Here is a 284,884-nt window from a genome sequence, read left to right as displayed (position 1 = left end):
TCTTAAAATATATATTGGAAAAGCCGTCTGGCCCAGGGGCTCTGGAAGGTTTAAGTGATTTTACTGCTACCCATGCCTCTTCCACCGTCACCTACCTCTCATGAATGTCCCTATGTTCTGGCATTAGTCTGGGAAGGACCTTATTGAGCAATTTCTTGCCCATTTGCTTAGGGAAGCATTCTTTAGTGTATAGACTATTGTAGAGTTACCAAATACTCTACCGCTCTCCACTGAGGTTTGATCCGGTTGCCATTCTAGAGGTGTAACTTGGGGAGTGCTGGGAGGAAGGGTCTGGGAATCAGGCGTCGGGCCAACAATTTACCCTGTGGATCTCCCTGTGATAAAAATTTATATCTGGACCATCTGAATTGTTTATCTGCTGTGGTTGTTAGGCATAGATTAAGTTCAGTACATGCTTTGGAAATTTCAGACAAAAGATCCAAAGACGGTTATTTTGTGGCGTTCTAACAGGAAAGAATAGTGGGCTTCGTCTTGCGATAGTTCCCTTGTTTGTTGATCCTTTATTTTGGATGAGAAGACATTTTGAACCATTCTTCCCTGCAATTGTGCTTCAGTTCATCAATATTTCTGGGATACCTTGCGTGTACAGTCCTCTTCAGGTCATGGCACAGCATCCCCCCTTCACTACAATGGACAAACCTGTAGCACTCAGAATGCCCACTATAAGTAATAAGTATAGATGAGCGAGTACACTCGCTAAAGGCAATTGCTCGAGCGAGCATTGCCTTTAGCGAGTATCTCCCCGCTCGAGACTGCAGGTTCGGGTGCCGGCAGCGGGCACGGAGCTGCGGGGAAGAGCGGGGCGGAACGGAGGGGAGATCTCTCTCTCCCCCCCGCTGACTGCCCCCCGCGCCGGCACCCGAACCTGCAGTCTCGAGCGGGGGAGATACTCGCTAAAGGCAATGCTCGCTCGAGCAATTGCCTTTAGCGAGTATACTCGCTCATCTCTAGTAATAAGGTATTCTGAGTATAAAGCAGGGTCATATTGAAGAGGCTTCAGTGCTCACACGAATGCCATGGCCCCTTCAATCAGCTGACCCCACTGATCAGATATTGATGGCCCATCCTTAGGCCATCAATTCTTAAAGGCTGGATAAGCCCCTCTAGGACCATGTACACATCAGTGTTGGAGTTTTTGTTTGGGGTCCCCATAGCTGTTTACCACAAAATCTCAGACAAAATAGCGCAACACGCTGCTCTATTTCCTCCCTGGAAAATGCTAGAAAGCTGGATAAAAAAATGAATGGGGTCCATCTGAGTATTGTAGCTTTTAGGCCTCATTTACACAAGTGTTTTATCGCGGCCGTGATCAAACATCGGTCGAAAAGCGCGACCATCTGAAGGATTACATTCCACGGCATTCATTCAAATGGCCGAATTTTAGCCGTGCCAAGACATCACGGCCGAATATGCCGGCCAATGTTTGGACGCGGCCGGAAAATATAGGCCTTGCCCCGTCTTTCGGCTGTGATCAGTTGGCTTCTATGGGAGCTGCCGGCAAAGGGAGGAGGAGGAGGGAGTTTAGCAGCGGCTAAACTGTCAGCTGGCCCTACTTACATAATAGAAGCCATGCTAAGCATTTATGCCGGCCGAAGGAATTCCGGGCTGCGGTGTCTATACGCCCCCTTGGCCGTGCGGATGGATGAGAAAACGCGAGGCCTCTTCTCGTCCATGCGTTTTTCGGCTCCTCATTATGGTGAGGGGGTTAGAATCTGGTCCTGACCACAATGAAGTGGAGGTGTAAGGGGGGGTCCTGTGTTCCCCTCTTCTCATCATTGTGTCGTTGCTGACGATTTCCATTCAAAATCCGGACCAACGGCGCAGATTTTGACTCTGTTTTTGATGTGGAAAATCCGCAGCATTTTCACTACTTGTGAACGGACTCGTAGGCCAACGTCACACGGATGAGTGCGATATTGGGCAGCGAATCACGCCCCAATATCGCGCTCGCCAACATGCAATTTCCGCGCAGATACGAGGTGTTTTTATATCACAACCACCTCGCATCACATCGGGTAAGTGTTGATTGCGAAGGGTCTCCCATTGTTTTCAATGGAAAGACCTCGTGATGCTGAAAACAATAGGCAATGCGGTGAGAGGCCACGCCCACAGACAGGTCATACCACGATTTTTTTTCCCAATCCGGGAAAACATCGCTCGCATGTATGACTCCATTCACAAGAATGGGGTTCATATTCGTGCATCTCACAACGCGAGAAACTTGCTCGCGTGAAGCCGGCCTGAGGCCCAATGTCCACGGGCAGATTTTCGCGAGCGGGCGTTCCGGATTCCGCAGCAATAAGCCTCCATAGCATGCTATAGGAAAACAATCCTTCATGCCCAGGTGCAGAAACCAATTGTGGTTTACGCTTGCGGATAGAAAAAAAAAAAAATCGCAGCGTGCTCCATTTTTCTGTGGTTCCCGCACGGACGGCTTCCATTGAAGTCAGTGGAAGCCGGCCAATCCGTGGCCAAGCAGGAGTTTTGAAAAAAAAAAAAGCACTGCGCATGCGCGCCAGGCTAACGCTTCCGCATGCATCTGCAGTACAGAGAAAAGAAGACCCGGACAGGTACGCAGGGTTGCCGGCCGCGGGCAGGGTCGGACTCTGCTGCGGGCTCCCACATGCGGAATCCGCCACGCCCGTGGACACGAGGACTTAGGCTACTTTCATACATGGCGGAATACGATTTGTGCGCCGATAGAACTGCCGGATTTTTAACACTAAAACGAAAGAAATCCGCTGAGAAATTTCCACAACAAACAGGGAATTTAGTCGATTCGAAAATTCCTAACGCGTCCGGAATCTGCAGCGAGATTTTGCCGGTTAGGCCGGCGTCACACAGGTGTGCGCGCATTTGTACGATGGGTGTTGCTTGTTTGCACGCATACATTTTATTCTACTTTATGCGTGCGCAAATCATGCATATTTGCACGCAAAAACACGCACGCTCCCATTCATTGAAATGGGCAATTCGTGTAAATCGTTCCATCTGCGCTTTCCTTGCGGAAAATAGAGGATTTATTTGCGCGAATAAAAGGTGCGCACAAAATACGCGGATGCGTACAAATCCATCAAAAAAATGGGCTCTATTCACTGCGTATTTCGTGCGCAATTTTTTTTGTGCAGAATACGCTGCGCAAATACGTTTATATGAATCCAGCGATTACGCGGAACGATTATCGTTTAAACAAGTAAAACTAAACGTTAACCGTTCCGTTTAAAAGGAAGTCAATGACAAACGAGAATCGTGCGCTTCTCATTCGTCGCTCAGTTTCAGCTCGGGCACTTAAGACACGGATCGTTCGGCGCTAACCACAGGAATGAGTGATTAGTGAACGAGAATTGCGCGGCCCAAGCTAGTGATGACGTCACCAGCTCGTTTGCTCGGGAATTGTGAGATTCTGGGCCTGTGTAAAAGGGTCGTTAGCGAATGAGGTCGGTTAAAACTGCGTTTAATGAACATAGTCGTAGAATTCTCATGCGGAAAACCGCCGGCTTCAGTACGCTGTGTGTGACCGCGGCCTACAACCTCGTCCATAGAGGAAGAGAAGGCCCGTCACTACACACCCTATTGAGCAACACTAGGGCTGACTGGGCCACAACCCCACCTCACTCCGTGAGGCCACAACTAAATATAGTAAGGCGGAATCCCCCACTTTATATAGTGCCAACGCAAGCCACGCCCACATTGTATGTCAAACGAATCAGCATCTGATTGGTCTTCAAGCTTGCGGTAGGCGTAACCGGAACCATGACGTCTCCAACTCTCATTGGTCAAAACACGACAGTCACCATTTTGCTACACCCTCCGCTCAGAATGACGAACGGTAACCATGGAAACTGCACGACACCTCACTACGAAACCTCTTTCTTCTCCCCGGCTTACAACTCTAGTCACATAGAACACTAATAAAAGGACGGCAGAGCGCTGTTTGGCCGAAGAAATGAAGGAGGCACCGCGTCACAGTCCTCGCTTCCTGTCGTGTAATAAGCCTTAATGAACGTTAGAAAGATGGCCGCTCTTTAGCTTCATGACGTAGAGGGCTTCTCATTGGTTACGCCGCATGCACGTGATCAGGGCACGCCTACGAGTGGAGAAGCGCGGCTTTGGATTGGCTAGGAGTTTGAGCATGCGCGTTGAGGAGTAGTTCCGGCACTTCTTCCTTTGGTGACGTCAGCAGCTGCCGCCATTTCGTGTGACCGCTCGGCAAGGAAGAGGCGGCTGGAGCAGGAAGTCGGTGAAGGAGAAGCTCTGGTGAGAGACGAGCGGCGGGGAGTGGTGGTTTATGGGGTCGTGGAGGGATTGCGCTCTCTGTAGGTGGTGGGGGGGCACGTCTAGGGGTCCTTCTGCATCGGGCTGTGATGTGGGTGTCATTACTGTCCATCTTGTCCTGCAGTTAATTGTTACTGACGAGATGTACGTCCTGCGTGACATCAGAGCGCCGTTCGCTCGCTGCTTGACCCTTGTGATGTCATCCGTCAAGTATCACGCCGGTTCAGTCACATGACCCCTATAGAGACCGATGGACGTGTTTAAGTATTGCGCAATCGTCTTTTTTTCACACTTATTTCTACACACAAGGGTCGTTCGCAATGAAACGGCGTGCAAAAAAACGCACCGACCGTCTTTAAGGCGGCTTCTGTGTCGTAAGTCCAAATAGTCGCCATGACAACTCTGCTGCGGGGTCCGTGCAGAACGTCCGACAGTCGGGAGTGCGTGACCGCAGATGTGACGCCATTTTGCATTCTTGACATTAATTTGATCGGAGCGGGAGACGCGCGTCCGGCTGCGGCGTACTTCAATGGTGGCCGCCGTACGGTCTTGTGCTCCCGGCCTTAAAGGGGTCGTCCCGGACTGCGTTTGTTTTCTGCTGATGACCTCCCCTCAGGATGGGTCACCAGTAAATGATCAATGAGGGTTTACCGGTCACGATCCCCGCCGATCGGACGATTCCTGGCGCCGCTCCGGAAGCAGATAGCGCTGACAGCTGTGCAGCCCGGTTGGTAGTGCAGCGCAGTACTCCTTGAATACAGTGCAGTACCCACACGGACTGTCTGCTTCCTGGCAGTTGGTAGACCCCCCCCCCCCACCGATTCATGAGCCGTCCTGAGGATAGGTCGGCGATGGGAGAAAAAACCCACCCAAAGTCCTGAAAGGTGCGGACATTACACCCCAAAATCGGCAGCATTTCCGCATCGAATCTGCACTGATGGTGACTTGCCGGTCGGCGGCAGATGATTCCGGCCCGCCGCTCCTCTCACAGCTGGCAGCGCGTATAGCAGCCCTCACCCGGCAACCGTTACTAAGCAGTGTGGCTGCCAGTCAGGTGATGCGGGTGGTGCTTTAGTAATGATTGCCGCGTGAGAGCTACTCTGTGCGCCGCAGTTGCGAGGTGAGAGGAGCGGCGGGCTGAAATCTGCGCATCCGTAGTTTACTTTGAGTCAAAATCTGCACCTATGGTGCAGATTTTGACTGTTTTTGATGCGCAAATGCCGCTGATTTTGCCGCAACAATTTCCAATGTGAGCCATCCGCTGAATTTCCTCCAAGTATGAACGTATCTATCCTTAACCCCAATCCTCGGGCCGTGTGAAACGCACAGGGGTTGTGCCCTGTGCCACGCTGACCGGGGGGTTGTGCCCTGTGCCACGCTGACCGGGGGGTTGTGCCCTGCGCCACGCTGACCGGGGGGTTGTGCCCTGCGCCACGCTGACCGGGGGGTTGTGCCCTGCGCCGCGCTGACCGGGGGGTTGTGCCCTGCGCCGCGCTGACCGGGGGGTTGTGCCCTGCGCCGCGCTGACCGGGGGGTACAGTAATGTTGGGACACCACCGTACCAGATCGGCGTGCTTGTCGTTCACCGGACTGAGAATCGGCTTGTATTAAAGGACCCTCAGTCTGTCCCAAACCGGGTCGGAGTAATCCCAGGAGGCGGGTACATAATGGAGGAGATGAAACCCGGGCAAAGTCACCAGTCGGACATCCAGACAAATGGGCATCCGTGTAACACAAGAACAGCTGGAGTCACCGGAGCCGCTCGTAGAGCAAGGGAGCCCCAGTCATGTCCGTTTTCCCCCTCGGGGGGCGTATGTACGGCGGGTGTCTTTCATGAGGCAGCTGCTCTCAGTGATGGGTCAGATGACAGGTAGGTAGGAGGTCAGCTCTAGTAGGACCACTTACCAACATGGATCAAGGAAACCTCAATGCCGGCGTGATAAACTTGACTTTGGCTGGATCTACACGTTAGATCTCAATTGGCGGGCCGCTAAATGTGCATGGTGGCCTCCCAACAACAGCAGATGGCCAAGATCGGCTTCAGCTGCCCGATCCTTGCGTGAGGCTACCTACACACGGGCGAGCGCGATCTCGGGGCGAGATGCTGTGTGATATCGCACTCACCGACGTACGTTTTCATGGCGATGCAAGGTCGTTTTTGAGCAGAAACACCCATCAATTCAGTTTCGTTCAGCCGCGTTAGATGATCGGCATGCGATTTCCATGGTTTTCAGTGGAGGCGTTGCATCGTACCCGCGTGCACATCGCATGGCGTGGGATGTCTTACTGTCTTGTTGAAAACAATGGGCGACGCGTTCCAAGGAACGTGAGAAGATGGGACGTGCCGCGATGCGTATGACTCCGTTCAGAAGAGTTGGGCTCGTAGTCGTAAGTCTCCTACGTGTTTCTCGGCTGTCTGAAAGGGCACAACAGCCGCTCTGGATGTGGCTTCCCTGACTCTCTGCGCTCAGTACATGTATGGTCAACCACGTATGTTTGAGGGTATCGGGGAGGATAGCGGTCAGCCCAACAAGAGTCCGTCCGTTGGGTATTTCATGTACAATCGTTCCCCTTGATTGGCACCATGGCCAATCGTAGTTGGCATCTTCTCACTCGGCTTTGGGTGAAGTAGATAAATCCCATCCCTCGGAGCTTCCAGGAAGTCCATCTGGACCTCCCTGACGCGTTTCAGGCCTCATAGACTTATTGCTGTCTCCTCTCACTATCTACAAATGTCCTGCCGTACGGTCCGTAATCTCCACACATCCTACCGGACTTTGGACTCAGAGGCAGCGGTGGACGGCGAGGTCTGCGCCGCGTGGATGAGCCCTTAGATGAGTAATGGCCGGAACCTCAAAGCTTATTGAACGCTTCTAAGTGTTGGTTAATTTCTAACCACCGTTCAGAGACTAACGATTATCCGGCCCTTCATTACCAGCCTTGTAAGGAGGATGTTGGTGTGACGGCGGCGCTGGCCAGATATTCGCCGTCCAGCAGACGTGGGCCCAGAGTGACGCACCGCTCCTCACCACTTCACCCTACGGAACCTATCATTGGCACATAAGCGGTGAGGCCGGAGAACCCGGTAGTTAAAGGGAACCATAAACCCCTTGTGCTGTCAGGGGAGGGATTTTTTTATACGCACCTGCTCCCCCGTTCCAGCGCTGTCCCCCGGTGACGCCTGCGCGGCGTGGAGATCTGGCTCTTTCACGCGCCGACACACGGAGGGCGCCATGACTTAGTTTATAGCGCTGTAGGGGGGTAATGAGTTCCTTTTATGGGGGCCGAGTTATAAAGTTATCTCCTAACCACGCGATCGGAGATAACTTTGATTGTGGTTTCGACCATTGGGAGCCCCATCGATCTCAAGAATGGGGTCCTGCAGGTCCCCACCTGATTGGTCGTGCCTGTGCCATTTATTTTAATTATAGCGCCTCAGATTACCGGATTTTTCACCTCTCCCATTGAAATCCATGGAAAGGTGTCACGAAGGACTTGGGCCATTCATACAGGGACCCTCAGCCCCCTCGTTCTTGGGATCGGCGGGAGTCTCAGCATTCGGACCCCTACGGATTATAAAGTTATCCCCTATCCTGTGGCTGGGGCGTAACTTGGTACAAGCCCTTTAACCCTCTGTGGTACCATGGGGTCTATGTGACCCCATCCTTGTTCATTGCAGTCCTGGACTTTGAAACTGACACCAAATAGACCCCATGGTACTACACGGGGGTTAAGGGAGTTGCCCCGCCGTAGCAGCTAAGTATCTCTTCACTTGAGGTCTCACCTCTGGGACTTCCACTAAACCTGAGAAAGGGCACCCGCATTCTGCCATATGATTGGCGAGGAGGTCACACGTACACTACTGCTCCATTCATCTTTGAGAACAGTCCTCGGCTATCTCAATCTCCAGTAGTCCCATGGCGGTGAAGGCAGCGTGCGTGCGAGACCACTTCACGTCGTTGGGTCACCTGTTTTTGGGATGGATTGGAGTCCAGCAGTTGAGCCCCAACCAAGCTGTTACTTATCGCCCATCTTGTGGACAGGGCATAACGTCTTTTGGTGAGGCCACCCCTTTACCCACCAGATCATTGATCATTAGATTAGCAAATCTTCCTTCCGTTCAAGAATATTATTTGGCGCGCTCCATGTCTTCATGACTGCGATTGTGGAGCCGTTGGGTGTTTAGAGTCGGTTATTCCAGTCGTGGACAATTAGTAGTTGGTGACGTTACCTGAAGTCTCTAGGGTTGTAGTTGTGCGTGTCTAACTCAGAGGGGCTCTGAACTTGGGACAACCCTTACTAAGTTAGAAGGGACTCTTGGCAATCAGTGGGTCACAAAGTGTCTCTTACTGGAACCCTCAGCTGTTCTCTCCAGGAGAACTGGTTCTGTTTCCCTGTAGCTCCTCTGCAGGTGAAATGAAGCATTACACAGACCCCATTCAAATCAGTGGACTGTCTGTGTAATGCAGGACAGGTTGGGTCCTCCAGAGCGATAGACGCTCTTTGTAACCACTCTGCATTATGGCCAAGAGATGGGGATCCTGAACTGAGGACCTTCCGCCTTAACTCTGTAATGGGGTGTATGGAAATGGGCTTCCTACACTGTATCACCCCTTTAAGGGCGGACTCACACGGGCGTGTTTGCGTGCACAGTGCGCAGAGAATAGAACCCATTGGGCGCACCTACCACGTGTATGGGGGGAAAAAAACACGCAGCAACCTGTATTTTGGTTCCCATTTGTGCACCAATGGCCCCATAGGAGTCTGTGAGGTGCGTAAATACACACTTAATACCCGCGGGATACGCTGCGCAATTCTGTAGTGAAGAGACATCTGGAACTAATTAGGCTAAATAACCATTTAAATCGGGGTGCGGCTGCGTGCTGCGCACATGTGAAAAGGCGTGTAAAGTACAGGTATATGCGCAGATGTCCTGCGCGTACTGAACGTTGTTGCGCACACACGTGTGAGGCCGTATTTACACGGCTGATATTCTTGCGTGAACTCGCACGGAAATGCAACATATTATTTTCAATGGGTCTATTTTTCTACGGATGGTTGTTTTTTTTTTACCCTCGCAGCGATGTTGTGAGATAAAAAAATCACTTTTTTTTTTTTGCGTGAAAATTGCGTGTTTGATACGTTTTGTAAGAAAAACTCATTGCTTCGCAAGTGTGATATCGGCCCCGAGTTTCTCGAAGCGCCCTCGCCCGTGTGATTGCACCCTGAGGAAGTCAGTGATGGCGCCTCCACATTGACGGCAGTCTCATGAGTCTCCCCGGCTCTCCGTTGGTCGTCTGACGTCGCGGTCATGTGCTCTCAGCAGTTGCTCATCACTTGGGGTTATGTGCCAGGAAATGAGTTTCCGGAAGAGCGATGACTGCCGGCCTGTCTGCCTGCGGCTCACAGGACTGACTAAGCTCGGCCTTTATTGTTCTTCGCCCCGCTGCGTCTTCTGACGTGAAAGTCTCATCTCTACCTGCAGGTATTTGCGTCGTCCGAACGGGGTAATCGATGCGCGAGCATCAACCTGAGCGGTTAAAATAAGCGGAATGCGCGACGTGCGAGCGTGTAGAAATCCGACAGTGTCGCTAATATCCACTGTGCTGCTAAGCAGGTAAACTAACGCAGTCGGTATCCGCTTGACATAAAGGTATGCAGTTTCCCTTTAAGTTAAAGGGACTTCCAGCGAGTCCGGAAGCTACCTGCACTAGGGGCAAAAACACACAAATGGGAAGATGGAACAACACCTCTGCAGCGCCATCTATTCCTGAAAGTCAGTCAGACTAAGCCTTATAGTAATGCCTGGGAATTGTAAGCCAAAGCCAGAATAACCATACACAGACAGCTGTTTCGGGGTGATTTCCCCTTCGTCTGTGCAGGAGGTTTCCGGCTTGGCTTACAATTCCCAGTCACTGTTACAAGTCTTGCTTTAAAAAGTCTTGACAGTGACCTGCAGGAATACTGCCTTCCAGTAGGTGGTGCTGCAGAGGTATTGTTCTATTTTCTAATCGCATAAGAGCTCCAGAAGAGCATGCATGGCCTTATAAGGCTGCTCATTTACCTTCTAGGTGCCCTCCTTTTAAAAGGTTTGTGCCACTTCTAGCTGTATTGCTGCAGGAAGCGGACAGCGCCGTACAATGTGCAGTGGCCTGGGTTGGTACTGCAGGCTGAATCCTATTGAACTGAATGAGACTCTGTGCAGTGGTCTGGGTTGGTATTGCAGTCTGAGTCTCATTCAGTTCAATAGGACTTAGCCTGCAGTACCAACCCTGGCCACTGCGCAATGTACAGAGCTGTCTGCTTCCTGCAGCTTAACAGCAAGCAGTGGAACAAATCCTTTAAGGAGCAATGCTACCCTTCCTGAGATGGGTGCAGTAAGAGTCGTCCTGCTGATTGGAGTCCGTGTCCGCGCGCAGCAGATGTCAGACATATTGGCATCCAGTTTCATTGGATTAACCATTTTAAAGTTGGATGGTTTTCTTGGTTTTTGTTAGAATTTTCTCTGACCGTTTCAGGGTCTATTTGCGCTTCCTGTGGTCTGCGATAGCGGGCGGTCATCTGATCAAATCGGCAAACTGTCGGTGAGACCGGCTGTCCAAGATGAAAACCTATTCCCTATGATGGACAATAAGCGTAGGCTCTCCCCTCCCAGGTTCCGGCTTCTCACGTGGCGCAGCTACATCCTCCGCACTGTCTGTATTTACAGGCTGCAGTCCGCCGCCGTACGGAACATCACAGGCTGCTGCAGCCAGTCAGCCTTCAGTGCTCAAGAGCTGTTGGGAGACCCAGGAGAGAGCAGTATAGACGCATGTATGTCCACGGGACAGAATCGCCTGCAGAGCTGCGGCAGGACAAAATTAGCGTAAAGAATTTTCGCTGCGTTATGGTGCAAATATGCATGAAGAAGGGACACGTCGCTTCATGAAGGGTTGTCCAGGGTTAGAAAAACATGGCTGCTGTCTTCCGAACACAGCGCCACTCTTGTCCACAAGGTTGTGTGTGGTATTGCAACTCGGCTCCATTTGAAGTGAATGATTCCATAACTGCTTTCTGTGAAGGACGCCACATCTGTCCCTGGGTTGTAAGGTTATGGCCCCTAGCGTGGAGCTGGAAGTCCTCTAGTAGGACTACAAAAAGAAAGTCTTGTATTCTTAAAAATACGTAAAGCAAAAAGTTCAAAAACTTTTTCACGGAAAAAGAACTTAAATGAAAGCCGTAACTTGTATCGCCGCAGCCGTAAAAATCTGAACTATAAGAATGTCGCGTTAATTATTCCTTGTGGCGATTACTGTAAAAAAAAATTAAAAAATTACTAACACCCGCAATTTTTATTAATTTAGTAGTACTGACCTGCCGAATAAAGCTAGCGTTATTAGGAGGGAGAGAGCTTTGACCGCAGCGCCAGGTGAATCGCCCGTTGAACGGTCCGCCATTAATTGGCATACAGCACAGGAAGCGCTACGAAGCTTAAGTCGCCAGATGGGAACTACCGACCGAGGAAATAAATGTGCCATATTATTCAGTGCCGCGTACGGTTTCCCCAAAAATAAGCCCTACCCCTATTTTTGGAGTGGGGGGCTTGAAACAGAAGCCCTCCCTCGACAATAAGTGGGGTCTGAGTTGGTCGTGCTGGGGCTGCGGCGGGCTGCCATGACCTCTGCACTGACACAGAACTCTCCTTCTGGTGATGGGGCTTTGAATAATACCCTGCCTCCAGCAAGTGAGTGCTGTGATTGGATGGAGCGCAGGCCAATCGGAGCCAGCGCTCGATCATTTACAGCCATTCAGTGAAGGACATCGCTGAATGGCTGTGATTGACGCATCCAGCGCCGGCTCTGATTGGCTGAGCCACGGCGCTTGTGAGCCGATCACAGCACTTGCTTGCTGGAGACGGGGTATTCAAAGCCCTGTCACCAGAAAGAGAGTTCTGTGTCAGTGCAGAGGACATGGCAGCCCGCCGCTGGAGTTCAGCAGTGCCAGGGACCCAGACGCTGCGGACCTGGTGATATTTTCAGACCGTCCCGAAAATAAGACACTGTGCCTCTTGGGATAAAAATTTAAACTTAAGACAGTGTCTTATTTTCGGTATTGGTCTATACAGTTTTTTGTGTTTATGCCTGACTTAAGCGTGCATAAAAAATACGGAAAAGTGAATGCAGTAATTGAAGTCCATGGGTTATACTCTGTGTTTTGCGTGCACCAATACGCCTGTGAAGGGGCGCTAGAGAGTTTGTAAGAGGAGCGCCTGATCTACCAACCTGCATGTAGAAGCATCTCGCGGCCGCAGGTACTTTGTCGTAACTTTCTATACACGTTTTTGATATCTCTTGCGGTATGAAGTCCGCCTACGCGTCGCCTCACGTTTGACATCTCCGTCACGTTGCCGCCTGCCCCCTCGCGTCTGAATCATCAGTGTTTCTTGCGCTCGGGTGCCTGTGCCGGGGAGTGTGTGGGCTGCCGCCGTGTGTCACTGCCGAGTGGGCGGCTTCTGGGCTTCATTCAGTTCCTCCTCGCAGATGACAAATCAGGCATCAACCGAAGCAACTAAAGCTGATCCTAGACCAACAGCCCTATCGGCGCGCGCTCACAGCTCTGCTGCAACCGCAAAAGAACGAGGGGTTAAGTGAATGGCACGCTTTACTCTACACCACTGGGGGCAGCAAGGAGCCCCCTGAATGCTGTCTGATGCTGGTGGATCCCTGCTGAAGAAGAAAGCTGCGGCAGTAACGTGGGCTACTAATTAAGGGAGTCCCCAATCTCGCTGATCATCAAGGTTACCATGATCCGGTGGTTAGAGGATGAGTGGTTGTACCAAGATTACAAGTTAAAGGGCATTTTTGGACTGGCACCTCCTAGGCAGAGCGAGCATGTATTGGTGGTTGGGCATGGGAGTTATGGGGACCCGCATATATCGCATACCCTGTAGGCAGTTGTCTGAGATGGTGGGCAAAGACCCTTTAAATCAAGCCACCTTGTGTCCATTTCTGACACAGAACTGTCCGTTGCTAAGAATGTGCCATCTTGACAAGTCTGTCGTATTGAACCGTTGCTAGGCAACTTATCCCTAGCAACCTGTATGTCAGATATGACTCAGCAGTTCAGCTCAAAGCTGGATTGGCATTGTGCTGGCAGCTGAGACGAGGAAAGCCGCTTATCGGCCGCAGCCACAACGTGATGTTCCCCATGTTGTGCTGCAAAGTCAGTGAGGGTTTCTATGGATACATTCATACTCTTTAACCCCCAGTATGTATATAGTCCTTCCATATCCTCACCGGGTGCAGATACACTGAATGACCACTTTACTAGAGACCTGCTTTGTGCCTCAGAACTGCAGAAGTTTGTCCTGGCGTCCCTCTACGGGTATCAGAGGGCGGCGAATGTGCCAAAAAGATTTACCCCACCCCCACCGTTACTGCGCCAGCTGACAGGAAGGCGTTACCGATTTATGCTGCTTGCGCCAAATTCTGACCTCCCATCAGCACAGTGCAACAGAGATCTGGATCCATCTGACCAGGAGATGGTTTTCCGCTGCTCAGTGATATAATTTTTGCGCTCTTTTGCCCGCTGGGGTCTCGCCTTCCTGTTTCTCTTGTCCATAATGGCGCTGTTATATTCATCTGTGCTAAAGAGCGACAAAATACGCATTCGGACACGATGGTCAGACCACCAACGTTCTTTTCGGCTGCTCTTAATTGTGCAGCAACTCTGTTTCGGAACCATTCCTGACATCCTCCTCTGACCCCTTTCTGTCCTCAGCTTCTCCTATAATTTTTCCCTCCGTCACGCCGAGGTCCGTACATTCTACAAGCTGTATATTCAGGCCGGCCTGTCACGGCCGCGTGCACCAAACCCTGTAAGTCACGCAAGGTTTTACCGCTGTGGAGCCGGCCTTTCGCCATGTATGGCAGCCATATTGTCCTGAGCACTTCACGCATGCTGTCATGCGCAATATTCTGCCTTTTACATTTTCCTCGCCGTCGCCTCGCAACACCGCGTATACGCTCTGCCCATGTCATTGCGTATGGATGGTGTTGATCACGTGCCACAGGGAAGCTCTAATAAAGGACCGGCGCGTTATATCGATGACCCGGGTTCGTACCGCGCGGCGCTCATCGGCAGCTGCTGCCTGCACAACTCTGCTCTATGCTTGCTGAGTCAATGGGCCTCGTGTGTGAGCACTGATCCACAGCCGGCCCTTCTTCTTACACGCTCGGACAACAAGGTGGCTTTATCTAGAGGCGGTGGTCTTATGTTCACTGTATTCTCTGCTGGATAGGGGCCACTTGTTTTCTGCTCTGTAGTGAAGTCTCGGCTCTTATTACTCCACTGGGATGGACCGAGCAGTGTACGCCAAAGTATCGGATCCTGCGCAGCGTCCACGTAGTCTCATCTTACAGATCCTAGGATGAGGGGTGCGCTGTCCGAGTTTACAATGGACCAGGCTCAGACAACACCCGGACCCTCGGTAGTCACTGTGCCAAGTCAGTCTTGCAAATAAGAGATGGAACAATATCTCTACAGCGCCACCTATTGGAAGTCAGCATTCCTGCAAGTCAGTGTTAGACTCTTTATACAAACTTTGTAATAATGACTGGGAATTGAAACCCAAGCCAAAATCCATACACAGACAGCTGCTTCGGGGTGTTTGCCCCTCATCAGTGTGCAGTAGGCTTCTGGCTTGGCTGGTGAGAGGCCTGTGACGTGTGTCAGGAACGCTAGCTTTTCTCCTTAGGGAGAGCGCCTAGAAGGTGAGTGAGAAGACTTATGAGGAAAGACGGTGTTTTTGGTGCGTTTATCTGCATTCACTACTTGGAGAGGTTTTCCGGGGAAAATAATATTGATGACTTATCCTCAGGATGCGGTCGCTGACCTATCAGCTGATTGTGCACACGCTGACAAATACACCGGGTTCAGAGTGGAAGCAATGCTCCGACCTCTGAGTAGTGGCGGGCACTTGTAACTACAAGCGCGGCTCTCATTGAAATTAATTGGAGCTGTGCCTGTAGTTACAAGCACCGGCCACTACACAGGAGGCGGAGCATCTGCTTCCACTCCGACCCCCGGTGTATTTGTGCAGCCAATGACTGCACTGCAATCGGCTGATTGGTCAGGGTCTTGAGTGGCAGACACTGGCTGATCAGCTATTGACTTTCCCTGGAAAACCCCTTTTAGTGCAGATTTGGGTGGAATCATGTTGAAGTCCCCCACACGGGGCAAAATCTGCAGCTGAAATGTCGTTTAGCCACGGATTTCTGCTGTGGTTTTACTGGCTGAATACGTGCTGCAAAATCCGTGTCAGAATCCGCCATGTGGCTCGCTGATCGTCCCGTCTCCGCCTGATCTCGCCAGCCGAAATATAGTAGTACTTGTTGGCCATGGTTACGGGGTCCTGAGGCGGGACACTGGTCTGTGCTGTCCGTATGCCTCGATCAGGGATTGTCCGGGTCCGTGGTGTTGGGCGCTCTGCAGGCGGCCATAGACCTGCATATTCTCAGGGAGAACACCTATAGGATGTGCATTGTTTTGGCGCATACTACTAACATTGGCGCTACACGGAGGTACGGCGTACGCCTGCCGTAGATTACGGATCTCCCATAAATCGTCATACTTCAGGCCGCTCAGATCTTTTCAGGAGCCACTTTTACTGTCGCAGTAGACCTCTGTTACAAACTGACCAGACCGGCGCCATCGGCACATTTAGTCGCCGCTCTCCTGCGATTCGGGTTAAATATTCCACAGGTCGTGACGTGTTCCAAATCCAACAATAGTGCAAATAGTCTGCAGAGAGGAATACTCTGCAGGTAAATGTAGCAGCGCAGCGAACAGATCCTGTAAGGTAGGAGAAGACGTGGGACACCCGATCCGACCCTTTGTGTCAATGTAATATTATTCCGGAATTGTGTCTCCGCCAGCTTTATGTTACAACCCCCCCCCCCCCCCCTCCCTTTTCCGTGCGATTCGCTGTCAGATGTCTAAAGTTGCTATGGCGACTGTTCCTTCCCTCTTTACTGCCTTTTCTTGGCTTTTTAATGGCTGGTGAAGGAGACCAAGGACTATCTATGTGCAGATGTGTGAAGGCTCCCCAATCCCCCCCCCCTCCCCTCTATCTCCGCTTTTTAATTTTGGCTTCCTTTTTGAGGGTAAAAGTAGCGAACGTATCAACATGCAACATATTGTTACCGTCCTCGTAGCTTGTCGCGAGCGAGTGGATTCGAGTCACCTCGACGGTAGAGGGAGTGGCGATCGCGTGCCACGTCCAAAGGTTTATATCCACGGGGCCGACATGCTAGCCAGAACGCATGGAGACGGCTCGCTGTACGAAGGTGAAATCAGACGGGGGGGGGGGTTTCCATGTGGATTTCGCCTCTAAAACCTGCGCAGGAATTCTCAGCTGAGTTGCGGATTTCTGCTGTAGGTATGCAGATCCGCACGTCAAGTTGGCGCTGTTTTCAGTAGGCAAATCCTCGTGCGGATCCGCGGCCTCTAGGGGGCATAACATACGGATTGGTCAAAAATGGACCGTACAGAGCGATACAATATGATGCTGTTAAATGTATTAATTACATAACAAGGTGATCCGTGGGGGGCTCGCTGCGGAGATCCTCACCGGTCCGGAGTACGGGGATCCATATTCACCTCTTCTCCCACCCACTCTGTCACACTGAATGCAGCCATGACTACCCATGTGTGGCCGTGGCTCCGTACATTTAACCGGGGTGACCAATACCCGAGCGCTTGCTTATCTCTGCAGTTCTGTTTGAAAGTGATTTGAGGGGTGGAGGATGGGGGGCATAGAACCCCCTGTTCTCAGGGTTCCAGCGATTGGACCCCCACTGATCAGAGAGGTATCCTCTACTATGTATTGTTCCCGTAAACGGTGTACAAGACTATCGGACATTTCAAAACTAATGCGATATTTTTTTATTTTTTTTTTTGTATAAAGTCTTTACTTTTTGTGCCAATTCTTTCCTACCAGGTAAAAGGCAAACCACACAAACACTACAATGGGGAACATGTTTGCAAGCCTCTTTAAAGGCCTCTTTGGCAAGAAGGAGATGAGGATCCTTATGGTCGGCCTGGATGCTGCGGGAAAGACTACAATCCTCTATAAGCTCAAGCTGGGAGAGATCGTGACCACCATTCCTACAATAGGTATATAGTGCTCTTTCTGTGCTTTTAAAGGGGGTTTTCTGGGTCTGACTCATTGGCTGACCTCTCCTCAGGATATGTCATCAGCGGGGCCCGCTACTCGGGAAATGGAGCGATCAGCTGACCTGCTGTTGGTGTGTGTATATAGAGTCAGAAGCTGACAGCTCTGTACATATTGCAGTGGCCAGGGTTGGTATTGCGTTGAATTTAATGGGAGCTGTATCTGCAATAGCAGCCCAGACCACTCCAGAGCGATCCGCTTCTGGCTTTGTACACACCGATGACAGGCCAGGTAACGGGTGATTGCTGGGTTCCTGGGCGACAGACCCTTGCTGATCAACTACTGATGAGCTATCAGGTGGGCAGTTGTTCAGACCCAGACGAGGACCCCTTTAAGTACGAGTTATGAGAGGCTCTTCTAACACTTCTAATCTCTTCTCAGGTTTTAATGTGGAGACCGTAGAATACAAGAATATCAGCTTCACTGTGTGGGATGTGGGCGGCCAGGACAAAATCCGCCCACTATGGCGCCATTACTTCCAGAACACTCAGGGTACGTACATTTTATCAGCAACTTGGAAATTCATTCTGTTCTCGGAGATTTCCGATCTGGTTTCCATTGAGGAATGACATGACGTGACTGCTGCCTAGTTGCGTCCTCCATCTCTGTCAGTGGCATGGTGATCCTCCAGCTCTCGGCTGAGCTGTCACATCTGACGGTTTGGTTGCCGGGGAAACGTAGCGACAGACTCTTTTCAGCAGAGTTGTCAGGCGGCTTCTCCCTAGTAAAAGACCGTTTTCAAGTTGCATAGAATTTCCATAAAACGGACCGCCTGAACTGGTTCTGACAGTTCTCAATTAAATTGGCGTTATGAGACAATAAAACCTTGTCTGTCTTCCTATACAGCGCCACTGTTGTTCATAGGCTGGTATTGCAGTTCCTTTTCAAGTGACAGACAATGGTGGCTGGTGTCTAAAGGAAAACAATCATGTTTGTCTTAATTATACATAACCCCTTTTAGATAGACCGTTGGGGCTCATTCACACGGGCGTATTTTCTGTCCACATGCAATCCATATTTTTTGCTGCCTGAATACGGATGTACGCTGACCCATTGATGATCGGTGTATTCAAATGAACATCTTGGACGTGGATCGATGCTGCACATAATTTTTTTTCCATGTCCTATTTTGATCCGTAATCATGGACCACAATCGCCTATTAACCCTTTCTAAACCACTGATGTCTAAAGACATTTTGATTGAAGGCTGTACAGCTCCGATGTCGGAAGACGTCCGGCAGGGTATTCTTACTGTAGATTACTGGCTGCTCTGTTATCCGGGGCCTCTCCAGCATGTCCCATAGCCCAGTACTGGCTCTAGCCAGCAGATGGCGCCATTGTATAATGGCAGAAAGAGAGAGTCCCCTAGGAAACCTTGAATCCAAAATTGGATTGCAAAGGGTTAAAGTCTATAGAAAGATAAATCAGCAAGCACAGATTAGCAAGTGTCCAGCTCGTTGTTTCTCCACACTTTCTGTGGGTTGTGACAAAATTGAGATGGCTTGGGCTTATTGTGCTTGTGAAAAACCAAATAGACAGACGCAATGGGAACTGCATATTTCACAGAATTAAATCGCACACGCCTGTGTGAACGGGCCATAGCGTACAATGTAGGCGCAGATCTTTATGGCGTTGTGTCGGCTATATTGTTTGGTAATCTCTCGGCTTCCTCTTGCACACAGGTCTCATCTTTGTGGTTGACAGTAACGATAGAGAGCGAGTGAATGAAGCAAGAGAAGAGTTGACAAGGATGCTGGCGGAGGACGAGCTGCGGGATGCAGTGCTACTAGTATTTGCTAACAAACAGGTAATTGACATGCAAATCGCCCTTCCTTTAGTTCTAATGGAAAAACTTGACACACACAGATTTATCTGGCCCCGGGATGGGTAATAAATGTCCGATTGCTGGTGGGGCCCAGGTACCATGAGAATAGCGGTCCCTTAGTGAATAGGGGGGGGGGCGCATCATCACTGTTCCATTCACGGTCTGTAGAGATATTGGCTGTTTGTCAGTCCGATGGAAGTAAACGCAGCAGTGGTCATGCATGTGCACCACGACTTTATTCTCTAGGGATTATTGTTGTTGTGATCTCTGGGTCCCAGCAGTTGGGCCGAGCGATTAAACATCCATCACCTATCCTGTTGATGAGTGATAAATGTACAGTTTGTAAACCCTTTAAGGGCTCATGCCCACGGCCGTGACGGAGTATCGCAGCGGAGTCTGCCCTGGCGCCCCCCATACTTAACACTTTGGATCCGCTGCACGTGTCCTGCATGGAGGGCCGGCGCGAATGTGCAGTACAATGCATGACGCGCCAGCAGTGTCAGATGATGCGGTTGGCGGGGGCCGCGTATTCATGCGATACTTCCGCTGGTCTACAGCGGAAGAATAGCGTGACGGCCAGCTTCCATTGACTACAATGGACGCCGGCCACGCGTATTCCTGCGACATTTAGAACATGCCGCGGTTTATTTCATGCTGCGGATTTCCACACCGTGAACATTGAGCTATTGGGCTCAATATAACCTAATAGCTGCGGGGCAGTGCCGCAGATTTCCGCGCGTGAAACGTGGCAGAAATCCGGCTGTGGGCATTAGCCCTAGGGGAGAAAGTACTGGGATATTTTTATTCTTCAGATTTGGGTGTTTTTAAAGTGGAACTACTTTTAAAAAAACTCTTGACATTTTTGATCGTTTGGTCTCAGCACCCAGACCCCCATCACCAAAGGAAGTAGCTGCAGCGCTCACCCAAGTGCTGTCACAGCTCACTAGCTGAAGGCTGACTTAATAGAAAGTCCATTGACCCATCTTTAGCTAGCGATCATTGACTGTATACAGAGAAACCTGCTGCAGCTGCTTCCTTCTAGTGATCGGTGGGAGTGACCGCACCCGGACCACCAGTGATCAAAACTTTTGAGCACAGTTACACTTTAACGTTTAGTATTCCTTTTTAAGGAGGTTGTTTGTCCTACTGAAAGTCTCCGAATTAATATTTTCAATGATTTCCTGAATTGCTACTACTAAGGTTAGACACAACATTTATCACCTGTCCACAGGATAGGTGATACATATGATTGCTGGGACCAGCACTGATCCTAATTGTTTGAGTCCTGTTTGAATGGAGTGGTGGTCATGCATGCACACTAATACTCTGTCAGTTCCATAGACTTTGAATGGAGCAGTAGGTGTGACCGCTGCTCTGTTCCAATCGGGAACTTTGGGACCGCCATTCTAGTGATTAGTGGTGTTCCCAATTGTTGGACCTCTGAAGATCATGTATTTATCACCTATCCTGTGGACAGGAGGACACATATTTGTGGGCCAGCTATACACACAGCTGCAGTGGAGGTGAACTTTGATAGCAGTGATCTCCAAGCAATGGCTCCACTCCCAGCATGCCGATAGGCATCTTATTTTCCCAACTGGGGTGCCACATGGTGGCGACCAGTGCCTCATAGGCTAAAAGTAATCCCCCAACCAGTGCAGCTAATAGTCGAAATGCAAAGTTACTTAACCTGTCGTCTTTTACTTGTAGGACCTCCCAAATGCAATGAATGCTGCAGAAATCACAGACAAATTGGGCCTGCACTCCCTACGTCAAAGGAACTGGTACATTCAAGCGACCTGCGCAACCAGCGGCGACGGTCTGTACGAAGGCTTAGACTGGCTGTCCAATCAGCTGAAGAACCAGAAGTGATCCCACCCTGAGTGAACACCACCCTCCCTCTGCCCCCCCTCTTCCGCCTAACTCCCATCCTGTTCAGCATCTTGGCAGGGCTGGCCAGCGCCTCTGCTGCCTCCCAGGCGGGCATGTCATTTCCGCGCACATCCGTGTCGTGTGTCTGTCTGCACGCCTGTGCGAGTGGGAGCAGCAATCTCACACTGTGCCTTATACATGCTTAGCAGTATTAATTCCCCCTCCGAACAAAAGAAAACAAAAAAACACTACCCTCCATGTAAACAGCCTGCGCTTCTTCCACCCTATTGATTATCACACTGAAAGGATTTCTGTTATGCACCAGCTTGATGGATGATGATTATCCGTCAAAGCTGCAATGCAATATGGCCGCTCCATGTCCTTTCTTTTAGTATTACAATATACTACAGTCACAATATACCATATACCCGTATAGTAGAGGGGGTTGTATCTCACATCTTGAGCCTTTTTAATTTCTCAGGACGTCATGCGTTCTATTCCTGAGACGGATTGTACCTGCTTGATGGCCTTACCATGAGGTTTGGTGTCACCTTGATACAACCGCTAATAGGCCTTGTCCACTTATCTGTGAAAAGTGTGATTATGCCACCCATCCTGTCTAATGGAGACTGGACCGATGGGTGGCACTTCACATCCATTAAACAACCGCACCCTGCAGAAGAGAACACCTACATTGGCACAGGGCTCATATCTATTCTATATACCTCGATCTACTTCCACACATCACACAAGCCTCTTCAGGCAACGACCGGTTTGTAATTTTCTGACTTCTGCCCCCCCACCCCCTTTTTTTACTGACATGCATGTAAAATCACCAGCCTGGCTCACTGAGGCCCCTGAGATGTCTGCTCCCACTCCTAGACTTTATTATATTTCTTTTTATGTTGGGGTATCGGTCGGGGTATTCCGCACCTTGAAGGAAAGTCTGTACAGTAATATTTTATTCTAATTTACTAACGTCACTTCTGTTCATCCACTTTCATCCCCGCCATAATCTCCGGCCCCTTGTCTAATCATCCAGCGTTTGGTTACGTAAGAAGGAAGGTGCAGAGGGAGGTGAGGGGGGTATACGCACGAAAGGGAAAGTTTCCTTTATAGAGCTGTCTGTTTTTTGCGGACGCTGCAAGTAACTAGGCTTTGACAACGGCGAAAAAATAAAAAAATGTTAAAAAAATCTTGTCCTGGGTGGACCCGTCGCGGTCGCGGACGTACAGATTAGATGACAAGGACGGACAGTGAACGTTGCATCAACCTGGATGTATTCTGAATGTAGGAGGAATCCTTTAAATGCTGAGAAGTACACTGAGTATTAAGTTTAATATGGCAACGCTTGATCAAAGAGATCCTGTACCTTGTACCCCCGAGATTAAAAAGTGGGGGTACTCACCAGCAACGTGACTGTAAATCTCCCCATTCTGTAATGTCTCCCGCAGTGACCCCTTCTGGCCAGTTGCTGGGGGCTAATAACCGTTTAGCGTGTGTGAAGGACTCGGCGGCGCACGGCAGGGTTGCATACTATGTTAATCTGCGTCTAAATCCTTGGGTTTCAGTTTATTTTGTGGGGAATGGGTTGTAGCTCTAAACAATTTTAAATAGCTATATATATACTTCAGTCTGTAAATGAGACAGTTTTCATATCGCGCATAAACGGCATCGGAGCTTTAAAGCAAATTTTTTTTCTTTTTTTTTCCTGTATAAAACTGATTGGAAAGCGTGAACTTATGTGATGTACAATTGGACCGAAGTTGAATTTATTTTCATTTCTTTTCTTTTTTTTTTTTTTCTTTTTTTTGTTTTCTAACCATGTTGTAATTTGTCTGAAATACTCTATATTAAAAGAGTTCTGTATTAAGTAATCGGTGCCGTCATTCTTTCCATCGAGCTGTTGGAGAACGGGCTGAAGAAAAGAGACCCTGTTTCCAGGTGAGGATTAAATAGAGAGATGGCCACACATGTTCAAAGTTACAGAAACTTTGGATGTGTCGTCATAGGGGACTTTTGCTCGGGTGGTATTTGGCCGCAACACGTGGAAAATTCTGCACCAAAATCCACGTGCGGATTTTGACGCAGAATTAAAAAATGGCTTAAAGGGGTTGTCCCGTGAAAGACAGTGGGGTTAAGCACTTCTGTATGGCCATATTAATGCACTTTGTAATATACATCGTGCATTAAATATGAGCCATACAGAAGTTATATACTTAACCCCTCCGGTGTTGGCGTCCCCGTCTCCATGGCGCCGACCAAAGCCTTCTTCTCCCTCGATTAGACGCGCTTGCGCTGTCCGCTCTTCTGTTCTGTTGAATGGGGCCGCTGCGCAGAAGACCTGTGCGTCGCAAGCACGCCGCAGCGGCCCCATTCAACAGAACAGAAGAGCGGACAGCGCAAGCGCGTCTAATCGAGGGAGAAGAAGGCTTTGGTCGGCGCCATGGAGACGGGGACGCCAACACCGGAGGGGGTAAGTGTATAACTTCTGTATGGCTCATATTTAATGCACGATGTACATTACAAAGTGCGTTAATATGGCCATACAGAAGTGTATAACCCCACTTGCTGCCGCGGGACAACCCCTTTAAAGCAACCCTCTGGGCCTGGAGAAATGTGAATGGCCACATCCGCTTCGCTCACTGCCTGATACACACTGTGAGTTAGTTTGCAACATTGGTCTAAGGCACTATTCACCTGCTTTGCTTAACCAGTGGGTAGTGCTGGCTACAGTGTGCATCAGGGAGTCGGAGAGAACCCGTTCGGCCATCTTTGTTTCTCAAGGCCTGGAGGGCTGTTTTAATTCTGCATGAAAATCCGTTTTTAAGGCTAATTTTACACGGGCGAGTGCGATATCACGCTGTGAGACTCAGCCCGGAATCGCGCTTGCCAATGTGGGATTTTTATTTTCTTCCCCGCAGATGCGAGGTGATTTTGTATCAAAAACCTCTTACTTCAGGGTAGTAGTATTCCGCGGCAGAGGATCGTGGAGTGTTTTTCCCACGGGAAACCTCGCATCGCATTTGTGTGCACAAATCGTATGTGATGGGAGGGTGTACCCAAAGATAAGACATGCTGCTCGTGTGTGGGACCTCATTCAAAAGAATGGGGGTCATATTCATGTGAGATTTGTGCATCTCGGCCTTAGTGCGGAATTGCTACAGAAATCTACTAGTTTTTGTGGTGCGTCTTTCTGCCAAATTCTATCCCGTGTGAATGGCCTATTAAACCCCATCCACATAAGGCCTCCTTCACACTGGCGATAGCGCTGTGGCAAAATCGCATTTTTTAAGCGTCTGCACTGCTTTTTCTTACACAAACATTGCTGCCGTTGAAAATCATTGGCTTCATAATTCTGCGTTTTCACTCCCGCATCGTGCAATTTTATAGCAAATGTGAAGGCCCCCCAAGGGCATAGATGCAGACTGTGTGGTTAAAGGGTGTCTAATCTCTTAGGAAAGCTTTGACATGGCAAAAGTTTTGATCAGTGAAGATCTAGATGATGAGACCTCAAATAGAGGAGCTCCTGCACTCATCCAAGCACTGTGCACCACCGGTTGTCCCTGCTGCATGTCGGCTCCTCTGGGCTGCTGAAGACTGATGTATAGACTTCTATGGACAGTTATGCATCCATCTTTGACTACTGACAGGCAACGGGGACAACCGAAGGGGCACGGCGCTCGGGTGACTTGGCACTTCTCCCATACTGCTGATCTGTCAGAAGTCCTCTAAAAGCCTTTATGAAAGGGTTTTGGCGTGTAACTAAGTACAAGCTACATGTCCACGTGCCATACAGAGTGCACTATGGAACACTCTCCCAGGTTTCGTACTGCAGGCCAAGGTCCCCTTGAATTGAGTGGGAGCTTTGCAAGTAATACCAAGCTTGGCCACTGTGGTGACAACAGGGCTGTTTGCTTCTTAAAGAAATCATCTCGGTGCACAAGGTCATCGGCCCAGAGCAGAGTTGATCCGTAGGGGGTCCTGGACAATAAACTTCTGCCTATCTACTATTGGTCACTTATCCTGAGGCTAGGCCATCCATAGTCTTCAGCTGAACAGCCCCTTTAATGTGAACTGTTTCACCAAATGAGTAGGTACCTTGAGCCTGTATGGAAGAGAATATGGTTATAATGCACGCTCCTTCCAGATATTCCATTGACTTTTAGATTATCACACTGTCTGGGCTGGTGAGGGCATGCACCTACACCATATTGCCGTATGCTGTGCCAATCTTGCGGTGCCCACGAACATACATTTATCACTTTGGCTGAATGCACATGGGTGGAAATTCCGCACAGAATTTCCGCCGGTGCACGCTGCCATAGGGTTGCATTAGTTTATGCAGGCAGCTGTGATTTGACTGTGAAACCGTGCGCGGTAACAAAATCGTGGCATGTCCTATTTCAGGGCTAGCCTCGCACGGCCGCGTCATCGCTGATGTGCCCGCTCTGCACTGCGCATGAGCAGCTGTGCTCCAGCCGACACATTGCAGAGAGAGAAGATGCCGGACGGGTAAGTGACAGATCAATGCAGGGGCACGGGTCGCATTCGCCTGCGAGAATCTCGCCCGGCTGTCTGCGTTCACCCTTATGCTGGAGCTAGACAATAAATGTCCACAGTGAGACCACACAATACGCACTACGGCGCCTATTTATAAGGCCCTGGACGCCAGCATTCTGTTGTACAAAAGTCGCAATCCTGGCGTACGCGCCAAAACGTCAGCTTTTCAGGTGTCTACACTGCATCCTGTTGCTTTCTTTATAAAAATAAATTAAATGGGCGCAGCCTAGCGTTCGGGGGCCTGCCACAGTCACTATAATCCACGCCAAAAACTGGCATAGATGGTGAAAAACGTTTCCAGCTCGGAGATGGAATGGGTTTGCATCAGGTGCATGGCGCGCCCCCAGCTGAGATAAACATATTAACAGGCTTGCGGCTCTGACACATTTTTGGCTCGCAGCCAGGCGTGTGAAGCGCCAATCTAATCTATGGAGGCAGGTCACTGGATCGATCCCCGGCCGCTCTGCCTCCATTCACTTAGAGGTGATCACTGGGACGACTAGTCGGGCATCTGCATGTGTAGTTTCGTGTAAAAGGGTCTTTTGTTGGAGGATCTCTACTATGAGGTCAGGGCTACACGGCGACGAGTTACGTGACCTCGAGTTTCAGAAAATGGTTTTAAAACTGGTTCTAACTTATCTGCGCCTCGCTATCACACAAGTGCTTCAGAGCTGAAATCTGATTTTAAATAAAATAGCCAAATCCTAGCCATCGCCGTCTGTGGTGGGAGTCACTAGCGACCTGACATCAAAATCCAACCGATTAATATTTTTCTATATCTGCTGTGTTGTGATACAGCTCTGTTCATGATACTGTGAGGGACACGGCACCACGTCCCCTAGCCTCAGGTCTCGTGCCCACAACGCTGCCAGTCTCCCTACACCGTTTAACATATTTGCATCCGTACGCTCCGCTGGCAGAGACCATGTATGGCACTGCATATGCCCATATAGCTCACGCTCACAGACGTGCAGTGATAGAGCTATTGCTATCTAATTCTCCACTGTTTGAGAGCGGGGATATGTATGGGCGGCGGTTTCATACGCAATGTATTGTATATGGAGATTATTTCATACAAGGGTATAGGGCTCACGCTGTGTGGTACGCAGAAAAATAGAGCATGCTGGGATCTATTGCTTGCGCGTACTAATACACAGTATATACATGCCCACTGGTGTAACTATAGAGGGTGTAGGGGATGCGGTTGCACCCGGGCCCAGGAGCCTTGGGGGGCCCATAAGGCCTCTCCTCTCCATATAGGGAGCCCAGTACTATGAATAAAGCATTATAGTTGGGGGCCCTGCTACAGGTTTTGCATTGGGGCCCGGGAGCTTCAAGTTACACCTCTGTGTTAAGGGGTTAAGAGAAGTTGGGGGCCCCAAATAAACTTTTACACCTGGGACCCTGAGCCTTTAGCTACGTCCCTGTATAACGCATCAGTGGTCATGGATCAATGAAAGTCCTTTCACCACACATCCCGTGTGCGTGATACACGGTGGTGGACAGGAGTCCTTAGGCCGACGTCACACGGATGCATGTGTGCCCATTAGTGGAATCCATGATGCTATTTTGCACACGTGTCAGTGTATTTTACTGTACTTTTTCCCTGTGCAAGATTATTTGCATGAGGGGGGGATCCCACGGATTGAAATGGCTAATTAGTTTCAGATGTGTTCTTTTTTCTGTGCTATTACGCAATGTTTCACGCACCTTGTAGCATATTTGTGCATCCCCATTGACTTTTATGGGGTCTTTTGCTGCGCATGAAAATATAGCGTGCTGCCTTTTTGTGTGACTGAAATGCGCAGAGAAACAAACCGCACATGTAATCGAACCCACTGAAAAGAATGAGGTCTGCTCTCTGCATGTTGTGCGCACATGTGATGCCGGCCTCAGTGCCACTAAAGTAGTTACCACAAATTAACTATTGTAAAATTACATCTAATTTGAGTGATTAGTCCACTAAAATAATTAATAATTCCTCCACGTTTTACTTATCAAGGACAAAACAGCCTACTCAGGGAGGCATAACCTTCAGATCTGCAACTGTGCCCAAAACAAAAATGGCCACCGCGATGTATACGTCATTGATGACGCGCGCGCGCGCTGATCACATGACAAGTCAGAACTCTCCGATTCGCTAAAAGTTAGAGGGATTAAAAAAAAGGGCCTGACAATAGCAGCGCTGGTTCCCGGTGATGGATCCGGAAGTCTTGAGTTTCACGATCCCTGTGGAATGCAATAAAATCGTCTTTGTGTGGAACATCACAGCGCGGATACCGGAGGGAGTCATTTACGTGAGTCTAACGGCGCTCGCGCGCCCCCCCCCCCCCCCCCGGCGACTTCTCCTTCGCGCATGCGCATTGTAAGCATATCCACTGCTGCCCTCTGGAGGGCTCCCTGTAATTACCCGGTCGAATTTGAAATATAAACGAAGCTTTTTGAGCTTTAAATACAAAATAGCAGATTTTCTGCTGAAATTGTTTTTAAAATAAAGTTTGCTGTGAGACAAAAAAAAAAAGCGCACATTTTGTGCCTTCCGGCATTGTTTCTGTTTGAGACGATAGCATGGCGGCGCCGCCGCCGCCACGAGGAACTATGAACCTGTAGCGACTCCATGTTCTGCCGCAGTTAGGCCGCCCGCACACAGGCGTGTTTGCGCACACAAAATACGCAGAGAATTTAACCCATTGATTTCAATGGCTGTTGTTTATATTACCGTATTTTGTGTGCGCCCGTTTTTCTGAGTATTTGAGGACCAAAAGTCCCCATAGAAGTCAACGGTTGGTCCCCGAGTGAATGGAGCGGAGGTCGTGCAGGCATCGAAGGCGAAGATTACAGCTCTAGTTCAAGCGCTGTGGCGTTCTCCCGCACTGTCATTGAAGCGAATGGCGCAGCAGCACGACTGCGTGACCTCAGCTACATTCACTCAGGACCAACCGGACTCCCGTTCCTGGGATCGGTGGGAGTGCAGGCGGTCAGACCCCATCAATCATAAAGTTATAACTTTGCACAAGGGTACCCACACACGGGCGACTGCGATATCGGGCCGTGAAACCTGGTCTAATATCGCGCTCATGAACGTGTGTGCGATTAAGCCAGTCTAAAGATGCCAGTAAAATCAATGGGCGATGCGTTCCAAAATGCGCGAAAAGTTAGAGCATGCCATAATTATTGCACGGGTTATATGACTCCCGTCAAAAGAATGAGTTTCTATTTGTGCATCTCGCAGCGCACAAGTCTTGCGTGATTGTTTTGGCTGTGTGATACCGGCCTGAGGGTGCGTTTAGGCCCCCTGTCCACGGCCGTGACGGAATATCGTAAGACCTATCTCACCGTGGCAAATCGCGGTATGCCAAATTTAAATCCCGTGAGCGGAGAGTCGCTATGATTCTCCGCTCGTGGACGTCCAGCTGTGCTTTCACTGCGTTACCCACGGCCGGCTTATCGGCACAGGTAACGCAGTGACCTATCGCCCGTGGACAGGCAGCCTTACATGTAGCTGATTTTGTGCAGTTTTTGGTGCAGAATCTCAGCAGATTTCACTCTTTCAATTAAATTTGGTGAGATCTGCACCAAAATTCGCAGCAAATTAGCAACATGTGAAAGTACCCACAGGGCTCCTTCACGCGGGTGAGGGTGATATCGGGCTGTGAATCACGGCCCAATATTGCGCTCCCCACCGTGTGGATGCCAGGCGTTTTCATGTGGAAACAGCTTGGCATCACTTCGGGGATGAAGGAATCCCCCGTTGCGGCTGTCACCGCCGCGGCAGAGAATCGTGGAGTTCTCCCATTGCTTTGCATGACGCTGACGCCGCTGACCCCATTATAAACAATTTAAATGCCCCCTGAACGATGTTCGGTGGTCCCTTACAACCCCCCGCGAAGAGATCACAGGGAGCCGTGGGATGGCTTGATAAAATGCCTGCCCAATCGCAGTATCATATTTCTGGAGCGATCAAAGCATCGCAAGCTGTTGTCCCCTCGGGGGACTAAAAAAAAAAAGGAACAATGAGATCAATAAAGTTTTACTAATCATTAAAAAACAATTAATAATAATAAAAGTTTAACCCACCCCACCTTCCGTATCCGCGGCTGATTTTGGCAGATACAGCACACCCTCACTGCCCATTCTTTGCGCTATCGGAGCGCCCCAACACTATGCGGCTTCTACTGAGCACAGCACTGCTGGACAGGTGATGCACCTGAGCGGCACTGCACTCACAGCACGCCGCTGAGTACCAGATGAAAGGCTGTGCTGATAGCGTTAAAAATTTGGAGGGGAGCGTTGTATCTGCTGATTTTTGCATCTGTTTTGGATGCGGAAATGCTGCAGAATTTGCCGCTGCGGAATTTCCGCCCATGTGGACATACCCAAATACAGAAATGTATAAAGAAATCTTCTCTATCGCTCCTTTACCCCCTACCCTCCACAGATGAATAGTGCCCCCTTTGTGCCCCCACAAGTCAGTAGTGCACCCATAGTACCGCTTCAAGTTACTAGTATTCCTTCAAGTCAGTAATGACCCCCTAGTGCCCACTTGACTTAGTAGTGCCTCCTCACTTCCCCCACACCGCGCAATGTGGTTTCTGGCCCCATTGAGAACAACGGGCAATGCGTTCCGAGGGAACGCCCAAAGATAGGACATACCGCGTTTCATTTAAATTTTTTTCTGCACTGCAATGCGGCGGAAAAAACCGCTCATGTATCCGATCCCATTCCAAAGAACGGGGTTCATATTTGTGCGTCTCGCAATGCACAAACCTCTCCTGATTTTCTTGGCCGTGTGACTGGTTGTCAGTCCTCCCGTCCACCGCCCTGCGGCAGCATGTGTATCGCCAATCATCCTTCCCTATCTGCTGACCTTTACTTGCGCATTTCTTTTTCCAGCGCTCAATAGAAAAATCGTTCTCTCACTTTGGACCGCTCTACTCACTGAAGCTTTTACCGAATGCCAGCGTAGCCGAGCCAGGTTACTATGCCGTCATCAAATACTTCTCTGCCCACAGTGCCAAGAGAGCCCAGGCCGCCTGTGACAAGAAGAATGCCTTCCAGGACACCCCTCTAAAGGTGATTACAGGAACCCGATGGCGGTCTGAAGCAAGTAGTAGTGCGTGTAGCCTACCAACAGCCTCTAGTGTACAGTTCTTCTACAGTATACTGGCTGCAACAGGCCAGCTTCACATCTGCGCAAGAACCTATGTTCAGTCACAGACCCAGGACAAGTTCTTGAAGAAACTGATCCATTCGGCCAGAAAAATTTCTGCCACAGATGTGAAAGCAGCCTAACGTCTCTACTACTGATCCTGATTACATCCTGAATTATACTCCAGAGCTGCACTCACTATTCTGCTGGTGGACTCACTGTGTACATACATTACTTATCCTGTGCTGATCCTGAGTCACATCCTGAATTATACTCCAGAGCTGTACTCACTATTCTGCTAGTGGAAGCCTCTGCCAGCAGAAGAGTGAATGCAGATCTGAATAGTACAGGATGTAGCTCAGAATCAGCGGAGAATAAGTAATGTATGTACATGGTGACTCCACCAGCAGATTAGTAAGTGCAGCTCTGGAGTATAATACAGGATGTAACTCCGGATCAGTACAGGATAAGTAATGTATGTACACAGTGACTCCACCAGCAGAATAGTGAGTGCAGCTCTGCAGTATAATACAGGATGTAACTCAGGGTCAGTACAGGATAAGCAATGTATATATACAGTAACTCCACCAGCAGAATAGTGAGTGCAGCTCTGGAGTATAATGCAGTATGTAACTCTGGATCAGCACAGGATAAGTAATGTTTGTACACAGTGACTCCACCAGCAGAATAGTGAGTGCAGCTCTGGAGTATAATACGGGATGTAACTCTGGATACATGAAGCATAAGTAATGTATGTACACAGTGACTCCACCAGCAGAATAGTGAGTGCAGCTCTGGAGTATAATGCAGGATGTAACTCTGGATCAGCACAGGATAAGTAATGTATGTACACAGTGACTCCACCAGCAGAATAGCGAGTGCAGCTCTGGAGTATAATATGGGATGTAACTCTGGATCAGCACAGGATAAGTAATGTTTGTACACAGTGACTCCACCAGCAGAATAGTGAGTGCAGCTCTGGAGTATAATACGGGATGTAACTCTGGATCAGCACAGGATAAGTAATGTATGTACACAGTGACTCCACCAGCAGAATAGTGAGTGCAGCTCTGGAGTATAATGCAGGATGTAACTCTGGATCAGCACAGGATAAGTAATGTATGTACACAGTGACTCCACCAGCAGAATAGTGAGTGCAGCTCTGGAGTATAATGCAGGATGTAACTCTGGATCAGCACAGGATAAGTAATGTATGTACACAGTAATGTAATGCATTTATAAAGTGACTCAAATTTATGTAGCATAATTTTCTATATAAACTGTACAATGCTGAACCTGATGTTACATATAGGAATATATTAGAGCAAGGAGGAGCTTGAATTCGACAATTTCATAATTCTCTATCTTTTCTAAGTTTAGTTTGGTTTTCTGTACCCAGGTGCAAATTTGCATCAAGCAGAAAGGATTTCCTTACAAGTCTCTGGAGCTGTACAGCCACAGATGTGAGGAGCTGGCTAACTATTACCTGGGCTTTAATGGCTGGTCCAAAAGAATAATTACTGTGAGTAATTGCAGTATTCTGTCACTTTAAATGAGTTGTGCTGTTTAGAAAAGAACATTTTCTATACCCTATTCGGTAATTGTGAGTTAACTTCTCCTGTGCTGCACCTATTCTGTGGCACCCGCTGCCCCAGACCATCGCTGCTTACACTCTAAGCTATACATGTGCTTGGAAAACTCAACGTCTTCAAGGAGGCCCATGTCCTCTAACGATAGTCCATGGCCTGCACACAACCTGACCCGGTCACAGATATCTGCACTCCGTTTTTCATATATATGCATTTCTAGAAGGATCAACTCAAGGACTTTTAGTATCTGCTGATGCTCCATACATCTCCCCAGGTCCCCACTAGACCCTTATTGATCCAACCTTGTTCACCAACCCCAATGCTCCTGGCTTGAATAACTTTTCAATGAGTGAATGAACAAAGTCAGATCTACTTTACATGATTCATCTGTATGCTTTCCCCTCAGCTACAGAACATAAGTGGCCTGGATGATGACTCGGAAGAGGAATCGGTACCACAAGAGCACGCCAAACTAAAATACCTCAGTGTGGTGCAAGTGACTCTTCCTCATCATGGAGTTTGCAGCAGAGGAGTTGGAGTCGCAGTAGAGAGTATCGAGAAGCAGAATGGTGAGTATTCATTCCTCTAAGGGCTTGTTCACATTAGCCTTTCTGCATTCATGGTTCGGCTCTGTCCTAGGAGGTGAACAGTGGTAAAACCAGAAGTGCCTCGTCCAACATGTGCCGGCCATGTAATGCGCTGGTCGAAACCCACTGGCTGTAATAGTTTTCGTCCGGCTGCCGTTATACACTCCTGCATTGTCCTAGATAATATGGTGCAACATGTATTGCTATTTCGACCTGGATTTAAGCGGAAAGCTGCGATGGAGGCACCGACGTAGAAGTGAATGAAGCCGAATGATGTGGTTAAAGGGAGTTTAAGAAATTAAAAAACAGCCATTGCTCCCCTGTTAATTCCCTCACCGCTGCAGCACCAATACTTTATTAACCCCTTAGTGACGGAGCTTTTTTGCTTTTTTTCCATTTTTGTTTTTTCCTACTCCCTTTTAAAAAAATCGTAGTTCCTTAATTTATCCATCGACGTCGCTGTATGAGGGCTTGTTTTTTGCGGGACGAGTTGTATTTTTCAAGGGCACTATTTATTGTACCATATAATTTACTGAAAAACTTTTTAAAAATTCTAAGCGGAGAGAAATGGGAAAAAAAAACGACATTCCACCATCTTTCGGTGCGTCCTGTGTCTACGGCGCACAAACTGCAACAAAAGCAACCTGATATTTTTATTCTATGGGTCAGTACGATTACTATGATACCAAACTTCTATAGTATTTTTTTTTTTGCTGTAGTACTTGTATTTTTTTTTTAAGATATTTAATTTTTTTCAATTTTCTGCGGTCATTTTGTGCACGCAATAACTTTTTTATTTTTTCGTCGACGTAGTTGAGCGGGGGCTCATTTTTTGAGGGATGTCCTGTAGTTTCCGATAGTATCAATTTGGAATACATACGACTTTTTGATAGCTTTTTATTGCGTTTTTTCTGGGAGACAGGGTAACTAAAAAAGTGTATTTCTGGCGTTCTTTATTTTTTTTTCACACGACGTTCACCGTGCGGGAAAAATAATGCACTACTTTGATAGATCGGACTTTTACGGACGCGGCGATACAAAATACTTATTTTTATTTTATGATTTAGATTCTTTAATAATAGATATGGCAAAAGGGGGGTGATTTAAACTTTCATAACTTTTTTTTTTTTTTTTTACTTTACTTTGAAGTCCCCCTGGGGGACTTTAACATGCGATGCTTTGATCGTTTCTGCTTTTTCACAGGCAGTCTATCAAGCCACCCCACGGAGATGGCTTGATAGGCAGTCTGCTAAGGCAACCCTAGGGCCTTTCTAAAGGCCCCCTGCTGCCATGACACCTGCACGGCTCCCCCGATGTTCGGGGGATTTAAATGCCGCTGTCAGAATTGACAGCGGCATTTAAAGGGTTAATAGCCGCGATCGGCCAAACGGCCGAGCGCGGCTATTGCCCGCGGGTGTCAGCTGTAATAAACAACTGACGCCCGCGCTGTATGGAGGGAGATAGCGGCGCTACCTCCCTCCATACACGTCCTGCAATAGCAGAACGTAGTTTTACGATAGCACCGTCACTAAGGGGTTAATCCCTAATGACTTTTATTTACTTTCCTGGAGCAATGACGTGCCACACATCCCTGTAACCGCTGCAGCCAACCACTGACTTCAAGCGATGATGCTAGCATGTACGCCACAAGAGTGCTGAGGCCAGTGATTGGCTTTAACGGTCACATGGGTATACAGGCATGTCACCGCTGCAGCCATTTAACCAAAGCCTGCCAGGAAGGACCAGCGTGGTGGTAGGAGATCAAATTTGTGAGTACAGTCCTGGTTGAGGAACACTATATTTTCTCCTTAGGGAGAGCACCTAGACGGTGAGTGAGGAGACTTGTATAAAGAGTCTAACATTGACTTGCAGGAATGCTGCCTTCCAATAGGTGACACCGCAGAGGTATTGTTCCATCTTCCTTATTTGCATATTACCCAGAGGAGCATAAATAGCCTCATAAGTCTCCTCACTCACTCACTGTCTAGTTGCTCTCTTTTAGGAGAAAAGATAGCATTTCTGACCCACATAACAGGCCTTTTTTTTTCTAGTAAAGCCAGAATCCTGCTGCACACTGTTGAGGGGCAAACACCCCGAAACAGCTTTCTGTGTATGGATTCTGGCTTGGCTTTCAATTTCCAGTCATTGTTACAAGGCTTGTATAAAGAGTCTAACATAGACTTGCAGGAATGCTGCCTTCCAATAGGTGGCGCTGCAGGGGTATTGTTCTATCTTCCTTTTTTACAGCCCTGGTTGTACATTTAGTGCAGCAATTTATAGAACCACAATGATGGCTTAAGTCCTGTATGTTCTGCACTATTCGCATAACACGGTGACATAGTTTCAGTGCAACAAATAAGGGCTTGTTCACTTTGGCGCTTTTGGGTTCCGTTTTTCTGTGCAGCTGCAGCCAATAGAGGCTGGAAAGGGGCGTCATCAGTGATGTCTAGTAAACCTGGCTCGGGGTATCTACATTAGAAGCCCATGTGACAGGTTTATAGGACGTAACCAGACCTTCTGCATAGGTGATGTCAGCTGTCAGGTGCTGGACACTAAAGTGACGGTCCAGCTCTGCGGTGAGCATATTTTTTTTTTATGTATTAGGCACGGGGGCCCCAAACTATATAAAAGAAATAACTTTACAAATAAGTTTTTTTAAGTCTTATTAGTTAACCTTTTCTAGTCCCATGACGTAAATGTACATCATGGGGAGGAAGAAGTTCGCCCAAAATGCCGTAGACTGTGCAGGTTTAGGAGCTGAGCCTGTGGAAATCAGCTGTAGCTAACAGCGGGGATCTTGCTGCAACAGCGGGGATCACGGAGAACTTCAATGCCAGTTATTAACCCATTACATGCTGTGATCAGTGTTGATCGCATCATGTCAGCGGTTAAAAGAGGGAGTGATTTATGATGTCATATGCCCTCTGCCATCCAGTCGCTGAGGGTTATGGATTGCTGTGGTGTCATGGCTATATATATGTTATTTGAGTGATCATAGGATTGAAGGTTCATGTCTCCTACAGGTACATAAAAAAAAAAATAAGTTTTAAAAAAAAAAGTGAAAACAATCCACGTAAAAAAAAGTTCTGGGTCTTTAATTGCTGCAATGCCATAAATAAATTATTTTCCTTTATACCAGAAAGTGAATGCTGTAAAAAAAAAAAAAAAAACTATGGCGGACTTGCTGTGTTTTTTCACCGTACCCCACCAATAAAAAAAAAAAAAAAAAATTAATAAAGATTATACATTATATGTCCCAAAAATGGTACTAATAAAAGCTGCAGCTCATCACACTACACGTAAGCCCTCGTATGACCGTGTCAAAAGTAAAAAAATATAGGTATGGCTTTTGAAAAGCAAAGAAAAAAAAATAGAAAATAATCATTGTGTCCTTTGGTACCGACGAAGGCCACATCCTTAAGGGGTTAAATCTGTCTTTTGTTGTCTTTTTTTCCAGATCGCCTGGAATATGTACTGAAGTCTGGGAAGGTCCAGAAGCGTGCTGTGCAGAAGGCTCTATCTAATGCCTTCCAGAAGATCCTGCTGGTGGTTTTCGGTAAGTTATTGCACGTGCATATAATATTATGTCATATTAAAGAGGTGTTTACTTACCTAGCAGCCGTGGTCCAGGTCCCTCCCTGATATACTGAGAGCAGCGCTCACTGAACCAAATCACAGCCTTCACGTTGGTTCAGCAAGCGCTGCATTGATTAGCTGAGCGCAGTGCTTGCTGCACCAATCAGAGCCATCGCTTCCTGGAGGCGGGATTTATGAACCCCACGACCAGTAAGTGATGTTCTGTTTGTAGCTGAGGACTGCAGGACGTGCGGCGGAGCTACAGAACTCCAGAGAGCAACAGGAGGGACCTGGACCGCGCTAGCTAGGTAATGTATTCTTTTTTCTTTTGTCTAGCTGGGGCTTATGTTCAGGGTAGGGCTTCTATTTCAAGCCTTCCTGAAAATAGCCAAAAATCAGGGTAAGGCTTATTTTAAGGGGAGGTCTTATTTGTGGGGAAACACGCTAGTTAAAAAGTGGCCGCCCTTAGTCTGTTGTTGACCTACAAAGAAGCCCTGTGCTGGTGTGCACAATATGTTGCAGCAAGGCTCCATGCAGTCTTCTAGTTTCCTTGTGTTTTTGGAGCAGATGCCCGCTCTGTGCAGTTAGGCTATTGACCCCGGTAAGAACAATGTTGGTAATTTTGCTACAGTTACATAGCTTTATGTGTCTTCCTTGTAATAGAGAATGGTAAAGTTGCTGTGGAATATGTTCCTGGTGAGAATGAAACCATTGACTGCCTAACAGAGGAAGAACTGCAGGGGCTTATTCAGGTACGGTATTAGTCATTAGTGCCTCAGTCATTGAAAACAGAAGTGGGTTTTTCTGTTGTCATTTTTTTTTCTTTGTTTGTTTTTTACCTGCAGTTTCATGTTTGTGATGAGTTCTGCCAAATGATAAACGCAGGTCAATACACTTGTACTTTAAGGCCTAATTCCCACGGGCAGCTTTCCACTGCGTATCATGCGGCGGAAATCCGCGGCGTTGCCCCGCAGCTATTAGGTTCTATTGAACCTAATAGCGCAATGCTCACGGTGCGGAATTCCACCATGGAATTCCGCCCCGTGAAATCACTAGTAATCACCCGCGGCATGTTCTATTTTGCCACGGGCGTACGTGTGGACGGCTTCTATTGCAGTCAATGGAAGCCGTCCGTCATGCTATCTTCCGCTGTAGCACAGCGGAAGATAGCGTGAAAACTCTTCCCCGCCCACCAACGCCCGCGTGATATGACGTGGCCGATGCGTCATGTGATGCTGTGGGCGTGTCATATGACACTGCCAGCGCGTCATGCGTTGTACTGCGCATGCGCGCCAGCACGGGATGCGGGACATCGGGCAGCGGATCCGGAGTAAGTATGGGGTCTTTTGGGGGGTGCCGTGACGCTGTGGTATTCCGCTTGCGGAGCCCATCACGGCCGTGGGCACTAGACCTAAGATAGACACCTTGAATGTTCGTAGTGTTTGACACTGTTGACCACAAACTCCTCCTCAGTATACTCCGCTCCATCGGCCTAAAGGACACTGCTCTCTCCTGGTTCTCCTCCTACCTCTCTGACAGCTCCTTCAGTGTCCCCTTTGCTGGCACGATCTCCCCTCCTCTTCCCCTTGCTTTTGGGGTTGCCCAGGACTCTGTCCTCGGCCCCCTCCCCTCCTATTTCCTTTGCTGTTGGAGTCCCCAAGGGCTCGGTCCTTGGCCCCCTCCTCTTCTCCATCTATACAGCCCCTATTGGACAAACCATCAGTAGTTTTGGCTTTTAGTACCATCTCTACACGAATGACACCCAGTTATACGTCTCTTCCAGTGACATCACAGCAGCATTCCTCCAGAACATCACCGACTGTCTGTCCGCTGTCTCTAACACGGACCTACTGGTGTTTCCGCCCTCTACTGACCGACCTCATCCTGACATCCCCATCTCAGTGTGTGGCACCATAACTCCCAGCATGCCCGCTGCCTAGGGGTTATATTCGCCTCTGACCTCTCATTTACCCCCTACATCCAATCCACCCCTTTCTCACCATGGACACGCTAAAAACGCTCACCGTTGCCCTCATCCACTCTCGGCTCGATTATTACAACTCGCTGCTGATCGGCCTCCCCTGCTCCAGGCTCTACCCTCTCCAATCCATCCTGAATGCGTCAGCCAGGCTCATCTTCCTGTCCAGCCGCTACTCGGACGCCTCTGCCCTGTGCCGGTCACTGCACTGGCTGCCCGTTAAATACAGAATACAATTCAAACTCATTACCTCATCCACAATGCACTCCATAGCACCGCGCCACCCTACATTGCCTCCCTCATCTCAATCCACCACCCAGCCTGCGCCCTTCACTCCGCCCGACCGAAATCGGCCCGAACGAAAGTGCCCCTTTAATTCGAACCTTTCATTCCCGCCTCCAGGACTTCTCCAGAGCAGCACCAGTCCTCTGGAACTCGCTACCCCAATCCCTGACTCACACAACTTCAGGCATACTCTAAAAACCCCCCTCTTCAAGGAGGCATACCATATCTCCTAAACCAAACCGCTCTGTATCCCTCCTGTCCTACTGACTGCAATCCACCTGCACCTGCAGTCTTACCGATTCCGCCACTATACTGTCTATGTGTCAAGCATCCCTCACTCTCCACCTCGCCATACCGTGTACCTCTCCAGCCCCTTTATCTTCTGTATCACCCCATTGCTGGTAGTATGTAAGCTCATTGGAGCAGGACCCTCACTCCTACTGTCTCCATCAATTGATTACTACATGTAGCCGTGGTTTTGTTTCAGTCCCCCCTGTCTTGTAAGCGCTGCGGAATATGTTGGTGCTATATAAATAAAGATTATTATTACTATTTTTTTTAGAAGTCACAATAGGCGGCCATACTTACTGATCAAAGAGATACAAGGGCAGGTAAAAGCATGCAGAACAGGCAAGATGCTATATGGAGCAGCTTGCACCAGGTGCAAAATACTGATGAGCAACCTCTCATACACTGACAACATATTGTGGGGCTGCTTAGTATTATATACTATCCCACCCAATAATTGGACACCTGAGCAAGAATCACAAGTAGTATTTATTTCCATATGTTAATTTTTAGTGGGGCTCCTTTAGCCCTAATGACATCAGATACTTGCTGTGGTATACTTTCTACTAACATCTGATACACTTCAGCTGGTATTTCCCTCCATTCATCCTGCAAATGTCTGGCAGGTTCTTTAAAAGAAGATGGATGCTGTTCATATTTTGTGACCTGATATTCCAGTTCATAATGACTCTGTGCCGGCCGACACAATCATGGAACATCCATATGCTCATACCAACGTAAAGTAGCGTAGGATTTATGACAAGGCACGTTGTCTTGTTGGAAGTATGGGCAATCATTCCCAAAGTCTTGCACATTATTTTCTAGACTGTCAGGGTACACCTCCGTGTTCATGGTTCTTGTCACTGCAACCAACAGACTGAGACCACGCCACTAGAGATGAGCGAGCGTACTCGTTAAGGCAAAATACTCGAGGGAGTATTGCCATTTTCGAGTACATGCCCGCTTGTGAGAAAAGATTCGGGGGCCGGCGGGGGTGAGCGGTGAGTTGCGGGAGTGAGCATGGGCGAGCGGGGGGGAGAGGGAGTGAGATCCCTCCCCCCCCCCCACCTTTCTCCCCACTCTACCCCGCTGGCCCCGAATCTTTTGGCACAAGCGGGCATGTACTCGAAAATGGCAATACTTGCTCGAGTATTTTGCCTTAACGAGTACGCTCGCTCATCTCTACATGCTGCACAACCAGACCAGAACAGAACCTCCTTCATACTTGACTGTTGGCACAACACACTTCGGTACCTCTATGAGGGTTAAAATTCTAAGTGCAACACCAATCGGGCCCACCCCACTTGCCCCGCTGCCGGCCGTAAGAATAGACACCACACAGAGGTCTGGTATAGTTTCTCACACGGGACATGGCTCTCGGCTGTGCCCACGTCGACGCCGTGCTTTATTACAGATTACATGAGATCTTATACATTCTGCTCCCTCACCACCAAGGGGTGATGGGCTCATAACCATATATGGGAAGTCCGGATTTGCGGACTGAGACAGTGAAAATCATATAACAGTCATTATCTTGATACTGGCGCCTCTGGCTTACGTACAGAAAATCACGTATTCAATTAACTCCAGTACAAAGAATCACCCATTCTATTCTAAGAAGTCCGGATTTCGGCCTAAGACAGTGAAAGTTATGTACATTTGAACATCTTGATATGGGCTTCTGGGAAATCGGCCAAGTACATGCGTCCTTCATGTCTGGTTTGGTGGTTTTCTCTGAACTTCTAGAACATCTCTCTTGAAATATCTGATGTAAGGCGACATATAAGTTTTTTTCATTTGGAATTGAATAAAACTTGCATATAGGTATAAAAGCATAAAAAACACATATGGCAATATATATATACCCTCACAAACCCCCCTAAAAAACTTAATATGGAGATCAAGCATCAGACCTTGCACTCTTCCTCGGTCGTCTCTCCCTTGCGTCAGGGTTTCTCCACTGCCCGTAAGTCCCTACTCCTAACCTCAGAAGGAGGCCATGGATTCCCTGGGCTTATTTCCGGGCATCCATACCCTCTATCTGTACAAGTTAACACCCCACAGGGTGTGCTCTCGCCGGAACCTAAGGTCTTCTGCACTTTCCCTAGGCAAATGGGAAGTCCACTGACAGTCCATCTTATGAGACCGGGGCGGCACAGTACTAGTCCATCTCTCTATTCTTCTGGTAACATACGTGGTTGCCATTATCGGAACTGGCTCTTCATCTTTTTCAAACAAGGGAAACATTGGTGTCACATTACTCATACTCATACTCTTTGATCAAAGGGATAATACACATACAGAAAATTACATACCCAACCTCTTTCTGCTAAAATCATATCCAGGGCCACTCTATTTTGGAACGCCATGGATGCAGTGGGCCCTAACTGGTCAATTAACCCTTGCGAAGCATCTCTGGTGTAGTTTACAAACCTCTGCTGATTGTAAAAGATATAATTCATCTAATCTACATTATTATTAACAGTGACAATACCAAATAAGGACTCAAAACCTGCTTTAACCTGATCTCTAGAATTAAATTCATCTGGCACCCCCCTTGGCACTCCTATTGTATCTATGTGTACATGTGGATCAAAGTTACCACCTTGAGTGTCAACGTCTCTCTTAGCACGATGCGGTGTTAGATTCTCACCCTCAGTGTAGTCTTCATATTGCACATTTCATTGTATTAATTTGTTGTGAAACAGGGGCTAGTGTACAGTAGTCAAAGGTGTGTGTTAGAGGAATTGGACCACATTATAGCATTTAAAGGATATGCAGGATCATTAATTTTTTCAGTGCGAAGTGTGGATCCAAGTGGGTTTTTCTTCGAGCTTGACTGCAGTTGGGGTGGTGAACAACATCTGGTAAGGACATTCAAACCGGGTTTCTCGCTCAAACTTTTTCACATAGACCCTGTCACCTGGTTTCAGATTGTGACACTCATCTGTAGGACCTGGGAGAAAAGCAGAGACTACAGAATACATTACTAACAATTCCTTGAAGAAACCTATGACACAATTAACAAGAAAATCATTCCCTAAACTCAGCTACTGTGGCATGTATCCTCCGGAGAAAAAGAAAAACTAATAGAAGACACTCAATTCAAAATTTACCCATTTTCTTCATTGCCTTTTGTATCTACTTTCCCACTACTCCGCGGATGGTAGGGTGTGTGAAAAGCCTGGAATATACCCAAAACAGACATGATGTGTTGCATTATTTCACCTGTGACATTTGTACCTTTGTTTGACTCAATCACTTCCGATCCCCCATATCTGCGGATTACCTCATTCATGAGCTTCTGTGCGGTTACCTGCTTATTTACTTTGGTAACAGGGTAGGTCTCTCCAACCTGAAAAGACATCAACAACAAGCACATATTCATGCTTCCCAACAAGTGGGAGCTGAGTGTAGCCAATTTGCAATCCCTGAAATGGGTAGAGTGGTCCTGGCAAGTGTGATGTGGCAAATTTTCTTCTGCCCTGTTGCTTACGGCAAAGATCATGCAAAATTGGACAAATGATGCAGCAGCTACAGAAAACCAAGGAGCCACCCGTCCTTGTTCAAGCATCGACATCATTACTGCTTTGAGAGGTGCGTCTTTCCGTGCGTCAGCTGGGCCATCATGGGGCACAGGGACTATGGTAAGCAAGTGCTGTTGACTGTTCACCATACGCCGTCCCTTTTTAGTCCATTTGTCTTTTTCTTAACTGTAAAGTCTTTAGCATATCAAAGTCCAATGTTTTTATCAAAGTCCAAGTTCAAATCAAAGTCCAAAATTATTATCAAAGTCCAAGATTTTTATCAAAGTCCAAGTGTAGTCAAAGTCCAAAATTATTGTTAAATTCTTCTTTTCTTCTTTCTTCCACGGCTTGAGGGCCGCTGCTTTTGCTGTGTGGTCTGTGATGGCGTTGCCTCTTGCTTCTCCGGTGTAGGAATTGGTGTGAGCTTTCCACCTTGTCAGGTAGAAGTAGGGCCTCCATGAGACTCTGCACCATTGCATCATTCTTAATTGGCTGTCCTGCTGTGGTAAAAAACTGTCTGGCCTTCCATGTTGGGCCGTAATCATGAGCTATGCCAAATGCATACCGGGAGTCAGTGTAAATGTTTGCCGTCTTACCTGTGGCCACTCCACACGCCTCCGTGAGTGCTTTTAATTCCGCTTCTTGTACTGCGACATGCGGAGACATTCTGCTTTTTAGGACATCTTGTTGTGTAACCACCGTATATCCAGTGTGGAGTCGTCAATCACCCTGGGTACCATCTATAAAAAACAACTCAAAATATGCATTATTAACAAGGGCTTTCAGTAACTTTTTAAAACTTAAATTTTCTTGTTGCATCAATGCTAGACAATCAGGCTGGTATTTTATTTCAAAAAGATTAGAACCTTGTTGCAAAAAATTTAAAAATTTAAAAATGACTTGCAAAAAATTTAAAAATGGCTGACTTGCAATACCTAAAATGGCTGACTTGCAATACCTAGATCACCTATGCCTTCTCCTCCCCCCCTTTAAACCAGGGTACGCAATTGGAACAATAGTAGCCGGGTTTAAGTTAGTACAACATTGTAAAAAGATTTGATGGAAGCAGATAAGGCCTGTAAAATGTTAGCATCAATAACAGAAACATGAGTTACATCGGGGAAGAATAATCTACAAACATCTACTCATATTTGAAATGTGATATCCCTTTAAGTGAATTCATTATTAGTCTGGTCCTGCCTGCAATATCTTTATCAAATTTCAGACAGGAGAAAAAAAAAACAAAACAAAAAAACTAGCTGCTCAAAATCCTCACCCCCTCCCTCGTGCAAGAGGAGGGATGAAACATTATTACGTACTATTACATCATATAGCTCCACCCCTTCGATATTGGCACATTGCGTCTGTCTTCTCAGCTTAATTTCAGCTTAACCGTCCAAGCATCCACATCTCAACCAAGCAAAGTCCCATGCATGGGGAGGACTTTTATCCCCAGTCAATTATCCACATCACACATTCCACGCAGCCCGAACACGGGTCACCAACTCTCATCCATCCATGCTCTCAAGTCTGCTCCGTCACCCCCTATTGAAGGTGTACCAGTACATACAGATGCACAGACAAAAAAAAGTTTGACAAACATACATCATCAGCTGAAAAACACCGAGGTGAGTGCTTTTAATTTTATAAAGTACATAATTCTATTGAGATGAGATTATGAATGAATGCTATTTATGACAAATTATGTGAAAAAGTTTGCTGAGTGACTGAAATATTCTATATTTCTTATCTACTGAAGCTATTATATGCTGTATTAAACGCTGAAGTGTTTTAGAATCTGTGACCCTGAATTTGGAGTGAATTCTGAAAGCCCCCACCCTTTTTTAAAACAAACCGTTATCTCTCCGCGAATATGAAACACATACTGAATAAGTTTTAGCTTAAACTATTGAAAAAACATTTGAACTCATAATTAACACATATGCTGGGACCTTGCAACATTCATTTTCAACCCCTGTATAAGTAAGAATATACATTAGAAATTACTATATTTCCTTGCCTACTAAGACAGTATAACTAATTAAATTCATTTCAATTCATTGTAAGCAAGCCAAGATATTAACCAAGGATGTTATTGCATTTTCTCTCCGCTGTTATCTTCCTGACCTTGGAAGGCTACACAGAGTCGCAGCTACATGTCAACAGACTCTTCTCCCCTACAAGCAAGCTGTTAACTATTTGCACTACAGTATATATATATATACATACATATATCCACCTAGTATGGATTATACATATTATCTATTATCTATCTTGTATTATACACATTTTCATCTCTTTCTTTGCCAACAAATCACGTGCATTGTAACTTACTTATCGACTTGCTTGCTCCTTCAGCACTTTTCTCCCCTACCTAACTGCCAATATAACCTTCAATAGACACTCTCCTGACGCCCTCTTGATCACTTACTGTACTTTTCAACATTTCACTTACGGATACTTTCTTAAACAAATAATGTGTACATACATAACTTACTCTGACTGTCTCTCTCTTTCTCCTAGCAAACCTTGATCTTCCAAGGCACCTCTCGGTCCTAAAGACCTCCCTCCCAGACACCATTTTGTAATCTGCCGTGCGGGTCGGTGTCACATTTTCATTAGAGTTTTCTTACATTTTACAGATTCATCCACACGGCGGCAGCCCTTGAGGGGCTCTATCTTCTTTAATAAGATCTTACGCATATTACAACAACAATAATAATAAAAATAATAACACGCTCCATAGAATGCATCCCTCTTAATTTTCAAATTGTCAGCCCCTTATATACCGGCAGAACAACCGAAGGCATCTTCTTCTTATGGAACCAGTCCCAAAGAGTACATCCCTCTCCTCAGCTAAACCATCAACAACTAAACTACACTAAAACGGAGGGTTCCTTCGTCAATGGGACCTGTCTTACAGAGTGCTTCCCTCTCCTCTAAACCATTAACGACTAAATAAACTCAAACGGAGGGTTCCTTCGTCTGTGAGACAAAATGAAAAGTAAGAGGAAAAAAAATTCTGCAGATACAACAAACAATCAAACAATCTCCACTATCGCTAAAACGCTACGGACTTCAACAACAAATAGACTACAGACTAGTTTCTGGGTGAGTCATTGGTGCGCATATCACGGTCAGTGGTCCATGACGGCAAACCCGGAGCCCACACGAGTTACCGTGTAGAACTCTTAACCCAACCCGTCCGGTCACAAACCACAGATAGTCAGTCCTGCTGCAAGACTTCGCAGTGTAAAACACAACATAAATATATGTTTGTCTTACCTGGAGTTCTAAGTGAGTTGATCAGGCTCGGTTTGCAGCAGGACGGTTTCTCAGTGGCGTGGATCCGGGTGAATTGCGCTGTAAGCTCCGGCTTTGTCGCCGCACGTTCGGGCGCCATTTATGAGGGTTAAAATTCTAAGTGCAACACCAATCGGGCCCACCCCACTTGCCCCGCTGCCGGCCGTAAGAATAGACACCACACAGAGGTCTGGTATAGTTTCTCACACGGGACATGGCTCTCGGCTGTGCCCACGTCGACGCCGTGCTTTATTACAGATTACATGAGATCTTATACATTCTGCCCCCTCACCACCAAGGGGTGATGGGCTCATAACCATATATGGGAAGTCCGGATTTGCGGACTGAGACAGTGAAAATCATATAACAGTCATTATCTTGATACTGGCGCCTCTGGCTTACGTACAGAAAATCACGTATTCCATTAACTCCAGTACAAAGAATCACCCATTCTATTCTAAGAAGTCCGGATTTCGGCCTAAGACAGTGAAAGTTATGTACATTTGAACATCTTGATATGGGCTTCTGGGAAATCGGCCAAGTACATGCGTCCTTCATGTCTGGTTCGGTGGTTTTCTCTGAACTTCTAGAACATCTCTCTTGAAATATCTGATGTAAGGCGACATATAAGTTTTTTTCATTTGGAATTGAATAAAACTTGCATATAGGTATAAAAGCATAAAAAACACATATGGCAATATATATATACCCTCACACCTCCATCTGATGTGAAGATGGAATCCAGTGATACATCACTCCATAGAATGTTCCTCCATTGCTCAACTGTCCAATGATGACGCTCCTTGCACCATTGTACACAGGTGATGCATTGCACTTCATGATGGACGGCTTGTGTGCAGCGGCATAACCCGTACATCCAATGGCCTGCAGTTCCCTACGAGCTATGGCTGACACCTGAGGGTCTGCATCTTATGTAGCATGGTTTACGACACGTTGCATGTTAATAAGGCATAATCCATTCTACTGATAGGGGCGTCCAAATACGTTTGGTAGGATAGTATTCTTGCACATTGATTAAGCCTACATAGTGTGCCAATCACACATGCAGGCTTACAGCCTATTAGTGACACCCATATTATTGGCTTTGGGGGGCTGACCGGCACATTATAAGTGAATCGCACAACATACTGACACCCTTTTTGTTTTATTTATTTTTTATAGATTTGTCTCCTTTTCTTGTTCTTAATGTTCTATTTTATCAATATATGTATAATATATGTTCTTTGTTGCAGGTCAATGACTTTACGTGGACCCCATTAAATGCAGGAGGAGAAGATGAGGAGGACTGGGCAGAGCTCTCCATGGATGACGACACTTTGTTAGATACTTAAGAGTTTTTATCTTTTCATAACTTTATTTTTGTACTTTGTATTGACATTGAATGTGTTGGGGTATTTTGTACATTTTTTGTATTTTTTTCTATAAAATGACAAATTCTAAACTGTATTCTTTATTTCTAAGTGGCCTACATAAAAAGAAACATTATTCAAGGGAACAGGGGTCCTGGCCATGAATGGAGCAGTGTTCATTCATCTCTATAGGACTGCTGAAGAAAGTCAAGCACTGTACACGCTATCTCCAGCCGTTGTAGAAATACAAGGGGGCGGAAAAATTCTCAGCCCAACCCCCTTCCTAAAATCTATGAAAAATGTTGTCATTGTTGCTGTAAAGTGTTCTTTAGGATCCCTTTGGACTCTCCATGTTACCTCACCAAGAAGGGTGATTGGAATGGAGTTAACCATTCTGTTGTCTGTCCCTACCTCTAGAAGCAAAGGAAGTACATTCAAGTCCACTTGATGGTGACCCACTCCTGGAGCACTCCCATCCTCTCTAAAGGACGACAAGTAAATGGGGTTCACTGCTGGAAAATGGGAGTTCTCGTATGGATAAGTATACGAGGGGTAAGTATTTTCTGTCCCCTCCCATGCACTACTAGCCCCATCCTCCCTCCTCTATTCACCTTATCGGTCCCTGCTAAGCCTCCTATACAAGCAGCAACTCTGCTATGGGGAAGCCGAGCGGCAGATGGGCCCCTAGGACAGGAGAATTTCCTAGCTGGTACCCCTGTCCACTCTTTTTGCGATCTGTTTTGGTGCATGGGGAGGAGGTTTTTTACCCCCCTCCCATCCCCTGGATTACTGCCCTGTAGGGGTGCAGGCGCACCTCATCCAGGTGCCTCATATCTGCACTCTTCACATTTGCCCTCTAGCATGCTGCGCCGAGATACATTAAGGAGAGGGGTTTGCACTGTTAGCCAATCGTCTGTCAGCGCGCCCTCCTTCAACATATCTCATTAGGCAGCCTGTTCCCAAACAGAAGATTGCATAGGGCGCTGCACGTGGCAGATCTTGAAAAAGAGCCAGAACGTCCCTTTCGCAACGGTCGTGTGGATCCCAGGTATCATCCTCTTTTCCACCTGTAACGTCAGGACTGGAACTCCAGGGATAGCAGTTAGTCAGAGGGCGAAGTATCTCGCTCCCCTTCTTTCTCCGATACGGACAAGGAACAGACCTCAAAACTTTGCACTATAGTAGATAGTCTTATAGTCGCTGTGCTGGAAACCCTGCAGATTACAGAGCAGGCTTCCAGTACTCCAGCGGCAACTGTCTCTTTTGGACACCGGAGACGTTCTCCAAAAGCATTCCCTCCTCATGAGGAGTTCGAGGAAGTCTTGACCAAGGAATAAAGCATCTCTGACAAGCACTTCACTAAGCTAAAGAGCTTGTCTCTACTGTATCTCAGACCAGATGACTTAGTAAAAAGTGGTCGTCTTTGCCAGCAGTGCTTAGCTAAGCACACGACGCTCCCCACTGCTGACGCATCCTCCATTCAGGAGGTACGGGACAGAAAGATGGTCGCTGGCCAAAACTTCTTTTGAGGCAATAGTGATGGCTTTTCATCCTGTGTTCACCACCACTTGGATCGGCAAGGCATATATCGAATGGGCCAAAAATGCTGAGGGATTCTTTCTGGCTTTCCTCCAGAAGAATTAGCAGACATGGGCTAATCAGATAGAAACTTCCCTGCTTGGGCTATGCTAGGCTTTCCTGGACTCAGCCAGGCTTTTAGCCTGTGCATTGGCGGTTTCAGTAGCCACACGTCGAACCCTGTGGTTAAAAACCTAGGATTCGAATGCTGTATAAAAAAAAACCTTGACAGGGCTTTCTTTTATGGGGTTAAGACTTTTTAGGACCAGGCTGGATGAGATAATCTCGGAAGCAACTTGTGGGAAAAGTTCTGTCTTGCCGCAGAATAGATCCAGTCGGGCAAAGGCCCTGCAGAAGAGAATAATTAATTTTCGTTCCTTTCGCCATTTCTGAGACTAAAAAGCCCTCGCAGGAACAGCATTAGACATCCCTCATTAAAGCCCAGACGAGCCTGGCGCCCTCATACTCAGTCATCAAAGCTTTGTAAATCGTCCTCATGAAGGGCAGCCCCCACCCAACCTGTTCAGGGTGGGGGGGGGGGTGGAGGTGGAATGACTTTTCCTTTTCAGGAAACTTGGCTTGCCCATGTCTCTGATGCCTGGGTTCCTCAGCTCATGTCTGCCGGATACGCCATAGAGTTTTCATCCTTCTCCTCGGATTGTTTCTTCAGTACTCAACTTCCAAGATCCCCGCAAAAGGCACAGGCCTTTATCCAGGCACTAGGCTCATTGTGCACTCAGGGTGTTATCGGTTTCCCCTGACCGCATGCATCCTTTCCTACTTCCCATTCCCTGGGGACTGCTCTAGAAGTCCCAACGGTCTTCAGCTGTGTCCTCCAATGTTACGAACGAGAAAACGAGATTTTTGTACTTCCTGTAAAATCTTCTCTCGTTCATTGGGGGACACAGCACCACCCATCTCTTGTCAGCATTGGCAAATATGTTTCTCCTTGTTGAAGAGTTCATTCTGTGGTTGAACATGGTGGTACTACGAATTACCGTTCTTAACAGTCTTGTTGCCATACATTGTATTGATGTTTGTATCCTACTTGGCGGCTCCTACTGCTTGCATACAAACTGGTTAGCATGGTGCCTGTAGGAGGTGTATAGCTAGTAGGAGGAGCTAACACTTTTTCTATTTAGTGTCGCCTCCTAGTGGAGGTAGCTACACCCACCGTCTTTATCTGTGTCCCCCAATGAACGAGACGAGAAAGGGATTTTATGGTATGTACAAAAATCTTGGTTTTATAGGCCTACCTTCCAAATTTCAGAATAATAGCGCTCAGTTTTATTTTTTTTTCACATCACTAAAAAAAAGCATGGCAGAGAAAAATATGAACTCCTTCATCATTGAGCTCCTGTGCGTCATGAAGTTCCTGTTCGTGCAGAATAGAAAACTAAATGAAATTCATGAGTGCTTGATGGAAACATTGGGACACCAGTGCCCGTCATACTCAACTGTGAAGAAATGGTGTGCCGACTTTAATTGGGGTGATTTTTCCATCTAAGGTGTTGAAAGATCTGGGAGACCCAACACAGTGTCAACTAGAGTTAAGCGAACGTACTCTGTCGAGTTTGATGCTCGTTCGAGCATTAGCGTGCTCGATGGTGCTGGTTACTCGATCGAGCATCAAATCATGTTTGACCCCGCCCAAGCTTTTGGCTCCTCCCCACTGTGACGTGCCTGTTTTGGATCCTCCCCACCGCGACGCAGCACGCGTCATTTGAAAATTTTTGGTTTGGCGGGAAGAGGGAGGGAGAGGGAGAGAAGAAAAAAACAAAAGCCCATGACCCTGCGTTCCACATACAAAAATGCTCGAGTCATCCATTGTAGTCAATGGGGTTCGTTACGCCAGTAAAGCTCTCGAATTTTAGGAAAAGCTAGACTCGAATAACACGGACATGAGCTTTTGGGTGCTCGCTCATCTCTAGTGTCAACATCTGAAATTGATGAATGTGATCATGATATGGCTTTGGAAGATGGACAAATCTAATTGAAAACAATAGCTGAGACACTGCAGATATCCAAGGAACATGTTTGGAGCAATAATTGGATATGCATAAGTCTTCAGCCAAGTGGGTGCCAAAATGTTTGACCGCTGACCAGAAGCGAACATAAGTGAGCACTTCATAGGTGATTTTGAGGAATCCAGTGCCAATTTTTTGCAACGACTGGTGACTGTTGATGAAACTTGGTTATACCACTACGATCCTGAGACCAAACAGTCCTCACAGCAGCGGCACTCTGGATCTCTGCGGCCAAAGAAATTCAAGTCTACAGCAAAGGTCATGGCTTCCACTTTTTGGGATAGCACAGATATTTTATTAACAGACTACTTTCAAAAGGGCCAAGCCATCAATGCACAATACTACTGGACACCTTTTATTAGTGTAATATTATATGTTCTAGTCGCTGATTACTTCAGAAGGGTTGTTGATCCAGGGCTTATTCTGATTGCCATATTCTTGGGCTTTTCACTGAGGCAGTTAATGTCTATATGACCAACTTACTAAGCCCTTCACAGTTATAGACAACTCTAAAGTGGTTCTTTATTGAATGACTATTAAAAATAGGGCTACCACGGACAAGCACACATAAATTGACACTAATACACCCTTGCCAAGACCGCTGTACTGCCCCAGGGTGGGCAGACAGCAACCCAGGGAGAGGTGTAACTAAGAGGTTCGCTTTGTATATAACTAGTTATAGCAGTCTAGGATTTGCACAGAATTAGATGAGTCAATAGATGAAACCAATGCAGAGCTATATAGCCTAGACTGATCTATTAATTTTTGGAAATGAAGACGTCGTGCACTTACACACATCTATTCCTGTGAAAGGACAGAAAATGCGAGCCTCATACACTATTCAAGCTCCTCCTGGTATCTAATGGCAAGTAAGGTAGCAAGGAACAACTGGTCCTATAAAGTGTTTCGCAATTCGGTGTGCAATGATTCAACTATAGAGTATTTCACGGTTCTGTAGAGTATTTCATGGTTCGACGCGTTTCTATGTCGGGTATGGACATGTCATCAGGATCCTATGATTAGCAACACCAATTTCAGTAAGGTTACTGCATATAGTTCCTGCATATAACACCCACTAAAATGGGAGATGGGTAGCTTTCTATACCAGGAGTTTAGGGAAGTCTCACAAGTAACTAATCTGGCCCTGAGAAGTTTTGGGCTGACCATTTGATCTTATTGTCATTTGCGGTACTGCCAAATCACAGTTCCAGCTATGACAATCGTGATTCCATACAGAGAGCCACTGCTATGCACATGCAGAGCATCTCTGCTTTACATTGCATACAGATGGATGGTGCAGTCAGTCTATAACTGGGATTGCCATATTGGAGTCAAGAAGGAATTCTTTTTTCCCTTTAAATGAGGAAAATTGGCTTCTACCTCTTTTTTTTTTGTCTTCCTCTGGATCAACATTTAGGGGGAAGGTAATGGGCTCAACTAGATGGACTAATTTTTCGGCCTTACATACTATGTTTGTTGGAAACATTAAGGGCCACACCTCAAGAAAATGATATGGAAAGCTGAAAAGAGGTGTGCTGCTTTACACAAGTCAGCCAAGATAATGTTTTTCAGTGATCAAGCAACCAAGATATTTTTAAGAGGTTTAAAGAAACCACAGAAATGAGGTAACAAGTTTGATGAACTTCAGGGGGAGTATGTTGAATAGCATTAAAGGGGTTGTCCCGCGCCGAAACGTTTTTTTTTTTTTTTTCAATAGCCCCCCCGTTCGGCGCGAGACAAACCCAATGCAGGGGTTTAAAAAAACAAACAAACGGATAGTACTTACCCGAATCCCCGCGCTCCGGTGACTTCTTACTTACCTTGCGAAGATGGCCGCCGGGATCTTCACCCACGGTGGACCGCAGGTCTTCTCCCATGGTGCACCGTGGGCTCTGTGCGTGCCATTGCCGATTCCAGCCTCCTGATTGGCTGGAATCGGCACACGTGACGGGGCGGAGCTACGAGGAGCAGCTCTCCGGCACGAGCGGCCCCATTCAGAAGGGAGAAGACCGGACTGCGCAAGCGCGTCTAATCGGGCGATTAGACGCTGAAATTAGATGGCACCATGGCGACGGGGACGCTAGCAACGGAACAGGTAAGTGAATAACTTCTGTATGGCTCATAATTAATGCACAATGTACATTACAAAGTGCATTAATATGGCCATACAGAAGTGTATACCCCAACTTGCTTTCGCGGGACAACCCCTTTAAAGTTTCATGCCTTAGCTCATTCACTTCTTGGTTGGGCTGAGAACTTTTCAACCATCCCTGGTAATTGGAGTCTCAGCATGCATGCTTGACCACTGCTAATATAGGGGGACATGGGACCTCTGTCCTTGTGGTCAATGGCAGTTGGAGTAGTCTCTTATCAGGCACTTGTTTCCTACTCTGGCGGATAAGTTTTATTCTTGGGGCAACCACTTAGTATGATCTTAATGGTTAATGTACAGAGATTCAAGAATTTTGCGTCTTATTCTTTTATTACAATGTACAAAGATCTGTAAGAGACAAGGCGAAATACATGAGGAACAAATATTCTTTGGTCAGGAAGTGTAATACTAACATTACGCAATTTCTGAATCCCGCCGCCGCTAAGCAACTGACGTTAAATTGCAGCAGGCTTCTGGCCGATTTGTATGAGGGGGGCGGCCATTTTTAGTATTCGTTTTCTGAGTTATTTAAACATTACAGTTGCTTTCCATAAACCTCCGGCACTTCATCACTTTCAGGTAAGTCTCCACCTTGTGCATGTCTTTTTTGAAACAGGACAGCAGGCCATAGTTTTTGACCCGGGCATCATCGTTATTGTCTGGATAGTTGTCAAATTTGTCATATGTGAAGGTCAGTAGGCTGTAATTCCGTGCGTTTCCATCATCTAGCTCCTGCTGGTAGTAAGAAGATTGTTAAATATTGTGCTTTACACCAGGGATGGGCAACATTTTTTTGGTTCAAGGGCCACCTTGCCATTCCCAAGGGCCACAATATAACCATGAAGGGATATTACTAGCTGAAACATTTATTGGCATATCAACTGTTTATGCCATAAGCATCTGATAAGTGAGGATTTCACTTCTGGACCCACTTATTTGGGAGAATGGGGGTCCCCTGTTCTTCTTTTCGGCACTCCAGAGAGAAGTTGAAGCGGCAGTGCATAAGTACAGCTATTTATATTTGCAACTTCCATGTGTGCAGCCACTTCTTCACCTCATCTCTTCCTCTCTGGAGTGTCCCAAATATGGGGCTTGGGGGGTTACACAGAAAAGCTTTGTGAGCCACAGGCTGTGCAGCCCTGCTTTACGGGCTGTGCTGTATATGCTGCATTAGCACTTGCTAACCAATAGGGGACAGCGCTTTGCAGCCAGACTAAAGGTTTTATCTTACCCTCATCAGGGCATATAATCCTTCTTCCAGGTCTCTCAGTTTTTCGTAGACAGCATTCCCGAAAACTTGGTTGGTAAACAGCTTATTCAGCGATTGCACCGGTGTCATCCAAGACTGAATGAGGGTGAGGGAGAATCGGAGGAGGTCCATGTCCTGTAATAGGCGAGTACTAGTTAGAAACTTTGCTAGCGTTGTGGTGGCAGCCTATACAATGTTCACATGGGTAAGATGCCTTTACAGCGGAGGAGACCACTTACTGATTTCTGGTTTGTGTTGTCCTTGTCAGTCGGGGCAGCAATGGTTTCTGAGTAGCAGAACATTGCATAGGAGTTTTTATTTGCGTATCTCTTGTCTTCACGCATGAATGTCCGTTCCTGGAAGAGAGGCAAACCCTTCAACAGGGCAGTTGGCCAAGTAATTCAATTATATGCAATATCTAGCTTACATTTAGCGGGTGCAGGGCAGTTTTTGGAAGCCATATTATGCTCTTATTATGAATGTCTTGTGTGTTCCTTGCATAGTTTTTCTTTTGAGCAGTAGCCATAAATGGCTCTGCAATCTTCGTCCCATTCACTTAAATGTGATTAAGCTTCGCAATACCTTTCACGGCCACTATGCAATGTACAGAGCTGAGCTAGTTCTTGTGCACCATGACTCCTGCAAAAATCTGCTTGAGGATGGGTACCAGAGGTTGAACCACTACTGATCTGGTATTGATGACCCATCCTAAGTATAGGTCTCCAATAAAAAAAAAAGTCCCAAATTACCCATTTAATTTGTATATAAAGGAGCCATGGACTTAATCTCCATCCAGATTGAAGCCTACTGGGGCCTCCACTAATCTCTAAAACAAAGGTTCTGCAAAACTGAGTAGACATCAGCAACCCCTTCTGCTTTTCATCTGAAATAGCGCCACTGCCAGGTGCTCAGCTTTACTGCACCATAGCCCTATAAAGGTGGATTTTCTCCATAGTGCATGGTGTGGAGCAGCACTGTGTCAGCAAGAAGCAGAAGGAGCCACAGCCCTTCCTTCTAGGCATTGGCATGAGTCTGAGCATCCAGGTCCCCACTGATTAGACATTGATAGTATACAGTATAGATTTGATATTAATGTCTTGGTTGGGGAAGCCAAAGGGTTAAACAGGGATTAAAAATGTTTTCAAACCAGCTTATATTGGAGGAATAACAATCCCTCCCCTGTTCCCCTGCTGGTCTTCACTTCCGGCTGCAGCGAACCAGTGACACTAGCAAGACATGACAGCTGCAGCTAATCACTGCAATCTGTGATTTGATTAGTCTGTACTTTATAATTATTTTGCCTTTTCTGTACTGCTGCCAACTCTCTGTATACTGACTACCTCAAGGGCTTGTGTTTATACAGAGCAGCCAATCGGAAGAGGCAGAGCTGCAGCAGGAGTAAGAGAGCAGCAGCCTGAACCAATGATGAGATGAAGGGTGTGTCTCACTAAACCAATCATGAGGTAGGGTGTTTTTTAGACTACTTCAGACTCCTTTAGATGGCCCTAATGGAACTGAGCTAAAAAGCAGCCAAAGAGCCAAGTACTGAGGAACATAACTAGCAGGTAATCATCACCTATAGGTAGTGACTGGCATATATTTTTGAGGTGATTACTCTACAGTCGCATAAACATTAATAACTGTACCGTATTTACATAGTCTCGGTATGTATCAGCCGCCATCTGGTGGATGTACTGTGCCCTGATTACAGCATTATTGAGGAGACTGGTCACGGATATCTGGGGGAAAGCATTGAACCCCGGTGGATTTTGAAGGCACATGATGAGCAACAGTCCAAGAGAGGAGCATAGTCCTAAAAAGAAAAGGCAATGAAGAACTTAAGGTTCCATCAGATAGTAAACCCTTATGCCTGCATGAGGTTTAGTCTCGGTTAGCCAAAAGAACTCATTTGTTTTGCATCTGTTGTGGGCGATTTTTTAAATTTTTATTTATATATATTTTTTTTATTTTTTATTGAAAGTGATAGCAGATTCTCAGAACTTGCCGCCTCATTTTGATGATATGGGTTAATTAATGTAAATACATTTAAAAGGTCTCTTTAAGACCTCCTACCTTTTCCCCATCTTTTAATGGCCTTTTTACAAGCATTTTGGTGGCTTTTCTTTTTTGTAACATTTAATGGTATTTTTTTTGTTTTTTTTCTAGCATTTTTCTTGTCCTAAAAAGATGTGTATTGGAAAAACGCCATACCTAGAGATTACTGAGTTTTGAAAAAATTTGGTGCGGTAAAGCACAAATGAAAAATGCTCAAAAACTCTGTAATACCAACCCAAGGGTGATTTTGCACACAACATTTTTTTGGGGAAAAAAAGTTGTTTTTGCATGGCCTCTTTCTTGGCATTTTCCCCGGCTTCTTTCTATGCAGCCAAGATGTTACAATACATTCAAGTCTATAATGAAATATGAAATGTGCTACAATGTGTTTTTCTTTGTGGTCATTGGCATTTTTTTTCAAACTACAGCATACTTTAGGTATGGGTTTTTTGGCGTTTTTCCAATAGGGTTCCCTATAGGACATGCCAATTGGTAGGGGGAAAAAAACGTATGTTACGAATCTAGCAAATTATAAAACGCCACAAAAACACTAGTAAAAACAAAATGAAAAACACTTCAAATTCACGGCAATTTTTTAAACAAGTGGAAACAACTTAAAGACCTAAAATAAGTAAAAAGAAAAAATATGTATATGATACACATGTCTACAGATTTTGTGTTGCATTGCAGTTCAGCCCCAATCACTTCAATAGAGTTGAGCTGCAATACCAGACACAACCACTGGAGGTGGAAGAAAGCAGCCATACTTTTCTAATCCTTTATGGAAATTCTACAAGAAGTCATACCTGATGCCATTGCTTCTTGGTTGTGGAGCAGTTGGTTTCAGTTGGAGAGAGGTCTGTAGGTCTTGAATATGAGGACTAGGTCCGCTCTTGGCCATTTTTATATAGGTAAAGTGTTCAATAGGCATAAGATTTATACGAGGGTCAGGCCACAACTGATACATTTATTAAATGTTTCTCGTGTGACACTTATTTAATATGGATAAAACAGTGTGACATTTCTCCTCGAACAAACATCTTTATGAATCACCTCCTAACGGTATTTCTTGAAGGCTCATATTACCATTGATGGAGTAGCCTGGCTTTGATTGAAAACTATACAGATACTTGAATAAAAATGCTTAATTCCAGAATGATGCATTAATGCATGAAGTGACACCTATATCCTGTGTATTATGCAGAAATCCACCTGGTCTTGGACTACACATCTGTTCTGAATATTGAATGGGACAAACATACGAGGTAAAGTCGATGCCGCAGGAGACCTCGCTTTCACCCCACACCTAGTAGTTGTTTGTAAGTCTCCACGCACCGCTTTCATACTTTCCTATTCATCTTTTTATTATGTTGTACCGTGGTGCCTTGGGTTAAGAGTTTAATTTGTTCCGTGATGGAGCTCTTAACCCAAAACACTCTTATCTCAATACCAGTTTCCCCATCGAAATGAATGGAAAAGCCATTAATCCGTTCCGGATCGTGAAGCTCTCCCACTGATTTCAATGGAGATGACGTTGCCCCATTGAAAGCTATAGGACGCCGGCAGTGATTTTCGGGGAAGGGCTTTAAATATAAGCCCTTCCCTGAAATTATCCCTAGCTGTAGTAAAAAAAATAAAACATATATATACTCACTGTCTGTCGGGGCTCAGGTGCATGTAGCCGCCGATTGTTTTCCCTGCACTGCTCTGAAGCTTTTCAGCAGGTGGGGATTAAAAAAGCAGGGAGAACAACCGGCGGCTAGACATGCCTGAGCCCCGGCAGTGGCGGACAGGTGAGTATATATTTTTTACTACAGCTAGGGAAGATTTTCAGGGAAGGAATTATATTTAAAGCCCTTCCATGAAAATCATTGCAAGGGTTGTCGGCAGGCCATTGCTTTCAATTGGGCCACCGGCAACAGCGGCGGCCCCATTGAGAGCAAGGCTCTTAACCCAAGTTTTTGTTCTTACATCAAAGCAAAAATTTAAGGGAGAGCCTGCTCTTAAGTCAAAAAGCTTGCAAGCTGAGGCACTCTGAATCCAAGGTATCACTGTATTTTGTAAGTGCTTTGTTGGAAGGAAAAGACTATTAAACCTTAAATGGAACCCTTCAACATGAATAAGCAGTACAATCTATTGGCAGCATGTTATAGATCAGGAGGAGCTGAGCAGATTGATATATAGTTTTGTAGGCAAAGTTTCAGTAGAACTTGTAATTTATTAGTTTACATCTCTACTCATTTTGGGCTTGGGAGTCCAGTGGGCGGTCCTATCTGTGGTTGATAGTCATCTCTAATAAGACCGCCCACTGGACTCTGAAGCAAAGAAAGAGTAGCAATTTAAACAAAGTTACAAGTTATACTAAATCTTTGCCACAAAACTATATATCAATCTGATCAGCTCTTCTTGGTCTGGGATATGATGCTAGCAGATCAGTCTGTATTTTCAACTTGACAGGTTCCCTTTTTAAATGGGTTTTCTGTGATTAAAAAAATTAAGCAATCAGAACAAATGTGCTAAAAAAATATACAAAAGCGATGGAGATTGCCAGTTATTATGCTAATATGAGTGTTTAATAAGAAAAATACTATGATTAATAAGGTTTATTGCATAGCTGCTGAAGTAGATGGGGTATTGTAAAAGTGCATTATGCAGCTGTGTTATGTAACAGTCTCTGCCATGGTCCTTGTGGACACTGTATGTCCGGTCTCCATCGCAATCATGGTGGTCATTGAAAGGTGAACATCACCAGGTACTGTTTTGGGCGGGGCTTGAGCGCCTGACAGATGAAGGGTAGGATATGTCTCTACCCGCAGTGTGGTGCCTGTTTTGGTATAAAATGCAGAGTATGGCGTGCATGGCAAACAGTGAAGCAGTGTGGACTGTAATGTGTTTGGCCGAATTGAAGTGTGCCTGCTGAGGAGAGTTGACTGCTGTAGATGAGTGAGCCACTGAAAGAAGTGAGCAGCCATTATAGGAGGTCGCTGCAAGATTGGGTGTGGTCTCAGCCATGAAAGAAACCCTGGACGTTGACTGAGGAAGAGGTTGGGTGCAGCTTAGAGTGAGAGCTGTGAGAAGGTATGGAGCCTCTTGGTTGGACCATCATAGTTGGGGGAACTCCGTCCGTAAAGCTGCCATGTTGTGAAGAGAGTGGAAACCCACTATAAAGGGACTGTGAGTGCATACTGTTGTGAACCATTGAGTATCCATGAAGTTACACCAGACTCGTGGAGGAAGGCCGCCTGCAGACGGCCGGGTCGGATCCGGCTGCGAGAATTCTCGCGCCCCTGCAGGGAACAACGCGTACTCACCTGCTTCCGCCGCTCCGGCTGTTTGATGTGCTGGCTGACGGCGCTTGCGCAAACCGGAGCCAGCGGCGGGGGAGTGAGATTCCTGTGCGGGGCTCAGACGGGCGGAAATTCCGCGGCAGGATTTCCTGTGGAATTTCTGCCCGTGGAAGCTGCCATAGGATTGCTTTAGCAAACGCAATCCTAGGCAGATGGCTGCGGTTTGTCTGTGCGAAATCTCGCGCGGCAAACAAACCGTGGTATGCTCTATTTTTGAGCGGGGCTCGCAGAGCCCGCGCAGAAATCTCACTCCCTGGCTGCCGGCCCCGGTCTGCGCATGCGCTGGCAGCCGGCACATCAAACAGCCGGAGCCGCGGAAGCAGGTGAGTAGGGGCAGGTGAGTAGGGGCGCGGGACGGGTCCCGCTGCGAGAATTCTCGCAGCCGGATCCGACCCGGCTGTCTGCAGGCGGTCTAAGTAAAAGACTGTGAGTATATAGAGACTATGAATATACAAAGAGTTAGTGAATATATAGAGAGCCTGAGACTTGATTCTGCAAGGGCTGACAGTGTTGCCAAGTAGTAAGCCAGCATTCTTAGAGTATTTGAAACTGTGTTGCAACGTTCTAAAACTGTGTGCCAAGTTAAAGAGACTGTACTGCCGATTCAGCTGCTACGTAGACTGTTCTTGTTCACCGCCATCTGTGCTCTGTCTCTTAATCTACCTTTTGGCATGGGACACTCCTATATTACTACTATACTACTTGAGTATATATGAGGCCGTGGGCTACAGTCACACCTCTCTCTGAACAGATTTTGGTAGGATGTCAATAGAATAGACCAGAAAACAGTTTCTTATAACTACTTAAGCCAGCAAACACATTTGGGAAATTGAATTTTACGCCAAGTAAGCAATTCCACAAAATAACTTTATTTTTATGTATTTATTACACGCTCATGTCTGTGCAGCAGGGAGGGTAATAACAGCACCATCTTATGTTAGGAGCAAATAACCTAATTTATCTATTCCTCATGATCGACCAGTGACTTCTGCACTACACAACTAATACTGACCTCTGAGGTTTATTACACTACTGGTTACACAACTGCACAATCCATTTGCTTAAACACTGTCCTTTAATTGTAAATGAGCGAAATATAATACATTCGGGTAATTCCAGGGCAAATCACCCAAGGGGTAACAGTCGATCGTCCCTGATTTTTACAAAACTTTGCACATTTGTTTGTTACTAGAATATATAAAAATCTCAATTTTCAGGCTGATCGAGTCATGGGATCAAGAAATACAGTGAGTCAATTTTTAAAGGCCACCAAAATCCATAGTTTCTGATAATTCTATTGGACGTAGGAAGGTGTACACAGTGTCATTATCTTTTCTTGTATTCTATGTAGATTTCTAACCTATTTTCCCAAAGACTGTAATTTAGTACAAGTTAAAGTAAAATTGGAACAAAAATTTCAAAATTGTTTTTGGAACGGAGCCATTCCAGAGAGAAAGCTGAAATTTATATATATATAATATCCCACCATCCCATACACTGAAGTTGTTTTTTTCCACAAAATTTCAGGAAGCCATTCTTTGTTTTTTTGAGAAAAATTCTTAACATCGTACTGACAATAAAATAACGTATACCTAATTATACTGGAAGGTAATAGATAAATAGGGTGCTGTGGGAAAATTCTTGAAATATGTGTTATATCTGTATACTGTATTTTTCTGACCATAAGACACATTTTTAGCAAGAATAAATCTTGCTAAGGTGTCCCTGCACCCTATAGTATCTCCCATCCCAGTCTGTTTCATGTCTAGCCAAGCACACTGATAGCTCCTCCTTCCTCCCAGACCCCAGCGGCTGAGCTGAGCTTTCCCTTTATATGATCATCTGAATGCACCCTATCAGCTGGGTTTTCACGCCCAGCCGATATACGGTGTCCCCCTCTGCAGGGGGAGGAAGCTGGAAGAGCTGGGAGCAGTGCTCTGAGCTCCCGCCCCCTCTCTGCCTCCTCTCCACCCCCCTGCACTATTTTCAATGAGGAGAGGCGGGATGGGGGTGGGGCTAATTCCCAGAACTTAGCCCCACCCCTGTTCCGCCTCCTCTCAGTGCAAATAGTGCAGAGGGGTGGATAGGGGGCGGGAGCTCAGAGCACTGCTCCCGGCTCTTCCAGATTCCTCCCCCCGCAGAGAGGGACGCCGTATATCGGCCGGCGTGAAAACCTAGCCGATATACGATCGTCTGAATGCACCCTTAGGATGAGCCTTGCGTTATTGATCCTAGCGTACCCCAGCTGCTGGGACTGCCTATTTTATTCTCTTCATCTTTCTTATTCCCTTCTTTCCTCGCTTAGTCTGCTCAATTGTCTCCATTCCCCAGCACACAGGCAATCTGCAACAGTGAAATGAGGCTGAATTTATAAGCAGAGCATTAAATCCTGGGAAGAAGCCATGCTGTGTATTAATATGCAGTTATTTGAGCTGTAGCATTACTGAGGAGGGGGTTAAACACCGAGATATGATGTGCAAATCAATAGAGAGTAAATGGACAGAGAACATCACTGCTACAATATGTCAGGACTACAGTTGTTTAGTTTCACAGTGAACTCTCAGTGCACAGAGATGGCACCAGTGAACATACAAGTGTGCAAGTACCACAACTCTTCAAATGGCTTGAAATTGTATTGGAATTACAATGTTAGGAAAACTGTTAGAAATCTACATATTAATCTGAAGAAAACTGCACATCTTTGTACGCCAAATAGTTTCCAAGATATGAATTATCAAAAATGATGGTACCTTCAAAAAAATGATCCCCTGTATTTCTTCAATCCATGATCCAATGAGTCTGAGAATTGAGATTTTTTAATATACATTCTAGTAACAAAGTACAAAGTTTCGTAAAAATCTGAGATGTTCGGGTGTTACCCCTTGGGTGATTTGTCTTGGAATGACCCAGTAAAGTATATCAAGAAAGTCACTTTATTAACAAAAGTTAGGGCTGTAGTCTGCGACTAGTGGTGGTGAAGTACAACTCCCAGCATGCCCTGACTGACTGCCTGTTGTCACGGATGCAACAAGGAGCCAAGGGGAAGGAATGGGATCTGGCACATCCGTGAAAGTTGAGGAAAGCGCTGAAAGCCAAAGGGTCAAATTAGATTTTTTAATTAAATTCAGCAATTGACGTGTCAAGGCAAACTGCCTCTTTCTCAGAAAGCTGGGCGTGTACACGATCATAGCAAAGAGTATGTCTTGCGCCATCCACTGAAGAGAAGTGTCAAGGAATACTAGGAGTTGTCGCTTCCCCACAAATCGAGTGGTTGCAGATCACAGCTATGATAGTTACTAGTGATGAGTGAACTTTGAAAAGTTTGGTTTAGTAGAAACTTCAGTCCAAATACGGAAGTTCACCAATATCCTGAAACTGGTGTATAACACTGAGAGCCATAAAAGCCCTATATAAAGCTGAGGGTGGTATTTATGGCTTTAAGGGTGCATTCAGACGACCGTATATCGGCTGGGTTTTCACGCCCAGCCGATATACGGCGTCTCTCTCTGCAGGGGGAGGAGGCTGGAAGAGTCGGGAGCAGTGCTCTGAGCTCCCGCCCCCTCTCTGCCTGCTCTCCACCTCCTTGCACTATTTTCAATGAGGAGAGGCGGGGCCGGGGGGAGCTAATTCCCGGAACTTAGCGCTGCCCCCGTTCCGCCTCCTCTCATTGCAAATAGTGCTGAGGGGGTGGAGAGGAGGCAGGAGCTCAGTGCACTGCTCCCGGCTCTTCCAGCCTCCTCCCCCTGCAGAGAGAGACGCCGTATATCGGCTGGGCGTGAAAACCCAGCCGATATACGGTCGTCTGAATACACCCTTAGTCAGTTTTATACACCAGTGTTCAGAACTAGTGTTGAACAAACCAAACCAGCAGAACCCTGTTTCGGGTAGAACTTTGCTAAAAGTTGGATTCAAGTTCGTGCCAAACCATAATTTTAGCAATGTTCGACCCCAAACAGGGTTCTACTGTTTCAGTTGACTCAAAACTAATAGTTAATATTATACTGTATATAAAAAGGGTATCCGGTTTAGAAAAAGGAACATTTAACAGATTCCCTGATAGGGTGTTATAAGATAATAAAGGGAATCCCACATTAAAAACCTCCATTTGTTGAAGTAGAGAATGGCTATAGACCCAGCACATCTGTGCATTACAAAGAAGACCACTGATTTTAATCAACACCATGTAATACTTCATTTATCCTCTGGAGGCGCTGCCAGGAAATTAAACACTTGTTGCTAGATTCCTTTGCAGTTTACAGCTGAACACTGCTGTCCTACTATTGGGACAACTAGTGACAAACCTGTTTTCAGTGGAGCCTTCTAACAAAAAGCGATTGTCCACAACAGGCAACCTCTTTAAGATTGATTGCTCCTTTTAAGTTCTTTTGGTCTTGATATAATTAAACATATGAACAATTCATGATAGATAGCTACAACATATATATAGTACGTACAGGTGGTAAATGTAGCAGATTATACATTGCTAAAGCTGAATACACAACACCAGTCCAAGTGGCGGGGGTAAAAGATGACAGCATCCCACCGGTCTCTTGGGACGATCAGATGAATCACTAACATAGTAGTCCATTCCTACTGTCCGTTTGTGACATTTTCATCACTGTAACGTTCAGAGTCAGGATTTAGGTTCCAACCAGTTCATTTTTGGTGACTTTAAACCCAACATTTATCAATAAAAGGTGAGCATATGCTTCACCGTGTCGCTCCTACTCAATGCATGGGTGCTCTCCCTCCATGGTCTTGGCTGCAAGGACTCGTACAGTTTGGATGTCCTCGTAGGTCGCTGCCTGATATGCCTCCAGCCCCTGGTTAATGGATAACACAATCTTGGTTACAGAATGAAAGATTTTATGGCAAACCTATACTAAATATACTGTTCATAAGGCCCCCTTTACATGGGCATATTTGCGCATGCAATACACAGAGAACACCACCCAATCATTTCAATGGGTTTGTTCACACACACGTTTTGTCTGCACATTTTGGTTGCTCAAAAAAAAAACACAGCATACTCTATTTTTCTGTGCATTTGCGGCTGTGTGAGGACTCATTTATTGCGGGGTGACCTGTAGTTTGTATTGGTGCCATTTTGGGGAATGTATGTCTTTTTACTCAAATTTTTCCTGGATACAGAATGATCAAAAGATACGCAATAATGTCATTGCATTTTTTTTTCACACGGAGTTAATCAAGCGGGATTAATAATGTGATATTTTAATAAATTGCACCTTTATGGACGCAGTACAATTAAAAATTTCTTTAGTTTTACATATTTTAATTAGTTCCCATAGAGGACTTGAACTTGTGACCATTTGATCGCTTATACAGTACAATGCAATACTATGGTATTGCATTTTACTGAATTCTACCAGGCTGTCTATTAAATACATGCCACAGGCATATTTTAGTAGGCAGATGATCATGGCAGCCTTGGGGGCCTTCAGAAAGGCCTCAGGCTGCCATGAAACCTGAACGGCACCCCCATGATCTTATCATGGGGGTGCCGTTCCGGACATTTAAATCCCAATCAATGGGGGCGTTTTAAATGCTGCTGTCAGGGTTATCGCCGATCGCAGCTATTTGGGGGGAGGTATTAGTTGTCATAGACAGCTAATACCTGCTGTGTAGGGAGCAGGCTTGACTCATGAGCCCACCCCATATACAGTATATGTATATAGAAGTCTATACACGTCCTAACTGCACAGGGCATATGCATTTAGGTCATATATAGCCATATGTACAATGGGAAGTGGTTACTGAGGCAGTTGAGAAAAACTGCATAAACAGCTGAGACCTGCAGAGAGGAGCATTTAAAAAATGAGAATAAGTGATTGCTGAATCGCCTTAATGTTATTTCACTGCTATCCTCTATAATATGGCGACATATATATTCCAATTAGGATACTACTAAAGTCCAACGTGAGAACTACATGTCCATTCTCCCAATTCTGTTCCAACTGCAGAACACTGAATCATCCACTAGAGGTCTCCACTATTTTTTCCGAGAACCTGCCCGCTGTATCCCCTCCGCCATCTTATTTCCCGTTACAGGATTTTAATGTGAATAATGTCCAATGATGCTGTGCTACAGAGTCCAGTGTTACAGTACTGACTATATTTGCAAGTGATTGATACATAATCCCACTTGCCACTTAGGAACTTCTGAGTCTTCTGGTTAAACAATGGGGACATTTTTTAACGGAGCCCACAGACAGGCTCATGCAGATGACGAGGCAGCGGGCGGCTCGCAGCTCTGTGACTGTCTGACACACTCCATTACTCCGGGCCTACCGTGCTGCGGCGATTTTTCCCCTCTGTCCTCCCGAATCCTGACCGTTCTTATCCTGTATCAAGGAGAGGATGAGAGACGGTGGTCGCATCTTGATAAGCCAACGCTGTGTGTCCTTTCCTGGGAAGGCCTGTGGCCGCCAACTGCATGTGAGCCTGGATAGGCTTCTGTGTCCAGACTTGCATGCAGAAGCAGGCGCTGGCTCCAGTCTGGGGTCCATATGGCCTGGAGGCAGGAGTTGTTTTGGGAATTGTGGAGGATGATTGGGCCTAGGTGTAGGAAGATTTTGGCCGCGTGCGGGACGATGGGGGCCACGTGCCAGACGATAGGGGCCGCTTGGGCGACAATGGGCCACGTGCGGGATAATGGGGGCTGTGTGAGGGACGATGGGGGACAATGGGAGCCGTGTAAAGGATGATGGAGGCAATGTGGAGGATGATAGTTGTGTCGAGGATTATGGGGGCACTGTGGAGGGTGATGTGAACCGTGCAGAAGACGATGTGTAGAGGATGATAAGGTGTGTGGAGGTTGATGGGGCCGTGTAAAGGACGATGAAAGCAATGTGGAGGATGATAGGCTGTGCAACGAGGAGAATGGGGACTGTGTGGAGAGTGATGGGAATCATGAAGAGGATGATAGGGTGTGTGTGGAGGACGATGGCGGACGCGTGGGGGGACGATGGAGGCTGTGTGGGGGCTGCATGTGGGACAATGGTGGGCGCGTGAGGGTCAATGTGGGCCATGTGAAGGACGATGGGTGCCACGTGCGGGATGATGGGGGTTGTGTGGAGGATGATAAGGTGTGTGTGGAGGATGATAAGGTGTGTGTGGAGGATGATGGGGGGCCGTGTAAAGGAAGATGAAAGCAATGTGGAGGACGATAGGGTGTGCAACGAGGAGAATGGGGACTGTGTGGAGAGTGATGGGAATCATAAAGAGGATGATGGGGTGTGTGTAGAGGACGATGGTGGGCGCGTGGGGGAATGGTGGGGGCTGCATGCGGGATGATGGGGGCCGCATGAGAGTCAATGTGGGGCATGTGAAGGACGATGGGGGCCACGTGCGGGATGATGGGGGTTCTGTGTGGAGGATGATGGGGGCCGTGTAAAGGAAGATGGAGGCAATGTGGAGGATGATGTGTGCGTAGAGGAGAATGGGGACTCTGTAGAGGATGATAGGGTATCTGTGAAGGACGATGGGGGCCGTGTGGAGGACAAAGAGGTGCTGTGTGGCCCATAGACACCAAAAGATTGGACACCACTGTTTTTATAGAGCAGGCTACGGAAAAATAGCCCGGCACTACACTGTTATGAAAGCTGGCGGAAAGAAAATCTACCTTTGTTGCCCCTAGCAACCAATCACAACATAGATTTCCTTTTTAATACTGCTGAGATAAAATGAAAGCTGCGCTGTGATTGGTTGCTAGGGGCACACTGTTATGAAAGCTGTCTAAAAAAAAAAAGTGTGTTGTCCATAGCAACCAATCACAGCATAGCTTTCATTTTACATCAGCAGTATAAGAAATGAAAGCTGCGCTGTGATTGGTTGCTATGGGCAACAAGGGCAGATTTTCTTTCAGACCGCTCTGATAAGAGTGTGGCGACTTTTCTGCGGTCCACCCTTTATAATGTCCTATAGAAGAAGGCAAGACTTTCTGAGATTTGTAATTTCATCCACAGCTGGTGAAATAGAGATTATTCACGTTTTTAAGTATATGAGCGACTTGTTGTCATGCAGAGCGTTAATGTCCAGCACGTACCTCATATGTGTGGTCCTCGATCTTCAAACTGCGTTTTCTCTTCTGCAAGATCAGTAAAATCCGTATTATTAGTGCTGATTACAGAGTGTGATATATAACATATCGGATATTATATATGCTCATTGGTAAGATTGGAAACTAGTACATTGGGATCATCTGTTGAATACGTCATCCCCTCAGCGAGCGAGCGCAGTATTGGGCTGAGAAGCCTGGACCGATACTGCGCTTATCAACGTGCGTTTCACCCGCGGATGCAAGGTGTTTTTGCATGAAAAACGCCTCGCATCGCTTCTCTGCGATTACACGCGACGTATCACGGGCGTCGAAGGATCGGCAAGTGTTTCCCATTGATTTCGATGGGAAACATCACATCGCACTCGCGTGTACCTCACACGGCGAGCGATGCGTTTGACTGTTCCATTGTAAACAATAGCTGGTGAGTTCTCAGGGGCGCAAAAAAAAAAATAGGACACACAGCGATTTTTTTTACTTTGCAGCATCACTGTGAGGGAGAAAAAAAACTCGCTCATGCGTATGACGCCATTCAAAAGAATGAGTTCTTAATTGCGGGAGTTTTGTGCGTCTCGTAAGGCAGAGAACTCGCACTTGTCTGAATGTAGCCTTAGCCTCCAGCCTATTTGCCCCTCCCCCACCCCTGGAGCGGCCAATTTTCATTGTTGCATTGCAAGAGCCAGAACTCGTTGGCATCGCTGTATGAGGGCTTGTTTTTTGTGGAACAAGTTGTATATTTTTAGTGGCCCCCCACTCTGGGGTACGTATAATGTGTTGTATAACTTTTATTATATTTTTTGGGGGGGGAGGGGGAGGGTAAATAGAAAAAAAAGAACCTGAAATTCCGCCATTTCATTTGAGTTTTGTTTTTACGACGTTCACTATTAACCCCTTAAGGGCATGCCCTTTTTTCCCATTTTTGTTTTTTTTTCTCCCCCCTTTTTAAAAAATCAGAACTCTTATTTCTACATCAACATAGATGTCTAAAGGCTTGTTTTTTGTGGGACAAGTTGTATTTTTCAATGAGTGGAGTAAAATGAAAAAACAACATTCCGCCATCTATGGGTGCGTCTTGTTTCTACGGCGCACAAACGTCAACCAATATGACATGATAACTTTATTCTATGGGTCATTAGAATTACTACAATACCAGATTGATATAGTTTTTTTTTTTGGCTGTACTACTTCAATTTTTTTTCAAAAATATTTTGTTTTTAAATTATTTTCTGCCGCCGTTTTTTGACAGCCATAACTTTTTATTTTTCCGTCGACATAGTTGTCTGAGGGCTCGTTTTTTGCGGAACGTCCTGTAGTTTGCATTGATACGGTTTTGGAATACATACAACTTTTTGATCGCTGTTTATTGCATTTTTTCTTGGAGTAAGGGTGACCAAAAAAAGCACATTTCTGGTGATCTTTATTTTTTTTCCTGACGACGTTCACCGTGCGGGGTAAATAATGCATTGCTTTGATAGATCGGACTTTTATGGACGCAGTGATACCAAATACGTATTTTTGTTTTATTATTTAGATTCTTTTATTATAAATATGGCAAAATGTTTTTTTAAAACTTTTATTACTTTTTTTTAATAATTAGTAAAACTTTATTGATCTTATTTTTGACTTTTTTTCTTAGTCCCTAGAGGGGACAACAACTTGCTATGCTTTGATCGCTCCTGCAGTATGATGTAATGCCATAGCATTACATCATACTGCGATCAGGTAGGCATTCTATGAAACCACCCCACAGGCATGGCTTGATAGGCATTCTGCCATGACAGCTCTGGGGCCTTTCAGAAAGCCCCCGACTGCCATGATACCCGCACAGCTCTCTGTGATCTCAACTACAACTCAGTTTGGGCAATGGACCCCCACCAATCTATTATTGATGACTTATCCTGAGGATAGACCATTAATAGTTTATAACCAGACAACCCCTTTAAGGTCTATATTATACCCTCATTGATACACAAATTCTTGCCTGTTTGCTCGTCTTGTTAGTCCATAGCCCAAAGTTTTTAGTGTATATACTAATAAAAAATTATATGTTTTAGGGTACTTTTTTCTGTGAAAGGGATATTATACCCTCAACACTCAGAAACCCAACTTCATGAATTTACAGAGCTGAGCTTTGATTACCATAGAACCCTTTTAAGTTTGGTTCAGATGAATTAAAGGATATCTGTGTGTTGTGGTCATAACGGCTAGCCCCGATCCCGGTCTCTCCAGCACTTCATCCATCACCCACTCACTATCTATACTAGAACCAACGACAGAGGAAAAAGTCTCCAGATTACTTCCCGCTGCTCTCCCCACCACCTGCGCTAGCGACCCTCTTCCTTCAAACCATCTCCGATCCCTTTTTCCCTTTTCCCGGCTGTCATTACCCACCTCACCACCATCTTCAACCTCTCCCTGACCTCTGGTATTTTTCCCTCTTCATTCAAACACTCCATCATTTCCTCTCTGCTAAAAAAACAACCCTTGACCCGACCAAAGCTGCCAATTACCGACCCATCTCAAAACTACTGGAACGCCTGATTTATTCCCGCCTCATGATTTCTCTCTGATAACTCTCTTCTTGACCCTCTCCAGTCCAGCTTCCGCCCCCTCCACTCGACCAAAACCGCCCTCACAAAAGTGTCAAACGACCTGATGACGGCCAAGTTGAGGGGTGACTACTCCCTACTAATTCTCCTTGACCTCTGCGCTGTGTTTGAAACTGTTGACCATGACCTCCTCCTTGCTATGCTCCACTCTATTAGCCTAAAGGACACTGCTCTCTCCTGGTTTTCCTCTTATCTCTCTGACCACTCTTTCCGCGTCTCCATCGCTGGCTCTATCTCCTCTCTGCTCCCCCTCGCTGTTGGGGTCCCCCAGGGCTCGATTCTCGGTCATCTTCTCTTATGCATCTACACAGCCCCAATAGGTCAAACTATCCGCAAATTCGGCCTCCAATACCATCTCTATGCTGATAACACCCAACTAGACACCTCTTCCCGTGAGATCTCTGAACCATTCCTCCAAAATATCACGACTGTCTGTCCGCTGTCTCTAATACTATGTCCTCCCTTTTTCTCAAACTTAACCTCTCTAAAACTGACCTTCTCGTCTTTCCGCCTTCCAACCGACCTCCCCCCAACATCTCCATTCCAGTGTCTGGCACCATCATAACCCCCAGACTGCATGCCCGCTGCCTTGGCGTCACAGTGGACTCCGACCTCTCCTTTACCCCCCAAACATGCCACCTGCTCCTCAGGAATATTGCTAAAATCCGGCCGTTCCTCACCACAGACACGCTAAAGGCATTTGTGGTCGCCCTCATCCACTCCCGACTCGATTACTGTAATTCGCTGCTCATTGGCCTTCCCCGCACCAGACTCTCCCCTCTCCAATCCATATTAAATGCCGCAGCTAGACTAATTTTCCTATCCAGCCGCTTCTCAGACACCTCTGCACTATGTCATTCGCTGCACTGGCTGCCCATCCACTACAGAACTAAATTCAAACTCCTCACCCACAAAGCTCTCCATGGCACTGCGCCACCGTATATTGCCTCCCTCCTGTCCGTACACCACCCAACCCGCACACTACGATCAGCCAACACATTCAGATTAAACGCCCTTCTAATTCAATCCTCACATTCTCACCTCCAGGACTTCTCTAGAGCAGCACCGGTCCTCTGGAACGCGCTACCCCAAAACATCCGGACAATCCCTGATGGACGGAACTTCAGACACGCCTTAAAAAGGCTCCTCGTCAGGGAGACCTACCAAATCTCCTGTTCTAATCCCCCACCCCCACAACATGCCCCATGCCCCTCCCTATGGCTCCCCACACCTTCCACTTTGCCTATCATCATCATCCTTTGCCCCTGTATCTCCTTATCACCCCCCCACCCATTCTCTTTCCTTATAATTAAATGCTATATGTAATTTTTGTACTGTTTTGTGCTCCCCTGTGCCTTATCTCCTGCCCCTGTACCTCCTGAACCACCTCGTCCCTCCCCAAATAGGTGTATACCACAAGTAATTGCCTTGTTTGTGTTCCCCCATGCTTTAAAAGCGCTGCGGAATAAGTTGGCGTTATACAAATAAAAATTATTATTAACCCTTTCCAATCCAATGACGGGCCTGCCCCGACATCATCATTTTCCCCCACAGCTCCGATGTCGGGATAGGCCCGACACTGCAGTGCAGGGATGCATCTGCACCCGATCATCAGACACATCGGGTATAGATAGACTCCTGCACTGGTCCTCATCGAGGACCCCCGAGGAGAAGGCAGAAAGAGTTTTTAACCCTTTCTGCCTTCTCCTTTACACATTACATAGCGCTCAATTAGCGCTATGTTATGCACGGAGATTCTGCCCGGCGATCATGTGACCACCGGTTGTCACCTGACCCCAGCTGTTAAATGATCACTGGGCCGGGAGGCTGAAGGTAGAATGTGGAAGTTCCGCATTCGACCCAGAGATCATGTGACCGCTGGTTGCCACCTGACCCCAGCTGTCATGTGATCGCCGAGCTGGGAGGCTGAAGGGAGAATGCGGAAGTATTACTTCCGCATTTCCCCGACGGTGATATGACCACCGGCACCCTCCTGAACTCTTTCAGATCAGGAGGGTGAAGGAAGAATTTATTTTTTCTCATCCATTCTCCCCAGCTCCAATTTATTTGGAGCTGGGGAGAATGGATGAGAAAAAATAAATGGATTGGAAAGAGTTAATATAACCCCCCTAATGTGGTGTGGAGACAATATATACTGTATCTGTAAGTAATTAGATGGGATATCAGATTAATCAATCATATAGCAATAATCGCCATTAGACTTACCATCTCTCTTACAAGTGTTATAGGCACCACTGTAAAGAGCAGAATAAGGAACATCTGAATCACTATGATCGTATCTTTCATTGAATTTTTTGCCTTCACAGTTTCTGGTGTCCGGTAGGCTGCTTAAAAAAAAAAGTCACTTTTAGTGTTCGTACTTTGTTTGTAACTTTGCTATTTTCTTGCTTTCCCTACTAATGTTCTGATTGTTAGGAATGTTGTTACCAGTGGAGATGAACACTGGCGCAATCCCATAAGTACATGCATTGCCGACCTTAGCTAAGTGTAACCCATGTGGTCGCACAGGGTGCCAGCTACCAGCATGTAGGGGGCACCAATTGGATGAAGGACAGGAGCGAATGTCCCCCTGGGTCTGCCCAACCAGATGATCTTCCCCCTCCTTTCAGCAATATCTTGTGGAGCTACATGAATCATCCTGCTTCTGGCTCTGTCTACTCCCCTCTGACGTTCCGAGCAGCCGCTGTCAGCCCATCAGCACCCGCACAACACAATTGCTTGGTTCTGCTACTGTATTTATGTTATCAGCTTGATTCTGTTAATTTATCTATGTACTGAGCTTGGTTAGTGCTCTATTTGTAATATGAGATTAGTTCTGGTGCTGTATTTAGGCTTTGAAACTTGTTTCTGGGGCTGTATTTAAGTTATGAGCTTGGTTCTTGTATCGTATCTATGTACTGAGCTTGGATCTGGTGCTGTACTTATGTTATGAGTTTATTAATGGTGCTGTACTTATGGTTTGAGCTTGGTTCTGGTACTTTATTTATCCGCTGACCTCTTCTGGTATGGGTATGCTTCCTTACTGCTGCTTTCTGCACAAGCAAAGTGCAGAAAGACTGTAAATTAGTGAAATATATTTTAGTTTTTTTTCTTATGACCTGGGGGGAAAGGGAAAAAAATAACTATGCCCAGGGTGCCATCTAACCAATGGCTGGCACTGAGTGCATGCTAGGCAACTCCATTCAGTGCATTGTGAGGGTGCGAGAAAAAGTAAGTTATACTGGGACTTATAGTAAAATCAGTAGAAATCTACAAATCATTGATCTCAGCACAGTGTATTAGGTAAGATTTCATTAATTTCTTCATTTATTATGATACATGAATCAGACTGAGCTGCATTACCAGGCACAACCCAAGGACAAGCGTGGCGCTGTTTTTCAAGCAGATCCTATCCTTTTTGTGTACTGGTGACATAGACATGTCCGGTATAGTGAAGAACATATGTATTAAAGGATTGTGTACTTACAGCTGTAATCAAAATGATTTAGCCCCATTATAGATAAGATTTATCTGCCAAATTTACAAACTTTCAGCTGATTGCAAAAAAAAACAATCAAGCAAGAACAATTTAAATAGCTCAGTTCAACTAATATAACAAGTGCTTTTTCCCAAATTTATCACAAAATGCCACTTTTAATGACTACTGCAGTCTCAGAATCTTTCAATTCTTTGAATAGAATCCCTCATAAGGACACACATTTGCAAATCAGGAAATCAGGTCTTGTCTCAAGCACACTTGGTGCAGCTAATCAAGGGCTTCATTAGTTGCATCAGGTGTGCTTGAGAGAAAACACATGAGATACCTGTACTGCTGAGGGTTTTATTGGCTATGTTTTATTGCATGTTAGATGGGGGTTGAATTATTTTGAGAGCAACTGTATACATTTATTGAAGAAGCTTGATTTTTGGGCACAAATGCTACATAGTGAAAAGAAAAGTATGAAAAACTAGAAGAATTAGGGGTATTTTCTTGCATAAAGCCAAGATGTCTGCATCATATGCCTTGTTATTCACCCACCTACAACCGCCTACCAACTGAGAGGTTTTAGAATAAAATAGAAACCTACTAGACCTTGAAGTGACATTTGCACAGATATTAATGATTTCAAGGCAGAACCATAATCCTGCAAAAATAGCTGAACATTCCCCAAATCAGCCTGTGGTCACTAACTTGACAGTAGACAGTCTAGCATTGTGTTTCTGAATGTCGAACGATCTATGTGCTGATACTCCCGAAGACAAAGGGGCAAGTGATGTTTTTTTTAACCAGATGCCTTATTGCTTTTGTTTCTTTTGCTTTTTGAACTATGTTGATGGACGTTCTATTTGCTTCTATGTTCATAGACTTCAATCAAAGCCATTTAATCACATGTATGAACTAAGCATTTGGACATCATAAAGGAGGGCTCTTCTGCTTGGGACCTCACCTCTAGTAGCTAGAATGGAGAGGCGCTGCAAAAAGGAGATTTGTCTTTGGAGGACTCATATACAGTATTATATGGTCTCCTATTCTTTTGTATGGACTACTTGCAATACCACATTTCTCCCTGTAGTAGCCACTGCAGGAGAAATGTGTGACAAACCTTCAACTTTCCTTAGTGATAACAGCGGATCATTGGGGATTTTATCTGCCCATCATTCAATACGCACCTACAAATATGTATAATGTTGTGGGTAATCAACTTCTAATTCATCAAAATTGTCTGTTCTCTTAGTATTTGTTATGCAAAGTACAGAATAAGTTGAGATTGTGTGTTACCCTAATCATGTAAGGGGTTAAAATAAAGAACAGGTGCATTTTGACTCACTGTGATTGCCATGAAAAACAGGAAACAAACTTAGTAAAACTTTACATGAAAATAAAGTCAGCGCACACCAAAGCATCCTGTAAAGCTCCACAATCATCGTTGGGAGGGTGCACGGATATATCCCAAGGAGACTTTGGGGGTACACAAAAGCCAAGGAAAAGGCTTTTGAATCCAATAAAATCCAATATAATCGATATTTATTTAATCCAATATCAAAAACATAGTTGCTGGTATGATCTACCAAGACATAGGAATAAACTACGCGTTTCAAGCAAAAAGTGGTTTTCTCTTGAAACATGTAGGTCTGTTCCTGTGTCTCAGTACATCATACCAGCAACTAGGTTTTTGATATTGGATTAAATAAATATCAATTTTACTGGATTTAGATGCCTGATTCAAACTTTTTCCCTTCCAAACAACCTCAATGTTTCAGCGTATGATCTGTATGTTTACGTCATGCTTTGTATAGATGGACGGTAAAACTGTAGTTATGTTACTATATTAGTACGTGTCGCCTAAAAATGCTTAAATGGTATGTGCAGTTTTCACTCTGTTTTAAAATTTATCTACAAGAGTTAACCTGAATAAAAAAGTTGAGTCGCTTTATACATCCATTACTTTTCCTTTACTGATCCTAATTTACATCCTGTATTGTACTCCAGAGCTGCACTCACTATTCTGCTGGTGGAGTCACTGTGTCACTACATTACTTATCCTGTACTGATCCTGTGTTACATCCTGTATTATACTTCAGAGCTGCACTCGCTATTCTGCTGGTGGAGTCACTGTGTACATACATTACTTATCCTGTACTGATCCTGAGTTATATCCTGTATTATACTTCAGAGCTGCACTCACTATTCTGCTGGAGATTTGGCCCCCAGAATAATTTTCTCATGCTAAATGGTCTGATTACATTCTTCCAGACTTACCGACTACCATCAGCTCCGTCCCACAGGGTAACTGCTTTCTCTCTCCAGCTGTCTTATGTTCACAGAAGTAGACGCCGTTGTCCTTTTTCTGGACATCTCTAATGGTCAGGCAGTTGTTGTGCATTGTAGTGCGATGATCATTTTCTAAATAATTGATCACGGCGCCGTTTTGTTGTCCGAGATACCAAAAGGTGGAACAGTTTGGGGGGAATTCCCTCCTACATCCACATTGTAGATTGACAGTCAGACCTTTTCTCAGAAGAACAAAGCGCGGGTTCTGCAGCATCGCACCTACAACAACAAAGTGTTAATCCGTTGGACAAGCTCACTGTTGTTTGCAACATATCTCCTGACATGGCTTATTCTACTGGGAGAGATATGTATGGAGAGCAGGGACATACATGGGGAGTTTTCTCTTTGGAGTAAGGATATGCTGCTGCATACTGATGGGTAACATGCAGCACCTTGGCCAGGCTGACTTTTTGCTCTGCTCAGTGTTGCTCTCCACATAGCGCTATACAGGGATAGCAACTCAGCGCCATTCAGTAGAAAACTGCATAAGGTTATATGTGCACTTGCTGGTTTTGCTACTTTTTATGCTACAAGTATGTGTGATAGTAGCAAAGGCCAAAAAATAACAAAACTGACAAATGCATCCTACAGACATTTGTATCTCTCAAATGAGATAGACTATAAATCTATCGTTACATAGTTTATAAAGTTTTAAAAAGTCACTGATCCATCAGGTCTAGTCTATTATCCTGCTGTGATAGAGAGATAGAGAGATATGAGAGATATGAGAGATAGGCCGCCTGCAGACGAGCGGAAATCCCGCCGCGGGATTTCCCGCGGGATTTCCGCCGCTGAAAGTCTGCATAGGAGTGCATTACAATACGCACTCCTATGCGAAATCTCGCGCGGCAAACAAACCGCGGCATGTTCTAATTTCCTGCGGGGCACGCACTCACCTGGCCGCCGGCTCCGGTCTGCGCATGCGCCGGCTGCGCGGCAGCCGGCACATCAAAGAGCCGGGGCCGCCAGGCGCGGGTGAGTACGCGCTTGTCCCTGCAGGCTCTGGGGTCGGATCGCGCGGCGAGATTTCTCGCTGCCGGATCCGACCCGCTCGTCTGCAGGCGGCCATAGATATAGAGAGATAGATATGTAATAGAGAGATATGAGATAAATAGATATGAAATAGAGAGATAGATATGAGATTGAGAGGTATGCAATAGAGAGATATGAGATAAATAGACATGAAATAGATAGATAGATATGAAATAGATAGATAAATATGAGAGCTAGATATGAGATAGATAGAGAGATAGATATAGAGAGATATGAGATAGATATGAAATAGATAGATTAGATAGATAGATAGATTATATAGATATGAAATAGATAGATAAATATGAGAGATAGATATGAGATAGATAGATTAGATAGATATGAAATAGATAGATAGATAAATATGAGAGATAGATATGAGATAGATAGAGAGATAGATATAGAGAGATATGAGATAGATATGAAATAGATAGATTAGATAGATAGATAGATTATATAGATATGAAATAGATAGATAAATATGAGAGATAGATATAGAGAGATATGAGATAGATATGAAATAGATAGATTAGATAGATAGAGAGATAGATATGACATAGATAGATAGGTATGCGATAGAGAGATATGAGATAAATAGATATGAGATAGATTAGATAGATATGAAATAGATAGATATGAGAGATAGATAGATGGATATGAGATAGATACATAGATATGAGATAGATAGGTATGAGATAGACATGAGATAGATAGACAGATATTAGATAGATTGCTAGGTACGAGATAGAGAGATATGAAGTAGATAGATAGATAGGCATGAGATAGGATAGATTAGTTAGTTAGATAGATAGATAGATAGGAGATAGATAGATACATAGGTATCAGATAGATAGATAGATATGAGATACATAGGTATGAGATAGATAGAGAGATAGATAGATAGATAGATAGATAGATAGGAGATAGATAGATAGATAGATAGATAGGTATGAGATAGGTTAGATAGATAGATAGATAGATAGATAGATAGGAGATAGATAGATACATAGGTATGAGATAGATAGATATGAGATACATAGGTATGAGATAGATAGGAGATAGCTAGATAGAGAGATAGACAGAGAGAGAGAGAGAGAGAGAGATGAGATAGATAGATTAGAGAGAGAGATATGAGATAGATAGATAGATAGATATGAGATAGATAGATAGATAGATATGAGATAGATATGAGATATGATAGATAGATATGAGATAGATAGATAGATGGATAATAGAGATGTGGCAGCTATTGAACAATAATGTTATTAATAGTTAATGTTGAATACAGAAATAGCACCCTGTTATTCTATTTCAGTTACAATTTCACCAGAGTAATGAAAATATCACTGTGGAAACTTCTTTATGCAAACTACTACTCACTTGAGAGATACTTGGAAAATATACAATAACATGTTTAGTGCACATAGAATCAAATTTGATGCCCCAATCACACATGTAGTTGCCAGAGCCAGGAGGAGTGGATAGAAAGAGAAGGAAAGGACAGAAGAGAAAACTCATACCACTGGCGTAGCCATAGGGGATGAGGTTGCACCCGCGCCCAGGAGGTTTAGGATTAATGCCCACGGATGGATTAGCGCTGCAGACGTCACGGCGCGACGCGCATTCCGCAGCAATGACCATCTATAGACGTGCTGTGTTGAACGATTCTCCCCTGCCCACAAGTGGAAACCAACTGCCATTTTCCGCTTGCAGGGAAAAATCGCAGCATGTTCTATTTTGTGCAGAAAATCGCACGGACGACTTCCATTGCAGTCATTGAAAGCCGTTTGATATTCCGCACTGTGGGCACAGCACTTGTGCGACATGCACTGCGCATGTGCGCCGGCTCGCCGGGTGAGAAACTTGTGGCGGGTCCGGACAGGTGAGTATAGGGTCTCTGGGGGGGCGCCGGGTCTGATTCCGCTGCAGGAATTCCGTCTGAATCTGACCCGGCCATGGGCATGAGGCCGTAGGGGGTCCATAAGGCCTCTCCTCTCCATATAGGGATCCCAGTACTAAGAATAAAGCATTATAGTTGGGGGCCCTGTTCCAGGTTTTGCTTAGGGGCCCAGGAGCTTCAAGTTACGCCTCTGCCTCAAACTACTTGTTTTTCTCAGCTCCTGTGTTTGCTGCATTATTAGTTGATCATGGAATCAGTAGCTAATACGATTATAGACCTATGCGGACCCGTATACATTGTATGTCTGATTATTGAATGCTTTTATTTAACTCTAGTTTTCATTAGTTTTCCTATATAAACAGGATGGTATCATCTTGCCCTAACAGGCACAGAGAAACGACAGTACGGAATAAAGTGAAAAATAACCAATCAAGCATAGTTGTGTATATACCACCTCCCTCCCCCCTTCCTTTGCTAACAGCTCCTATAGGCTTCTATGGGGGCTTCTATTGCTGTGATCAGCCGGCAAAGGGAGGGGAGGGGAGTTTAGCATCGCTAAACTCTCTCCCCCTGGACGACGGAATTCTGGGTTGCAGTGTATATAAATTGCAACCGTCAGTCTGAATGGGCAAGAAAACGCGATGCGGGCGGCTGAAAATTGCAATGCCCATGTGAAAGAGGCCTAACTTGGAATGTATTCAGACCAGAAAGGGCGATATGAGAGGCTTTTATTGTTTTCGAAAGGGCTATAGAAAAAGCCTCCCCCCCCCCCCCCACTTAGTTTGGAATTCTACTAATTTGCCCTTTTTACTCGTGAGCATGATAAGCAATTAGTAGAGACAACTGAGATAAGTTCATCCACTGAGGGGATAGGAGGTGACTCCAATAATCGTTTGAACAAGCGAATTACGTAATTGTTAACTCATTCGCTCGCGCATTCTACTTGGGTGCGCAGATACATCGTTGGCTCGTTCACACGAGAACCATTCAGTCTTTCACAGTCCCTGTAGGAGTGATGGAGGACTGAGCGAGCAACAATGATTTTTATGTATGCATAAAATAAAATTAACGATGAGCGAAAAGTGAAGAATTCTCATTCGCCGTTGGCTCGCATTTGGAGCGAACGATTATTGTTCACTTTTGCGATTGAACTTTTTTTTGAACGATACACCTTAACATAATATACTCAGCCTGTAGTGTATGACAACAGGTCTATGATTGCATGGGGTATAGGTATACCGACAAGTAGGAGGGCCGACCCCACATCCTGCTTAAAGGGGTATTCTGCGATTTCTGCAGTGATAATCCGTCCGTGGCCATTGGGCCTGAAGGGTCAGAAGTTTCAAAATGTACAAATAGATTATTTTAACATATGAATTCCTGTTTCTTTTGGGTCCCCCTCCTATTGGGAGTGACCTGAGATAATAATAAACACATTTTTATGTAGTATTCAATTAGATTTAAATGTTGAAACTTTATCTAACTCTCTCTGAATAGCGGATAGGAGGCAAAAGAGGAGAAAAACTACAAGATTATCGATGAAAGGGGTTAAAAGTATCCCCAAATAGGGTAGTGATTTAGGACTCCATTGATGCGGGAAGGTTGAGACTAAATATTTTTTTTAAAGTTGGTGTTAGGTTATGATTTGGGCGTTCTTGAGCTTATCTGTCATTGAATGAACCAGGTAAGTCCTGGCATATTGCATGAAGGGAATATTTTTTTCCAAACTATCCATATTGTTTCCACCCAGACCGTCCCCTGATACAGGATACCTGAGATTTGCCTCTTTCAGATTAAACTATCAGTGTTTGGATCACCTGCTTGTTATCTTATGGCCACCTTTAAACACCATGCCCCGATTGGAAACCCTTGTGAGCAGGGCCCTTACTCCTATCTCTTCATAGATTGTAAGCTCTTGTGACCAGGGCCCTCACCCCAACTGAACAAAATGATTTACTAGTTTAATACTTTATGTAAAGTCTGACTTTGTCAGTTCATTTTCTCTCTGATTTGTAAAGTGCTGATGAATATGCTGATGCTCTATAAAGATTATCATTATCTTGTTTTTAGGTCCAATATTCGGTACCGATTAATTGCTTAATATATCTTTATAATGGTTGGAGCTCTTTTTCCTGATACAGAGCTGTAAATGATAATATTTTGGCTGCCTGCAGTCACCACTAGAGGGAGCTCACTGTAACTGTTGTATTATAAATCCTATTCAGTGAGCTCCCCCTAGTGGCAGGCAGCCAGAGTTTCTCAGTTAAAAGGATGCAGTTTATTTCAATTATAAGTCTAGTAAATACATACTTGTTTCTGAAGAACTGTTACGTTTGTCACAGCATCCCTGATCTGCAAATAGAAAGCGAAAACTTGTGTGAAGGCAATGCTTATCACATTGGTACGATATTAGAAATCTTGAATTATGTGGCAATGAGAATATAGCCAACTGTTAGCTGAGGAGTCACAAGAAGGAGGACTCACCCTGCGCTTAGTCCAGTTTTAGGTAGACATAATACAAGTGCAAGTCCAATGCCCCTGTGGTTCTACGCAACTAAATGTGGACCATCTGTAGGGTCTTTTGGTGTTGTGTCTGTATTATAAAATGTGTTTATATAAGAAATATTCACATTCAATTGCATCAGAACCTCTTTTCATAGCACTGCACACAGGGACATAGTGCTAGGGGGTACAGAGGTAGCACTGATCCCTAGGACATTGTACCAAAGCAGGTTAAGAGGCCACTGATGCATTCTATAGTATCAGTTGCACTGGCATACCGCTAGGGGTCACAATTGTGACCTGGTCCCTTAGAAAACAGGGGCCAGTGGGCCCCTTGCCTGATACAGTATCACTGCCACAGCCCACTGGCCCCCTGCCGAGTACAGTATCACCATCGGGGCCCGCGGGCCCCCTGCTGGATACAGTGTCACCATCACAGGCTGGCTGTGGGTCGCATTCAAGGAAGGGAGGGTCGTTACCAGGGGAGCCGGCAGCCAATTACAGGTTGCAAACTTCCCCGATGCACCCCTCCCTTTCACTGAGAGATTGCAGTTGTGATTGGCCACAACTGCAGTCTATCAGTGCACTGCTGGCTGCGTGATTGGTCCGACCGGTGATGCACTGACCAATCACAAGGCCGGCAGTGTCAGGCAGCAGAGGAGGAGATCGGAGGAGGTGGTAAGTACTGTACATACTCAAATAAGTACAGTTGGTATAACTAATACCAGCTGTACATATATAATTATATACAGGAGCTATCCAGAGTATACCAGCATGCTCCATATCACTATGTGTAGGGATACAGGGGGATATACATCTACTGTATATAGTAATATGGACCATGATGATATATCTTGGGTATCTCCGGTATATAATTATGTATGTACAGCTGGTATAAGATAAACATCCTGCATATATTGATATCAACCATGTGGACATAAACTGAGCCTGGGTATACCAGCATGGTTCATATCACTATATATGAATGTATCAATAAATACGATAAATAAGAACATAGATCTGAAGAGTGATAACATATATATGACAACAAACGTAAATCTACAGGAGAAGGTACACATCCGGTCCGTGTAAAACGACATATCATTTATACAAAGCAGATATCTGTTATAAAATAGGATGAAGACAAATCAGGAGTTTAATAACAATCTTGAAAATGCCGATATAAAAGCAGATGGAGCGACAATCATGGGGCGGCTTTCAGCTAATGACTACAGAATTAAAATCACTGTACAGCCTATTGGGAGATCTAATATAATTGCTCCACCCAAGAGGGGTATATATAAGTGTGTATGTGCATACGCATGTGAAAATGAGAAAAAAAAGTCTATTTGGAAAGCTAGGCCAGAATTGTGTGCTTCTACAGCATTGGGTTCAGTGTTTAATCCAGCCGAACTGATGAAGGGGCTCGCCCCCGAAACGCGTGTTCACTTGCTGTTTTTTAATTTAGTTAAATAATAAAAAAGACGTGCTTTCACTATCGCATCTTGGACCTTAATCTTCTACTAGCTTAGAGGGTTGCGCCTTCACACCAGTATTTTTCCAAACTCTTTTCGGTATACTCATGCCCACCTTGGTGGAGCGTCATCTGGTTGGCAGCACCTCCATCATTCGAAACACTTCGTACTCCAGAACTATTTCCCTGCTCTCACTGGGTCTTACTCAACCCTCCTTTTTCATCTTTTTTTTTACTAACACTTGCATGGTCAATATCACTGTATACAGGAGATGTATATATGGAGCATGCTGGTATAACCTGGGTATCTCCTGTATATAATTACATATGTACAGCTGGTATGTTATACATTTCCCGGTATATAGTGATATGGACTATGCTGATATAACCTGGTATCTCCTGTATATAATTACATATGTACAGCTGGTATGTTATACATTTCCCGGTATATAGTGATATGGACTATGCTGATATAACCTGGGTATCTCCTGTATATAATTACATATGTACAGCTGGTATGTTATACATTTCCCAGTATATAGTGATATGGGGCATGCTGGTATAACCTGGGTATCTCCTGTATATAATTATATATGTACAGCTGGTATGTTATACATTTCCCGGTATATAGTGATATGGACTGTGCTGATATAACTTGGGTATCTCCTGTATATAATTACATATGTACAGCTGGTATGTCATACATTTCCTGGTATATAGTGATATGGACCATGCTGATATACCCTGAGTATCTCCTGTATATAATTGAACACTTTAGGCCAAATTCCGCAGCAATGTCCGTCCGTAGACATGCTAGGTTAAAAGATTCTCCCCTGCACACGAGCGGAAATCAACTGCGATTTTCCGCTTGCAGAGGAGAATCACAACCTGTTCTAGTCTGTGCGGAAAATCGCACGGACGGCTTCCATTGCAGTCAATAGAAGCCGTCCGTCCCACGATACTTCCGCTGTGAGCACTGCAAAAGTATCACGTGAATCCACGTCACAGCCCAGCACCGGCACGTCATTCGCTGCACTGCGCATGCATGCTGGATCGCCAGCCAAGACACTCATGGCGGATCCGGCCAGGTGGGTATAGGGTCTCTGGGGGGCACCGGGTCCACTTCCGCTATGAGATTTCGCAGACGGAATCGGATCCAGCCGTGGGCATGAGGCCTTATTACACACAATTAAAAGGCTCATCAAAAACCAGCATGCAGTTTCTTAATTTCAAACAGGCGAGTACAATATCGAGCTGTGAAACTCAGCCTGATATCACGCTCACTAGCATACGATGTTCCCACGGATACGAGGTGTTTTTGTGTTAAAAATCACTGTGCATCACTTCAGGAAAGTAGCGAGTGTTTCCCATTGTTTTCAATGCGGGAGACATCACATCGCACTCGCGTGCACCTCGAACACCATGTGATGCTGTGCTGGCCCCATTGAAAATAATAGGTGATGAGAGGCATTCGGAGGGAATGCCCAAAGATAGAACATGCAACAATATTTTCCCACACTGTGATGCGGGGGAAAAAAAATCACTCATATGTTTGACCCTATTCAAAAGAATGGGGTTCATATTTGTGCGAGATTTGTACATTTCACAACACACAAACCTTGCAGGATTTTCTCGGACGCGTGAAAGCGGCCTAAGGGGCAAATTTTTATTTGGTCTAGGAAACTAGGCATGTTTAGAAAACTTAAACCAAGGGGCCAGATCATGTATCTAAATTCGTTTTGCAGCTCGGTTTAGGTATGTGTACGAGTACAGATGGAGGGGGGGGGGGGGCAGCTGAACTTTTGCACCTGGGCCCCTGAGCCTTTAGTTACGCCCCTGACACTGGCATAACAATAGGGGATGCAGTTGCACCCGGGCCCAGGAGCCTTAGGGAGCATCAAGGGAGCCCAGGACTATGAATAAAGGATTATAGTTGGGGGCCCTGTTACAGATTTTGCATTGGGGCCCAGGACCGTCAAGTTACACCTCTGCGTTAAGGGGTTAAGCATAGTTGGGGGGCCCCAAGATAAACGTTCGCACCCGGGTCCATGAGCCTTTAGCTACGCCCCTGATTGCCCTCTATGAGCTGGGGTACATTTCTACTATAATTTACACCAGTTTCTGGAGTAGATTATACTTAAATCTGTCAGGCTGGGAGGAAGCGCCTCCTGACAAGTCGCACTCGATGTAAGTGGCTGAAAATCGCAGCGCCCGTGTGACTGAGACCTCGGACTGTAGAAAAATATATTAAAAAATTAATCCGTGGAGAATTTTGGATCTAAATGCTAATTAGTTAGCAATAGTTTTATGCTAAACCTTTGCCCTAACTTCCAGCTCCTCAGCGTGTTACGTATTTACCTTACTGCACTCTAAAAGCTTGTGAAACCAGACAGCAAGTTTCCAAGGTCTGAGGTATGTATACATTGACGTATCATTGTATTTATGGGGTTTCAGTTTTTGTTAGTCCTCGAAGCGTCTTTCAGACTTTTGATCAACATATTACAGTTAAACAGCAGAAAAGTTTTAGTAACTTTGCAAATCTACTGTTTTACTTGTAGTGATCAGCATGTCTATAGTGTAGCCAACTCTAGATTTGAACATTCCGAAAAAAAGCTTAGCTGAGCTCGTATACTGCAATACTAAATGCTGCAGTGTATTCTGGGAGTTAATAAATATTAGGAATCATGCACATGGTGACGGAAATCGTTATTGTAGTCCTAGTATAAGGTTCTGTTGAGCACCATTCGCATACAGATATTCTCCTCTAATTGATTTTGTTTTGCAAAGTGTATGAATCAGAGGCAGCGACAGTAGAGGCCCTATATATTTCTATGGCAGCCCTATAATGACTCAAACAGATTCATATTATGACCGTGTGCATGAGCCTTAAAGCATACCTAACTTTTTCAGGTGACTTTTCAAAATAAGCTGCCATGAGGAATTACACTGTATCTGACCATTATATGACTTGCATCCTGCATTTTTCATGAGTTTTCTCCCCTGCAGAATCCAGCTCTAATTCTCAGTTGTCTCTGAGCTGGTGGGTGTAGACTGTTGCTGTGATGTCTCCACTGTACACATAGAAGAGCAGGATGTCTTCTTTATATCTGAGTTGGTGGGTGTAGATTGCTGCTATGAGGTCTCCACATACTGCTCACATAGGAGAACAGGATCTTTTATTTATCTCTGACCTGGTGGGTGTCGACTGCTGCTGTGATGTCTCCATACAAATAGGAGAGCAGGATCTCTTCTTTTCTATCTCTGAGCTGGTGGGTGTAGACTAGCTGTTGTGACGTCTCCATACACTGAACACATAGCAGCGCAGAACCTCTTCTCTGTTTTTCTGAGCTGTGATGTGTCCATACACTGCACACATAGGAGAGCAGGATCTCTTCTCTATCTCTGAGCTGGTGGGTGTCGACTGCTACTGTGATGTCTCCATACACTGTACACATAGGAGAGCAGGATCTCTTCTCTATCTCTGAGCTGGTGGGTGTAGACTGCTGCTATTATGTCTCCATACACTGTACACATAGGAGAGCAGGATCTCTTCTCCATCTCTGAGCTGGTGGGTGTAGACTGCTGCTATGATGTTTCCATACACTGTATACATAGTAGAGCAGGATCTCTTCTCTATCTCTGAGCTGGTAGGTGTAGACTGCTACTATCATGCCTCCATACACTCTACACATAGGAGAGCAGGATCTCTTCTATATCGCTGAGCTGGTGGGTGTAGATTAGCTGCTATGATTTCTTCTATATACTCCACATAGAGAAGACAGCATATTCTACTCTCTGTAGCACATACATACAGATGTAACAGGGCTTATCTTTAATACTGCGGCCGCTACATAGTTATCTCAAATAGCATAAGGCGCCAAATAAATGTTCAGTGCATTAAATAAACAGGTGTATCTTGACAAACATTAATTTGATGATTGCTACATCTGTACATAACTGCATCGTGAAGAACATGCAGTGTAAATGTGATTTTAGTCATTGTAAGGCAATCACTATAAGCTGTAGCATCTGTGTGAGTCTCTGCTTCTCTCTCCCTCCTCCTACCCTCCTCTCCTCTCTATAGACTTCTGTGTTCAGCATGAGTCATCCCCATCCTATACTTCCTGGTATCAGTCTTCTTATCCCTTTTATTAGAGATGGACTTCTCATGACAACAGGCAGTCGACAGCAAACTAGAAGGAAGGGAGACCCCTAATAGCCAGCTCATTAAAGGGATTTTTCAGCAAAAAATGTCATTTTTTGATAAAATGATTTATTGTACTTTTGCTAGTTATTACATTGGTTATCACATAATCACAAGTTGTTTGAAAAAGCAGTGACCATTTAAGCCTTATTTCAGATGGCTTAAATTGATCTATAGACCCTAGCCCCCCTTGTAATCTTCTGGACCAAACATAAATGACCATAGATGTCCGTGACATTCTGTGTTAGATTCAGCAGAAGTCGCATATGTTTCTGCGACAGAAAATTAATTCTTTGCATATGGATGAAGCTTTCTGCATTAACACAGCTAGTTCTGTGTGGAGACTGATCAGGCAGTGAAAGCTGGGAGATTTCAGCTCTGCAGGCTGTAGAATTGGCTGTAACTCTGGATCAGTACAGAATATGTAATGTAATGTATGTACAAATTGACTCCAGCAGAAGAATAGTGAGTGCAGCTCTAGAGTATAATATTGGATGTAACTCTGGATCAGTACAGGATAAGTAATGTATGCACACAATGACTGCACCAGTAGAATAAAGAGTGCAGCTCTGGAGTATATAACACAGGATGTAACTTAGAGGAGATATCCAGAAAAAAGACAACGGCATCTACATCTGTGAATATAAGACAACTGAAGAGAAAAAGCGACTGAGCATATGGTAGTTGGAAAGTCTGGAGTAGAAATGCAATCAGATGATCTGCCATGAGAAAATAATTCTGGGGGCCAAATCTCCAGCAGAATAATGAGTGCAGCTCTAGAGTATAATAAAGAATGTAACTCAGGATCAGTGCAGGATAAGTAATGTATGTACACAGTGACTCCACCAGCAGAATGGTAAATGAAGCTCTGGAGTATAACACAGGATGTAACTCGGGAGCAGTACAGGATAAGTAATGTATGTACACGGTGACTCCACCAGCAGAATAGTGAGTGCAGCTCTGCAGTATAATAAAGAATGTAACTCAGGATCAGTGCAGGATAAGTAATGTATGTACACAGTGACTCCACCAGCAAAATAGTGAGTGCAGCTCTGGAGTATAATACAGTATGTAACTCTGGACCAGTGGAAGATAATTAATGTATGCATACAGTGACTCCACCAGCAGAATAGTGAGTGCAGCTCTGGAGTGTAATACAGGATATAACTCAGGATCAGTACATGATAAGTAATGTATGTACACAGTGACTCCATCAACAGAATAGTGAGTGCAGCTCTGGGCTATAATACAGGATGTAACATAAGATCGATACAGGATAAGTAATGTATGTATACAGTGACTCCACCAGCAGAATAGTGAGTGCAGCTCTGGAGTATAATACAGGACGTAACTCAGGATCAGTACGGGATAAGTAATGTATGTACATAGTGACTCCATCAGCAGAATAGTGAGTGGAGCTCTGGAGTATAATACAGGATATAACTCAGGATCAGTACATGATAAGTAATGTATGTACACAGTGACTCCACCAGCAGAATAGTGAGTGCAGCTCTGGAGTATAAAACAGACTTAAAATGATGAAACGGTACAGTAATGTAATGAAGTTACCACCTTATTCAGCTCACTATGTAGATTAATTCTATGTATAAAACATTGGACATAAACTATAACATCCCATAGTGGAAACTGAAAAAAATGTAACCCATTGCCAATAATTCACGTTGCCTGTGTATACTATAGTAGCCGCTGTAGAGATGTTTTTGCCCCTTTGCAGTCAGATTTCGAGACATGACCCCCCCCCTGCTTCCTCTTTCACACAGATGTGCAGGAAAAAGGTATTTTCACAGAAAATTCACTACATGAGGGTATAAACAAGACTGTTCTATGCAAAGTGGACTGAAACAAAGTAAGATAGAGATGTTCTCCCCTAAAACAAAGTGCAGCGATAGAACTTTTGTCTTTTATAGTACTTTTTTCACTTTCTTACTGCCCAGTTCTGCATTGAGATCTACAGACACTGTGAGCACATCCTACTGTGCGATGTTACATATGTTCTATAGACTGGCCTAAGATTATAAAAAACACCAGCAGTGGTGACCAAATACCAATATTTCACCTACCGAATACCAGGACCGCTATACAGAGAGCACACAGCACGGCCCCACTTGTGGTCATCTTGAGACATGAAGTATCCACACGGTTTGCAAAGTAGATCTTGGGAGCGTACAATTTTTTTCATGAGGGCGGGGGGGCCATTATGCAAATAGTCCAGGGCAGGAACTTCCTCTCCGTAACTGACGGGCCGTCAGAAACAATGTAAATTTACCTAGAAGTATCTGAGCAGAACCAACTTCTTCAAGCGCAAGTCTTAATATTCACCCATAATAATGCGGATCACTTACCGAGTGTGATATGTACTAGTGCCACAATATATCACTAATATCCTCTGTTTGTAAATGATACAAAGTACCCTATGATTTAGGCTGTTCAGGTAAATTTGTGCGCGTGTATTGCGCAAATTACTGTATTTTTTGCACGCGCAAGGCAAGTTCGCACGCACGGGTGACTCACATTTTCTAAAAGGCTACTTAAGCGCAATGAGGTCCAGACGTGTTCTGTTCCCAGCGTTTTGCGCAGTGTCACATCCTTCCCCTTCCGTATTTGCTCCCATAGACTTCTATGGGACTTTTGCTGTGCAAAATGCAAAATGGTACGGCCGGTCCACGTTTTACCCATGCATGCGAAACGCGTGCTTCGGAGTAGGAACCCATTGAAATCAACAGGTTCTATTCTCGGTGTTTAGCGAGCGCAGATTTTGTGTGCGCAAATACCTGAACAAACATGGTCATGTGATGAAGCCCATAGTCACTTAATCTTGTGCTGTTTATAATGCAATTTGTGGCAGTTTTTGATGCAGAATTTTGAGTGAAAGTTAGAAGTGGATTCAAGAGGAATGAGCTATAAAGGAAGGCCGTCTGTCTGCTGCTCCCTCCTGCTTGATCCACTTCTGGCTTTGGATCAGACAAATGCAACAAAAATATAAGTGTGCTTTCAGCTTAAGGCCTCGTTCAGATGAGCGTGGTGTACAGGCTGCTATGGCAGCGTGTAAACCACGCTGCTGGCATGCAGGAATTCTGCAGTGAACGAGCTGCTCCATGCTCCGTGGAGCAGCCTGTTCACATGCTCGTGCTGCGAGCAGAGTGCTGCCGCGGCTCCCATAGGGGTCTGTGGTCAGCACTATGGACAGCGGCGCAGCAGGGAGGTGACAGGCAAGTCGGCATTCGCTGTCCTATCTGTGCTGGTAAAAAAAAACTCAGTGTGAGCGCTTTCATAGCAACCTATTAGTTGCTATAGAAGCATGGTTTACACGCTGCTGTGGCAGCATGTAAACCACACTTGTCTGAATGAGGCCTAAGGCTGGCTTCACATGGCATAAGCGCAATTGCAACCTTTTTGCTCTATGAGTGAGGCTTTTTTGCACACATATTGGAGTAGCTTACTGTACTTTTTCCGCCTGCAGGGCATGTTAATTTGTGTACAGCAAACAAACGCATTGATCAAAGTGGCTAATTAGTTCCAGTTGTGTTCCTCTTCCAGTGGATTTACACAGCGTTTCATGCATCTCCTTGCGTATTGCGCGTGCATTTGTGCACCTGCCATTGACTTTTTTATCTTATGTTCTATCTTATTTTGTGCAGCCAAGAATGTGCACGCAGAATACGCGCATGTACGCAAACCTATTGAAATCAATGGGTTCTACTTACTGCGTATGAAGCACGCAAACACGTTCGTGTGAAGCCTGAAGGGTTACTTGTTGCACATTCTGTAGCGCTTTTTTAGATGAGGTGTGTGTGTGTGTGGTGTGTGTGTGTGGTGTGTGTGGTGTGGTGTGTGTGGTATGTGTGGTGGTGGTGGTGGTGGTGGTGGTGGTGGTGGGGGGGGGGGGTGGATATAGAAAAAAAGCCATAAAATGCTGGAAGTTTTTTTTACAAGTACTTTTTATCCCTAGAGAACCATATAAAAAAAAACAAAGAAATGCCACCGAATGCACATGAAGTGAAAAATAGCATAAAGCACTGTCTGTAGTAAGTTTTTTAACCCCTTCCTACCGAAGTCTGTTTGCGCCTTAATGACCAACTAATTTTTCAGTTTTTTCATCATCTCATGCCAAGATCCATAATGTTTTAACTTTGCCATTATCATAGCCATATGAGGGCTTGTTTTTTACGGGACAAGTTGTGTTTTTTAATGGCATCATTTTCGGGTACATATAATGTGTAACTTTTATTTAAAAGAATTTTTTTTTTTTTTAAAGAAAAAAAGAATTTCAGCCATTTTTGTTTGAGTTTCATTTTTACGGTGGCCAGCGTGCAGAATAAATAGCGTGTAATGTTACTCCCTGGATTAGCACATTTCCAGTGATACCAAGTTTATACAGTTTTTTAGTTTTCGCTATTTTTGTTGACTTTTATGTACTTTTTTTTTAAGATTTGTATTGCTGCTCTCCAGAGCAATTAGGTTTTTTCTTCAATCAGCGGAGCTCTATGAGGGCTTGTTTTTTGTGGGGTGAGCTCTTCTCTTCAGTTATCCCATTTCAAGAACGTATAACATTTTAATCACGTCCTATTCAATTTTTTTTAAAGGGAAAAGTAACAAAATCTGCGATTGTGGCATGTATTTTTAAAATTTTTAATGCTGCTCACTGTGTGGTATAAATCATATGTTAACGTTTTTCTGCGGGGTGGTACGATTATGTCAATACCAAATTTAAATAGCTTTTCTTTCTTCTTAGATGTATTTTTTCTATTGCCCCACTCAAAGACCCCTGACATTTTTTTTTATGTCAACTGTGCTGTGTGAGTTTTTTTTTTTTTTTTTTTTTTACAGGGCTAGTTGTTCTTTTAAGGGTTTATTCACACGGGCGTATATTGACTGGGTTTTCACACCCGGCCGATATACGCTGTGCCTCTCATGCAATGGCTTACAATGCATCAGTGCACAGGGGCATATTTCCGCAGCATGAAAGCGCTGGGCCTTTTGCCATTCAGGCGCCTACGGCCGTGTAGATGGGCCCTTAATGATACCATTTGGTGATCCACATGAATTTTTGATATTTTTCTGTTCCATTTTCTGTGAAGCAAGGTATGCAGAATTAGCTATTTTTTTCCTTTTTCTTCCTTTTTTTTGTTTTTTATACAATTTTTTTTTACATTTTACAGTTTTTACTTTTGATAATTTATATAATACACTACAATACTTCAGTATTACAGTGTATGATATTGCCTATGAAGCTCAGCCTGTGGGCCATTTTCAAGCATGAAAAGGGTGCTCTAACAATCCATGGGGATCCCGTGATAGCATCGCAGGGGTCTGATTGGTGACAAAGGGAACCCCCTCCGTCTGTCAGCCTATTACATGCCACGGTTACATTTACTGCTTTTGATGCAGCGCTGTAAAATGGTATATGCATCATTAACGGATGCTGTAAACAGGCGTACGGCCAGTCGTTAAGAGATTAAGCCCTTAATGACACAGAACCTACAGCTACGTCCTGCAGTTTTGGGTTTTGTATGGAGGGGGATTGCTTGTAGTGAGTTTAATATTGCTCTATTGGCATCTTGCAGCTAATATCTGGCCAGGGTAATTTTTTGCCTAAAAGTAGCATAAATAAACACCACTAAAAACGTGTTTGTTTGTCCTAAAAATGTATGAAATCGTCTAAGGCTTCTCTCATACATAGTTTATTTTATGGTGGGGGTGGGGGCGGGGTGTGGCATTAAAATGCATGTAACAGTGCCAATGGCTTTCTATATATATTATGTGTGTTTTCCTGATGTGAACGGATGCAAATTGATGTATTTTAGTACGTGGTTTTTTTTTTACTTAGGTGTTTTACTGGTGCTTTTCACATTTTAATTCGTGTGATTCAAAGACTGTGTGACGATATTAATCTCCATTTTTCAAAAGCCATAACTTTTTTACCATTTTGGGGTACATAGACTATATTGTAAAACTTTTATCATTTTTTTTATGATAGCAGGGAGAGAAAATGTATCAATTCTGCCATAGATTTAGTTTTTTTTTTTACGGCATTAATTGTGCAGCATAAATGACACATTCCATTTTTTGCATGGGTCGGTACGGTTACAGCGATACCAAAATTCTTACATTTTTTTTAGGTTTTTCCACTTTTCTGCAATAAAAACCTTTATTTTTAGAAATCTTTTTCTAAAAACGGAGCTCTGTGAGGGCTTATTTTTTGTGAGACGAGCTGTAGTTTTTATTGTTAGCATTTTGGGGTACATGCGGCTTTTTTGATCACTTCTATTGTGTTTTTTGGGAGGCAAACTGCTAAAAATTAGCATTTTGCTTCAGTTTTTTAGCATTTGTTTTACGCTTTTGCTGTGCAGGATAAAAAGGGTGTGCAACTTATTGTTCATGTCATTACGGACACGACGATACCAAATATGTGGGATTTTACTTTTTTATCTTATTTTTTTATGCTAATATGAAAAAAAGCACAAAAAAGGGTTTTTAAAATTTTTTTTTACATTTTTCTTTTTTGTACATTATTTTTATCTTTTTTTACACCCTTTGTGTTCCTCTGGGGGACTTACAGCACAGCACTGATAATCGCTATGATAAGGCATTGCAGGACTTCTCTCCTGCAATGCCTTATCACTTGTTGTAGCGATCATAGGCAATACAGGATGCCGGTATCTGGCATCCTGTTGCCATTTCAACCAGTCGGGCTCTCCTCTATTATATCATGAGATTCCAATGACGTCACAGACGGAACGTGCTCCCTCTGTGAACCCTTCCCATGCCATGATCTACATAGATCGTGGCAGGGAAGGGGTTAATAGCAGGATCCGCTGCTCCAATGCACCCCCGCTGTTGCAGCAGGAGCCCGGCTATCAGTGACAGCCGGCTCCCGCTGCCGGATAGTGTGAGATCTCTGCTGATCTTGCACTTTCCACATGACGTAAGAGTAAGCCCTGTTGCGGAAAATACCCTGCTGCCAGGATATAAATCTACGCCGTGGAGCGGGAAGGGGTTAATGTTTGGCAATGGAGTTTTTTTGCAGGGAAAGACAACTGACACATGCCTGCAACAGCCGCGATCAGTATTACGGGATCCCGAAAGGTCTCCCCTCCCCCACTATGAGATTGCGAAGTGCCATTTGGTTGCCATGGCAGCCCTATCTTGGCTTCATAGATTGCCTGTCAGAACGCAGTATAATGTAGTACTATGGTATTGCATTATACTCTGTGAGTAATCAAATGATCACAAGTTCAAGTCCCCTATACAGTCGATAAAAAAAATGTTCAAATGAGTTTTAAAAAGTTTTATTAGAAAAAAAATACAAATTAATAAAAGTAAAAAAAAAACTTTTCCCTTATTTATATAAAAATAAGCGAACAATGCCAGAATTTTGCTTTTCTGCTCTCCTCGTCTCCAAGAAAAAATGTAATAAAAAGCAATCAAAAGGTAGCCGTCACACCATGGGTCCTGGTTAACCGGAAGACAATACACTTAGTAACTCAGAAAATGCCTGCGGTCATAAGAAAAATATAGTTATTAAAAACAGTACTTACTGGGGGCGGAGGGGGATCTGTTGCCAATAGATACCCCATCCAGAAGTAATGTCAAAAGAGCCCAAGCGTTGAGGTATTGAAGAACAAGAAGGTTCATTTTTTAAGATATCGGTTTGTTGCAACGCGGTTTGGTGATGAGTAATCAGCTATATCAAGCATAACCATGTAAAACGTAGTACAACATATATATATATATATATATATATATATACACAGCTATAAAGGAAGGCACACAAAATGGGGGAGGAGTCAAAGATGGGGAGCAATAATGCTCCAATGATTACTAAGATTCATGGCGGTGCCTCTAGGCGGAGTCAGGTAGCAGGAAAGGATCCATCTGTTGACTTAAGGGATTGGTTCAGACTGTATTAAACATATATGCATTGTGCCTCTTCTTATATAAGAAGCTCGGGCCTTGAGGGTGATGGTATAGAGAGAAGACCTCTTAAAGTGGCATGGGCATGGTTTTTCAAAGCGGGGAGTAAAAGTCAAAAAGAAAGGCCATGTCATTAAGGGGTTCAATGGTCCAGTGTAGTTATGGAAGGGCTGTGGGGGAACAGGACGACAAATGTACTGGAGATGAACTAATGCAATTCAAGACAAAAAATAGAAACCCTTACCGTCCTCTAATGTAATAAGATCGACTATCACGAGGCATGAGTGGGTATTGTGATGGGGAACATCAGGGAGGAGTTAACGTACAGTATATAAGCATTCAATTATTAGATTTGTACAAGATTAGAAAAAAAGGGGCTGCTCCTCCTTAAAACAGCGCCCCTCTTCTGCATGGGCTGTGCCTGGTACTGCAGTATGCAAGTGAATAAAAATGAGCTGCAATACCCAGCACAGCCTATGAACAGGAGTGGCACTGTTTCTGCGAATGGGGTAGTAAACGGATTCTTTTTGTTCATCTGATACAACTAGAGATGAGCGAGCACGCTCGGATAAGACAGTTACTCAAGCGACCGTTGCTCTTCTCGAGTAACTGCATTCTTGTACGAGCGTGCTCGGGGGGGGGGCAGGGAATAGCGGGGGAGAGAGTGAGAGGGCTGGCTTGAGTAACTAACTTATCCGAGCGTGCTCGCTCATCTCTAGATACGATTTTAATTGTTCATACATGAAAAATTCATGAAATCAGTTCCTTTAAGACGCATTCACACAGGCGAGCGCAATATTGGTCCGAGAAATTTGGTCAGATATCGCATGGCATGCGAATGCGGTTCAAGTTTTTAAAGATCCCATAGGAAATAGTAGGCGATTCCTTAAGGCCTCATGTCCACAGGATAATTTTTATTTTAAATCCGCAGCGTTTTTCCCATAGGGATGCATTGGACTCCCGCAGGTAATAAAATACCTGCGGTTGTCATTTTTCCCTTCAGCCGCGGATCCGCATGCGGGAAAAAAACCGCAACATGCTCGATTTTATTGCGGGTCTCCCGCAGGCTTCTATTGAAGCCTATGGAAGCCGTCCGGATCCGTGGAACACCTGTACCATAATTAAAACTCACCTGTCCTTGACGCTGCGGGTCTCCCCTCCATCGCGGCCGGATCTTCTTTCTTCGGCCCTGTGGATGTGCCCGGCGCATGCGCGCGGCACGCTGCTGGCGTGCCGAGCACATCTGCCGGGCCGAAGAAAAAAGATCCGGCCGCGACGGAGGGGAGGTCTGCAGCGTCCAGGACAGGTGAGTTTATTCTTATTTTCAGGCCTCATGTCCGCAGGAAAGGAGGGACCCGCTGTGGATTCTGCATGAAGAATCCGCGGCGGGCCTGATTTTCCCCGTGGACATGAGGCCTAAGAGGAATCGCCCAATAACAGGGCATGCAGCAATTTCTCAATCTCATAGCAACGATGCGAGAGAAAATGTATAAATAAACACATTGAAATCAATGCGTTATTAATGAGCTCCATCCTTGAGGCTTGGGCTATACGTCAACATTTGGTTGTTACCCACAACCCCAGGCGACATCAATATTGCAGTTATGCCATGATTGTACTCGAGGGCGGACTTTATCTTGTCATGTAGCCCAAGAGGTTCAGAGTAGTCTAAATTCTAAAGCAGACACGTAAATTTCATTAACGGGGTATCACAGCGCGCCGGACCGGACTGCGATGACATCACTGTATTAGCCCTGGCGCATCGGATCCTCATGATGACGCATGCTCACTGTCCTTTTGGTGTTGGATGCCAATAGTGATACTTCTACTGTTTATGGGCCGAAGTATTACTACAACGGATGGCCGCGGCAACTAATACGGTAATATTGCTGTTATACAACGGTGCCATCTGCTGGCTAAAGCCAGTGTGTGCGCACCAGAGAGGCTCCAACAGTAGAGTGGCTGGCCATAGACGGTAAGAATACCCTGTCGGACGTCTTATGACATTAGAGCTGTACAAGCTTCAATCAGAATGTAGGAAGACGTCAGACAGTGGATTGGAAAGGGTTAGTTGACACATTGGCAGCCATTTTTAGAAATCCGTCCTCACCTGGACAACCCCTTTACACCATTTATTCCATTTCGTATTAGAAGAATGTTTGTTTTCTTTCGTTCTAGTATAATATTCACAGTATAAGCATGATTTTTAGTAACATTTCCCCCTATTGATACATCATTCCACGCAAAACAATTTCTTAACAATAACATTACACTTTTTTTTTCTTACTTCTTCACAATTTAGCGTTTTTCGTCTTTGAGGCGGAACTGTGTGTCCCAATCCATCATGTTTTATTGAATATTGTGACTCTCTTACTATGGGTTAGGGGAAGTGTACTTCTACAAGTGACACAGGACAAATGCAATCTAAGCCATGGGTGAATATTGAAGAGGAACGGGACACCTCTAGCTCTTATGTTGTGTGGCCTACAGGTTCTACTTGGGTCATGCATTTGGATGAGATATAGGCAGAGCTATATTCATGATTCCATGTATTCGGGGATTAGACCGGATGAATTTAGTAAACATGCCCCTTTTAAGGTGAACATGGAAATATCATGCCATTTTGGAGGTTTCACAATCCTGCAGATGGGTCATGCCATGGTCTGACGGTCGTTCTCGTCATAAATAGATGCATTTAGTCATAGGCAAAGGATTTCTTTGAACAATAAGTAGAACGTGTTCTTGTTTTGTGTCACATTGACATTGATCCTATACAAATAGTGCTGTCCAGCATTATTTAGAGGTTAGTAGGGTTGGATATAATGACAGGAAGCGTAGAGACCCCCAAGGATAGGGTCCAGTTGTAGAAACCAACCTATTTATCCCATCATTTCTAAAGGCAGTGGTCTCTAACTTATGGTGCTCCAGCTATATCAAAAACAGCGTCTATGGTCACAACTGGACCCTTTCCTTGAGGAGCCTATAGACTCAACAGCTATGTAAAGAAACAATATACTGTAGTTGTGACAATATTAACTACTTCTGACCTTTCTGATGTAAATAGCCCTGCTACTTTGTTCACCATTGTTTGTGACCAGTTTCAGACAAGAGTGTTGTCACCCATCCGTAATATGGTTCTGTAATGGGGATGTGTGAAGACTAAAGGCCAATTTAGACACAACGATTATTGCTCAACATTCGCTCAAAAGCCATCTTTTGAGCAATAATCGTTGTGTGTAAATAGGCCAATTTTTCAGTTTTCTGCTGAACAACTGATATCAGTTAGGCTTGAAATCCGTCATTCAGCAGAACAGCTGATAAGACAGACCGCATGCTATGCTCTGCTCGGGGACTGCTGATAACAGCTGATTGCATTGTCTCAGTTATTCTCAGCTGTCAGCCCCGCCGACAGAACAAAAACCAGCGGTCCTCTGAATAAATTCAGCTCCTGGCGGCTCACATGCTACTAATTGGTACTAATAGGCATTAGTACCAATTAGTAGATTATGGAAAATGATCGCTCAAAAGCCATCTTTTGAGCAATCATCTTTGTGTCTAAACGCACCTTAAGGGCGCATTCAGGCGACCGTATATTGGCCGGGTATTCATGCCAGCCAATATACGGCGTCTCTCTCTGCAGGGGGAGGAGGCTGGAAGAGCCGGAAGCAGTGCTCTGAGCTCCTGCCCCTCTCTGCCTCCTCTCCACCCCCTCTCCGCCCCTCTGCACTATTTGCAATGAGAGGGGGCAGGACAGGGGTGGGGCTAAGTTTTGGGGAATTAGCTCTGCCCCCGAACCGCCTCTCCTCATTGAAAATAGTGCAGAGGGCGGCAGAGAGGGGGTGGAGAGGGGCGGAGAGAGGCGGAGAGGGGGTGGGAGCTCAGAGCACTGCTCCCGGCTCTTCCAGCCTCCTCCCCCTGCAGAGAGAGACGCCGTATATCGGCCAGCGAGAATACCCGGCCGATATACGGCCGTCTGAATAAGCCCTAAGACTGGAAGGGCTGCACGGTCCTTTTGCTATTTTAACATGTCTGCAGATAAACTTAAAAAAAATTGCCTGCCACTTGGATAACCCCTGTAATAAGCTTTATATACATGAAGCAAGCGCAAATAGTGCCTTCCGGGTGCCTCCAATTGTAAGTTCCAATAAGCTTGTATTCACATGGGTGATGTGAGTTGCACCCAAGACTCTCAGGCACGATTCACATTGCATTGCACACGGACACCCCGTCTCTCTGCTGTGCAAGACGCCACTCATTACATGTCTCATTCTTGTGCGAGACTCGCAGGAAAATAGGACATGTAGCGATTTTTCAAACTCGAACCACAGGTCAAAGCAAAAAATCACTTATGTCAACGAACCCATTCAAGTGAATAGCTTAATTTTTCGTGCAATTTCTGTCTGTGCTGGACATGGATGAATGCGTGCGAGATTACCGGCCATGTGAAAGTGGCCTTCAAGGGATTTTCTGGGATCGTTTTTTTTTTATAGTCTGCAGTCCCACCCGTTTTACGGAAAGTCACAGATGCTGCAAAGAACGACAGAGCTCAGTGATCAATCGCTAAACTTACAGGGGAGACCCGGATTGGCAATGTGCGGCACAGCGGGACTTGGGAGAGGTAAGTAGATGGCTATTTCTTCTTTTATGACAAGAGGAGCTGGTTTTTATAATCACATAAAAAAACATCTTGGAAAACCCCTTTAAGAGCCTTTCAGCTTGGTCAATGAATACAAGTATTCTTCTTTACATTCAGGGGCTGCGATACCCTTGATAACCTAACACAACATTTGCAACAACTTAAACTCCAGAATGATACATTGTAATTAGAGATGAGCGAACGTACTCGTTTAGGGCGATTTCACAATCAAGCACGGCTTTTTTCGAGTAACTGACTACTCGGGCGAAAAGATTCGGGGGGCGCCGGGGGTTGCAGAAGGGAGTGGGGGGGGAGAGAGAGAGCTCCCCCCTGTTCCTCACTGCTACCCCCCCTCTCCACCCCACCCCCCCCGCTCACCCCCGGCGCCCCCGAATCTTTTCGCCCGAGTAGTCAGTTACTCGAAAAAAGCGGTGCTTGGTTGCGAAATCACCCTAAACGAGTACGTTCGCTCATCTCTAATTGTAATAAACTTTTAGAACTCACAGCTAGGTATATTAGGAAGTTGAAGAACTTTTCGTTACACAATCCTCATTTACATAAAACCGCCAAGCCGCTGGTCGGACATCTGTCGATGTGCAAAAACCAAATAGACGCCATAAGGAAAGTAACACGGCACCGGCTTTCCAATGAATAATTTATTAGAATCTGTATAATATACAAGAATAATATCTAGGATCTCATCTCCTTTTCTTTGCGCTTCCAGCACTAGACAGGAATATGTACAGGCATACGATGTGAAATTACACAGCGCTGGAATTTTCTTTACATACATTGTAAACATACTGTTAATATATTGCTGTAGGGATCACGAGCTGCACGGCGCGGCTTAGAAATATTCATTTAGGCGCTCGTACAAGTTCGTGTCACCGTTTTTTCCCCCTCTTGTTATCTACAAGGGTAAAGTTGCACTTAAGACATACTGGCAACCAAACTTCTTCCAGCTTTCACCTATACGCAAATATATGTCTTATGATGCGCTATATTACCTATTAACAGACAAAACGGAAGGTTCAATGTTCAACCGGATTTGCATTTCTTTCTTCAAATTTTCGCCAGGGTGCAGTATGAATTATAAACTTGCTTTATTACTGAGGCCGGTTCTAAGAACAGAAAAGCTAAGAGGAGGAATTGGCATTGAAAGCTATCGGGATGTACTGCATGTTGGACGTTCCTGCCTTTAACTTGTGTATTGAAACAAAGGGGGTGACCTACGCAAAACGGACAGACATGGAGGAGAAGGAAGCGGAGAAGAGACTGTATTCTTATACTGAATCGCCTCTTTATTAGAGCCCCAGCCCTTTCACAATTGGAGCTTCCCTGTATGGAAATGATCCCCGGAGTGCAGCATAAAATCGCGCGACAAGTTTTCCGTGGATCAGTTTCAGTGTGAATCCGCATCAGATGGGAAAATGCAGCGATCTGAGCGACTTCCAATGAGACCGGGTCAACGGTGCTAGACTAGCAGGGCGAGGATGTCACAGCCAATCTTATGGGGTGTGCTAGTGTAATGATGTGGAGAGTATACTGAGAATGGCGCGATCAAAGAAGACATCCAGCGAAAGGGGACTCTGTTGATGGAAACAACTCATCGCCAAAGGGTGCCAGAGTAGGATGTCGAATCATTCTGGTGAGTCAAGCAAAATGCTGCTGGATACAATTCTGGTGCTCCAACCAACGAGTCCAAGCACACAACTTGTCGTTCCTTACCATTGGGCTATAACATCAGATGACCAGTTACAGTGACATTTAAGAAAACAGAAAGTCGAAGCTCCAGTGGGTAAAAGAGCGCAAAAATTGTATCTCCTAGAAGTGGAAAACATCGCCTGGTCAGATGAATCCAGACTTCTGTTGGACCATGCTAATAGGAAGTTAGAATTTGACACAAACAGCATGAATTGATGACCCCTTCCTGTCAAGCTAGTGGAAATACAAAAATGGGGTGGGGAATGTTTTCTTGGCACAACCTGGGGTCTCTGATAACTGTGGGTGGACATCTCAACTAATTGTTATGAATCTGAATCTGAAGGTTCAACTGCTACTAGATGGTGGCTTCTAATAAAGTGATCTTGGGAGAGGTAAGTAGATGACCATTTCTTACTGGTTATTCAATATATATACAGGTAGGTGACCAAAGTCCATTCTCCATAGCTTACACAAGGAAGAGCAGCTCCTAAGACTAAGAGTCTGTCTCATGAAGAGAATGCAGCCGATAGTGGCAGCATTGAGTGTATCACAGTCCTATTCTTGGTTTGGTGGAGGGAGTGGATAGTCAACGCCAACACCTCTCCTTCGGTCAATAGAGATGGTTACGTTTATCACAGGTGGATACACTCAATGCTGCTACTATTGAATGCATTCTCTTCAAAAGAAAGACTATGGGGACATTGACAGCTTCCTTATTTGAGTAGTCATGGGCATTAAGACCCAGTCATGACAGAGCAGGCTGATACTAAGCACAGTCTTGATGTGTCGTGACATAGAGGTGAGACGGGGGATTTGCATACAGTAATATTAATATAAATAATCTGAATACTTCACAGTATCAGCAGACACATATACTGACATTTATGTCCTCTTATAGATATAGTATTACAGAAGAGTTACGCTCAGTCCTTCCTATATAACAGATCGCTTCTGAAATTTTTGAAACAAAATCAAGACGTTAAAGCAAATTTCCAAAAGAGCTTAAAAGACATAAAATGTATTTAAAAGCATCTAAATCTCCTTCCTTGAGGAGGAAAAAAAAAAGGTTGGATGTAAACTACTTTCTCAGTATCTGTGATACTAACGTTGCATTTAGTTGCGCCGGAAATCTTAAGTTCTTGATGTTTTCGAAAATATCGGCAGAGGAGACGGCTCTTCATATGGATATCCGTCTTACTTGCTTGTAGTGGTGGCCAAGAGCTCAGCCTATGGGGCCGAGGGTAAGACTTGCAAGTTCTATACTAGGCCTTCATCAATCATAAGAAACCGAAATCGTACTGGTAATCCCATAGTACTCTGGCACCTTCTTGTTCATGGAACATAATTTACCGTTGTCACCAGACCTTGATACCAAAGGACAGATAAACTTCTGCAGACAGATGTCTCAAAGATGTAATGTTCATTTCTTTCCCAATGTCAATTTCTGGTATAAGATGGGAACAGGAAACAAAAAGACAAGCGTTGGCTAAATTTTTGCCTCCGGTCCGAGGAATTTCCATAGAAACATGTATCATTTTCTGCCATTAGTCGTAAGCGCTAATTCAGCCAGTGCATCCTTAGCATAAAGCCTTGGCAGGACATGTAGTCTCGCCATTTCACATGCAGTGAAAATAGCTATATATATATATATATATATATTTCAGCTCAATTCACCCCTGAGTTATTGGGAGAGTGAGGTAGAATATTGAGGTTCACTATACCATACATACACACCTTTAAAAATGTCAAATTCAGGACATTTAAGACCATTTCTCTAGTAATGCACCCCAAAATGGACATGCTCCCAATACACCAAATGTTGGGAACCAAAATTGGAACTGTTGGCAAGTATACTATAGTCACACTGGAATTTCAATGGGGTTAAAGGGGTTATCCGACATTTACAAAAATAAGACTCCAGGATAGAGAATGGTGTTAAAAAAAATAGCCATTACTCACCTTCTCACCTTGCCTCCAGTTCAGTTTCGCCAACCTGGTCCCCTCCACTCTGGTCCCCTCCACTTTGGTCCCCATTGATACAGGAAGCGATGACATTGATTCATTGCTCATATGACCACTGTAGCCAATTCCCGGCCTCAGCAGTCATGTGCCGGTCATGCACACATGACTGCTGAGGCCAACGATAGGCTGCAGCAGTCATGTGAGCGATGAATGTGACATCATTGCTTCCTGTATTAGTGGGGACCACAGTGGAGGGGACCAGGTTGGTGAAGCTGGACCAGAGGCAACATGATAAGGTGAGTAATGGCTATTTTGTTTTTTACACCATTTCTTACACCAGGGCCTTTTTTATTAGCAGAAAACCCCCTTTTTCAGGCTCTTGTGAGATTAAACTATGATAGTTGATCATTGGGGTGTGCCATTCAGGATCTCCGCTGATCTGATTGAAGTGATAGTGGTACTCAGGTGGGCACTGCTATCACTTCAGTCCAGCACCGTATATTCTATAGCAGTTGTGCCTTGTATTACATCTCTGTCTCATTCACCCTAATGAGACTGATGAGTGTGACAACACTCATGGGGATCCGTATGATCAACTACTGATGACCTATCCTGAGGACAGGTCATTGATTGTTTATTTCCAGAAAACCCCTTTAATGTCATTTTGAAAATATACTGTATTACTTAGATTGTACTGATAGTCTGTATCATGCTTCAGAGCTGCATTCACAATTCTGCTGTTATTAGAAATAGTTTACAAACTTGTATTCTGATAACCAGTTTAGCTGCTATAAGCCAACAGCACAGTTCATTTTCTCTTTAGATTAGGGATAGTGGCTGGTGGAAAGATGCTTCCTAGAATGCAAATCTTCAAAGCAAGGGCAATGCAGACACTGAACCAGCAGGTATTGCTAGCTGTTGGAAAATTTCAGCTCTTAAGCTGGTACTTATAATAATGATGACACTTAAGGGGGTTGTCTGAGACCCCAAACCGCTCGTTATTCATCTATTTACATTACAATAACTATCTTTATAATTGACTTTTACAAATATACGCCATTTCACAAATCTGGACTATGGTCACATACCCCTTCTGTCAAATCAACTGAACTTCCACTAACATCACATACCAAACCATGAGGCTTTGCAGCGGGGTTCATGGGTAGACCATCAGCATCTACGTCACTAGTGATGGACTATCCTTACATTTGGATAAACTGCTCATGCGAAACAGCGCATATTTGTAAGTCAATTACAAGGATGGCCATTGTAATAGAGTAATAAACAGCAGGCTCTGACAACCCCTTTAATAACTCTATGTTAAGCCTGCAGTGGACCAGCCTGTGGATACTGCTACCATAAGGTAAGCGATTTGTATAACACGTTTCCCTGAAAATAAGACACTGTCTTATATTAATTTTTGCCCCAAAAGAGGCACAGTGTCTTGTTTTCAGGGGCTTATACTCATCTGGTTCGCGGCGTCCCGATGCCTCGCGATGGTCTCCGGTGGCACTGCGGCAAGCTACAGTGTCCTACACGCTGACATCTCAGCCTCTTTCTGGTGACGGCGCTTTAAATACCCTGCCTCCAGCAAAGCGAGCGCTGTGATTGGATTGAGTGTTAGCCAATCACAGCGGGCGCTTAATGAGCCAATTACAGCCATTCACTGATGTCATTCACTGAATAGCTGTGAATGATCAAGCGCTGCCTCTGATTAGCTGGCGCTCGATCCAATCACAGTGCTCGCTTTGCTGGAAGCGGGGTATTCAAAGCCCCGTCACCAGAAAGAAGCTGAGATGTCAGCGCGAAGAATACTGCAGTGCCGCCGGAGACCAAAGCGAGACATCGGGACTCTGCAGACCAGGTGAGTATTGATTTTTTTAAATTTTATGCAGGTTAGCTAGGGCTTATTTTGAGGGGTCGGCTTATATTTCAAGCCTCCCCCGAAAACCTGGGTAGGGCTTATTATCAGGGAAACACGGTATTTATAAACTTCTCTGTATACTATTATGTGTCTTGTATTTCCCACAAAGCCATGCAGGTGAGATCCCTAAATAAGAAGCTGAAGCCATCTGAAGATCAGCATTTCATTTCCGATGCCACAAAAACTTCAAACCAGTTAGAATACGAAGTCATGCTCCGGGCACTCACATTGTTTCCATTGTATGATACCAACGTCAAGTCTTATTACTGTAGAAATGGAAAAAGGAAGACATAGGTTCAGTAACAGCAGGTGGGGCTGTGCGCATTACTTAAAATTTTCCATAAACCATAAATAAATATTCTGTGGTGATCGCTTTCTTAAAATATCTTTGTAGCGGTCAGGGCTCTGTGTTTCTGGTGCAAAGCGCCAAATCTCTGATGAAGACAAAAGAAAATTCTGCCTCTTTCAGTCACCACTAGAGGGAGCATAAGAGATTGCTGCATACTGTTTATAGATTGAACTCAATGATAACGTAGTACACAGTAAGCTCCCCCTAGTGGCGAATAAAGGTGGACAGAATTTTATCAATTAAATCCTTAAGGACCAGATGCTTTTTAGTAATTTTATGCAAGTGGTGGTATGGCCCTATTTTTTTGGTCTGCCAAAGTAATTTTTGCAGCATTTTTCATGACATGTAGGCCTGTTTTTCAATATCCTTTCTCACAGAAAATGTTTTCTGTGATATAAAGAGATTGATAAAGTGTCCCCCCAGCTGTCCAGTATCAATCAGCTGCTGTTCAGGACACTAGGAAAGTTAAGCTGACATCCTACTACCTTGAATTCCCCCTTACTAGGCAACAGGGATGGACTCTGGGTGTGATCTGTAGAGATCAACCATCATCACCCATCCAAAAAGGGGAGGTGTGATATAAAAATATTGATAAAGCGTCCCCCAACTATCCGCAACTTGCCACTCAGGATACAGCAAAAGATAAATTCAATGTTCTAATCTCGCTCCCCCCTCCCTTGCATCTGCCAAGTGTTTTGATTGTACAAGAGGCCAGGGAATCCTGTGTTCCAATGGCAATAAAATTAGCTAGTGACAGGTAGATGCTAATTGACCACCCCTGCCTGCTGGATGTTGCTTTAGAAAGATAATTGTATTACCTCACCTGAGCTGTGATGTAAATAAGCCCTATTCTCTTCAGGTCTCCTGACTCCAAATGCCTGCTTAGGGCGAAGTAAGACAAGCATTTTTTTGCACGTGGCGATGTGCGTAAAAAAGAGTGTCTGATAGAACCATTGGTTCCTTATGATGTGTTCACATGTCCGTCTTTTACAGGCGCAAAATGTTTGCGCCTGCAAAAGATATGACGTGTGCGCAGCAAGGTCCGTGTTGCGCATAAAGATTCCCCACATAGGTGCGCATAAAAAAAAAAAGCTCCTCTGACTTAGTCAGAATTAGCATGAGGAAGTCGCATTGTTTGCATCATTTACTTGTTAATGAAGTCTCAGGAAGCATTCATCTAAAGGTCCATTTACACGGGACAAATGTCGGGCAAACGATGCCCGACACACGTCCCTGTGTCTCCGCGCTCCTGCACGGAAGCTACCAGAGCGGTGTCACTCACGGAGCGGCCAGCAGGGGGGCGGGGCAGTGCAGGAGTTTTTTCTCCTCTCGCTCCCCCGCCCCTCTCTATTGAGATAACACAGTGGCCATTCACTACTGAACATCCACTGTTTAAACTGATCAATGAGCTCATCGCTGATCTTTTATGCTGGATAAACGATGGACGATCAGTTGAAGGACATCAGAGGGGGTGGGGAAAGCGGTGTACTGAGGTATCCTTTATTATGTGGGGCCCCACAGGCCCAAATTGTCAGACTACAGAGATATGCCCTCAGCGTAAGGCTGTCCTATTCACTTTAGTGACTCTGCATGTATTGGAACATTGGACCAATATTTAAATCCAGCATTCTTCTTGTAATTTCTTCCTGTTTATTTTAAAAATACTGCTTGTTGTATATACCTGTATATTTTATATTCCTGTGCATTAACCTTTTTTTGTGTGTGTGTGTGTGATAGATATATATATATATATATATATATATACACACACACACACACACATCTGCACTGCTAGTCTTTTTCTAGAATAAAGCTACAGTTTATTAGTTAAGCCTTGTCCATTTTAAAACGACTCATAACTCTGAAGATTACTGGTGATATTGTAAGAAGCTGGTGGTGGCAGCATGTGTATTGTATGCAGCATTGTAGAATTCTGGAGTGTGTTAGAACAGATAAGGTGGTGATTTGTGCTTTCGGTCTGCATGTGGCAGAATCCCGGGAAAGCTGGATACAAATCAGCCTGTTTTCTCAACAACTTCAAGCTTGCAATCTCGCTACAGCGATCGATTGAGACTCTGCCGTGACGGTTGGTGGCGGCAAGTGTGCTCTGATTAGTCGATCCATGAGTAATCGGGGGACAGAGGCCGATTCAATAAGCATCGTCCCTTCTTCTCTCCCTCTTTCTGCATGACATTTTCCATTTTTTAAATTTTATATGGGGTAATGTGTACAAAAAGTTATTTTTTTATGTATGGTTCACTATCTGTAAACTTAGTATATTTACACAAAAATAAAGTACAACAATAGGTTCCTCATACAAGATCTCTGGGGGACATTTACACTGTCATTTTTTTTCTTATTTGACACTTTCCCACTGTAACTGGGGCATCCATAGGAGCCCCAGTTACAGGGAAAACCATCACCCTAGTGTCACACAGTAATCACTGGAAGAACTGATCTGGGTCTGGTAGGACCCAGCAGCTCTGCCACACTGGAGGTTTACGATGATCACATAATTACCAGATCTAATAGAGGAAATGGCACTGTCGCTTCCTCTGTTTACTACATAGTGCTAATATAGGCTGGAAAAGCCACTTCTGCCTCCTCTGAGTTTTCACCTGTCTCCAACAGCCAAGCACAAGACTTGATTGCAGGAACAAAAGATTTAATCCCGTGCTATATATTTACAATGGCTCAGGTTTAAAGCCCAGAACCAAGTGCAGTATATTCACGACGCTTGGTTCATATCGGGTTAACACTTGGTCCAGGCTGGAGATTTGGAGCTCTGTAGTAGAAAATCTGAGCTTCGACTTCTATAAGGATATATTAAGAAATTAATGTATGTATAATGTTTGACCTATTAAAAGACTTGCTGTTAAAAGTTGGAGATTTACTTGAATTTTTAAAAAGATTCAGCACTCAAATAAAATGTATGAAATTACAGCAGTGATGCAGAAGGACAATCAGCTGCCTACAAGAAGTTGCTTGCCTCTAGATATTGGGAATCTTTTGCATATGCTGGAGAAGTATAATGTCTTCTTACACACAAATCAGAGCTTAATATGGTGACCAAAATAGTCACCAACGTAACCAAGATTTTGCAAAGAATGACAAGATTTTTCAGTTATGTTGTCATGTGTAACTAGTCCTGCAGCCGTGCCAGCTTTAAGAAGAGAATTCTCCCTACATCTAGCAGACATGCAACATGTTAGGCATGTCTGCTAGAAGACCCATTCCTTAATGCCTTCCAGAGACAGGCAGGGGATTAGTCAGGGAATCCTGGCAATACTATTACATCAGTACTGCTTGTGTCTCCTGTGAGGAGTTCCTCAATCAAGTTTGTAATATGGAGGGTGAATAATTACTGTGGAGGAGAGGGGACACTGACTGATTACTGCCAGGGTGAGTTGGGCTCTGAGTGTGATTATACTGCACAGGGGCTCTGGATAGGATTACACTGGAGGTGTTAGCTCTGGATGTGACTATACTGCACAGGGGGTCTGGATAGGATTACACTGGAGGTATTAGCTCTGGATGTGATTATAAGGCACAGGGGCTATGGATATGATTACACTAGAGATGTAAGCTCTGGGTGTGATTATACTGCACAGAGGCTATGGATATGATTACACTGGAGGTGTAAGCTCTGGATATGATTCTAATGCTAGAGCAAGCTCTGGATGAGAGTATACTGTGGGGGAGAACCAGACGAGATTATACTGTGGGAGGCTCAGTATGTGATTCTATTGTAGAAGAGAGCTTTGGATGAGATTGCACTGTGAGGAGGCTCTGGGTGTGATTATACTGCACAGGGGCTCTGGATAGGATTGCACTGGAGGTATTAGCTCTGGATGTGATTATAATGCACAGGGGCTCTGGATAGGATTACACTGGAGGTATTAGCTCTGGATAATTATAATGCTAGAGCAAGCTCTGGATGAGAGTATACTGTGGGGGAGAACCAGATAAGATTATACTGTAGGAGGCTCAGTATGTGATTATATTGTAGGAGAGAGCTTTGGATAAGATTATACAACACCTCTAATATTTAGCTTCTAGTCAGGGTCTTTTTATATAGAGACAGAATTTTCTTCCATGCGTTTGCTACAGTTGACCGCTCGGTATACAGAGGAAGCCCTCCCTTAATTTCTTTAAATATAAAGCTACACATCTGACCCCCTTACATCATCTCCACTGCTGCGTGAAAATCTGTTAGTTGTATGTAGACGCTGAGTTCCATTGGTTGCTCCATTGTCAAGAAATTGCCCAAAGGCGTCACTTATTCTATCTGCTACCAAACCTTCTGTCTCTGGAGGGGCTTCCACGGCCGTGTCAAAGTCCCGGCTGTGACGGTAGACATAGGAAGCATGCTTCACCGAACGCTTCAGAAGGTGCCTACGGAAAGCCCTCTGGATTTTGATGGCGCAAACCTCTTCCTGTTTCCTTTTCATAGTGGTAGTGATAGGTTCATAGGACACTTTGGAAGGATTAGCAGCCATAAATTTTTCCTCCATTGATGCTTTCAGAGCATCCATTTCTCCCGAGTCTCCCAACACTTCTTTAGTCAGTGCAAACAAAATATCCAAGCAATGTATTTTATCTCCAGTTACCATCGGGAGGTCCAGAGTAATCAGTTTAATTTTGTTGGGTTTGGGTATTCGTAACGGATCTTGTAAGGTATCTACAAAGTCCGACATTCTGCTATATTCAACAAACTGAGTTGCATCGGGATCAAATTTCTCCCACGTTTCATAAAACATCTCAAAATCATCCTCGCATAGGGGCTCGCCACTTTCTTCTGTGGCCACATTAAAGTTCTCTAGGATAATGGCAATATACATATTGACTACAATCAAGAAAGAGATGATGATATAGCTACAGAAGAACACAATGCCCATGCCTGGATTTCCACAGTTTCCACGGAAAGCCGTTCCAGGGTTCTCCACATGAGGATCGCAGTCAGGTGGGCTACTGTTGAGAATTGGATTCAAGAGCCCATCCCATCCTGCTGAGGTGGTAATTTCGAACAAGCATATAATACTATTCCCAAACGTCTCAAAATTAAACATATCATCAATGCCAGATTCCTTCTTCACGTAAGCGAAGTTTGACATCCCAAATATCGAATAGATGAACATCACTAGAAACAAGAGCAAACCAATATTGAACAGGGCTGGGAGAGACATCATCAGGGCAAAAAGCAGCGTACGGATCCCTTTAGCTCCTTTAATGAGTCGAAGGACCCTCCCAATTCTTGCAAGTCGGATCACTCTGAAAAGTGTGGGTGACACGAAATACTCCGCTATGAGGTCTGACAGGACAATACCTAAAAGGAAAAAAAAAAAGTCACAAGGAGCACAACAAACATTGAGTATATTGAATAGGCTTTCTTTCAAGGGGAATGGGTGAAAATGTAAGCCAGGGTTGGTTTTTCATTGGCTAGCCTTAAAAGGGATGTGCCAAGATATAACTTTCTGATCAGTGGGGGTCCAACTGCTGGGACCCTCACTGATCCCAAGAACAAGGTCCTGAAGGTCCGAGCATTAATAGAATGGCAGGAAAATGTGATTGTTCTCAGTAAGGGAAACTAAATAGTCTTGTAGATATGATAGCTTGTAATGGCTAATAAAAAGAAATGATGTTACAGCGAGCTTTCCAAACCTCTTAGGTTTCTTCATTAGGCTAAAGCCTGATGAAGAAACCTACACTGTTTTGAAAGCTTGCTGTAACATCATACATTTTAATGGCTAACAAAAAGAAATAATGTTACAGCAAGCTTTCCAAACCTCTTAGGTTTATTCATCAGGCTGAAATGTGATGAAGAAACGTATGTAGTTTTGAAAGCTCGCTGTAACATCACTTCTTTTTGTTAGCCATTAAAAGGTATCATATCCAGAAGATTATTTTGTATCTCTTACTGAGAACAGCCGCATTTTATTCTACTGGCTAACACAGTATCAAACTTTTTCTTCTTGGAATGGCAGTCGCAAATACAAACTGCTTATCCTTTCCTGTGAATGGAAGCATCGGAGACAAATAAGTTCAAGTTGCTCGGCAATTTACATCACTCCCATTGAATTGAATGGAGCAGCTCCATTCATGAGCAGACCTTCAAGACCCCAGTTCTTGGGATTCTTGAAGATCTCAGTGGCCAGATCTCACCAATCAGAAAGTTATCTCCTATCCGGTGGATAAGGGATAATTTTCTATTCTGGAACAACTAGTGGGCTTCTGTTAGGGGATAACTTTCTATCACGTCACAACCCCTGTAAAGAACTAGAAAAGCATGGCAACTTTCTTCCAAAAACAGCACCACAGCTCTCCACAGGTTGTGCGCAGTAATGCAGCTCAGTCCCGCACATTTTAGTTACGCCTATGAGCGTCAATACTGTACACAATCCATGGACAGGTGTGGTACTGTTTTTGAAAGAAAGCAGCCATGTTTTTCTAAACCTAGATGCCCCTCGTTAAAGGAACCCCCTTGGAAATCTGATAAACTAAGTTATGTGGACAGTGCTTGACACAGGGATTCAAAGAACCCCAAAGGGAGATTCTGCCATGTGAACATACCCTTTCTGTATACATAGGATTACAATTCGGGTACTAATACTTACCAGCTACAGAAATGATGACCACCACAAAGTCAAAAATATTCCATCCGACAGTGAAGAAGTAATACCTCAGAGCGAACATTTTAAGAACGCACTCCGCAGTGAAGACGACGATGAACACAAGGTTGATTTTAAAGAGTATATCTACTTTCTCTTGACTTTGGTCATCGGTCTCCACCATCATTGTCACCATGTTGAGGCATATCAAGAGCATAATCACAATGTCAAAGGCTTGCTTGGAGATAAAATCATAGACAACTCCTTGGACTGGATTCTATATCACGTAGACCCGATGAGACAGAAAATAGGCAAAAAAAGGGGAAAATAAGAAAAATAGTAATGGAAATACGTGATCAGTAGAAGAAACGCAGGGGCAGATTTATCAAACTGTCGAATAGGAAATCTGTCTTGGTTGCCCAAAGCTACCAACCACAAAGCAGCTTTTATTTTACTAAAACAGGGGTTTTCCGGTCAGCTGAGTGGGCACAAGCTGTCAGGGTCGCAATAACAGAGGTCGGAGCGAAAGCCATGTAATGAGAGCCATGCCTGCAGTTACCAGCACCGGCCACAACATAGGAGGTCAGCGCGGGGGCTTCCGCTCTGACCACTGTGTATTTGGAGCAGAAGTCTCTGCGCTGACCTCCCATGTAGAGGCCGATTCTTGTTATTGCAGGAACGGCTCTCATGGATTTCAAGTGCAGTGCCGATTTCGGCCGGAGGCTTTTACACGCAGCCGGAAAAGTTAGCTCTTGCCCTATCTTTTGTCTGCAATAAGCCTATGGGAGCCGCCGAAATGCAGAAGGGGCTGAAAGGGTTTTTTTAGCATGACTAGTTCTGCTAAGCTCCCGCTGCTCCCTTTGCCAGCAGCTAGCAAGGGGAGGGAGTTTAGCAGAGCTAAACTTCCTTTCCCCGATCGACAGAATTTCGGGCTGTGGCGTATATACGCTGCACCCGGCCGTGTGAATTTCCCCAAAAAAGAGGGGATTTAGCGAGACTTGGTCGTGCCTGCCTCTCATTCATATGATTTTCGGCTGTGTTGCGGGCAGCCAAAAATCGCAACACCCGTGTGAATAAGGCCTAATTCTACATTATATATGACTTGCCAATACCCTATTGGTGAATTCTGTATTACTAGAGAGGGAGGTCCTCCTTTCAGGATCCTCATCAATAAAGCACAGAAGAGACTGTTTCTCTTTGTGAAGGACTTGGCACGTTAGTTCGTTACATGGTTGGCCCATTGAGGTTGCTCAGTAATTCATCACTGTGGGCTCCAGCATCAGTTTCCCCAAAGTTGACAACCCCTGTAATATGAGTGCGTACTGATGGTCTTTTTTTTTTACCTCGGGTCTAGGAATTGGTTTCACCGGCTTCTTCGAGCCCAGTTTTTTCATGGCATTGTAGTATTTTTTCTGCTCCTCAGTCATGAAGATATCCTTCCCCCCAAAGTATAAGAGAAAGACATGTTTGTTATTTGCAGTTTCATACACTCACATTTATCTAATGGTCACACAATGATTACCATTAAGGGCGATTATGTGGATTTAAAATCAAACTCTATGGGCATGGAATGGATTAAAATATAAAAAAATGAGACATGCTCACCTATAAGGCCCCTGGTTACAACACAGGTGCCCGAGTCCCAGAAGAAGCTGCAGCATGTGTGCTATTCATTGTACACATGACCACTTTGATGACTCGGCCAATCAGGAACGGCACATGAAGCCTGTGATTGGCTGAGTGGAAAAGTGTACAATGAATGGACCATGATCACGGCAGCTTCTTCAGGGACCGGATGGCAAGCAGCGGAGTTCCTGCACTGAAGTAGGGCAATTTAAGCATGTGAGTATGGCCTATTTTTTTTTCATTTTAACCCCTTTAATGTTAATACTTTTATTTAATATTAATACAATTATTTAATACTTATCTTTTTCTTTTGCTGGTTGAAATTGTCTATGATGACACCGATAAAAAGGTTTAAAGTGAAGAAGGCCCCAAATATGATGAATATCACAAAGTACAGATACATGTACAGGTTGATTTCATACACCGGTTGTTCCTCAACCTTTAAAATAGAAGGAGAAATAATCCGTTATATAAGGAGATAAATATGTATATAAGGTTGGCACATTCTGTTCCTCTTCTGCAGCTAAGCCACAATTAGAGAGATTCTCTTTGATATCTAGGTCTTCTTTTTAAGTACCATAGCCAAGGCAGCATAGCTTGCTGGCATTCCCTACACTTTGGCACGCAAGACACATTCCCCACTACATCATACCCCAAGGGCAGGGGCGTAACTATAGAGGGTGCAGGGGATGCCGTTGCACCCGGGCCCAGGAGCCTTAGGGGGCCCATAAGGCTTCTCTTCTCCATATAGGGAGCCCAGTACTATGAATAAAGCATTATAGTTGGGGATCTGTTACAGGTTTTGCATTAGGGCACAGAAGCCTCAAGTTATGCCTCTGTGCAGCATGGTTTAGGTATGGGTACGGGAACAGATACAGATAGAGGGGGGGCCCCATCTCACCTTTTGCATCAGGGCCCCTGAGCCTTTAGTTGCCCAAGGGCTTATGTATCATAGAGGCAGACCATGTGACTGCTATGGGGCTCATGGCGAAAGGGGGCTGCAGCTCTGATTGCATCATTCCTTTTGCTACTGGGTAGTGAGGACATACATGGGACCAGGACCTTACTCCAAATAGGAACTGCATTTTTAGCAAACAAGAAGGTAGATAATTGGTTAAAGAATCATTTTAAAGGGCATGGAACAGCAAACAAACACTAGGCACTCCTATCCTGGATGGGGTGGCAAAAATTGGCATCAAAATTGAGCCCCATTTGTTTTTGCTATGGGGATCCATCTCTTCTGTGTACACCACCACTAGGTCCCTACTATGGTATGTGATGAACACAGACTAAGAATAATAATTATATTTCATCTTAGATATTAAAGGGGTTATCCAGCAAAAGGCACTTACCCGGAACCAGTCAAGGTCCAGAGGTGCCAGCACCTATACTTGGTCACGTAGTCTGGACCTCTCATTGTCAGTGACATCATCAGAGAAGGCTGTCTGTCTGGCAAGTTTCAATAACTAAACCAGGGGGGCTGGCTTAGTTATTTAAATTAGCCAGTCAGCCCCCTGCAATGACGTCACTGACAACAAAATGGGGGAGGAGGATTCCATAGCATGTGAATCGATGTTGGAGCTGGACCGGAAGTAGAGGTCGGCACTGCTGGACATCGACAGGATCAAGGTAAGTATCTCACTCTGGATAACCCCTTTAAGCTAATACATTGACTTACATTCCTTGAGTCCACAGCCGCATACATGATATCCATCCAACCTTTAAATGTTGCCTATAGAAGAGAAATAAAAACGATTTGATGTTCATTTGTAATAAGACATAAAGGGGTTGTTTGGGTGCAAGGCAATTTTCCAAAAATTGATTCAGGTCTGTCTGTTAAAACAATAAAGCAGGGGTATTTACTCGTCCTCTGCCCAGGCGATCCAGCAATGCAGCCCTACTGTCCTCCTAGTCTTTGTTGTGGAACGGATACCACCTGACCGCTAAAGCCAAACAGAGACCGCAGCGGTCCGGTTTGGTTCTCCTGGAGTCTTGGCTCCCGGCATCTGAGAGCCGATTCCAAAAGAACAGCACCTGACTACTACGGCCTTTGATTGGCCATAGCTGTTAGCTGGCATCTTTTAACAGGTCTGGATTGATTTTTAGAAAGTTGCCCAACACCCAGGCAACTCCTTTAATAAGGGGTTTATGAGATTACAAAAACAGCACCACATGTCTCCATAGGCCATGTCTGGCATTGCAGTTCAGCCCCATGAATAGGGTGATATCACACACAACCTATGGACAAGTGTGGCCCTGTTTCTGAAAAGAAGTGGTGGTCTTCTTAAAGAGATGGTTATTTAGAAAGGCTTCGCTTTATCTGTAAAGATTTTGGAACAAAAAGGTTAAAGAACAAAACTGCAAAAGTTTTTTCTTTTTTTTGAGAATTCTAAGGTTGTAGAAGCCATGAGCAGGCACCACACCCTTCAAGAAAAAAAGTTAAGTGAAAGTTGTATGTATGTAAATGAAAGATTTTCGAGAAACCCAATATGTTTCTGTTAGCAAAGGCTGCACACAAAATCTTTTAATAGCCGTACAACCATTGGATATTTGAATACATTAAATGGGTAGTCTAAGATTATATCTTCTAGAAACAGCACCACTCTTGCCCCCGGGCTGTGTCTTATATTGGACTTCACCCTTATGCATTGGAATGGGCTTAAACTGCAGTATCAATCCCAGGTCATGGGCAAAAGTGCTGCTGTTTTTGGAAAAACTACAGACATTACAGCCTTGTAGAAATATATATTTTTTGGCTATACCCTAGAGGCATCTCTTAAAGTAATAGTAAGTTTCTCACCACTTGCAGTAGGGACAAGTATCCAAGACCAACGTTGTCAAAATTCACTTTGACATTAACCCATCGCACTTGTTCCGTGTAATTTAAAGCAAAGCAGTCCGAGCGATTGTTCACCACAGAAATATCAAAGAGCTCCGACGTGGTGGTGTTGATACATCGATAATATTTTCCAGCAAACATGTTGACACCCATTATACTGAAGATCAACCAAAAGATTAGACAAACCAGCAGCACGTTCATGATGGAAGGAATGGCGCCCACCAAGGCATTGACCACCACCTTGAAGACATAGATGATGGAGAACACTAAGTCAGCAGTCACCAACTACAGTGAAATTCCAGCTGCATGGTCCTAAAATACATAATAGAATGAAGCATTGATGGAATACCTACCCTCATGCCTTCAAATCTTGACAATGCTCTCAGAGGTCTTAGGGCTCTCAATGTTCTAAGGGACTTGATGGCACCAAGTTCTGAGTAACCCAACCAGTTGGCAGTCAAACTTATTAAAGACACCTAAGGGTAAGTCATACATATTATTCTTCAAGAGTCCCAGGATGAGACATGTGAAACAATGGATGAATCAGTGATATCATTACTTATATGCTGTAAATACAGGGGTTCCAAAAACAATATCAATTAGACACAATGGGGGTCCACAGTCTACAAAATTATAAGAAACCCAGGAGGATAGAGTATTGTAAAAAAAAGCAATAACTAATTCTAAATGCATGAAAATCTAGCTGTATTACTATACAAATGAGTGTGGAGGGCTACAGTTTCTGACTGTGGAGAGTGCCAAATAGGTGTCAGGAGACTTGCAGGTCATGCAATGCCCCTCTTCAATATTTGGTATGAAAATGGCAGCTGGTCCCACTGCTAGGACCTTCTGTAATCAGCTGTAATCTGGGGAGAACCTGTAGTTCATTTTCCCTGCAGCACCACCGCAGGGCAGACGAGGCATTACACAGTTCTCGCTAAAATCAAAATGTGCTAAGTCCTCCAAATAAAAAAATATGCTGTTTGTCAATATTCTCCGTTCTGGCTATTAGAGCGCTGCAGAATAAGTTGTCGCTATATAAATAAAGATTATTATTATTATTAAATGAGGGTCTTCAGTTGGGGACCCTGCACGATTCACTCAGAGTTCCCTAATATGTTATATAAAAATGGGATTTCTTAACCAGACAACCAGTTGCAAACAGTTGACCTATACCACTGGCTATAAGCTTTGATGATTCTACTAGGAGTCTAGGGTTTAAATGTCCATATACACTCGATTCTACATCCAGAGACGTAGCTACAAGGGGTGCAGAGGTAGCAGTTGCTACTGGCCCCTAGAGTCTTAGGGGGTCCATAGGTCTCTCTATCATATAAGAAAACACCAGTATTATAAATGGAACATGGACAGTTGGGGGGCCATGTTGCAGACTTTGCATTAGGGCCCCCTATATTTAGCCTCTGCCTAATCTTTTAAGATTCTAGCAATGTCCCCTGATGCTAGTGTTGTATCAATGGGCTTCTTAAGAGACCCAATGATGAAGAGGAAAGTTGGGGGGGGGGGGGGGGGCAAGCGATGCCTCTACTTACATCTATGTCTGCCACTGTCCCCCACCTGTTAGAAACCTTCCCCCATTAGTTTCCCTCTGTGCTCCTTTTTGGAATACTTACATCTACAATGAGAAAATCCAGCCAGCACCAGGCATTAGTGAAATAGACTTTGAAGCCATATGCCACCCACTTCAGCAACATCTCAATCACAAATATGTAGGAGAAGACTTTATCTGCATATTCTAAAATAGTTTTGATAACTTTTCTCTGTTCAATGTAGATATCCTCAAATGCCTGCAAGTAAGAAGATGAAGGAGTTATATATATGTTACAGAATTTACTGTATATACCAATGGCACTTAATGGGTGGCTGAGAACAGATTAAGGTATTTTGTACTCTACATGAGGGTTTTTCTTTTCATTTCTACTGCATTATCATTTATCATTAAAGGGGTTTACTGATACAGTGCAACATTGGTGGCAGTGGGGGAATAACATGATTATTAAAAAAATACAAATACTGACCTCTCTGCCACTGCCCTGCTTCCCGCTGCCGTCCTCCAGTAGACTCTTTGCAGCGGTCAAGTGTTTGTTTTTTTTTACCTGTGGGACCACTGCAACCATTAGGCTGCCTGCACACAAAAGGGTCGGATTCTGCATAAGGGAGACCGCAGGGAATCCGACCCTGTGCCCGGCCGGCGTCAGCGCGTACCTGTCATTAGTCTTCATAATCTGTACTGCAGATGGTCTGCACGGCTCTCCATTGAACATGCGCCAACCGATGACGAGGAATCCGCGGCCTTTCCGCAATGTCCGCTTCCATTGACTCCAATGGAAGCCGTCCATGAGGAATCCGCTCAAAAATGGAGCATGCTGCGATCTTTTTTCCACAAGCGTAAAATCGCAATTGGTGTCCGCTCATGCGGATGCACCATTGGTTTGAATTGCTGCGGATTGCCACGGATCGTCTGTGCGAGAGACGATTGCGGATTCCATCATTCAAACCTGTGCAGGCGGCCTTAGAAGCTCATGTGATAGGTTTATGGGATGTCACCAGACCAAACGACCCTGTGACATTACCTTTCAAATGCTGTGGCGACCTAGTGCCAAAGCGGCTCTCTGGCACCACATTAAGTATATTAATAAAGCATAGGTTGGGATTAGGGGGACAAAAAGGGAGTATAAAAAACCCTTCAAACAACCCCTTAAGGCCTCATGTCCACGGGGAAAAGAAGAATTAAAATCCGCAGCGGATTTTAACTCTTCTCCCGCACGCGGATCTGCACCCCATAGGGATGCATTGACCACCCGCGGGTAGATAAATACTCGCGGATGGTCAATAAAAGTGGATAAAAAAAAATATGGAGCATGAAAATAAATGGACATGCTCCATTTAGGTGCGGGTCTCCCGCGGGCTTCTATTGAAGCCTATGGAAGCCGTCCGGATTCGCGGGAGACCTAAAATAAGAATAAACTTACCCGCAGCGGACCGTGCAGATCTTCTCTTCTTCGCGGCCGGATCTTCTTTCTTCAGCCCGGCGGATGTGCCCGGCGCATGCGCGCGGCACACTGCCGGCGTGCCGAGCACATCCGCCGGCCGAAGAAAGAAGATCCGGCCGCAAAGAGGAGAAGATCTGCATGGTCCGCTGCGGGTAAGTTTATTCTTATTTTCAGCCCTCATGTCCGCGGGGCAGGAGGGATTTTCTCCGTGGACATGAGGCCTTAAAGTGACCCTCCAGTTTCAAGACAAGATTCTGTCCTGGGAGCCGAGGGAGTAGGGGGTATATTAACTGCAATTGTTCTTCTTTGCCAACCATCTGATCAGAGGGTTTTCGGGTTCCCATCCAAGATGGCCAATCCAATCCTTAGACTACCTAATCCGCACAATGCATTGATAGTGTTAGACTATTAATGTACTACACCTGCTCAGTGATTGGTTACAGTTGCTCACGTGATCAGCACTGGTCAATCAGAGAGCAGTGCACAGTGTGCATTAGATAGAAAAATTGCTGCAGGCATCTTGGATGAACAAAAACGCGACCCAAAACCGGTGGATCGGAGGAGTGGCAGAGAAGAAACACTGCAAGTAATATAAATACTCATTTTACTGACCTCAGAAGGCTGAGACAACTTTGAGCCGGCTACCTGAACCATGCGGGGATTGAACTCACAGCCTGTATTGCGAGTTCAGGACTGCATCTCTGCTGCCTTAACACTCTATGCCACATGGGTCACATGTCAAACCTTTCGATCTTTGGGGTCCAACTGCTGAGACATCACTCAACGTACCAGCTGAAGCGCTCGTTTGAGCATTGTCTCTGCTCACTAGCTGTAGCCCATATACTTTCTATTGCTCCCGTCTTCAGCTAGTGAGCATTGACAGCAGTTGATTGAGCGCTTCAGCTGGCCCATTATAGCGATCAGTGGGGGTCTCAGCACCCGGCCCGCAGATACCTTTAACCTGTCTCTATGACATATCAAAAATTTTTAGAATGCCCTATTATACTTTAAGGAAAATGAAAAAATCCAAGAAAAATATGTTTTAGTAGTTACCAGGGCTCCGCTACTCATCAGGATCATGAAGATGATAAAGGTTTCAAACCAATTATGTTCAACTATCTTGAAACAGGTTTTACGAATGTTCCACCAAAGCTTTCCCTTTTCCGTTTTGATGTCGACGTACAGACATGGCCATCTTCGTACGCAGGCTGAAAAATAGAAAAAACATCTATTAATACAAATGGACGTCTCGTCACAGATGTCTTATGACTGAACCGGATGGAAATGTTGGTCAAATGATATCCGTGATAAAGGTCACCGTCTTCTGTACAAATATATTACACAAGGGACACGAATACCTACCTGGAAGAGATGTATTGTCAAGGTTCAATGACAGAAAGAATTAAAGGGGTGGTCTAGTTTGGACTTCTTCTTTACAGATTAGACCTTCTCCTGAGACAGCTTTGTCGAAAGTATCTATTACTAGTGTGATGAACGACCAGGAAATCTGGCCAAAAACATGAAATAAATGTTAACTCTTGACTGTGGCCCTTTTTTTTGACCAACTTAGATGACCATTCCTGCTTCCCCACCATTTCCGTTTCACCGGACCCCAGTACCCTGCAGGTCTTCACTTCTAGCTGCAGAGCGTTGATCTCCCAACACCAAGACCACTGCAGCTAATCTCCTGAAACAGTTTGCAGATGCGGAATGTGATGCCGGTGATGGAGAGACTTTACACCAGTTGGGTTGAACAAACAATGCTTTACTGAATGTATGACAAAGAATAACATGGCAATAACATACAACAGTATTATGTGGACACAGTACAAAGAGTTTACGAACATTCAATTAACACTATGACTCAGTAATAGGGTGTCCTTAATATTGTGCTCCCACTATAGAATTATCCCAGTCAATAGATGGTTTACCCTGGTCGTGGGCAAATAGCTCCACAGATGCTGGTAGATATGAGCCTCCACTGAAGTAACTTAGTCTTGCAAAAACTTTGGTTTACCAAATGACCAAACGCTGACTGAAATCTGCAATTGCTGTCCCCTGAACAAAATTATTAGCATAGTACCTTTGGGGAGGCTGTAGAGTGATGAAGTCAAAATAATCTGTTTGACTGGCGATGAGCCTGGGTGATGGTACTCAAGATTACGCACCACCAAAACGAATATCTGGATACTTGCTGTTGGTCTATTTGCTCTCACTGTTGGTCTCTCTACCAGTGACAGCTCGATGCTTGCAGCTATTATTTCTTTGGATGATCAACAGACCTTCCTCTAGCACCCACGTTGCAGCAGCTGGGTAGCACCACTCCATTAATCTGAGTTGTTCTCTCTCTCTGGTACAGGAAAACCCAGCTCTCCAGTAGCACTGGGGCAGCTCACTCCTCACAAGGCTCTCTGCGAAAACTGCTGAGTCACACCAGAGCCTGGGAACAGGATCTGCCTTTTATACCCAACCCATCAGCCAATCAACAGGCAGATCAGGACTTGTTAATCCACAGCAGTAAAGTTAAAGCAAATAAAAAATAAAACATGGTCATCTCTGAAGGTTCTAGCAGAAACATACTTAAAGGGGTTGTCTCACGAAAGCAAGTGGGGTTATACACTTCTGTATGGCCATATAAATGCACTTTGTAATGTACATCGTGCATTAAATATGAGCCATACAGAAGTTATTCACTTACCTGCTCCGTTGCTGGCGTCCCCGTCTTCATGGCTCTGTCTAATTTCGGGGTCTTCTTTGCTTTTTTAGACGCGCTTGCGCAGAAGGGTCTTCTCCCTTCTGGACGGTCCGTGCACGAGCGGCGTTCTGGCTCCGCCCCCTTCTACGCGTCATCGCGTAGCTCCGCCCCATCACGTGTGCCGATTCCAGCCAATCAGGAGGCTGGAATCGGCAATGGAACGCACAGAGCCCATGGTGCACCATGGGAGAAGACCCGCGGTGCACCATGGGAGAAAACCGCAGTGCATCCCTGGGAAAGGATCGGCGGCCATCTTGGGAGAAGAATTTTATAAGTTCATCTTTCATCACATCGGTGAGTAGCAAGCGGTTTTAAAACCGCTTTAAAATGCTATTTTATGCCGGGGGGGGGGGGGGGGGGGGGTGACAGGGGGAATGGGCTAATTTAAAATTTTGATGTTTTGCCTCGGGACAACCCCTTTAAGTCCAGCAATAATATACATAGATATGTACGCATGGGTATTTAGCCCCAAAGACTTCTGCTATAGTGAACTGTTATTAGCTGCAGCTGCCACATTGCCCAGGTGTCAGTGACGTCATGTTGTAGCAGGAAGTAAAGACCAGCAGGCAACTAAAGACCAAAACAACAGGAGTGAAGAAAGGTATCTCTTCTATTATGCAGGTTGAACGGGTTGTGAAAAAAATGGTCCCCGGATAACCCTTTCAAAACACATATTCTGCTGAACTCCTGAACCCATGATGGGAGTCTTAAGAGTCGTAACTTGAAGCTCCTGCACACTATGCTAAGTGTGCTCAATGTCCCCCAGCTGTTAAGTACCATTTATAGTACTGCTGTCTATGCTAGATAGATGCCCTTAGATACTAGGACTCAGGTGCAATAGTAGCCTCTGAACCCCCTATTCATATGGTTATCACATAGATATCTCTAAATGTTTTCTGTTGAAATACCCAGGTAATACCGCATTAATTGGACTTAAATTTATTATTGAGTTGAGTTCTCCTAGTGGTGGCTGCAGGATTTGGACTGCTGGAATAGAAAAACTGAGAAATGAATCTGCCCAAAGTCTTGGACCTGTTTAGATTTAAAGGGGTTGACCGGTTACCGGACAACTCTGCTTCAATTGCACTGCCTGCATTAAGACAATAAACTGAAGTAGGCTTACCCCTCTGTGGCTGCCGGAACTCAGCACTGTAGCGGTCACCTGATTTCTTGCATTATCATATGTCACAACAATCACCGGCACCACAGCGTGCTGCAGTGCTACATACCGGTGGCCACACAGGGGTAAGTATACTTTAGTTTATTGTTTTAGTGTAGGCAGTGAATTGAAGCTGGATTGATCGGTAATCGAGTAGTGGCCCAGTACATCCATTTCTGGCCCCCTCCATAATGTCATACATGTCATGTCTTTTGTAGGTGCGCTGTGCAAATTGTCTAGTCCTTCTGTTATGCGTATTGCACAGCTGCAGCAAGTGAGAAGTTATGTGTTTGCAAGAGACTGGGAGATGCTTGCAATGTATCAATTTGTCCTGTCATGTGGTATGAGGGAGAATATAAATAGGAGTGTGTGAGAGCGGGAAAGGGGTCTTGGGTCCATTCTTCAAGGTTGAATTCCGTTGCTACTGGGTTCTTGAGAGTTCCGGCCACATAGGGGTACCTTGAACTCCCATGTGGTGAAGAATGGAGGAGGAAGAGCAGTTGCTGATCTTCTTTGTGCCAGTGACCGTGGAGGAGTGAGAGTCCCCAAAAGAGAGAGAGAGAGCGTGGGCGTGTTGGTGGTAAGTCAAGGCCAAAGTCTCTGTGCAGAGGTACTCCCTTACTACTGTTCCTACGTGGCTGTCCTGTGCCTGGGATTACCGTGTAGAGGTACTATCCTACTGTTTGGTTTTCCTGCAGCTCCAACTTGTGTAAATTGTGCCTTTCACCTAGTGTGGTCTTTAAGTAAAGTTTTCTCAGGCCCTGAACATTCCCAGGGACCTGAGGTATGTTACAAAGTCTGCGGCTCATTTCTTTACTGATGAGGGTCATTCCGGTGGGTATCGGAATAGTGGTGTCACCCATAACAACCCCTATCCCTGTTCGCAAGTTTATTGGGCATCCCTCTCCGAGAAGAGGCTCAGCGCTGCCCTGGTCGAGGCTATGTGTGTCCCTTTGGGAGGGAGTGGGATAAGTGTTGCCGTAACAAGAAACCATCTTACCCTCCCAGCTCCTCAACGTACGCCCTGTGTCCAGGGTTACCCTATGGGACGCTGCAACCGGACAACCCTTTCAACGCTACAGGGCATACATTTAAGTCCTGGAGGTTCGAAGTTTGTATGAAGGGGGATCAAGGGTTGATCCCGCTCCATACAACACGGATGCCGGCTATTTCTTACAGCTGACACTTACCCACAACAGTTCTGATCGGCAGCATAGCCATTGCAGATTGCCTATCAAGCCATGCTAGTGGGTAGCTTGATAGACTGCCTGTCAGATTGTGGAATAATGTAATGCTATGGCATTACGTTGTACTACAGGAGCGATCAAACCATTGCAAGTTCTTTTCCCCTAGAGGGACTAAAACAAAAAAACATAAAAGTCAGTTTTATTCATTACAAAGAAAAAATAAAAGGTAATAAAAGTAAAAAAAACAACCTTTTGCTATATTTATAATAAAAAAAATCTAAATTAAAAAAACTAAAAATATATTTAGTATCGCTACATCCATAACAGTCTAATCTATCAAAGTAACACATTACTTACCCCACATGGTGAACATCGTAAAAAAAAACCACGCCAGAATTGCACGTTTTGGTCACCCCGCCTCCAAGAGAAAAATGTAATGAAAAGCGATCAAAAAGTCGTAGTACTCCAAAATGCTACTAATAGAAACTACAGGATGTCCCACAAAAATTAGCCCTCGCACAACTATGTTGAAGGAAAAATAAAAAAGTTATGGCCGTTAGAAGATGATGGCAAAAAATAATAAAAAAAAATATCTTTGGAAAACTAAAACTATATAAATTAGGTATAGTACTGACTAGAGATGAGTGAGCATACTCGCTAAGGCAAATTACTCGAGCGAGTAGTGCCTTATGCGAGTACCTGCCTGCTCGTCTCAAAAGATTCGGGTGCCGGCGTGGGAGAGAGGTGAGTTTCGGGAGTGAGCAGGGGGGAGCAGGGGGAGAGGGTGAGAGAGAGATCTGCCCCCCCCCCCCGTTCCTCCGCACTCTCCCTGCCCCCCGCCCGCACCTGAATCTTTTGAGTCGAGCAGGCAGGTACTCGCATAAGGCACTACTCGCTCGAGTAGTTTGCCTTAGCGAGTACGCTCGCTCATCTCTAGTACTGACACATAGAATAAATTAGTAATTTTTGCTGCAGTGTGTGGAAGCAAGACCCCACAAAGATGGCAGAATGGTGTTTTTTTTTTTCATTTTACTTCACTTAGAATTTTTTAAAAGTTTTTGAGTATATTATAGGATACATTAAATAGTACCATTGAAAAAACAAGTCGTCCCACAAAAACAAGCCCTCATACAGCTACATTGATAGATAAATAAAAGTTATGATTTTTTAAAAGTGGAGAGGAAAAAAACGTTAAAAGGGGGGAAAAAAGGGCCGCATCCTTAATGGGATAAAAGAGGTTCTGTCAGCTATTAACCCTATCGGCTAAATTTGTGAGATTAAAGTAGCTGGCCCTCTGAGTCTAAGGATGTAAGTTTTATACTCACCTTCTCCGCCATTCCCTCGCTGTCAGCTCTCAGACCTGCCACTGTAGTGCATTTCGCAAACTATATAGGAGCGTGCTATGTAGTCCTCTCGTTCTATGTGCGTGCCATGTACTCTAGAAGTCTGGGAGGGTTTCACAACTGACATCGAGGGAACGGTGGGGAAGGCAGATATAAAACTTACATCTTCGGACTAAGTGTTAGTTACTTTGAGCCCATAAACTTAGCGTATAGGGCACAATCAAGTTGACAGCTTCCTTTTAGCAGGATTGTACCAAGATACCCGAGTCCTTCTCTTGGCACCTCTGGTAACTTGCTGATTTTTCAGGGTAAGTCGTGGTCAGCCTGACATTTTCCCTGCAGTGGCCACTACAGGGAAGATGGGGTATTACAGAACAGGCATTTACATCTATGTCTGTCCTGTAATAACAGGATCGCAGAAGGTCCTCCAGGACGAGAGCTGGAGGCTGTTGTGGGACAGAGAGAGGGGATTCCAAGTGGGGATCCCCCACTCTATGACATTCCCATGCTGTAATAGGGTTTTTAGACAGAGGATGCCAACTTTGCACAACTGCTAGAATATAAAGACCAATGGGATTGTAGTAATTAGCTCTTCATAGGACGCTTCCTGTTCTCCTGAGCCAAAAACTTAGTATAATACAAAAAATAATAATAATAATAATAAAATATATATATTTTATTCTGTTATATTTGATAGAAATTGGAAAGTCGTCATATTTGTTTCTTGGTCAGTACTTGTCTTTTTGTGTTAGGTGGGCAAACACCTTCTTAAATGTTACCATGGAACTATTGGTCCCTGGAGACATGAAATTGCATTGCTGTGTAAATCCTCTTGTAAGATAAAAACCCATCAGAGAGATAAGAGTCTGTAAATGTGCTAGTTTCTCTTCTCTATTCTGGAAGCCTGTGTTCACCTGTTCACTGAAGCATATAGAAATATTCCATCAACCCTGACAAACTTATCACCAGAAGTACCTGATAGACAGCTGCCAGGAGGAACTAAAAATCTTACCGAGCGGCTGAATATTATGTTCACTTATAAACGGATTCTTAGTACTTAGATGTTCTCAACCATCGGTATATATACACAGAGGGTACATGCCATGTGTCTAAGGAATGCTAAATGTGATTGTTCCCAGCAAGAGAAACCAAGTAATCTTGTAGATCTGATACCTTTTAATGGCTAACAAAAACACATGATGCTAATGCGAGCTTTTGGACCTCTCAGGGTCCTTCATCAAGACATGATGAAATGGATTCGAAGAGGCATGCATATTTATACACACATACTTTTGACAAGGCACAGACATGGATGTGAATATTTTGCACTTAAAATAATACTACCACAGAAATACAAACATCTTTAAAAAGTCACTGATAAGGGAGTGAAGGTTTTATGGTCTCTGAATTTGTATTAGGGGGTCACCAGGCCAGCAGTGTTATCTGTGCTATAGATCTATCATACTTCGCAGTCACGCATAAATCCTTGTGAAGAATTTAGCCCTCTATTGAAAGTGTCGAAAGTTGTTATAAATTTATATTCACAAATTCTTCTATGGCTTTGTGACTTGAAACTGCCTTTCAGTATCATAACTTTCATATCTTCTATGTCCTGTCCGTGACTAGAAAAATGCTCGGCCACATGGAATTCTGTCTTTTTTTGTTTAATCGTGTGACGAGATCTCATCCTCACTTTCAGTTTTTGTCCTGTTTCTCCAACATAACGGCCCCCAACAGGACATTTACTGCACATGATCAGGTACACAACATCAGACGTGGAACATGTGAATGTCCCTGGGATCTTATAGTCCTGCTGTTTGTTGGGGATTTGTATCCTGTCCGCGGTCCGTATATGTGAGCAGGTGTTGCAGCTCCTTACCATACAGGGATAAGTTTCTTTTTGTGTGTCAGAGATTAATGCACTCCTGACTATAAAATTCTTCAAATTAGGAGGTTGCCTGTAACATAGGAGTGGAGGGTCCGGGAATATGGTTTTCAGATGGTCATCCTTGTGTAGGGTATGATGGAGTTTCTTTGCAATTTTCCTTAGTACCTCCAGCTGTGGATTGTAGGTCACTAGAGGCACACGTCCGTTTCCTTCCTTCTCTGTATATTGGAGTAGTTGATTTCTGGGTATCCTGGTGGCTCTGGTGATTTTGTCATCAATTGAGGTGGGATGGTAGCCCTGATTCAAAAATGTCCTTTTAAGATGGTATGAATGTTCCTCTCTGTTTGTTGGGCTGGAGCAGATCCGGTTGTATCTGATGGCCTGACTGTAAACAACTTTTTGATGTGTTTAGGATGGGAACTGTCTCATCTGAGGTATCTGGCCTGATCAATGAGTTTTCGGTATAGGGATGTCTGTATTGAGTTGTTTGAAATTTTTATGGTGGTGTCCAAAAAGTTGATTTCGGTATACGAGTAGCTTAATGTCAGGTTTATGGTGGGGTGAAATGCATAGAATCTCTCATGGAATTTTATTAGTTCTTGTTCGGGGTTGGTCCAGATGATTATGATGTCATCAATGTAGCGGACATAGGCCAATGGTTTGATGGAGTAGGAGGCTCCGAATGCCAGTCTCCAGTTTTGCCATAAGAAAGGTTGGCATATTGCGGTGCCATTTTACTGCCCATGGCAGTTCCAGTGAGTTGCAGGAATATCTCTTTGCCCAAGGAGAAATAATTGTGTGCGAGGATGAATCTTGTGATTTGTAACACAGATTCAGAGGCAACCCCATTGCCCTCAAGGTGGGCCTGGCGTGCGGTCAGTCCATCTTTATGTGGGATGTTGGGATATAAGAATTCCACATCCATGTTGGCCAGGATGGCTCCATTGGGGAAGGGACCTATGGTTGACAGTTTGTTTAGTAGGTCTGCAGTGTCTTGCAAGTAGCTGGTTGTATTCCTCACCAGTGGTTTGAGAACACCTTCTACTCATCCTGAGATTCCTTCAGTGAAGATTTCCACATCTGAGATAATTGGCCTCTCTGGGTTGCCAGCTTTGTGTAGTTTTGGAAGCATGTAGAAAGTTCCAACCCTGGGGTTCTCCGGTATCAGGCCCAAAAGTTTTGTAGAGCTCACAGATAGGCTTTTGATGACCCTTTTCAATTCTCTCACATATGTTTGCTGGCATTGTGCTCATACTACGCTTTTAATAGGCAGAAGAATGTATCATCAAAGCCTTGGGGGTACTTGGCTTAAGAGTATTGCTATAACTATCGAGACAATACCTGTATATACTGCAGATTCTATAATATGCATTCGTCGATGTTGGTCTGGAGAAATAATGTTTCTCCTTGTGGTGAGCACCAAGTTGGCGTAGCGAGTCTTATAGACCCTGCAATGCTCCCTGGGAAAAAAGTATGCAAACAGGGTATGGAAAAATATCTCCATTGTGCCATCTATTGGATGGTGACTTCCCTATAAGTTAGTGTCTGACCTTTCAACAGGCCGTGCAATATGAAACTTTTTTCCTCCAGACCCACGTCAAGGGCCTCTTACTCAGCCAACCAGTACCCTGCTCTGCACTGACAAGGCGCAAAGCCCCAAAACAGCTGTCTGCAGATGGGTGTCTCTTCCTTCTGCAGAAAACTCTGTTTTGACTTATATCATTATTCGCGGTGCAAAGCGTGTTAAAAGTCGGACATTGACTTATATTGAAGTCATCTTCCAATAGGTGGTGCTATGGAGATACTTTTCCATCCTCTGTTTGCATATTAATAAATGTAGAAAGGCAATAAAATACTGTAACAAAAAATCTGCATAATGCTCGTGCCAGGCAGCTGTAATACAGCCGTGTAATAATGTTCACATTACGGCTTCTAGACCAGAAGGATGCCTTGTTCTACTGCACTGAACTTAGATCACTAGAATGCCTTTTCAGATTACCTAATTAATCTTTTTCGTGTAAAATACATCCTCTCTGCAGATTCATATATGGCTAAAATATTCAATGCAAGTCTGGAAGGACTTGAGACACCCTTTTTGCTTCCAGTGCTGTGCCAGAGAGTAGTGAAAGTGGCTGTAGTACTCAAACCTCGCGTGCATCCACGGCACCCAAAGGGTTTAGGGTCATGGGCCCCTTACCAACCTTTAAAGCCAATATACACTAGAATTTTAATAAAGTGTGAGCCCTTATCAACTGCTTTTTTTTTGGAAGTCCTACACTTTGAAGAGTATTCTGACCGACCAAGAGATTGTGAGCCCTTGGGACTGTCTGAATAATCATTGCACCCATGGTTTAGAGAAACCCATATTTCCCATACATCATGTTATCCAAATTCCTCTTGTTCCCTATTGCTACTGAGTAGAGAAAACCTTCAAAATACTCCTTAAACAAAGGGAGGGGAAACGATCAGTAGGACCTTCTTTTGTCCAGATTAGGAACCATAATAGGGGAGGGCTCATTTATCATATACCTTCTGTAAAGCATTCTTCTGGACCCTCCTCTTCTTTATGTTCCATGGCTTCTTCCTCCTCCTCGGGCTCCGGAGGTCTATAATCTGCTGTGCTGCACATTGAAGTACCATCAAAAAATTTTGGCTACAAAGAGAGCAGGAAAGAATTAATTGAAGAAGCATGAACAAAACATTGGGACTAGAGATGAGCGAACGTACTCGTTTGGGGCGATTTCGCAATTGAGCACTGCTTCTTTCAAGTAACGGACTACTCGGGCGAAACGATTTGGGGGCCGCCGGGGGGTTGCAGAGGGGGGGGGGGGGAAGAGAGAGAGAGACCCTCTATGCTCCACTCTTGGCTTTAGAAGCACAAGGAATGTTAACCCAGATCGCCAATGGCCCACTAAGCCCAGTTCTATGTATAGTCTATAGCAGGTTTATAAAAAGATATTAACTGCAGTATGCAGGGGCGTAATTAAAGGCTCAGGGCCCTGATGCAAAACGTGAGCTGGGGCGCCCCTTCTATCTGTATCTGTACCCGTACCCATACCTAAACCATGCTGCACAGAGACATAACTTGAAGCTTCTGGGCCCCAATGCAAAACCTGTAACAGGGCCCCCAACTATAATGCTTTATTCATAGTACTGGGCTCCCTATATGGAGAAGAGAGGCCTTATGGGGCCCCTAAGGCTCCTGCACCCTCTATAGTTACGCCAATGGCAGTATGGCTTCTACACGCGTCTTATATATACACTCTGCCCTGACTATGGAACATTTTAATTTATCTACAGGACATTATTCAGAATTTATTTTGTGTTCTTGGCCCCATGTAATGAGCACCAGTTGACAAGCATGTTGATTGGCTCTCATTTCATTTTCTTTTACATGGGCTGAGAATCAGCTTATGGGGTTAAGCGATCTCTACTACAACCGATCACCCCATAGGCCAGCTGTACGTCTCCCTGTTCACAAGGGAGATGGACTACTGATCAATGAGCATTTTCATGCTAGTTGAAATTGAATAATTTGTCGACGAATGATCTTTCAGTTTGTTGGGCTGATCTCTAGTCCTTTTACAAGGCCAGATTGTTGGCCCTCTGGAGGAAGGTGTGATAATCAGCCCTTAAGTTGTTTTGTTTTGGTCTTACATGGACCATTCTACTGTGAAATAAATTTCTAATGCACTTTATACAACTTCTAATGCAGTTTACATCTAAGTTCTTTGTCATGTCCCAGGTCTCTGCTTTCTGTCCATGAATGAAAATATGCTTGATTTAGCCTGGAAGCTTAAAAATCTAAAAACCCTCCCAAAAAAGGTCATTGCATAGCCTCAGGCTATAATAGGGCTCTGTGCTGTTTGTAGAATTCAGGGCCCTAGTAAACCCTAATTCTCAGTCTTTCTAAGTTCCTAAGTAACCACAGCAACATGGAGAACAATATACAGCAGTACTGAGCAGTGTAAATGGCAGCTCATTAGCTGTAAGGCAATAAATCAGTTACTATTAGCTGCAGTAACAGGTCAATGTGAGTCTCTCTGCTTCTCTCTCACTTTGCAGCAGATTCATCATCCCCTCCCTCCCCTTTTCTTTGACTTCTTCCTGCGTTTCAACTTGGTGTCTCTGTTACTAGAGACAGACTTCACGTGACAACAGACAGTAGAAAGCAAATTGAAAGGATGGAAGACTTCTTAATGGCCTGCACTTTAGAGGGATTTTTTCGCTCAAAACCGTCATTTTAGGTAAATAAAGTGATTTCCAATTTTGTTAGTTGTTACATTGGCTATCATATTAACACAAGTTGTCTCAAGTATGGGGACCATTTAATATAAATATGGATTTTCCCTTTAAATGGTCACATCTTTATTTTCTAGTCTTTGAAAGTTGCTAGTGGCTCCAAAGTTCATGGGTCCATGATTGGAATCAGTTTGTCCACACCTGACTTGTATTATCGACCCCGAATGTTATCACAGACCAGGAGGTAAAACCAAGTACATTCATATGACTACTATTTTGCTACTCAAGATCATGTTCTTTATGTCTCCTTGTGCTACCATTGACCTAATATAAATGAACCATTAGGAGCTGATCGTCCACCACCATCACTTCACTGCTCCATAGCTATAAACTATCCCATCTACATGATATACAGGCATAATAAAACAAATAACCAATGTCTACATGTATTATATATGTAATAACACAAAATGCCACTAACTTTCCACAGATCCCAATCTGTAGACTGTGGCCTTACCTTGGGTTTTGCTGCTATCTCCTCAAACTCTGACTGAGTGCTGACCTCATCCGTGTCCAGGAAATCCAGGTCTGATTCTTCGGATGCGATGGGTACTTCTATCCTGTAGTGCGGGTTGTTAATCATGTTGATATGATCTAACTCAGTCATAATATAACGCGGCTTTTTAAAAAAGCCATCAACAACCAGACTTTCGGGCTTGGGCTCCTCTTCCGCCTCTATGTGGTTCAGAGCAAAACTTTCTTTATTTTCCTCCTCTTCCTTATTCTCCTCCTGTTCCTCCTTACTCTCTCCTTTCTTCTTAAATGGAAGCATGGAAATAGCAGTTTTCTTTACGAAGTCGATGCCCCTAGTGATCCTCCCTATGGCGATCTGTAGGTTATTCATCTCGCCATCATCATCAGACGCTGAGAGGTTGTCGGCGCTAAAGGAGCTCAGCAACAAAGCCAAGAACAGGTTCAACACCTGGAGACAGAATCAAAGGCAATGAAGGAGTTAAAGAGGTTGTCCAGGATTAGAAAAACATCTCTGCTTTCCTACAAAAACAGCACCACTCCTGTCCACAGGTGGTGGGGGGTATTGCAGTCCCTCCTTATTTACTTCATTGAGCTGCAATACCAGACACAACCCCTGATCAGAAGTGGCACTATTTCTGGATAAAAGCCATTTTCCTCTATTTTTCATAGCCATAATATCAAAACCCCAACCCCTGATAAACCCTTTGCACTCATGAGAACTGGTACAACTGATAAATAATGCTGGGATCTAAATAGCACCTTTATGTACTGTATGTATGTTGTCTCCCCCTATCTGCATTATATCTCCACCCACCCCCCATCCCCAGACACCTTCCTCCAGTTTTCTATTTGGGTAGGATTACCTTGCTACTTGAGTTGCTTCCTTTAAATCCTATTATAACTTTAAAGTAATGCCGGAGGAAATGTCTGACTGCTTAGAATAGAGTTTAACTAATGTTTTGTCTGTCTGCCAAGGTTTTACTATTTTGCTCTCAGGTCTGTCAGAACCACGGCTACTGCACATCAATTTACTGCACATAGTCAGGCCTCTGCATCCTTAGCAGCAAGTGGCCTTAAAAGCGTCTGACCAATCAGCCATAATTGACCACTTTATGAGAGACCTGGCCCTTTCTTGATTGGAGCATCCCTTAAAATCCATTGCTCAGCCACTGAGAGTTAAGGCAAACACATTTATCTTTCAATAGACCATGTTTACACTAGCCAGGAGAGCACAAGGCAGCCATGCTGGGCTCTGCAAACAACTCCTGCAGGTCCTTTTATATGCAAATGAAGTTGATAAAATGTTAATGGACGTTAACACTTTATGTAAATAGATTGCTAATTCTTTCAATCTTTCAGTTGTTTTAAAGATTATCTTTGTGTGTAAAAGGGACTTTAGAGCCCCAAGGATGAACTAACAAAGTTTTAAGACTTTATTCTAAAAGGTAGCAGTGCTCATATAAAACTATACAAAAAAAGAGAATGTACAAAGGGGTAAGGAGCATGCAACATACGCACAAAACAGTTACAAAAAAAAAGAATAACATAGGAGAAGTACTAGTCATATGAATAGTCCTGGCTGTTAGGTAATGTATTCATTTTTTTTTCAAATGTAGTCTAGCTGCGGCTTATTTTCAGGGTAGGGCTTATATTTCAAGCCTCCCTGAGTATATAGCCAAAAATCAGGGTAGGGCTTATTTTCAGGCTAGGGCTAAGTTTCTAAAAACACGGTAATAAAAAGGCAATATGGCCAGTCCTGTATTAGATAAAAGCTCCTCGGTCTCACCCTTTGGGGAGTGTAACCCCATAGTTTTAAGGCTTCTTCAAACCGCATTTTCCGACCTTTCCCCATGACAGCAGGGAGAGGCCTGCTGAGTGAATTTGCAATCAATACACATCTTAATATTTCAGCGATATTTCCCCAAAAGGCACTCCAGGAGGGAAACTATTAGTCTAGTGTGTGTGTGTGTGTGTGGGGGGAGGGGGGGACGGGGACGACTGTGTGTGTGTGTGTGGGGGGGGGGGGGGGGGAGGGGGGGGGCGACTCCACTTATTCTGGGGATTGCATAACAACAGAAGTAGATGCATTGAGTTCCCTGTTCTGAAAATATAACTTGTTTTGAGCTAAACCTCTTGGATGACTCATAACACTAGTTATTCATTTCGCCTTTGACTGAGTATTTCATCTCAGGGACGTATAAGCTGGGTTTGTGGGTTGTATGAACAAGAGGGAGACAATGGTGAGGATGCTGCTCAATAGAATCTTTCTGTGCCGGCTGCTAATTTCGTTCTGGAAATATAAAGAGCCATTGTTATGCCATCTATCATATCCTTGACGTTATAAAGGCAGAAGATGGGGTCGGACAACTTGTATTCAAGTATGATAGGAAACCTTGTGAATATTAATTGATCTTTGCGTGTAAGAGGACGCACTTCTGAGCATCTGCATTTAACTCATTCAGCTCTCCCAGGCAAGAGAATAGCTGATACGGTAGTAGAGAATACACAAAGATGGGTCAATCTCCTAGTGTCATACTTCAGAACAGGAGCAACTTCCAATGAGGTCTGGTCATCAGTGCTACACTAGCCAGAATTTCACTGCCAACCATGTGGGATTTTCTCATGGAGTGGTGGAGAATATACCAAGAATGGTGTGATCGAGAAAAACATCTATGGACGTTAAAAACTTGTTGATGAAAGGGGTCAGAGGAGGATGTCAGGAATCAGTCTGATGAACAGGAGCTGCACCGGCAAGGAAAATACTGCGAAGTACAACGCTGGTGCTCCAAATATTGTGTCGGAATGCACAACTTGCCCTTCCTTAGCATGGATGGGCTACTAGGCAAAACAACCAGTTTCAGCGCCATTGTTGTCTAAGAGAAACAGAAAGGCAAGACTCCAGTGGGCTAGAAAGCACAAAAAGTGGACCACTGAGCAGTGGAAAAACATCTAGTCAGATGAATCTAGGTTTCTGTTACACTGCCCTGATGGGAGGTCAGAATTTGGTGCTAGCAGCATGAATCGATGACCCCTTCCTGTCCACTGGTCAGAACATGTCAGCACCTCCATCTAACATGGGCAATTACAAGAAACATCCTGTCCACATGGGCCAATATTCCTGCAGAATGATCTTAGCACCTAGTGGAATCTATGCCACCACAAATTGCTACAGTTTTTAAGTCGAAAGGAGGTCAAACGCTCTACTGATTGGTGATCTCTGATAAATTGGCCATTTAGTGCAGATAAAGAGTTCTTTAATGCATTATTCACCAATTGAATAAAAGCATAGTTTGGATTTTTGTATGGCTCTTTGATATTTAGGCTCCCAAGGTAATGGGATCCAGCTGCTCTTGCCTTCTCTGCGACTTCTATAATTATGCCATTGTCATATTGGGCCTCCTAAGGTTCCAAAGCAGAGGTTAAACAAATCTCCTGATCTCCTTATTGTTTGGCTATTGACTCTACCATTAATTGAAACTAATCTTCATTGGTGGCTAGAATCCATGGGGTAATTTCAGACAATGTTCCATTTTCTGTCATTGGTGGATAGTCATTATAAGGTGGAACTGTATTTGTCCATTTAGGCACTGCTGTGTGCATGGACCCTGCAAGACAGCATATGAAATCCATACAAAGCTGTCTTACGGACCTGTAGACACTGTGTGTGCCACCATATGATACCATAATGTCCCATACAGGTAATATTTATGACAATTTATGGAACACACCAAAATAATTGGAATCCATAATAGCAAAACCTCTGTGTATAAAATTTGATGTCTACTATAGAACCATAATAAGATTATAAAACTCACCACCAGGTTACCAACTACCATGACCATCATGAATACAATGAGACACATGGCTTGTCCTGCCACCTCCATACAGTCCCACATGGTCTCGATCCACTCCCCACACAGGATCCGGAAAACAATGAGGAAGGCGTGGAAGAAATCATGCATGTGCCACCGGGGAAGAACACAGTCCGAGTTGATCTTGCAGACGCACTCTTTATAGCTCTTCCCAAAAAGCTGCATTCCCACCACTGCAAAGATGAAGACGATAATGGCCAGGACCAGAGTGAGATTCCCAAGGGCACCCACTGAGTTGCCAATGATTTTGATGAGCATGTTCAACGTGGGCCAAGACTTGGCAAGTTTAAAGACCCTTAGCTAAAAAATAAAAGCATATATAAAAGTTATTACAAAGCAGGGCAAAAATATTAATATATATATAATGGTGAAAGCCCTCCCTCACTGACTGACTGACTCGCCATTAATTTTCTAACTTTCCAGTGTCGTATAAACTTGAAATTTGGCACGACCATTCTTTAGGTCGTAAATAAGAAAAGTAAAGGAGTCACAACTAGATTGTGCAATTCTAAATGCAAAAGTAAGTGACCCTCTATGTAATATAACTAATAACACACATCTGTCCCGCACAAACGTAGAATTTGCCATGATCATTCTTTATGTCCTAAATAGGAAAAGTAAAGGTGTCACAAAATCAATATTCAATTCTATGCGTGAAAAAAATGGAAAAATCTGCGATACATTAGCTAGTTCTTTTCTCAGAAACCATGAAGCCTAGGGAAATGATTTGTATACTGAGGAGAATCTACCTCACCTCTGTGTATATATATTGAATAGAATCTAACGCTCCTCTGTGTGTACATACTGAGAAAAATCTAAATGACCTGTGTGTATATAGTGAGGAGAATCTCACTCACCTCTATGTGTATATAGTGAGGAGAATCTCACTCACCTCTATGTGCATATACTGAGGAGAATCTCCCTCACCTCTATGTGTATATACTGAGGAGAATCTCCCTCACCTCTATGTGTATATACACTGAGGAGAATCTACCACACCTCTGTGTGTATATACTGAGGAGAATCTCCCTCACCTCTATGTGTATATACACTGAGGAGAATCTCCCTCACCTCTATGTGTATATACTGAGGAGAATCTCCCTCACCTGTATGTGTATACACTGAGGAAAATCACCCTCACCTATGTGTGTGTATATACTGAGGAGAATCTACCTCACCTCTATGTGTATATACTGGGGAGAATGTACCTCACCGCTATGTGTATACACTGAGGAGAATCTACCTCACCTCTATGTGTATACATTGAGGAGAATCTACCTCACCTCTGTGTGTATATAGTGAGGAGAATCTCCCTCACCTCTATGTGCATATACTGAGGAGAATCTCCCTCACCTCTATGTGTATATACTGAGGAGAATCACCCTCACCTATGTGTGTGTATATACTGAGGAGAATCTACCTCACCTCTATGTGTATACACTGAGGAGAATCTACCTCACCTCTATGTGTATACACTGAGGAGAATCTACCTCACCTCTATGTGTATACACTGAGGAGAATCTACCTCACCGCTATGTGTATACACTGAGGAGAATCTACCTCACCTCTGTGTGTATATAGTGAGGAGAATCTCCCTCACCTCTATGTGCATATACTGAGGAGAATCTCCCTCACCTCTATGTGTATATACTGAGGAGAATCACCCTCACCTATGTGTGTATACACTGAGGAGAATCTACCTCACCGCTATGTGTATACACTGAGGAGAATCTACCTCACCTCTATGTGTATACACCGAGGAGAATCCACCCCACCTCTAGGTGTATATATTGAGTAGAATCTATCTCACCTCTATGTATATATACTGAAGAGAATCTACCTTACTTCTCTAAGTATATACTGAGAGGAATCTACCTCACCTCTATGTGTATATACTGAGGAGAATCCACCCCATCTCTATGTGTATATACTGAGGAGAATCCACCCCACCTCTAGGTGTATATATTGAGTAGAATCTAATGCTCCTCTATGTTTATATACTGAGGAGAATCTACCACACCTCTGTGCGTGTATATACTGAGGAGAATTTAACTGGCCCCTGTGTGTTTATACTGAAGAGAATATAACTGACCTCCGTGTGTATATACTGAAGAGAATATAACTGACCTCTGTGTGTATATACTGAGGAGAATATAACTCACCTCTGTGTGTATATACTGAAAGGCTGTAAAGTACATAAGGAAGTGGCTATGGACTACAGGGATAGAGCATGCTTTTAAGGCTAAAAAGGGTCTGCAACCTCCAGTCTGGGGGTAAATTTGAATAAAAAGGGTTTTACCTTTAAGGGTAAAAAGTGAGGAGAGTGGGAAGGGTGGCACATTCTGCAGACAGACATCGGTACATGTAGTCTGAGGAGAATCAAACGCTCCTCTATATCTCTGCATATCTTATTCCTCGTTTCCTCTGAAGTAACCTTGACTTCATAAAATTTTCTGCGCGAACAACAGGTCAACACCTGTACCAAATTAGCCGGGTATATATATATATATATATATATACGTTTAAAAAGAGTACCCAAAAGAAATCTTATTCTAGGTCATGAACATAAGCGATATCATCTTTACATAGAAGTTGCAAGTTTGGTTCAAGACCTACCAGACGGAAGGAACGCAACACCGACAGACCTTCTACATTGGCCAGGCCAAGCTCCACCAAACTCAGGGTAACAATTATACTGTCAAAGATGTTCCATCCAACCTGGAAGTAGTAATATGGATCCAAGGCGATCACCTTGAAGAACATTTCAGCTGCAAAAATGCCAGTGAAAACCTGTAAAAGAAAGGCAATAAGGTGGCAGCAATAATAATGCCAACTATATTAGGTACAAGAGGTATAGGAAAAAAATGTATATTTCTGGCCAGTTTAGTGTTTACCACAAATCTTACTAACAGGGATCAGGTCCTCCTCTGGAGTGTTTGAAAATGAAACTCAGAAGAAGGCAAGAACACAGAAATTTATACAGATAGTTTTCCAATATTCTCTTAGGAAGCATTTGGAAGAACTTCTCCCTTTTATCTACGTTCACTATTTAAAATATAATCTGGCCACTAGAGGATCAAAGTGGGTTAAACTACTCTTTGCTGGGAAAAGCATCCGTTATATATAAAAGGCGCATTGGTGAGGACTTACTACTTAAAAACAGTGTACCCCCTCTTAAAAGTATGTGACCCCTTAAAATGCTCTGCTCATACGAAAACTATGGGTTGCCCTTAAAAAGTCAGTGCACCTCCCCCAAGTAGTATGCCCCCCCTCCAAAAAGCACATGCCTCCTCTCCGAAAAGTATGTGGACCCCCTCTGAAACGTTTTGTGCTCCTCCCCTCCAAGAAAGGTTTGTGTCCCCCCCCACTCCAAAAAGGGTTTGTGCTCCCCTCTCTAAAAAGTACATGTTAAATCACTGTTAGTTAGGAAAAGCATCCTTCATATATAAAAAGGCAAGGCATATTGGTGACGACTCACTTTTTAAAAAGTGTGCAAGCCTAGAAAGTGTAGACTGCGCTTAAAAAATACATGTTCCCACTGAAAAGTGTGCCTTGTCAAAAAGTATGCACTCCTCCTCTAAAAAGTATGAGCGGCCCTCCAAAAATAAGTTCAGTCTCTTCTGTGAAGTATTTGCCCCCTCCAGAAAGTAAAGGGGTGTTCCTATCTTGGGTTTTCATGGCCAAGATGGGAAAACCCAACCCTTTGTTTTTGACCACCTGTTAGAAACAACCGAGGGCTTCAGCCCAGCGCTGTTTGTGTAGCTCTCATTGAAGCACAATACAGCACGAGTTACAGGAACAGTGTATTGTGCTGTGCGACTCCATTTCCGTAACTCCCATTCACTTCAATGAGTTCTACTATTTAAGCAATGCATGGCGGTTTTATTCGGACACTGCTATTCTGACTGTTCTGCATCTGCGGGCTGGGGATAGCCAAGCTTAAATTAGTTTTGCATCCTCTCTTTTCAAATTGGATGAAATCCCCCACATAATGTTTATAGCAGCGACCTCTGCAGGCCACAATGCGATTCCTTATCCCTCATACAATACATTTTAAAGCCGCCCCATTATTATAGCATTCATAGTTAGGTACTTACCAGGTTTCCAACATTCAACACATGCTCAAACTGTTCAGACAGTGGATAATGTTCCATCGCCATGAATAGTGTGTTGAGCACAATACAGATAGTGATCCCAAGGTCTACAAAAGGATCCATGACCACAAGCCGTACGTACTCCTTGAACTTCACCCAGGGTTTACAGCAGTCCCAAATCAAAAAAGTGTTTGCAAACTTGTACCACCAAGGCGGACATGTCTGCTGAGCTTCTTCTAGTTCTGCAGGAAGGAAGACATTGAGCCATATTAATACCATATAGATATTGAGCGACAGTAGATGTAAGTTTAATATGTGTTTTAAGAGATTGTTTCACAAGTGTTTCCTTATTGATGGGTCTATGAGGGGTTCGATAAGTCTCAGCCATAAAACCTCTGTCTAGAAGTTCATATTGTGTTTCAATTGCTGCCACTAATTGGAGTCATTAATGGGTTATTTACATTTATCGATCTTTTATAGGAAATGTCATACATTTCTTATAGATGTGGTTCCCACCTCTGGGACCCACACCTACATCCAGAACAGGGGTCCTACCTGGTGAGGTGGCCACTGGCTGTATCAATAAAAATCTAATTCTCAGGCTTCCCTGAGCTGGTGGGTGGAGACTAGCTGCTATTATGTCTCCCATGTGGAACACACACAGAAAAGAGGAGATCCTGCTTTCCTACCACTATGCCTCATTAACAGAAAGCAGCAGCATGGAAGACATCTTAGATAATTACTGAGCAGTAGAGATATGATTCCACTAGCTGTGAGACAGTAAGGCCACTCTCACACATAGTGTTGGCAAAATGCTGTTATTTTGATTGCGGAGTTTGGCCACCATTTTACCGTCATTTCAGATGCAGATTACGGTTTCTGACAGCAGGTTTTAATGCACCCCATCATTCTAATGGGTGATGAGGTGTGTTAATCGTAGCAAAATAGAGCAGACAGCCCTGAAGCGCATGTCTGTGAGGCCCCATTGAAATTAATGGGAGCGTTACACCGCGATCACCGCTCCTCTCCATAGACTTCTATAGGCAGCTTGAAAGCTGATCTGCCAGTAAGCTGGCATGAGATTAAAGAGGGTTGTACAGCAATAGTCGAGCATGGCTGCTTCTACTAGAAACAATGCGACACCGAACTATGGGTTGTATCTGGCATTGCAGTTCAACCCTATTAAATGAATGTGGCTAAAACGCAATGCCACGCGCAAAAGTGGCGCTGTTTTTTGACGAAAGTAGAACTAGGAATTCCCACCTGGTGCAACTGAAATCCACTGCAAAATGCTGCCGTGTGTGAATCCATCTTAAACTCTAAGTGTACAATTTGATGTGTTACATACTTTCCATACTTGCACAAACCTTCTATCATGGCTTCAGAGATGACACTAACAGAACTGCCAGCTTTCCTTTCCAATTTTGGTTCGTCCAAATACATCTTGGAGTTCTTCTCAAGATCGTTCTTTACTGAGTTGTCCTGGGAATGAGAAGAAGACATGTTCTTAGATGGTCAAAGTTTAACATGCATACCCAGTATACAGATAGTAGTGTTCTGGGGCCGCTTTCTCTTATCTTGCGGTATGCTTGCTCTGAGCTGTGATCTTTGGCGCTGTAGTTACATCAGCGTTGGTGACCTGAGTTCAAATCCGATGAAGGACATCATCTTCATCGGTTCTCCCATTACTTTACAGCTTCCAAATTAGGTAAACTTCAGAGGGATTGCTGGGGAGTGGCGAGTGTTTGAATTTTACTGTCTCCAGAAGTTCCAATGAAGTGAATGGAGCGGTGGCACACATGTATGGCCACCACTGTCAATTCAGGGAAGCGCTGAAGGCAATATCTCTGGTTACGTGGGGGCCTCAGAAGTCAGACCCCCACTGATCGGTAAGTCATCCCCTATCGTGTGGATAACATCCTGAGTTAAGAATACCCCTTTAATGGGACTTACATCTTCTTCTAGAGAAGCAACTCGGTCTATCACCACCCGAGGTATCATCCGTCCATTACAGTCCATCTTCTCATTATCATCATCGTCTAAATCCAGTTGTGTTGATTTTTTTCTTTCTTCATTGACGAGTCCCACCGAGGCCATGCTGGCTTTCTGAAACAGAAAATATTAACACTTTCCAATCCACTGTCTGATGTCTAAAGGCATTCTGATTGAAGGCTGTACAGCTCCGATGTCGGAAGACGTCCGGCAGGGTATTCTTACTGTATATTACTGGCCGCTCTGTTGTGGGGGGCCTCTCTAGCATGTCCCATACCGCAGTACTGGCTCTAGCCAGCAGATGGTGCCATTGTAAAATGGCAGAGAGAGAAAGCCCCCTAGGAAACCATGAATTCAAAATTGGATTGCAAAGGGTTATTAGCGGCACTAGATATCAATACATACAAAGTTAAATGGATCTGCACAATAAGCCATGCTTCAGTAATAGTAATTATGTCTTAATTAATTAGCTAATCATTGGAATAGTGCAGGGTGTCAGTAAACTTAGGGCGGATGTTGAGGTGAAAATCTTAAGTTGAAAGGGTTTTCCGGGCTTTTACCATTTATGACCTATCCTTAACATGGGTCATCAATAGTTGACAGGTGGCAGTCCACAGCTGGGATCCCCACCGATTAGCTTATCAGGCCTGTTGTCATTGCAGTGGGGGTGGATGTCATCATAGGGTTCGGAGCCGGTAGTGTAATAGTTGGCTTTATTCCCACTGAAATCAATGAGAGCAATGCAGCGTATTACACTTCCAGCTCCCATCCTGATGATGATGTCCAGTCCGCTACACTGACAGTGGGCCTAATAAATCAGCTGATTGGCTGGGATCCCAGCGGTGGACCCCCACCGCTGATTAACTATTGATGACCTATCCTGGAAAACCCCTTTGAATTAAAAATTAAATTCCCCAAGTGGTGGCTGCAATAACACAGATTTTTTTTTATTGGATGGTTGTGTGAAAAGAAGTTTGAAGTTCTGTACTAGAAACAGAGAGCGACGATCCCTACATGAATTTTGGATGCATATACAGGGTTAACAAAATTAAACTTCCCCATCTCAAAGGCCTCTAAAGGATATTCTGTTGCTCCAAATTTAGTAAAAAAGTCACCAATAGGTGGCGCTGCAGCTATGCAAATCGCACTACTAATGTTCATGTATTCTCCTTGGTTTTCAACAACACTCTCTATTCGCAAAACCATGTTTACCACTGCTGAACGCTGCAAGTATGCTTGAATCGCTACAGCATGCCAAGTCGTGCTGTCCATCTAATCTGACAATGGTGCAGGTCTGTCACAGTAGACCTGGTCTACTATAGTACCACCTATCAGCGAAGAGTTTACTCATTTTTTTCATAAACGGCGAGTGCATCGTCTGAAGTGCCCATTGTCCAAATTTTCTCTCATTTGGAGCAGCAGAACGCCTGCAGAGGCCTCTGAGTTGGGGAAGTTTAATTTTGTTAACCCTGTAGATTATAGGTATGCTTGCTTTCACTACCATTAATGCCCCTGACTAGCCCAAAATATGTAACAATATTATTTTATAATATTAATTACAAACTATTCTGCATGTCCAAGGATATTAAATAGAATCCCAGCCAGTGCTTGCAGAGTGCCACTGCCTTGGTGTAAGCTTTGATTCTATCCTGCCCATGATCCACATATCCATTCATCCACCTCCTGCTGCCTTCAGCTCAAATACATCTCCCAAATCCACTCTCTCCTTAACTTTGAGTCAGCAGGAATGCTAATACAGGTCCTTATCGCCTGTCTAGACTACTGCAACATCCTCCTCTGTGGCTTTCCATCTGACACCTCCAATCCATCCTGGATTCTGCATCTGACTAATAAACTCCCCGCCCCTCCCCTGTTACTCCTTTGCCTCTTCCCTCCGCCAGTCTATCCATTCTTCAGAGAATGCAGTTCAAAATATTATTAATGACATACAAGTCCACAACCTATCCCCTCCGTACACCTCTGTCCGCAACCTGTCCCCTCCGTACATCTCTGTCCGCAACCTGTCCCCTCCGTACATCTCTGTCCGCAACCTGTCCCCTCCGTACATCTCTGTCCGCAACCTGTCCCCTCCGTACATCTCTGTCCGCAACCTGTCCCCTCCGTACTTCTCGGTCCGCAACCAGTCCTCTCTGTACTTTTCTGTCTACAACCTGTTCCCTCCATACATCTCTGTCTGCAACCTGTCCCCTCCATACAACTCTGTCCACAGCCTGTCTCCTCTGTACATCTCTGTCCGCAACCTGTCCCCTCTGCACTTCTCTGTCCGCAACCTGTCCCCTCCATACACCTCTGTCCACAACCCATCAATTCTGTACATCTCTGTCCACAACCTGTCCCCTCTGTACATCTCGGGTCCACAACCCATCCCTTCCATACATGTCTGTCCGCAACCTGTCTCCTCTGCACTTCTCTGTCCGCAACCTGTCCCCTCCATACACCTCTGTACATCTCTGTCTGCAACTTGTCCCCTCTGTACATCTCTGACCTAATCTCCTGATACCTCCCCACATGTAATCTCCAGTCCACAGCCTGTCCGCTCCATACCTCTCTGACCTAATCTTGTGATACCTAATCACATTTACTCACCGAACCTCACAAGACCTTCTTCTGTGCTTTCCTCTAGTCTGCTCCTCACATAATCATCCTCAAAATTTCTCCCATACATCTCCCACAATCTGGAACTCATGACCCCAATGCATCAGACTCTTCGCCACCTTTAAAACCTTCAGGAGCAACCTGAAAATGTATCTCTTCAGAAAGCCTACAACCTGCAGTAACTCTACTACCATCAAACTACCATTCGAGCAACCTCTACCTCATCTACGGTCTCCTTCCACCTCTCCTTACAGATTGTAAACCATTGTGGTCAGAGTCCTCACTCCTTTTGTACAAGCGTGTCACTCATGTAATCATGTTTATTATGGTTTTCTTCATTGCTTTGCATACTGTAAACCCCCACTTTTCCAGAGCCCCGGAATTAATAGCACATTGAAAATAAATAATAACTATTTGGATAAAAGTTAAATGGGTCAAAAAAAGTTTATCCCAAAGCATCTCGAGAAGACATATATTTTGATCCTACACCGTTTAGACAACCCCTTTATGCATGAGGGAACCGACAAGTAGATGTTTGACCATGGTTCCATCTTCACCTTCAGGGGGTTTAACTATCCAAGCGGTTAGTGGAAGTGTCCGAAATAAGAATGTATTACAGATCTGTACAATTATATTTCAAGCCCAATCACACCAAAAGCTGAAGTCTTCTTTACACAAAGGTTGGGAACCACAGAACGCTGTTGAGTCATTTTCTCATATACCGGTCAATCAAAGCCCTTGAAGAATATTTTCGAGGTCTTAGGTCTATATTTAGAGTGGATTATGCAGGTGAACTGTGATACTTGGTAACAGAGGCAAGGATCTTGAGAGTCGATACTGCTAAGGACGCCTTCGGGGCTGAGGATTATAAACAGGCGTTTAACGTAGGTGAAGAATCCTGCCTACGGAGCTAGCAATCGGAGGCACTTAAGAAAACGATCTGTAGTTCCCCCAAGTGTATTCCTGAAGTCTTGCTGTTTCTCAGTATCATACTTCTTATGATTCTTGTTCACTGCTGCGTTGGCTATTTTGCCAAGTTGTGCAAGCGTAAATATGAGAAGGATCAGCTCATCAGATTACAGTTATATGAAAGGTCAGAGGAGCACTGTACATTACTACTGCTAGCAGTAATATCACTACACGGGTTGCTGCGTGCACCAACAAAACACTCCCAATTTCTAGTGCAGATTCAGTGTGGTACGGGGCAAACACTAACAACTGATCAAGAGCCTTTTCTGGTATACTGTTGTAGTGGCCCAGAGTTAACGGGGCCCCTCCATAAGTATGAATGTGCTTGTCTTGTGCAATTGTATTGTCAGTGTCTCCTTTGTGTGTGTATTTGATGTGTATTGTGCCTCTGCAGCACTGAATGGGTTAACGTCTGGGTTATGTCTGGGAAATGTATCTTGTTGTGTGTCACATGATTGTGTTATATATATGTGTTTGCAAGGAGTAGTGCAAGGGTCTTCTAGCACGGAGAGTGCAAAGTTGGTCTGGCAAGAGTCTGAGTTGCAGTCTTGTGAAGAGAGAACCTTTTAGTGAGTAGGAGAAACTGTGCCTCGTCGTATGAGGATCCCCAAGATGGAAGAGGTTGAGCGATGGACTAATGTCTACCCTGGGAATAAATCACACAGACCACCTCGGTGCTAAAATGGAGAACTGAGAGAGAGTGAGAGGAATCGCCAGGCAGTGTTGAGTGTAATGTCTAACTGTGAGTGTGTACCGGTAGAGAGCTGGAGAGAGAGAGAGAGAGAGAGAGAGAGAGCTGAAGAGAGAGAGCTGAAGAGAGAGAGCTGAAGAGAGAGAGAGCTGGAGAGAGAGAGAGCTGGAGAGAGAGAGAGAGCTAGAGAGAGAGAGAGAGCTAGAGAGAGAGAGAGCTAGAGAGAGAGAGAGAGAGCTAGAGAGAGAGAGAGCTGGAGAGAGAGAGAGCTAGAGAGAGAGAGAGCTAGAGAGAGAGAGAGCTAGAGAGAGAGAGAGCTAGAGAGAGAGAGAGCTAGAGAGAGAGCTGGAGAGAAAGCTGTAGAGAGAGAGCTGGAGAGAGAGAGCTGGAGAGAGAGAGCTGGAGAGAGAGAGAGCTAGAGAGAGAGAGAGCTAGAGAGAGAGAGAGAGCGCAAGAGAGAGAGAGCGCAAGAGAGAGAGAGCGCAAGAGAGAGAGAGAGAGCTGGCGAGAGAGAGCTGGTGAGAGAGAGAGAGCTGGCGAGAGAGAGAGAGCTGGTGAGAGAGCTGGAGAGAGAGAGAGCTGGAGAGAGAGAGCTGGAGAGAGAGAGCTGGAGAGAGAGAGAGCTGGAGAGAGAGAGAGAGCTGGAGAGAGAGAGAGAGAGCTGGAGAGAGAGAGAGCTGGAGAGAGAGAGAGAGCTGGAGAGAGAGAGAGAGAGAGAGAGCTGGAGAGAGAGAGAGAGAGCTGGAGAGAGAAAAGAGAGTTGCCGGGAGCAGAACCCAACAGATAACTGGGACTGTGGATTCGTCTGCCATCCTGTGAATCCTCCCTGTCACACCACTAATTTGTTTACACCAGTGTCCTGCTGGCTGATGCGAAGTTTGTGAACCGTTCATCATTTATTTAAGTAAATGAGCTCTACCGACCGTTCCCAGTTTTGCTCAGAAAGTTATCCCTGTGTGTGGACTATTTTATTTCAACTTCTTGATTCACTGCAGATGACGGAACGGTGGCATCACGAGTGACAAAAAGGACTCTCAGGTAAACCACGAATTGGGTTTTCCCTGTGAAACTCCCCCAACAGTAACTTGGTCAGGTCCTATGCTACCCCCAGGGAAGGAGATGGTAGAGCCGTGTGACAAGGCCGCAATCTACCCCGCTATCTCCTTGGCTGTGGGCCCGCTCCTCAGACGCTGCACTGTTCTCCCCAATAGACTTTCCAAAGTGTATACACTAAATGAACACTTTATTAGAACCCTTTCACGATTGGATCTTCCCAGTATGGAAATTATCCCAGTGACCCCAAGGTGCAGCATAAAATCATGTGACAAGTTTTCCGTGGATCAGTTTCAGTGAAAATCTAGCAATCTGAGCAAATTCCAACAAGGTCTGGTCATTGGTGATAGACTAGCCGGGTCAGGATTTCATAGACTGCCAACCTAGTGAGGTTTTCTCGTACAATGGCGTGATCGAGGAAAACATTCAATGAATGGCAATCCTGGGGATGTAAACAACTAATCTTCGAAGGGGATTAGAAGAAGATGTCAGAAATTGCTCCGATGAAGAGGCGTTGGAGAGTCAAGGAAACTGCAGCCCAAAACAACTCTGGTATTCCAACTAATGTGTCCGGACATACAAAAACGACTTTCTGTTCCCATGGATGGGTTATAACAGCAGACGACCAGTTCCAGCCCCATTGCTATTTAAGAGAGCAAAAAAAGGCGAGACTCCAGCGGGCAAAACAGCGCAAAAATTATATCACTGAACCGTTGAAAAACATCTCCTGGTCAGATGAATCCAGATTTCTCTTGCGCCGTGCTGATGGAGGTCAGAATTTGGTACAAGCAGCATGAATTGATGAACCCTTCCTGTCACCTGGTCAGAGCATGTCAGTTCCCCCCTCATAACTGCAACAACTATAATAAGCTTCCTATCCACAGGGGCCGATATTCCCACAGAACGATTTCATCAACTAGTGGGATCTACGCCATGATGAATTGCTGTGGTTCTAAAGGAAGGTGTCCGCCTCCAGATTCTGCAGCATGATATGACCATACGCAATTTCCTGCCCATGAGCGAAAATCAATTGCGATTTTCCACTCGCGGGGAAAAAAATAATAAATCGCAGAATGCTGTGATTTTGTGCAGGCTACACATGGAGGGCTTCCATTGAAGTCAATGGAAGCCGCCCGTCCTGCGGCCATTATGCTATCATCATTGCAGAATGGTCGTGGCGCTACGTCATCTGTACTGTGCATGTGCTCCGGCCGGCACATCCACAGCACAGGAAGAAGACGCCGGACAGGTACGCTGGGACCGACAGCTGGGCACTGGAGCAAACTACGCTGCGGGATCCTGCATGCGGGGTCCAACCCGGCCGTGTGCAGGCAGTCTAAGAATGTGGTAATGTCAACCAGTTTTTTTTAAAGGAGTCATTTATCTTTGCCATTTCCTCCATACTATATATATTTCACATATTTGGAAATGCTAAAATATAGACAATCAAACTACTTGGCAGAAGTCTCCTTGTTATATACAGTATAATGCAGCAATATGGAAACTACTGTAGCCTGACAGATGCTCTTCGTTTTGCCTTTCCTTTCAGTCTGTGCTTTCCACCTTTCCTCTACCTCCTTTTTAACATTATGACATTACTTCTATCACATGCAGCTAACAGATAAGTCACTGCCTCCTACAAGGTCAACACATTCATCTTCTGCTGCTGGTGTCATTGTTCCTGGGATAGGGCGGCTATATTCTGTTCCATTTGCTAGCTCTTCAGAACAAGAAACAAACAAAAGGTGGATGGACAACCCAAGAAGCCAACCAAATATTATACTTCAGAGCTGCATTCACAATTCTTTGTTGTTCCAAGCATGATCAAGCAGGCATAACAACTAAGCTTGAAAGGAGCGTGAACTTCATGCTCTTTCTTTATAACGCATGAACTGAGGAGGTTTCCTTTAGACCTCTTTCACACTAGTGTGAAAGTTACCCGTGCAAAACAATTGTGGCTAATTACGTGAAAAACAGTTTGAACGGGCAATTTCCAGCTATTAAGTCTTGAGCTTAATTAGCGGTGACATTGTCTGTTTACACGATCAGGAGCTGCGTGGTGCGTGTTATCCAGCTCCAATAGGAGTCTATAGAACTTCCTGTGCATTGCGCACCAAGGATAGGTCATGTCTAGAGATGAGCGAGCATACTCGCTAAGGACAATTACTCGAGCGAGCATTGCCCTTAGCGAGTACCTGCCCGCTCGGAAGAAAAGATTAGGCTGCCGGCGCGGGGGAGCGGTGAGTTGCGGGAGTCAGCAGGAGGGAGCGGGGGGGGGAAGAGAGGGAGAGAGAGATATCTCCCCTCCATTCCCCCCCGCCGCTCCCCACCCCCCGCTGGAACCCGAATCTTTTCTTCAGAGCGGGCAGGTACTCGCTAAGGACAATGCTCGCTCGAGTAATTGCCCTTAGCGAGTATGCTCTCTCAACTCTAGTCATGTCGTATCTTTTCGCACATCAGGTAATTGTAGTTGCTGAATTTCAGTCGCGCATGTTCTATTATTTTAGGTGCGATTTTTTAATGCGCCTAAAATTCTTTCATCGGAACGTTTTCATAGGAATCCATTGGTTCTAATAGCGCGCAAAAAAGTGTGCAGAACGGCCCATGTATCTGTGCCTGCCCATCCACTTCAACGACCTATTGTGGGTCATGATTCACACCAAAATAGGACAGGTCACACGATCAAATATCACATGAAAAAATACGCTCATATAAACAAACCCATTGAAATCAATGGGTTTTGTTCACTGCATATTACATGGGCAGAAATGACGCACATAATAAGCAGTGCAAAAACGCCCTAAAGACACAACTATTTTTGTAGCATTCTATAATGCTACGTTGAAGTTACTTTTTTCCAACCTATAAAATAACCTAAATTTTTCAAACTCCAAAATGCAGAATTCCCCTTGATGTTAAGCGAAAACAGATGTAGCAAAGTTTAACTTGACACAATGCAATAAAGTAAACTTTCTAGTTTATTTGTCCTTTCAATTGCTTTCCAATGGCATTTGGCATGTTAAAGCAGCAATAGCTTTTCAATGTATTAAGATAATTTGCTGCAGAAAGATATCAGTCAGGTTAGAGTTTGCTCCATCTGTACAAATCACAACTGTTACATACTGACCCTTTGCCCCTGCTCTTCTTGATGTTTCTTGAGCTGTTCCAGCATGTCCTGGAATTCTTTCTCCTTTTCTAAGGCTTCTTGCATGGTGGCTTCATTCTGCTCGGCATAAGCCATGGCCACCACAGCAAGGATAAGGTTGATGAGATAGAAGGAGCCCAGGAATATCACCAACACGAAGAAAATCATGTAGGTTTTACCTGCAGCTCTGAGGGTCTAAGAACAAAACACAAGAAATTAAAAATGTGACTTAACAGCATCAGTTATAATAAAGGAGAACATTATCTACACCCAGAGGCATAACTTGAAGATTTGGGGCCCCAATGCAAAACCTGTAACAGGGCCCCCAACTATAATGCTTTATTCATAGTACTGGGCTCCCTATATGGAGAAGAGAGGCCTTATGGGCCCCTTAAGGCTCCAGGGTCCGGGTGCAACCGCATCCCCTATAGTTACGCCCCTGTCTACACCGATGGTCTTCATCCTGTGCCCCCAACCCATTTTTTGCACAATTAGAACTGTCAGCACGCCACGTCAGCCGAAGCCTGTAATGGCATGCTGGTGTGCAACATCTGGTGGGCCACAAGTTGGAGACCTCTAATGTCAACCTATAGCTATGTGGGTTTTTCTGCTTCTATACAACCTGGAGACAAGACTGGAAAAAGGGTAGACGACCGCCTAGGGTTGCCATCATGTCACAGATCAGATAGGGTTGCAATTTTATTGTTAAAAACTTTTTCTTTAGCAACACTTACATTTCACTGAATGCCTCCATCAATCCCTAGGAGTGTTGAGCATTTTTTGTATTGCTCCCCCTTCCTCACTCCCGGACGGTTCTCTTGTGCTCTGGGCACCAGCCCTGCACTGGGTTTTGACGCCGTTCACATCTGTTTTAATTACGGGATAGAATCTGGGGTCTGTTTTAATTGTGGGTTCAAATAAGGGATCTGTATTTATTATGTGGGCTGATCTGGGGGCTCTGTATTAAATTTTGGGGGCTATCAGGTGTCATTTATAATACTGGAGTCTTCTCTTGTGGAAAAGGAGGCCTTTGGGTGCCATGAAACTCCAGGGCTTGGGCGCGACTGCTACTTCTGCACTCACTAGAGCTATATCCCTGGCCAAAGTTCTCACGGCAGCAAACTCTGCAGTCTTCAGAAGAAATCGCTAGTGTGGTCTGGGCCGAATAGAGGAGAAACGTAAAAGGGCATCACCAGATTTAATATTTATACTGCTTGTATCTGGTTGTTTTAAGATTAAGTCTCTTTTATTGAGAGAGTAAGGTTGTTTGTTATTGATTCTTGGGATTGAAAGAAAGGGGCGCAATTTGCCTAATATATATTTAGGGCACCTAATCACCTTGTCTCAGCCTTGCCTGCAGTTGTCAAGTAGGGTGAGTTTGGACAATGACATAAAGGGCATTTGCAGTGCTAAAGTTGGGATCACCCGGGATAATAATTAGGGTTAGCAGCATCATGAGTGTTATACCAGCTGAAACAGGTTCTCCCAATAGTCCTGAGTCATCAGCCTGAAGAGTGCCAAAAAGGCCCAGTTAAATGAGTCGTAGCTGGTGTAGCCATAGTTGGGATTTCTTCCAGTCTTCATACATGTAAAGCTTTCTGGGCATCTCCTGTTGGTAAAAGGTACTCTTATCATCCAAGGTCAAATTCCAAAAAGACAAACAGATCTCCCCAACCACAAAAACAGCTGTATACTGTATACACCATGCAATCCACAAATGGCAAGGATATAAATTATTCTAGCCCTGTTGTGCGTAGGAACACTTACTAAAACTTTTTCCAGTTAAAGCCAACACAAAAAAGTGATGTAAAGCTATTAAGGATTCATCCACTTGGTGTTGCTGTGTGCATGGAGAATGTACGCTGACACAGAGGTCTTTAATAGTCTAGGTCCCCATGTGGTACATTTTTACAAATCACAGTATGGTCACCTTCAGAATCCGCTATGGCTGTGTTTCCTAACCAGAGGATCAGGAGTAGTGTTGAGGGAACCGAACCACTTGAACCCTATTTCAGTAGAACTTTGCTGAAAATTCAGTTTGTGGTGAATCCAAATCTCAAATAGTTGGCCCGGCCAAACCCACACAAGAAGAAAGAGGTGGTCCTGTGGCCAGCAGTGTTGCCATCCTAGGTTCAAATCTGTATGTTCTAACTGTAATCGCTTTTACTTATATAGCACATGCCTATTACACAGTGCTGTTACATCATTTGAAGTTTTTTCTTATTTGCACTTTTTTACGTTTTGCGATACTTGCGATCCCATGATCACTCTGATAATACACTGCAGTACTTCTGCCATTGTCAGGTGTTTGGTTGTCTTGCAACCTATTGGGTCTCTGTGATAGGATGGTGGAGGGCCAGTGATGTCAACCGCTTACATGCCGCGAGCAACATTGATTATGGCATGTAAGAGATTATCGGCAGAAATCAGAGTTCTCTCCAGTCTTTACCATTCTTGGGCCCATCCCATCTACATGGCATTGATGTACGGCATTTCATGTGAGCCCTCCCATGGCGTAGATGTAAGCGGTTAAAGTCAATGAAATCAGTTAGGATCCATTGGACTTTTTTTATGAAGCTGTTAAAAACTAGTCATGGAGCTGTGAAAAACTGAAGTATTGTGAACACAGCACAAATAATGTCAAATAGATGACAACATAATAAGAAGCAAATTGAGATAAAACAGTAAACACACCTATCTAGCAAAAGTATAGCAGCTCTATGGGGTTGTAGAAGGTTAAAAAAAAACACTGCTGCCTTCTTCCACAAACAGCGCCACTTTTGTTCATTGGTTAGGTCTGGTATTGCAGCTCAGTCCCATTGACTTGAAGGGGTCCAGGCTGCAATACCAGACTGAGGTCATAAGTAGGAGTGGCGCTGTTTCTAGAAGAAAGTAGCAGTGTTAATGTCGTCTACTAAAACCGCTTTGACTGTATTTATTGTTGTTCTCATATAGAAGTCAAATGCCGCTTACCCGCTGTCACTGCTGTTCCCACACAGAAGAGGATCCAGCGCTCCATCCAAGAAGTAGAAGTTAGCTACATTGACAGAGAAGGAAGGAAAAAAGTAGTTGAGAAACCCAAACTAGCTCATAAAGTAATACTAATCTTTACAGCCCATACGCACTTTGTTTGACCACCACTTGACACTTTGTACACAGCAACTACTACTACTCTTAAAGGGCCTTTCTAGGGTAAAGAAAAAAGAACCTAATATTCTTTAACCCTTTGCAATTCAATTTTGGATTAAGGATTTGCTAGGGGACTTTTTCTTTCTGCCATTATACAATGGTGCCATCTGCTGGCTAGAGCCAGTACTGCGGTATGCGACATGCTAGAGAGGCCCCCGACAGCAGAGCGGCCAGTAATCTACAGTAAGAATACCCTGCCGGATGTCTTCTGACATCGGAGCTGCACAGCTTTCAATCAGAATGTCTTTAGACACCAGACAGTGGATTGGAGAGGGTTAAAGAATTGCAAAATACTTCTCTTTTAAATTTCATTTTATTTGTGCACCATGATTTTGCACCCTATGTCTATTGTATCAATTGTAGTCAGCCTATGTCTATTGTATCACCCAGCTGTAGCAGGCAATCGCCATTCTGCTGTAGTGCTGTTTTGCCTAAAGTGTTGTTATTGGCCAATCTAGTCAGCTGATGTCACTTCCCATGGACTGAGAGCAGTGAAAAAAGCCAAAAACAGCTATAAATTAAAGATGAACTAGAAGTGAACGGATTCTCGTTCGTCATTCAAACATTGACCGTATTTACACTGTACAATTCTGATTCAGATTTGCACAATCCATCGATTCTTTTGAACACTAATCGTTCAGTGCAAAAGGGCCCTTATACTCCAGAGCTGCACTCATTATTCTGCCGACGGAATCCCTGTGCACACACTGTAAGGGTGAAGTCACATGAACGTATATCGGCTCGGTTTTCACGCCGAGCCGATATACATTGTCCTCGTGTGCAGGGGGGGGAGGATGGAAGAGCCAAGTGCAGGAACTGAGCTCCCGCCCCCTCTCTGCCTCCTCTCCGCCCCTCTGCACTATTTGCAATGGGGAGAGGCGGGGCGGGGCTAATTCGCGGCACTTAGCCCTGCCCCCACCCCGCCTCTTCCCATTACAAATAGTGCAGAGGGGCGGAAAGGAGGCGGAGAGGGGGTCGGGAGCTCAGTTCCTGCTCCTGTCTATTACATCCCCCCCCCCCTGCACACGAGGACAACGTATATCGGCTCGGCGTAAAAACTGAGCCGATATACGTTCGTGTGGCTTCACCCTAATGCACATGGAAATATTAGAGCCTTCAAACGTTAACATGCACTTTAAGTAACTTTTTGTAGATGTGCACCAAGTTTATCAGTTGACTTACACTCATCATTCAGGTATTCTGACCAGTCTATGGATATGTTGGCGAACAGATCGGTATTATTGTATAAGGTTGAGTTGTCATCAAAACCCATAGATGTTATGGTGACGTTTCTGTAATATTCGTAGGCTTCCTCGGGGGGTGGCCAGTAGACACACTTCTGTTTCAGGTTTCCCATAAACAGCTGAAGACCAATTAGTGCAAAGACGGCCAAACAGAAGACGGTGAGGATCATCACATCTGCCAGCTTCTTCACAGATTGAATAAGGGCTCCAACAATGGTTTTCAAGCCTGGAACAGGTGAAGAGGGCTACATGTTATCTTTATGAAATCTTGTGTCTGATCGCGAAAGTATGACACTTCTGATCATGTAGACCAGTGTTCCCCAACTCCAGTCCTCAGGGACCACCAACAGGTCATGTTTTCAGGATCTCCTCAGTATTGCACAGGTGATGTAATTATTGTCGGTGCCTTAGACATTGCCACAGGTGTTCTTACCATAGGATATCCTGAAAACATGACCTGTTGGTGGTCCCTGAGGACTGGAGTTGAGGACCCCTGACGTAGACCAATCATGTATGAATATAATTTATATCAAATCTGACCATGAGGTACATCTGTATGTCCTACCTGTATGGATGGTGACTTAGTGGTTAGTACTGCTGGTATAGTTGTATGTAAGGCTGAAAAAAGACATATGTCAATCCAGTTCAGCCTATTACCCCCCCCCCCCCCCATGTTGATCAGACGAAGACAAAAAAAAAGCTCAATGAGGCGAAGCCAATTTTCCCCATTTAGGGGAAAAAATTCTTTCCTGACTCGAATCTGGCAATCGGAATAATCCCCGGATCAATAACCGTTTTGAAGTTATTAAATTATAACATATAATATTGTATTGCTCAAGAAAGACATCTAGGCCTACTCTTATCAAATTTGTCATTACCACGTCCTCAGGCAGAGAGCACCATAGTCTCACTGCTCTTACAGTAAAGAACCCCCTTCTAGATCGGTGTAGAAACCTTCTTTCCTCTAGGCACACAGAAGGCGCCCCCTTGTTACAGTCACAGTCCTGGGTATAAATAGATAATGAAAGAGATCTCCGTATTGTTCCCCGATATATCTATACATGTCAGGGAACTGAGGTCCGGGTAACTGAAAGTCCCTAAAAACTTCCCGCAACCCTTGTCCCTACCTACTTGCCCCCGTAGGCTAGGCCCTAGGGCGACAACTGGGTGGCAGTCCCTAGACTCACTAGGGATGCAGGGGCAGGAGCCAGACACACAGACAAATACAAGAAACAAACAAACACAAAGGCAGGTCAGGCAATCCGGGTCGGCAACGGGAGAGAACGCAGTACTAGGGGTCAGGCGAAGGCAAAGTCAGGTCCAGAGCAGGTAAGTCAAAGCAGGAGATTAATACAAAGGAACGCAGGTGTAGCTGGAGACAAAACATACACTGGCAACTACTGACAGGAACTGAGAAGTTTAGATGCTGTCAGAACTCCCGCCCCAGCAGTTGATTGGGGCGGGGAGCCTAACAGCAGCAGGAGCCAAAACCTGGACACCGGAAGAAACAGCCCCTGGTTCCTGCTAAAGACAGGCAGGAGCACCCAGGAGTCACGGCAACAGGAACATGGTGCAGGATGGCACCCGCCGCATCTCCAGCAGCCCGACTAACTAGGCGCACGCCCCCTGCGCACGGGAGCGCTCGCCCGGAACCGGCGTACCAGGTCACGGTGGCCAGGAGAGGTCAAAAAGACTGGGGCCCCCCTGCGCTTCATCCCCGCAGCCCGGGTACTAGGATCAGTAGTGCGGGCACGGAGACCCCCAGAGCTGCCGGACCTGACAATACATAGTTATTAGAGCGCCCCCTTGTTACAGTCCTGGGTATAATAGATGATGGGAGATATCTCTGTATTGTCCCCTGATATACTTATACATAGTTATTAGGTCGCCCCTCAGTTGTCTTTTTTCTAAACAAAATAATTCCAATTTTGATAACCTCTCTGGGTATTGTAGTCCGCCCATTCCATTTATTACTTTAGTTGCCCGCTTTTGTACCCGCTCACGCTCTGATATGTCCTTCTTGAGTACCGGTGCCCAAAACTGTCCACAATATCCCATGTGTGGTCTGACCAGTGACTTGTAAAGAGGAAGAACAATGTTCTAGTCATGTCCCTCTAGACCTCTTTTGATGCACCCCATGATCCTATATGCAGCACCTGGGTCCTGGCAGCAGTGAACATATAGGATCCCACAACAACAATAAAAATGAGGGACCTTTCAAGAGTTGCCTGACACCAGGATACTCTGAACCAGCTATGAGAGAATGTCCAGGTGCTCCTATCCTATTTTCATGACATCAGCACAGTTTTCATTGCATGTGGACCATATTACAGTACAGGATGCCACTACCTGGAATTAGGGTTGCCACGTTTGTCACAAAAAAATACTGGCCAAGGTAAAGGGGGACATGGTTTAGGGTTGTGCTTGGGGGCATAGCTTATAACAACATATGTTTTTCTAGTGGCCTCAATCAGTAATTGTGCTCCCTTCAGTAGCCCAAATAGTAATAGTGCCCTGAATAGTAAAAATCCAGTGGCTTTGGTAGTAAAAGTGACCCCCTTATTGGCCCCAGTAGTAATAGCTTCCCCTTTAGTGGCCCCAGTAGTTATAGTGTCTCCTCTTAGTTGCCCCAGTAGTTATAGTGACCCCGTTAGTGGCCTCAATAATAGTAGTGACCCCCTTAGTGGCCCCAGTAGTAATAGTGTACCACTTAATGGCCCCTTCTTTGTGCCCTCCACACCCTGAACCTGCAGGCCGGGCAGTAAACCCACACAATCATGTGTTTAACCCATTCCCGCAACAGGGCGTAAACTTACGTCCTGGAGATAGCGCGGGATCACATATGATCCAGCGCTATCCCGCAGTGGGAGCCGGCTGTCAGTCACAGCCGGCGTCTCGCTGCAACAGCGGGGGGACATTAGAGATGCGCCCGCCACTGTTAACCCCTTCCCTGCCGCGATCTAAGTAGATTGCGGCAGGGAAAGAGTTCACAAAGGGAGCGCGGCTCCCTCTGTGTCTCCGGCCGGAACTCGCGATGACATCGCGAGAGCCCGGCCTGTCACCATGGCAACAGGACGCCAGACACTGGCGTCCTGTATTGCCTATGCCTGAGATCGCTGTATGAGCGATAAGGCATGGGAGAGCAGTAGCTCTGCCATGCCTTATGACAGCGATCATCAGGGCAGTGGTTAAAGTCCCTCAGAGGGACACAAACAGTGTAAAAAAAAGAAAGATTTAAAAAATGAATTAAAAAAATGTAAAAAAAAAGAGTAAAAAAACCCATTTTTTTATGCTTTTTCTCAGATTAGCATAAAAAAAGGTAAAAAAAAACAAAAACCCCACATATTTGGTATTGTCGCGTCCGTAACAATGCGTACAATAAGTTGCACATGCTTTTGACTGTGCACGGAAAAAAACGCTAAAAAAAAAGCTAAAAAACTGAGGCAAAATGCTCATTTTTAGCATTTTGCCTCACTAAAAATGCAATAAAAGTGATCAAAAAAGCCGTATGTACGCCAAAATGGTACCAATAAAATCTACAGCTCGTCTTGCAAAAAATAAGCCCTCATAAAGCTCTGTACATCAAAAAATAAAAAACTTACGGGACTTTGAATGCAGCAATTTAGAATAGAAAAAAGATTTCCAAAAAAAAGGGGTTTTATTGCAGAAAAGTGGGAAAACCTAAAAAAAAAGTTAGAATTTTGGTATCATTGTAACCGTACCGGTCTGCAGAAAAAATGGAAAGTCTCATTTATGCTGCATGATTAACGGTGTAAAAAAAAAAAAAAAAATCTATGGCAGAATTGATGCATTTTCTCTCTCTGCTATCATTAAAAAAAAAAAAAAAAAAATTACAATATAGTCTATGTACCCAAAATTGGCATCGATAAAAACTACAGTTCGCCACGCAAAAAACAAGCCCTCATACGGCCGCGTCGACGGAAAAATTAAAAAAGTTATGGCTTTTGATAAACGGAGAAGAAAATCCGCCAAAAATTGTTGCGTCCTTAAGCCCAAAATAGGCTATGTCATGAAGGGGTTAACTCACTCCATAGGTCCGGCCTGGCCACCACTGCTGCTGTAATCAAAGACTGTGATTCCTGACCTCTTTCCCCGGCATCTGTGCTACGTAGGAAGGAGAGGTTAGGGGTCACAGCCTATGATCATAGCACCAGCAGTTGGACGGATCAACAGAGTGAGTTAAATAGGTACATAATGGTGTTGGGTTGCTGCCCAGCCGGAGGTGATTGCAGCTAACAATTATTTTTACCGATCACTAATATGACTAGTAAACAATAAATACTCTGGCCTTGGACTTAATTACTGGCCGAGTGGCTACCCTACCTGGAATTGGCCTTTCTCCATTGACCCCTCTATTTTACGTGTGCTCTTGCATTTTTATCCATCCGTAGGCCATATTTGCATTGAGTTTCTATGTTCTCTTCATGTACACTTAGGTTTCCTCCAGCTACTCCAGTTTCCTCCCACACGCCAAAGGACACAGTCATGAGTCAATTGCATTCCTAATTAGCTGTCTCCAGTGGGTGCATGTGTTCGGGCTGGGGAAATTAGATTGTGAGCACTATTGTTAATAGGGACTGATGTGAGTGGTTACAGAAGTGATAGGAATATATATGTGTTAGAGCAGATATTACTGGAGGTGAACCCTTACTAATGTTATACTATTTAATAGCATCGTATCCAACCCATCCTATAGGGGGCATGTTTATTTTTGGCACATGGACAAGACCGATTGGCCGACTTATACGTAAATCAACGTCTCCCTACAATATGCGAGGGTCGCTCTGAAACGAATGCCTCCTTTTTTATTATGTTGTCACATGACATCAGAAGCGGATGTTGAAGGTATGGCAATAGAGTTTGAACCGTCCCGCCAATATCTGGTAAGTTTTGTTGCCATTTGACTAATGGCAGTAGAGGGACAGTTTGACCAAATGGTGTCTAACATGAAAGTGCATATAAAGCAAAGGCGTGTAACTGAATTCCAAAATTACACCCATTGACATTCATTGATGCTTGTTCAACATTTACGGAGTGGGTGGTAACACAGTGCGGAAGTGGTTGACACTTTCAACATTGGCAATGGAAGACAAGCCACATTCAGGACAGCTATGCACAGTATATAATGAAGAGCATCTTGATCAGCTCAATCCATGGATCATCGTGTCCAATGCATTGAAGGTAATATTCTGCTCCTTACACGATCCTCTGGTCGTAATCCGCCGATTCACGTAGATGAGCTGATCGAGACGCTCTTCATTTTGTGTTGTGACAGCTGTGAATGACCAGTGACCCGCGTACATGTTCACTACCAATTTGGTATTAACACCCAGAGACATAACTATAATAGGTGCAGTTATAACCAGGTCCTGGATGGATCCTCAGGGGGCCCATTGGGACTTCCTCTATAAATTGATTAGTACTATAAATTAAGTTATATAGCAGGGGGCCCTGATAAAGAGATTGGGGCCCAGCAGCTACAAGTTCCACCTCTGGTAACCCACTGCTATTTCTAGATGGTTGTATTATGCAGCCATGTCTGCTTCTCCATGTTACATTCTATCACAGATCAAGCTTATGTAACCGGGGACTATATTATTATAGTGCATGAATGATGACTATGTCTGTATAACGTTGCGGTATACCGTATGCTGGCGCGATATAAGCAACAGGAAAGAAAGAGATTCCCGAAACCTTACTAACTAAAGTATGGATACGGTCAAAGTCTAATTAAGGACTATGAATAAGCACCGAAGGTTATAGAGGGTCAGAGAAGTAATGAAACAAATATGGACAATTTCTGTAAATGATACTGGAGACAACCAGCAAGGAGGTGCGAATTTGTGAAACTGACACTAACAGCTTGGTGTTAACTATTTAAAGACAGTAGATGTCACAATATATAAAAGTTTCAATTGGTGGAAAACAACTTGTTTGAATGTCTATAGAAAGCCTATATATATAGTGCCTCATGGACGCAAACGTAGTGCCGGTATTTGTTGTATATATCTGTAATACAGAGCCGAGAGAAATCTATGGGGCCATACTGTATCACCATTCCAAGTCGGGAAGAAGAAGAATCACGGCATGACGCACTATGGAAACATCCTCCCCTACATGTATTCTTGTAGTAGGTAATATGGTGCATGCCACATGGCTGCACACATGGCTCCACAATACAGAACCATAAGGATTCTCAGTGGTGTGTTGGCAATAGAGGTCGACCACATGACTTCTATGGGGTCTGCAGGGGAGGGAGGCCCGGGGCAAAATGTCCCCAGCCCACAACCCATTGACTGAAAGTCTATCCCCGATTCCAAACCTCCAGCCATCAGTAAAGAATCTTCTTCATAAACCGTCATACAAGTTGGAGTGTTCTGGGCATCATCTGACTCTTCAACCCCCTGCTGTCAGAGTACAGTCCGTAGGAGACTGGAGAAGGGGTCAGATAATGCACAGAGCACCCCAGCTAGCGTCAGGCTCAGCAGTATGACTGTGTCAGTATGAAGATTCTTACTGATAGCTAGAGGTTCGGCAGTTGGAATGGGGACACTGTTACTAAGTGAGGCAACAAAGTACGACGCTATTACTAAGTGAAGCAACAAAGGGGGGCTAGTACCAAGTGAGATCACAAAGGGAGACTATTACTGAATGGGGCCACAGAGGCCAACTATTACTAAGAGGGGCCACAGCGGGGGGCTATTACCAAGTAGGGTCACGGAGGATTGCTACTACTAAATGGGGCCACAAATGTGACTATTACTAAGTGGGGCTGCAGATGGAGCACTGTTACTTGTAGGGTCACAGAGGGGCATTAGTACTATAGAGTTACTAAAAGGGTCATTGTAGATAGTGTCAGAATGAGGAGAGTGTGCAGAAATGAAATGTGGCTGGAAGAACTCAACAAGGCGATCTGGACCAAATAGAGAAGAAAAGGGAAATCAGACATCACCAGTCAGAAGAGATGTCACCTGTGATGTATTGAGGTAATTGCACTGTAATCACTATCACTGTGTAGAGTGACTATCTGACTATCAATTGGTGACTGCATTATATAGAGGTATGCTAGAGCTGACTAACTGTATCTAAGCCTACCGTGTTATAAATATTGTCTAATAGAACATATCATTTTGAATTTTACTAAAGGGTCCAATGAGTTCTTTGTATACCCCTGGGGATTCTGTATGACACCATACAGATTGCTGGCTATATCCAGTCCATGAGGCCTAAGTGCCATTAAGTGGTCACAATTGGAATCATCAAGAAGATTTCTTGCAAAGGTAAAGAAAACATACTGATAAAGGTGAAATAATACAAACCTGGAATTACAGTGATTGTTTTAAGTGCACGAAGGACACGGAATGTCCTGAGAGCAGACACATTCCCCAGATCTACAAACTCTGTAGTATAACTAGAAAGATAAGAAGACATGGGAACATCCTAAGATGTTCGATTGATAAACTGGAAACCAAATCCAAGCAGTCACAAACCGCGCACTCATCAGCTCATGCGGATTAGCGAAGAAACAAAGCAGCCAAGGTAAGGACAGCTGCATCTAGGACGCTGTATGGCACCATGCGGAGTCCCTATGGTTATGTACTATGGAAGTATAAGCAGTCCATGTGTCGCCACCTGGTGCTCTGTATGGGAATTGTATGGGTTTATTCTTACTGTCCCATAATATGGCATTCGATAGAGCATGACATAATTATTTTATGTGCAATTCTGAAGTGAAAAAAACCCTATGTAAACCTAGAAGCATACTGAAGTCCATAAAGTCTATGGGAACTTTAGGACAGCTCTGTACACAGATCAAAAAGATGGTTGTGTGCAGGAGTCCTAAATGCTTATTGAGGGATATGCATTTTGGGGGATGGGAAATGTTCAGTTTGGTTCAAAATAGTTAGAAAAGAACCAGAACTTCACCAGTACCCCATAAACTGTCCAAGGACCACAAAAGCCCTGTAAAATACTCTTGAGTTACCTAGGAGAATATTTAAGGACTTTTAAGCTGTTTTTAAGTCAGTTAATGAAGAAAAAGAAGAAAACAGGGAAGAAGAGGAAGGAAGAAAAAGAAGAAAACAGGGAAGAAGAGGAAGGAAGAAAAAGAAGAAAACAGGGAAGAAGAAGAAGGAAGAAAAAGAAGAAAACAGGGAAGAAGAAGAAGGAAGAAAAGAAGAAAACAGGGAAGAAGAAGAAGGAAGAAAAGAAGAAAACAGGGAAGAAGAAGAAAAAGAAGAAAACGGAAAAAGAAGAAGAAGAAGGAAGAAAAAGAAGAAACCGGGGAAGAAGAAGAAGGAAGAAAAATAAGAAAACAGGGAAAAAGGAGGAAGAAAAAGAAGAAAACGGGGAAGGAGAAGTAGGAAGAAAAAGAAGAAAACAGGGAAGAAGAAGAAGGAAGAAAAAGAAGAAAACAGGGAAGAAGAAGAAGGAAGAAAAATAAGAAAACAGGGAAGAAGAAGAAGGAAGAAAAATAAGAAAACAGGGAAGAAGAAGAAGAAGGAAGAAAAATAAGAAAACAGGGAAGAAGAAGAAGGAAGAAAAAGGAGAAAACAGGGAAGAAGAAGAAGGAAGAAAAAGGAGAAAACAGGGAAGAAGAAGAAGGAAGAAAAAGAAGAATACAGGGAAGAAGAAGAAGGAAGAAAAAGAAGAATACAGGGAAGAAGAAGAAGGAAGAAAAAGAAGAATACAGGGAAGAAGAAGAAGAAGGAAGAAAAAGAAGAAAACAGGGAAGAAGAAGAAGCAAGAAAAATAAGAAAACAGGGAAGAAGAAGAAGGAAGAAAAAGAAGAAAACAGGGAAGAAGAAGAAGGAAGAAAAAGAAGAAAACAGGGAAGAAGAAGAAGGAAGAAAAAGAAGAAAACAGGGAAGAAGAAGGAAGAAGAAGAAGGAAGAAAAAGAAGAAGGAAGAAAAAGAAGAAAACAGGGAAGAAGAAGAAGGAAGAAAAAGAAGAAAACAGTGAAGAAGAAAAAGGAAGAAAAAGAAGAAAACAGGGAAGAAGGAAGAAAAAGAAGAAAGCAGGGAAGAAGGAAGAAAAAGAAGAAAGCAGGGAAGAAGAAGTAAGAAGAAAACAGGGAAGAAGAAGGAAGGAAGGAGGAGGAGGAGAATTCTGAATAAAAGAAGCAAAAAGGAAATGGGAGGAAAATGAAAACAAGTAAATAGAATATTGTTTCTTTCTCATTTTCCCTTTTTATCCTCCTCCCTTTCCTTCTTTTTCTCCTTTTACTTATTTCTCTTTTTCATTTATCTTCACTTCTTTTTTCTTCATACTCTTCCTTCTTCTTTTTCCTTCAGCTGTTTCCAGCTTATCTTTTCCTTCTTTTTTTTCTTTTTTTCGCTTATTTTTTCATCTCTTCTCTTTTTTTGTGGATCTGACTGATTAGAACAACCCAAGGTTCGGGCTCTCACTGAACAAAACTTTTAGGAAGGTTCGATCTGAAATAAGGTTCTACAGTTTCAATTCGGCCAAATCTAGTGGTAAAGGGTAGTGGGGTTGGGTTTAGCGAGAGCCAGACTCTATGATACCAAATTCGTGGGATTCTAATGGATAATTACGCCTGCACATGCATGCTATAAGGTAAGTCAGGATAACGGTTTTAGCATGTTTTTATCCCAAAGATAAATTTGAACCCACCAGATTTTGGATCTCGGTAAACTAACCTTGATATGTAGACAATCTGGGTAATAGATTGCGGTTGTCATGGATGAATGAGCAACTATTCATCATCAATAAGTACAGATTGTAGAGTTTCATCACATTGAGGTCAATGGGGCTGACAAATACAAACTAAAGTTTTATAATTTTAGCATAGGATTAAAATATTCTCCATCTGTGGGCTACCGGACACACTATAGACATTGGCATGACATGGGTCAGTTTATACTGAGTGTTAGAGATAAAAGGGATATTTCCATGGTCAGATCTATTGCTGTACATCACACTTGTCGAACGTTCACATTAATCACACTCTATTAATTATTATTATACCAAAGAAACCGAAAAATATCTAATACGATACAGCATCATGGATGCAAAAACAACCATATGAGTATAAAATATCAACAGAGGCTAATGGGTTAGTGAAAAAGATTAGCAAGACAATGAATGGAATAATGGGGGTGAGCAAGTTAGTGAGCACAACAGTGTCTACCTTCCACTTACGCCATTACAATGACACAGAAATCCAGCCAGTTCCATGGGTCCCTGAGGAATGTAAAACTGTCGATGCAAAAACCTCGGGCAAAAATCTTTATCAGAGACTCAAAAGTGTAAATGCCTGTGAAGGTGTACCTAGAAAGTCGGATGAAAAAAACTTACATGGAGTTTCCAGTAAATTCTATCCTAATTAGACATATTCTATGAATAGCTGTCAGGGGTTAACAAGACCCCCACATGCATGCAATGCAATGACTTTCTGTCACTGAAGAGTAATGAAGTTAGGGTTAACCTTAAAGCAAGCCTCCGGTTTCGAGATAAAAATTCTGTCCCCGGACCAGAGGGAGAGGGGAGTATATTGCTTTCTATTAGAGATGAGCGAGTATACTCGCTAAGGCACATTACCCGAGTGAGTAGTGCCTTAGCCGAGTATCTCCCCGCTCGTCTCTAAAGATTTGGGGGCCGGCGTGGGTGACAGGTGAGTTGCGGCGGGGAGCAGGGGGGAGAGATCTCACCTCCGTCCTCCCCGCTCTCTCCCGCCGCTCCCCGCCCCCCGCCGGCCCCCGAATCTTTAGAGACGAGCGGGGAGATACTCGGCTAAGGCACTACTCGCTCGAGTAATGTGCCTTAGCGAGTATACTCGCTCATCTCTACTTTCTATTGTTCTTTCCTGGCGCCTCTCCAATATATCAGTTCCAGGTCCTGTTTTCAGCTATCCAAGATGGCTGACTTAATTTTCACATTGCCTAATGCCAACAGTGAATTGGTAGTGATAGACTACAGATGCACTATACTAGCTCTCTGATTGGACAGAGATATTCATGAGATCAGCACTGGCCAATCACAGTGTGCATTAAGTAGTTAAAAAATTGCTGCAGCCATCTTGGACAACCAAAAATGGAGCCCGGACCTAGCATATCAGAGGGGCAGTAGAGAACAACAACAACAACAGGTAATATACTCTTCTCCCTCCATTCCACAGACAGAACTGTGTCCTGAAAGTAGAGGGTCACTTTAAGGGTGCCATATATATTATATCAATATTGGGCAAACCCACCAATTTCAGAAGACCTAGTGGACTATCTTGTATGTGTACGGGGGCCTCTTGACTCTCCATTGACAATTGATGTAAAAAAAAAAAAGGGTCAAGCATGTTGAATTTCAATCCTTTTTTTCTAAGAAGAGATACTATGCTCCAAAGGTGTTTGGTAGTGACTCTGCCGAACCAAGCATGCATGTTTATGGGAGAGTCACGGAAATGAGCTATTGTCCGAATGAGTATTCAGCCGACTACTATTGAAGTTGTTTGGGCGTCTTTAGGTCGGACAGGGCCCTATGCAGTATATTTTTTATTATGGTATATTATATAGTGGGCAAATAAAACAACGAACAAATAACTATACAATACATAATTACCAGCAGCATACAGTGTCCAAGCAACACTGTTGTAAGATGACCAACATATACAGGCACCAAGAGTGGGATCTAAGGTACCCGGGTGCATAAGCCATCATGGCCAGTGGTAGCTCCTTCAGAAGTGACAGGTAATATGCTCCGTGCAACAACCTAGATTGTACATGTCTTAAAACTTAAAAGGGTTGACCGAAACCCGTAACCAAGGTTTATTCATCTATTTATGCTACCATTAATATCTTTGTAATATCCTTACTATTAAAAATATGTCCTGTTCTGCGGATCCACAGTGTGGTCACGTGCCTTCGCTGTCAAAATGATCAAACCTGCACTAATGTCACTTACACTATCCACAAGCCTTTGTGGCTCGGTGTGTATATGGACGTCAACCTTCTACATTACTGGAGGTGAACTGTGTATGCACCAATGTTGTTCAGGGAGTTATCCCCCAGTGATGTACAGGTGCATTAAAAGTTAATACATGACCACGCTATGGATCCGTGAAACAGGGCATCATTTTAATAGTAAAAAGTAACCCTGCGTTCTGATTGGCCAGAACTGCTCATGTGATCAGCACTGGCCAATCAGAGAGCAGTGGACAGTGTGCATTAGGTAGATGGAAAATTGCTGCAGCCATCTTGGATGACTGAAAACAGCGGATAGGAGAAGCGGGAGAGAAGAACAAGTGCAGGTAATGTACCCCTCTGCCCTTCCAGTCCCTTTAACCCTTTCCAACCCACTGTCTGACGTCTGAAGACATTCTGAGCTTCCGATGTCAAAAGACGTCCGGCAGGGTATTCTTACTGTAGATTACTGGCCGCTCTGTTGTCGGGGGCCTCTCCAGCATGTCCCATACCGCAGTACTGACTCTAGCCAGCAGATGGCACCATTGTATAATGGCAGAAAGAGAAAAACCCCTAGGAAACCCTGAATCTAAAATTGGATTGCAAAGGGTTAATGGTAGCCTAAGTACATGATTAAACGTTAGCTATGAGTCTCAGTGGTAAATCTGCAGTAGTACTGCATCAAAAACCTTGTTAAAATTTGCACCATTGGTACGGAATTTGATGCAGTTCTTAATGCAGAAATGCTATACATTTCTGAAGCAAATCCACTACATGAAAATGTACCCTAAAGCCAACTGAATGTAAGCATAGTAGGCAGAACACTTTTACTTCATGCAAATGACTAGATTATACAATATATAGCATGTCAGCGTTGGATATATTGATGTGTGATCACTGGCATGACCCAGAGATGGGCTGATGGGTAAAAAGAGTAGACGGCTACCTAAGGCACCATTAGGCTGGGGCAGGAGGCACTTTATTCTCCATCAAGTGGCTGGCGTTGAGTAGCAGGGTATAGACACAGTATATAATATATAAGAGTATCAATATCAGACATAAAGTAGATAAATGTTACTTACTCCACATTTTTGGCCCAAGGTGGAGGATCACTCATGGCCATAAAAACACAATTTGTTAAAATGGTTATCATAATAAAAAAACTGAATATTGTGAAGATGAGTTAAGGGAATAACAGTCAACATGCAATGTCATTTATCTATAGATAAAGATATGGTCTACACCTTCCACTCTACGCAACCAGCGCCACTCTTGTGCTTAGGCTGGTACTGCAGCTCCCATTTAAAGGAAGTCTGTCAGCTGTACACTCCCCATCTATCAATCCTATCTATAGATGGTGGAACTGAAGACCAACCTATACATACTGATGCTTTTATTATCAGCAGCTCCATACCGCAAAATTATTTTTTTTCATCTCCATGCACCTAAACTAGGACCAAACTATCCAATGGTTGATTCACTCTTTGGCACTGGTCGGGGTTTCTTCCCCCTCAGGGGCGTAGCTATAGACTGATGGGCCTTGGTGCAAAAGTTCAGCTTGGGTCTCCAGTAGAGATGAGCGAACGTACTCGTCCGAGCTTGATGCTCGTTCGAGTATTAGGGTGTTCGAGATGCTCGTTACTAGAGGCGAGCACCACGCGATGTTCGAGTTACTTTCACTTTCATCTCTGAGACGTTAGCACGCTTTTCTGGCCAATGGAAAGACAGGGAAGGCATTACAACTTCCCCCTGCGACGTTCAAGCCCTATACCACCCCCCTGCAGTGAGTGGCTGGCGAGATCAGGTGTCACCCGAGTATATAAATCGGCCCCTCCCGCGGCTCGCCACAGATGCATTCTGACAGAGATCAGGGAAAGTGCTGCTGATGCCGGAGCTGCTATAGGGAGAGCGTTAGGAGTTATTTTAGGCTTCAAGAACCCCAACGGTCCTTCTTAGGGCCACATCTGACCGTGTGCAGTAGTGTGGAGGCTGCTTTTAGCAGTGTTGCACAATTTTTTTTTTTGTATATCGGGCGTGCAGAGCATTGCGTCCTCAGTCTGCAGTCATTGTACAGAGTATAGGGCCAGTACTGGTGAGGCAGGGAAAGAGATATACAGGCTATATAGGCAGTGGGCTTTTTCAAAAAAATTGGGGAAAAATACTATATTTGGGCTGCCTGTGACCGTCTTCAGTTTACTGCGTGTCTGCTGGGGGTAGTAGTCCTAATTAATACACAGCTAAGCGTTACAGCAGGCTTGCGCAAAATTGTTTCCTGGCTCTCCTGTCTCCGTTACATCACCGCCATCATCCCGGCAGAGGGAAACAGTATACATAATATTATACGCTGCCTACAGTATCTGTTTGCTGGGGGTAGTAGTCCTGATTAATACGCAGCTAAGCGTTTCAGCAGGCTTGCGCAAAATTGTTTCCTGGCTCTGCTGTCTCCGTTACCTCACCACCGTCATCCCGCCAGAGGGAAACAGTATACATAATATTATACGCTGCCTACAGTATCTGTCTGCTGGGGGTAGTAGTCCTAATTAATACGCAGCTAAGCGTTACAGCAGGCTTGCGCAAAATTGTTTCCTGGCTCTGCTGTCTCTGTTACATCACCGCCGTCATCCCGCCAGAGGGAAACAGTATACATAATATTATACGCTGCCTACAGTATCTATCTGCTGGGGGTAGTAGTCCTAATTAATACGCAGCTAAGCGTTTCAGCAGCCTTGCGCAAAATTGTTTCCTGGCTCTGCTGTCTCCGTTACATCACCGCCGTCATTCCGCCAGAGGGAAACAGTATACATAATATTATACGCTGCCTATAGTATCTGTCTGCTGTATCAGCTCAGCATTTAAAAAAAATAGAAGCAAAATACTTAAGACCTACTACTGGCCTTTGGCCACTTGACTGCTTCTGTGCTGTGAATTCCACTAGCTCAGTCATACGCACCTACGTCTCACTACAGGCGTGCGCAAAATTGTTTCCTGGCTCTGCTGTGCATTCTGTAAGGGAAGTCAGCCTCCAACCACAGGCCAATAAGCGGCACATTTAATTACAGCGTTCTGTTTCTGCACTACTGGTAATACAGCATGCTGAGGGGTAGGGGTAGGCCTAGAGGACGTGGACGCGGGCGAGGACGCGGAGGCCCAAGTCAGGGTGTGGGCACAGGCCGAGCTCCTGATCCAGGTGTATCGCAGCCGACTGCTGCGGGATTAGGAGAGAGGCACGTTTCTGGCATCCCCACATTCATCTCACAATTAATGGGTCCACGCGGTAGACCTTTATTAGAAAATGAGCAGTGTGAGCAGGTCCTGTCGTGGATGGCAGAAAGTGCATCCAGCAATCTATCGACCACTCAGAATTCTGCGCCGTCCACTGCTGCAACTCTGAATCCTCTGGCTGCTGCTCCTCCTTCCTCCCAGCCTCCTCACTCCATTACAATGACACATTCTGAGGAGCAGGCAGACTCCCAGGAACTGTTCTCGGGCCCCTGCCCAGAATGGGCAGCAATGGTTCCGAATCCTCTCCCACTTGAGGAGTTTGTCGTGACCGATGCCCAACCTTTGGAAAGTTCCCGGGGTCTGGGTGATGAGGCTGGGGACTTCCGGCAACTGTCTCAAGAGCTTTCAGTGGGTGAGGAGGACGATGACGATGAGACACAGTTGTCCATCACTCAGGTAGTAGTAATTGGAGTAAGTCCGAGGGAGGAGCGCACAGAGGATTCGGAGGAAGAGCAGCAGGACGATGAGGTGACTGACCCAACCTGGTTTGCTACGCCTACTGAGGACAGGTCTTCAGAGGGGGAGGCAAGTGCAGCAGCAGGGCAGGTTGGAAGAGGCAGTGCGGTGGCCAGGGGTAGAGGCAGGGTCAGACCGAATAATCCACCAACTGTTTCCCAAAGCGCCCCCTCGCGCCATGCCACCCTGCAGAGGCCGAGGTGCTCAAAGGTCTGGCAGTTTTTCACTGAGACGCCTGACGACCGACGAACAGTGGTGTGCAACCTTTGTCGCGCCAAGATCAGCCGGGGAGCCACCACCACCAGCCTCACCACCACCAGCATGCGCAGACATATGATGGCCAAGCACCCCACAAGGTGGGACGAAGGCCGTTCACCGCCTCCGGTTTGCACCGCTGCCTCTCCCCCTGTGCCCCAACCTGCCACTGAGATCCAACCCCCCTCTCAGGACACAGGCACTACCGTCTCCTGGCCTGCACCCACACCCTCACCTCCGCTGTGCTCGGCCCCATTCACCAATGTCTCTCAGCGCGCCGTCCAGCCGTCGCTAGCGCAAGTGTTGGAGCGCAAGCGCAAGTACGCCGCCACGCACCCGCATGCTCAAGCGTTAAACGTGCACATAGCCAAATTTATCAGCCTGGAGATGCTGCCGTATAGGGTTGTGGAAACGGAGGCTTTCAAAGGTATGATGGCGGCCGCGGCCCCGCACTACTCAGTTCCCAGTCGCCACTACTTTTCCCGATGTGCCGTCCCAGCCCTGCACGACCACGTCTCCCGCAACATTGTACGCGCCCTCACCAACGCGGTTACTGCCAAGGTCCACTTAACAATGGACACGTGGACAAGCACAGGCGGGCAGAGCCACTATATCTCCCTGACGGCACATTGGGTGAATTTAGTGGAGGCTGGGACAGAGTCAGAGCCTGGGACGGCTCATGTCCTACCCACCCCCAGAATTGCGGGCCCCAGCTCGGTGGTGGTATCTGCGGCGGTGTATGCTTCCTCCACTAAACCACCCTCCTCCTTCTCCTATGCAACCTCTGTCTCACAATCAAGATGTGTCAGCAGCAGCACGTCGCCAGCAGTCGGTGTCGCGCGGCACGGCAGCACAGCGGTGGGCAAGCGTCAGCAGGCCGTGCTGAAACTACTCAGCTTAGGAGAGAAGAGGCACATGGCCCACGAACTGCTGTAGGGTCTGACAGAGCAGACCGACCGCTGGCTTGTACCACTGAGCCTCCAACCGGGCATGGTCGTGTGTGACAACGGCCGTAACCTGGTGGCGGCTCTGCAGCTCGGCAGCCTCACGCACGTGCCATGCCTGGCCCACGTCTTTAATTTGGTGGTTCAGCGCTTTCTGAAAAGCTACCCACGCTTGTCAGACCTGCTCGGAAAGGTGCGCCGACTCTGCGCACATTTCCGCAAGTCCCACACGGACGCTGCCACCCTGCGCACCCTGCAACATCGGTTTCATCTGCCAGTGCACCGACTGCTGTGCGACGTGCCCACATGGTGGAACTCTACGCTCCACATGTTGGCCAGGCTCTATGAGCAGCGTAGAGCTATAGTGGAATACCAACTCCAACATGGGCGGCGCAGTGGGAGTCAGCCTCCTCAATTCTTTACAGAAGAGTGGGCCTGGTTGGCAGACATCTGCCAGGTCCTTGGAAACTTTGAGGAGTCTACCCAGATGGTGAGCGGCGATGCTGCAATCATTAGCGTCACCATTCCTCTGCTATGCCTCTTGAGAAGTTCCCTGCAAAGCATAAAGGCAGACGCTTTGCGCTCGGAAACAGAGGCGGGGGAAGACAGTATGTCGCTGGATAGTCAGAGCACCCTCCTGTCTATATCTCAGCGCGTTGAGGAGGAGGAGGAGGGGGAGGAGGATGAGGAGAAGGGGGAAGAGACAGCTTGGCCCACTGCTGAGGGTACCCATGCTGCTTGCCTGTCATCCTTTCAGCGTGTATGGCCTGAGGAGGAGGAGGAGGAGGAGGAGGAGGATCCTGAAAGTGATCTTCCTAGTGAGGACAGCCATGTGTTGCGTACAGGTACCCTGGCACACATGGCTGACTTCATGTTAGGATGCCTTTCTCGTGACCCTCGCGTTACACGCATTCTGGCCACTACGGATTACTGGGTGTACACACTGCTCGACCCACGGTATAAGAAGAACCTTTCCACTCTCAGGGGTTCGAGAGTGATGCTATACCACAGGACCCTGGCGGACAAACTGATGGTAAAATTCCCATCCGACAGCGCTAGTGGCCGAAGGCGCAGTTTCGAGGGCCAGGTAGCAGGGGAGGCGCGGAGATCAGGCAGCATGTACAGCACAGGCAGGGGAACACTCTCTAAGGCCTTTGACAGCTTTCTGGCTCCCCAGCAAGACTGTGTCACCGCTCCCCAGTCAAGGCTGAGTCGGCGGGAGCACTGTAAAAGGATGGTGAGGGAGTACGTAGCCGATCGCACGACCGTCCTCCGTGACGCCCCTGCTCCCTACAACTACTGGGTGTCGAAGCTGGACATGTGGCCTGAACTCGCGCTGTATGCCCTGGAGGTGCTTGCTTGTCCTGCGGCTAGCGTCTTGTTAGAGAGGGTGTTTAGTGCGGCTGGGGGAATCATCACAGATAAGCGTACCCGCTTGTCAACCGACAGTGCCGACAGGCTTACACTCATCAAGATGAACAAAGCCTGGATTTCCCCAGACTTCTCCACCAGCGGACAGCAGCGATACCTAAACAATACGTAGGCTGCACCCGCGGATGAAAGCATTGTTCTCTATCACCATCAAAAACGGGGACCTTTTAGCTTCATCAATCTGTGTATAATATTCCTCCTCCTCCTGCTCCTCCTCCTGAAACCTGACGTAATCACGCCGAACGGGCAATTTTTCTTAGGCCCACAAGGCTCAGTCATATAATTTTTGTAAACAATTTTTATACGTTTCAATGCTCATTAAAGCGTTGAAACTTTCACCTGAACCAATTTTTATTTTAACTGGGCTGCCTCCAGGCCTAGTTACAAATTAAGCCACATTAACCAAAGCGATTAATGGGTTTCACCTGCCCTCTTGGTTGGGCATGGGCAATTTTTCTGAGGTACATTAGTACTGTTGGTACACCAATTTTTTGGGGCCCTCGCCTACAGTGTAATCCAATTAATTTTTTGCCCACCTGCATTAAAGCTGATGTTACCTCAGCTGTGCTGGGCACTGCAATGGGATATATTTATGTACCGCCGGTGGCTTCCTGGCACCCACCCATGCTGTCGGTCCACACAGAGTTGTAACTGCATGTGTCCACTTCTAAAGAACCCCAGTCTGACTGGGGCATGCAGTGTGGGCCGAAGCCCACCTGCATTAAACATGACATTACCTCAGCTGTGCTGGGCACTGCAATGGGATATATTTATGTACCGTCGGTGGGTTCCAGGGAGCCACCCATGCTGTCGGTCCACACGGAGTTGTAACTGCATGTGTCCACTTCTAAAGAACCCCAGTCTGACTGGGGCATGCAGTGTGGGCCGAAGCGCACCTGCATTAAACATGACATTACCTCAGCTGTGATGGGCAATGCAATGGGATATATTTATGTACCGCCGGTGGCTTCCTGGCACCCACCCATGCTGTCGGTCCACAGGGACTTCACAATAGGGAGTTGTACCTGCCTGTGTCTATGAATTAAAAACCCCGGTCAGGTTGGGGCATGCAGTGTGGGCCGAAGCCCACCTGCATTTAATCTGACGTTAGCTCTGCTGTCCAGGGCACTGCAATGGGATACATTTATGTACAGCCGGTGGGTTCCAGGGAGCCACCCATGCTGTGGGTGCACACGGAATTCCCATTGCGGAGTTGTACCTGCCTGTGACTATTTATAAAAAAAACGCGGTCTGACTGGGGCATGCAGACACCTTGACAGAATGAATAGTGTGTGGCACATAGGTTCCCCATTGCTATGCCCACGTGTGCAGCTCCTGATGGCGGTGGCACAGGATTATATTTCTCATTGCTTCTGTACAGCATTGTGGGCTATCGCCCCGCCCCTTTTAAAGAGGGTCGCTGCCTAGCCGTGCCAGCCCTCTGCAGTGTGTGCCTGTGGTTCCTCCTCATGGCAGACGCACTTATAAATAGACATGAGGGTGGTGTGGCATGAGGGCAGCTAAAGGCTGCGCAGGGACACTTTGGTGTGCGCTGTGGATACTGGGTCGTGCGGGGGGTTGGGCAGCATGTAACCCAGGAGAAGTGGCAGCGCAGTGTCATGCAGGCAGTGATTGTGCTTTGTTGGAGGTAGTGTGGTGCTTAGTTAAGGTATGCATTGCTGATGAGGGCTTTTCAGAAGTAAAAATTGTTGGGAGGGGGGGCACTCTTGCCGCTATTGTGGCTTAATAGTGGGTCCTGGGAACTTGAGATGCAGCCCAACATGTAGCCCCTCGCCTGCCCTATCCGTTTCTGTGCCGTTCCCATCACTTTCTTGAATTGCCCAGATTTTCACAAATGGAAACCTTAGCGAGCATCGGCGATATACAAAAATGCTCGGGTCGCCCATTGACTTCAATGGGGTTCATTACTCGAAACGAACCCTCGAGCATCGCGATAATTTCGTCCCGAGTAACGAGCACCCGAGCATTTTGGTGCTCGCTCATCTCTAGTCTCCAGCCCCGTGTCCTATATTACCACCATATCATGATAGGATAACATTGCCACACTGCGACTGTTTGTCAACTGCATATGGTGACTAAATAGTACCACTCTACACGGACTAAATAACACTGCCATAACATGGCGAAGTAACACAGTCATACCGTGACTAATTACCACCATACTGTGAGTACAGTATTAAAGGGATTGACCAAATTATAATTTTGGGGGGAACTTAATGCTATTCATGTCTGAAAATAATAAAATATCCTATACTCCCCTCTTCCGGGTTGTCGCCGCTTGTCCAGTGCTGGCAGCTCTGGTCTTCCCTATGACACAGGTTTCAGTGAGTGTGTACGGGATGTCGCTGGCTTCTGCAGCCAATCACAGAACTCAGCATTTGAACACTGAGATGTCCCATACAAAGGCTGACTGCATCCAGTAAATATGACGTCACTGGCGAGATCGAAGCTGAGTGAATCCATGGGAGTGGAGTATAGGATCTTTAATTATGTACAGGCATCAATTCCAAAAAAAATTTCGGACTCAGATGATCCCTTTCATAGTAATGATAGTGCCACCACATAGTAACAGTGCCTGCAAATATGTACATGGTAGACGTAATTTGAGGGCAGGGGACTAATTTAGGAGAGTTAGTATGCTTATTTGAAGAGGTGAGTCTTTAGGGCACGTCTGAAACTTTGTGCATCAAGGATTGTCAGGGTGTCTTGCGGTAGAGCATTCCATAGGGTCGGTGCTGCTCTGGTGAAGTCCAGGAGGCAAAGCATGAGAGGTTTGTATTAGGGGCATGTCTAGTCTGACTGTGTTAGCAGAGCGGAGCGCATGGGATGGGTGATGTAGGGACAGGAGGTGATGTACAGTGGCACGGTACCATGGAGAGCTCTGTGAGTGATGGCAATGAGTTTCAATTGAGTTCTGTAGTACATGGGTAGCCAGTGCAGCGACTGACACAGTGCAGAGGCATCTGAGAAGCGGCTGGACAGGAAGCTTCTAACTGAAGGGTCTAGCTGCTGCATTTAGTATGGATTGGAGGGGGGAGAGTCTGGTGCGGGGAAGGCCAATGAGCAGCGAGTTGCAGTAATCGAGTCTGGCATGGATGAGGATGACAAGAAGTGTCTTTAGCGTGTCCATGGTGAGGTACGGACGGATTTTTGCAATGTTCCTGAGGTGCAGGTGGCATATTTGGGCCAGAGATTGGGTATGGGGGATGAAGGAGAGGTTCGAGTCCAATGTGACCCCTAGGCAGCGGGCTTGCTGTCTGGGGGATATTGTAGTGCCAACTACTGATATGGAGATGTTGGAAGGAGGTTGGCTGGTAGAGGGTGGAAAAATGAGGTCAGTTTTTGAAAGGTTAAGTTTAAGAAAAAGGGAGGACATGGTGTTTGAGACAGTCGGTGATGTTTTGGAGGAAAGGTGCAGAGATATCTTGGGAGGAGGTGTATAACTGCGTGTCATCAGCATAGAGGTGATGTTAGAGGCCAGATCTGTGGATGGTTTGTCCTATTGAGACTCTGTAGATAGAGAAAAGAAGGGGCCAAGGACCGAGCCCTGGGGGACCCTAACAGTGAGAGGAGCTAGAGCCAGTGAAAGAGATGCTGAAAGAGCAGTAAGAGAGATAGGAGGAGAAACAGGAGAGCAGGAGAGAGCAGTGTCCTTTAGGCCAATAGAGCGGAGCATAGCAAGGAGTAAGTCATGGTCAACAGTCTCAAATGCAGCGGACATGTCAAAGAGGAGGAGTAGGGAGTAGTCATCCCTCGACTTGGCTGTTATCAGGTCATCAGACACTTTTGTGAGGGTGGTTTTGGAGTGGAGGGGGCAGAAACCGGACTGGAGGGGTCAAGGAGAGCGTTTTCAGAGAGAAAGCATGTGAGGCAGGAGTAGACCAGGCATTCAAGTAGTTTGGAGATGAAACGGAGGTTAGAGATGGGTTGGTAATTGGCAGCCGGGTCAAGGGTCTGTTTCTTTAGAAGAGGGGATATGATGGACTGCTTGAAAGAGAAGCGGAAAATACCAGAGGACAGGGAGAGGTTGAAGATGGTAGTGAGGTAGGCGATGACATCCAGGGAGAGGGACAGGAGGAGGTGTAAGGGGAGAGGGTCGCTGGTGCAGGTGGTGGGGCAGGCAGCGGAAAGTAGTCTAGAGACTTCTTCCTCAGTGGTTGGTTTGAATACAGATAGCAAGTGAGTGGTGCGTTCAGTGCTGAATAAGCGGGGATCAGGGCTAGCTGCACAGTGTTTGGGGAATTGTTTACGGAAGATTTCAATTTTTTCTTTGAAATATGCAGCTAGCTCTACAGTGCTGAGGTCTGTCACAGAGGCCTGTTTTGGGGGGCTAAGGAGGGAATGGAAAGTGTTGAAGAGTCTTTTGGGGTTGTGGTATAGTGAGGAGACAAGGGAGGTGAAGTAGACTTGTTTGGCATGATGGAGGGCGAGATTGAAGGTTTTTAGCATAAATTTGAAGTGGACGAAGCCCGCAGGCTGTTTGGATTTATGCCACATGAAGCGGATGAAGCGCATTTGGGGTGTGAGTCAGGGTGGTCGTGGACTGTGGTTTACGGCTCCAGTCACTGGGGGTAAAGTGGATGAAGTCAGCAGGCTGTTTGGATTTACGCCATATGAAGCGAGTTTCGGGCATGAGCCAAGGTTGTCGTAGTCTGCGGTTTACGGCTCTGGTCACAGGGCGTGCCGCTTCATCCAGGGAGTGTCTGAGGGTGATGGAGTAGTGTTCGGCAGTCAGATTGGGGCATGATAGGAGAGAGATGGGGGACAGGGAGGACTGTAGGATAATGAATCAATGGATAGCAGCACAGCCGATGTCATAAGAAGGGAGAAGAGAAAAAAGGTGAACGGTCCTACAATTGGTCCGGACTTAAAGACCTATTCCCAACAAAGATATCCAACAGATGGAGCAGTACTCAGGAGTTTCTTCAACATATCAAAAGCTTTATTCCTCAGCAAAAGAAAAAAGGCTGCACTGTGTTGACCTCTGTTAGGTCTTTTTCAAGCATGCAGCTTATGACCACAGTACATATATACATACATACATACATACATACATACATACATACACACACATACATACACACATACACCAATATACAAACTGTGCTTTGATATGTTAAAGAAACTCCTGAGTGCTGGTCCATCCATTGGATATCTTTGATGTTGAGGGAGGACTGTAGGATCTTGGCAAACTGTTGGGTGCGGACGGTCTGGAGGTTCTATAGATTGGGGGGGGGGGGTCTGGGAGGATATTAGGATGCCTAATGGAGAGGGAGAGGAGGCTGTGGTACGAGAGTGGGAGGCAGAGCAGAGACGGAGGAAGATTAGGTCAAGAATGTTACCGTCTCTGTGAGTGGTGGAGTCAGAGAGTTGTGATAGGCCAAGGGAGGAGGTGAGGCTTAGAAGTTGGGAGACAGATGGGGAGATGGGGTTGTTAGTGGGGATGTTGAAGTCACCGAGGATGAGGGTTAAGAATTAGCAGGACAGGAAATGGGGGAGCCAGGCAGCGAAATGGTCCTGGAACGGGCGGTTGGAGCCCGGGGGCCAGTAAATAACTGACACATAGAGGGAGTGGACATAAATATAGGCCTTTAGTAATACTGCTCCCAAATGTTGCCCCTTATAATAGTGTCCCTTATAATAGTACACCCAAGTGTAGCCCCTTTAGTAATACTGCTCCCAAATATGGGCACTTATAATAATAAGTGCCCCCAAATGTGGCTTCTTTGGTAAAAGTATCCCTAAATGTGGCCCCTTATGATCATAGAACTCCAAAATGTAGCCCCTTATCATAGTGTAACTCCTCTGTCCACCAAGCGGTGCATCATTGCAAACTTCCCGTTATTGCCTACTGGTGCCGCTCACTCACATAGTTCAGCAGCATCAGAGCTCCATCACCCTCGTCCTCCATCACCAGCACTGACCGTGGTGACAGGAGGTTTGCGGTGGTGCACTACTGGGTTGACGGAGGACACACAGAGTATATCACAATGTGGCAAGAGGGGCCCGTGGGCTCACCTAGCTTAGGGGCCGGGTCACAATTTGTGACCTCTGCGACCACTAAAGCTATGCTACTGCTCCTATTCCTTTTATGCTAACCCTGTCCATTGTCAATTGATTGAGAACTCCAGCTCTCTTGGGCTGTATACAGTATGTTCCACACTGTGTATAAGCTACCCATCCAAGAAAGATGTATGTCCATAATGTCAGCAAGCACAATGCAACAGGCAAGTCACTGCGCATGCACATTTCCCAGAAGTGTGGCACACGGTTAATGTCAGGAAAACACGCCATCTCCAGCTCGGTGGAGCTGATGATGGAAATCAGCTTACAATGGGTGGAGGAAATCATCAGTGCCGAAGAATGAATTTCCCATCAGGCAGTTTGGTCCTAATGTACGTAAGTTGTGCAGAGATGAATAAAGGAGATCTTGTGAGCATGGAGCCGCGTTAATTAAAACAAAAGGTATGTATGGCTTGGGCTTCATTTCCCCCATTTATGGGGAAAAATACGGACAAACTTCTTTTAACCCCTGAAGGACACAATGGTTTTTGGATTTTCATCTCTACTTTTCAAAAACCATAACTTTTTTATTTTTCTGTCGATATGGTCATAAGAGGGCTTGTCTTTTGCACGGTGACATGTAGCTTTTATTTGTATCATTTTTGGATTCATCTAAAGTACTGTAAAACTTTTGTTCATTTTTTTTGGAGGGCAGGGAGAAAAAAATACATCAGTTCTGCCATTGATATTTTTTTTTTTAGTAATAATTAGAGATGAGCGAATCTACTCGGTTCGGGTGTTTTTGCACTCAAGCACCACTTTTTCCGAGTAACTCACTACTCGGACGAAAAGATTCGGGGGGTGCCGGGGGTGAGCGGGGGGTTGCAGAGGGGAGTGGGGGGGGGGGGGGATAGAGAGAGCTCCCCACTGCTACTCCCCGCTCCACCACGCTGCCCCCCCCCGGTGCCCCCCGAATCTTTTCGCCCGAGTAGTGACTTACTCGGAAAAAGCGCTGCTCGAGTTCAAAAACACCCGAACCGAGTAGATTCGCTCATCTCTAGTGATAATCATACAGCATAAATGACTTGATAATTTTTTTCTGCGGCATAGTATGATTACGACAATACCAACATTCGTTTTCCACTTTGCCTTTGAATTTATTTTTTTTACATCACTACATTGAAAGTCCAATAACGTTTTTATTTTTCCATAGGCGGAGCTCTGTGAGGGTTTTTTTTGCGTGATGAGCTGTAGTGTTTTTGGTACCATTTTGGGCTACATCCAGCTTTTTTATCACTTTCATTGCATTTTTTTTAGGAGGCGAAAAAAGCATTTTGCCTACTTTTTAAAATTTTGCTGTGCAGGATAAATATATTGCATGGGTCGTTATGGATATGATGATACCAAATTTGTAGGTTTTTGGAAATGCTTTACATATTTTTTTTATACAAAAGAGGGGAAAGTGCTCCAAAATTTTTTTATTTATTTATTTATTTTTTTTACACTATTTTACATTTCTTATGCCTTTTATAAGGGGCCTTGAATCAGAATAGCTCTGATCACTCTGATAATGCATTACAGTATTTCTTTACTGCAGTGCATTATTACTCACAATAGCAATCCCAGTCCATGGCAGGCCTGGAGATCAGTGTCTGCAATCCGGTTGCCATGGCAATCCATTAACCCTCCCTGATTACATTGCAGAGAGCTGATGACGTCACAGAGGGTGAGTGCTCCTTCTGTGAACCCTTTGCATGACGCGATCTATATTGGTCACAGCATGTAGGAGGTTGATAGCGGGGGATCAATGTTCTAACTGATCCCTGCTGTTGCAGTGTAAGTCCAGCTGTCAGTCAAAGCCGGCTCCAGCTGCGGGATGGCACAGACACACTTTTGAGTCTGTGCCATCCACAGAGAGTAAGTTTACCTTCATTTGCATTATTTACCACCCTGCCAGGACGTAAACTTACGCCCTGTGGCATTAAGTAGTTAGAGGGCCAATCCAGTGAAAATGGTTTTCATTTATTATGTAGCTATCCCCCAAATATATAAGCGAGTTTGTATTATCTTGGTTCCTTTCTGTTTGAAACTCTTGATTTTTTTCCCCTCAAATAGTCATGTGATCTCAGTTCAGACCACCTCAGATCTATTTGCAGTTATGTATTCAGTTTCTTAGCCTATGTAATGCTATTACATAAACCATACCACAGATGCTGCCTAGAGGGGGACACAGATTCTCTTATCACAATTACTGATGATAATCACACAGTAATAATAGAGGAGATCACAGCTTATCCTCCTGACTGTATTACTTATGGGATGCAGATTATTTAAAACCCCCTTAAAAATCCAATACTTTATTAAGATACTATTTAAACCCCCAATTAGAATATATATCAATACATATATTGATATTTCAATACATGAAATATCAGACCACCAGAACAACTCCCCAATTAACATAACAAATACGGGGGTCTTATAACATCAAGATATATTGAAAAGCACCATAAATTAATAATAAACCAGTCCATAGGTGTTATACTCACGGACCAAGCTGGGGTTTAAGAAGACAAGCCTCCAGCACAGATTCACCAGGTAAATATCCAATCAACTTTATCACTCAAATTTCTAAAAGCAGGAAGTAGAGATGAGCGAACGTGCTCCGCCACGCCCCTTTCCGTACTCGGGCGAAAAAATTCGGGGGGCGCCGTGGCGGCACGGGGGGTAGCAGTGGGGAGTGGGGGGGAGAGGGAGAGAGAGAGGACTCCCCCCTGTTCCCCGCTGCTCCCCCCGCACCGCCACGCCTCTCCCCGCCCCCCGGCGCCCCCCGAATCTTTTCACCCGAGTACTGAAGTACTCGAAAATGGCGGTACTCAGGCGCGTAAGTACTCGAAACGACTACGTTCGCTCATCTCTAGCAGGAAGGTCTTCTCCAGATGTAAAGTATGTATTATATTATAATGGGCCATGAAGGTACACTGACCCTATATTCCTCTATGTTGCCCCTAACAGTGGGGTGGTCGCCCTGAAATGAGTGTCCACACAATCCAGAAGACTGCCCAGAAAGGGGTGGGGAGGAAATGAAATCATAGTTTGTTGTTTCAAAGATTGCCCTTCCAAACATCATTACATATTTTTGTTGTTGTTTGAATCTGTAGCTTATTTGGGTGAACATAGAAGATGATGATAATTAAACTGTCCCTCTAGCAGGCAGAAATGGTACAACCTCTAGCTATTACTGTGCTGATGCATCATGGGATGGATGTGAAAATGAAAGTAAAAAGTTTCAACATCAAAACGGTTCCTGATAATTATCAGACAGGGCACTGCACTGCAGGAAAGTGGCTGCAATACATGAAAGAGACCTTTAAGTGACAGGCAACTAGGTGGGAGGAGCACAGGGATGGAAAATTGTATTTTTACTGGAGTGGCCTTTTAAATGAGTCTGAAATGGAATACCTGACAAAGACAAAAATAAAAGTAAACCCCAATCTCCGAAAACCCCCTAAAATACTGGGCTCCACTAAACTACCGTATATAATAATGAACAATAATAACAATAAACCGTCACTTATTTTGTCAAGGATATGAGTGGATCAGCACTTTAATAGCTCCTCTTCTTAGTAGATTGAAAGGGTCCAGTAAGTACATAGCTTTGGTGGCAGTGAACCGAAATATTGCTTTGCCCTTATTCAGGACTATGAATGTCTGTGGGAAGAAAAAACAAGTTGAGATTTTCAGCTGAAGTGGAATTATTACTGCTACAAAGAGCACAATGAAAGTCCTATAATGATGGTGATAGTCACGGGCAGAACTCTATAAGGACATACAATAAAGTGGAAGTGTTAATGGTTTAGAGAGGTGAAGACAAACTACTGAAATGGGGGGCCATGGTGACATGTAGTCTAATAATGGGGGTTCATGAAGGAAGCCATGCAGGGGCGTAGCTAAAGGCTCATAGGCCCGAGCGCAAAAGTTTATCTTGGGGGCCCCCAACTTCTCTTAACCCCTTAATGCAGAGGCGTAACTTGAAGTTCCTGGGCCCCAATGCAAAACCTGTCACAGGGACCCCAACTATAATTCTTTATTCATAGTACTGGGCTCCCTAGATGAAGAAGAGAGGCATTATGGGCCACCTAAGGCTCCTGGGCCTGGGTGCAACCGCATCCCCTGTAGTTAAGCCAGTGAAGCCATGTGCAGAGGCTGAAGTAGAATATGTCCTGGATGTCTACCATGGTGTTATTCTGTGTTATAGACATCTACTGAAAACCCCACAATAAATGAGGTGGCAAAAACACAAGTATTAGAAAGTTGCTGGTGGGGTTCATGAATGACTATATGTATAACGGTACAATGGGGCATATTTAACCCATTTAGGACGCAGCATCATAAATATATAGCATTTGGTCCTGGGATTTAATCTCGGACTATAGTAAAAAAGATGGCAAAGCATTAAAGCTTTATAACAGCTTCTGCCTTCTCCTTGGCAGGCTACATAGCACTCAGTAGATGTAAAAAAATAGTTGTAAAAATAAGTTAAGAAATGACAGAATAGAATACAAGTAGAGATGAGCGAACGTGCTCGTTTAGGGCAATTACTCAAGCGAGTATCGCTTTTTTGGAGTAACTGCCTACTCGGGTGAAAAGACTCGGCGGGGTGGAGCGGGGGATAGCAGGGGGGGGGGACTGGGGGGGGGAGCTCTCTCTCACCCCCGGCGCCCCCTAAATCTTTTTACCCGAGTAGGCAGTTACTTGAAAAAAGTGATACTCGCTCGAGTAATTGTCCTAAGCGAGCACGTTCGCTCATCTTTAAATACAAATATACAGTATATTAAAAAAAACACGACCCACCACCCACACCGTCTCCACAGCCGCCATGTAATCCAAGACTGTACAAATGAGGAACCCATTCCTGTACTTTATTTTAATGTAAATATACTAATTAAAAAAAATAAAGAACTATAAATTACAAACCTTTTTTTATAAAACTTTACAAATTACACCTAATAAAATAAAAAAAAACTGAAAAAATATCAGCGAAAAAAGGTATTTAAAAAAACCCCATATGTCTTAAGAAAAAACACAGCAAAAATGATTTTGACAATGCGAGAGAAAAAAAACAAGGACATAAAATCACCACATGCTTTAAATAGCTAAAAAGTGTCAGGTCCTTTAGGGGTTAACATATTATTTGTGCCAGTAGCCTGGCGGCAAAAAGTTGCAGTTTTTGTACTTGCACCAAAATCTTTGGTTTTGGTGAAAAGTCACAATTTTGATGAAAATCGCAAGTCAAAGTGCAACATCAAAATTGCGAATTTCTGAACTTTACACTTGTGCCTCTTAATACATTTGTCACTGGTAGATGGGCGCATAGTTCATGAAATGCTGGTCTACGTTAATATGCCCCAATGTGCTCACCAGAAACATTACCTCTAGGGTCAACAATCCAAAAACATGACAGACCTCAGAAGTATGTGACTGCAAATGGCATTGTCTATGTCCTTGGGCCCTGCTGTAGCTGATTCTTGTCACTAGAAACCAGGACCCACCAGGGGATCTTACTACCCCTTACCTGGCCAGTGCAGCCCCATCTTGGTTATTTTAGAATTGTCAGTTCTACAGAGACCTACAAGACTAGGAAACTCTATTCCTTAAAGGGGCAGTACAGGATTAGAAAAGCATAACCACTTTCTACCAAACACAGAACCTCACCTGTCCACTGGTTGTGTATTGTATTGCAGCTCATGTCCATTCAAGTAATTTCAGCTGCAATACCAAACACAACCTGTGGGCATGTGTGGTGCTGTTTTTGGAAGAAAGCAGCTGTGTTGTTCTAATCCCGGACAAACCCTTTAAAAAGACTTACACATACAGATATGAATGAAATTGCAATTTCTAACGTTACAAAATCAAGTCAATCAGCCTCAGAAGATCCACATGTTACCTTTTGGGTTTTGTAAAAAGGATCCAAATCTTCGAGGGGGACCCCAATAAGCTCCGGTGGTGGGTCACCATAAATAAGTGGTAGATTCTTCCCAGCCTCCAGTCCATTGTTGGGTTTTCGTACCACATCATCAAGAACTTCGACGTTTTTGGCTTTGCGGATTTCTTCCTCTTCAATTTGCTTTTCTATGTTTGCAAGGCTCTCTTTGGTAAATCGCCGCAGGCTGTCAGGGCCGGGAGGATGCATTTTGCCGGCCATATTGTCATTCTGTATTTAGGAGAGGTCTAATATGCCTGAGAATCTAAAACCTGTAGAAACAAAATAACAAATGTTAGAAAAGTTATAGAAAGTACATGACTAGGTACAACGGAGTCGTCGCTGTGACCACTTACCCTTTTTAACCTAGCTTATCTAAAATAAACACCGACAACTTCTTTTTTGGATTAAATTTGGCCACAGCAGCCAATTTTATTATAACATACAACAATAAATCCTGAATAACACTTTTAACCCTGATCCTAACTACTATGGAGAGATCCTTGGAGTTCCCAACAAAAATGTATATATCTGTCGCCTCACCCAAAAACAAGGAAAATAGGTGTAACTGTCTCCCGTCTCCTAAAAATCCTGACTCGGGAAACCCTATTTTCCAAACTACGCCTCCCGTCTCCAATCACCTGACTCGGGAGACTCGACATTTACCTCGAGTCACCAACCTCCCGACCCCGAGGCTATCTAGCCATACCCCGGCTATTAACAACCACAACTTTAGCAGGTAACCCCCTGCCAAAACAAGAGGCGACAGACCCACCTACAATTTAAAACTAACCAGAGGGGGGAGGAGGTAACTCAACTAACCTCTGCCTCCCCCCTTACCCCCTCGTATATTGACTCCAAGGACCCCTCCCTAACCGCTGCTATGACGATATACCTAACTCCCTCCTACCCCTAACTCTAAGGGCAGGTGGGTGGGACTCTTCTCCCCGTCCAGGCTCCAGGTCCGTCTTCTTCCTCTGCTGCTCCCGGAATGACTCCTCCCCCCTTTCTTCCCGCTCTTTCTATCCCATAAACCTTTTCTCCCCCTCATTACCCCCTCCCTTTTAACCTCCACCTCACCTTATTTTTATTTAAAATATTAACCCTTTCCTCCCCGTTAACCCCGTCATGTTCGCCTTCACCTACGGCCCCTGCGGGCCCCGGTTCCGGCCTCCCTCTCTTTATTAAAATCAAGCCCCCAGAAGAAGTTGTCGTTTTGCCAAAAAGCTCGGCATGCAGTTCCATCTCAGGCAGATATGCAAATGATTAGAGTTGTGATGTAATTAGATGAACGGTCTTGTCACCTGAGGCCCTGAAAGTGGCTCCACCCATGGCCTATAAAAAGGCTCCCAGAGGCTCCTTGTGTGTAGTGGACCTCCTTCGACGCAAAGCAAGAGATTTTGCCCAGTTAGCATAATTTGAGAGGGGTGCATAATTGGAATGTGAGAAGCTGGATGGTTATATTGACAAATTGCCCACCACCTGGACGTTCTGACCATACTATTAGGAGGTGTTGGGACCAGTGGATGTGTGAGGGCACACAAGATGACCGGGCAAGGTGACACCCTCGATGGACTTCCAGTAGAGAGGATCGTGTGATCGTTCAACAAGCACCAGCAGCTCCATCTGTTTCGTTGTCCGCCATCCAGAGACAGGCCCCTGTGTCTGTCGGAAACCATTTCCAAGCACTTAACTGAAGGACAATTGGTCTCACGGTGCTCATTACATGTACGGCCTTTGACACCCATACACCATCACCTCCATTTGCAGTGGTGTTGTAAAAGACAAAACTGGACTGCTAAGGAGGGGAATTGGGTTGTCTTCAGCAATGAATACAGGTTTAATTTGGGCACTGGAAGCCCTCATGGCGGCTTCCAAGAGGCATTTTCCAGCAGGATAATGACCAGCCGCACACACAAGGGGATCACAGGAGCCCCCACAACATTGTCACACCTCCATGGCTGCCCAGTCACTAGATTTATCACCAATTGAACAATTTCGACAGCCTACAGGTTTGCACGGTATAGAGGCTCGGTTACAGCAAATGTGGAGCGATATGCCGCAGAATACCATACGGAACCTGTATGCCTCCATGCCTGCCCAAATCACATCCTGTATCCAAGCTAGAGGTGGTACAACAGGGTACTAGAGCCTCCTTGCTCACCCATATCACATCTTGCATCTAAGCTAGAGGTGGTACAACAAGGTACTAGAGCCTCCATGCTCCCCCGTATCATATTGATTCCGACGACTTCTAGGGGAGGGAGTGTTTTTTGACAATGAGTGTAGTAAAGAAGATTGTACTATTGTAGTTTGCTGTTTGATACTAAGAGTAAAGTGCAGAATGCACTCACTCTCAATGCCAGTAAGGTGCAGCAGCTGACATGGCACGAGGAAAATAAGAGGCACAGGAGAGTAACGACTAAAGCATAGATTAGTAATGACCATTTTTATGGGATCCTTGACATTGATCCGAGCTTCCAGACATGAGAGACAGATCAGCAAAAACTGCACCTCGTATAACTCCAAGTCCGAGTATCAGATGTGTAGAACTCCGACCATCCCTACATGGTAAGGTGTAGTATGAGCCAATGCAACACTTACACCAAAACACAAAGGTCCCTCTGCCACATAAGAAAATACCAATATTATAGCACCACACATGATTGGGGGCTCTATTAAAGCGCCCCTCCGGTCATGGACAAACAAAGATGGCTGTACAGGTTCTTCGACTACCTGATGCACCTGTCCATTAGTATGCATTGGCAGTATAAGGGCCCACTTACACGGGTTTGTTTTCCGTATTTTTTATGGACATAACACGGACAGAAAACAATACCATTCATATGCATTAGTGCAGTCAAATAAGCAGATCCTATTTTCATATACCGTATATCTGCAGACCAAAATCACCCATTAACCCCTTGAGTGGCGGGTTTCCTACCACCCTGTCGTGCCCACCAGGGCACGTTTTTTAAAATGGTCTAATCATTGAATTTCAACTAATTTTGCAGTTGCGTCTCAAGAGCCATAACTTTTTCATTTTTCCATTGACATGGCCATATAAGGGCTTGTTTTTTGCGGGACAAGTTGTGATTTTTTAAACTGGGGAGGAAAAAAAGAAATGGCGAAAAAAGGAAAAAAAGGGGCCATGTCATTAAGGGGTTAAATAATGTATTAACTTTCTTCTCTGGGTCAAATAAAGGGAGACAAGTGTTTTTATAATTTTTTTACTTTTTTTTTTTAAATTTTTTTTTTTGTCCCTTTAGGGGACTTCCACAGGGACCCATCAGGATCCCTGATCACATTCCGGGGGTCCCATGGTGACAGCCCTTTACATGCTGCAGTGACAGTCCTTTACATGCTGCAGTCACATAGACTGCAGCATGTAAAGGGTTAACACAGCAGAGATCGGAGGTTTTCTCTGATCTCTGCTGTAAGAGCAGGTACCTAGCTGTCCTCTCACAGCCAAGCACCAAGCTCTCCCTGCCACAGAAACCATCGGCTTGCTTCTGACAAGCCGATGGTCTCTATGGCAACCTGTAAACAAAGCAGGAGATTGCCGGCATATCGGCAATATCTTCTGCTTCTGTTGTTCAAAGCCCTTGCTTTGTTCTCTGTGGGACTGTGCAGGCAGAGCACACTGTCACAGCTTGTGGCATTGTGCTCTGCAGCTCCCATAGTGATACATAGCCCGGAAATCTTCCGGGCTATGTCGCTATGAGCAGTGGAGCTCGTCCCGGAAAAGTTCCGGGCGTGCCACTCAAGGGGTTAAAGGCTTTGAGATTGTGTAAAAAAAGGTAAATACGCTGTTGCCTTACTACCGTATTCATTGCATTTTTTACGCATGCTGTCAGGAGACAGTGAATATGGATGTAAAAAATAAGCACACGAATCAAAAATGCCTGCAACATGCTCATACACATGCAGGGAAATTGGGGAGTTTTTTGCGGACCAACCGCTAGGACCTTCACCGATCTGCAGACACCAAATACCTTAGGGTGGATTCAGACGAACGCGTATTTCTCCCTCATAATGGGAAAAAAATGAAACCACCGATTTCAATAGGATTTCAGTGGTTTTGTTTTCGCAAGGTCTTTGAATTTTCCCAGATTCAGATGAGTGTAGGCGCAACTATGCTACGGAGCATAGCTGCGCATTAATGTTTTTTTGTCCCTTCTTGGGCCATTCAAACTCTGCACTATAGCGCAGGAGTTTGGAAAAAAGGTGCTGCCTTATCTTTCCCGCATGTAGTAAGGTGGGGCAAGTCCGATTTTTTTTCTCATGCCAAGTACTGACGCCTGAGAATTCTGATAGTGAAAACTAAACCACTGAAATCAACGGTATCGTTTTTTTCTTGTTATGCCGCTGTGATTATCATGGCCGCATAATGCAACAAAAACATGCCAATGTGATTTAGCCCATACCCATATTATTCCCGGTGGCAACATACGCCACAGGGTTTCTTCAGCAGGCACATACTGTGTGAATACACTCATCACATGCACTATTCGGATCCAATTGAGGGCTTATTATGTGCAAAAACGCTTGCCGCAGCACAACATATTTGCGCAAGGATGAGGAATTATGAAGTACATTCGCACACGCGTCTACGCATAGTACTGTACTTTTTGCTCATGCATGGCCAGTTCGCTTGCGTGAGCGATGTACTCTTTCCGTGGACTAAAAGGCTAATAAGCCCAATGGGGTCAAGATGTGACCTTGTCCCTGCATTTTGCGCAGTGTTTCACGCTTTCCTTTGCGTATTTGGGCACCTCCCATAGACTTCTACGTGGCCTTTGCTGCGCAAAACACAGGAAAATAGAGCGGGTCGTACTGTTTCCATGCATTCAAAACGCACTCATGAGAATGAGCCCATTGAAATCAATAGGTTATATTCTGTGTGTTTAGCACGTCTATATTTTACACGCACAAATACAGTCAAGAGAAGAAGCCCTAAGGGCTTTGACAGACAAGCGCACGCGCAAATACGTTCGCCGCTACGGAGCGTATTTGCGCAGGAACAATTCCGAGGTCTATTTTTTTTTTGCGTTCAAATCGCTGCACTATTGGACACACACACAGAAAAGAAAACCCAGAAGATCGGGCAAGGCCTGTCTTTTCTCACGCGTAGGAAGATCGCACGAGAAACGCGCTCGTACGAACAAAACCATCGAAACTAATGTCTTCGTTCCATCAAGTTCTGACCTGTGATCTTCACGCTCACAAAACTTTCCGCAAACACGGTCGTCGGTTTTAAGTATTCACCCGGGTGAGTTTCATGCATGCGTTTTCGTCCGATAGTGATATTGACGGAACTCGCGTGTGTTAAAGATACATAGATGCCCATTTGTTTTTCTCTTGCAGCGATTCTAAGCAAATCTCCGGATGTGCTATTTTTGGGCAGTTTCTTATAAAGAATTGACCATTATTTCCAATGGGATCTTTAAAAAAAATTGCATCGTCACACTCGCATGCCATGCGATTTGCATGCAAGTACAATGCGTTTTTAGCCATTGAAATCTATTGGAATACTCGCGATCTTTTCACGCGTGTACATAGATGCGAGGCGATGTGCTTTTAAGCATGTGAATGAGCCCTTACAGATGAGACTTGTCCGTTAAAGTCAATGGGCATAGAAAAAAAAACGGACAGCAATCAGATGCCTTCCATGTACAATGCTTGTGGACTGCATGGACCGCATACGGGTCTGCATATGAGTGGAAAAATGGCCATTTTTGGTGGATTTAACACGGACGGTTTTTGAATTTAACTCTGCACCCAGCCAAAGCCTCCAGAATTATAAGTCAGGACATTTCGGGATTAGAGTTTCAATGACTAGAGAAAGAATTTATGTGGATTGATAGCAGTGATAACAGTAATTATTTAAAGCAGTCATCTCATCTGCCCTTTCTGAAATGAATCTGGTTCCATGATCTTTGTTGGTCCAGCTTCTGAAGCCCATCAGCTGATACTGCCAGGAAAGGTAATGCCTGTCCAATTGTAGTACTATATGCCAGCCATGTAAGAGGATAGGTGGCTCATCCATAATGAGAGGCCCAGTCAGGGGCGTAACTAAAGGCTCAGGGGCCCTGATGCAAAAGGTGAGCTGAGCCCCCCCTCTATCTGTATCTGTACCCGTACCCATACCTAAACCATGCTGCACAGAGGCATAACTTGAAGCTTCTGGGCTCCAATGCAAAACCTGGAACAGGGCCCCCAACTATAATGCTTTATTCATAGTACTGGGCTTCCTATATGGAGAAGAGAAGTCTTATGGGCTCCCTAAGGCTCCTGGGCCCGGGTGCAACCGCATCCCCTGCACCCTCTATAGTTACGCCCCTGGGCCCAGTTATTCCATGCTACTAGTGGAACCCACCCTCAAGTGCCATAACAGAAATGGTAGACCATATAACAAAACATGGGAGAGGAGTGCATCACATGTCGGAAGGTTCGTGAGGTGGTAACTGTATTTAAAACGAGTTGTACTGTCCTATATTAGTTGTGATAAACACAACAGTAAAACATGTGTAGGCCTACGGAGTGGGCTTCCTCTAAGGATTCCCATACTAATGGAAATTTCCCATAGAAGAAGTGAGAACGGGATACATGTGGATCATCAGCTGTGGTGCTGGCTTCACATAGTAACAATTTTCCTTTGTGCCCCCTCCACAAGGTACTAATGCCCATTTTTTGTGAATGAAAAGTGCTCTCTCTGTAATCCCACAAAGTAATAGTGGTCCTTCTGTTCCCCCACAGAGTAATGGCCCCCTTTTCCCAAAATAATAGAGCCCCTTTTGTGCCCCCACAAAATAGCATAGCTCTAAGAGCCCCTAAAAGTAAAGTGCCTCTCAAAATAACAAAGCCCCCACTAGAGGTACAAATGTCCCCTCAAGGTAATAGAGCCCCTTGGACCTAGCCTGCCTAACACACAGTAAGTAGCATGATAAATTAGTGAAGTGACTTCTCCTGGATGGAGGCTTGTCAGCAGGAGGATAGGGGTGCTAGAGCGACAATTAACCCTTTGCAATCCAAATTTTAGATTCAGGGTTTCCTATGGGGGTTTTCTCTTTCTGCCATTATACAACGGCGCCATCTGCTGGCTAGAGCCAGTACTGCAGTATGAGACATGCTGGAGAGGCCCCCGACAACAGAGCGGCCAGTAATATACAGTAAGAATACCCTGCCGGATAATCCTTCAGTATTTTGAGTAGCTTGATGACTTGGAGAGTAAACAATGTACTCATTGCCTTTGCCTTGCATACATAATGAGTACATTGTTTACTCTGCTGGGAGAAGACAATGGAATCCTGCTGGCCAGATAATTTAGCTAATGAGGGAAACAGAGCCATTATCTGTCAGTGTAATTTCATGCAAAAATGTCGTCAATTTGTTTAGTCATTCGTTCCTCAATTTTTTTTCATTTTAATAGATAGGACAGTTACAGCCGCGTTGATGCCGAATATGGTTTTGAAATTTTTGGATGATAAATAAGGGAAAGTGTTTTTTTTAAAAACCTTTAGTATGCTTTTTTGCAATAATTAAAAAAAACTTTCACTTATTTTTTAGTCCCCAATAAGGACTTGTACTAGTGATCATTTGATCACTTATACAATATACTGCTATACTTGCAGGCATTCTATTGAGCCTGGCCACAGACATGTCTTAATAGGCAGAAATACATGGGGCCCCAGGCTGCTATGACACCCGAATGGACACCCACAATGTCATTGCAGGTGAGCCACTTTGGACCAGGACATTTAAGTGGTTTACATCGGTGTTATCTGTGTTTGTGGCTGCTGAGGCTGGATGTTATCTGTCAAAGACAGCCAACACCTACTGCGGATGGAGCAGGCTCAGATTCCAAGCCTGCTCCATGCAAACCCCTTGCAGATCTGACATACATGTCTGTCAGATGTCATGGAGGAGTTAAAGTAGTTGAATAGGTGTCATGGTGTGATTTGGCTGGCAGTCTGGACTTTCCATCTGTCTGTCTGTTTTATCTGTTTAGTCATTGTCCAGTCAGCCAATCATCATTCCATCTGAGTTACTGGGGTTCTCGATAATGAAGAAGAGAAGTGTTCCTTGTGTCGGGTTTTGGAAATACCTTAGGGTTCCACTCTTTTCTTATCTGCTGCATCATCCCCTGTAGTGCATGGTCTGATTGGTTGTCAGGAAGGTCGTGCCTCTGGTCAGCCAATCAGTGATTATGTTATTATATATATTCTGACTGACCCTTGTCACGGGAGCTGGTCATTTGGCTTAATTCTGCGTGTGCGTCTTCCAGAGCGCTGTCTGTCTGCTTCTGTCCATCTGGCTCCAAATCAGTCTGTCATGTTTCTGCTGTATGCATGCTATGCTGTGCTCCGTCAGTTTGTCTGTTAGTTTGTCTGTTTGCTCATCTGTCTACATTTGATCCACTCGTCTGATTGGTTGTCGGATGCCCAATTGAGGTTTGTTTGTCCTACCCATACGTTGGTAGGCAGACAGCCGTGCCTTGTTCTGTTTGTTCCCCTCCATCCATTGGTAGACAGAAGCCAAAGCCTTCTCGCCTGTTTTCTGCCTGTAGGCATGCAGATGCCCGAATCCCCTCCATCTGTAGATGTGCGGACGCAAGAATTCCCTTTGTCTGTAGGTGTGCGGACACCCAAATCCTCTCTGTCCGTAGGCATGTGGACGCCCGTATCCTCTCCATCCGTAGGCGTATGGATGCTCAAATCCCCTCCATCCATAGGTGTGCGGATGCCTGAATCCCCTCCGTCCATAGGTGTGCGGATGACCGAATATCCTCTCTTCATATTGTTCTTGGACGCCCAAATCCCCTCTGTCGGTAGGTATACAAACACCTATTGTGTTTGGTATGGCACCGTTGCCTATCTGACTTCTTCTTGTGTTCTGTTATCTCCAATTGTAATCTAAGGAAAAACTAGGACCAGTAGATACAAGATACGGGGCTGTTCTTGTCAGGACAATCACCCTGCTTTCACGCAGAGGCCCACCAAGTCCTTGTCCAGTCCTGTGTCTGTTTTGTCCGTCTCTGTCTTGTTCAATTACGCCCTTAGAGAGCATCATGGTTTTACCCTACATGGATGTGACACTATGCTTTTTAATACAGGGGGATCCCCCCCAAATAATTGGTTTTACATAGGAATGATTGGGCAATGTATGTTGCTACAATGCAACCTCCTTTAGAAGATCACCCAAAATTGCATTAAATAGTAGTCCGCTGGGGTCGGGGGCTTCTTAAAAAAATGGTCAGTATGTATAATGTAGGATGGAGCTGAAAACTCGTCTCAGGAAATCTGGTCTAGTTAAGCGGATGGTCTTCTCAATGAGATGGTCTTTTGGAGACGTCTCACTGTACATGGCATACAGCTACATACGTCATGGCCTTTCTGGCTTGTACTTTTCTATAGATGATTCAGGGTGTGCATGATAGTTCTATTTAGCACTTGTTGAGGTCACAAAATGGAAAACGGTTCCAAGTGAGAGGATACCAATATGCTGATGCCTCCTGCACCATTCAAACTATCAAGTGCTGTCATTTCCGGCTCCTTAAGCCCCATCTTATGACCTCTGTATATTTGGTGAGGCACTATATAAATCATGTTATACCTTTGCATTGGTCTCCTAATCACACACAGACAGGGAAAAGTGAGGAGCTCTTAGCACTGGGCTGCTCTGAAGCGATTCCAGGCACAAGGCTGACTCCTCAGCTGCCATCTCAGATCACCCATAACAGGGGTCAGGTTTCGGCAGCCTGATGACTCTGTTCATTCCTTCTGAAGAAGGAATGATGCATAAAGCGAGAGACGCATGAGGAGGGCAGGGAGAGTAAAACAGAGCACAAACTAACATCCGGGGTCCCCAAACCTGCCCTCCCTCTTCTGCATACTCCGTCCCATTCCCTACTATTTTGCACACCTAAAAATGCTCTCGCTTCCGCTCCTCACTAAATTCAATCTGGAGCTGGAATTACTCTTTCTCCTGTCGGCTGGATTAGCTGTGAACTGATACCTTCCTTCAAACATTATAAAGCATGTGGACTTGTGCCAGTCCTTTGACCTGTTCCTTACAAGCTACTCCTTTTTGGAACAAGCTTCATCTTCAAGTGCTTTCTTTTTACGTCTTAGCCCCTCTGTGATCATCTATGTGCACTTTCCAACACGTAATTTAATGGAGAAATACTCTTTGCTGGCTGACTGGGCTGGAAGTTGTGCCAAACCACAGAATACTCGGCCAACAATTCCGCCTACCACTATGGCTCCTACAAGGGTTGTTGTCGCTACCAGATTCACAACTAAGAAGCCCATTATCAGAAAGGGAGAGTAATCTAGTATTTCCCTCCTTCCCACCTATATAAAGCATGTCCCAATTCAAAACTATAAAAAGGGACCCTACATGTCTCATTAGGACACCTACCATTGTTTTGTTTACAGTACCAGCATGCTGTTATATGGCATAGGGCCATTCGGCTCCCACACACAGCCCACAATTGCAATCAGAATTTTTTCAACCCCACGTTGCAAATTAGGTTTATTTTTAAGCTGTTTGCAAAAAAGTAATTAAACAATAACATTTTGCTGCAGTCTTCATGGACAATGGCCCCTGGTTCGCTAATATTCTTGGGTTTGTCTGCTGCAACCTCCTTCACATCCCGCCACAGATTTTCTATGGAGTTCAAGTCAGGTAACCGTGACAGTCATCCAGAATTTCTTCTGAAGCCAAGCCTTGGTTTACTTTGAGGTATGCTTGGGATCATTATCCTGCTGGAAGGTCCAATGGCGCCCAACTTCCTCACAGAAAGCATGACATTTTCTCCTAGTCTGTCCTGATACTTGATTGAATGCAGGTGCAGCGTCTGAGGAGTAGGCCCTCATCCAAGGAGACAGCGGGGTAGAGATAAATTTGTCACGGGGCTCTACCATCTCCTCCCTGTGGGTGGCCAGGAACCCAACCTCGTTACTGCTGGGGAAGATCACAATGAGTAATCGGGGTTACCTTAAGTCCTGTTTGTAACTCGTGACGCCAACGTTCCGCCCTCTGTGGTCGATCACACAGATGTATTAAAGTAGTCCACATTTTCTGAACAAGAACGTTCGGTCCTGTCCATTTACTTAAACTCTTGAAATTAAGGTAAATCAAACAGTCGGTACAGAAACAATTTGTAGTGTTGAAGCAGTGAGGATTCTCGGGCATTTTTATAATCCACAGTCTAAGTTATCCGTCGGATCTTTCTCCCAGTAAAACTCTCTCTCCATTGTCATACACTCACTTTTTTCCTCGGTAAGAAGCGATTTGCATTTCTCCGGATACATGCGGTACCTGTGCTGTACACACACGAGTTTCCACTATGTCCGGGCTTTCACTCTTTTCAAGGTCAGCAGCCACATGGAGGGTCTCTAGAATGGCTAGGCCCAAACACGAGCGGCAGACCATCGCTCGGCTTATTCCATCTCTTCACTCCCCAACCGACTTTTGATTGCTCGACTCCCATTAGCAGACTCTCTCTGACTTCTCGCTCCTACTCACTACTACTGACTTCCCTACAGGCATATATCTCCCTGCATCACGTGCGCACATTCAACACACACAGATACATTTTTCAGACACCACTAGACATGACCAGACATTAACCATTTCATGCCTGCAGGTGCTAATACACATATCTGATGCATTCCACAAACAAGACGATAACACAAGACAGACATGAAACATGTATTCTGAGGGGCTGGAGGGGACCCCAAAATTTAAGCCACTACACCAGTATCTATCTCCACATGTAGCAAAGGAGCCCCAGAGTATTACCGAGCCACCGCCATGCTTCATTGGAGGTGGGGGCTCTTTGCAGCGTATGCTTCAGTCTTCCTCCTCCAGACATACTGCTGATCCATACATCTGAAAAGTTCCAGTTTTGTTTCATCGCTCTACAGAACAGAAACTCAAACTTCTGTGGCTTATTTATATGGTTTTCAGCACATTGGAAGCAACTTTTCTTGTGCTTTTGGTTCAGTAGAGATAAAAATATGGAGTTCAGGCATGAAGACTAGAGATGAGCGAGCACGCTCGTTTAAGGTCGATGCTCGGGAGAGCATCGATCTTTTCAAGTAACTACTTACTCATCGATGCTATGGGCAAGGAGCTAAGTGCCCACCCTCTCCCCTCCCCTTGTCATTAGCTAACAATGGGAGGAGGCGGGGCAGACTGGTGCTTAGCTCCACCCCTGTCCCACCCCTCCCATTGCACAGAAGGAGGAAGAGAGGTGAGCCTGTGATGGGGAGGGAGAGGAAGTGGGTAATGGCCTGGTGAGCTCGGCGCATTTACGCCAGGCTCACCAGGCCATATGAACGGGCGCACAAACATTTGATTTGTGCGCCTATTCACCAAATCTTTCACTAACAACGTAGAGTAAATCGTCCGGCTGTGAAAACGGCCGGTCGATATGCGCTCGTGTGAAAAAAGCCTTTACTGTGCAAACGGAAACACAGGTGTCTGCTGCCTTTAAATCTTGCTGCAGGTTTCTTGCAATCACTGGAGACTCTTTGACTACCTGTCACCTCAGGAGAATCTGGTGGCAGCCGGTGATAGCTTCCTCTTTCTGCCACATCCAAGTAGTGTAGCCAGTGTTTATTAAACTTTGAACTTGCAAACTCTATTTTCAGCTACATGTCTAGGAACATTCAGTGACTTTATCTGTTTGTATCCTTTTCCCTGTTTGTGCAAGGCAATAATTTTTTTTTACTTTTAGACCACTCTCTTGACTTAAAGGGGTTGTCCCGAGGCAGCAAGTGGGTCTATACACTTCTGCATGGCCATAATAATGCACTTTGTAATGTACATTGTGCATTAATTATGAGCCATACAGAAGTTATAAAAAGTTTTATACTTACCTGCTCCGTTGCTGGCGTCCTCGTCTCCATGGTGCCGACTAATTTTCGCCCTCCGATGGCCAAATTAGCCGCGCTTGCGCAGTCCGGGTCTTCTTCTTTTCTGAATGGGGCTCCGTGTAGCTCCGTGTAGCTCCGCCCCGTCACGTGCCGATTCCAGCCAATCAGGAGGCTGGAATCGGCAATGGACCGCACAGAAGCCCTGCGGTCCATGGAGACAGAGGATCCCGGCGGCCATCTTCAGCAGGTGAGTATGAAGACGCCGGACCGCCGGGATTCAGGTAAGCGCTGTGCGGGTTGTTTTTTTAACCCCTGCATCGGGGTTGTCTCGCGCCGAACGGGGGGGGGGGTTAAAAAAAAAAAAAACCCGTTTCGGCGCGGGACAACTCCTTTAACCCCACTTCTAATGTACAGTCAAACATCACCAAAACCTAGTCAGTGCAGGTATTTGAGGTGCTTTATCTCAAGTGCACCTGATACAATTAATTAAGCTCTTGATTAATCGTATCAGGTGTGCTTGAGGCAAGACCTGATTTGCCAATGTGTGCTCATATGAGGGATTCTATTCAGGGGGTTGAATAATAATGATTTTCTAGTAGTCATTAAAAGTGGCATTTTGTGATAAATTTGGAGAAACCACTTGTTAAATTAGTTGCGCTCAGCTATTTCAATTGCTCGTTTGATTCTTTTGCAAACGGCTAAATGTTTGTAAATTAACAAATAAACCTAATTTGACAGAGCTATATTATACATATATAAATTCTGAATGGAGATTACTGTACCAACTCCTAGTCGCCCTGAAGACGAAACTCCCTTTCTTGCAGGGCCACCAATAGGCTTGGGACTCCTATGCCTTATGGGTCTGTCACCCAGACCTGACTAGCCAATTTCCCAAGAAATGTTGTAATATGGACAGGGGGAAATATTCTGCAGCAGCAGGGTGCCTACCCACTAGCATTTTTTTCCGCTGCGAATTTGCTGTGCTTTTTTCCAATTGTCAATGGGATTGTCTAATGTTAAAAACGCAATGCACCAAAAATGCAAGTTGTCATTTTTTTGCGTTTTTGGTGCATTGCGTTTTTAACATTAAAAAGTCCCATTGACAATTGCAAAAAAAACGCAGCGAATTTGCAGCGGAAAAAAAAAACGCTAGTGGGTACTCACCCTAAGGAATAATTAGGAATGACTGAATGAGTTGCTTTCATTGGAATTAGTGTAAAAAAGCCAAAAAATATTGAATACCACAATGATTTATGATTGTATGTGGTTATTTTAAGGATTTACCAGCATTATTGAATAGATACCACTGCACTCCTCTGGTCAACCCCAATTGCAGTTTACAATATTCAGCAAATACCAACTAGAATACTTTATATAGAAATCTCTCCCAGAAAATTGCATGTGCATTTATAGGCTGCCATCCAATAGGGGGCACTGTGATGGAATTATTCCATCACTAACCTCCATGGCTTTTTCCTAGGGAGCATCACATGGCCTATATAAGGCTACTAACACCCTCGACACACATTAGATTTTAGAAAAAAAACTTTCTGACAGTGAGAACAAGTATAAGTGGAACAGGTTGCCATGGGAGGTGGTGAGTTCTCCTTCAATGGAAGTCTTCAAACAAAGGCTGGACAGACATCTGTCTGGGATAATTTAGTGCACAGAGCTGGGGGGGGGGGGGGGGGGTCGGGCCCGATGACCCTGGAGGCCGCTTTCAACTCTACCAGTCTATGATTCTCATGGTGCTCTCCACAAGGCTAAAAACACCCCTCTCCTTGCATTTGCATTTGACACATTGAGGCCTCATGTCCACGGGGAAAATCAGGCCCGCTACGGATTCTCCATGGAGAATCCGTAGCGGGTCCCTCCTGCCCCGCGGACATGAGCGCTGAAAATAAGAATTAACTTACCCGCAGCGGACTGGGCAGGTCTTCTCTTCTTCACGGCCGGATCTTCTTTCTTCGGCCGGCGGATGTACTCGGCACGCCGGCTGCGTGCCGCGCGCATGCGCCGGGCACATCCGCCGGGCCGAAGAAAGAAGATCCGGCCGTGAAGAAGACAACACCTGCCCGGTCCGCTGCGGGTAAGTTATTCTTATTTTAGGTCTCCTGCGGATCCGGACGGCTTCCATAGAAGCCTGCAGGAGCCGTCCCCGCGGGAGACCCGCACGAAAATGGAGCATGTCACGTTTTTTTTCATGCTCCATTTTTTTTAAATTCACTTTTATTGACCATCCGTGGGTATTTATCTACCCGCGGGTGGTTAATGCATCCCTATGGGTGATCATATTTTGCCCGTGGACATGAGGCCTGATACTCTGCAGAATAGTCTTCCAATACAAAGTCCATTTTAACCAATTATAGTCTGAGAGGGCAAAATGCCACATGAGCTGATGTTTTCACCTCTCCTTATAGAAGAGGCAACTCTGCATATTGCCAGCCACAAAGTACCGCTCACTGTGGTATCCCAGAGTCAGACTCTGGCATCAGAAGCATAGTTCTTTATACTTTTGTAATGTCTTATGATATGTGTTATGTTTTTGAACTGTTTATAATGTATATGTGTGCCTTTGTATTTACCCAATCTTACAATTGGTGGCTTAGATAAAATATAGGACAGAAAGTGTTAAACAGCCCAGGCTCTAATTACATACACCATAGCCAATCAGAATTGGGTTAGTGGGTGGAGCAAAAGTTTTATAAGTTCTGGTACACACCTAGTTTAGTCAGTTATCTTTAGTTGATTAGGGGTTAACTCACAACAGAAATTTCTTGCTTTACTGCCAGCCTAGGAGTCAGACATGGAGGCCCACTATGGAGTGGTTGACAAGCCGCAATCCTGAGACCTGATACCGCAACACGTAAAAAACAAGATGCTACTTGATTGGCTTAACTGATGGAAAGACTCCTGCAAAGGCTATAGTAAGTCCAGGGCCCTGATGAAAAACTCATGTTAGTGCAACACGGAGGTGGGGGACAGATCTGAGGAGGTAGCAAGCTACTACCAGAACTAAAACATATAACCCCATTGCCAACTGTACAGTATAGACCATATGGTCAACCAGAGCTTAGAGCATAGCTGAGATGGGGATTTTTATGTTTGGAGTGGTGATCATAAGTGTTTTCTGTTTGGGATGATATCATCTTGGGGGCAGATCATGGCTTTTCTGCATTCTACCAGAAGGGTAGCTAATAGAGGGTAACAGACCAAGTTTGTGAGCAGAAAAGGAATGATAATAATAAGGTGGAGAGAGAGAACTTGGAGGACTGTCTATGGTAGAACAATGGTTATATGGCTTACTGCAGGGAAGGAGGGGATGGATATAAAGAGAAGTTGGCATGAAATGTTTTCATGCTATTATACTCATCAGATAAATTTTGGTTCATCCAAAAATTTTGGCAAAATGAAAGATCTGACAATGTAGATTTTACATGCCTACAACTAGATGGATGGCTAAAAAAAAACACTTGAAAAGAAATACTCTGTAAAATGGCCAATTTTTCCAGAGGTAGCCATTGCATTCAAGCCAAGAGGCTTTTGGTGCCACCTAAGAAGATATTACTATCATAAATGGTCCATAGTAGGTGGGGGTCCTGTCAGGGGTGTAGCTAAAGGCTCATGGGCCTGGGTTCAAAAGTTTATCTTGGGGCTCCCCAACTTCTCTTAACCCCTTAATGCAGAAGCATAACTTGAAGCTTCTGGGCTCCAATGCAAAACCTGTAACAGGGCCCCCAACTATAATGCTTTATTCATAGTACTGGGCTCCCTATATGGAGAAGAGAGGCCTTATGGACCCCCTAATGCTCCTGGGCTCAGGTGCAACCGCATCCCCTATAGCTACGCCAGGGGGTCCTGTTACAGATTTTGCATTGGAACCCAGAAATTCCACCTGAGTCTACTTTTTAAAATTCCTTTGTAAATTATGTTAGTTAGCAGATGTTTTCTGGTTTACATCGTGTTTCTTAAACTGCCATAGTTGTTTTTAAACCACGTGATCAGCAAGGCTCAGATATATATTAGGGCATTACTTATGTAAATACACTGAATGGCCACTTTATTAGCCGCCGACCCTTTCATGATTGAAGATTCCCAGTATGGAAGTTAGAGCGGTGACCCCGGAGCGCAGCATAAAACCAGTTGGATCCGTTACTTTTTGATGCAATTTTTTACTGCTTTTATATGGATACAATAAAGATAATAATAATCTGTTTGTATAGCACCATTTTATTCCGCAGTGCTTAAAAGATGTGATTTTTCAGTAATGCAGTGCACGTCTTCATACTATTGGAGGTTCACAATTTTTAGGTTCCCTCTGTGGTTTAGTCTCTACAATACTGAGGCCAATAAAAATGGCTGTGCACTAATCCTGCAGACAGGACACCTATTTTTAATTATGCAACCATCCTAATTCATTACCCTTAACACCGGACTTGCCTGGTAAAGACTTGCTGTTTATAGTAAAAGTCTCCTTTTAAATAGCGAGATTGAAGATGTTCTAAGCAGAGCAAGAAAAACCCTAAGGTTTCTTTCCTATGAGCGTATAACGGCCCTCCGTTTTCACGGTCAGCCGATATATGCTGCAATCTGATGCATTGGATTCCAAGGCATCAGATCACATGGCCGTATTCTCGTGACGTAAAAGCGTCTGGCCGGCCAACATAGCGCCGGGCGTTTTTACGTCAGGCCCAAAAGATAGTCCTGGAACTATCTAAAGATAACCATCTAAAGATAGTCCTGGAACTATCTTTTGGGCCGGAATACATCGGCCGTTGCATGAGCTCCTATGGGAGCCGATGACAGCGGCCGGAGAAGGGAGATGGGAGGGAGTTTAGCAGCGTGACTGCTAAACTCCCTCCCTCTTCTCTTTTTCCCTTACGGCTAATCACAATGAAAGGGGGCGGAGCTAGGCTCCACCGCCTCCCCGTCCCTTGTCTGCAGCCACCAATGGGAGGAGGCGGGATGGGGCGGTGCTTAGCCCCACTCCCGTCCTGCCCCTCCCATTGCAAAGAGCGAGCAGGGAGGAGAGCAGAGGGGAGCCTGCGAGGGGGAGGGAGGGGAAAGGGGCAACGGCATGGCAGCCTTGGCCATATGCCGTGTAAATGGGTGTACAAACGTTAGATTTGTGCACCCTTTCAAGAGCTTTTACACCCCAGATGGTAGCGTATATTGGCCGGCTGTGAAAACATTGGCTGATATACGCTCGTGGGAACAAAGCCTAATGTACGGGAAAAACCCTAAATCGCTAGTTAAGAATAAGATGGCTAACTTTAAGAATGACACAGAGGGTGGATGCAAGAATACTCTAGATATTGGCATTATCCACACGTCTCTACACTTGCTCTAAGAAATCCTCATTGACAATAAGGGGACAGAGGTTTATGTAATTACGGACTTGAATGGTGAGCAGAAACTTGGAGCTCCAATTAGCCGACGTGTACCGAGTGCGTAAGGCATAGTACAATCTAAGAACAGGTGCCTGTATCAGCCATATCATCATCATCTGAGTAGCATATCTTACCGTCCACCCAGGCTCTATTAATAGTCGAGGAGAGGAGTTTGATGTACAGTGTGGTCAAACAGGTGCCACTTGGTATGAGTGAGAAAAAAAAAACTCAACACATCCATAATTCAGTACATGTTAATGTGTTGTACAGCCTTGTAAATAGTTTCATTTCCTAATTTAAAGCTTGAGAAATGTCCATCATATAGAATAGTACTATATATGATAGCCTCTCTGTCTACTATGGCTATGGCTGCCCTTAGCTATCTGCAACCCACGCTCTCGTACTGGGCAACAGCCAACAGCTTGTAGTGGGGAACCACGTGTGTATAAGCTGGGAGTGATCACTCCCCTTTGGTTCGCCTGGCCAGATCTTCTTCCTTCGTATGGCAGCATCTTGTGGAGCTACATGAATATTCCTTCTCCCAGCTCAGTCTCCTCCCATCTGATGTTCTGAGTTGCTATCAGCCCATCAGATTCCCGCAGCACAATTGCTTAGTTCTGCTACTGTATTTATGTTATAAGCTTAGTTCTGGTGCTGTATTCATGTTATGAGTTTGGATCTGGGATTGTATTTGTTTACAGAGCTTGGTTCTGGTGCTGCATTTATACACTGAGCTGGGTTGTGATACTCTATTTATGCACTGAGCTGGATTCTGGTGCTGCTTTTATGTACTGAATTTAGATCTAGTACAGGATTTATTTACTGAGCTGTTTTTGTGTGGGTAAGTCGCTAGGCACTGGATGGGAGCCATGGGTGTAGTAACCATGCAGATCACCAGAGAGTAGTCAGGATAGCCAGGAGTTATTACCAGGAAGTCTCAAGTCGTGGTGCAGATGGAGAAGGTGAATAGCGTTGTCGGGAGGAAACCAAGAGTCGTTATCGGGAAGTCTCAGAACTAAATTAACAGGAGCATGGAACAAGGATAGGTTCAGCAGCTCAGCTTGTCCAGCAAGCTGGATAGCTCACTGGAGAGAGACACCACCCAGAGCACAGGAGCTCCTGGGTTCGAGTCCTGACAGTTGCCCCCTCCTTCCAGGACAGCCCCTTGATGTCCAAAGGACCAGCTTCCTTGGATACCTGCCATAAAATTACCTTGATAGCCTAGGGGCATAAATTCTCCTCTGGCCCGTATCCCTGTCACTGCACCAGGTACTGCAGTCTTCCTTGTTGCCTTAAGGAGTCCAGGATTTTTTTGACAAGAAATTCATTTCGCCCTTGATCTTTTACAGGAGGGGGAGGTGGTTGCTGTCTTCCAGCGAAGGTATTCTTTTAACAAGGTTTAAGCAGGAATAAGTGGAAGACAGGGTGGATTCTGAGGCTTTCCGGGAGATTTAAATGAAAGGCCACATGGCTGATCTTTGCTGTAACTCGGAAGGGTCCAATAAATCTTTGTCCAAGTTTGGGGGAAGGTACATGAAATTTTAAGTTTTTGGTGGATAACCACACCATATGACCCACTTGGAAGGTAGCACCCGCTTGGCAATGCCTGTCTGCCGCCTTCTTGTAAGCATCTTGGGCTTCCCATAAAGTTCCATTCAACATCTCGTGTTTTGGACAATACCGTTAGCCAGTGATTGACCGTTGGGACAGGAGCATTCATCAGAAGGCCAGGAATGAAGACGGGATGGGTACCATAATTGGTGTAGAATGGGTTCTGGGCAGTTGAGCTATGTTTGACATTATTGTAGGTAAACCCCGCTGTTGGTAGATAATCCACCCAGTCATCCTGGAAATGAGAAATGAAGCAGTGGAGATACTGCTCCAGGGACTGGTTCGTTCTCTGGCCATTAGACTGGGGATGAAAGGCAAAGGAAAGATTTACGGTGGTTCCCAGAGCTGTAAAAAGCGATTTCAGAATTTTGACGTGAACTAAACCAGTCTGTCAGAGACCACATCATCAGGAATTCCATTCAGCTTGAAAATCTCCTAGGTTATCAACTCCATGGTGTGCTCAGTGGTGGGAATTCTTTGGATGGGGATGAAGTGGGTCATCTTCATAAGTTGGTCCACGATGACAGGAATGGCAGTCATACCTATTAAGAGGGGCAGATCCACACTGAAGTCCATAGATATAGATCTCCATGGTCTGGATGGAACTGGAAGGGGCTGTAGAAAACCCAGAGGGCGAGCTTGTGGCGTCTTGTTCTGAGCACATTCTTTGCAAAAGGTGACATACCACTTCACATCCCTCCTGCAGTTGGGCCACCAGAAGAAACAAAGCAAGAGTTCTAAAGTCTTTGTGACCCCAAGGTGACCGGCAAGCTTGGAATTATGTCCTAGTTTAAGGACTTTAAGTAGACCTGCCTCGGGGACATATAGTTGGCCTTTTTGCATCCATTGTCCATTCTTAAAAACAGGCTTCACATTTTTGGAGAGATGACTCAAGAAAGGGTCATTTTCGTATCCTTCTTTAACCTTAGTTAGTAGGTTTTCTAAGTGCAGGAGGAGGCGGGTAGAGTTATCAGGGAGAAAGCCAGGAGTTATTATCAGGAAGTCTCAGGTCGCTTGTAGATGGAGGAGGAGAGAAGCTTGATCATGGCTGTAGAGCCAGGTCAGGCTTTTATAATGAGGAAGCAGGATAGCCCACTGGGGAGACACACCGTCTGGAGCACGGGAGGCCCCAGGTTTGAGTGCTGACATGCTATATTGCTGCTTTATGCACAAGCAGAATACAGGCAGACTGCCTATCAGTGCAATATATATAATTTTTTTCTTATGATGGGGTGGCAAAAAACATTCCGCACAGGATGCCAACTAACCCAAGGCCAACACTGACTATGGGATGGCTTTACTTATGTTTATGGTAATCCAGTCACTTGGAAATGGAAAGGTTCTTGGTACAAGAAACTCTTTGGACCTGAGACTTCTGTGACATCATCATCTCCTATCAAAATCTGTTAGGGGTCTTTAATATGGTCCAATTATTGAGCAAGAATGTTCACTCAAAGGTATATTTGCCCAATAGTCTAGTCTGGGTGAACAATATGAACAAGCGTTGACCGACACGCTTATTGTTTGCATGGGCAGATGATCCATTTGTGTTAAAGGAGCCTTATTAGGATTGAGGTGCGCTGGTGATGGCTAGCACATTGGTATATCACTGAAGGTCCTTAGATCACCTGCCTGTGCATACAAGCGTTGACGACAATGTGCATGTTGGTCAGCACTTGTTCATATTGTTCACATGACCGTTTGTCCCTACACGACCATCATTGTTTGGCTGCACATCTCGCTGTTAACATTGGGAGATGCACAGATGACCAGCAAGCATTTTCATCCTAGCATAAAGGACATGATTAGCTGAAGAGTTAGCATTTGCTTGTTCAATGGCTAACTGTTTATCCTATCACACAGCTCAATGATGGGGCAAACAAACGTTTGAATGAATGTTCTTGTCTGACAATCTGACCTCCTAAAAGGCCCTTTAGATTGACTCTTAAATTGTTCATTGTACTCTACTAAATTAGTGAACCATGGCCAACACTGCATGGTCCTCTGATTAGCAACAGTGTGCAATTACATTCTTAACAAGGCCAACTGGTTTTGGCTTGGAAAGCCTCAGCTATGTGTCACCCGGAGGGTTGCATACTGCACCGACCACCAGTTGGTAAGGGGAGCACTAGGCGGATGTAGGCTGGGGGCTATGTGGGCATAGGATAGGGTTAGATGATCTTCTTTCACTGTGTGGCAATGTATTCTGGAGATACATGAATTATCCTCCTCTTGGCTCTGTATCCCTGTCAGCCCATCAGTGCTGCTGCAATACAATTGCTTATTTCTGCTACTGTTTTATGTTATGAGCTTGGTTCTGGTGCTGTATTTATGCACTGAGCTTGGTTCTGGTGCTTAATGTAGTGAACTTGATTCTGGTGCTGTATTTATGTTAAGAGCTTGATTCTGATATTGTATTTATGTACAAAGTATTAGATCTTGTATCTATGGTATTGTATATATGTATGTTGGTTTTTGCGGTATTTATGTTATGAGCTGGCTTCTGGTGCTATATTTATGTTAGGAGTTTGCTTCTGATGCTGTCTTTATGTACTCAGTATGGTTCTAGTGCTGTATTTATGTTATGAGGTTGGTTCTGGTGCTGTATTTATGTTATGAGGTTGGTTCTTGTGTTGTATTTATGTACCGAGCTTGCTTCTGGTGCTATGTTTATGTTATTTATGAGTTTGCTTCTGATGCTGTGTTTATGTACGTAGTATGGTTCTAGTGCTTTGTTTATGTTATGAGATTGGTTCTTGGTTCTTGTATTGTGTTGTATTTATGTACCGAGCTTGCTTTTGGTGCTGCATTTATGTACTGAGCTTGCTTCTAGTGCTGTATTTATGTTATGAGCTTGGTTCTGGTGCTGTATTTATGTTATCAGCTTGGTTTTGGTGCTATACTTATGTTTTGGCGTTGGTTCTAATACTGTATTTATAGTATGAGCTTGGTTCTGGTACAGTATTCATAGAGCTGTTCTGGTGTGGATATGCTGCTGTCTTGCTGCTTTCTGAATATGATGTGGGGGTGGGGGGGCAGGGTGGGCACAAAAAAAAAATTCCACACAGGGTGCTATCTAACTTACAGCCTGCACTAAGTTTTGGCCAGTATGACACTGCTAGAAATTCTCCATGCAGTTTAAGCTTAAATCCCTATGTACACAGACATATTACAAATCTGAATAGTACAAACTCCAATATGGAGTCTATAGACTGCTAAAGGCCCATAGTGTACCTACTTGTACCTCTCATTATATTTAGAGACACAAGGAGATATTCTTCCCATGCCATATTATGGCGATATCCTCCCTTAGAAATAAAGCTTCTGGAGGCACCATAGGATGGTAAATGGAGTGCCTATAGGCCCATAATATAGACCTTCTTAGTATCCATGTGCTGCCAAACAGGGTCCATGACTTGGCAATGCCACATGCATTGACCGTAGACTGAATCTGGAATCACCCAAGCAAAGTGTTTACCTTGTAGGGTTTTACTAGAATAGGGAGACTAATTATAAAGAGAAAAAAGGGAAATCATCCAAGAAAAACTTCTAAGACATAGATATTCCATAGAGACAAGAATGCTTACGAAATATCAATATACCAAGCCCTTCTCATAATTGATACAGGTCGCTTTTATGTTTATACATCATGTTCCTATAGGCTGCAAGGCTTGCATTTCACTTTCATTGCCAAAAGATTCAGAGACGGACGCAGACGGCCCTTCAAGACGCGGTGTAATCCATACTTAAGATATCTGTGTTATGCTCAGAATTCTGCTAGATGTCTCGGCACCTCCTGGAATCAGGATTATCTGAGGGAGGCAGTTGACTCCACACAGAAGTCCCCTCTTCTCACCTCTCCCACCGCATGTTGGGAGCCCACAGTCTATCATGAAGACATTCTTGTCATTGACAATATTACACTGAGCGATCAATCTGCCACATTCTCCAAGTAGATGAATAAGACATAAGGAACTAAACAAGTATGACAGGATATGCAGCAAGCAGAACTCAACGATTAGGTTGGGTGTATGTGCTCATATTGTGAGCAGTATGGATTACATCAGTAGCTGTACCATGTATGCTGCAAAAATAAATGCAGCATCCCGCGCACATAGCAAAATGCTAGAGTGCTGTGCTCCATCTCCAAGATAAATCATGTTATTTGTATAGCGCCAACTTATTCTGCAGCGCTTTCAGGTGATTTATTTATGACCCTCCACCAAGCTGGGTTCTTATTTTACCGACCTTGGAAGACTAGGTCAACCTTGAGCCGGCTACCTGAACCAGGCGGGGATTTAACTCGCAACCTTCAGGTCATGAGCGAGAGCTTAGGACTGCATTTCTGTTTTCTTAACACTCTGCACCACTTTTATTGCACCTCATATACAGGCGTGTTCTTTTTAGTGCTTGCCATTGGTGCCCATTTTAGCACCCATTATAAATGTTCCCTACAATAGCATATTTTTTGCTCTTACCCAAAAGGTTCCCATTAACCTTCAACAACTATTGAGAGAACAACTGTAAGGAAGGAAGGCTGCTCCCCCTATACTGTGTGGAACGGCATAGCCACTCGTTCCAGTGGCTTGATGACCAATGGGCCAAGCTCTCCCTCTCCATCCAGTATGCATTGTGGCCAGGAGGGAGGACAAGAGGGGGAGAAAGATGAAGAGGCGCTCCAGGTGCTGGTTAGTCGCCCCGTTCTCCTGCTGCAATCAGGGCGGACAGCGGGGAATAGTAGAGCCCTGTGGAGGGCTGTAAAAGGAATTCCACCTCCTCCAAAGATGCGATAGTGACTCAATTAGCACGTCACCACTCAGAAGACTGCCCTGTGCTATAAGGAACATTGGGGAAGGGATTAATAAAGGCCTGCTGCCAACTTTGGAGAATACAAACAAATATTCCAAGGTATTTTAGAGGGGAAGGGGAAGGGGGGGGGGGTTGGAAATCAGTTCTGGGAAGTTTTGTAAAGTTTTTTAATATTAAAAATTTGGAGGGAGCTGTTTCTTCAAGATGGTGGTGGAGGATGGAGAGACGGGACCAGGTTTTGGAGGGTGGAAGTGGATAGTGTCTGGTATCTTGAGTGTGGTGCTTGGCAGTCCATGCACAGGTGCAGTCTTACAGGCAGGCTTAAGAAAAAGCCGAAAAGGATTCTTGCTTTGCACCATCCACTAAGTCGGTCCGGCCCCTTCTGCTGCACCACAGTGCAGCCTTGAATGCGCCAACAATGTACGTAAGTTTTCTGTGTGACTAAACCCAGTATATGGGAATCTAACAATAACAAGAGATTGTATGTGAACTCCAAGTCCAGGCTCAACTGTATCTCGATTGGCAGGATCCACAACCCGCCCCCCGATCACGGACCAGAGACTTTCAGGCTTTGTTTCATACCTGTGGCCCGAGTAAGGCCTTGACATTATACTCTGTCTTCATTATATTCTACCAGTTCCTGCGGCACCATAAAAGGCCTTTGTTGGAACTGTTGGATTACAAGGAAGGTTTGTGAACTAAGCCTCGTTCTTTCAAAGCTATCCTCATACTGTCCGCTGGATTGCAAAGTCCCGGATTGTGTATGAAGCCAAACAACACAGACCGCGGGGAGATTTAGCTTGGCCTGATCCAGGACATGAAAGTCTCATGGTTCTGATCCTGACGCAGGCTGACAAAGCTACTTAGACTCCTACAGACCGACATTTCGAGTCCCATAGGGGTAACTGCTTGGCCCAAGTTATCAACCACATCCTACATGGTGGAGGAAGCCCCAGCCAAGGCCACTACATGGCTCCATAGTAAACTATATAAAAGGCAAATTGAAGCTGCACGACTAGGAGAGAGCAAGGACATGTATGAGCAGCACAGGGGCTGCCGGAGTAAGCCTGGAAGTGGAGGCTATTCTGCAGCAGTGGAAGGATGTTGAGCTTGATAGCCTGTATGAGAACTTTAAGTACAGAACAATGAACAGCAGAAGCTACTGCAAGGATACTTGGACCTCTCATTGTCCTACTGAAGGTGGCCTGAATCTGTCAAGGGGTCGCCACAGAGATCGCTAAAGCCTGCCGAGTGGTTGGCATTTGAGGAGCAATGAGCCACAAAAGAGAAAGTTCAGTACTACGCTATAGATGCAACAGATCAAAAGCCACCAGAGGACATTGAGAATTTCTGCATCGTATTCTGTAACCTTCGTTGCATCCCATCATAGGGATATGTTGCTGAAAATAATGAAACCACATGTGCCCAAATACTTACACTAACGATTATTTGGGCTCATACAGTAATCTGGTTTCTCCATGTAAACAGGGCTGAATGAACGTCAATTGACTTGCAAAAATGTTGATCCTGGCAGAAAATGTGCCTGTGTGGAAGGAGCTTTAGGTGTTAGTTGAGGTAGTGATATATGCCACCTGCCATCACACCTTAGCACTGTGCATTTATAGCCCTGATGTCCTTTGGTGTCTTTTCATGCCTTTGGTCTTGTCAAGTAGCAGGAACTAGGTAGGATCCTATAGCTAGGCTTCTGATAATCTCGAATGCTCATGGGTCTCTTTATGGAGTGACTGTTTACATCTGCAGCTGTTGATTCCATGAATGGTGCCCAATGGACCCTATCACTATAATGAAGTCCATCAGGTTTCCGGCATGGCGTTCAGCAGTTTAGCATGCTGCATTATTTTGTCTGGGATTTTGAACCAGAAATGCAACGGAGACTCTGAACGGCGCTGCAGAAGTGAACAGAGCCTAGTCTATCTGAAAGGTAAGGTCTGGCTTTGAAAGCTTACTTTAAAATACCCCATTAATTCACATTAAGAATTGAGGAGTTTCCCCTTCAGGACCTTTCTCCAAAACAGAGGGATGTTAATTTCAACACGTCCCTTGTAATATTTCTTTACTCCTGTAGTGGCGCTGTAGGGGAATTGAACACTTGCTGCCAGATTTTCAGTTACCAGCCAGAACAGATAGTGCCTCTTGCACTGGAGGACCCAACATGTCCATTCATTTCATGGAAAGCCTATTGATTTCAGACAATAACAGTTAAATCTTATTTCCTGATACAGGAAGAGCAGGAGCTTTCTTTTGGAATCCCATTTAAAGCAAATCGCAGGTGATCCCAACAGTAGGACACTTTGTAATCAGTTTGGGATCCACTCTATTAAAAATTAATTGCCCAGAGTAATAAATATCTTTAATAGAGATAAGCGAGCATACTCGGTAAGGACAATTACTCGATCGAGCATTGTCCTTAGCGAGTACCTCTCCTCTCGGAAGAAAAGGTTCGGCTGCCGCTGCGGGTGAGAGGTGAGTTGCGGCAGTGAGCAGGGGGTGCAGAGGGGGGGAGAGAGGGATAGAGAGATCTCCCCTCCATTCCTCCCCGCTCTTCCCCGCCACTGGCAACCGAACCTTTTCTTCTGAGCGGGCAGGTACTTGCTAAGGGGAATGCTCGATCGAGTAATTGCCCTTAGCAAGTATGCTCGCTCATCTCTAATCTTTAACCATTTCTTGGCTGATCATAGAGTATAAATGTCCAGGTTGTCCAAGGCTGGTAAAGGGAAAGGGACAGATGACCTCTAGTTAGAAACATGTTAGGTAATACCAGCCTGCAAACACAATATTATACACTGACATGCCATTGGACAGGAGGTAATATTGTGTTGGAGCCCTTGTAGCCCAGTAAAGTGTGCAACCTGACATGGCACTGATTCCACAAGGGGACGGAAGACGTCTGGAGAGATGTTGAGCCTTGTTATCTGGATAGTCACCCACAGCTCTGTGGTATTTGTAGGTGCTCAGTTGGGCTCATGTAGGAACTCTCCAGAATGCTTCTTGAACCAATTCTGGACAACTTGGGCCTGACAGCACCGTGCATTATCCTCCTAAGACTTCCTAACATTGTGGCGGTACACAAAATCCATGAAGGGCTGCAAATGGTCACCAAGCAGTGGAATGTAGCAGACACCAGTCAATAACGCATTTAGGTGGATCAGTGAACCCAATGCATGCCATAAGGACACACCCCACACTAATATGTAACCACCACCAGCCTGCACAGTGCTCAACTGGGCTTCATGGCTTTATAGGGTCTATGGGACACATGAACCCTACCATCATCCCAAAGCAATTGGTACCATGACTCATCAGACCACACCACATGTTGCCAGTCCTTTAGGGTTCAGTAAGCAACCTCACAAGCCCAAGTGAGGCGCTGTGTCCCGTGTCATGTTTTTAGCAAAGGCACTATAGTTGAATCTCCTGCTCCCATATCTCATGAAAGATAAAGAACGCTGACCTGCGGGATGTGTGTGTGGGGTCTCCTGCATTGAATATGGATGTGATTTCTGCCAATGTCGTTGTATATCCTCACAGACAATTCTACCTAGACGTTGCCAGTCGTGATCATTAAGCACCCGTAGGTGGTCACTATGCTGTCCACTGTGGGTAGTAGCGCCTTCTATGACGTATTCCCAGTACACATGTGACACTGTGGACAGAGGAATATTAAATGCCCATACAACTTTAGAGATGTAATGTCCCATCCATCTGGCACCAACTTTCTCGCCTTGTTCCAACTCCGATAATTCACGTTGCCTTACAATGAACACCTGGCCAATGTTCAACCTCGCTTACGAGATAACGCCTCACAATTTAGTGTGGCCATTCCTAAGCCCTTGCTGGAGGTAACAACACTTCATCATCCATATACATACTGCTATCTCAGGACTTTTGGCATGTCAGTATGTAATATACTGTCTGTAAGGCTATTTAATCCAAAGCCATGACTAATTGCAGTCTTGGAGGTTTTTTGGTTGAAGTCTACTTGACTATGGGGTACATCGATGGGAAAAGTTGCTTTATAGTAAAAATATTCAAAATAAATACATACTAAGGTCACTTTCAGACAAGCGTATTATGGGTGCATTTTTGTGCTTGTATTACGGAATAGTGTCCCAGCTTGACCACCGGTTTGTTGTCGCGAACTCATAGCATTATAGGGAGTTCGGTACTGTAGACTCGCGATGGGGCTGGGATACTCACCTGTAATACATTCAACTGAAAGCAACCTAACAACAAGTTGAGATGCAAATTCGCAATCACCTGCATGATCTAGAAGTCACTACAAGACATGATGAAATAGGATCCCAATGGTTTGTGGAGCAGTGGAGCCATGCGTATTGCAAAAACATCTGTTCCACCCAGTGACACATAGGTCAGTAATTGCTCTGTGATACACGTAATTAACTCCCAACTGTTGTCCATGGCAGATTTGAGCTGAGGGTCCCGGGGAACGACAAGCATGTACCACAGGCAGGTGTCTTTCTGGACACCCGCCAGATCTTTCCACATATCATTTTGCCCCTGTAGTGTCTGAAAGAAGCCAGGGATGTAAACAAGTGCATATCCCACCTCCCTTATGGCCGGGTCAATAAATCTCTAATCCCGGAACGGTCTTTGGCAGCTAATAAAATGAGCAGTCGTGATTTTTGGAATTATTTAGGGGGATTAATTCCTCTGCCGAGACAATAACAGGAAATATGGAGCAACGAGTAAAACTTGTAAACCAACGGTAACTGGGATGAAGTTTCCTAAGTTTTTACTACATGCAGACCATTTGTAGAGATCTTTAAAGTACATTGCCCTATAGGATTTACTGTCTGGAGAGAAAGTTCAACAGCTTATCACATTGTAATTCCCCGAAGAATGAGATTAGCACCTCCATAACAAGAGCTGTATTCTTTTCTGATGTGCCGGGTGCTACAGAGGATATAGGAAACATGGAGGCAATGATAAAAAGACGTAGCGGAGCTACAATTGTTATGTAACTCTTTGGGACCATATTGATTTTGGATGGTGACAGAGCCTTAAAAAAGTCAAGAAATAAAGCATTAGCAGACGTTCGCATTTATCATGTGCATGACAGACCCTATGAACGTATGGTGTAAGGGACTCCCCCTAAAGGGTTAAGTGCACAGTGAGGAGGAGGGACAACAGGATGGTCCAGAGAGGAACGACCAATACAGCAAGGAGGCTGAGCAAAAAGAACCGTAGTAGAGTCGCACTCCTGACCCCGAACAAATGTGCATAGGTAGTAGCACTGACTCCTGCACAATGGAACTGTAAGTTAGGCCAGCCTCAAAAAAAATCCACAAACTGCACTGAGAAGATTATAGTTTTGAACAAACTGCCATTAAGCATTCTGTCGCTCCTGGACTAAGATATTACGAAGAGGGCAGTGTGTGAGCTGGCAATTAGAGACATTTTCAGCTGAGTTGGAACCCTGTGTTTCCAATTAAACCACATTGATAAAAATGGAGAGTAATAGCATGCAACACTAGCTTTCCAATCAAAAACAATAGAATTTGCAATGGTGGCTCAATGCTGACATAAAGATGTGAACATAGACTTACACAGCGCATATCAAGTGGCCATTGATTTCATTTATGACCTGTGCATGTTAAGTACTTAACCCTTCCAGTAGTATATCATACTATTACAAAACGAAGATGGCGCAGGAGCTGCAAATAGAACTCTGATCAAGGTAATTTAACCCCTAAGGTGCCGTAGTCCATAGCATCCATGGTCAATAGTGACCGTGGCATCTAAGGGGTTTACAGAGGGGAAACCATTCCCTCTGTAAGTCCAATGGTGCCCCTGAAATGCAATCGTGGTTTTCTCTTGGCCCCACCAATTGAATGGCTGAGATTGGTTCATTGAGAGCTGCAGTGATTGGCAGAGCTGTGGCGCTCGAGAACCAACTAAAGCAACCACTTCCTGGAGGCTGGGTTTTTGAACCCCCGATCAAAATGCGCTGGGGAAAAAACTACAAGCCAGTGTGCCAGGGACCTGCAAGGAGAAGTGCGGCGGAGCAGACAGCACCTGGTAGGTGATATATCGTGGGTTTTTTAAAAATTCAGATAGGGTTAATTTTAGGAGACACATTGGTATTTCCTATTGTAAAAGTTGCTTCGCACCGCAGAAATACCGCATTTTCGTGCAATGTGATGCAATACATAGGAAGGCCATAGGCTACAAAACAGCGCAAGTCGCAGCAATATTTAGCATGCCGCAAATTTCTTTTCTTGCAATGTAGCAGCCAACAAAACATCGCTAATGGGAAGGAACCTGTTGGAAAGCAGGGCTTCACATATATGCAATTTGCAGTGCTGTTGCATTGTGAGAAAAATCGCAAGATCTTGTCGGCCATGTGAAAGCGGCCTTAGACCCATTTTTTGGTGACTTTTTTCCCAACACATGTATTTTTTTCCACCGTTCTTTTATCCTATAGAAAAGCCTATGGAAAAATGCCAGAAAAAAAAACAAAAAAACACCCTATCCAGAACATATTGAGATAACAAAATACACTACCACCCAAAAGACACACCAAACATTTCAAAAAAATGCCATGAATTTTAGGCAGTTTTTCAAGCATTTGTCGGGTGGTTTTATTTTATTCCTATATTTTTTTCATGTGTTTTTCTAGTCCCGAAAAGACAACCTTGGGAAAATCCATGACAAAAATGATATGTACGACATTTCGACATGCAGATATTGGGGCTGAATTCTGCGGCAGCGAATTTCGATATGTGTATCTCTTTCATGAAGAATAGAACACCCAATGACTTTTTCATAAGGACTCTTGATTGCTCCATGTGAAAAATTGATGTTGTGCATGGCCTCATAGCCCATAATTAGGTCATGTGTTGTCCATGGAATATATAGCACACGGCAAAAACATGGCCATGTAAATTGGCATGAAAACCGACCACTAGGTACCTAGATTCCCCAATGAGACTGAAGGACTGTCTGGACATTTTCCTACTGGCTTCTCTCCTTAAAGGGGCTGTGCCATAATAATAACCTATCCATAAGAAAGGTAAGAACTCTCAGATCAGTAGTGGTCCAACTGCTGGGACCTCTGTTGAACCCAAGTACAGGGCTCTTCTGGTGTGACTTGAAGTGAGGGCGGTGGCGGTCACATATGTACACTGCCGCTACATTCATTTCAGTGGGAGTGCTGGAATTGAGTTGAAGTATCTATCTTCGACGGTCCCATTAAAATGAATGGAGCAGTTGTCCTCATGTACAACTGCTGCTTCCCTCGTTTCAGGACCCCTTTCTGAGGATTGTGGGGTCCCAGTGGTTGAACCCCACCAATCTGAAAGTTTTCTGCTATTTTGTGGATAAGTGATAACTTTCAATCATGACTTTAAAGGGGGTGATAAAGAAGGTTTTTCAGTAATAGGGTACCTAATGGAGGAACCATATAGCAGGACACATACCTCCGGGCTTGGTGTATTTGGTAACAGTCTTACCAACTAATCAGGTCCATTTCTCCCATTATCCACGATTTCCCCGTATATCCAGCTTCTAGACCAGATGAGATATGATTTAACGATGCCCAATGACTGTGCTGGTACTAAACTCCTCTAAAAATGGATCTTCTCTCATAATTCTACTATAAATACAGCTTCATCTCATTTCCAGACACGGCCCGGTCTACTTGTTTGAGACAACATCGTAGCAGCAGTCACTTGGCATTTCATGAGAAATATTAGGGTCTCCCAAACTCATATACTACATATATAGTATTATTTGGAGTGGCAAATATACACGTCGATTCGACGGTGTCACCATTCCTGTGTTGGTTGATGACATCGTGAACGAAATTCCTGCAGAAGGATCCATTATTTTGCTGATGTCCTGCATCTGACACAGCAGTAGATGTTGCACTGCTATGAGTGCTGCGCCGCAATGCCTGTAGGTGGAGTTGAGGTATGCTTTTAAGAGCTTCTTCGCACAGCCGTGTTTGTGCGGGTATTTGCGCACACTAAACACAGAGAACAGAACCCATTGATTTCAATAGGTTTGTTCTCATGAGTTTGTTTTGTGTACGCAGAAAAAAGTAGGACCTACTTTATCATTTGGCGTTTTGCCAAGATAGAAGTTTAGGGGAGGTGCACAAATAGAGAAGGGGAAAAAAATAAAAATAAACACATCTGAGCCTCATTAAGCTAAGAAATTTGCTTCATATGGCCTGTTGAAAAGTCATTATGATTAAAGGGGTTTTGTCATTAAAAGAAAAATTATCTTAACTTACCTATTTCTTCCTTGTCTGTCTCCTTATCACATCTTCTCCTGGTTGAGCTTCTCCAGTGCCCCTGGTCAGCTCACTGCAGGCTGGGCCCAGCTTGTTATGAGGGCTGCTTATCACAAACTCCTTCCTGCTGGGTCAGTGAAGGCCACATCCCTGTGCTGTAGCTTCACTGCCTAGGAAGGAATTGTAATCTATTTCAGAGACAGCTGGCATGAGCAATCTCTGAAGAAGATAGGCAGTCCTCCTGCTGGCCTGTGACATAACGTACATTGGAAGACTGCCAACCAAATGTATGTAACCTCACAGGAAGGAGCAGAATCAGGCAGCTGGAGGTGAAGTGACCCCCGGACTGCAGGAGACAGGAGAAGATAAGGGAGGTGAAGATCTGGTAAGTAGACTGATGGGGGAGGAATAGATAAGTAGAGCATTTTTCTTTTTTTAGTGACAGAACCCCTTTAAGGCCGATGTCACACGGTCGAGAAACGCGTGTGAGATTTCTGTGTTGCGAGGCTCACAAATCTCGCACGAGTATGAACCCCATTCTTTGGAATCAAGTCATATACATGAGCTGCATGTCCTATCTTTTTGCTTTCATGGGAACGTATCGCCCATTGTTTTCAATGGGACAGTAAAAACACATTGCACGGTGTGATGCGAGGTTTCCCATTGAAAACAATGGGAAATACTTGCCGATCTTCTAATGCGGCTTAAAGCCGCCTCGGAGTATCACTACTTCACAGAAGTGACGGCAGTCCGAGTTTCTCGGCCCAATATCGTGCTTGCCCGTGTGTAGGTAGCCTTTGGCCCCCAGTCCAAAGTTTTAAAATGATCTATCACTGCCTAGATACAGCAACATTACCTAGTTAACCACATGGATATTAGCATACTCCATAGCTATCATACCAAAACCAAACTTGCTGCATGCATACAGTATCAGAACCAAGCTTACTGTATATAAATAATACCAGAACCAAGCTTACTGCGTATATGGGGAACTGAAATCAAGATTACTGCATAGACAAAAGACTACTACATTGATTTCATACTAGAACCAAGCTTACTGCATAGATATGTTACTAGAGTTTATATTGCTACATAGATAAGGTAACAGAACCAAGCTTACTGCATAGATATAGGAGTTGCTCTGAGCTTACTACAAAGCTACAGTAACAGAAACAAGCTTACTGCATAATTATGATAACAGAAGTTTGTGCACCACTGATCACTGGGGGTCCCGGGAGTTGGAGCCTCCTGCAGTCAGGATAGGTGATAAATGGTAATAGTGAGAAAACCTCTTTAACCCCTCCCAATCCAATTTCCATCCTGGTTTTCCTAGGGGGCTTACTCCTTTTCTGCCGTTATACAACAGCGCTATCTGCTGGCTAAAGCCAGTACTGCATGAGGTGACACGTTGGATAGGCTCCGACAGCAGAGAGGCTGGCAATATACAGTAAGAGAACCCCGAAGGACGTCTTCCAAAATCGGAGCTGTACAGCCTTAAATCATAATGTCTTCAGACGTCAGACAGTGGATTGGAAAGGCTTGCTGGCACCCAACAGACCTCATTGACTATAAGGAGGTCTCTCAGGCTTCTGTCTCACCGTCCAGCATACTCCGCTATTTCATCCAGGATTTTGTGCGGATCTGATCCAGAGGCGCCTCCAACGCAGATGTGAACAGAACCTTATAGTTTAGAAAGTACGTCCCAAATACATTTTCCATGCATACATGTGCGCTTTTACATACATATGCAGTGGCACATCTTACAAACACATACAGTAGGCGTGCTTTTATACATGGTACATACATACAAACGCACAGCTGCACACAAGTATATGCATACATACCTGCACGGTCAGAAAGCAACTAGACACATTCTTACACTTGTGTAGCATTTACATATATTAACTAACTATGTGAATATCCATTTCACTATGTTCCACCGCGATAACTCCTTTTCCAGCCGGCTTACAGCTGGGCGGTGTCTAGAGGTGACCACGGCAGGGGATTGGCATCTGTAGAGATGGTGCATGTGGCACCAGAGGAAAGGAGTTTAAAGTTACCGTTAGGTTCAGCTGTGTACTGGATGCTCGTCAGGCTTTGTTCATTTGTGTGCAGAAGACTAACAAGCAGTGATTTAACCCGTTCTAATCCACTGGCTGACGTCTTCCAACATTCTGATTGAAGCCTGTGCAGATCCGATGTAAAAAGACGTCCGTCAGGGTATTCTTACTGTATATTACTGGCCACTCTGTTGTCGGGGGCCTCTCCTGCATGTCGCATACTGCAGTACTGGCTCTAGCCAGCAGATGGCGCCATTGTAAAATGGCAGAAAGAGAAAGCCCCCTAGGAAACCCTGAATCCAAAATTGGATTACAAAGGGTTTAAAAGGCTATTCAGCCTAATGAGGTGTAGATGTGTTCTATTTCCAGTGGAACTGCGCAGTGTATCGCGCATTTGTGCACCTCCCATAGACTTCTGTGGGGATCTTTGCTGCATGAGTGCGCAGGAAAACACAGCAGGTCCTATTTCTTTGTGCGTGCAAGAAATGTGTGCACAAAAACAGAAAATGTGTACAAACCCATTTCTACGTAAATACGCACATGTGAAGGAGCCCTTAGGGTGGATTCAGGTAAGTGTGCTTTTCTTCCATGTACGGCATGAAAATCATGGCTGCATAACGGGACAAAACAAAATCACTGATCTGGGATTTCACTTGTTTAGTTTTTCCTGTCTTCCAATTTTTGGGCATTCTTGTTCAAGAATTGTCTATTATTTTCTATGGGAGCGTAAAAAAACCAAATTGTGCTCGTAGGTCATGAAAGTTGCATGAAACCCATGTGATTTTTTTTTTTTTTGCATGTGTGTGAATCTTGATGGATAAGGCACATTTTTATATTAAAAAAAATTAATCGGATACCAATGAAAATCACGTCAATCGCTTGTAAAACAGTAAATTTTCAGGCTTATTCAGACGACCGTATATCGGCCGGGTATTCACGCTGGCCGATATACGGCGTCCCTCTCTGCAGGGGAGGAGGCTAAAAGAGCCGGGAACAGTGCATTGAGCTCCCGCCCCCTCTCTGCCTCCATCCGCCTCCTCTCATTGCAAATAGTGCCAAGGGGTGGAGAGGGGGTGGAGAGGGGGTGGGAACTCAGTGCACTGCTCCCGCCTCTTCCAGCCTCCTTCCCCTGCAGAGAGGGATGCCCCGCCGATATACGGTCATCTGAATAAGCCCTAACGCTGTGATATCGCTGCGTTCTTTTAATACAAATGTCAATGGGACTTTCTAATATTAAAATCGTACAAACTTTTCTGATGCGATTTTAACATTAGAAAGTCCCATTTAAAAAAATTGCAGCAATATCGCAATGTTAAAAGAAATGCTAGAGGGTAAACGCCCATAGAGTGGATTTTCCGCTGCATAAAATCCGCACCAACTCTGCTATGTGTACGCACAAATAAGCTTGCCGCTACGGAGGGTAGCTGCACATGAACAAGGTAAAAATCTTTTTTTTAACCTTTCAAACTCTTCGATATTCCACATCAAAGTAACGCATTATTTGCTCCGCATGGTGAACGTCGTCAGAAAGAAAATAAAGAACGCTAGAAATCCGCTTTTTTGCTCACCCTGTGTCCTGTGCACTTAGCTCTGCCTCCATCCTGCCCCTCCCATTGCAAGCAGTGGCGAGGGGCGGAGAGGGAGCCGGGCTCAGTGCACTAGCTCCAGGCCAGGCCCGCCTCCTCCCCTTGCAGAGAGGGACAGAGTATATCGGCCCAAGGGCTCATTCACATGGGCGTATATCGCCCAGGTTTTCACGCCCGGCTAATATATGCTGCCCCTCTCATGCATTGGCTTACAATCCATCAGTGCACAGGGGCGTATACCCGCTGGCGGCGGCAGCTGCATAGATTCCTATGGGAGCCTATGGGAGCTGCCGGGGAAGGGAGGTGGGAGGGAGTTTAGCTGCGTGACTGCTAAACTCCCTCCCTCTTCTCTTCTTCTCTCCGCCCCTTGCCGCTGTTTGTAATGGGAGGCGGCAGTCTGCCCCCTTCCATTGCTGGCTGCTGACAAGGGGCGGGGAGGGGGCGGGAGTTTAGCTTTGCCCTGCCCCTACCATTGCAAACGGCTGGAGGGGGGGAGAGAGGAGGTGAGTCGGCGAGCGGTCGGAAGGGGGAATATCTTCCCAGGCCCCACGACATTCCGACCTTGGCTTATATAAATGCGCCCGGCCCTTTGCCATTCAGGCGTTCTTACAGTGCCGGCGAACGCACAGAAAACGCCTACGGCTGTGTAGATGGGCCTGAAGAGTGATATCCTAGTAATCGCACTGACCCATAGAATAAAGTAATCAGGTCATTTTTGTTGCAGTTTGTTCGCCGTAGTAACAAAACCGACTGAAAAATGGCGGAATTTCCTTTTTTTTTCATTTTACTCCACTTAGAATGTTTTAAAGTACATTATATGGTCCATTAAATAGCACCATTGAAACATACAACTGCAAAAAACAAGCCCTCATACAGCGAGTGGATAAATAAAGGAGTTAGGATTTTTTAAAAGGGGGGGGGGGGGGGGGAAACGAAAATGGAAAAAAAGGGCCATGCCTTTAAGGGGCTAAGGCCGCCTTTATACATGGAGGATATGATATGTTATTTCTGCTACTGAAATTGCTGCAAAAATTCCATGTTTACAGTACGAGCCACGTGGGGGGGATTTAAATAATCCCCTTCGCACGGTGCGGATATTTTCCCCAACAAATCTGCAGCCTGTTTGTAAAGCGCTGCAGCTTCTGATTCCGCAGCATGTCTGTTTATGCTGCGAAATTGCACTGCGGAATTCAGCTCTTGAACGACACGGGTTGAACTCCACAGCTGTTCCACGAGTGAAAATGCAGCCAAACCTGCGCCATTTAGGAGTGGATTTGGCCACCGCAAAATTTTTGTAGAATTGCTGCGTGTATTCTGTTACGGAATACCTGGAGCCATCTGCAATATGTGAAGGGGGCCTGAGGCCTCATGTCCACAGCAGAAACTATTTTCCAAAATCTGCGCAGGTCTCCCACGCGTGCGATCCGCACCCATAGGGGATGACTGGGCACCCGCAGGTAATTAAATACCTGTGGATGTCACTTTCCCCCGGTATGCGGATCGCACGCGAGGGAAGACAACCGCAGCATGCTCCATTTTTATGCGCTTTTCCCACACGGACGGCTCCCGTGGCTTCCATTGAAGCCAATACAAGTCGTCCGGATCCGTGGCACATTCGTAGCTCTCAGTACGTCCGAGCCGCGGACCGCAGGAAAGCAGGAGCTTAAATTTTTAAAAAAGTAGACACGGCGCATGTGCGCTGCACACCACCGACGTCCCGAGCGTATTCACCGTGCAGAAGAAAGAAGATCTGGCCGCGAGGGAGGAGAGCGTCCGGTTAGGTGAATATAACGTAGTTTTTGGCCTCGTGTCTGCGGGCCGGGTGGAATCTGTTGCGGGATTCTTCACGGGGAAACCGTGGACATGAGGCCTGGGGGTACGTTCGCATGTAGTGGAAATGTTACAGATTCCACAGCGGACAATCTGCACCAAAATCTGCATCAGAAACTGTAGACGCAGATTTTGGTGTGGACCTACGGGTGATTTCACCCTTTCAATTGAGGGCGTGAATTCTGCTGCGGATACGCACGGTGGTCCAGATTTTGATGCAGTTTTTAGTGCATATTTTGGTGCGGCTATTCTGCTATGTGTGAACATACTCTAAAGGGGTTTTCTGGGACTTATTCACCTCTTCCAGCGGCTCCCCATACAGCACTGGAGCCCTGGCGCCAACCACTCAGAACCCGAAAGAAGCCGTCGGGCCATCACATGACATGGATTGTGCACACGACTACTCAGCCAATCACAGGATTCAGCAGCCGTGCAAAAATAACCGCTGCAGCCTGTTTTTGGCTAAGTTAAGGTGACCAGACATACCTGATTTAGGAGGGACAGCCTTTTATCTCGCTTTCAGGTCGTGGGGGTCGCCATTTAAGTGATTACTAGTTGGGGGTGACACAACTCCCTGGCTGGTAATCACTCTGCGGTGCTGCGGCCGGATGCACACACTGACAGCAGTATGTGCATCCAGGATCTTCCTCTCCTTCTCCCTAACCTCTCTTACTTGGTTCTGCAGGAGGAAAATAGAAGGTGGTGGTGGTGGTGGTGGTGGGGGGGGGGGGTGGCGCTTCTGAAGGCGCACATACTACCACCTGCAGCAGCACTGAGAAGACGAGGAGGAGGTAAGTAAATCGGTCTCAGGGGGGCTTCTGGGAACCAGAAGCCAGGGAGCGCTGACAGCGGGAAGCCTGCGGAGGAGGTGAGGGGGAGCGCCGCATAGTATGACATCAGCTGCGGGTACGCGTCTGATTTCCAGTTAAAATCTGCAGTAATGATACAGATTTTGACTGTTTTTTTGGATGTGAAAATGCTACGAAATTTGTTTTTTTGGAAACGGCCCCGTACATTTTATAATGATAGAGGTAAAATCATACGTCGTGATAAGCTCCGCCCCCTGGACACACCCTCTAATCCCGCTTTGACCATGAGAAAATCTGTTCATCTTAGCTAAGTGGTCATGTGACCACCGGCTGACTTGTTCCGGGTTCTGAGCAGCAGGGACTGGAGTTTCAGCATTGGACGGGGCACCGTTGGAGCAGGTAAGTATTTTTCTTTATTTTACACAGAAATGTTTTTATGCCTCGGAAAACTTCTTTAGGGTGACAACCCACTACAGTTTTTTTTCACTGCGAAATTCGCAGCGTTTTTTTTACTGCAGGGGTCTACGGGACTTGTAATGTTAAAATCGCAATCGTGCAAAATTGCGATTTCGCGGTAAATTGCGATTTTGCACAATCGCGATTTTAACATTACAAGTCCCATAGACCCCTGAAAAAAAAAAAAAACGCTGCGAATTTCGAAGTGAAAAAAACTGTAGTGGGTTGTCACTCTTAAATGCAAATCCTAATTCCTTGCTTTATATTTCCCATTCCTTTTGATTCCACTTCCGGCTTTGGCCCAAAAAACTACATGAAAACTCCCATAAAAACTACAGCTTTTTTTTCATATGTGTGCAGTATACTGGCTGTCTCGGTTCTATAGTGTCTCATGTCTCTTAGGTCTCATTTAATATCTGGAATGAATGTCTTGTGCTGGGGGTAAATTTCGATCCTGTTTATTGCTCCTCAGAACCTCCTTAGTGCATGACCTCTTGTTCTAGTACTTGAACTCTGTGTGAGATTGCACAGATCAGATGTCTTATTCGTTGCTAGCACACAGAGCTATATTTTCCCACTTCCGTGGCCAATATTCTCACCATACTTCTATTCTGATTCTGGTTGCTGAGTGTGTTAATATTGGAAGTCCTAGTTGCCATCGGTCATTGCTTTCTGGTCTGTAACGTTAACAAATCAGCCATCAATGCCAGCAATTATGTCATCCTGGCTTGTAAGGCTGTTGACCAATAGTTATTCCTCCTGACTATGTCATCCGCAGTTGGCAGAGCATGCAAATCTTTTTACATGGAAGAGGGAAATATGCCCCAACCAGACTCAATTGGTAAAAGCTTTCTTACTGCAGAAACAAAGGACTGGACATGAATCAGTGGCGTACCGTCAGGGGGTTGGCAGGATCACAATGGTGACCGGGCCCCTGCACTCAGTAGGCCCAGAGGCCGCCCTCCGCCATATATAAATACACATTCAGTGCATTAACTGCTGGTCGCACTGTCGACCACGCCCCACCAATCACACGGCCGGCAGTGCGACCAGCCGGAGAGGAAGCCAAAACAAAGCAGAGCAAAATAATGAAGTCATCAATGATAACTCATCATCCCGCTACTCCTTGCTCCTGCTGTACGGCTGCCACATCTGCGTGCCCTGCTGCTCTCCTCACCCAGAGAAGTGGTCCGAGCCCCAGGGTATGTATCTATCTTTCTGTCTATTATCTGTCTATCTATCTATCTATCTATCTATCTCTTAAGGCCCATTTGTATGCAAAGATAATCTTTCAAAGGACTGAAAGATTAAAAGATTTAGTGATCTATTTACATAAAGTATTAATGGCCATTAACCCTTTATCATCTTCATTTGCATGTAAACGGGCCTCCAGGAGCTGTATGCAGAACCCAGCATGTTATTAATCACACGCCCAGCTGTGCTCACAGCTGCAAGGTTCTGCTTTCAGCTTACATTGTTATCTGCTGACTCCTGTGGAGATAACAGCGAGCGGTCTATTGAGAGCTAAATGAGTTTGCTCTATCTCTCAGTACCTTGTAGCTGTACCTTGGACTTTAAGTTCACCTTAAAATCATCATTCAAACGAAAAGTGCACGATGGCAACGTTTACATGTAGCAAGTATCACTAATTTTCGGTCGTTTGAACGAATTTTGAGTGATAATTATTACGTGTAAATGGGCCTTTATGTCTATTTCTCTCTCATATCTATTTCTCTCTCATACCTATCTATCGCTAGTATAAGTTATATATCTCCCTGTATTTACTGCATATAATTGCAAATTAAAAAGCACGAAAATACTAAAATAGAACAGGCAGCATGATTTAGGCCCCTGAGCCTTTAGTTATGCACCTGGAGATGATAGTAATATGGCCGATACTTCTTTCACGCTCATTGGGGGTAGTTGGGACACTCCCATAGAGTTTTTGGTCCTGGTGAAATTGACAGGTCCGGCCAAGTTTCATCTAATATGTATGTATGTATGTTAGGGCTCCTTCACACAGGCAATTTTGCACATATATTCGCTTGCGCAAATCGTTGACAATAGAACCCATTGATTTCCATAGGTTGCCTTACTTTCAGTGTTTTTGAGCCTGCATTTCCATACCTAAGCCACCATAGGAATCTATGAGGGTATGCAAATGTGCACCCCGTCAGCACGAAATCACACGTGTAACTGTGCAATTTGGCTGTGTGTTAATTGATAACAATGGGATCTAATTAGGCTGCATTTTCAAAACCAGCATCGGTGTGTTCTGCACTGATGTGAACGGGCCTGGCAGCGCAAAAAAGTACAGTAAGCAGCACGGATATACTCATGAGAACACATGGTAGTGCTCCATTCACAGCACAATCACGTCATCCTCTCGCGAGCGTATCTACGCATAGTTTGCAAGAGCCCTCAAGGCAGATTCCGCATTGGAGATTCTGCATGCAATCCATTGACCAGGATAAATCCGTGTGCAGATCCTCGGTTCAGGGGCGTTTTTCTTTCTCGTTTTGCGGCCGTGAGACGGGATGAAACAAGACCATTGATTTCTATGGTTTCATTTTCACTAGCGGGATTCTCACGCATTAGTACTATGTGTGAGAAAGGATACAGCAGCACCTATCTTTCACGCTTTTTCTTTCAAACTCGCGTGCCATAGCACGGAGTTTATATAGTGAAAAAATAAATAAATAACACTGCTTCATGCGGTGATACGCTCCGCAGCGGTAGTGGTGAGCGTATTAGCACAGGAGTTTGAAAAAAACTGTGGAAACATAGGGCAAGTCCGATCTTTTCTTGCACGTACAATTAAGGGCGTATTCAGGCGACCGTATATCGGCTGGGTTTTCACGCCGGCCGATATACGCCGTCTCTCTCTGCAGGGGGAGGAGGCTGGAAGAGCCGGGAGCAGTGCTCTGAGCTCCCGCCCCCTCTCCACCTCCTCTCCACCCTTTCTCCGCCCCTCTGCACTATTTGCAATGAAAGGTGGCGGGATGATGGGGGGTGGGGCCAAGTTCTGGGAATTAGCTCCGTCCCAGTCCCGCCTTTCCTCATTCAAAATAGTGCAGGGGGGGTGGAGAGGAGGCAGAGAGGGGGCGGGAGCTCAGAGCACTGCTCCTGGTTCTTCCAGCCTCCTCCCCCTGCAGAGAGAGACGCCATATATCGGCCGGCGTGAATACCTGGCTGATATACGGTCGTCTGAATGCGCCCTAACAGGTGAGAATACCGATAGTGAAAACAAAACCATTGAAATCAATGGTTTCGTACTGTCCCCTTAACGCGTCCGTGATTATCATGACCGCATAATGGGACTAAAACACGTTCATGTGTTCAAGCCCTAAACGTAGATAACTTTACTGTTAACATCCGCATGCATGCAGTGGAGTACATAGAAAAGAGGGAACTTCATAGCAAAGATCTAAGATTTGCATGTCTTCAGTATTTTGGACCCACTCCTGGTTTTGTCTCACAAAAAACGGAACATAAAACCTGTCATGTGAAAGCGCCCTTAGGCCTCGTTCACACGGGCTACAAAATCTCGCTATAAAACGCATGTATGTGAAGCCCATGGTTTTCAATGGGGTCTTTCAGGCTACAAGACATCTCTCCTGTGAAAGACCCCATTGAAAACCAGGAGCTTTACATACATGTGTTTTGTAGCCAGATTTTTTAGCCCGTGTGAATGAGGCCTTAACCCTTTGCAGTCCAATTTTGGATTCAGTATTTCTTAGGGGGCTTTCTCTTTCTTCCATTATACAATGGCGTCATCTGCTGGCTAGACCCAGTACTGCGGTATGGGACATGCTGGAGAGGCCCCCGACAACAGAGCGGCCACTAATATACAGTAAGAATACCCTGCCGGACGTCTTCCGACATTGGAGCTGTACAGGCTTCAATCAGAATGCCTTCAGATGTCAGACAGTGGATTGGAAAGGGTTAATTTGCATATATACTCACACATGGCGGAGCTGCTGAAGAAATTTCTGCAGCTGAAAATTAGTCCCACATATCTGAATGCCGTTGCTTTGGAGGCGAACACATAGGTTTCTGAAAACCCCATTGAGTTGTCGAGATTTCTGCAACAAATGTGCCGCCTACTAATATCTTCTAGTGTAGTCTCTTCAGGATGGGATCAATTGGCTAATACTACATATTATGTGGGTCCTATATAGTAGTATATTATGTGGCCTGTATAAGGCAGTGTTGTCATAGTATTAGTCAGGCTATAGTGGTGGGAGGTTCAAGGTTGTCTCTTCTAGAAGCATCACTTCTCATATCTCTATAGTACAGCTCAATATATAGAGTGGTGGAAACTGAAAGTGTTCCACCCAGACAGTTGCTGAAAATTGATGAAACTTGGATCAAAGTCTTCAATATGAAGGGTACGGAATAATTAAACTTTGGTTAAAGTTTGTATATTAATATGTAAATTATGGGCCCATTTTTAATGCAAAATGCTACATTACTTTAGTTTAAATCAATCATAAAGTGTGTTCTGTAAGAAGGTCCTTTTAGCCCACAGATTGTTGGCGGTCAGGTATGCCAAACTGCGTACACCCAAATGTCAGAGACTGCTTGGTTAATCGGCATATACAAAATCCTCCGAAGGACTGGCCATAGTGCCATGTCAGTGCAGAGAGTGGTTACTCAGTGGGCACAGGAAGGATAATAAATCACAGCATGCTCCCTATTATCACACATCTGGCTCCATTCATCCCTATGGGAGCTTAGGATTCGCAGTGCATCCGCAAATCCATTTAAATGCATTTGCAGATCTGCTGCGGATTTCAAGGTTAGAAGCAAATAAGGAGATGGGGTTGAGGATCTGCAATCTCCCCCACGGAAAAAAAAATTAAGATGACCCACAGTGCATCCGCTGCGGAAATCCACAAGAAATAACTGTGCATGCCGTGAACTTGAGGCTAAGGCTGAATGCACATGGCCGGGTTGGATTCCAACTGCGAAATCACGCAGCAGAATCAAGCCCTGTGCGCCAGCATTGACCCCCACGTACCTGTCATCGGTATTAGTGTACCTTGATGCCACCGGAAACTAGGGGTTTGACAGGAGGAATGGCCATGTCACACCCCCAGCTCACGATTGACTGCATTCGTCAAGGAACTTTAAGGTCCTTTAGCAGGCTGTGCATTACGGTTCCCTACAGCTGCTCCCTTGGCAGCCGCCGGTGAGTTATTTCACACCCCCCTCCCCATTGTTACCAGGGGTTATGTGGACAGCGCATGACTGCAAGGAGGCGCACATTAAAGCACGGCGATTGCGCCGCTGCCAGCGAAGGCACACATACAGCAGCGGTGTGCCACATCAGTGCACACCGGCGACTACAGACCGGGGGGTCCACACAGGCGACAGGAGGGTAGAACAGCGGCCACAGCACACTTACAGTAGCGGCATCCGGGGACAAACTGCAGCCGCACTTCGCTGTATAGCGGCCACTGCACTCCGGAGTCTCCTCAGAGGCCACAGCTGCACAGGGCTGAACAGCGGGGACAGGTGAGTTCCAGCTATGGGGTCGACAGCCTTCCATCTCTGCACTGTGCCGACGACAGTCCAGGTTGTCCTCACTGCCGGCAGCCGCACAGCCAACAACTGCGGGGGCGACACAGGTAGACATGCGGGAACCTGCACCAGGCACATGCAGTACATGGGAGCAGTGATTGACTGCACTGGAAGCCGTCTGTCCGAGGCTCGCATTAGATTAGAACATGTGTATTTGTGCATTTGCATTTGTCTCGGGCCTATGTATTGTCAGTATCTTTCATGTTGCATGAATATGATGTGCATTGCATAGCTGCAGCACTGAATGGGTTAACTGTCTGGTATGTGAGATGTCTGAGAAATGTATCTTGTTGTTTGTCATGTGATCATGCTTCATATATATGATTGCTAGGTGTGTGCAATGGTGGTTCTGTTCTGGTCTTGCAAGAGTGAAGAGCGTTGTGAGGTTCTGCAAGTGAGCCACACAGACACCTTCAGTTCTGTGTGGGACGGAATGGAAGAGGTTTACTCCCGCCTTGTAAGCTACCTATCAGAGCACTCTCTCCTAGACCCCTACAGTCTGGCTTTCGACCTCAACACTCGACAGAAACTGCCCTTACAAGGGTATCCAATGACCTACTGACAGCCAAATCGAGGGGCGATTACTCCCTACTGATCCTCCTCGACCTCTCAGCAGCATTTGACACTGTTGACCACAAACTCCTCCTCAGTATGCTACGCTCCATTGGCCTAAAGGATACTGCCCACTCCTGGTTCTCTTCCTACCTATCTGACCGCTCTTTCAGTGTCTCCTTTGCTGGCTCTACCTCCCCTCCTCTTCCCCTTGCTGTTGGGGTCCCCCAGGGCTCTGTCCTCGGCCCCCTTCTTTTCTCTATCTACACAGCCCCTATTGGACAAACCATCAGGAGATTTGGCCTCCAATACCACCTGTATGCTGATGACACCCAGCTATACACCTCTTCCCCTGACATCTCTGCACCTTTACTCCAAAACATCACTAACTGTCTGTCCGCTGTCTCTAACACCATGTCCTCTCTCTACCTAAAACTAAACCTCTCTAAAACTGACCTGTTGGTATTTCTACCCTCCACTAACCGACCTCCTCCTGACATCTCCACCTCAGTGTGTGGCGCCACCATAACTCCTAGACAACATGCCTGATGCCTTGGGGTCATATTTGATTCTGATCTCTCTTTTACCCCCTACATCCAATCTCTGGCCCGAACATGTCAGCTGCACCTCAAGAACATCGCAAGAATCCGCTCTTTTCTCACTGTGGACACGCTAAAAACACTTACTGTTGCCCTCATCCACTCTCGGTTCGATTATTGCAACTCGTTGCTGATTGGCCTCCCCTGCACCAGACTCTACCCTCTCCAATCCATCCTGAATGTGGCAGCCAGGCTCATCTTCCTGTCCAGCCGCTACTCGGACGCCTCTGCCCTGTGCCGGTCACTGCACTGGCTGCCCGTTAAATACAGAATTCAATTTAAACTCGCCACCTTCATCCACAAAGCCCTCCACAGTGCAGCGCCCCCCTATATCGCCTCCCTCATCTCAATCCATCAACCAGCCTGGGCTCTCCACTCTGCTAACGAAGCCAGATTGAGCGTCCCTTTAATTCGAACTTCTCATTCCCGCCTCCAAGACTTCTCCAGAGCAGCATCGGTCCTCTGGAACGCACTACCAAAGGCTACCCGAGCAATCCAGGACTCGCAGAACTTCAGGCGTGCTCTAAAAACGCACCTCTTCAGGGAGGCATACCGAATTCCCTAAACAAACCCCTTTGTACTCCGCCTGATAACATGCTCCCTGACCTACTGACTGCAATCCCTGCTAGCCATCATAAACCGCTCCTGCAGTCATACTGTTTCTGCCGTCACACGGCTAAATGTCTGACCATTGTCTATGTGTATATCACCCCCCCACTCTCCACCTCGCCGTACCGTGCACATCTCCAGTCCCTTTACCTTCTATATCCCCCCATTACTTGTAGTATGTAAGCTCGTTGGAGCAGGACCCTCACCTCTATTGTTTCCATCAGTTGATTACTATGTAACCGTGGTCCTGTAATGTTTGTACTTTTGTCTTTCTGTATCCCCCGTCTATGTAAGCGCTGCGGAATATGTTGGCGCTATACAAATAAAGTTTATTATTATTAAGAGGCTGAAAGATATCCACAGCCTTCCGTGGGTCTGCTTTACCCAGGAGATGCCAGTGGTCGCCGGAACCACTGAGGAGAAGAGTGAGAGAGTGGAGCCGTCATGCAGCGTGGAGTGCCTGCCAAATGTGAGTGCTGACTGGTAGAGAGCTGGCGAGGGTGAAGAGTTTGTACCGGGAACAGAAGCCTACAGATAACTTGGACTGTAGGCTCTTCTGATATCCTGTTATTTCCTCCCTGTCGCACCACTTTGTGATTTTGCACCATTTTCCTACTGGACTGAATAGATGCCTTTGGTTGGACTGTAAATAGTTCTCAAGTAAACAAACACTGCCGACCATTCCCTGCTTTGCTCCTAAAAGTTCCCTCTGTGTGTGGACCATTTATTTAATCATCCGGATTCACCGCAGAAGAAGGAATGGTGGTGTCACCCGTGACAAAAGACTGTTAAAGGTAAACCACATACTGGGTTACCCCCGTGAAAGTTCCCCCCAGCAGTAACTTGGACGGGTCCCATGCTACCCTCAGGGTGGGAGATGGTAGAGCTACCATGACAGGGCCCAAACTCTACCCCTCTGTCTCCTCGGCTGTGGACCCACCACTCGGATGCTGCATATGCTGTGATTTCCTCTTGTGGGCATGGAAAAGCGTTTTCCATAGCATGTCCTATGGGCAGTATTTGCTGTGGGATCCGGAGGCAAACGCCTGCTCCGGATACTGCAGTGCAGATACGCCCATGGGCGCTCGGCCTAACACTTTCATTTTTCTCCAGTGTATGTACCTAAGTTGGGGCACAGAAGGAGAGGAGGGCAATTCTGAGTTTTGCTATGGGAGCTATGAATTATATGTATGCCAATGACCATAGTTGTTCAAGTGTGGCTCCTGAACAACCTGAAGGTGGCAGTGGCTATTGCCCCAATATAGGGGGTGTCTGTGGCTGGCGCCTCATTACTGGGCCATCGACAGCTTGTGACACAATACAGAACACATTGTATGTTGACACCTTAGTGCAAGGGACATTCGAGCATGAAATCATTGAAATCAACGCGAACCATGCCTGCAATCAAAAGCGCTGCCCACTATACAGAGGTCGGAGCAGAGACTTCCGCTGCTTCCGCTCCAACCTCTGTGTAATTGCAGCTCTGTCAGCGGGTGCACAATCAGCTGATCGGTTGGGGTCCCAAACAATGTACCCCAGCTGATCAATTATTGATGACCTATCCTGAGGATAGGTCATCAATAGTATTTTCCCCAGAAAAGCCCTTTAACTTTTTAACCTTTTTTTAACCTTAACGTGATCGCCGTTATCCATTGGCTAACAGTGATCACATGACTCCAGGCTCTTCGCTACCTTTGGTAGACCTTAAATTTCCCAGACCCTCTCCTGCGCATGCGTCCACCACTTTGTCAGTGGGCGCATGCACAGAAGCAGGGGAAGCTCCATGCAGAAAGTTCACGTTGGGGGACATCGTAGAGGGCGTAGGTAATAAGTCTTGGATCGGATTTGTGAGGGGAGATAAAATTTTAACTTTTTAAAACTTTTTAAAAACTTTTATATGATAGTCGTTATCAATTGGAAAACAGCGATCACGTGACCGGGCACCGTGAGCCTCCATGACATCTCCAGGCTCTCAGCTACCTTTACATTTCCTGGGCTCTCCCAGCTTCTGCGCATGCGTGCCACCTTGCAGGACCAGATCGTCAAGGAACATTGCGGAGGCCAGAGGTGAGTAAACTTTTACTTATTTAACTTTTTAAAACACTTTTATGCGATCGTGTGATCGGCCCTTGGTTACAGCTCCTGGCTACCTCTGGGAACTGTCACACTTCTCAACCCCTGGGGCTTTATTTCAGCCAGATAGGCCTCAAGTTGAACTGTTAACTAATAAAAGTTTTGTGCATTGCAACATGGCTAACTTCACAAGTTTCCCTAGGTGATCCCTCTGTGTCCTGCTTCCAATGGGGTGCTGCGAGGTAAAGCATTACTCCGTACCTGACTTGAAGTGGCCCGACCCTGGGCATGAGCGCCTCATATCCCTACTGCCCAAAACATGGGAACAAGGTATGATGACCCCCATCTGCAGAATATTTTAAGCGACTCTACAGTTCCATTCACATCAGTGGGTACGGTCTCGGTACTAGCCGGGGCTACAGCCAATCCCACTTCTGCCCCTGGATCCAACCACCCTTTAAGTCTTTGACCTGTTTGACTACAATTGGCTTGTGGTTTCTTGTCATTATATTATCCTGGAGCTCCTTGGTGACTTAGTATTCATACCAGCAGAGTTCTAGCCATCCAATGTATATATCTGACCATGTGATGGTAGTCCAAAACAAAGCAGAAATCAACACAATATGACCAAAAGCAGATCTTTCCGCAAAGTTGTACCTGCAATTAACAAATCAATTACTATAGGTTAGAGTAACAAGCAAATTGTGCAAGAGCAGGCCCTCAGCCGAGGAGACAGCTGCAGGCACATCTTAATAGATAGAAATGCAGGGCAGCCAGGGGGCATTTATTAAGGCCCAGTCTGCCCTGACACATGGACGGCACTTTGCATCTCATCGTGGTGGAGCTGTTCGGAACCCTTGATTTAAATCGCGCTTAGAGATGAGCGAGCACCAAAATGCTCGGGTGCTCGTTACTCGAGTCGAACTTTCAGTGATGCTCGAGAGTGCGTTTCGAGTAACGAACCCCATTGAAGTCAATGGGCGACCAGAGCATTTTTGTATATCGCTGATGCTCGCTAAGGTTTTCATTTGTGAAAACCTGGGAAATTCAAGAAAGTGATGGGAACGACACAGAAACGGATAGGGCAGGCGAGGGGCTACATGTTGGGCTGCATCTCAAGTTCCCAGGTCCCACTATTAAGCCACAATAGCGGCAAGAGTGAGACGCCACCCCCCCCCGCACTGTCAGCATAAAGATCGTTCTCCTCTGCCACAGTGGATTGCTCCCTCATCTGATTGGTCCCGCTGAGCCAATCAGAGGCAGCAGTCACACATCCATTCATAAATTCATGAATGGGTGTGTGAGTGGAATCTGCCTCTGATTGGTCAGGCTGTGACCAATTAGAGGCAGCTCATTCAGCAGGCGGGGATTTTAAATCCCCGGCTGCTGAATACTACTCACAGCTGTTCAGAGCAGTTCAGGAGGACTGCCGCTGGCCGCGCTGAACTCCGTCTGCCGGGACCAGGTGAGTGTATGTGTATATGTATATATATATATATATATATATATATATATATATATATATATATATATATATATATATATATAATATATGTATATTTTTTTTTACACATTTCTGGATGAATTGCAGGGAAGAGCTTATATAATTAACCCCTTTCAGACAATTCATCCCGCGATCGCCGGTAGCCCATTGCTTTTAATGGAGCCGGCTGTATTGCCGGCTCCATTGAATTCAATGGGCTAACATCGTTCTGCCGGGACAAGGTGAGTATATATATATATTTTTTTTACACATTTCTGGATGAATTGCAGGTAAGGGCTTATATATTTAAGCCCTTCCCGACAATTTATCCCGCGCTCGCCGGCAGGCCATTGCTTTCAATGGAGCCGGCTGTATTGCTGACTCCATTGAATTCAATGGTCAGTGCTCGTTTAATCGAGACGAGTACCGCGTGGTGCTCGTCTCGAGTAACGAGCATCTCGAGCACCCTAATACTCGAACGAGCATCAAGCTCGGACGAGTATGCTCGCTCATCTCTAATCGCGCTGTCAAAATTGACAGCAACATTTAAAGGGCTAGTTGTCACTTGTCAAAGACAGCCGATACTGGACACATACGGAGCGAGCTCGACTCCTGATCCCACCTTTAACCCCTTAAGGACACAGCCTATTTTGGCGTTGAGGACCAAGCAATTTTTGGTATATTTTCATCTTCATTTTTCAAAAGTCATAACTTTTTTATCTTTCCGTCGACGCGGCCGTATGAGGGCTTGTTTTTTGCGTGGCGAACTGTAGTTTTTATTGGTACCATTTTTTGGGTACATAGACAATATCGTAAAACTTTTTTTTTTTTTTTTTTATGATCGTAGGGAGAGAAAATGCATCAATTCTGCCATAGATGTTTTTTTAAAGCAGTAATTATGCAGCATAAATGACACAATACATTTTTTTTCTGCGGGTCGGTACGGTTACAACGAAACCAAAATTCTTATTTTTTTTAGGTTTTTCCCCAATAAAAACCCTTTTTTTGTAAATTATTTTTTTCTAAAATCACTGTATTTAAAGTCCTGTAACTTTTTTATTTTTCCATTGACGGAGCTCTGTGAGGGCTTATTTCTTTGTGAGAGGAGCTGTAGTTTTTATTGGTGCCATTTTGGGGAACATACGTTTTTTTAAATCACTTTTATTGCATTTTTTGGGAGGCAAAATGCTAAAAATTAACATTTTGCCTTAGTTTTTTAGCGCTTTTTTAACACTTTTTGCCGTGCCGGATAAAAAGCATGTTTGATTTATTGTACGGGTCTTTATGGACACGACGATACAAAATATGTGGGATTTTTTCTTTTTTTTCTGCTAATTTTGAGAAAAGCATAAAAGGTTTTTTCAACATTTTTTTTTGCATTTTCTTTTTTTGTACATTATTTAGATTTTTTTTCCCACCATCTCTGTCCCTTTTAGCGACTTACACTGCAGCACAGATGATCGCTACAATAAGGCATTGCAGGACTTCTGTCCTGCAATGCCTTATCGTTTATTACAGCGATCTTAGACAATGGCAATACAGGGCGCCCGTATCTGACATCCTGTTGCCATAACAACCAGCTGGGCTCTCTGCGATAACATTGCAAGAACTGGCTGAAGTCACAGAGGGAGCGTGCTCCCTCTGTGAATCCTTCCCCTGCCGCGATCTACTTAGATTGTGGGGTTAACAGGGGGGGGGGGGGCGCATCTCCGATGCACCCCCACTGTCGCAGCGGGTGGCCGGCTACTAGTGACAGCCAGCTCCAGCTGCGGGATAGCGCGAGATCTGCCATGAGGGTACGTTGTTTTGCGGTAAGTACCCAGCTCCTATGACGTACCCTTACGTCATGGGGAGGGATGGGGTTAACAAAGCCTGTGTACCTAAATTGTACTAATACATCCTGGTTCGTAGAGAGGATTAAAATCTCCCACAGCTTTGTGTTTGCACCTAATCTGCAGATTTATGTCTGTATGGTTAGGGAGCTTTGATACGGGATGGAATTGTCTGCAGGATGCAGCACAGATGCCGATTTCGTTGCGTTTTGCGTGTTCTGCGGAATGTCTTGCAGAAATTCTTGCATTGCTTTTCCACAGACTTGAATTATGACGTTACATCTCCAGTATGCTAGAAATCGGTAACAACAATTCTGCAAGACGTCTTTAATTCCGTAGCAGAAAGCTTTACTGCTGCAGAGTTTAAACTTTCTGTTTTGAAGTAAAGACGCCATATTTTAATGGAATCGAAGCCCGTAGAGATAACATTGTGATACAGAAATGTCCAGGATGTAGTCAAGAGAAAAGGAAAAAATTTTTTTTATCCCAACAAAGGGGAGGTAGAAAAAATGCACAGCCACCAAATGAGCTCTGAACCCACAGCCCCCAACAAGTCCTCAAAGTCCATAAAAAAGTGGCAGCATAAGTGTTGCGGTAAAAAAAATCACCCAATCTTTATTGTTCCATGCAGGACAGCAACCCTTCCTAGGCTTGACAAAGGCTCCTGGTACAGGGGCCAAAACGTTGCACTTTCCAAGCAGGTGTTGGTGGAATAAAGTCATTGTTTCACCTTGAATGCTGTCGGACACAGCTCTCCATATCTTGGCAGCGCTTAGCTGTCATTCAATGAACGGCTGAGCACTGCCTGTGATTGGCTGAGCGCTCAGCCAATCAGACCCAAGACTTTCAGGAGGCGGGGATTTTTGAATCCCCGACCAGCAGAGAGTGCTTCAGAGCAGTGCCAGGGACCAAGCGAGAAGATGCGCTGGAACCCCGACAGCGGCGTAAGGTGATGTATATATTTTTTAAATATTTTACAGCAGCTAGGGATGATTTTCAGGGAAGGGCTTAGATTTCAAGCCCTTGCCTGAAAATTATTGAAGGGCTTGAAATATAAGCAATGGGAGAGCATCGCGTCCCTCTGTGACAGCCGTGACAGGGGATTCTTTCGTCCCTGCGGGGAGTCCCATCATCACTGAACACTGTGACAGTGCTGTCACAGTGTTCAGTGATGAGGGGACTCCCCGTAGGAATTCATTACGTGCAGCATGGACCTTCCCGGTGCACGGATGTCTTATCATTTGCAGGTGCAAAGATTTTGGGCCTGTTAAAAACATACATGTGCACACTGATAGACACGTTTTTTGCGCATATAAGCGCGCACAAAAATAACCCGCTGGTCTGACTTGGCCCTTATAAGGATTTTATCCTCTCATATAAATCATATAATGCAACTAATCCCAAAGCAGAAAAGCTGCAACATTTCCATGACGTGTGAACATACCGGCAGCTGCTTTACTAGGTGACATCTTCACTATTACATGTTGTCCACTTAAGCAGGAAGATCGAAAGATCGATATGTTCTGGAATCTGCGGTCTAAATATAAAAGAGCAGCAAGTGCGACACAATGTATAAAGATATCACGCGGCTCAGAGAGACGGATCTAATAAATGGAATGTGAAGAATCAGTTCACCCCATCTACACAGACTTCAGATACGTTACCACGGGTCCACCATCCAACTACTCTACTACAAAACAGACGGAAACATTTTCTTCTTAGAACTGAATGAACTTTGTAGAAGAAGCGGAGCTCCAAGGAATAGAATAAAATCCCAGATGTACTCTCCCGCGTTCGCAGCTCCTCCGTGGAACCATGCTCAAGCAAAGTAAAGCAGCGCTCATACAAATGTAGCAAAGTTTACGCAGCCCTTTAAATTTTTGGTTCTTCCTCCCCACTATCAAAAAATCGTAACTTCTTTATCCACCCACGTCGCTGTCTGAGGGCCTGTTGTTTTTTGAGGGACGAGTTGGATTTCTCAATGGTATTATTTAATGTACTGAAAACTTTTAAAAAGTGGAGTACATACACACTACAGCAAAAATGACATGATAACTTTATTCTGCGGGTCAGTACAATTACGACAATACAACATTTATATAGTTTTTTTTCCTGCTGTACTCCTTTTAAAAAATATTCTTTTCTGCTGCCATATTCTGATCGCCTTAACCTCCCCCCCCCCCCCAGTCAATATAGCTGTGTGTGAGCTCTTTTACTTAGGGCTTATTCACACATCCATATATCGGCAGGGTTTTCACGCCCGGCCGATATACGATGCCCCTTTCTGCAGGGGGAGGAGTTGGGCTGGGAGAAGTGCACTGAGCTCCCGCCCCTCGCCACTATTTGCACTAGGAGAGGGCAGGACAGGGTGAAACTTAGCTCCGCCCCTCTTATTGCAAACAGTGGCGGGGGGGGGGGGGGGGCAGGAGCTCAGTGCACTGCTCCCGGCCCAACTCACCTCCTCCCCCTGCAGAAAGGGACATCGTATATAAGCCAGGCGTGAAAACCTGGCCGATATATGGATGTGTGAATAAGGCCGTAGAGACGGGATAGTCCTGTAGTTGCTATTGGTACTATCTTGGAGTGCATGCAACTTTTCGGTCGGCCGTTACACGTGACCATCTGACCCATTGGTTTCCAATGCATCTGTTCACATGGGCGAATATACGGCGTGTAAAAAGTTCAACCGTAAAAAATAGAACATATGCGACGCATATACGGCGAGCAAAAAGATAGTGCTGGAACTATTTTTTGCCCGAAATACGTCGGTGGCTCTTATATACTCCTATGGGAGCTCGAAAAGAATAGGATAGGGGAGGCATTTTAGCAGCTTACAGGTGCCTGTATTTAGGCATTGGAAGGCATCCCGAGGATTTTTGCAGAGCGAGGGTTTTCAGTCATGTGAATGGGCAAGAAAACGCTGGCCATGAGCGCCGAAAAACGTCCATTCATGTAAATAAATGAAGTTGATGAGGAAACGTAAAAATGTTTCTGCTTGTGTGAAAGAGCCCTTACTTTGATAGATCAGATTTTTACTGACACGGCAATAATATGTTTTTGTTTTTTATGTCTTATAAATATGGGAAAGGGAGAGTTTTAAACATTTAGTATCTTTTATTGTTTACAATAGTACAAAAAAACCTTTCACTTATTTTTAACTTTTTTTTGTGAAGTTGTGATCATTTGTTTTTTGCCTATACCATATACTGCAGTACTTCCAAAATACTTAGTATTTCTGTCTTCATTCTATTAAGACAGGCCACAGGCCCATCCTAATAGGCAGAAATACATGGCAGCTATGGGGGTCTTCAGAAGGCCCTGGGCTGCCATGTTAACCAAATTGCACCTTGCGATCTCATCACATCAGGAGATTTAAATACAGCAGCAGCATTTAAAGTGTTAAAGGAGATGTCCCGCGCCGAAACGGGTTTTTTTTTTTTTTTAAACCCCCCCCCCGTTCGGCGCGAGACAACCCCGATGCAGGGGTTAAAAAAACCACCCGCACAGCGCTTACCTGAATCCCCGCGGTCCGGCGTCTTCATACTCACCTGCTGAAGATGGCCGCCGGGATCCTCTGTCTTCATGGACCGCAGGGCTTCTGTGCGGTCCATTGCCGATTCCAGCCTCCTGATTGGCTGGAATCGGCACGTGACGGGGCGGAGCTACACGGAGCTACACGGAGCCCCATAGAGAAGAGGAGAAGACCCGGACTGCGCAAGCGCGGCTAATTTGGCCATCGGAGGGCGAAAATTAGTCGGCACCATGGAGACGAGGACGCCAGCAACGGAGCAGGTAAGTATAAAACTTTTTATAACTTCTGTATGGCTCATAATTAATGCACAATGTACATTACAAAGTGCATTATTATGGCCATACAGAAGTGCATAGACCCACTTGCTGCCTCGGGACAACCCCTTTAACAACTGCAATCAGCATGAACACTGATCACGGCTGTTATGGATGGGTGCCGGCAGTCAAAGACCGCTTACATCTACCATGAATGTAGTGGGCTTGGCTCCCAATCTTGCTCCAAACAAACCTTGCATACCCAGCACATGCATATACACGGAAGGGGTTAAACCAACACTGATAACTTACTGCAACAAGTTATGTCAGCACAATGTAGGCCATTGTAAAGCTATTGAACAGACCAGAAATAGGTCTGCACCAGTTTAATGTGTTAGGGGTCAAAGTAAACTTTGCTAGCCCTGTAAATATAAAGCCTGACATTAATTAATTAGTAATACATTATTGATATAGTGTATCAGAAAAACAAGTCTCAACAATATCCTCAATAACAATCAATTTGCATAGTTAATTGTAGGCTGTCGCCCACTATGCAAGGGGAATATACATGATATACATATAAACTGCATTATATATGGTGTGTGCTTCAAACCACGCATGCCCTCTGTTATTCCTCCTGGAAATATATGAATAAATACACAACTAATGTGTTACTATTTCCTGCATCAATGTGGCATGTTTCTGCATGCTCCGCCAATGCCCAACCAGTGCTGGCAATGTTAGACTGTGTAGAGTCACACCCTCATGACAAGGGAAATGGTTACACCCAGTTGTCCATTGAATTAGTCCTATTCTTTAGTGCTGACAGCAAATAAACCCCACTTTTCCTTCTTGCCAATTTTTATTAAAGGGGATCTGTCATTAGAAATAAAAACCAATACTTGCCTATTCCTCCCCAGGCAGTCTTCTTATTGCATCTTCTCCTCATCGATCTCCTCCAGTAACCCGGGTCACCTCACCTCCAGACGTCCGGATCCTCTTCTTCCTGTGATGTAGCGTACGTTCTTGGCATTCTCCTTCCTGCGGGTTAGTGTACCTGGTCACTAGTGTTGTAACGTTCACTGCCTAGCAGGGAATGCCGAATCCTATGCCGGGTTACTGCCAGGACTGTGGATGCACCATGTCTTACAGGAATAGTATATGACACTTGCAGCAACAAAGCGCGCATGGGCAGTCTCGGCAGTAGCCCGGCATGGGATTCAGCATTCCCTGCTAGGCAGTGAACATTACGTCACTAGTGACCGGGTACACTGACCTGCAGGAAGGAGAATGCCGGCAATGTACGCTTTATAGCAGGAAGAAGAAGATCCAGCCGGCTGGAGGTGAAGTGACCCGGGGGGACTGCAGGAGCCAGGAGAAGATCAGCAGGGATAAGATCGGGGGGAGAAGATGCGGTAAGAAGACTGACGGGGAGGAATAGGTGAGTATTGATTTTTTTTCTAATGACCAAACCCCTTTAATATACACCAGTGTAAACATTTTTCTTGAAATGTTCCTTTAAGGCATCACGCACAGAGCAGTATTACTGCTTTACCAAGCCATAATAGGGCACCTATAGATTTCTCTGGGTCCTAAAGACACGCCAGTTTAAACACGCCATTTGTTTACCTGATCATTGGCCTATGTAATAAAGCCAATGATAAGCTGATTAACGAGGAAACGCTAATTCGCCAGCTAATTATGCCTTTTCTGCATATAGATAGCTAAGGCTATACGTCGATATGTGTCACGTGACAAAAAAGTTGCACGACTTGTCTGTTATGTGATCCCCGAAATGGCAGACCTACTAGATCTTAGCAGACCCAAATCAGCTCTGTCAGTGACTACTGTCACACTAGGGCAGTGTTCTCTAACTCCAGTCCCCAGGGACCCCAGCCAGTCATGTTTTCAGGATTTCCTCAGTATAGCACAGGTGATGTAATTATCGTCAGTCCTCAGACATTGCCACAGGTGTTCTTACTATATGATATCCTGAAAACATGACCTGCTGGGGGTCCCTGAAGACTGGAGATGGGGACCCCTGCACTAGGAGGATGTGTTCCCCTGTAACTAAGGATCCCAAGGATGGATGCTCCCGCTATAGTGGAAAATTGTGAAATTAAAAAAATGACGGTGTGACTGACCCCCAGAGGTCTTATATGACATCATATGTGACACGGATGTTAACTAAAAGTTACAAAAAGAAGTAAAAAAATAAATTACAGAACAAAAAAATATCTAAAAAAGGAGAATGACCCCCTGCCGACAGCAACCTACACCGTCGCCATATGTGCCCTGTAATTCAAAACTATACAAATTATATATCAAAATGTCCAAAACAAGATGAGGGACCCGATCCGGTCCTTTATTTTAGAGTAAATATAATAATTTTACAAAAAAAGAACTATAAATTTAAAAATTCTATTTTTTTTGTTTTGTACACAATACCCCAAAGGGACCTTTCACACGGTACGGCATTACACTGCAGGACGCAGCCAAATCCCAAGTTGAGGAGGTCTACACTAAAATCTGCAGGTCTAAATGCAGATTTTGATGCAGAATTGCAGGCTGGTTTAACCCCTTAATGACACGGCCTATTTTGGCGTTAAGGACGCAACGATTTTTGGTATTTTTTCATCTCCATTTTTCAACAGCCATAACTTTTTTATTTTTCCGTCGACGCGGCCGTATGGTGGCTTGTTTTTTGTGTGGCGAACTGTAGTTTTTATTGGTACCATTTTTGGGTACATAGACTACATTGTAAAACTTTTATTATTTTTTTATGATTGTAGGGAGAGAAAACGCATCAATTCTGCCCTAGATTTTTGGTTTTTTTTTTAGAGTGTTAATTATGCAGCATAAATGTCACACTACATTTTTTTTTTTGCAGGACGGTACGGTTACAACGATACCAAAATTCTTATATTTTTTTTAGGTTTTTCTACTTTTCCACAATAGAAGCCCTTCTTTTGGAAATAATTTTTTTTCTAAATCACTGCATTCAAAGTCCTATAAATTTTTTATTTTTCCATGGACGGAGCTCTCTGGGGGCTTATTTTTTGCGAGATGAGCTGTAGTTTTTATTGGTACCATTTTGGGGTACCCAGGTTTTTTTAAAATCACTTTTAGTGCTTTTTTTGGGAGGCAAAATGCTAAAAATTATCATTTTGCCTCAGTTTTTTAGCGTTTTTTTTAACGCTTTTTGCTGTGCAGGATAAAAAGCATGTTCAATTTATTGGACACGATGTTACGGACGCGTCGATACCAAATATGTGGCGAGAGCCGACTGGAGTCACAGAGGGAGCGCGCTCCCTCTGTGAACCCTTTCCCTGCCGCGATCTACTTAGATCGCGGAAGGGAAGGGGTTAACAGTGGGTGGGCGCATCTCTGATGCCCCCCGCCATCGCAGCGGGAGGCCCGCTGCTAGTGACAGCCAGCTCCCGCTGCGGGATAGTGCCAGATCTGCTATGATCTCGCGCTATCCCTATGACGTAAGGGTACGTCATTTTGCGGGAAGTACCCCTCTCCCATGACGTACCCTTAAAGACATGTTCAATTCTGGATCACAATCCACAGGTAACCTGCGGATTTCGGTGCAGAATTGTATTCCGGCTTGTTGTGTGTTTTGCGACCTATTTCGTCCTGTTTGAAAGGTCCTCAATAAGACAAGAAAATAATGATTCCGTAAAAAAAATATATTGAAAAACAGCCCTAGAAGTCAAAAATACAGCAAAAATAGTTTTGCAGCCCAAGAAAAAAAATGGCCAGAATCCCACCAGATGCATAAAATCACTGAAACGTCTGATCTTTAAGCACCAAGACACTTATGAGGTTAAAAACAGCCAAATCTCAGGAAAGTTGAGGTCATATGCGACTTGGGGCGGCTTCACATAGGGGTATTTGTGCATGCAATACGCAGAGAATAGAACCCATTGATGTTTCCTTCTCTTCCGTGTACATTTCTTCTGTGCGCAAAAAATTAGGACCCGCTCTATTTTCATGCGCATTTGCGCATCTAAGTTCCCCATAAAGGTTTATGGACGGCGCGCAAATGTGTAATACGCTACGCAAGTCCACAAAAAAAAGAACACATCTGGACCTCCTTAGGTTAAATAGCCTTTTGTATCAAGGTGGTGGTGCGCATAGGAACAGGCTCTGGCTGCGCAAAAAAGTAAAGTCCAATGCACAGACACGCATGCAAATCAACCTCGTTCTTAGCGCCAATACGTTACACTGAAGTGTGCCCATTTGCGCATACGCCCGTGTGAAGCCACTTTTGCGTTAATGTCGATAGTAGAAGAATTGCATGTGGCTTGCTACCTGCGACCAAAATCCAACCAAGTAGACTTTTCCGTGGCTGTCGTGTCACGGTTGCGTTACGTTGCAGGTTGTAATGTGGCGCCATTGTTAGATGCGGCACGTGTCATCATGTGGCGTAGTTTATAAATGCTTGCTAGTCGGCGGTACATCTCCCCATGTAAACAGGAGGACCTGCAGCCGGGCAATGATAGTTGTAGGGAGACGACGATCCTATTAACAATCTCTCATCCCCGTATGGCAGATCTGCCCCTACAGATAAAAGGAAGCAGTGCTGACCGATATGCTGTTCGGGGTCCGTGCTCGTTATCCTAGGCAGATTATGTCCCGTGTATAACCGCCTTATTATAGCTCCGTATGCCTGTGATTTTATACTAAGACATTCAGAGTTTTTCTGTTGATACTTGGGATGTATCCAGCGGGAAAAAACTATTACATCCCCCATAGGATGCTGCGATACTGTAACACAGTGCTGTACGATGACACCATATGGCGGCACATGCAGCGCCTACGACTCCATAATAGGGCTCTGAATGTGCATTCTAAAATATGATAATGTGCTGCAATATGGAAGACCCCGCAAGACGCAGAGATATCCTGCACCAAAATCCGTAGGCCACCTGCAGCTTTGAAAATGGCTTAAAACCTGCCAGCAATACTGCATCAAAACCTGCAATTAGACCCGATTTGGCTGCGCCCTATAGCATAATTTCGTCCCGCTTGAAAGGTCGATTAGGAAATGCGTTTACTTTTTAGTCGACACTTGATGATAATTCCCTGCACATCCTTCTGCCCTTTATAGCATTCCTCCAAGAACATTTTTCTACAGAACTCCCAAGCTGTATATGAATTGGCTGCCCACAGACCAAGCCTGATAACTTCATAATGAATCTAGAAAATCAGGAGAAGTTGTTTACTACGACAGTCCCAGCCCCTCCCATCTTGACAACTTTCTTGCCATAAATCAAGCCTTGTCTCTTTAATGTCAAAAACTTGGCCCGAGGGTGGAAGTTCTGCTACGTATTTTCCATGCCCATCTTGTTACCAGATTTCTCCTTGTAAGATCTCCTACGAAGACCACTCTCCATATTTAATCTTCCTTGCGTCTGTGAAAATTCTCAGCCTAGTTTTTCCAGTTGGACTATAGAAACAGCCCAGAAATAAGGAAATGATCATTGGGCGAGCACAACTGGCCAAGAAACTTCATATGGAAATGTATAGCGTACGCAGCAAGTTCTGCAAAGTCTATACAAACACCTCCTGCCCCGAATGACCATATCTACACCATCACAGAATTCTCTAGCTATACCTATATAATGGTTAATATAAGGAAACACGCCTGAAGGAGTCCGATGATGTAACAAGAACCGCACAATCCGAATGGATAACACAGCAACTCAGAAATGCATAAAAATGACTCAGAATATACAAGATGACCACTAACTGCCAAAAAAGTCCTCAAAAAACATTTCTGTAAGAATAACGAATGTCTTTAACTGTTTTAATGCATATAGCGCAACTATAGTCCTAATTTTTAAAGACCCAGTAACAGTATTTCCCATTACAATTCTTCTTATCCATGAGCCCCCACTGTATTTGGACCTGATTAGTAAAAAGCATAAGAGTTCTGAAAGGGTTAATCCATCCATATGGAAGCGTAGAAGAGTAACGTTTTGCGAATTCCAAGACAGAAAAAAAAAACCGGGATGATGGACAATACAGATAAATGGAGCAAAATGGGATTTACCTTGTCAGATGCATATGAGAAATCTCCAAGAGAGAAGTTTTTGTGGCACAGACTATTCCCAAGTGTGAGAGTGCCGGCCAGAGAGTCCTCACAGGACAGCTGCAGCTGATGTCAGATGATCACGCCTGAAATCTGAGCATCTAACAAACTCTTCAGGTAAAACTTGCCTCTCTCGGGTTTCGGACATTAATTCCCTACTTGGCCAATGATATGACATGCGACTATGCTGGGAGCAGGGCTCTGGAGACAGCGTTGCTGTCATTACTCTGCTGAGCCCTGTGGGCTTGCAAACCAAGGTTTCTATAATGCGTTGTGCACAGAACGTGCGAATGGAAGTGGAGAAGATGAGATTTCTTGTGCAGTAGGACTTAACAGAGCTTTGGTAATTCCATAGGAAGCTACATTGAGCTTCAATAGAATTGTTTAAAGGGACACTCTACTTTTGGACAACTTGTGGGCAGGGCTGTGGAGTGGGTAAAGCCTCATTCACACAACAGTACTCTAGTCAGTATTTTACATCAGTATTCCTAAACTAAAACAAGGCTGAAGGAATCAGTCCAAGATCCAGGGAAAGAAGGGGAAAAAAACACAGGCACAATTTCAGCCGGACGTCAAAACACCTCGCCCAGATCAGATGTGATAGTTGTCCCACAGGACGGATATACACACAGTTTCAAAAATTTGGATAATAAAACTCGGATAATAAAACTGTATAAAACCTAACTAAAAGGGGAAAAGGGAAATCACCCCCTATTACACTAAAGTGGGAAAATACTGCCTAAAAACAGGGCAATCACCCTGAAAAGGGCGACCCCACATCTGGAACTTGGTGGCTACCTAGATATCCCCAGATGGGAAAAGGGGTCTGACAGTAGAGAAATGCTAATACCAAACAAACAGTATTAAGACCAGGGACTTATCTGATAGATGGTTACACCAGGAGGACATGGATCGAACCAGAACGCCACCATGCAGAGGAGTAACTGGTGCCTTCTGAAGGCGGGCCCAAATATATATACTACAAATATGATTGATTGGCTGACTGGGGAAACCACCTCACTGCCGACCAATCAAACCCCAAATTGGTATATTGATGTTAACATGTCATATTGGCACAAGGCACCAAAGGACAGGGCACATGCGCTGATGCTGTAGTCATATTGGCTGGGCTGATGACATGACATCAGTCGATAGCCGCTGATGTGTTGTGGGCATTGTGCTGCAACATTAGTGTTCCAAAGGACATAGATAGCTTTAAGTGTCTAATAAGTGGTATGCTCTCAACTTGACCAGTTGTGCAAGTCTTCTATCCGAGAACGATGCTGGTCTCATGGGAGCAAACAGGAGCTCAGAGCTGTAAGCCTCAGCTGCTTACTGGGAAAACTGCCTTTCTTTGGGATTCGCTCTAGTCATGCTATTAGGATGGATGAATTGACTCAACAAAAATATCGGTGCTGCTCACAGATGTCCAGGAAAGTACAAGATGGATTCCACTATGAAGGACTTTATTAAAATATACTTACGTGTCACGACCCCCATTTAAAGCCTGGAGAATTCGATGGGATCTGTGCCTGCAGTACCAAACCAGGTTGCTGCAATTTGGACAGCGCTATTTACCTCCAGCGCTGTCCTCACTGACAGCAGGTGGGGCGATCAGCTGATTGGTGTGGATCCCAAAATGCCCCACCAATCAACTATTGATGACCTATCTAGTGGATAGGTCATCAATAGTAAAATTCCTGGATAACACCTTTAAAAGGGGAGGGGCCCCATTTCAACCAAATAGCTGAAAGACAGCGGTTCCCAGTCAACAGCCCCCACCTATTGGATTGACCTATTCTGCATATAGCTCTTAAATATCCTAATAGCAGAAAAGGTCTTTAAAAGGGATTGTCTGAGAACAGCGCTCGTTATAAAAACAAGTCCCCCATGTGCAAAACATAATAAAGAGCTCATATTCAACGCTCCTCTTTTGTCCCCCGCCGGCAGCTTCTGTGACATAATGTTTACAGGCTTAAGTCAGTCTAAGCCATCCCCTAAACAGGCAGCCAATCATTACTGAGCTCTGTCATTGGCTGCATCAGCAGGTTTAAGGGACTGCAGCCTGTAAACAATACATCACCAGGGAGACCCAGACCCAGAACAAGTGAGAAGCAGTGAGTATGAGTTCTTTATTAGGTTTTGCATTTCAGGGACCCATTTTTATAAAGAAGCTGTATCTCGAACAACCCCTTTAAGAAATTTAGCAGAATCTGACTACACAGGATTTGTTTGTAGTCTGTAACCATGGAGACACATAAGTCTGCATAAGAGCTGTAGACACAAACCTTTTTTTCATGTTTGGGGCATTGGAGTAATTAAAAAATATGCTGAAGGTGAACATACCCACAAGAAGCTATGAAAAAATGTGATGCACTACAAGCGTCAACATATCCATCGTGTAGGGTAACCATTCAACGCTAGAGAATGGTCAGAGATAGAGATGAGCGAGTATACTCACTAAGGGCAATTGCTCGAGCAAGCATTGCCTTTAGCGAGTATCTCCCCCGCTCTAGACTGCAGGTTCGGGTGCCGACACGGGGGAGCGGTCAGTTGCGGCAGTCAGCAGGAGGGAGCGGGGGGGAGAGAGAGATCTCCTCTACGTTCCGCCCCGCTCTACCCCGCAGCTCCATGCCCGCTGCCGGCCCCCGAACCTGCAGTCTCGAGCGGGGGAGATACTCGCTAAAGGCAATGCTCGCTCGAGCAATTGCCCTTGGTGAGTATACTCGCTCATCTATAGTCAGAGACCATATTCACATATCGTATATATGATAAAAGCTATACACTACTAAGCATATTATAAAAGGGGTTGTCCCATCAGGACAACCCTAATCCTTAGGGAGGTTTCACACGTGGCGCAATTTTATGCCACGGACAAATCCAACATAAAATCTGCATGTCTTGCATGTGGATTTTGATGTGGATTTGCCAGGAAATTGCTGTAAATTTCATCTTTAGCAAATCCACAGCAATTCTGCATCAAAATATGCATGTAAGTCATGGTCATTTTAGTGTGGATTTATTGTAGAATTTCTGCAGATTTCTCCCTTTGCAATGCTATAGCAAATCCACATCAAAACCCTCACATGACGGACCTTTCACAAGTAGTGTAAGAATGTGCCACAGACAAATCCACACTACAATCTGCATGTCTTATTTGTGGATTTTGATGTGGATTTGCAACAAAAGTGCTGAGAATTTGCTAAGGATGAAATATACTGCATTGTCCTGGCAAATCCACATCAAAATCCATATATGTAAGACGTGGATTTTATTGCAAATTTTTCCACCACAGGTGAAAGGTTCCTCATGCCAAATGCACACGGCCGGGTTGGATTCCGCATGCGGGATCCGAACCCTGTGCCCAGTCGGTGACCCATTGCATACCTCTCTGGATTCTTCATAATCTGTATTGTGGATGTGCGGCTGGCGTACATGCGCAGTACAGATTATGCCGCGCCATCGTTAGGCGATGACGCGCATTTTGCGACCTTTTCGCAATAATAACTGCGGAAGGGCCGCGAATCAGATGGTTTTCATTGACTTTAATGAAAGTGTAGTGTCCCAGAACATCATCCTGGTCCCCTCTGTCATACATGTCTGTCTCATGTAGATGCACTGTGCAAAGCCTGTCTTGTTATTTCCAGTGTGTGTGTTGCACAGCTGCGGCGCTTAAGAGGTTAACTCTTCATGAAATCATAGTCTGCCTGTGAATGTATCAGTCTGTCATGTCATATGGTATAAGTGAGGTTATAAATAGGAGTGCATGAGAGCGGGAAAGGAGTTCCAGTTCCAGCCTCGATCTTGTCTTCAATCTGAGAGAGTTCTAACACAGAGCCACATGGAAGCACCTTCAGCTTCCTTGTGGTGAAGATGGAGGAGAAGGAGGGACATCCCGTAGCGACTGCATTTTGGATGTGAGTGAGTGAGCCCAAAGCCTAAGAAAATGCCTTTTGTAAGTAATCACTTTTCCTGACAAGACCCAGTGCAGAGGTACTAATTCAAACTCACAAGTTTTTCCTATACGGCTGTCCTGAGTAAGGATCACCGTATAGAAGTACTCTCTTAGTCATACCCACGCATCTCCAGTGGAGGGTGCAAATCCTAAAAGTAACTAATACTACCAGAGTGTCTGTGGAGTGACCCCTACCCCCTTTCCTCCTCCGAAGTGCTCCCTGTGCAGGAGTGGTACCTGACAGATAATACAGACTGTAGGACCCGTTTCATCCTGTGTATCCTCCCTGACCTCTGAACTTATTTTCTTACCTGCACTGTGAAGAATTGTACCTGAATTGCTGCGTAATAATTGTTATTCCAAGTAAAGTTAATACCGGGCCCTAACCGTTCCTGGGGACCCGAGGTACTAGAAAAACAGTGTCTGTGTTTATTCTCCGCTGTGTGATATATCGGTGTGTGGGAACAGTTGTGTCACCTGTGACAACTACTACTACCCCCATCATTCTTTTTATTGGCATTCCCTATCCTAGGGGTGTCAACGGTGGCCTGCAATCCTGCTCCGGACTTGGCTACGTGTCATCCCTCTGGGAAAGGAGCCTGGTAAGTGTCAAACCAACACTTAACCCTCCCAGCTCCCCATGTTGGTCAAGTGTCTGGGGTGTTGCAGAAGCGGTCCGCGCGGAATCCACGCTGGAATAGAACATGCAGCGATTTTCCCACCGCAAGCAGAAAATCGCAATTGATTTCCGCTCATGGATCTGGAAAAGCGATTTTCTATAGCATGTTTATGGGCGGTATTTGCTACGGAATCCTTCATATAATACTACCTTTTCCCCTATAGTGGATACCGCAAAAAAAATGGCAGACAGCCACAGCTTTACTGGGGATCTAAAGAGGCAGATCGCCAGTGACTAATGCAAACTATGCTTTTCTAGTCCTAGACAATCCCTTTCACCATTACTTAGTAAGCGGAGCTTGCTAGGATTAGCAGGGATGCCACTGCTCTCCGGGGTATGCTCATTGTCACTACACAATCATACTGGCTGTGCGCCAAGTCCAAAATACCCGCAAACATAATTTAGGAGCCAGCATATAAGACAATCGGAGGAGTGCTGACAGTGCGGCTCCTGAGAAGATCCAGGGTCCTTCTAATCGGATCTGTTCAAGCTGTGCTCATTAGGTGCGGCATGGAGTCACTATGACAGTTCTCAACTGCTATCCCATCTTTACAATTATATTAGCGATTAGAGATGAGCGAGTATACTCGCTAAGGCACATTACTCGAGCGAGTAGTGCCTTAGCCGAGTATCTCCCCGCTCGTCTCTAAAGAGTCGGGGGCCGGCGCGGGTGACAGGTGAGTTGCGGCGGGGAGCGGAGGGGAGAGAGGGAGAGAGAGATCTCCTCTCCGTTCCTCCCCGCTCTCCCCCGCCGGCCCCCTAATCTTTAGAGACGAGCGGGGAGGTACTCGGCTAAGGCACTACTCGCTCGAGTAATGTGCCTTAGCGAGTATACTCGCTCATCTCTATTAGCGAACTTAAAAGGACATCATCATCAGAAATTGATATCTTTGTGTGTAACTATAGAACATACATGCCAAACACAAGGCTCGCGGGCCGAATCCAGCCTGCCGACTCATTTTATGTGGCGCGCCGGCTGTGCATTGAAGCTTAAAAGGGTTATCCAGGCAGCTCCCTCCGGGATACACTGGGTTGGAGCGGAAGTGCTGCTTTGACCCCTGTGTAGTGGCCGGCACTTGTAATTGTAAATCAATGGGACCCCAGCCTGCAATTACAAAGGTAACTCCCATTGATTTCATGAGAGCTACGCCTGCAATTACGAACACTGGCCGATACACGGGTCGGAGCAGTGCTTTTGCTCCGACCCTGGTGTATTCCAGAGGGCACTGTCTGGATATTCCCTTTAAAGGAGTTCTACTCAACCCGCCTGCAGCTTCGGTCCAGCAGTCTATGACCGCTGATGTCTGCACTGAGGTGAGAGGTCAGCAGTCACAGGCTCAGCAGTGGTTGTTGCTGCTGCTACCGCCAAATCGGGGCTGCAGGTGGGGTGAGTGTAAAGTCTGTAGAAATGTTGCCTGGCCACAGGTCAGTAGCTATAGCTATTTGCTATTGGCCTCTGGCTGGGCAGCACCCCTGGACTACTATGGGGGGGGGGTCACTGTTATTACTGGCGCCAATATAGGGGACACTGTTACTGCTGGGGCCACTATTGGGGTCACTATTACTACAGGGGGCCACTATGGGAATCCCTATTAGGGCTCAATCTTTTTTGCGGGTGCAAATGCGCCTGCGTTTTTCATCCACTTCAGTGCACTGCGTATTTGGGCACGCAAAAAAGAACAGAAACAGGCTCATGAAATGATGCACAAATACGCAGGTTTTCTCATATAATGGTAGAGTTGGAAGGGACCTCCAAGGTCATCGGGTCCGACCCGCTGCTCAATGCAGGATTCACTAAATCATCCCAGACAGATATTTGTCCAGCCTTTGTTTGAACACTTCCATTGAAGGAGAGCTCCCCACCTCCTGTGGTAACCTGTTCCACTCATTGATCCCCCTTCACTGTCTAATATCTGATCTGTGTCTCCTCGCTTTGTTTCATCCCATTGCTTCTAGTCTTTCCTTGTGCAAATGAGAATAGGGCTGATCCCTCTGCACTGTGACAGCCCTTCAGATATTTGTAGACAGCTATTATGTCTCCTCTCAGCCTTCTTTTTTGTAAGCTAAACATTCCCAGATCTTTAACTGTTCCTCATAGGACATGACTTGCAGACCGCTCACCATCTTGGTAACTCTTCTCTAAACTTGCTCCAGTTTGTTGATGTCTTTTTTAAAGTGGGGTGCCCAGAACTGGACACAGTATTCCAGATGAGGTCTGACTAAGGAAGAGTAGAGGGGGATAATGACCTCACATGATCTGGACTCTATGCTTCTTTTAATGCATGCCAGAATTGCATTTGTCTTTTTGGCTGCTGCATCACATTGTTGACTCATGTTCAGTCTATGATCTATTAGCATACCCAAGTCCTTTTCCCATGTGCTGCCCCTTAGCCCAATCCCTCCCATTCTGTATGTGCTTTCTTTCATTTTTCTTGCCCAGATATAGGACTTTGCATTTCTCCTTGTTAAATACCATTCTGTTAGTTGCCTCCCACTGTTTATTCTCTCCTGAGCCTTACCATCCACTTCAATGGCGTATTACAGTGCGTAATACGCACTAAAATACATCATGCTGCATATTTTTTCACACGATTGCACATCATGTGAAAAAATACACTTATGTGAACAAACCTATTTAAAATCAATGGGTTCTATTCACTGTACATTATGCACACAAAAACTGCGCACATAATATGCTGAGCAAATACGCTCATGTGAATGAGTCCTTGCGATACAATTACAATAGGTGCAAAAAACACGCACATAAATACGAACCCATGGAAATCAATGGCTTCGCTTCATCAGAAGCGGAGGGAAAAAAATATATTGCATGTTCATGTGGTGTCCGCTCCCCAGCTGCCCCTCCTCCATGCTGGCCGTGTTCTGAGCGTTGCCAGCGATACTTGCTTCTGTGTAACAGCACGGGAGCGAGCATGACACGTTCTGTCAGGCATTGTTTGCCCGACCGTTCATCACGTGTAAATGGGGCTTTACTTCGCTTTGTGAAACAATGAAAGCAGCTCAATGATCATAATTGGTTTAGTAGGTGGGATTTAGTATTCACGAGCTGTGTGTGGGAGGAGGATACAGAGTGAACAGGCAGAAAGGCAGCCCAGAGGATTCTGGGAGGCATATTTGGTATTTCAGCCACACGTCAGTAGCGGTGAGCGATTCCAGCGACCTGATTGGTTGTTGGGTACACCCCCCCCCCCCCTTTGGAGATCTGCACGAGTGCTACTTCACGAGACCAGTGGGGGGGGGGGGTAGGGTTTAGGGTTAGGTTTAGGGTTAGGGTTAGTTGCCGACCCTCCTACGGCCCTGCTACTGCTTATTTAACGGGCCGGCCACTCGTGCAGATCTCCAAAGGGGGGTTAGAATTGGACTTAGATCTTGGAATACCCCTTTAAGTGTAAAGTTAGGCTTTATGACATCTGTACTATACTTCGGTTTGAATGAGTTCTTACTCTCATATCATTCTATTGTACTTTATTTTAGTAAATGTTAGGTGTCATTGAGAGTAAGAGGTTTGCCAATCTAGAACAAGTCTGTGGGGTGGAGCTTGTAGACCTGTTAGCTGTGCAAGAACGGGACTTCCAATGAATTTTCAAGGAGAGACATTTTTTTATTGCAAAATACAGATGAAATTGAGAAGCAATTGAGAACATAAGCTGCAATGTATGAACTCCAACCTATCATGATATATTTAAATACTTTGATTAACCCATTAAGGACCTAGGGCCATGAATATACTGCTCTTGGTCATGGGCTTTAATCCCAGTTAATAGTAAATATATGGCGCGGGATTAAAGTTCCTGCAATCTAGCAGGAACAGGTGGGTTCTCGGCTGTCAAACACAGCATAGGACCCAAAGGAGAAGACAGAAGAAGTTTTTAACCGCTTTTGCCTTCTCCTTTACAAATTCAGTTGTCACTATGTAGAGAATGCAGAAAGCGGCACTGCCATTCCCTGCACAGGTCCCGAAGATCATGTGATCACCAGCGACCCTGCGCATGTCAGAGCTGCAGGGTCTTAGCAGATCCCTGACCAGCTCTCATAGTGACTATTGTCGTACTAGGGATGTCACAGCTACAGTGGAAACGTGGGAAAAATGCAGTATGAATGAGGCCTTATATGACATCATGGGGAACACAGATGTTGAGAAAAATGTTACAAAAATAAGTAAAAAAAAAAAAAAAAGACAGAATAAACTAAAAATATATATAAAAAAGAAAACGACCCAACGCCAACCGAAACTGTCACCATATCTGCCCTGTAATCCAAAATTATACAAATAATATATCAAAATGCACAAAACAAATTGCCGAGCCCTTTTCTTTACTTTAACATAATTATAATAATCTACAAATAAAGAACTCTAAATTTAAAAAAAAACCTTATTTAAAAACATTACGGGCTTATTCAGACAGGCGTATATCAGTTGGGTTTTCACGCCCAGCCGATATACGCTGTCCCTCTCTGCAAGGGGAGGAGGCGGGCCTGGCCAGGAGCAGTGCTCTGAGCTTCCGCCCCTCGTCACTGCTTGTAATGGAGGGACGGGGGTGGGGGCAGAGCTAAGTTCCCCCCACCCCACCCCCTCCCATTGCAAACAGTGGCGAGGGGCGGAAAGGGGACGGGAGCTCAGTGCTCTAGCTCCCAGCCAGGCCCGCCTCCTCCCCTTGCAGAGAGGGACAGCGTATATCAGACAGGCGTGAAAACCCGACCGATATACGCCTGTCAGAATAAGCCCTACTTCTAATAAAATAAAAAAACTGGGAAAAAATAAGTGAAAAAAGGTATAAAAAATATATGTGACAGAAAAAAAAGGCAACAAAAATAATTTTGGCAGGTCAGGAAAAACAAAATAGGTTCATAAAACCACCTCATGCGTAAAATCACTAAAAAGTGGTCTTGATGGGGTTAATTAGATTCAATACGATTCCTTAATGAACAGGTCCACCCCCACACACAGCAGCATGCCTGGGGCTCTGCTAATTACATGTATGTTGTATACACAGTCACGCTATGACATCATGGTCATTACTAACCTCTAATGCCCCAGCAATTCTAGCTCATTTCAGAGCATTCACCGGCCATGGAAGCCCGACCCTCCTCCTCCTCTCCACGAGCATCTGGCCTCTCAGCTATTGGACAAAGTTCAGAGAAATGTGGAAATGTGCCGATCACAGGATTCCTGACATTAGATATACCCAGCCCGGCTTATTTGGCCTGCTGTGGAAGAACGATACTGACATAAACAAAGAGAGGGAGACTGACTCTTAGAGACATGCATGAGAGTACAAGGACGCAGAGTTATCTCTGTAGCTGTCTCTACAGAGTAGAATACTTACACGCATTGACAAAAACTTAACGCACCCAGATAGAAATGTCAGATTGTTGCAGAACTCGGCGCGCCGTTATGTCTCGGGGTGATATGTACATGATTATAGCTGTGGTCTACGTTGACACTGGACGCCCAGACACCAGTAGAGAGGATCATTTGTCCACCACCCAGATACAAGTGGCATCTTCATTACTGACCTCTGTCTCTGCCCGGACAGAAATCTTCATCCGATTCCAACAACTTCTTCTAGATGTATTATTTTTTTTCCAATGAGTGTCAAGGTATGCAAGTACAGGGATTCTTGGTTCCTCTTTGCATAAAAGTATGGATATGGTTGTGTCTGGTATTGCAGCATGGCCTCATTCGCTTGACTACTGTAATAGCAGACAGAACCCGTGTAAAAGGGTGGCACAGTTTCTTAAAAAAAAAAGTGCAACCTATTTTCTAACTATGGCTAGCCCCTTTCAAAGGGAAATATATCATCAGAATTGTGGACCATAAGCTGCCGTTATCAGGCAGATTTAACATACCCAAGTCATATACTCGTCATTTCAAAAATGTACATTTATAATGTGGCACCATGTTTGCAAATTGACTTGTCTTGAGTCATGGAGGTGGGTAGCCAGAGCCCTGCATTATGGCATCCTCTTTTTATTCACTCGCCCTCCACTGCTTGCCTGCCTCCCCCTGCTGCTGACATTAGCACAAGTTGCTGTAAAATATCATGCACACTGAAGTTGAGGTGTCTACATCTCGCTTGATTTCAGTGGCGCGTTAGGTATGCACTGGATACTGAGTTTGGCACTACACTCACTCTGGGGGGATTCATTGGATTCATTTGGTGCCTGTAAGCGCCAAATATGATACTTTGCCGCATTCAGCATCTGCCATATACGCAATGTGCTACTGAAGTCAAGGTGTAGACACCTCAAGTTCAGTGTGCATGTCCATTTCAGAAGGGCAACAGAGACGCACAATGTAGGCACAGGATTTCAGAGGGACTTGTGCTGATGTCAGTAGCATGGGGTAGCCGGGCAAGCAGTGGAGGGGGTGTTTCTGGTGTAAATTATACATAAATGTGTTGGGCCAAGGATTCCATGCCCCTCCTGACAAACAATGCCCCATTTTCTAAAATGTGGGATAAACTGCAAAAAGTTACATTTTTGTGCCAGTGTGCAAACTTTTCAGTCTTTTGTACACCATTTTTACTTTCAGAAATCTCCCTCTATGTGTATGAAAATGACAAACGAAATCTGCAGCCTTCGCAAAAAAGTCACAAAAATCTATGAGCATAAAAGATATAGCCATTAAAGTAATGTGTGTGAAAAATGGCTAAATGGTGTCTGGGCCTAAAGATCCAAAATACCCCGTGCCTGAAATAGTTAAATTGAGGGTATTTCCAGATTATCATGTTTTTAAAGAGAACATGTGTCTGAGATCGCTTTAGTATAATATATGTAACGTACCAGGAGCAGTGGTATCCAATGGGCACAGTCTCAATCCCGTCTATAAAGAAGCCAGAGCAAAACACATGCTCTATGTAAAAGACTGAAGGAAACCGCCTTACTCACTCCATGGCTTCTTCATGGCTTCTGGTATATTTTGGTTAATCAACCAAATTAAGCAAGAGGGGTACAGTGTTGTAACCGCTTCCTGCTGCAGCCATTTTTCTTCCAATGGTGGTTTTTCCTCCGCACCCCCCAAGAGCTATAACTTTTTTGTCTTTGCATTGACATAACCACATGAGGACTTGTTTCTTATGGGACAAGTTATATTCATTGTACCATATAATCTATTGGAACACATTACAAACATTTTTAAGTGGGTGAAATAAAAAAGGTCAATTCTGCCATATTTTGGGGGTTTCACTCATACGGTGTCCATAAACTGGTAAAAATGACATACTGAATGTTTTCTACAGGTAAGTACAACTACGGTGATACCAACTTTCTAAAGTTTGTATGATGTTTTACTCCTTTAAAAAAAATTAAAAACTTTTTTTAATAAAAAAAAATGCTTTCTGTCACCAAGCCCCAGAACTTTTTTGTATTTTTCTATCGAATGGGCTGTTGAGAAGGTCAGGATTTCATTTTTGTGGGGTGAGCTGTTGTTTTTATAGGTACAATTTTGGGGTACATGCACATTTTTTGATCACCTTTCATTCTATTTTTTGTGAGTTGACTAAAAAACAGCAATTCTAGCACTGCATTTTTTTTTAATGTTTTTTTTTTACCATGATGGTAATGTCATTTTTTTAGTTTAGACAGCTTTGGATTTGGTGATATCGATTACATTTGTTTTTTTTTATTTCTTGAATTTTATTAATTTAAAAAATGGGAAAGATGGTTTTTTAAACTTTTTTTTTTAGATTTGTAAACACTTTTATTAAACTTTTTTAGCCCCCTAGAAGGACTTAAATATTGATCAAGTATTATTCCTGTGCTGTCATTCTGTTACACTTTTCCATGGGCATTCCTGGGGGACTTCTGGCTACCGTGACAACTGTCAGCACCTAGAGGTTGCGTCACAGCCTGGGGGACAGGGGGAGCTCTCTTTCTCTTTTTTTGACAAAAAGGTGCTGTGGTCAGCACTAACTGTGGCGTCTAAACTATACTAGATTTGTATAATCTCTGATCCAGGCCATTGCACCTGAATGTCAACTGTTTACCACAGCCAGCACTTGGCTTATATGGAAAGGCTTGGCTCCTGACTTCCACCATTATAGTGCTTACATATATCACATGTCAAGAAGAGGTTAAATAGAGTGTTTACCTATGGCTGCTATTGTCATTAATTGGTTAGTGTTATTATGGTATCTCATAGATACATTAGAAGGTGCCACCTTTGCAATCAATTTTCTTTTTTGTTGTAGGGCAATTAAAATAAAGTATAAAACAACTTTTGTAAGTCTTGACAAAAATTACTTAATGGTTTGTGTGTACAGACCTATGTGTTTCCATGGTAACAGACTACAAACAAACCCTGTGTAGCCTGATCCTGAAGTCATACTCCTTACACAGTTCCTTACTTCCTACTAATCTACCAAATATATGTTTCAATTGCATGAGAAGTTGAATCATGCTAATAGGGTTGAAGCTTTCCCAGCTTTCTCTTCAGTATTTCTTGGCTTGAGCCTCCTTAGATAATCTCGAAGCACAATTTAGATGAATCGAGGTCTCACATATGAATGAAACGCACAAGAAGGGTTGCATCGCATGCAGACAGCCGTCTTCTAGGAGACATGGCCGAGGAGTAGGATATTGTGGCCTAAATATAAACGAAGGGAAGATAAGAGCTGCTTCAAGAAATAACCACAAGACTTCAATGCAGATGCCAAAACCCACAAGTACTTTATGAGATGCACTCTGGATTACTCTATGCAGGAATAACGGAAACTACAGAGGAAAAATCATCAGCCCTTCACCGGCAAGCCTCTGATATACTTCACGCCATTGTAGCTCCTCTTATTTTCTGCCTTTTCTTTTTTGCAGAAAAGACTCAGGTGGTCTTAGTTAAAGTGTACTCAAACTTTAAGGTGACTTTTCAAAATAAGATGTTGTGTGTGTACACGAGGAACAACACTATATCTAGCCATTATTTGACTTGTAATTTGCATTTATCACCAGATTTTCCCCTCTGGTGGCTTCATCTCTAATTCTCAGTCTTCCTTGAGCTGGTGGGTGTAGACTGCTGCTGTGATGTCTCCATACACTGTACACATAGGAGAGCAGAATCTCTTCTTCTTTAACGCAGAGCTAGTGGGTCTAGAATGTTACTATGATGTCTTCTATACACTGTATACATAGGGGAGCAGGATTTCTTCTCTATCTCTAAAGCTAGTGGGTGTAGACTGCTACTTTGATGTCTCTATACACTGCACACATAGGAGAGCAGGATCTCTTCTCTATCTCTGAGCTGGTGGGTGTAGACTGCTGCTATGATGTCTCCATACACTGCACACATAGGAGAGCAGGATCTCTTCTCTATCTCTGAACTGGTGGGTGTAGACTGCTACTATGATGTCTTCTATACACTGCACACATAGGAGAGCAGGATCTCTTCTCTATCTCTGAACTGGTGGGTCTAGACTGCTACTATGATGTCTTCTATACACTGCACACATAGGGGAGCAGGATTTCTTTGTCTCTATCTCTGAGCTGGTGGGTGTAGACTGCTGCTATGATGTTCTCTACACACTACACACATAATGGGGCAGGATATCTTCTCTATCTCTGAGCTGGTGGGTGTAGACTGCTGCTATGATGTCTTCTATATACTACACACATAGGGGAGCAGGATTTCTTCGTCTCTATCTCTGAGTTGATGGGTGTAGACTGCTACTATGATGTTCTCTACACACTACACACATAATGGGGCAGGATATCTTCTCTATCTCTGATCTGGTGGGTGTAGACCCTTACTATGTTGTCTCCATACACTACACACATAGGAGAGCAGAATCTCGTCTCTCTCTCTGAGCTGGTGGGTGTAGACTGCTACTATGATGTCTTCTTTACACTACACACATAGGGGAGCAGGATTTCATCTTCTTTCTCTCTGAGCTGGTGGGTGTAGACTGCTACTATGATGTCTTCTATATACTACACACATAGGGGAGCAGGATTTAATCTTCTCTCTCTCTGAGCTGGTGGGTGTAGACTGCCGCTATGATGTCTTCTTTACACTACACACATAGGGGAGCAGGATTTCATCTTCTCTCTCTCTGAGCTGGTGGGTGTAGACTGCTACTATGATGTCTTCTATATACTCCACACATAGGGGAGCAGGATTTAATCTTCTCTATCTCTGAGCTGATGGGGGGTAGACTGCTACTATCATGTCTTCTATACACTACACACTTAGGAGATCATGATCTCTTCTTCTCCTCTATCTCTGAGCTCCATGCAACAGGAAAAGAATAAAGATTCTGCGCGCTCTGGGACTAGGGAAAATTGCAGACACCTCTCCAGACCCACTGGATTTGGGACAAGTAATAGGATGATAGGTGAACCTGGACACTAGGTGTCGGTAGGTTCGCAGGGACGGATGGGAATTTCCACCGAGCACCAGGTGAGTGTATATCCTTTTTTGCTTACTACAATCGATTAAACCTGACACAAGGCGCTGAAAGATGTCAACATGTGATGTCTTCTATAGAATGCAGATTCTGCTGTCTGTAACACAAGTTATCTGAAAAGTTAGTGACCATTTCATTTATTTCCTTTATGTATATTGTTCTCTCATATTACACCATGTTATACATAGATATATTCATGTATTAGTGACTGTCCCTCATGGAACTCACAATCTACCTTCTCAAGCATGCACACGACATGTATACATATAGTGATCATAACTCCAATTTTTGGTACAGAACTTCAAATTGCATGCATCGACATTTCATTATTATATTAATGCTCTCCAATAGAGGGCGATAGAAGCTCACTACATAATATTTTATTATTACATAGGACCTGTCCGCTCACCCTGACATATCTGTTTTGGTACATACTTGTATTACCCATTTTTTCCTTAGAACCTTGCATTAATTTGTAATTCTTCCCTGACATTTATCAATACATTGACAATTGGGCCTGGCCTATTTTCAGTTGAGCATGGTTCATACATTCTGACACTGTCCAATTTAATACTGCAACTCCTGAGTTGTCAATTTATTCATGCATTTCTAAAAGGAATAACAAAGGACCGCAAAATGCTTGGTTTACAGAAGAAACTCTAACATTGTTATTGCATGTGAAATACAAGTATTTACTAAACTAGACAGGTCAGGAGAGCAAAAGGTGCTCTTTAAGTAGGTAGAAATGGTATGCAGCAAACTCCTAAGCTCCCCCTATTGGTGACTGCAGGCAGCCAACATTTTATCATTTTAAGGGTTTGTTCAGGACTACAAAAAAAGGATCTGCTGTTTTTCAATAAACAGCGCTACATCTGTTTACTTAAAGCGTAATACATCGCCTATATTTTTTTACTCATTAAACCCAAATATTTTTCTTATCTAATAATTTTTATTTTTTGATGGTAGATTCTTTATTCTATTTTCTATACATGACTATGGGAGCGGCCATCTTGCCTTGAGCTGCAGTTAACGACATTTAGAGAGATGCTTTACAGTAGCCTCATGTGCCATAGACACAATGGACAGGAATTATGGGATAGTGTTCTGGGCATTCTCTGTGACCAGTGCAGAGAGGAGGAGGAGGTGAGCTGTGACACCTCCTTTTATGAATGATGGAAGGGAGTATTATTATTACACTCCTTGGCCTTCCAGTCCTTTTCGCGTTGAAAGCTGCCACTACATGCATTTCACTGCTTAGTCCTCTAACTCTATGCAGTCTGCAAGATGCATGTAGTTGTGGCTTTTAAAGAGAACAGCAGGAAGGCTGGGGAGGTATTGTCTGCTACATGTGCAGGAGATTTTAGAAATCTCCACATGGCTTAACCCTTTCCAATCCAATTTCGGATTCAGGGTTTCCTAAGAGGCTCTCTCTCTTTTTGCTGTTATACAACAGTGCCATCTGCTGGCTAAAGCCACTGTGTGTGCACCAGAGAGGCCCCAATAGTGGAGTGGCTGGCAATAGACGGTAAGAATACTCTGTTGGACGTCTTCTGCTGACTGTGTGCAGTCCATTTTAGAAATGTCCTACAGATAATGTCAAAAATGTTAGCAATGAATCCGCAACGCTTTTGAAAAATGCTGTGGATTCTTAATTCATAGCATGGCTATTTATGCTGCTGATTTCTTGCAATACAAGGGTTAAAATCTGCAGCATTTTCGTAATTAAAAATGCCGCCAAATCCACAACATTTAGGTGTCAATTTGGCCACTGTGGATTTAAAGCATATTTCCTGCAGGTTTTCCTCTGCGGAGATTTAGCAACAGATATGCATAATGTGATGGTACCCTTAGGGTGTGACCACATGGGGCAGAATGGCTGATCCGCAGCACAAAATCCATGTCAAATTTTGACACGAAACTTGGTGCAGGACTCGCCCCCTCATTAGAAGAGGTGGATTCCATGCTGAAAATCCGCTGCTTTAATTGACACACTATGGATTTAAATTCCGAACCGCACGTCCATTTCCGCAATGGATTTTTGCTCCAGCACAAGTACGAGATTTTTTAAAATCTCATTCACTTTGATGCTAGTGTAAATGTCGCGGAGGGTCCACACAGAGAATTGGGGACATACCCTTAGAGTCTCCAGATTCAGTGTTTTAGCTTCTATCTGTCTCTAGCTGACAGCAGAGGTAACATGAAGCTCCTGGGCCCCAATGCCTGTAACAAAACCTGTAACGGGGCCCCCAACTATAATGCTTTATTCATAGTACTGGGCTCCCTATATGGAGAGGAGAGGCCTTATGGGCCCCATAAGGCTCCTGGGCCCGGGTGCAACCGCATCCCCTATAGTTACGCCCCTGGCTGACAGATTCCCTTTAATGTTTCATGTTTGCTTTTAGGGCTCCTGCACACTTGCACGTTTTTTTCCCACGCCATATCGCTGAGTTTTTTTCACGCGATTGTCAATGGGACTTTCTAATGTTAAAAACGCATCCCAAGTTTGTGCTTTGCAACTTTTCTGCGATGCTATTTAACATTAGAAAGTCCCATGGACAATCGCGTGAAAAAAACGCGCAAGAAAAATGCAAGTATGCAGGCGCCCTTAGACAACTGCTGCCATTCATGGGCAGCGGGCTTACAGCATCACTGTTATGTGATGGGCACCATGAGCCTACTGACAGCGCAAAGAGGGAGCTGTCATCACTGACCGACTCAGCCCCGCTAGCTGCTTAAACAATTATGGATGCGGGTAATGAAGACGTCTTTTGCTTGTACTGACTGTGGCTTCACTCATGAGGCATGTGATTGTGTGTGTGTGTATATATATAAATATATATATATATATATATATATATATATATATATATATATATATATTACACATTCGTATATCACACCCAATCTCCTCTGGCATCTCCAGTATCCAGTCTTTGGCCATACGCACGGCCATTCAGATGCTATTTAACACTAAGAGGCATATCTAAAAGTTGACTAATAGAGAACAAACTCTTGGTCGGAGACAGGTGATTCGATGAGTGTGACGGCTACTGCTTTACTTATAGGGCAGTGCAGATAATGAGCCACCTCTGATGAAGAAGTCTCTTTTTTCAATCCAACGCTGGTTCTGTCCTAAGTTCCGCTATGCAGATAACTACATGGGGGATGGAATCTGGAAGTTTCCATCTCACATTCTCTCCCCTATGGCGCTGTTCAGGTTCCATCCTGGGTTTCGTACCCGTGTAGTTTCATTTTCTGGACAAAACCAGAACCGGTTTCACAAAGTGCAATGCTAATTTATAGGGGGTTCCTGGGATTTTAATATCGATGGACTATCCTACACCAGAGAGTTATGAAGGTAGAGCACCATATATTTGATTGTGGCTTTGCCTGGTACTGCAGCCCATAGTAGCTCTGTTCCATGCAGTTTCATTCAATGGAACTGAGCTGCAGTACCGCCAAACCAAATGTATGGCGCTGTGTCTGGGTAAACAATGAAGAAGAGTGAGTGCTATGGCCATTTTATTCACTTGATCAGAAAGAGTGCTAAAGGTTGGACCCTCATCAGTATAGATATTGATGGCCGATCCTAAGGGTCTCTATAACCCATTTAATGGGAAGCCGTCATCACCTTTAAACCACATACACTACTTTTTGGGGCTCAAATGTAAAGAAACAGGGAGTCCAGGGAGTTGTGTTTCATACTCACCGGGTGCCCTTTTCTAGCACTATGTATTTGTGAAGTTGGTGCTCACCAGCAACTTGACTCTTTTTGCACACACAACTTCCATTCATCTGTATAGGAGGTGCATGGCGGGGACACAGTGCAGGAAAGGGGCACCAGGAGATTTTGAAACACAGCTTCCCGGACTCCCCGTTCCTCAACTTAGTTTATGGGTCTCAAAGTTGATGACCGTCTCTCTTTAAGAGCTTTGTGACGTAGCTTCAGAAAAGATAACCAAAATAACCCCCCCCCCCAAAAAAAAAAAACAAAAAAAACCCCACAACCATAGCATTAATAATAAGATATATTTTCTGACCATAGAATCAATATTAATGAAAGGTGAGTTCACATTTCAAGAGGGCCCACTGGTAGTCTGCTGATCAAGACATAACCATCCTACAGTGGCCACTGCAGGAGACATATGGTATTGCATGGCGCTCATAACTAACTAAAGATAACTAAATAATATGACAGTAGAAGTCTCTTAAAGGGGCACATATCATTTAGACAGATGAATATCTTCCTCCAATGTAATATCCCAGGACTATACCATACAAGGGCATTGGTTTGCACACACATTGTTATTGCTATAAATAAATGCTCCTTCAGGTATATAATGTACCTCCCGATATATAACACTCCTCCAGGTGATATTTTGGTAACTTCTAATAGGAACTGTTCCCAAACTGAGATGTGGTCTCATAGCCGGGTTCTCTCATACTGCCATACGGTGGAGTTTCGTGCCATCTGTCATTATAAAGCGGAAACCAATTGTGTCACAATATGTCAACCAACTGATAAATGCAATTGTATTAAATCTGTAGCTTTTGCAAAACAGTTTTGGCCATGTAATCTAGGGCAGCATTTCCTCATTGCATCCACAGCTGGAGATTTGTACCATTGCAAATAAGGGAGATGGAATAAATCCTCCACAGTGCCACCTATTAAAAGGCAGCATTCCTTCGAGTCAAAGTGGGACTTTTTATACAAGTCTTCTTACAATGACTGGGAATCAAAAGCAAAGCCAGACTCCATGTACATACAGCTGTTTCCGGGTTATTGCCCATCATCAGTGTACAGTAGGAGTCTGGCTTTTGCTAGTGAGAGGCCGGGGACAGGGGTCAGAAACGCTCTTTTCTCCTTAGGGAGAGCAACTATATACTATAAACTAAGTGAGGAGACTCAAATGGCCACGCACGCTCCTCTGGGTAATATGCAAATAAGGGAGATGGAATAAATCCTCCACAGTGCCACCTATTAAAAGGCAGCATTCCTTCGAGTCAAAGTGGGACTTTTTATACAAGTCTTCTTACAATGACTGGGAATCAAAAGCAAAGCCAGACTCCATGTACATACAGCTGTTTCCGGGTTATTGCCCATCATCAGTGTACAGTAGGAGTCTGGCTTTTGCTAGTGAGAGGCCGGGGACAGGGGTCAGAAACGCTCTTTTCTCCTTAGGGAGAGCAACTATATACTATAAACTAAGTGAGGAGACTCAAATGGCCACGCACGCTCCTCTGGGTAATATGCAAATAAGGGAGATGGAATAAATCCTCCACAGTGCCACCTATTAAAAGGCAGCATTCCTTCGAGTCAAAGTGGGACTTTTTATACAAGTCTTCTTACAATGACTGGGAATCAAAAGCAAAGCCAGACTCCATGTACATACAGCTGTTTCCGGGTTATTGCCCATCATCAGTGTACAGTAGGAGTCTGGCTTTTGCTAGTGAGAGGCCGGGGACAGGGGTCAGAAACGCTCTTTTCTCCTTAGGGAGAGCAACTATATACTATAAACTAAGTGAGGAGACTCAAATGGCCACGCACGCTCCTCTGGGTAATATGCAAATAAGGGAGATGGAATAAATCCTCCACAGTGCCACCTATTAAAAGGCAGCATTCCTTCGAGTCAAAGTGGGACTTTTTATACAAGTCTTCTTACAATGACTGGGAATCAAAAGCAAAGCCAGACTCCATGTACATACAGCTGTTTCCGGGTTATTGCCCATCATCAGTGTACAGTAGGAGTCTGGCTTTTGCTAGTGAGAGGCCGGGGACAGGGGTCAGAAACGCTCTTTTCTCCTTAGGGAGAGCAACTATATACTATAAACTAAGTGAGGAGACTCAAATGGCCACGCACGCTCCTCTGGGTAATATGCAAATAAGGGAGATGGAATAAATCCTCCACAGTGCCACCTATTAAAAGGCAGCATTCCTTCGAGTCAAAGTGGGACTTTTTATACAAGTCTTCTTACAATGACTGGGAATCAAAAGCAAAGCCAGACTCCATGTACATACAGCTGTTTCCGGGTTATTGCCCATCATCAGTGTACAGTAGGAGTCTGGCTTTTGCTAGTGAGAGGCCGGGGACAGGGGTCAGAAACGCTCTTTTCTCCTTAGGGAGAGCAACTATATACTATAAACTAAGTGAGGAGACTCAAATGGCCACGCACGCTCCTCTGGGTAATATGCAAATAAGGGAGATGGAATAAATCCTCCACAGTGCCACCTATTAAAAGGCAGCATTCCTTCGAGTCAAAGTGGGACTTTTTATACAAGTCTTCTTACAATGACTGGGAATCAAAAGCAAAGCCAGACTCCATGTACATACAGCTGTTTCCGGGTTATTGCCCATCATCAGTGTACAGTAGGAGTCTGGCTTTTGCTAGTGAGAGGCCGGGGACAGGGGTCAGAAACGCTCTTTTCTCCTTAGGGAGAGCAACTATATACTATAAACTAAGTGAGGAGACTCAAATGGCCACGCACGCTCCTCTGGGTAATATGCAAATAAGGGAGATGGAATAAATCCTCCACAGTGCCACCTATTAAAAGGCAGCATTCCTTCGAGTCAAAGTGGGACTTTTTATACAAGTCTTCTTACAATGACTGGGAATCAAAAGCAAAGCCAGACTCCATGTACATACAGCTGTTTCCGGGTTATTGCCCATCATCAGTGTACAGTAGGAGTCTGGCTTTTGCTAGTGAGAGGCCGGGGACAGGGGTCAGAAACGCTCTTTTCTCCTTAGGGAGAGCAACTATATACTATAAACTAAGTGAGGAGACTCAAATGGCCACGCACGCTCCTCTGGGTAATATGCAAATAAGGGAGATGGAATAAATCCTCCACAGTGCCACCTATTAAAAGGCAGCATTCCTTCGAGTCAAAGTGGGACTTTTTATACAAGTCTTCTTACAATGACTGGGAATCAAAAGCAAAGCCAGACTCCATGTACATACAGCTGTTTCCGGGTTATTGCCCATCATCAGTGTACAGTAGGAGTCTGGCTTTTGCTAGTGAGAGGCCGGGGACAGGGGTCAGAAACGCTCTTTTCTCCTTAGGGAGAGCAACTATATACTATAAACTAAGTGAGGAGACTCAAATGGCCACGCACGCTCCTCTGGGTAATATGCAAATAAGGGAGATGGAATAAATCCTCCACAGTGCCACCTATTAAAAGGCAGCATTCGTTCGAGTCAAAGTGGGACTTTTTATACAAGTCTTCTTACAATGACTGGGAATCAAAAGCAAAGCCAGACTCCATGTACATACAGCTGTTTCCGGGTTATTGCCCATCATCAGTGTACAGTAGGAGTCTGGCTTTTGCTAGTGAGAGGCCGGGGACAGGGGTCAGAAACGCTCTTTTCTCCTTAGGGAGAGCAACTATATACTATAAACTAAGTGAGGAGACTCAAATGGCCACGCACGCTCCTCTGGGTAATATGCAAATAAGGGAGATGGAATAAATCCTCCACAGTGCCACCTATTAAAAGGCAGCATTCCTTCGAGTCAAAGTGGGACTTTTTATACAAGTCTTCTTACAATGACTGGGAATCAAAAGCAAAGCCAGACTCCATGTACATACAGCTGTTTCCGGGTTATTGCCCATCATCAGTGTACAGTAGGAGTCTGGCTTTTGCTAGTGAGAGGCCGGGGACAGGGGTCAGAAACGCTCTTTTCTCCTTAGGGAGAGCAACTATATACTATAAACTAAGTGAGGAGACTCAAATGGCCACGCACGCTCCTCTGGGTAATATGCAAATAAGGGAGATGGAATAAATCCTCCACAGTGCCACCTATTAAAAGGCAGCATTCCTTCGAGTCAAAGTGGGACTTTTTATACAAGTCTTCTTACACAGGTGGCACTGTGGAGGATTTATTCCATCTCCCTTATTTGCATATTACCCAGAGGAGCGTGCGTGGCCATTTGAGTCTCCTCACTTAGTTTATAGTATATAGTTGCTCTCCCTAAGGAGAAAAGAGCTTTGTACCATTGCATACACAAGGCTGAAGAATATGTCCCAATGCTGCCCCCTTGTGATGATACCGGAAGATGCAATGAAAACTGTCCAGTACTCTCGATGCCTCATTACACTGACTCATCTTATAAAATCCATTCTTCCTTTTAATGTTATAGCATATCATTAGGGTATGCTATAATGTTCTGAATGGTTGGGATCTGACCGCCAGCACCCTTCGCAATCCAAATCACAAAGGAGAGAAGTTCCTTGCACATTTCTTTTGCTGCGCTCCAGGGCAACCACTGCTGCAGAGCAGGGAAAATAAGTAAAGGAGCTTCGGCTCCCACCTTGGATTGATGAGGGTCCAGGCTGTTGGATCCACATTGATTAGTAAGCTGCAAGTGTTTCATTTTCCTGCAGCACCCCCACAGGAGAAATTAAGTATTGCATTGTGCCCAACTGTAAATTAATGAGTTGTATGCATTGATGTGCTGAGTCCTTAGGAAAGAGAGGCACTCCTCTATTAATGCCAAATTTCCTAAAATATCTAAAAAAAAGGTTTTTTTTAAAGCCATACAACTCCTTTATTTTTTCTACAGTGTTGTCTTCTCCCACTACCTATGATAGAGGACAACTTTATCATCAATGAGGGTCCAACTTCTGAGATCCCTACTAATCCCAAGAACGGATCTGGTCGGTCCCCAAGTGAATGCAGCAGAGGCCGCGCAGGCACCACTCCATTCACTGCAATGATAGTGTCGGAGATTATCGAGTTCCAGCACTTTGGCAATCTCTGGCGCTGTCACTGAAGGGAATGGAGCATCGTCACGCCTGCCCGGTCTATGCTCCATTCATTTGAGGACTAACTGGACTCTCGATCTCGGAATCGGTGGGGATTCCAGCTGTTGGACCCCTACCAATCACAAATTCACAAATATATCCCTATCCTGTGGATAGGGAATAACTTTATAACTTGGCACAACCCCTCTGAATCATAGATAAGATTCGGGTCTAGGGTTTGGAGATCTAATTGGGGGAAGAGCACTGTTAGCAGACTGCATCTCCCTAAATTGTGCTCTGCCCTGCACAATGTCAGTCACCAAAGGCAGAACTTAAGGTTCATGTCAAAATCTTTATCAGGTCCTCCCACCTACGATGCGCCAATTATAATAGTGGGGACCATTGGGTCCCCTCAGGCATCAGGACCCAAGTGTAACTCCTACCTCTACACCTATGGCTGCACCCTTGTCCATCACATTTTGGGAGAACATGCTGAGCTTACTTCTTTCCTACACTTATTTCTGGGAGTCTAGCTGGTCTTGACATCTGTCCTCACCTCCTTTGTGCAACAATACGTAGAATGATCTGACAGAGATGCGTAGTCTGAACAAACAGTGAAGTCTACAGACTGGGAAGTCGAAGACGTGGTAGATCGTGGCATCAAGTTGGAAATCCAAAGTCTGTGGAGATATCAAAAGCGTCAATAATTTCTCAAATGGATATTCCAGGCATTTACTATTGATGACCTCAGGATAGGTTATCAATGGCTGATTAGTGAGAGTTGGCCACTCAAGATCCCTACAGATCACATATATACCAATTCAGCATTGACTGAGTAGCGCTGCCGATTCCAGCCACCTGATTGGTTGTTGGGTACACCCCCCCCCTTTGGAGATCTGCACGAGTGGCCGTCCCGTTAAATAAGCAGCAGCAGGGCCGTAGGAGGGTCGGCAACTAACCCCAACCCTAAACCCTAAACCCTAACCCTAAACCCTAAAGCTAACCCTAAACCAAACCCTGAACCTAACCCTAACCCTAAACCGTAAACCTAACCCTAAACCTAACCCTAAACCCTAACCCCCCGCTGGTCTCATGAAGTTGCACTCATGCAGATCTCCTAAGGGGGGTGTGTACCCAACAACCAATCAGGTGGCTAGAATCGGCAGCGCTACTCAGTGCGCTACTCAGTCAATGCTGAATTGGTATATATGCCTACAGATCCCATTGACATCCGCATCGGTGGTCAGTGCCGAAAGTGTAAGAGACCGTTTCATTCCCATGGAAATCAATGGGTGTGAGGCTGTCTATTACGCTTCTGTCCCTGAGCATTGGGCATTAATAATAAATGCCTGTAGGACCCCTTTAATAAACAGATCATTTCAGATGAAGAATACATCCCCTTAGCCATTCCGTAAAGTCTGATGATAACTAGGTCATGTACAGGAGTTTTCCACAATTTAATGGATTGTTGGCGTCATCCTGCAACTTTGATTAATAACCATTTATTTGTATAATCAGTTAGGTTGATTATTATGGATTCATATACTCTATGGATATAGTTTAATGAAAGATGGCGGCCCTAAACAGGTTAGGAACGGCAATGCTTTGCACTACTCACCTAGTTCTCACAGATTTAGAAATTGCCTTAATATCCATCCTCCGGATCAGGTAAGGAAGAGATGCCAGGAACACAGATAGAAGAATACAGCAGCCGCCAATGACACACGCCAGCTGAAAGGTGGTGAGGGATGATCGGCAGCACTCCCCACCATAACATAAGGAACTCATCTGCTGGCACCTACAGCAAGGAGATATATCAAATAAGAAAAGTAAGTGCCCCCACGGAAAGCACAGTGAAGTTTCGCTGGAGGGTTTATACATGGTTCACAAATCCAAGCCTTACAAATTTAGTATTGTTGGGTTTTAGAATTCCCCTTTAAGCCAGTTTGACATGAACTCATTATAAGGGCTCAGGTGTAACTACATAGGAATTTGTAAAGGAGGTTACGTTAACCCTTTCCAATCCACTGTTTGACGTCTTCAGACATTCTGATTGAAGGCTGTACAGCTCCGATGTCGGAAGACGTCCGGCAGGGTATTCTTACTGTATATTACTGGCCGCTCTGTTGTCGGGGGCCTCTCCAGCATGTCCCATACCGCAGTACTGGCTCTAGCCAGCAGATGGCACCATTGTATAATGGCAGAAAGAGAAAACCCCCTAGGAAACCCTGCATCTAGAATTGGATTGCAAAGGGTTAAGGCTTCCTTCACACACTTAGATGCCACTGAAGTAAGATGTGCCAAATGTATTAAGAGCTGCACGCCCCCTAATATATTTATTGTGAGTATCTTCCTGAAATCTAAACCAGGAAAAACTACCAATACCTTTTTAATTTACGTTTTTGACATAAAAGATAGTGAATTCGACAAGGCACCATTGGCACTGCCCCTCCAGTAAGTTCCACCCACTTATTACAGATGTGTTGAGGGTAGCAGAAAATGCCAAAAAGTTGAAAAAAGCCACAAGGTAGGCCATAAATATTGGATCAGTAGAGATCTGTTACCCGGAAAGTCAACTGATCAGCTGTTTGCTGGGCCAGTGTTCTTGAGCAGCAGACAGCTCCATTCTCTCTTCAGTGGCCAGGTTTTGTGTTACACGCACAGTTGCCATTGAAGTGAATAGGAATTTTGTGTGTAATAACAAGCCCAGCCACTCCAGTGGGAATGGAGCTGTCTGCTTCCTGAACACTTCAACTCAGTGCATGAGCACACCCTTCCAGAGAACAGCTTATGAGAGCGGTCCCTGGCGGCAGCCCCTGCTCATCTACTATTGACGCACTATCCTACACGCAGGCCATCAACAGTTCACAAATTGACAAGCCCTTTAAAGGGAAGCTGTCATGTCGTATCAGCACTGTAAATTAAGTTTATTGGCTCATAGGAGAAGGGGTCTGCAGTCAGTGTGTGGCAAAATACCCATAGAGAACAATGTGCATGCACTGACTGCAGAAATGAGTCTGATTTATGGACCGAGCGCTGGTTTCCAGGGCTGATAGCGAGGGAACCGGGAGGCCAGTAAGTTTAAAAATACCCCCCGACCATAACGCCAGCTCTCCTATGAAACCATAAACTTAGTTTCTTTTTCTGATATGATGTAATAAATTCCCTTAATTCCGCCATTCAGTGTAATGTCTAATTTCTCCTGTGGGGGCACTGCAGGGAAATTATATACTTACTACCAGGTTCCGCCACATGTTACAAATGATTTCTTTAAGAGGGACACTCGGTGATCAGACTTTCATTAGGGTCTTTCTAAGAAAAATTGACTTTCAAAGCAGAGAACCCCATAAAAGGGGTAATCTAGAACTTTAAGCATTGATGACCCATCCTCAGGATAGTTCATCAGTAGTTGATCAACGGGGGCCCAGTGCTTAGGATTGCTGCTGATCAGCTGATCTTTCGTCCCGCTATCAGTGCAGCAGGCGGGACGTGGTCATTGCTAGTCAATGACGGAAGTATAATATCTGGCTTCACTTCCACTGAAATCAACTACCGCCTTCTCACTGGGGTGAGGGGCGGACATCCGATAGTTCAAGCCTCAGAATATCCTTTTAAGACATTACACTGACCTGCACATTGCTCCGACATTTTCCACAATGACACACTGCCCAGCGTCTCCACAGTAGAGTCCACCGACGTCACACTGGCTTTTGCAAACACCACCGTTTTCTTTATATCCAGGCTTACAATATATCGGTCCAGGATTATGGGTCATGGTCGCCTCCAATGGACTGAAGATTCCATTATGTAACTCTTTGCTGCCTGTGACCCTTGGTACGTCCATGTATTTACTGTTGGAAGGAGATGGTGAAGTGATGTATGAAGACTGTAGTCTAGTTGCGGTAGGTTGTGACATGAGAAACCCCTGTGTTCCTTCTGTCGTTTGAGTCCTACTTTTATTTGGTGTCAAAATAACAAGTTTGTCTTCATGGTCCATGCTCACAGAATTATGTATCCCACTGCCTTCTGCTTGTAAGAGACTGTCACCATCTGACCTTACATGTATTTGATGGTCTTCTTCGTAGGGTCCAGTATGTATATCTGCAGGTTGTATAGTATCTGAATGAATATCTATTATGGGTATGTCTGCTATCGGCACTACCTTTCTCCAGGACTGTGGACTGTCTAGAGGAAGCTCAATGTCCCTTGCTCCATGTCTTGTAGGAAAGACCTTCACTGAAGAATGTTCTCCATTGGCAACATAATTGAAATGTTCATTTTCAATGGTCTCTAAGGAGAACTCAGTTTCTTCCAGGTGATCTTCTGTAGGGCTTGATTCCTTGTATGTAACCTTATCTCTATTCTCTGAGAGGTTCCGATCATTATGTCTAGCATGATCCAGAGGAGCGTGTTCTCTTGACCCATCCCACGTGACCAGCTTCTGCTCTCTTTCTTCACCTCCGTTCCGCAGGACATCTCCTTTTTGAGTACTGTAATGGGTTTCTCCTTCAAGTTGGTTATATATCAGTGGAGCTTCTTCCCTTAATACCTCCCCATCAATCATCGGTGGTAATTCCAGATGTCCAACATCTCCCCAATTTCCTTTGAATTCCTCATTGGTGGGCTTGATTGTCAAAGACATCGAATGTGTTTTTCTTTTTGGTTGCTTCTTTCTCCCAGATTCGGTAAAGAGTTCAATTCTTCGGGAGCGGAGGTTCTTACGTTTAGCCTCCTTGTATCCCTCGTCATCCTCGCTGGCCAGCATCAGTTTTGGTTTTCTGAGTTTAGCAGGCCTCTGGGCCTTGTTTCGATTCCTTGGCCGACCTTTTCTTTTCACATATTTTTCATATTCAAACTCTTGATGCCTATTACTTTGAGGGACCTTGTAGTTTGTTTCAGGCGTTGCTTGTGCCATCACTGTATCCATTCTCTTCGCACCTAGCTGCATGGTTTCACCACCCAGAGGACTTTGCTCAGCTTTTCCCAAACTATTTCTTATAGACTTATTTCTAGTTGACGGACGTAGATGGAGGCTTAGAACTTGCAGATCAAAGTCCTTTTTTGGGTTATTTAATGGGTATTTCATGAACTCTTTAAATATGTTTCTCTCCTCCAGTATTTCCATGTGGTCTACTGACAAAAAAAAAAGGGAAAATCATTAGTTGATGAGAATATCTAGTGGAACATTAGTGTTTCTGACACTAAATTATGATTTATATACAGAGCAAAGGTACTGTTGTATCTTGACGCCACCGGAAGCTTGGGGTTTGACAGGGCTTGCATGGGGTAACGCCCCTGTCACACCCCTAGCTCCCGATTGGCTGAATTCTCTAATGTCCTAGCAGCAGCGTCTGTATTGATTTTTGCCTGGGGTGGATCGTTAGGGTTACTTTTCCTATTAAGCTTATATACAATGTAAGGCCTAGTGCCCTTAGCCGTGACGGGCTCCGCAAGCGGAATACCGCAGCGGAGCCCGTCGCGGCGCCCCCCCAGAGACCCCATACTTGCCTCCGGATCCGCCGCCCGATGTCCCGCATGACACTTTGGCGCGCATGCGCAATAGAGAGCATGACGCACCGGCCACGTCATATGACATGCCCACAGCATCACATGACACAGCTGGCGGTATACGGGGAAGCGTTTTCACGCTATTATCCGCTGTGCTACAGCGGAAGATAGCGTGACGGATGGCTTCCATTGACTGCAATGGGAGCCGTCTGTGCATACACCCGCGGCAAATAGAACATGCCGCGGGTGCGGACATGTAATTTCACAATGCGAAATTCCGCGCACGAATTACGCACCGTGAGCTTTGCGCTATTAGGTTTAATAGAGCCTAATAGCTGCGGTCCGCCGCGTAATACGCGGCGGAAGTCCGCCCATGGGAATTAGCCCTAAGCCTAACAGGAAAAGTAATCCTAACCCTCCAGCCCAGTCAAAAATCAATACAGACGCTGCTGCTAAGACCTGTGGCTCTCCTGCCGCCGCTGCCTGTGGCTCTCCTCCTGCCACTACTGCCACCTCTCCCACCGCTGCTGGTGCCGGCTCTCCAGCTCCTGCTGCCGCGGCCACTCACACTCTTGCTGCTGTCCTCCCCGACGGACAACGGTACTTGGGGGATTAAACACGCCCTCAGCCAATCAGAAGCTGGGGGTGTTACTTCATTTCAAGAGTCCTGTATTATGTCGCCATCCCTAACCTCCGGTGGTGACATAATACAACAATACCCACAGCAAAACTTTAACAGTGTTGTACAGGATTAAAAGAATTAACTGTCAAAAACAGTGCCCCATTTTTATACAGGTTGTCTGTGGTATTGCAGCTACGTCCAATTCAATTCAATTCAATAGAGCCTAACTGCAATAACAAAGCGCATAGATAGGTGATGCACTGGAAGAAAGCAGACATGTTTTTCTTATGCCGTACAATCCCTTTAAGTTCTGAAATGCCTTAGCATTTTAGACATCCATGGGGGTCCTGGCAGTCAGACTCTCACTGATTAAGAAGTGATATGTCATCACTTTCCATAGTGCAAAAATCTCTTTAAAATATTATGTCTTTTAGAAAGTTGGTACTGGAAATGGGAACGTCTAGACAATATCTTACTGTGGCCAGCAGGCGGCAGCTCAGAGCATGATATATAGCTGCACATTTTATATTCAAATACACATTCAGTTTGCAGTTTTCTTCCTCTGATCTGTGGCCTGTTCATCAAAGCTGTTATCCCAAGATAACCTTTTATCACCTATATACGGGATAGCTTATAAAAGTGTGATTGGTGGCGGCCTCACCACTGGGACCCCCACCGATCCCGAGAACTGGGGTCCCATGTCCTCCTCTTCTCTTTACTGAGGTTTTGCTGCACCACCCAGAGTAACGTCAGACTGAATGTAGCAGTGGTCGTGTTGAAGTCGAATGGAGTGGCACTGCGCATGTGGGATTGCCACGCCATTCATTGTGAGGCTGCAGCGCCCCGTGTGAATGGCTTTAAAAACATCAATTACGATTTTGTGTGCGAGTGCGACGCATTGCAGTACATGTGATTTTCATGTTTGTTTTTCACGTACATGAAAATCGTGTGTTATTTAAATAGGAAAATCGCAGCGGCATGCAAATGCGATGTTTTTTTTTTGGTCTATGACTGCCAGATTATAAATTAATTGACCCTTCTGAATTTCCATAGTTAAAGGTTACTTGTCAGCACTTCTCTATAAGTCATGTTATTTATAGGCTAGGCATTATGCTTGGAACAAAAAGCAAACACTGGGTTCCTAAGGGGCTCCTCTAATCTACTGACAGGTTCCCCTTCATCCACATCCAACACTGTAGTCTGCCATTGTGATGGACTTACCTGCAGCAGTCATAAGGAAAAGATTTGCGAGGCAGCAAAACACAAAACTATACAAAAACATCCTCCAACGTATGTTCCCAATGTGTCCCCCAGCCGGTCCTGCTCTGCTCTGTGTGTCCGGGAGGAGTCCTCGCACATGAAGTCTACGAGGTCTTTATACGCACCTCATTAGAATGTCCCTGCCGCCTCTATGTACTTCATCCAACGCTCATCTCTAATTAAGACCTCTATTTCAGGCTGTGGGAAATGTAGTTTGCGCCTCCCTTCCTGCAGGTCTTGGTTGTTCTAACTTTGCATTATATGTAAAGTTGTAGTATTTATGAGGACCCAGAGAGAGGCTGGCCCCCTAAAGTACCAAATCATCCTTCAGGGACCCCCAAATGATCTTTTAGGAACCCCCAGGCTCTGACACAATACCGTGTCTGTAATTCCCCAAAGCTCTGGCAGGAGACAGCCCTCTTCAGAGGTGACTTTCGATCAATCACTTGTCACTGGGGTCTTTTCTTTATGAAATGATTGACAAGTAGCGTATTAGCTCTTATTGAAGGGGTCGTCCGGTTACCAGAGAGGGTTAAAATAACAAACTGAAAAAAAGAGTGGCTTACGGCGTCCGAGCGGAGGCTTGCTGTTGTGGGGGAGACCACGGGAAACCTGAGATGGTTGTCACGGGTGGCCCTGTGATCCATCCCGGCAATGGCGGAAACATGGCCCAGCTCAGTCGTGTGCAGTGCAGATAAACAGGTTAAAGGCAACAATGGTAACAGTTCCCAAATAATGTTTCGTGACGCCAGTACCTCTAGGCGAGTGATCGGTCACTCGGTTTGTATAAAGAGTCCACAGTCTAGAAGATAGTTTTCAGCTGGAGGTACATGGTTGTACTTTACTCACTTCATCCAACTTTGATTTTCCAGGCATAAAGTATGTTTGCAACGTTTAAGCATAACATTTTTGGCAATTGTTCTTTCAGTCACATTCCTTCCCGATATCTAGGTGTCCTCAGTCTCAGTTATCTGGTAGACGTTCCCCGGGGTTATGCTCCTGACACCGTACTCTGTCGGGTTCCACATTTACATGGGACAACTAGAGCACAAAACCACTAGTTTAAGTGATTTTTCAGCTGATAATTGGCTGGTGTAAAAGCACCCGAGGCCGCCTTCACGCGGGTGACAAGAGCGCACAAGATTTGTGCATTGCAAGACGCACGAATATGAGTCCCATTCTTTTGAATGGGGTCATACACATGAGCGATTTTTTTTTCTCGCATAGCACTGCGATGTGATGCTATGTGAGAAACGAATTGCATCGTGTTCTATCTGATTGCGTGATCTCGTATTGCAGCCCCATTGCATTCAATGAAGGCGGCAACAGCAGCGGCCCCATTGAAAGCAATGGGAGAACTCTTGATCTTCTGGTGCGGCTGTGACAGCCGCGGCGGAGATCCCTGCATCCCCGTAGTGATGCGAGGTTGCGTTCACATGATAACGCCTTGCATCCACAAAGCTTTCACATGGATAATGAAGGCGCTATTGGGCCGTGATTCGCCCTTGGCCGTGTGAAGTTAGCCTAAGGGTTCTTTCTAGAGATGAGCGAGTATACTCGCTAAGGCACATTACTCGAGCGAGTAGTGCCTTAGCCGAGTATCTCCTCGTCTCTGAAGATTCGGGGGCCGGCGGGGGGCGGGGAGGAGAGCGGAGAGGAACGGAGGGGAGATCTCTCTCTCCCTCTCTCCCCCCCACTCCCCACCGCAACTCACCTGTCACCCATGCCGGTCCCCGAATCTTTAGAGACGAGCGGGGAGATACTCGGCTAAGGCACTACTCGCTCGAGCAATGTGCCTTAGCGAGTATACTCGCTCATCTCTAGTTCTTTCACATGGCCGTAGGGATTTTTACGTGCGCCCACCGGCGCCGTAAAATTGCATAAACGGGCGTACAACGATTTTTTTGTTCGGTTAACAACGCATGAGTGAAAACATCCCAGATGGGAAAGAAATCGTACGATTCATTGGTTTCATATTCTGCTTTTTTTTACTGACTCTCGCATTAGGCAAAAATCACGCAATTTTCTCGCCCGTGTGAAACCACCCTAAGGCCTATTTAACATAAACGTTGTGATTTTTGGCCGCCCGCATTGTGGCCTAAAATCACATAAACGAGAAAAAGCCGTGACCAAGTCGCAGCTAAGAATTGTGTTTTGTCACCTAATCCTAGAGCCGGGTGCGGCGTATATATGCCACAGCCTGGAATTCCTTTAGCCTAAGGGCTCATTTGCGCGGCTACTTAATAAGCTATTGAGGCTATAAGAAGGCATTCTGAGGATTTCTGCCGACCGTCGGAATTCTGCGCTGCAGCGTATTTTTCACTCGATACGCCTGTGTAAATGGACGAGCAAATACTAATAAAGCTTGGGACTCGATTGTGACTACTCTTCACCGATGCGACTTTCGGCCACGGTGCCCGTGTGAATTAGGTCTAAGGGTTCTTTCCCACGAGCGTATATCGGACCGCCATTTTCACGGTCGGCCGATATACATTGTGATCTGATGCATTCGATTCCAACGCATCAGATCACATGGCCGTATTCTTGTGATGTAAAAGTGCCCGGCCGGGCCAATATAGCGCCCGGGGAAGGGAGGGGGGGGGCAAACTCCCTCCCCACCCCTTGTCCGCAGCCAGCAATGGGAGCACGCAGGACGGGGTGGCACTTAGCCCTGCCCCTCCCATTACAATCAGCTGGAGGGGAGGAGAGAAGAGGTGAGCCAGCGAGGGGGAGGGAAGGGGCAACAGCATGGTGGCCTCGGCATGTGTGCGCTGGGGCCCATGCCATCTGAACGGGCGCACAAACGTTAGATTTGTGCGCCCGTTCACGAGTTTTTACGTCTCACGTTGTAGCGTATATCGGACGGCTGTGAAAACGGTAACCGATATATGCTCGTGGGAATAAAGCCTCAGACCGATGTCACACGGCCGCAAGCGCATTTACCCGCACATTTTCGCTGCATAGTAGCGCAATGGGTGTTGCATTTTTTCGCAGGCCTGTGCGTGTTTTACTGTACTTTTTACGTGGACAAGTCGCATTTGTGCGTGCGATCACAACTCCTACGCATGCTTCCTTTGATTGTAATGGGCCGTTAAGTCAATTAGTTCAATATACGCTATTTTCGTGCACAAATAGAGCAATCTGCATGTTTTTTCTGCACAAACAAAATACGCTTATTTAAACAAGTTCATTGAAGTCAGTGGGTTCTATCTCTCCAAAGGCCGGATTGAAGTGAACGTATTTGCGCAGCGTTTTACGTACACAACATGTAGTTGATAGAACCCATTGATTTCATTCAGATACATGTATTTTGTTGATACATTCCATTCACGTAAAAAATACGCAGCACGCTCTATTTTCCTGTGCATGAAAATAGCGCATAGTGAACTAATTACCTTAATTGCCCATTTCAAGCGTGGTTTTGTGGGCACGCAAAAAGAACAGTAAAACACGCGTGTAAACGCACTTCCCCGCCCGTGTGACACCGGCCTAAGGCCTTATTCACATGAGCGCTTTAAGCAGCCTCCCCCTTTATATAAGGAAGGGGTGTGAGTGGTTAATCATCAGTACCTTCACCTGTGTGATTGCTCCCCCTGTATAGCAGTTTGGCTGCCTGCACATTGGGAGATGTGGCGGTCATATCTGCCCTCCTGTAGGAAGAGATCGGTAAGTATACGGCTGCTTGCTGTGGGGTTTTTTTGACCCCCATTCAGTAATAATGGTGCCTTCTACCCCCTGTAAGTAAAAATGGCTATTTGCGCCCCTCTTCAGTAATAAAGGCCACTTTTGCCCCCTATTTAATAACCGCTACTTAAGTGTCCCCAATGTAGTAATAAAAAAAAAACAAAACGGCGCCGTTGGCTTCCAGGTTGCGATTATGATCCGCACACGATCACCGCAGTCGCTCCCTGCGCTCACTAAGGCCTCTCTCACACAGGCGTTTTTTTACAGCGTTTAGCGGGCTTTTTAATGCCCGCTAAAACCGCTGCCCCCTATCCATTTCAGTGGGGCTTCTCAGACCAGCGTTTTAGCGTAGCGTTTATAACGCACTGTGACGAGTGCGCTGTGTTCTATTTTTTTGGGTGTTCAGTGTTTTATAGGCGGGGAAAAATGGTGACGTCATCAGCTCGTTCGCCTGCGTTGTTACTGCGAAGAAAATGCTGTAAAATGCTGTTTTGAACACTATAAAGCGCAGCGATTAAAAAACGTAATGTCTTACAAACGCCCGTGTGTGAGTGGCCTAAGGCTGAGGCCTCCTTCACACAACCGTGTGCGTTTTTACGCGCGTCTGTTCGCAGCGTTTATTCGCATCAATGAATATTTGACGCAATCGAGTCGCGATCTTTATTCGCGTACTTCATGCCACTCGCGCAGGGCGCTGCTGCGTGAATGTCAAAAAACACGCAGAAGCGATGGCAACAAACGATCGCTATAAACTGCTCAGAATGACCCCTCCTGCCTGCGCCCGGGACAGCGTCCAGAATCCAGGACGGTTGAGAGCCATCTTGGAACACGCAGATATGCAGCAGAAGAGAAAGGAGAGCACCAGGCAATACAGGTGGGCACGGAAAAGTTGCCACCGCACTCTTATAAAAGCTGTATGAAGGAAAATCTGCCTTTGTTGCCCGTAGCAACAAATCACAGCGCAGCTTTCACTTCTTATACTGCTGAGGTAAAATGAAAGCTGCGCTGTGATTGGTTGCTAGGGGCAACAGGGAGATTTTCTTCTAGACAGCTTTCATAGCAGTGTGCCCATAGCAACCAATCACAGCGCCAGGAAACATGTACCCCCCCGTGTATGACTTGGCGCTAGTCCCATCGTTTAGATCCATCTACACCCACGACAGGACAAAGGTAAGTCGTACGGCCATGACGGTATTCACAGATACTGAGGTAAATGTACTAATCTGAGGGCATCGGCTTTCTGACTTGGGCTTCCTACACGTGGGCGAGCGTGATATTGGGCCATGAAACTCATCCCGATATGGCGCGCGCCAATGTGCTATTAACCGTCGTATACGACGGGA

The 284,884-nt window shown here is 45.0% G+C and overlaps 6 protein-coding genes across 7 annotated transcripts; 2 read left to right on the top strand and 4 right to left on the bottom strand.

Annotated features, from left to right (window-relative positions):
* Nucleotides 1–4,141: 4,141 nt before the first annotated feature.
* Nucleotides 4,142–23,083, top strand: LOC136588288 (ADP-ribosylation factor 1-like). The gene is made up of 5 exons (XM_066587384.1): nucleotides 4,142–4,278; nucleotides 17,276–17,451; nucleotides 17,891–18,001; nucleotides 19,192–19,316; nucleotides 21,045–23,083. Exons 2-5 carry the CDS (start codon nucleotides 17,304–17,306, stop codon nucleotides 21,204–21,206), a joined length of 546 nt encoding a protein of 181 aa, XP_066443481.1. The 5' UTR covers nucleotides 4,142–4,278; nucleotides 17,276–17,303; the 3' UTR covers nucleotides 21,207–23,083.
* A 4,850-nt stretch (nucleotides 23,084–27,933) lies between these two features.
* On the top strand, nucleotides 27,934–47,513 carry RDM1 (RAD52 motif containing 1). Its single transcript, XM_066586817.1, has 7 exons — nucleotides 27,934–28,066; nucleotides 30,663–30,842; nucleotides 32,318–32,440; nucleotides 32,914–33,076; nucleotides 36,552–36,650; nucleotides 37,334–37,422; nucleotides 47,305–47,513. The coding sequence occupies exons 1-7, from the start codon at nucleotides 27,968–27,970 to the stop codon at nucleotides 47,401–47,403; spliced, it is 852 nt and encodes a 283-aa protein (XP_066442914.1). The 5' UTR covers nucleotides 27,934–27,967; the 3' UTR covers nucleotides 47,404–47,513.
* A 6,193-nt stretch (nucleotides 47,514–53,706) lies between these two features.
* On the bottom strand, nucleotides 53,707–57,298 carry LOC136587899 (somatotropin). The gene is made up of 5 exons (XM_066586705.1): nucleotides 57,289–57,298; nucleotides 56,083–56,240; nucleotides 54,667–54,783; nucleotides 54,410–54,562; nucleotides 53,707–53,910 (listed from the first exon to the last, which is right to left on the bottom strand). Exons 1-5 carry the CDS (start codon nucleotides 57,296–57,298, stop codon nucleotides 53,707–53,709), a joined length of 642 nt encoding a protein of 213 aa, XP_066442802.1.
* Nucleotides 57,299–63,574: 6,276 nt separating this feature from the next.
* CD79B (CD79b molecule) lies at nucleotides 63,575–89,649 on the bottom strand. Of its 2 annotated transcripts, none has more exons than XM_066586476.1 (6): nucleotides 89,542–89,649; nucleotides 81,591–81,632; nucleotides 76,277–76,567; nucleotides 72,742–72,863; nucleotides 67,895–67,936; nucleotides 63,575–64,652 (listed from the first exon to the last, which is right to left on the bottom strand). In XM_066586476.1, exons 1-6 carry the CDS (start codon nucleotides 89,594–89,596, stop codon nucleotides 64,554–64,556), a joined length of 651 nt encoding a protein of 216 aa, XP_066442573.1. In that variant the 5' UTR covers nucleotides 89,597–89,649; the 3' UTR covers nucleotides 63,575–64,553. The 2 variants fall into 2 exon arrangements, with proteins under 2 accessions (XP_066442573.1, XP_066442574.1); XM_066586477.1 differs by having other exon boundaries at nucleotides 72,742–72,860.
* Nucleotides 89,650–100,728: 11,079 nt separating this feature from the next.
* SCN4A (sodium voltage-gated channel alpha subunit 4) lies at nucleotides 100,729–248,687 on the bottom strand. Its single transcript, XM_066588099.1, has 28 exons — nucleotides 248,637–248,687; nucleotides 186,301–186,608; nucleotides 183,946–184,064; nucleotides 169,044–169,133; nucleotides 166,211–166,339; nucleotides 163,368–163,459; nucleotides 155,966–156,253; nucleotides 154,568–154,631; nucleotides 153,062–153,203; nucleotides 151,577–151,789; nucleotides 143,082–143,234; nucleotides 142,496–142,610; nucleotides 141,132–141,370; nucleotides 139,651–139,824; nucleotides 136,978–137,334; nucleotides 133,146–133,610; nucleotides 130,916–131,039; nucleotides 121,108–121,262; nucleotides 118,675–118,848; nucleotides 117,397–117,519; nucleotides 117,005–117,283; nucleotides 115,883–115,936; nucleotides 114,506–114,643; nucleotides 113,922–114,026; nucleotides 112,585–112,855; nucleotides 110,155–111,296; nucleotides 105,849–105,887; nucleotides 100,729–103,179 (listed from the first exon to the last, which is right to left on the bottom strand). The coding sequence occupies exons 2-27, from the start codon at nucleotides 186,556–186,558 to the stop codon at nucleotides 105,885–105,887; spliced, it is 5,466 nt and encodes a 1,821-aa protein (XP_066444196.1). The 5' UTR covers nucleotides 186,559–186,608; nucleotides 248,637–248,687; the 3' UTR covers nucleotides 100,729–103,179; nucleotides 105,849–105,884.
* Nucleotides 248,688–267,816: 19,129 nt separating this feature from the next.
* Nucleotides 267,817–276,250, bottom strand: LOC136588344 (chondroitin sulfate proteoglycan 5-like). The gene is made up of 4 exons (XM_066587476.1): nucleotides 276,097–276,250; nucleotides 274,086–274,265; nucleotides 273,024–273,147; nucleotides 267,817–268,198 (listed from the first exon to the last, which is right to left on the bottom strand). Exons 1-4 carry the CDS (start codon nucleotides 276,240–276,242, stop codon nucleotides 268,151–268,153), a joined length of 498 nt encoding a protein of 165 aa, XP_066443573.1. The 5' UTR covers nucleotides 276,243–276,250; the 3' UTR covers nucleotides 267,817–268,150.
* Between the last annotated feature and the right edge of the window lie 8,634 nt (nucleotides 276,251–284,884).

The sequence above is a fragment of the Eleutherodactylus coqui genome, chromosome 13 (assembly GCF_035609145.1).
Source record: "Eleutherodactylus coqui strain aEleCoq1 chromosome 13, aEleCoq1.hap1, whole genome shotgun sequence".
Taxonomy (NCBI): Eukaryota; Metazoa; Chordata; class Amphibia; order Anura; family Eleutherodactylidae; genus Eleutherodactylus; species Eleutherodactylus coqui.
This window is presented reverse-complemented; position numbering and strand designations above follow the sequence as displayed.

What these genes read in the sequence shown, in the direction of transcription:
- LOC136587899 (XM_066586705.1), bottom strand. An exon ending in ACAACACAAACCAGAAATCA is followed by an intron (nt 54,563 to 54,666) that starts GTAAGTGGTCTC and finishes CGCCTATTACAG; the next exon opens with GACATGGACCTCCTCCGATT. An exon ending in GATTATATGCCCTGATGAGG is followed by an intron (nt 53,911 to 54,409) that starts GTAAGATAAAAC and finishes TACTACCAGCAG; the next exon opens with GAGCTAGATGATGGAAACGC.
- LOC136588288 (XM_066587384.1), top strand. Translation starts at nt 17,304, where the DNA reads ATGGGGAACATGTTTGCAAGCCTCTTTAAAGGCCTCTTTGGCAAGAAG. An exon ending in GACCACCATTCCTACAATAG is followed by an intron (nt 17,452 to 17,890) that starts GTATATAGTGCT and finishes ATCTCTTCTCAG; the next exon opens with GTTTTAATGTGGAGACCGTA. An exon ending in TAGTATTTGCTAACAAACAG is followed by an intron (nt 19,317 to 21,044) that starts GTAATTGACATG and finishes TTTTACTTGTAG; the next exon opens with GACCTCCCAAATGCAATGAA.
- RDM1 (XM_066586817.1), top strand. Translation starts at nt 27,968, where the DNA reads ATGGATCCGGAAGTCTTGAGTTTCACGATCCCTGTGGAATGCAATAAA. An exon ending in TACCGGAGGGAGTCATTTAC is followed by an intron (nt 28,067 to 30,662) that starts GTGAGTCTAACG and finishes TTCTTTTTCCAG; the next exon opens with CGCTCAATAGAAAAATCGTT. An exon ending in GAGTATCGAGAAGCAGAATG is followed by an intron (nt 33,077 to 36,551) that starts GTGAGTATTCAT and finishes CTTTTTTTCCAG; the next exon opens with ATCGCCTGGAATATGTACTG.
- SCN4A (XM_066588099.1), bottom strand. Translation starts at nt 186,558, where the DNA reads ATGGCCGGCAAAATGCATCCTCCCGGCCCTGACAGCCTGCGGCGATTT. An exon ending in AGATAGCAGCAAAACCCAAG is followed by an intron (nt 131,040 to 133,145) that starts GTAAGGCCACAG and finishes CTCTCTTTGTAG; the next exon opens with CCAAAATTTTTTGATGGTAC. An exon ending in TGGATTTTCTCATTGTAGAT is followed by an intron (nt 117,520 to 118,674) that starts GTAAGTATTCCA and finishes ACTTACCCTTAG; the next exon opens with GTGTCTTTAATAAGTTTGAC.
- LOC136588344 (XM_066587476.1), bottom strand. Translation starts at nt 276,242, where the DNA reads ATGACCCATAATCCTGGACCGATATATTGTAAGCCTGGATATAAAGAA. An exon ending in TCTAAATCTGTGAGAACTAG is followed by an intron (nt 273,148 to 274,085) that starts GTGAGTAGTGCA and finishes ATATCTCCACAG; the next exon opens with ACTTTGGATTTCCAACTTGA. An exon ending in CGTATTGTTGCACAAAGGAG is followed by an intron (nt 268,199 to 273,023) that starts GTGAGGACAGAT and finishes TTATAATGACAG; the next exon opens with ATGGCACGAAACTCCACCGT.
- CD79B (XM_066586476.1), bottom strand. Translation starts at nt 89,596, where the DNA reads ATGACCACAAGTGGGGCCGTGCTGTGTGCTCTCTGTATAGCGGTCCTG. An exon ending in TATAGCGGTCCTGGTATTCG is followed by an intron (nt 81,633 to 89,541) that starts GTAGGTGAAATA and finishes TTCTATTTGCAG; the next exon opens with ATCAGGGATGCTGTGACAAA. An exon ending in TCGAGGACCACACATATGAG is followed by an intron (nt 64,653 to 67,894) that starts GTACGTGCTGGA and finishes TCCATTAACCAG; the next exon opens with GGGCTGGAGGCATATCAGGC.